General features: G+C 38.5%; 1 protein-coding gene across 1 annotated transcript; it reads left to right on the forward strand.

Moving 5' to 3' along the window:
* The first annotated feature begins 81,069 nt into the window (after positions 1 to 81,069).
* cntnap5a (contactin associated protein family member 5a) lies at positions 81,070 to 221,459 on the forward strand. The gene is made up of 24 exons (XM_036561924.1): positions 81,070 to 81,323; positions 113,038 to 113,148; positions 122,002 to 122,195; positions 150,294 to 150,441; positions 157,302 to 157,505; positions 159,339 to 159,523; positions 160,975 to 161,118; positions 165,016 to 165,289; positions 170,327 to 170,470; positions 175,569 to 175,740; positions 187,202 to 187,308; positions 187,876 to 187,995; positions 189,613 to 189,813; positions 201,479 to 201,635; positions 202,754 to 202,881; positions 203,028 to 203,198; positions 204,032 to 204,250; positions 206,629 to 206,868; positions 209,929 to 210,153; positions 216,495 to 216,628; positions 217,728 to 217,812; positions 218,435 to 218,641; positions 218,824 to 218,898; positions 220,666 to 221,459. The coding sequence occupies exons 1-24, from the start codon at positions 81,245 to 81,247 to the stop codon at positions 220,860 to 220,862; spliced, it is 3,921 nt and encodes a 1,306-aa protein (XP_036417817.1). The 5' UTR covers positions 81,070 to 81,244; the 3' UTR covers positions 220,863 to 221,459.
* Positions 221,460 to 288,358: the final 66,899 nt, after the last annotated feature.

Genomic DNA, 288,358 nt, shown 5'->3' on the forward strand with positions numbered 1-288,358 from the left:
GCCCTGTCTTTAATAAGTGCATGTGAAGTACATTTTCCTGAGTCTGAGATCATTTTAAAGCAATTAAAACACAAGCGCACCATGAAAACTCACTGCACACCAGATGAAAACACATTGCGGCTCATCTCACTCTAACTGGACTCACGTGGTGCTTGTTGTTATGGTAACATCTACACCAACTGGTACTCTGCAAATGCATGTAATTTTAGACCTGATTACTTGTACTGTGTGTAGTGTGCATGTAAACAGAGATTTTCATCAGGTTGTTGAGTAGAGAGCATGTAAACACCTCAGTTTTAATCCACTATCATAATGAATTCAATTGGATTGGTGTAAATCTTTGCATGTAAACATAGCTGTTGAGATGCTGTGACAGGACCTTAGCAGTTCATGCTCGAAAGCCCTCCAGTTTCTTCACAGCAATGTGGATCTCCTTGTCTTATGTTGCATTTTGTATTAACCCAACAGACCGAAAGTTTTATTACACACTTCTATAACTTAAGAATAGCTCAGCCAATTTGCATTGAGGTCCATGTAGTTACTGAATAATAAGACTTATTATGTACTAAACCTGACATTTTAAAGGATTAAGGCATGAAACCATTTAGTGTGACAGATATGCAAAAATAGAGGAAATCAGGAGGGGGCAAATACTTTTTCACAGTACTTTACAAGATTGTCTTCACCACTTATCGATTCCAGGTGAGCTCCTGACCTGAAAACTTGCCTCCAAGTTGGAAAATTTGTCAGAAGGGGCAATTCACATAGAGTACGCTCAGCAGCTCAGCTTCTTTACTTTCTTGTTTACTTGGCAAAGCTGTATAAAAGCATGAGAACACTTGAGGTCATGTGTTATCGCGAATGAGATTATCTACTGTGACCAAATCACAGCCTTGATGTTACTCTCATTATCACACAACCTCAAGTGTTTCACTGTATAAGTAATTTAAAGACAAGGTGAGCATCTTCAAAGCATCTACTGTAGATGATCGAAATAAAGAGTAACAAGGATATATTAGGCACCTTGGTGTGTTTATCAGCTGAATTGCCTGCAGAGGAGATAATCAGATGATCCCGCAGCCTTTAATTCAAGATGAATAAGTACACTCTTAAAATTAAATTGTGATGATGTGTTTGGAGCGATGCCATAGAAGAACAGCTTACCCTAAGGAAACTTTCAGTGCATGATTTTTTAACCACATACTAAGGCTTATTGTTAAGTAACTTCAATGCAAACTAGTTCAGCTATTGTTAGGTTATAGAATTGCATAATAAAACTTTGGGCCCACCAGTGGGCCCTGGCCATTACTCCTCTGTGAAGAACAGCTGTTCAATTTTGCATGCACTCATTGGCTATATTAATAGAGGCAGTGGGATACAGTGTGGCCCTTATGTGGTGCTGGAAAGCTGAACAATAGCTGCCACAGACCACAATATTGACAGACCATACATGTTGGTCTTTTTAAGCTTATTTACACTAAAAGACCAGATTCAGTCAGTATGCATGTCATGATGTCATTATACAGCAAGGTTTACTGCGTAAACCCTGTAGTTTACTGTGAAAGTAGGTTTTGTTTAAGTGTTAGCCCCACTAACATAATGCTAATTTCACTAGCCTGGTAAAAGAAGTTTGCTTATTATGTTAGTATCAGGCTAACGGTGGTGAATGTTGCTTGTAACTGACATTTAAGTAACCTATTCTTTACTTTGGATGTTACAATTTGGATGTTGGCTCCTTTAGTAAAGATATAACTCTGTCTCTGAATATTACTAGAGACTATTTGCTAAGCTACATGCCCAAATTCTAATTTGACCTGTTAACATCAATGTCATTAATGCAGAAGTTTGCGATATGTGCCATTACATCGTTGTTTTACCCTGTTGTGTTGCCAGATTGTGTCTATAGTTTCCAGGCAAAAAGTGTTCAAAACCCACAAAATTGCATGATAAACTGCCCAAAAAGTACAACTAAATAGCCTAAAGTCATTTTAACTATGAACACTCAAATAACCTTTAGCATGCTTAAATGATTCATTGGATGGTGAAATGGTTCTTCAGTTTGATGGAGAATATGTTGTATATTAGCTCCAAATGGTGAAAGTATGCAGGCTGGGTGAGTGGGCATGGCTATGAGAGTGGGGCGGGGCATTTGCTCAATGTTATGCAGGATCGAGCAGCAAATCCTACCAGCCTGTAGAATTGCATGCTTTCTGTGAAAGGAAAACCTGCCAAAATGGTGGATACTTCACATTTCACAGTTTCTTGAATGGCAGATACGCTGATAAGGTACATGTAAATGCATATGTAAAAAAAGGTTCTATACCAATTAAAGACTTTTCTATAACTGTACATCCCAAACAAGAACCATTTAGAAACCTTTATTTTTTAGAGTATATATTCAACAAAGCACTGAAATGACTCATGTTTTCATCATAATCTGCAGCAAAATTGTCTTGGAATAACAGGAATCAACACCTCTGGAAGCTCTGTAGTTGCTGTGTGCTCATTCCGTGTCCTGTGGATACTGGCAGGCTGCTCAGACTCAGCAGCTTCAGTGACGGAACTGCCAGGTGGCACTCTTTTTCCTCTGGGTGCCGACATGTCTGCTTCTCCATCATTTACTGTGACCCTTAATAACAGGTACTCCATCACTTCAACCTTCCGCATGTGCAGATCAAATCTTTTTGCACCTGGTGTTTAATATGGAATATCTGCCTACATTGAGTCTGATCTGATATTTGTTTTTGTTTTTTTCGTAGGAAATTCAGCCATATAGTGCAGATGTCTAGTACATATATATATATATATATATATATATATATATATATATATATATATAACTGTTGTTGGAAGGAAACCACATATCTCCAAAATGGTAACTTTACAGGAGAGGGGAAAAATCTACTTTACTTTTAATGTACATCAATGTTTTACAAAGTCATTTGGGTCATTTATTTTAGTCCCGTCATCATGAAATTAACAAATAAGGTAAAGGGAAACAGATATTTTCAAATTATGTCAAAAACTGAAAAACATTAAAAATGGAGATACGAGGCCACTTCATATAGTGTTTACTACTGAACTTGTACAAGACCACCCTTTATATAATTTCCAGTCATAATGTCCATTAAATACAAATTATTCATTTCTATGAGATATTTTTTGAGAAGATTAGAAAGGAGGAAGCAAAAATAACATTAGTTTCCAAAGCTACAGAGAAAATGGGACTCCTAACAACCACCCGAAAGACCTTATAGACCACCAAACTGTCCTTATCAGATAAACAGCACTTAAAGCCTTCATCTTTGAGAGAGAGAGTGGAGAAAATCAAGCAAGAAAAACAACAGTAAGACAGCCAAAGGTTAATAATCCTACAGATTACATTTAGAATCCCAGTGTAAAAATAGCTTGATGCCAAAAGTGAAAACATGCATTTACAACAGTAAGATCTATATGGTGATACACATGAGGGATGTGAAGGTCTAGTATGACTTCAATCTTGCAGCGTCAGTCATCTGGTGGCGTTTTCGCCTCCCGTCACTCGATGGGTTTTTTGCCCCAGATGAAATGGATTCAGACTGAATGCCACTCGAGCAGAAGAGCAGGCTTATCAGATTTCCAATCTAATCCATTGCCGGCTACTGCTGATGGCCTGTCTGTCTTATCATTGTGTGAAGTGCGGGGAGATCAGATAACCGGTCTAAAGAGGAAGCTGACAGCTACGTCAACCAATACAGCCTGCGTGTGGTCTCTGACTTCCTAGAAGGAGCTTGGTGTGGTATATGGGAAGTGGGAAAATGAGAATATACGCAAATCAGTTTTAAATATCTGGGTAATGGTTCGATTAAAGGGCCATGCTTAAGTAAATCATACATTTATCTTTTTTTCTATGAGCTCTTTCATTTTTCTGTCAACTAAATATGATCTAATGAGGCTTCTCACTTCTTGACTGTTGTTGTCAGGCCTGTCTTTACCCTTTTAGCGCTGTAAAGCTGCCTGGAGCTCAGGATTTTATCCATGCAGCCATCAAATGATCCTGGAGATTTTTTTCAATACTTCTTTTGGATGTATTGCTCCAAAAAGTAGTAAAAAAGTTCATTATGAAATGGATCCTATCCTAAAATCTGATAGGCTGAGTTTGAATATACTTGATCCTCTAAATTCTAGCTTCTACAGCCAATGACTATTTGTTAATTATATTATGCACTGTTAGGGTCAGTATTCAAATTCCTATGTAATGCACTAAGTAGGGAGTAGGGAGATATTTGAAATAGAGTCTCAGCATGGGAAGAGGGGCGCCATTAGCTTGGTGCTAAATAAGACTCACAGTGGTAATTAGGTGACCAAAAAGTACTTAAACATTAAAAAGTACTTTGTTAAGATATATTCATCATTTTTTTCATTAAAAAGTTAATAAAATGACCACAATAAACAGTGATGCATGACCAAATGTTCAGCAGTTTATGGTTGCTTGGCAATGAATCCATACTCTAAAGGAATGACATTTCTTGGCGGAATATATGTGTATGTTAATTATTATTAATAATAACTAAAATTATATACTGAAAAACTGTATATTTTATCATTTTATGCTGCATGTTTTATAAAAGCAATAAGCCACTTGAGGCTGTGCGTCACTGTGATTTTATTAAAGGTTTTATTTCGCTTCACATTGTGACTAAGAACACCCTTTCCCGTGATAAAACCACAGTAAGGTATGCTCTCCTGTGGCATATTGCTTAATTAGGGGGTGAAGTGTCTACCTTTCCAATGAAAACTCCAAAGTTGGCACAAGCTTGAAAGCTTGTCAGAGGGTAGCAATGGTAACCAAGTGTATGATGAAAGAAAAAGACAAAACAAGGTTCTCTCTTAAGTTCTCTTTTATCTTTTTTTTTTAAGGTATTTCACAGAACGTTTATAATATACTAAACAAAGAAATGTAAATCAAACATTTGGCTGCCACTGAAGTTATTAGCATGTATTAGCACATAAGTATTAACACGGCTCATTAGTTAGCAGCCAGCCAATGCTGGAGCTCTAACAAGACCCCTTGATTGTGGTAGTTCACACAGTGGTAACTACTGTCTCACCTGTTCCTTAGATGACTGAGAATGTCAATACAGGATGTGATCAGACTGCATTAGCAGCAGCAGTCCATCCACAACTACACTAAGAGGGAATTTATAGTACAGCTGCAGTGCATAAACCTTTCATTACCAAGACCAATGACCATCTAAGAGTTCTGTGTGCAAGAACCACATCCACTGGTCTAGTGATCTGGTCAAATGATTGTGGGAGAGTGCATGTGTTGTGTACACCAACAGAACAGTACAGGCCTGAAGGCTTGAGCCCTACAGTGAGGGGGTGCATTATGCTATTGGGCGGGCATTTTGCTGGCATTGTTTGGGTCCACTTGTCTCCTTAGAGAGAAGGGTCACTGCAAATCAATACAAAGTTAATCTGACCAATCACCTTTACCCTATGATGAAACATTACTATCCTGATTGTCTCTTCCAGGATGATGATGCCCCCATCCACAGCGCCTGAGGGGTCACTCAATGGTTTGATGAGTATAAAAATGATGTAGCTCATATGCTATGGCCTTTGCAGACACCAGATCTCAACCCAATTGGACATCTTTCACGCTCTCCACCACCATCATCAAAACATCAACTGAGGGAATCTTTTAAAAGAGTGTTCCTTCCCTCCAGTGGAGTTCCAGAGACCTGCAGAATCTATGCCGAGGTGCACTGAGGCTGTTCTGTCATCTTGTTGTGGCTCAAGAACTTACTGAGACACAATTATGGAATGTTTTTTATTTAGTACTTTAAATTCCTTTATAATCTATACAGCACGTATGTCCTTCATGAAAGTAGGGACCTAATTATCAGCATTGGTGGAAGCGTGTTACAAGACTACATCATGTAAGGTGGCCTGGTACACTTAAAATAAGCAACACTCCTTGACTCTTGGTTGCATCACATTTTTCGTGATAGAATAAAGCGCTCAGATTTGTGTAATGTGGTGCAAATCTGTTCATCATGTGTGCAATTTGCTGCAGGGCGCATCTTACAAAAACTGGCCCAAAAGGTTCTACAAGCCTCATATATTCAATTCAGTTGCATTTTTATTAATATACAGTGCAAAAATCAGGGACCATCCTTTTTTATTTAACTATACAGAACTATACAGTCTCTTACTGAGAAAAGGAAACAGACACATCAAACAAAGAAGCTGCTGGTGTTCTCAGAACAATGGACTGACCACCCCAGAGTCCAGACCTCAGCATCACTCAATGTGTTTGGGTCTACTTGGATGGTGAGAAGCAGGACATTTTTTGGAAATTAAATAAGTGTGGTAGGTGGTGTCTGGCTTTTGCACAGAACTGAAGTGCTTCTTTTTACATAAAGAGGAGAGAAAAATGAAAGAGAGGAGAGGTGTGTGTGCAACGACATGCTCATGAGTGCTAGAGCATAGCTGAGTGAAGTGTAAACACTAGCCATATGTTTTGTACATGGAGGCAATTCCCCAGCAACAGGGTGACCGTATTTTGATTGACACATATGACCTTATAAGGCTGGGCATTACAATTCCCGACTCAAGAGTGGTGACTGTGTGTGTGTGTGTGTGTGTGTGTGTGTGTGTGTGTGTGTGCATGTGTGTGCGTGTGTGTGCATGTGTGTGTGGGTGGGTGAGTGTCCAAAGCCCCACATCAAGTCTGCTTCCAAGTAAAGCAGTACAATACAACACCTCTTTAACTCCAGTTGTTTCTGTCATCTGATGGTAAATGGGAAAGTTCACCACAGCAGTTTATGCACATCAGCCAACCACTGTGAAATCAAAACACTTTAAATTCTCAAAACAATGTTTAATTGGTTTTAATCCTGGAATTCTGGAACAGGTGAAATTACAGAAAAGAACTGTTCGTTTTATTAAATAACAACAATAAACGGCTAACATGGAAAAAACTTGGCATTTACTGCTAATTAATGCTTTAAGGTGAGTAAGTTTACTGTTGTCTGGGGAAGTAGTTATATAGTTACAAGTAATGCACAGTTAGTGTTTTATATATATATATATATATATATATATATATATATATATATATATATATACATATATATATATACATACATATATATATATATATACACACACACACACACATATATATATATATATATATATATATATATATATATATATATATATATATATACACAATATATTAAACTATATGTAAAGAGGATGTGTTCAGTTATTTTCACTCATCAAAATGTGTAGTTTGACCCGGGGTAACTAAACTTTTGCATATGACTGTATGTACACAAGAAATAGTTTTTCTTTTTTTTTTTGTGTGTGTGTATTTGTTTGTTTGTTTGTTTTTTACATTATATCACAATAGATACACAGCAATAGGATTATAAAGGTGCATTTAATATGCATGGAAGAATACAAATAAAAAACATACATAGAAAGGTTTTGTGCATTTACGGTCATCTAAACTAAAGACTTTAAAATCTTTATAATCTACAAAGCTCTGTTATAGGCTTTTTCAGACATAATCATTGCACATAATGTATGTATGAGCTTATTTTTCTGATACTGAAAAAAATATTTCAGTTCCAATTTATGCATTGTGGTTTGCCTGATGGCATGTAACTTTTTTATTTAGCAGTATCAACTATCAGTTCTAGACTCCTAGGCTAGCTAGGCTACTATAACTAACTAGGCTAACTTGACTACTGTCAATACAGTCCAAATGCAATTTTACCTATTCCAGGGGTCAGCAATATGCGGCTCTTTTATTGCCCTTTTTTTTTAGATTTTTAGGTAAAATAAAATAAAGCTCTACTGATGAGTTAATGTAGCTTATAACTGCTAATTCACCCTTTAACCCTGAAGACTAGTGCGCAGACTCTGGTCACCATAGCAACATAGACAATAATCTCATCTAGCTAGTAGCTAACAAAAAAGCAAAGAGAAAGATTTAAGATGAACATCGATAATTTGGAGACAAACTGACTTATTTGCATATATATTCACTTCAGCTGGTTTCCTGATACGTTTAATCTGCAACGAGAAACTGTCAAACACTAAAAAGTCACAAAGCTAAAGTCAGCTTCTCATTCTCCAGCTTCTCATTCGAATTTTCCCATTGCACCTTAAATAGTGCAGCAGTTGTATTCTGGCACCTCAGGCACCATTTAAGGTGGAACGAGAAAATTCGAACAAGAAGCTGGCGAATGAGAAGCTGACTTTAGCCTCATAAAAAAAACAATGTTGAGAGACATGTTACAAGAAATTATTCTACTTTCGTGGAAAAGTTTCCTGCTGGAGATGTGAGAAAAGCAGCAATATCTGAGCTAAAGCTTAAAGCAGAGCAAAGTAAGTAAGTATAGTTTTAGCTTGTACTAGTATATTAGTACATACTGAGACATATTTACAGCCAAGATGGTAAAATGGACATAAAATATTGTGGCTCCCAAGGTGGTTTGATTTTTGTTGAAAGGACAAAATGGCTCTTCTTAACATTTGGGTTGCCGACCCCTGACCTATAATAAAATACAAATGGTATGCTAAAGCAAACTGTGTATATATAGGGGCTGGTGTGTTTGTCAAGGCAAAATTTAGGATAAATATTTTTTATTTTAAATATGAATGACATTCACGTCTCAACAAAGACAGCCGTGCTGAGCTGACAACTGCAGCTTTCTTTATATCAAACAATCCTGCACAACTGATAAAATAAACAAACAGCATTTAAACACAATAAAGGCACTTTTATGAATGATTGACTTGGTTGATCTTTCACAAAGATGAAAATCCAGTTGGCTTGCTACTTTGTAAATCAAACGCATATTTCACCAAAACAAGCAAAAATTGCATCGTATGGCTGCTGTGATAAGGAGTTGGCACTTTTTCACTTTTCCCTTGGGATCAAAGTCTTAACCAAACATCAAAGTGCCAAAATGCCTGCATGCATGTACATGTGGATCTCTGGAATAAAGAGTTAGTAAATCATTTTTTCCTTTAGACATGGGATGAAGGTTCCTCGTCCAGCATTGTCCATGATCCTCCACCATGCTCTGAGGTGGGAATGGAGGAGCGCGGACCTGACAAGCTGCCTGGAGCGAGGTGTCCAGTGACTTATTGATCCCCTCTCTGCCCTCTCAGAGTCATTAAGAGTCACCCTGTTCGGAGCCTGACAAGGCTGGTGAGTGATTGTGAAAAAGAGTGTCTCTGCTAATTGAACTCTGCGGTCAGAAACAGAAGAGCCTGGCGCGCTGGAGGTAAGCAAAGAGATTGGAAGCGAAGGGGCGGCAAGACATTCTCTTTAAAAGGAAAGGCTGAGGCAAATGGCCAGGAGGACAAAAGCACCTTCAGAGTTTGCCATAGAGCAGAAATGGACAATGGACTGCACACGAACAGAAAGTTGTAATAAAATGTAAGCAGGGATAGGCAGTATTTCTGAGCCAAAATTCATATTTGTAATAGAGGTCTGCTATGCAAACCACATTAGGCCCAATGTGAGGGTTTCGGGCCAGTACATCTTCTACTGGTATCCATAATGGTGAGGCAAGAGTAGTGCAAAGTAGTCACATTAAGCCAAGTTTCATATTCTTGAAACTCATGAATTTTCTAAAAGTTTAGTTAGAGGTAGTTTTCACAGCTAGAGCATATTCCTACAGCCACTGATGCTTATAGCCCACACTATCTGGTCAAGAGGGGTCCTGGGGACCAATGATAACTAGGGTACAGGGTTGCAGACAAATTGTGAATGATAACAGATGGACTGCAGTTGACTCACCCATATATTGGACCTATAATATAGGTGGAGCTCATAAAGTGGTCAGAGAGTGGAGTTTCTGGTAATGGATAATCAGATGCAGTTGCCTGTTTAGAAATCGTCCCCATTATTTCACACCTTTACTTGTAGAAAGACAGCTTTGAACAACTGGAGACTTTCGTCAATACTCTGTGCCTTTGGCACGTCCCCAGAGGAAAAAGTGGGCCACATGTGACTGAACACACCATTCCAAGTCCTTCAGAAACTGAAAAGCTAATTAGTGTCAGGCATTAAACTTATTCCAAGGCTCTTTTATGCTCTTTTGCTCTTCTGCTAAAAATCAAATAAATTCACAGAGCCTTGAACGTACAGTTAAGGTTTTTCTTAGCCAAAGTAATTAAGCTGAACTCTGTAGTATTTCATTAAAAAAATGCAAGGGGCATTTTTTCCTCCTCCTCACAGTAATTAATGTGACTCATTTTAATGACAACAGATTTGGGTATTGAACTGGAGCAGTGAAAGTTATCGGAACACTCTGGAACATTGAACATTGCTTAATTTAATGAACCACTGAAGCATTCCTTCTATGAATAGTTAATCCTTTCCTCCAACTTGGCCTTGACTCCGCCTGTGCTCTCTCCGTAACTGAGGTGTTCTGCTGGGCTGCTCTTTCATGTTCTTCAGCCAAAAATCATGCCGTCTGAATTATTCCTCCGACGCCATTGTGCCTTCGGCTGCCACAATGGCGGGTTGTTGTTAACACACTTCCCTGCGCAACCGGGCACTTGTCTCGTAAAAATGAATACTGTTTACATGACTGTTGACAATAATGCACCATTAAATAAGCAGCTGTTCTTATAGCAGAGCTGAGTATTTGTTTGGATCAAAGGAGCAATAACTACTATGATTCTAATTCACTTTTTCCTGGCTTGATGCTGCTCACCTAGCTGCTTAAATGGCTTCTGCTGTAACAGCGCCACATTTAAGCTCCTCCACCACCACCACAGCTCCAGTCCTGCTGGGCCAGTGTCCAACACAAACTGTACTCCAAACTATGCTGCACACTGGCTCTCCAGGACTGGAGTTGTGCACACCTGAGTTAGATGATGGGTAAGTGACCATTTTACAACGAACACCTCGGCCCTCATTGGTAGATGGGTCCAAGTTGGAGAGCCAAGGTAGACGGTGCCTTATCCAAAGGGTAATTTAGGGTTCTACATTTTCCAGCTCTTTTATGTATTGGTTTCATGTACCAAGTTATATTTTTTTATCTGACCATTTTCTAGCCTCCCTTAGAATTAAACAGGCTGTTTTGATTACCGTGCCTTTAAGATCAGTTCTGATTGGCTGGCCTGTACTGTGTCTCATTCTGTCAGCTCAGTCTTTCTGAAGAAGTGAAATGTCTACTTTATAAGCTAATAGGCAGAAACAGTATGTTCTCGTGTTGAATGGTTTTGTTAAAATGGTAGGCTTTTTCTGATGAGCCAATGCTCCAAATATAGGTGCTTGATGCTGTAGTCAGCTGATAATTACCCTTTATGTCCAAAGGTTTATAGACTCCTGCTTATCCAACATTTCTTCCAAAATTAAGGGTATTAATAGAGACATTGACTCAACAGAATAACCTTCTCTGTCTGATGGACAGAAAGAAGTGCTACTACCAGGAAATGTTGCGTTTAAAGAAAAGAGGCAAACACTTTGAAGCTGTTGCACCTAGGTTGGATGCTAGCAAGTATGCTAACTAGTGCAATAGCAAATTCACTCAAACTAATGTTGAAGTTGAACTGAAGTAATCTAGCCAAAGTTTTAGTAAGTTACAGATCACATTCTTTCAAAACTTACCAAAGTTTCTGTTGGTTTAGTTACAGTGCTAGCTAGCTGCTATATAAGTGCTATATAAACTACTGACTAGCCAACTGTTTCAAGTTGTTTTGCCTCTTTCCTTTAAAAACAGTTTTTATAGCAAGTAGAGCTTCAGTTCTGTCCTTCAGACTGAAGGTTTTTCTGTAATGAATGGCTTGTTTTTTGAAGGTGTGTCAAACTTGATGTTTTTAGTAGAGCTTTATTTTGATTTTGACAGCATTCAGTCACATGAGCATTAGTGAGGTCAGGTACTGATGTTGGATGACATCCTATGAATCTATGATGCTCTAGGGCTATTTTTCTTCCAAAGGCTCTGGACAACTTGTTCAAAAGCATGGTATCACAAACTCCATCAAGTATGAGCCGATGTTACTTCAAAACCTGACTGCCTCAGCCAGGAAGATTAAACTGGGCTGTGGTTGGATCTTCCAGCAGGACAATGATCCAAAGCACACCTCAAAATCAACACTAAATGGTTCACTGACAACAGAATCAAGGTTTTGCCATGGTCATCCCAATCCCCTGACATCAACCCCATAGAAAACCTATGAGATGAGCTGAAGAGGTCCAAAACGCTAAAAGTAATGCACTCTGTAGAACGCCATTTACTGCATCTCAACAAGCACCATTCATACGAGCAGGTCAAACTTCAAAGACTGATCTCATTTCACTTTACGTAATGCATTAGCTAAACAATTACATTTGATAAACCAACGCTGCACCACTTAAAGAGCGAGACGGCACTAATTTACCCTGCTAAATTGCTACAATAGACTTGGTTGTGACATTTCCAGTCTGTGAGGGTGTTTATACGTGTGGAAGACAAAGCAGTTCAGCCACAGCGAAACGCTTTTATTAATGCGATGTTATTAGACCACAGTAATCAGCCCAAAATGTTACTGGCCCACCAGGAAGTCCCCTGACCCTCCCGATTACCTGCTGCGTCACTGCTAATAACAGAGGTTTTCGACTTCAATGGTACAAAACTGCTTCTTTGTGGACTCCCTTTAGTCCACAAGGGTGCTTTCACACATCCTGCATTGATCAATTTGCTGAAATTTATACATGAACACTGATGAATCCTGGTAGTTCTTTTAGGTGTGGGGAAGTTTTGTCCAGTGAAACCGAGCTGGCAAATTAACCTCATTTGTAATATAGATCTTGCCAACTGCGGCCTGTTGTGAAACAAAATGTGTTGAGCAAATTCATCATAAACACTCCAGGGAACCACACCGCAGAAACAATTTCATATGTGAAAAATACCCTAAATCAAAGAGGCAGAGAGAGAAAATATGGCCATAAACTAAAAGCTTTGTTCTCTGTTTATTCATCCACTCTTGAAAACTAAATCATTTTGAAAACTGCATTTTTATTACTGCACCTTTTTATTATGCTTTTCTTCCTGCATAAAGGCATTCCATTTTGACTAAACGAGATGTTTACACTCCAAATGTTTACTACACACGGCCTATTAACCCTTTTTACAGATACAATGTTTAATTTTACCTCTTTTGGAGGTTCCCCACTTGCCTTTTTTTCTTAAGTAACATTAATGAATATGTGAACTATGATCTTCATCTTCACAGGTTTTTATTGTGTTCAATACGAGGAAAGCTGCATGTTACATGGCACTCTTATTTTGCTCTTCTTTTATTAATGAGTGGCACACACTGTTCACGAGAGGAAAAAAACAAAACAAAACAAAAAGGTAATGAAAAGGATTAAAAGACCTTGATGGGTTGGAACAACTTCACTGATAAATGCTATCAATTATAGACAGTTTTTCTAGTCACAAGGAACACTAGCAATCCAAAGACTTTATGTCAGAGCTTAACGGAGCAACAGCTCTGCCTCCTCTCTCTCTGCGTATGACTCTCCCAGTACCATGAATTTCTACCCCTCTTAACCTGCTAGCCGCTCCCACACCTGGTCAGGAAGATACCACATCAAACAAAAAAGGGGTCACAGATTCATAGTACAGAGCAAATAAGTCATCAATTCCAATGTGTGTAGTAATTCATTTATTGCTAGCACTGCTGATGTAGTGTAACCAATTTTCTCTCTTTTACAGGTTCTCCTCTTCCCATGGGCCATGGTGGATCCTCCCAGGACCTCAGGAAACTGGGTTCACCTGGACTCACTACAGGTAAGTATACATTCAAACAATATAATAATCAATTGAGATATTCTTATAGGACTAACTGGTATCATCACGCTGCCATTGTCCATTTTATCTCGGCCCAGCCGTCTTTGTGGAGAGGTGTGAAATGTTTTTCACAGCAGGGGACTCTGATCCCGTCCCTTTCACCAATCACATTGCTCGCTAGCAGCTCAACATTTCACACACAGAGAGATAACAGTGTCCTAGGTCATCTGAAAACAAATAATACAATTAAAATTTGTTGATAATATTAATTAAATCCCTACTATGACATTTCTGAGGTATACCAGGAAGGGTCTCTGAGTGAGCTGAGTATTTGATGAATGGTGGGAGTGATGGGAGGTGGAGGTAAATCATGATATTATTGCTTAATATTATTTTTCCCTGTCCACTGGCGTGCAGTGAGGAAACTCCAAAGATGTTTTCGAGGTGGACAAAATTCACGTTTTTTACAAAGGCAAGAATGTTGACTTTTCAACTATACGATATGATGAATCATACTTAATATGATCGGGCTCATGAACTAACAAGGTAAAAAGTCTATTTTCATTTCAGGTTGGCTTCAAAGACCTTCATCGAAAAATTGCATTATACTTATCAATAGATAAAATCTATCTATCTAGCTAGTTAGCACAGTCTCATTTGCATGTGCATACTAGTATATCTTCACTATTTGCATATATCAGTGATTTGGGGTGAAGCATCTTCTAAGTCAGTTTTAAGCAAGTACTGTAGAATATGTCATTTCCCCAAAGTCAGAATATTGACTACCGTATGGGTAGATTAAATAAACTGTTAATTTGGGTAATTTAGTCATAAAAATTCAAAATAATAAAGTTTGATGTTATGTTTGAAACATTCAAAATCATGTTGCAAAATTGTAGAAAATTAAAAGTGCCTAAATTATGGTTATTCACTTTCTAACAGTGTTTTTTGAAAAAAGGAAACTTATTTATCACTGATTAGTATAGCAAAAACAAGAACACACACATATATATATATATATATATATATATATATATATATGTATATATAAATATACAGAAAACAATGTAAGTGAAGTACTAAGTCTTCAAATCTGAGGGTTATGGCTTGAAATCCGCCCAAGTATCATTTAAGTGAAAGTTATTTTGACTCCTCTGTGGATTGAGGGGTGTCAGTTACGCCAGTTATATTTGAACATGGATGTGGATGCGGTGGAGAAGGTGTTTAATTTCAGAGCCAGTACCACTTTACACGTTTGCCCTTGCATGTGAAGGGCTCGCTTATTGAAAGATCATCATGACAGTCATTACATTACTGAAAAGCTCTCTTGAGTGGACGAGGCTGGGAGGAGATCAGTTTTTACACAGTGCTTCTCTGTAAACTGTAACTTCTCTCTCAACCTGTAATTTACTGCGATTAAATATTCAAACACTGCTTTTCGCTGCTGCAGGAATTGCCAGCACTTATTCTTTGGTATGATGAGCTGTAATTCAGGCCTTTTGGCTGAGACTCATTTGTGCAAGCCGTTGTTGCCACTTGCTTTTTAATTAGTAAGCAAATTGAGATGTAGGTATAAATGCTGTTTTTAATAACGTACGCTTTCCATGTGCTTTATTAAAAACCCCTCCCTTGTACTTTCACCCACTGATCAATTTGTGAGCTCCACCTGTCTTATAGCTCCACTGTATAGGTGTACAATTACAGACTGTACCTCATCTGTTGTTGCACAATTCATCATCAGTCCTCTTCCTCATTCATCATTGGTCAGTTTCTGACCGCAGAACTGTATATGCACAAAAAGGGTCTTGAGTTCCTGTCCTGTCTTTGTAGAGAGGTGTTTTTCACAGCAGAGGGGTTTCATCTCTCACTCATTGCTCACTAGCAGCTCAAAATCGAGTCATAACATTTCACACACAGAGATCCAACAGTGTCCTAGTTAATTCACTTTTGAGCACCACCTCTGGAGCAGTACTGACCAGCTGCAGTTCTCCTTAGTAACTCTGATCACCACAGCATTGGAAATCCCACCAATAAAACACAGATAATCTCTTTAAGAAACAGTCCAATGACGTAGCAGCAGTGAATACATGCAGAAGATTATCAAGAGACTTTTAATTAACTGTGTAAATATTATTTGTTTATAATCTGCTGAATTTAATTGTTTTTCACTTTATTTGGATCCAAGTTCATATCTGTGGATGTGAACCTGAGTGGAACTGAACATGTAACAGGTTTAATACAGACCATCTCAATATCCTCAACAAGCTGCTATAGATATTATGACCTGGTCTCAAAAGAATGGTGTGGTGTGAAATGTATGCTTTGTGAATGTGTGTGTAGTGTGTAATAATGAGATGAAAATGGCAAGTAAAGGGAATGTGTAGAAAAGACAAACAGCTTACCTAACCCCTTAAATAACACCAAAACACAGACAAAACCCAAAACACAATAGCAGCCAAACCCTACACCTGGTGAAGCTCTTTAGAAAAATACACAAAAAAGAGACAACATACAAAAATACACAGGCAAACAGGTTTAAATAAGTAGGCTAAATCACAAAGTATCAAAGCAAGGTCGGAGGTGCCAAACAGTCAATAGGTAATCAAGAAGAGTCAAGTAGAGGTCTGCACGGGCCTGATTATTAATGTCCGCAGCCTGATTTAAGCACTAATCACATCCAAAAAATCTGTCTCACTTTATTTGGATAGTCTACTACAGTCACTTATAGATTATCTATAGATAATCTATAACAAACTATCTGTTGAGATTCTAAACAGTGGTGGAGTTAGGGTTAGGATTTGGACCATGGTTAGGGCTAGGACCAGGGTGAGCGTTGAGTTGAGTTTAGGTTTTGGGTTGAGGTTAGGGTTAGGTTAGGATTAGAGCCAGGTCTAGAGTTAAAGAAAATTATAGTGAATTTAGTAGATATTTAGTTGAATGTAAAAGTAAATAAACAAAGCATCTAAAGTGTACTATCCAAAAAAATTGTTAGCAAAAAATCCAATGTCAATCTTGCCTACTCCTGCCTGCTTCAACCACAAGCCATGCCAACCCACACCCACCTGCCTTAGGCTATGCCTGTGGTCCTCATCCACTGTTACCTGTGTTTGCTGTAGTCTGCTCCACTGGTGTAAGACATGTCCATGCAACACCCATGAGCCTCCAGACCCATCATACCTCCACTCACCCAGCCACAGAATTAATGTTTCAATGGAAATAAATATTTTATTTATAATGTTTTCACACAAAACCATGTGAACTTGCACATGGCACCACACAACGAGCACTGTGTCACGTGACATCACTGTCCACAGACAAATGGGCGGCACCACGGCCAAGCATGAAACAAAAAAAAAAGCTTCAATGCTAAAATATTTTTTTTTAATCTGCGTTAGCTTTATATTTTTGGCTAATTACTCTAAATGACGTCTCCAAGTCAGCTGAAATTAAATTAACACCAGTACAGATGCTGAGACGTGCCACGACATAGTTTAAAAAGCCAGAATAATTGTTGTGGAAAGGAAGCAGTTGTATTTTGTGCATAAGTTATTATTACTGGATGTTTTATAGCTTCATGTGTTTTGCAGATTGTGACTACTAACGTGTTTTCCTTTGTTTGCCTGTTTGCTTCTACAAGCAGCCAATAACTGTCCAAACCCACCACACCCAGCCAGCCATAATACCTCTGTCCGCAACCTGTTGGCTGTTTAACTGCAGTGACTGCAGTGCCTCAAAATGAATCTCTCCCGCCAGTTATTTAGCAGATCATGTGGGACCTGCAGGTCAACTGGCCTTGTGCAGAGCTCTAGAGTCGAGGAAATGAACAAGCCAAAGCAAGCAAGCAAAAAGCTGATAGTGGATCTGAGGAGGCCTCTTTTGTTTTATCCCCCATGTGACAATGGTGATGAAGTAACAAGCAGTTAAGCTTGAAAATGTGGACCGGAATGAGTGGTGAGAAGAAAAGACCTGATCTGGACCATAGAATGGTGGTAAAAACTAGGAAGATGGAACAGAGGCACAGACAAAACAAATGCGAGCAGAGCAGAGCAGAGCGTAACGCATGGTAGTGAATATTTTCACTAGAACATTAAAACTGGACATCTGAGATGTGGAGTGAGGATTTATGGACTGATGAATTTGTAATTTAGATTACTTGGGTGGCAAGAAGCATCTTCTAAGACCAAGCCACTCTTCTGAGAAGGCATTACGCTAGACATTGGAACACTGCTGTGAGGATTTGATTGCATTCAGCCACAAGAGCATTAGTGAGGTCAAGTACTAATATTAGATGACCCAGAGTGACGATAAAGTACGACTGATGTGTGACTTACATGACAAAAGCAGTAGTTTGTGAGACAATCTTATAAAAATTGATGAATTTCAAACTTTGTTAGACCATGTTCTTTACATATCAAGATAAATGCAACAGCAGCACTGAGAAATCAAGATTTATGAAGATTTATGGGCTTAAGGGGTTAACATGTTATCATGTGACTTTACAAGTGATCTGGTGATATTTCAGACTAGATGTGATCAATTAGATGTGATTAGTTCCCTACGATATTCAATTCAGCATTTTCTGCATTATCTTCTCGAAACAGACACCAGGTATCAATATCGGGCCAAAACTGATACCCAGTATCAGTATCAGACCAATATCAGTATTGAACCAGCACTCTCTCAACTTACTCCAATGCTCAGGGAGAGAAACACCGGCCATGCTGTGTAACACTTAATTTCTTTAGACCCTTGAGTAGCGCTATAGCTTGCATGGATGAGCAATTTGTTAATGGCTTGCGAAAACACTAGATTAGCTCTTTGACTGGCAGTATTGGATCTTCTCAATGAAATTAACTGGTGTGTCTGTCTAGATAAAGACTGAGGGGTTGCTCTGGGCCTCCCAGTGAATGCAGATTTTGCCCTATTTCAGGACTTTATCAGTGCTGTTACATTTCCAATCACTTGTGACTGATTGAAACAACAGTTTACACAGCGATGCCCACTGCGATAATAATGACAGAAGGCTTGCGCAAGTTCAAACTTGGCAGGCTCCCTCTGACTTTCATTCATTATTAGCGATTTAGCATATGTGAGTGTATTGCTGGGCATGAGGCCTTTCAATGTTGATGTCAACTGCTATGCTTGCTATGTCAGGCACAATTTGTCAGCCATCCTGCACCCCATTCATCATAGGTCAGTTTCTATTGACCAGATAACATGTGATGTTTTTACAGTGTACATTATCATAAACAAGGCTAATAAAAGTAAATGTCAACAGAAAATTTTGGCTACAGTTTCAGGTACAAATCAGATGCATTCTAATTTTTTTTGTTTTGAATTTCAACCCGAATTTCTCACCAATTTTAGTTTTGGTCAATTCCCTTCACTAGTTAGGTTTCCCCGAATCTCATGATGTTACCAAGCTGGGAGTGTGAAGGCTAGCTTGGGTTTTGGGGCTGTTTTGCGTACAATAGTGATGGTGATCATGTGTCAGAGAACTTGAGTCAGAGACTCAGACTTGAGGCTAAATGACAAATAACAGAAACAAAACTGATTAAATTAGCACTGCAAACCTCAACACAACTTTCAGTCAATCAGTTTTGCTGCAGTCATGCGCAGTTATAAATGCAATGCTGTTCTCCTGCAGTCCGCAACCGGTTGGCTGTTTAACTGCAATGACCGCAGTGCCTCAAAATGACTCTCTCTCACCAGTTATTTAGCAGATCATGTGGGACCTTCAGGTCAACCGGCCTTGTGCAGAGCTCTAGAGTTGAGGAAATGAATGAGCCAAAGCAAGCGAGCAAAAAGCTGATAGTGGATCTTTTGTTTTGTCCCTCATGTGACGAAGGTGAAGAAGTAACAGGCAGTTAAGCTTGACAATGTGGACCGGAATGAAAGACAAAGTTTGGGGCTGTTTTGCGTACAATAGTGATGGTGATCATGTGTCAGAGAGCTTGAGTCAGAGACTCAGACTTGAGGCTAAATGACAAATAACAGAAACAAAACGGATTAAATTAGCACTGCAAACCTCAACACAACTTTCAGTCAATCAGTTTCGCTGCAGTCATGCACAGTTATAACTGCAATGTTGTTCTCCTGCAGCTTGGCTTCAAATAACGAGCCTTTCCTTATAGAAAAAACTTCAGTCTGATGGACAGAATGAAATGCTACATGCTGTCAATGCTGTATTTAAAGGAAAGAGGCAAAACAACTTGGCTAGCATGTAGTTTAAATAGTTAGCATGCTACTTCAGCTACTTTAGCTGGAGATCTCATCTAGTCTAGCTGATGTTTTAGGAAGTTACAGATCACATTTCTTTAAAACTTACTAAAATTTCAGCTGGATTAGCTATTATGCTAGCTAGCATACTTGCTATACAAACTGCACTAGACTAGACAAGACTAGACAACTGGTTTAAGCACATTCTTTAAAAAAATGGTTCTTTCAAGGGCTCTTTAGTAAAGACAAGGGTTCTATTTAGGACCCTGAACACTTACAGAATGATTTACTTGCAATAGCTCTTTGTATGGTGAAATGGTTTTTCAGATGGTGAATGTGTTGTAATAAAAAAAAAAAACCTTTTGAAAATGGTTCTATATAGCACCAAAACGAGTTCTGCTTTTGTTTTGATGTCAAAATTGCAACAACAGAAGAATTCCTTTCGGTGCTATATAGAACCATTTTCCAGAAGTTTCTATATAGAACCATATACAACACATTCTCCATCAATCCGAAGAACGATTTAGCCACCCAAAGAACTATTTAAGCTTGAAAATATATCACGGATCACGGAAACCTTGATGAACCATTTTAAGAGTGTAGTTTTGTTTCTTTCCTTTAAACACCACATTGATTTCATGTAGTGCTTTAGTGGTTTTTAGCAGATGTTTACTTTTTACAATGCAATTCATGCAGCTAGTAATGAAACTATGTTGAATTCTCTGCTAAATACTCAAAACTCCACTTTACTTGCTTGAAGCAACTTGTGTCTCTGTTTCAATTCACTGTATAGTGGGATTTCTGCAACTTAGGGCCGTTTTGGCCATCAGATTTCTGGGAAAAAATGCCTTTTTCACATGTGCAAAAAAAAAAAACATGGTTTTTGCACACTTCACATGTAAAATATACTATGTGATTTTCCTGTAAGGGTTTAGCGACTGAGTGTTGCAGCAAGGTCAATGTCACAGTAAAGACTTTCACTGGTTTTAAGTATAAATGGCAAACAGAATGGCCTGTTACATTAGCTCTGGTATGTGGCTTCCAATGTATTTGAATTGAGCACAAGTAAGGATTTTAATAAGATATCTTATTCAAAATACATTAGTTATAAGATTTATGAAGGAAACACTGAGTGTGAAAAGATAAGTTAACATAACATGTCCTCTACAGGGAACAAACTTAAATATGGCACCTGTTCTGCAATTTTCAGTGCACAGTTGCAATTTATTTGATGAGTTTTACTGAGCCTTTTATACGTTTTGTTTTTTTTTCCAATATGTTAAATTCAGTCAAAAAACAGTAATTGCATAGTAAAGTGTTGTGTTTTCTGTAGAGCATGTATTAACTTATTTACACTTAGTGTGACCAGGGGTGCCCAAACTTTTGCATATGACTGTATGTTTGCTGAAAATAGGTTTATTTGCATTTATTGCATTTGCCAACAACAAAAAACAAAACAAAAACAAACCAAAACACACACACACACACACACACACACATATATACATACATATGTGTATACATATATACATACACTGATCAGGCATAACATTATGACCTTGTTTCTACGCTCATTGTCCATTTTATCAGCTCCACTTATTATATAGGTGCACTTTGTAGTTCTACAGTTACAGACTGTAGTCCATCTGTTTCTCTGCATACATTGTTAGCCCCTTTTACCCTGTTCTTCAGTAGTCAGGACCCCCACGGACCCTCACAGAGCAGGTACTATTTGGGTGGTGGATCATTCTCAGCACTGCAGTAACACTGATGTGGTGGTGGTGTGTTTTATATATATATATATATATATATATATATATATGTATATATATATATATATATATATATATATATATATATACCCACCCACACAGACATAACCTTCTTTATTCTTACAATAGCATCAAATACGCCATTCTCAGCTCCCTAAACTATGCTGAACTATAATAGGCATTTAATTACCAAGAAGCAGAAAAAAAGGAACAAGAACAAAAAGTTTAATAATGTTTCATTCTGCCAACTATTTTTAATAATACATTTAAAAAATAATAAACTAGTAAAAACAACCTGTTCTCTGACAAAGAGCAATTAAATAAATAAATCTGTGACATTAATAATAATAACAGTAATAATAATAATTAAAAAACACACATGGAAGTTTTAATAAGACTTCTGAGCAGTTGTGTGTCGGCCCTCGCTACTGAGTCTCGCTACTGCCAGTTTTCATTTTCTTAATTAAATTAAACAGTTATAGAAAAAAATAACGTCAAAGATTAAAAGAAAAATATGTTCGTTAACAAGACTAATGTCAAACCCCACGCACAGTGCAGCTCTGCGTGCGTTAAAGCAATACTCAGCGGCGCTCTCAAAACCTTTTGTTAGTGCTGAAGCCTTTGTTTTGTTTCTCTTTCAGTGTTCTTGAGGGATATGAGTGGCAGTCTTTGGGTCCGTCTTGTCCACCATTGGCCACTAAACAGTGAAATCTGCTGGTGTAGGCAGCCTCTTTTTGGACACTTCAGATGTTTGTTCCCCTCCAGAATCCCCATCCTGGGACGGGAGGATGGCTGCTGGGTGTCTAGTGGCTGGACAGTCATGAGTTTATGAGCAGTACTGCATGTTGTGCGGTGAAAGTGATTGTGAGACAGGCAGCCATTAATTCTTGTACTGATCATGTGCTGCTCAGTTTGCAGTCTGTTTTATTTATTTGTCCTTGGCTTGGCTTATATTTTATATACTTATATATAATATATTTTATATATAACATTTGGATAGCAAAAATAGCCATAATTAATTTATCTTCTTCTTCTTCTTCTTATTATTATTATTATTATATGCCTTTTTGTGCCATTTGAACGGGTCACGGTTTTCAAAGTGGAACTGCAAAATAGAGATCTGCGCAGGACTGTTTTCTCAGTCCCGCTCCCACCCGCTCCCGCAAGATTTCATCCCCCTCTCATCTGCCGTAAGTGGGCTGGCACCGGTTTTCGTACAGTGTTCGCTTAAACACAAATTTTTTCTCCATCCACCTTATTTTTCACGTGACCACTGTTTCGAGATCATGAACAGGAAACAGAAGTATTGTTTGTTATAATTTTTAGCAAAGTCAAAGAAAGTCAGCATACTTTTTGAGCTGTTGTTTTGTCTCATTAAACATCTCTGAGGTGTTCTGAAACAGTTTGCAGCTGAAATAATGAAATTATGGCAAGAACAGCAATGCTACAAGCAGAAATAGCAGAGAGCTTCAGCAGACATGAGACTGTGGCTTTATAGTGACTCAGTGACAAAACCCATTTGTTAGCATTAAAATCTGTGTCCATTAAATTCAACCAGATGATAAACTGCCAGTTGAACATGACTGTTTATTCCTGACAGACACGCTTTAACGTTTTTACACTTATATTCTCTTTATAACTGGCTATATTCTGCCCTCACTAGCAGGCTGGACAGGTGACAGAAAGCTAGCTGACTAACAGTCTAACGATACAATAATAAAGGACAGACTTCAAGTTTAAGCCTTTACATAAAGCGTTACTTAAAAACTGAGACACAAAGTAAAGAATGTTGAATATGAGCTAAATATGTCCCTGTCTATTTAAGCTAGAGATGACATAAAAATCCTGTATAGTGCCAAGCTTACCCTGCTAGCTTGATGCTAACATAGCTAGCTACCATGGTGTAAATACAAGTAGCATTATTGAAACACTGGTTTAAAGACAGATTTCTACATCACACATTTCAGTGAAAAGGGAATACTTTGGCTACGTTTGCATTACCAGGTTGAAGTGGCACAAATCCGATTTTTTGCCCTAATGTGACTCAGATCTGATGTTTTCAGGGCTGTGTGGACACGCAAATCTGACATTTTCAAATCCGACCTGAGTCACTTTCATACGTGGTCCTATCTGATACGTATCTGATTTGTGGCCATGTGACCTTAATGTGAACACTCAGATCGGAATTCATGTGATTTTTTTTCACTGCATGTGCGCCACCATTCAGCGTTACCATGGCAGCAGCGCCGAACAAAGTAAACAGTGGAAAAGTAACACATCTCACCTTTTTTGCCTTTGTCTTGCTCTAATAATGAACAGCTGAGAGCTGATCAGAGTTAATTATCTTCACAGCGAAGCTCGTTCTGCACCTTAGTCTGTTTGCTGTTGATGCACGTGATTCATTCACATGACGTTACTGAGTAGGATGTGCGCATGCAGGTCATTTCAGGATGAACGCTGGTTCGTTCACATTAATGACAGATTTGAATCACTCACGAGTGTGAACCATCGTGTCAAAGAGATGATGAGAGTGGATTTGAGCAAAAAATTTGATTTGAGCAATGGGGTTTGTAATGTGAACATAGCCTTCATAGTTCCATGCCTGTACCTCACTCTTAGAGTAAACACAATTAAAAAGTTTCAATGAAAGGACTTTATCTGTGTGAATAATTTGTGTATGTTATAAACAGGAACCTCCGACTAAAACATTTCTCTTCCACAGGTCCAGGTTTCTGTTCACAGATCATTTAAGCTACAAACATTGGCACACAGGTATTCAAACATTCCAACAATAAAGATTATTGGTAATTGTATTTATTCCCACGTTTCTATCATGTTAGGATGTTAGAAACATTCAATGAATTGTCTGTTCACAATTTCGTGGAAGTTCTCCGGCTTAGAATCACCTTAGCAACCACCTTGGATAACTTAACAAAAGCCTAGCAACACCTTGGTAACCATCTGGATTACCACAGAATGACCTAGCAACACCTTAGCAACCACCTGGAATACCATAGCAATGGCCTATCTACACCTTAACAACCACCTTGGATAACATAGCAATGGCCTAGCTACACCTTGGTAACCATCTGGATTACCACAGAATGACCTAGCAACACCTTAGCAACCACCTGGAATACTATAGCAATGGCCTAGCAACACCTTAACAACCACCTTGGATAACATAGCAATGGCCTAGCAACACCTTTGCAACCATCTGGAATACAGTAGCAACAGGCTATCTACACCTTAAAAACTACCTGGAATACCATAGCAATGGCCTAGCAACACCTTAGCAACCATCTGGAATACAGTAGCAACAGCCTATCTAGACCTTAACAACTACCTGGAATACCATAGCAATGGCCTAGCAAACACCTGGGATTCAGTAGCAACAACCTATCTACCTGCAATTACCTGTGATATTATAAAACAGTCTAGCAACAGCTAAGCAAAGCCCTGGGATACCCTAGCAATGACCTGGCAACACCTTAGCAACCATCTGGGATGCCAGAACAACAAACAAGCAACGCCTTAGCAAGCACCTGTTATTCCATGGCAACAACCTATCGACACCTTTGCAACCACCTGGGATAACCTAGCATTGGACTAGCAACGCTGAATTTTGGAGGTGTGGAAAAATAGTATGGAAGCTGTAATAGACAGAGACATGACTTTAAGAGTGTTTACATTCTACATTGACTTCTTTTATTTATTTAAAAAACCAAGGAAAATAAATTCCCTGTTAAAAAGGTGTTAAAGTATTTAAATGAAGAGGTAGTGATAATATCAAAATCTCTACAGTTTCAGTGGTCCTCAATGTCATAAACCAAAGTTTTGATACAAGCATTTCTGTCCTGAATACTAAAAATCATAAGTGCTAAGGCTACATGCTGTTTGGGTGACCAACCAATTAAAGTCATAATAGTTTCTGAAAGCACCATGGACATTTCTTTTCGCCTGCCTGTCCAGATTAGTCTGTTATTGCAGTGGAGTAATAAGACATTCGGTCATGCATCGAAGGGAAAAAAAGCTTTCATTGTGGGCAATTATGGAAATGAAGCGACGCGGTGCAAAGGAGAGAGGTAAGATCAAGACAAAAGGCCCCCGACAGGATGGAAATGGATCCACCCGAGGCCGTGTATTATGACAAATCTCCAGGAGAATGGGAGCTTACTGTGCAATACATCAGAGAGCAAGATTAGTGGAGCACTTCAAATCGGAATTCAATTGAAGATACCAAAACTTTGAATCTCTCATTTTTCCCCCCATATTTTTTCCTCGCCTTTGAAAAAAGATGAGATGCCAAACAGTGGTGACGACGCCATCAAACAAGCTTTTAGATCTCCTCTGTGTCCTTGTGCAGGGGAGCTGACCATCAGTAGTGGCCCACGAAGACAAAAGAGAAAAGGTAAAATTACCTTGCAGCATCAATGACGGCTATTAGCTCACCCGAATTAAACTTTTGTGTCTGCTTCCTAGAAGGGGGCCTGAAAACAAGATAGCAATAGCAAGCTAGATCTCTGATGTCATTTTCACTGGTCTCTATTCCCATAAATAATTCTTGCAAATTTCTGCTTAAAATTTTTTTGCAAGTGCAATTAATCTTGACAAACAATCATGTTTTAACCCTGCTTGCCCTCCCTGTGACCCCCATGGTGTAAACATGTTGAAAGACCTCTTCTTACATTTCGTTTAATTACTTCTCACTTGTAGCTCACCGAAACAAGTGAAGGAACTCACTCGAAAGTGCTGATTGTGACCTTTTAATCTGCACCACATTAGCATTCGTGAGTAGAAGATATTTTATTATGATTTAAATGTGTACAAAAGTTTGCAGAATGAAAAACATCCTTTAAACCCTGAAAGTCTGTTTTTCCAAACCCTGTACTGAGCCAAATACCTTAACAACCACCTTGGATAACATAGCAATGGTCTAGCAACACCTTAGAATTCCATAGAATGACCTAGCAACAAGTAAGCAACTACCTGGAATACCATAGCAATGGCCTAGCAACACCTTAGCAATGATTTGGAATACCTCAGAATGTGACCCCCCATGGTGTAAACATGTTGAAAGACCTCTTCTTGCATTTCATTTAATTACTTCTCATTTGTAGCTCACCGTAACAAGTGAAGGAACTCTGTCGAAAGTGCAGATTGTGACCTTTTAATCTGTACCACATTAGCATTCATGAATAGAAGATATTTTATTATGATTTAAATGTGTACAAAAGTTTGCAGAATGAAAAACATCCTTTAAACCCTGAAAACCTGTTTTTCCAAACCCTGTACTGACCCACTATGTAACCGAACAAAATACCAGTGACCGGATAATAAATGTCAAAACTTAATCCAAAACAAGGAAAAGTACTTCTAATTTCTGCTAGCACTCCTATGGAGTTTCAGTAATATGTTAGCACTAAGCTAAGGTGATTTCAATGAACACTATGAATAGTAAGTCATACTGAGAGTAGCCATCTGTATTTTACAGAGGTTCACTTGCTGATTACTGATGAAAAGCTGTTTAACCAGCTCTGTACTAGAATCCTCACATATTTAATAATTAACCCTTTGGCTGGGTTGTTATTGTGACACAGGCAGTAACCCAGCTGGGCTCCAGGTTTAGCCCCAAAACTGACCAGCACTGTGGAAATGGCCCAACAAAATGACCCAGCAGAACGGTTAGATCCCAGTATTCAGTAAGAAAAAACAACCCAGTAATTTCTAGAGCATGACGGTAATAATCTATACCAGAGGTTCTCCATCTTTTCCACCTAAAGGCCCCCCTGTTTATCATTAGAAAGCATGAAGGAAATTTTCAACACAGCGATAAGTGGAGGCTATTCCTGCAATATGTAATGTGTATCAGTGAACATGAAATATCAGCAGAATATTGGTGCAACTGGACAACTGAAATGTCAGGTGTTTCCAGAGGCAAAGGGCAAAAAAATTGACGAGGCTTCCTTTGCGCACTGTTATTGTGGGGCTTGTGTTTATGTTGTTAACTGTCTGAAAACATTTTATATTTCTTTTTTTATTTTTAAGTCAATTATTTTTCACTGATTTTTACAACAAAGTGGCATCACAGGCCTAATACAGACCACTGGCCCCTCTCAGTATAGGTCCAAGGACCACCAAGTGGTCCTCGGCCTAGTGGTTGAGAAACCTTGATCTATACTTTACAGTGGGTGAGAAGGGCAAAGCAAAGTTATAGTATAGATATAATATATTGTCGCTGTCCTTGTATCTCCATTTGTTTCAAATTTTAGTTTTTGCTGCTCTGTACAACAATCTGATTAACAATTAACAATCTGCTAACTGCAGAAAATCAGATTTAGTCAGTAATTGATTCAGCGCGTTTACATGCACTTGGTAATCAGATCATGTTACTTGTGTGTATGTAAACTCACTCATTGTGTGAAAATTTCATGATGACTGGACCAATGGAAATGCTCCAAAATTGCTTGGGATAAAATCTCTTTAGGTTAACTTTCGTTGAAAGTAAAGAACATTTTGCCCTCTCCTGCAAACTTACCAGTTTGGAGATGCTTATTTTTCTTTGGATATAAATCTACAAACATAAATACACATATAAATCCACCACACACACTGATGTGAAATGCTGTGTTCTAGGAAAATGCAGCTGCATTGCTCACAGAACGCTATTACACAAAATGGTTATGAATATGCGGCCTGATGTTTGAGACTGTTTTATGATAGTTTTGACATTTTCTCAGGTCAGTTTTGGAAATAAAGTGACTATACTTGTGTCGTAGAAATGGTCACCCATGGTTCCTATCACCACTGTACAGAAATGAGTCTCTAAAATGAACCATTTCACACCAAACCACTCTGAATGACTCTATTTACATCTCAACCACTAAATTATGGACATTTTGGAAAATTTTGGATGTTTTTTTGCTCCTTGTAAAACATTATTTGTTTACAATTTCTCTACTCTACCCACCCCCTCCCCTTCCGGTGATGTATTAAAATTGTGGGAAAAGGTGTTAAATATGGGTGGATGTTTAAAGGTGGGAGTCTTTTCTAGCTTCCAAGCTGTAATGTTAGCTATCTCGCTTTTTCTGCATTCACCAGAGAGCAAAAACACATAGCAGACTCACTTTGCCTCCAGCACTTTCTGTATAACCACCTGTAATTCTTCACAAATCCTACCTTTTGATACATCATCAGATGTATCATGTCTCCTAGTCTGGCTGGAGTGTCCTTTTAAAGAGCACTGCAAAATGGCTGTAATACTCCAGCACTTCTGGGGGTTTAAATAACCAGCGGGTTTCAGCAAACAGTCATAAAAGCACCCAGTAAATGATATTTTGTAAATCTCGGTCATGCGACTCAGACTGCACAGCACAGCGGTTCTCTATCCCAGCTCATGAAGAGTTTGATCATTTGCTGATTAGCTGAACCAGGTGTGTTAGATTAGGCAAAACACAAAACTGTGCCGAGATTTGGCCCCAGGACTGAGATTAGGAACCACAGGTGTAGCAAAAAAGGCAATTAAGATTAAAAACCATTGACACCTGTTGCTTAATGACCCTTCTTTAATGCATGAAAATGTTATGAAGATCTTCAGCAGGGATGAAATTAGTCTAAAATGTCCAGATCATGGACAGCGAAGTTCTCCTCGTGTTTTTGAAGAGTTTCATGTGGGCTGCAAACACTGTTAAAGTTTCAAGATGTACTGTTCACTCCCGAGTTCATGTGGTCTTTAAGCTGCAACAGTCTGAATTCTTTGTTTTTGTGATGTCACAAAAACCAACCCATTTAAATGTATTTGCTTATTATACATTTAAATTGTGATACATATCAAAATGTACACATTTTTTCCACTTACTCCAGATGTAGTCGATTAGCCATGCTTCACTTCTTTAGTTTAGTGCTGGAGCTACAAGGCTAATGTTGCTAACAAACACTAGTATTCAGTAGTCACCCAAATCTTTTTGCTAAATATATCCCCAAAACCTCTCTCAACTCACTCAAACTACATCCAGGTCTTCTTTAGGCTGGAGACTAACAGCTTGTGCTGCAACAAATGGTATCTTGGCAAGTGAAATGACCTTAAATTTAGTAAATTTATTTAATATTTCTCATTTTTAGATTGTTGTAACCTGATAAGCAAAATTATCTGCCAATATAATGAGACAATTTAACCTAAAACAAATAAAAATGTCTTGAAATACACACTCACACAATCCATGCCGCTTATCCTCCTGGGTGCTGGAGCCTATCCCAGCGAGCATCGGGCGGAGACTAGTGTTATGCCAAATGCCAAATTCTGACTCACTGTAGAATCCATCTCCCCTTGGCGTGTGCACACATCACACAGGCATTTGATTTCATTTGCAATTTCTGTTGTTTCTATTTCTAAACATATACCTTCAGTTCAAAAATTCAAGATAAACAGTATTAAATAGTCAGGATGCACTGATATGGAAATTGTGGGCTGATATTTTAAGAACATACCTGATACCAACACAAACATTTCTAAAATGTAGACATTAGAGCCACAAGTGTAGTAGCAAATATAACATTTGTAGAGGATTATAAATGCAGTAAATTAAAGCTGCACTATGTAAAATTAGGGGATTTGGAGACCCCTCTGGTGAAAATGTGTAACTGCATGCAGAAGAACATTTTGTAGCATGGGTTGTGCTTCTATCTCCTTCCCCAAATGGATGAATCTGAAAGAGAATTCAAAGAGAACTCTGTCAAAACTTGGTGAAGGACATGTCTTTTGAGGATGTCAGTGAATTATCTACTATTGTTGTCATATCTTCATCAGTAGAATGTTGATTTTGAGACCACTTGAGACCTAAACATTGAGCCAGACTGTCTTTTTGAGCCTGTGCATGTGACACTAACACGTAAAGATGCATAACGTGGTGTGACTCCTGATCTGATGTCTGACTTTTAAATGATTATTTCAGGCTTTACATGTCGACTTGCAGCAGCACACACTCACCATATTTTAGCCTGTCAGCTTTAAAAATGAAATGGAGACATTTTAGCATAGCAGCCCGGCATCATAAAAATATGCTTTGAAATCTGTACCATACCAATAGTATTACTTGAAGTAAGTATCTGCTGATACCGATATGTGCCGGATATCATTGTGCATCCCTAATAAACAGAAACAACAGAAGCTTGAATGAAGGCCTGGATGTGCTTTAAGCGGGTTGAGAGAAGGTCTGAGGATGTATTTATAGAAAAGATTTTTTTATTGACTTCTAGTGTTTGTTAGCCACATTAACCTTGTAGCTCCAGTACTGAATTTGGACACCGAACACGTCTTGGCTGAGCGACTGTATCTGGACCAAGTGGAATATCATGTAAATTTGATTTTTTACCAAAACATTCCTTTACAAGTTAAGTCCCCAACCAGAACAGAGGTCATTTGCATGTGTCAGTCTCAAAGACACAGCCTGTTTAATTCTAAGGGGCGAAGAGAGGTTGGCAAATAGTCATGTACAAATGAATTATGACTGTTTTTGGCATGTGAACCCACAAAAACATAAGAGGGAAGGAATTAAATATAAGAAATGATACGATATGCATCCAAGCAGCTATTCAAGACCAAAAATTCATATATATGGTTGTTTTTCATAAAAAATCCATACTCACAACAGAAGGCCAACAGCCCACGCGGAGAGGCCGATAGCATTTCTCAAGGTTGCTTGTTTTGTGGGTTTGATCCCAGGTGTAGAAGCTGTACTCAGTCACATAGCTCAGATTCAAATTCCACTCTCTTGTTGTGCAACATGACAGGCCATATGATGGCTTTATTGACCATCTGCCAGCGGGGGACCTTCAGACGCCACAGGCAGTGTCTAGCCTTGACTGACAGTTCCTCTGTTGTGGTGCTCGTATGACAGCGAGCTGTCCTGTCAATCCACCGCACGGCCATGAAAAAAGAGAGAGTGAGATTGTAAACTCATATCCAGCAATATATGGACTCTATTGGAAAAGCCAAATTTGATGCCACCCTTTGACACCAACATAGATAAACAAGGTTTTTTGTCTTTCTGGCATCAGTATAAACAAGGATAACTTTTTGGGTTGTATGAAACAATGAGAACTAAGTTTATTAGATATCAGTTTGTCAGTTACTGATTCTGAATGCACCTACTCTCCTCCCTGTATCTTTTATGCACATTACAGTAACATTAGTCCCTTTCTAAGATGTAAGATTTAGGGTCTCACTTTATTTGGATAGTCCAATATAGTGCCTTAAAGATTATCCACAGATCTTCAAATTGTTAACAAACAATTTGTTGAAACTCACTTGATTCTAAACAGTGGTGGGGTTAGGGTTAAGATTTGGACCAGGATTAGGGCTAGGACCGGGGTGAAGGTTGGGTTTAGGTTTTGGTTGAGGTTAAGGTTAGGGTTAGGATTAGAGCAGGTTTAGAGTTAAAAACAATTATGGTCAATTTAGTAGATCTTTAGTTGAATGTAACTTGAAAGTAAATTAAGTATCTACAAAACTAAAGTGGACTATCCAAATAAAATGTGGTAGAATTAGATTATAAAGCCTCAGCGGATCATTTAGGGGCAAGGCTTCCATTCTTTTTCAGGATACTTGCTTTTAGTTTTTCCAGGAAATTTGCAGGGATATTTTTCCACACCTGTTCAGTCTTAGAAGTTGGTTACACTTTCTGCTTCTCACAATCCACGTAATCCCAATTACAAATTTAGACTCATCAGCCCATAAAACCTCACGCCATGCTGCCACTGAAGAACCACGTTTGGTTCCTTGAAGAACTATGCTTGAAAAATAGATTTTGTGTCTGTGAGGAACCATTTAAAGGTTTAAAGAACTTTCACACCACACAACAAAGGTTTTATCAATTTGGTCATTCTAACACACTTTTAACAACAAATGATCTTAAACTCTAGAACTGCTAATTCACCCTTTAACCCTGAAGGTTGGCACACAGACTGCTGGTCACAGCAACACAATGAGAATCTCGCCTTGCTATTAGCTAATGAAAAGGCAAAGAGAAAGATTTAAGATGAACATGGATAATTTCAAAACAAATAGACTTATTTGCATTTATAAACACTTTATCTGGTTTCCTGATACATTTAATCTGCAATGAGAAACTGTTAAACACTAAAAAGTCACAAAGCTTAGGTCAGCTTCTCTTTCAAATTGTCCCGTTCCACCTTAAATGGTGCAGCAGTAACATTCTGCCACCATTTAAGGTGGAACGGGAAAATTGAACAAGAAGCTGGTGAATGAGAAGCGACTTCCGCCTCGTAAAAAGTCGAACGTTGAGAGACATTTTACAAGAAACTGTTCCACTTTTGCATAGAAGTTTCCCGTCGGAGATGCAAGAAAAGCGCTTGTAGCTGAGCTAAAGCTTAAAGCAGAGCAAAGTGAGTCTGCGTTTTCCTTTTTATATTGTAGTCTATTCTAGTACATTAGAACATACTGAGACATATTTACAGCCAAGATGGTAAAACGTTACTTCAATAAATGGACATAAAATGTTGTGGCTCCCATTACGGATTGATTTTTGTTGAAAGGTCAAAATGGCTCCTTTTAACATTTAGGTTTCCGACCCCTGATCTAGTGAAAGGTTGTATAGGGAGCCAAAAGTGGTTCTTCATTAGGATCATGCAAAGAACTCCTTCTAGCACCTATATTATTAAGAGTGTGTATGCAAATGACTTCCATTTTGATTGGCCAGCCTGTATTGTGCCTCAAATTGTTTTGAAGAAATAAAGTAGCTAGTGTAAAGATCTTCACAGGGAAACATAACCCTTCTTCAGTTAAGTAACAACAATAACAATAAAATACTGTAACGTGTGAATATCATAAACATCATGTTTTTTTTTTTTTATTTGATTCACAGAACATAAAGCAGAGCAAACACATTGCTGTTCAATTTATCTTTGCTTTTTTGTTGACCTCCGTCTCTTGAACACAGCAACTGAGCTAAATCATAATCAAATATGAATTAGGCTGTGATATAATTAAAACCTCTATGTCTTTCAAGCAGCACTAACACAAAGGGTGCATCAGGAAACATAATAGATGAAGCTCTGATTCCACCACTGTTAAGAAGCTAAGAAGGATTTAAACACCATAGAAGAGCAAACAGCAGCAAGATGGACACTTCTATTTTTACCACCGCACTAAAAAGCTATTCTTCTCAGCTTTTGCTGTAGCACTCTGTGATTGGCAAATGTATTTTTCACATGCCGGTCAGTTTTGCCACTAATTTTACATTAGTTTTCTTCAAAGCACACTGATAGTTTTCATTGTTAAGGCTTGATGAATACCCTAGTGCATATGAAAATGGCAGCTTCGTATTTAAGCACTTAGTGAAATTAGTGGTCAGCCTACAGTATATACAGTAATTACTCTCTACTCTCCTACAAGTGATAATTACATCTCTATCATTAATTCTTCCTTTTTCTATCCTATTTCATGTCTGCGTGTGAAGTATGAACTTGAGTTTGTGAAGTCCTTGGAGAGTGCTTATAAAAGATGTCAAAGGCAAATGTATATTGTACTGTAAAACCATCAAACAGCACAGTTTGCTTTCAGTGTAGAGGCAGCAAACAATCAATAAGATGTGATGTGTTGTACCACTATGCACATTCAGCAGTGGCAAACCTTGTCTATTAGAGCTAGACCTTCAATTTAGGCCATTAATGTCAAAACTCATACAAACTCAAAGAAACAAACCTATGTTCATGTGCACCAGTGTCAGCTTAGTAACAATAATGGAAATCTCTGCTAGCACTTCTATGGGATTTCCAATAGTACATTAGCACTAAACTAACTTTAGCTAATTTTGGCTGTACTATATTTAACATGGACTTATAGACATTTCACATATTTGTGTGATGCTCGCAGCAGACATTTACTCCATTTCTGTGAGGTGCCCGCTCTATATGTTTGTTTTTGAATATATTGAATAACTATGAATATATATTGTGAATAAATATGAATATATGTTGATGGAAATGTTTGTGATTTATAAAACTGGAAGTGAACTGGAGTGAGCAAGCAAGTCAACATTTATAGAAGTGTTGTTATTGTGTTTAAATGCTGTTTGTTTATTGGGTCAGCTGGACAGGACTGTTACATGTTACACATCTGTTTTATCTCAGCACGGCCGTCTTTGTGGAAAGGTGTGAATTATATTTCACAGCAGGAGGTTCTCACCCCTCCACTTTCACCCATCATTGCTCATTAGCAGCTCAACATAGAGTCACTTAATATTGGTTCTGCTTGACACCAAAAAGGGTTCTTCTACACTCTTAAAAAAGATGGTTCTCCAAGGATTCTTTAGTAAAGAAAATGGATATATATATATAGAATCATAAACTTTCAAAGAAGTCTTTGCATAATTAAAGGGTTCTTTGTATCATTAAAAGGTTCTTCTTCAAAGTGATGGATAATGTGTTGTGTTTTCACTCTTAAAAAATGAAAATGGTTCTATATTGCATGATTAAAGGGTCATTTGCATCATGAAATAGTTCTTTAGACTGATGGAGAATGTCTAGTGTATGGTTCTATATAAGAACCTTTTTGAAACAGTTTCTATATAGCACCAAAAAGAGTTCTTCTATTATTACGACATCAAGCTTGTAACAATAGAAGAATCCTTTTCAGTGCTATATAGAACCATTTGCAAAATGGTTCTATAAAGAATTATGTACAGCATATTCTCCATCAATCTGAAGAACCTATTCATGATGCAAAGAAGCCGTTAATCATACATAGGGTTCTTTGAGTGTTCATCATTCTGTATGGAACCATTTTCTTTACTAAAGAACGCTTGAAGAACCATATTTTTTAGTGTGTGATTCTATACAGAACCTTTTTGAAAAGGGTTCTATATAGCACCCAAAAGGGTTCTTCTATTGTTTTGATGTCAAGCTTATAACAAAGAAAGAACGCTTTTTGGTGGTATATAGAACCCATTTTCAAAAAGGTTCTATATGGAACCATCTACAGCATATTCTCTATCAATCTGAAGAACGCTTTCATGATGTAAAGAACCCTTTAATCAACCAAAGTGTTCTTTTAATGATCATAGGTTTATATAAAACCATCTTCTTTACTACAGAACCCTTAAAGAACAATTATTTTTAAGTGTGTATTGTTACGATGTCAAGCTTTTAACAATAGAAGAACCCTTTTTGGTGCTATAGAACCATTTTCAAAGAGGTTCTATATAGAACCATATACAACACATTCTGCAACGATCAGATGCAAAAAAAATGTGTAAGCATACAAACGATTCTTTGAGTGATCACGGTTCTATATAGAACCTTTACTATTGTCTTTACTATAGAATCTTTGACGAATTATCTTTTTTAAGAGAGTACTTGCAACAGTTGTCTAGTCTAGTGTAGTTTGTATAGCGAGCATGCTAGCTTGAAGAACCATCTTTATGAGTGTTACATAGTTTAAATACAATAAGCATGATATTTCTATTAAATAAATATGAAGTAAAAAAAATAGACATGTAGTCTTTTGGTTCCCAGACATCATTAGGCATTCTGTGAGGGCCTAGAGGACCTGGAGCGTCCCCCACTGATGTTCAGTGTGCGTGAACATAGCAAACTAGGCTTGTAAAGTGACCTAAATGGCCTCTCCATATGAGGTGTCACAGTATTATGCTTGAGCATTCAGTCAAAGACATTCCTTTCTCCTTTTTCTCTTCATATGTTCCTTCCACTATTCCTCATCCATTTGTGTTGATGATGAAGCTTTTGGTTACATCTGAACAGTTAAGGTTCTTTTGCACATCTAAGAATTCATCCTGCCACTCCAAGAAACCATTGGTCCAATTATACCTCCCTGAAATTGTATATGCATATGAAAATGGCAGCTCCATTTTTAAGCACTTAATGAAATTAGTGGTTAGCCTATATTATATACAGTAATTACTCTTTCCTCGCATACAAGTGATAATTACAGCTCCGTCATTAAATCTTCCTTTTTCTATCTTATTTCATATCTGCATATGAAGTATGAACTTGAGTCTGTGAAGTGTTTGGAGAGTGTTCAAAAAAGGTGTTCAAAAGCAAATTTATATTGTACTGTAAAACCATCAAACAGCACAGTTTGCTTTCAGTGTAGAGGAGCAAACAATCAATAAGGTGTGATGTGTTGTACCACTATGCACATTCAGCAACTTGGGCATTGAGATATTTCACATTTTTGTTTGATGCCCACAGCAGACATTTACCCCATTTCTCTGCGGTCCCTGCTTTATGCATTTGTATTTGAAAATATATTTGAATAAATATGTAAATATATATAAAAATATTATGATGGAAATGCATATGATTTACAAAACTGGAAGTGAACTGGTGTGAGTCAAGTCAACATTTATAAAAGTGTTATTGTGTTTAAATGCTATTTGTATCTGTTGTTCAGGATTGTTTGATATGAAGAAAGCTGCTGTTCTCTGTTTTACTTCAGCACATCAGTCTTTGTGGAGAGCAGTGAATAGTTTTCACAGCAGGATGTTCTCACCCCTCCACTTTTACCCCTCATTGCTCACTAGCAGCTCAACACATCACAGTCATAGTCATGAACAACATTTCACAGACAGAGAGACAATAGCAAAGCATATTTTTTTAAAAATTAAACTTCATATATGATCATATCAATTAAAGATATTCCAGTAAATTTCTATAAAGCTGGCAGTATGGCCACTAGAGGTCCTGCAGAAAGAGGCTATCATATATTCCACCTTGTATGTTGTAGTTGTGGCTCAGTAAAGGGTCCTGTCATAGAGCTGCTGCTGCTCTTTTTCATTTCTAACAACTGATTGAAATCTGGTTAGACTCATATTTACAGTCAGTGATGCATCTTCCTGAAAGTCTACAGTGATATTTTTTCTCATCATTCATTGTGAATCAAAAGTTTATTAGTCGATTTTTCTGTCACTTCCAGCTCCTGACGGCCTAACCAATGGGAGAGCTTGCTTGGCTGTATCTACCCAGATACAAAGGGGGAAAAATTCTGATTGGATAATTTTCTGTTGGGCATTTTGCAACTAAAAACTTAACAATGGAATAAGAGTGTTGCAGAATTGAAATATAATAAGCATGATGATCCTATTAAATAAATATGAACTATTGTTTTTTTAAGTTCCCAGACATCATTAGGCATTCTGTGAGGGCCTAGAGGACCCGGAGGGTTCCCCACTGACATTCAGTATGCGTGAACATAGCAAACCAGCCTTGTAAAGTGGCCTAAATGGCCTCTCCATATGAGGTGTCACAGTATTATGCTTCAGTGTTATCAAAGGCATTCCTTTAGCATTCTTCCTATGTTTCTTCCACTATTCCTCATCTGCTTGTGTTGATGAAGGATTCAATTAGATCTGAGCAGTTAAGGGTCTTACCACATAGCTGACCATGAAACCATTGGTCCAATTACTTATACCTCCCTGAATTTGGGGGGCTGTCAATTCTTACATTTCTATACATTTTACCAAACATAGATGTAAACAGCCTGGAATGGAAGCTCACATTCTGTGCTTTAACTTCATAGTGTGACTTAATATTCAAAGGAAGTTCAGACGTCTATCAGCCCCACTCTTTTGCATATTCAGGGCTCCGGAGCCCCAGCCTTGGCAGGGCTAGACTGTGGGCTCTGTCAGCAGATGCATGAATATTCATCACATTTAGCCTGCGTATGACCTGCAGGGAGCCTTGAAGCCCTGTCTCTTTCTCTCAGCTCACTATCCCTCTTCTCTAATCCATCACAGTCAGGGAAGCCTCCCTAAGGAGGATGGGAAATGTAGTTCATTGACCACAGTCAGGTAATTCAGATATTACTGTCCTGCATGAGATGAGAAGAAGGTTAGTGCAGGGTTGGCAAAATAGATTGAAAAAGCAGGGATGGCTGAATATTGAATATACTTCTTAAATGTACTCAGTAATGTATTTGGATATAATGCATTACAAAAGTAACTTATTCAGAATAGATTTGAAAGGCACGTGTAAAACAATTCAAATTACGTAAGTCACAATGTTGCTCTGGGTTATTAGTTGGTAGGTTTATTTATGTAACTCTACTGGGTGATGAATTTGGTCATTTACATGGCACCAAGATGTCACCATCTGTCATGTTGACCATTTTAACATGTCCTTGTAAACTTGGCCTCACCATTTCCTCTTGGGGAATCCCTGACTTCATCAAGTGAAGTTTGTTAGAAGAGCCCTTGAAGAATTTAGAGACTGAGTGAACACAAGTGTCAACTTCAGCAGCAGAATCTGCCCAGAAATCTTTTTAACTGTTAATTAGTCCTGCACATCAGCTTGGTGGAATTTTAGCCCATTCCTCCATACAAGACAGCTTCAACTCTGTTATGTTGGTGGGTTTCCTCACATGAACTGCTTGCTTCAGATCCTTCCACAACATTTCTATAGGATTAAGGCCCAGATGCAGCCAATCAGGCCCAAACCATGATACTACCACCACCGTGTTTCACAAATAAGATAAGGTTTTTATGTTGGAATGCAGTGTTTTACTTTTTTCAAACATAACGTTCCTCATTTAAAGCAAAAAGATCTGTTTTGGTCTCATCCGTTCACAAAACATTGTTTCAATAACCTTCTGGCTTGTCCATGCAGCAAACTGCAGATGGGCAGCAATGTTCTTTTTGGAGACTAGTGGCTTTCTCTCTGCAACCCTGCCATGCACACCATTGTTGTTCAGTGTTCTCCTGATGGTGAACATTAACATTAGCCACTGTGAGACAGGCCTTTAGTTGCTTAGAAGTTACCCTGGATTCCTTTGTGACCTTGCGGTCTATTACACACCTTGCTCTTGGTGTGATATTTGTTGGTCGACCACTCCTGGGGAGCAGAACAATCTAGAGTCCAAAGTCTTTAGAGATGGTTTGGTAACCTTTTCCAGCCTGATGAGCATCAACAATTCTTCTGAGGTCCTCAGAAATCTCCTTTGTTCATGCCATGATACACTTCCACCAACACGTGTTGTGGAGATCAGACTGTGATAGATGCCTGTTCTTTAGATAAAACAGGGTGGTCACACCTCATTGCCATCCCATTGACTGAAAACACAGACTCTAATTTCACCTTCAAATGATCTGCCTATCCTGAAGGTTTACATAATTTTGCCACTCGCTGGTATGTAATATTGGATCATTTTCCTCAATAAATAAATGACTAAGTCTAATATTTTTGTCTCATTTGTTTCTCTTTATCTACTATTAGGGTTTTTGTATAAATCTGATGAAGTTTTAGGTCAAATTTATGCAGAAATATAGAAAATTCTAAAGGGTTCACAAACTTTCAAGCACCACTGTACGTTATAGATATGAATGCTGATACATCTTAATTATGTTACTCTGCTAGCTTGCTAATTATCAAGATAAAGGCTAAAGCTTTGTCTGTAGAGACATTGTTGCATTTAAAGGTAAAGCAGTTTTTCACAGAATTTGTGTATGTTATGTTCCGGCTTCTCAAAAGTTTGCATGGCTCAGCACACTGAGGATAACCTAACCGAGGGACAGCGTGTTCCAAATAAAAAATCCGCTGCACTTTCCTCCTCTTGGGCTGGGAGTGACCACGTAGGTGTGACCCACATCTGAATGGTAAGTCGAAGTTGGCAAGGCCATGTAAAAAAACAGTTGAATTGGGACTTTGCCACTTACCGCTATTCTCTATAGTAGCAGGGAAAAAATGCAAATTCTTAAACACACAGTAATGGCATTTCTTTAGCAAATTGTATGTTTTAATGTTTGACAACAAAAAAAAGATGGGTCTTCAAGGGCTCTTTAGTAAAGAAAATGGTCCTATATGGAACCATGAACACTCAAAGAACCCTTTGCATGATTAAAGGGTTCTTTGCATCATAAAAGCATTCTTCAAACTGATGGAGAATGAGCTGTAGATGGTTGTATAAAGAACCTTTTGGAAAATGATTCTATAAAGCACCCAAAAGGGGGCTTCTATTATGACAGTGTCAAGCTTATAACAATAAAAGAACCCTTTTGGGTGCTATATAGAACACTTTTCAAAAAAAAGGTTCTATATAGAACCGTCTACAGCAGATTCATGCACGTTTTCCATCATTCCGAAGAACCTTTCATAAAACAAAGATGGTTCTATCTAGAACCATATTCTTTGCTAATGAAACATTTTGTTACAACTCTGTCCTGGTAATGAGTTACTTCAACAATTGGGGCAATTCAGGCAATGAGCCTCTACAATAACATTATTAAAATGCCTTAAATGTGTTCAAAAAGTGCCATAAAGGTTTGAGCAATGCCATGGAACTACTTCTGGATCCCTAAAGAACCATGTTTGAAAAAGAGTATTGGGAGAACCTTTGAAAGGTTTAACATGATTCAAAGGTTTTATAACAAAGTAAGGGTTCTTTCAAGAACCTTTACCTTATTTGGAGCTTTGTTGGTATTTAGAAAGGTTATTCATACAAAATGGTTCTCTAAAAAAACATTGACTGAAAACTGGTTCTTTCATGGCACTTCTCAAAGAATGCTCTTTGTCACAAAACAACACAGTGCAGTTTGCAGATACTGTCGGGATGCCTTAAAAGGAACATACTGTACTGTTACTGTACTGTGTATAATATGCTGTTAGATGGATGTTGAATTGATCAGTGTAATTCTTAATTTAACAATCAACTCAATGAACACAACTATATTGACTGGAAATATCTGTGATCCAGAGTAAAAGGTCATATTTTTTGCTACATAACACTAAAAAGTGCCAGTTACCATAATTATGGGAGATTTCTGAGCTGGTCCACTGGAAGCTGTTTTGTTCATTTCTGAATGGGGGTTTAACATCCATGCAGACAAACCTGCTGTAAGAACTGTGGCTACCTGAGGTTAAGTGTTTTGCTCAAGGCTGCGCTGGCAATGGCAGCACGTTAACAGCTAGGCTCAAACCCCTGACCCGTTATTTCACAGCCAAGTTCAGGGGCCGCTGGGCTACATCTGTGCTACAATAAATAAGTAGAGGAAGCAGAATGATTTCCTTATACCAGTTCAATTGTTCAACAAGGCTGGACAAACTACACAGAACATTGGCAACAGTCTCATTAAGGCTAATTAGAAATTGTAGGACACAAATATATTGTAGCATTTGTGCAGACAATATAGGGCGTACAAGCGAATGCTCCTTTATTCTAAACAAAAGAAAGGGAAAACTGCCCAGCCCAGTGCTTCCTCAACATGAAAGCAGGGACACAATATGCATGGAGGGTGGACAACCTCGAACAAAAAAACCCACCCTCCATATATACAACGTACTACAATTGAACAAACCACGCAAACAACAACACAACATCAACAACAACAACAAATGTCTCTTTTTCCACTGGGTGTGTGGCCACTTTGCATGGCCACGCTCACTAAGCTCCTCACAGCAGCATGGCCCATGCTGGATGCTACAATATTTTTGTCAGAATGCCTACATTTAGAGTTCATCATCAATTTCAAACCATATTTTTTGTACGCATGCTTAAGGTTACTAGGATCAGGTGTCAAATTGCTACAGATGTAAATGTACAGATGTGTTTTTTTGTAATGTTAGAGAAAGTAGGAGGTGAGAGGACAAGTGCAAAACAAAACACTGACCAAAGGTAGAAGCAGCAAACAAACTGAGAACAAAAACAAGACTATAAAGAACCGGTGAAAACCAAAGGAATACTGTTAGGACACTCAGAGACAAAGTAACACAAGGTAAACAAAACACAGGTGCACACAATAATGAAGAAGGACTTGTAGCAGAGTCAGACTACCATGTCAGGCTAACATAGTACCACTGATATACATGTAAACTTTGTAATTGTTAGCTATTATGTTCCTAAGACTGCTTTTACAGAGAAAAACTCGATTTACAAATTTAGTGTGTAATTACGGAGCCCTGCTGGTGACATCCCATATTAATAAAAATAATGCATGGCCATGGCTTATTAACGTTTCAAAACGAGATCCTGATGCGTGTCCATGACTTAGTAAGGCATGGGAATGGGATAATTAAGTCATGGCCATGACTTAGTAAGGCATGGCAACGAGATCATGACTTACTATGTCATGGCCACGCATTAGGATCTCATTCCCATGCCTTACTAAGTCATGGCAGTCGAATTAATTATCTTGTTCCCATGCCTTACTAAGTCGTGGACACACATTACTTTTATTTATACAGTCGTCACCTGCGGGGCTCCGTATGTAATATTAAGTTGCACGCTATGATCATTTTGCTAGACAAATGATGTTAACTTTAGCCAATTTCAAATGAAAGGACATCAAGAAAATGACTTTTTATTGATCTCAGGACATTCGGGAAGTTTAAAAAGCTGATGTTGTTACTGTCATTATTTTTCTTATGTAAATGACAACAAAGTTTGCCACCACAGTAAAATCACTGGTCCGACCAGACCACCCCACAGGTTCTAGCTACACCCCTGATGACTGAAGGCAAGAAGGCATTTAAAGAAACTTGAAGAGTCCAATTTGTTTTGAAAGTGAACATTTGAATTTTGAAATGGAGCCTGCTTGGCTTTCTACATTAAATAGATGCTTTTAAAATCAGGCTGACCAATCAGAGTTGCATCAAGATGGTGGTAGAATGGCTCATCTTGTTTGTAGTAGAGAACAAAAACTTGCACAATAAGCAACAGGATTGTTGTGATTTTTATTTTCTTTTTTAATGAGAGAAGCTATGAGCAGAAGCAAAGTCTCAAATTCCTACAATGACATCCAAAAACACATTTGGAATCATTCATTGTACAGCTTTAACTCTTATTTAATGCCGTGGATTTCTAAATGTTGTCTTGGTTGTAGAATAGGTTGCTCCCAGTGGGTTTCTTTCCAACAGAGTGTTTAGGAAACAAGTGCATTGGACTTGATGTGAAGTATCCACTGTGTTAAAAATCATACTTTGTTTGAACAGGCATCTACAGGCCTGGCAGAGAAAATTGCCCCTGTCCATTTGCTTACAAACTGCTCTGTAGGTAAGGGACAGTATCTCATTTGCATGTCACAATTCTACATCTGGATCCACTTCACAGAGATACTCGACAAGCCTGTAAAATATGATGATTTCCATTGAAGTAGGTCCTCCATATTGGTCCTAGCAGCAAACCTGGCATATTTTTTAAGCTTAGCTGTGCTTGTGTGTGTCTGGCATGCAGATGCATTTGACTGGATTGTCCTGCATTGAACTCTGAACAGCATTGTTGCAACAAGCACAAGCAGTTTCCATTGCGTGAGAAATCATATTATTAGATATGGTCCTTCTGATTAGTATGCATGTGCACTGTAGCCAGCATTGAGGAAATGTGTACAGAATTCTGAACTGCAGTTTTTTAGAGGTTTAGTTTATAAATGACTGTGGAGTTTCACATGAAAAGAGGCACAAAAATGGATTTTGACAGTTGTACTTAATTTTTTATAGGCTATAGTTGCATTCTGTATGCATTTATGTCATATTTGATGACATTAACTAGCCTTATCCGGTATATAAGACAAGTGCACAATGTGTACTTCCACTGGTTTGGTGACAAAGAATCTAAAACAAGATTTTTTCACACATTTCCAAAAACTGTGATGTGCTTAACATTATTTTGGACCTGGCAGTTAGATGCCATTTTCTGGAAAATGTTTGCTCGAGGGTGAAAAAGTCAGACTCCAGTGCACTGGCACTCTCTCACATAGCAGTGGGTTTAAAAAGTACTTTTTGCAGAGTAAAAAAAAAATGTCTTGCTGAGAAATCATGCTGTTAGCTTCCATGCACCAAAACATAGATTAAATACATATATTTGGGGGCAGATTTACTTACATTTTGTGCCATCACAAACTCTATTTTGGTGTCAAAAAGTGATTTACTAAATAGGTGCAATGGTCCTTTAGTGCCTATAATAAGACCAAAAGGGGCATCACTGCTTTTTGCCTCATTTGCATATTATTTTACAGCAGTTTTCCTTTCAAAGCTCTAAATACTAGGAACAGATTATTATAATGAAGCACCTACTCCAATTTACCAACACTGATGTAGGCCTGTGAAAAGCTTGTCTTATTTTTGGTGCTAACTTTGCAGCCATTGTTTGTTCCCATTTTTTAAAATACCTATAAATTAGAAACTTTTAAAAGTTTGGAATTTCTGTTCAAAAGTTTGGAACTGATGTTTGCTTTGTACTGACTTTGCTTTTAAACAATATTTCAGGTTCAGCCTTTTTTGGTGATGAGGCAATTCATCATTGCAGTGGCTGGAAATAACTTTAAGAAGATCCAACCATTGAGAAACTGTATTTGAATGAGAGGGTTACAGTCTACAGCTGAGCTTCATTGATGGTTTTGAACTAGGAAGGGTCAAACTAGGAAAATGCAGTGACAGTGTTAAAAATATAGAGCGTCAGAATACTGGAGTGTGCATATCTAGACACGTTAGTACTTTACTGCATTCTCAGTGTGTAGCCACTGGCCAATCCCACAAAGGCCACCACCTCCAGAGCAAAGCATTATGATAACGGCAGGGGGGAGGATTCAGTGTGGTTGTAGTGGGCTGGTCTAGACAAAAGTCCAGGGCTGAATTTAGTTCCCAGTCCAGCGCCCAGGGGCCTCTGATTGCCACAGTTGACAGTCCACTGCAGATACAAAAAATCAGACAAATGAATAGCCTTTACCTATGTAATGACTAAATAAATGACATAAAGGGCCATAGGCCCATACCCTTCCACTACATTTAAAATAATTAGGGCCCCCCCAACACCCAAAAATGTGTGGAAATATAACTGTGCAGGAAATAATAGGCTATGTGATGCACATTGATTAAGAATTAATATTTTTATTTACAATACATTTTGCTATTTGCTTTTTTTTTTGGGAGGGAGGTTGTTATATTATTGTCTGTGTAGGGGTGGGTGGGGGCCCCAAAGACACTGCTGCCCAGCAGCCTCATGAGACCATGATCCATCCCTAACTTTAACAGCACTACTTATAACATTTCAAAGAAGACGAGTTTCATCTTATGTAATATACTTTGTTTTGGTTCTTATCTTATTGTGCTGCATTTAAAGCGGTAGGCTGTTCTCATATTGAATAGCTCGCCTATCAACTCTGTGCTTCCTCTCCTTCGCTCATGACTCAGCAGGAGTCCTTAGAACCCCCCCAAGCCCAGTGAGACACGCCGCGCTCCTTCCACGACCGGATCAGCTAATAGTGGCCTCATCCAGCTGGGTCCCTGGTGAGCGATTGTCAGGCCGTATCAGCTCCTCTCCGAGCAGCTGAATTGCCACACTCCAGGGTCTAATGTGAACTCTGGAGCTTTGAGGCTGTTCCCCTCTCACACACACACACACACACACACACAAATACCACCCACCCGCTCGTTCACAGGCAGCTAGTTGTGTTAAACTGTGCCTGTGGCAAGCAATTACAGCAAGTGTGAGGGTGGCTGCTGGAGGTTTCCCCAGAGGGCTATAGCACAGGGGCTATAGAGCTACAGAACAGTAGGCAGCAGAATCAACAGCCACTTTCTTCCGCCACATGGGAATCTACTCTGATAAAAAAGGCCTTTTATCATGTGCTTTAGTTGCTCTTTGTACCTTGGTAGGTACAAATACTATATACAGTACTGTGCAAACATCAGAAACCACCCTTCACTTATTTAGTTCTCACTCATTGTCCAAGTTATTTATTTTGCAGGAGATATTCCTGAGGAGATTAGATGAGATCATACATTTGCGTAAGAAAGGAGAAAATTAACTTAAGCTACAGAGAAAATCAGACTCCTAACAACCACCTGAAACCCCTGATAAACCCCAAGAAAAACAGCAATTAAAGCTTTCATCTTTGAGGGAGAGGAGAAAATCAAGTTGCTTCAGATCTGAAAACATCCACAGGTGTTTCTGTCCATCCTTCCACTGTGAGAAGACAACTCAGCGCTATGGGTCTGAAAGAATCTGTAGCTGTTCAAGAAGCTCTTACTGAGAAAAGGAAACAGACACATCAAACAAGGAAGCTGCTGGGCTCTCAGAACAATGAACTGACCAGCCTAAAGTGCAGACATCACTGAATGTGTTTGGGATTATATGGATGATGAGAAGCAGAAAAGGCTAAACCAACTTCTAGGACTGAACTATGGAGGTGTGGAACAATATCCCCTATTTCTTTGAACACAAGCAAGAATGGAAGCTGTAGGTAAAGGTAAAAAGAGGAGGCAGTAAATACTGAAAAATTTGATGTCATACTTATGTTGAAGCCCCTGTAAAATTTTACTGACTCTCAAAAATAACTAACTTGGAAGTTAAATAAATGTAGGGTGATATGTGTGTGTGTGTGTGTGTGTGTGTGTGTGTGTGCATGCATGTGTGTGTGATTTTTGTATGGTTTTATGGTTGTGAGGGGGTGGACTGATCTTGTCACGCTGTCATGACAACTGACAAGGAACAAAAAATGATTCCCTGGGGGATCCGAACGCAGCGCTAATATCCATTATGCTGTTGTAATCAAGACTGACGGTAATGCAATTTGTTCAAATGCGCATTATCTTTATCCAATTAATTCAGCATTGCGGCGCCACGCGATTTATGATGGCGCGACCCGAATAATTGTACATGAAACCTTTACACAAAGTCCCTCAGTATGCCAGCACAACATTTCGATCGTGACTGTCAAGCAGGTCACATTTTTTGTCTTTTTTTATCACTCGAAAATGCTGGTGCTGATCTTTTCAGACAGTACAGTACATGATAAATGGCTCTGAAGATCATCATCCCTGAGGATAAAGCACTTCTCCATTCTCAAGCATCTCCAAGAAAGGAACTGTCCATTAACACAGTGAAGAAACACAAACTCACCACTCTAATTAATATAAAGAGGATTTGGACGCGCTCCGAGAGGCGGCTTTACGTTTCCGAACGCTTTCTTGAAACGTCCCACGACGAACTCATGTTGGAGGTTTTTTCCAGAGCTCTCTAAGGTAATCGAGGTAATTAGGTAAGAAATCATCCATGCAAGGCCTGTTGCATTTCTGAGCTCGGGGGTGAAAGGAGTTGGGAATTAATCATATTGTAGACGGTGATTAAGTGGGCCGGTGGATTGTGGGTTGTAAAAAAAAAGTGAGACACTTTTATAGTAATACCTCTTGCCTTCCCCAAACAGCAGCATTCTTCATAGCGGGGTTTTACTCTCTGTTTACCTGGCAGATACTCGGGTTTTCACTGGAGGGTGATAGGTTGGGTTTTCTGGATGGAGGCCTGCACACTGAAGGCCTGAGGTCAGAGGGTGGCTGTGCTATGCTGCAGAGTATTGAATAATATTGACCATAAAGGGTATGATGCACTCTTTATATAAAGGATCTCAACAACATCAAGCTTTACATTCATCAAGATCATTAATGTCATCTATCTCAGACCAGTGTCAAAACATCCGGTACCCCAAGTCCAGTCACATTGACCTCATCTCTATACTGTCCGTCAAAATTGGTGGCCACTTAAATGTTTTGGAATTTTCTAAGCAAGGCTTGATTTTTACCCTTACTTTTCTATTTGAGAGGAATTCCATCAAAATTTCTGCATAATTAACCATTTAAGATGTAAACAAAGCCAGAGTGGTTTGGTGTGAAATGCTCTGTTCTAGAGAAACCTGCAGAGTCAGAAATGTTCAGTGTTGGTGATAGGAACCAGACGTCCACCTCTAAAAGCTCCCTCACAGAAAGTTATTTCATGAAATGATGATGTATACACTACCTAATGTCTGAGACACTGCTTAGAGAAGATTTTTACCTATTTTTAAAACACTGTGGTGGAGGAATACATGCAGGGCACTGTGAGGCAAAATAGTTCCTAAAGAAAACTTTATATTTTTCCAATTTTCCACTATCATTAATATTAGAATAGAAACTCAGAAGACATGTTAAGGTTCACTTGGATAGTAAATAAAATGGCTATATTTGTGTTGTAAACATGGCGACCCCTGATTCCTATCACCACCACTGTAAAGAAATCTGAGTCTCTACAATAAACCATTTCACACCAAACCACTCCACATCTTTACATCTCCACAATTGAATTATGTAGAAAATTTGAAAAACCTGTGAAATTCCCCTTTAGATAAGAAAAAAAGACTGCAGTGGCTTTGTTAATGTAAAAGAACTATTTGCTCATTAAAAATGTTGTCCCTAGTTTAATGAGTGCATTTTCCTTAAAAAGGCAGCACTTTTGTCAGTTGTTCCTTCACTTTTGCAGTTTGCAAAGCAGCAAAGAACACATTAATTTGTATTAAAAACATTCTGAAAAGGTTCCTAAAACTTTTGACATGCCATGTAATTCTAAGAAACATAAGAAAACGCAACAAGTAGTTTGTTTACAGTGTGAGCTCTCAGACAGTGGCTGCTCATCTTCAGTCAGCCTGAGGCCAGTCCTGTGGAGCTGGACCTGCATCTCAGAACTTCTGTTTCCAGAGACAAACATGTTCATGATCTCTGGCATCATATCCAATATTCCTTATGCTTTATTTTTCCCTCTGAGGTAGACATTTGTGTGGTTTTATGTACACGCTCAAAAAAGATGGTTCTTTAAAGGCTCTTTAGTAAAGGCAATGGTTCTATATAGCACCATGAGTTCATGCTTAAATGGTTCATTGCATGGCGAAATGGTTCTACAGATTGATGAAGAATGTGTTCAAAATAGCACCTAAAAGGGTTCTTCTATTGTTACGATGTCAAGCTTGTATACAACAGCAGAACCCTTTTTGGTCCTATATAGAGCCATTTTCAAAATGGTTCTATACAGAACCATATACAACACATTCTCCATCAGTCTGAAGAATCATCTCACAATGCAAAGAACCGCTGTAGCATGAAATGCTTGTTTAAAGAACTCATGGTTCTAAATATAAGCATTTCCTTTACCAAAGAACCCTTGAAGAACCTTCTTTTTTAACAGTGTACCAAAATCACTAATAATTCTTTTTCCATGACCCTTTTAATGATCCTTTATAAATAGTCTGTTTTTTTGACTGTACCTTTAAGACTGATATATGTAAATGAGCTCTGTTCTGATTGGCTGCACTGTATTGTGCCTTGTTCAAAAAGCAGGCCAAGTAGAAACACTCCTTATACCTTCAGTGTGAAATGGGGTGGGCAAACTGCTGTACGCTGAATAGGTGGACATATGCAAATTGTATTAAAATAAGAGAGGATATTTTTCCATGAAAGGGGCCCTTTACAGGGAAATTCCACCTCTTTTTAGAGTTTCTGCCTTATCAAATCATTAAAGGGGCGCAGTGGGTAGTACTGTTGCCTCACAACCAAAAGGGCCTGGGTGCGATACCCTGGCCGGGCGACCAGGGTCCTTTCTGTGTGGAGTTTTCATCTTCTCCCTATGTCTGTGTGGGTTTCCTCCCACAGTCCAAAGACATGCAGTCAGGCTAATGGAAGATACTAAATTGCGCCTAAGTGCAAGTGTGTGTGGGAATGTGTGGCTACGTCCAGAAACCTTCTCCTAACGATCCTCCTCCTCTGTGACCAGGAAACTGATTTTGTGGTACCGGCTGTCCGAAAATCGGAGGAGACAAGAGAAGCCACTTAAAATACCCACTGAGGCTGCCAATCCAACTATTCTTTAGATTCTGTGTTTTATTTAGGTTTATATGATTATATGTTATGTGTTTTGTACAAGGTAAAATAAAATAAAAAATATGGTGTAGAAAACTGCACAAACACGAATAGTGGGACTCTGTGTAGCAGCTTAGGCTGTGCCTTCATGCGAATGTTGTGATAGGCTCATTTCATCAACAGTCAACATCAGATTTAATGCTTAAAGGAATTCGCTGTCCCATTTTACCCATTTCTCTCCATTACTCCTGCTCCTCTCATTGATTCCTCCACATTATTGCGGGGTAGGAGAGGAGCAGTAGAAGGCGAGAGGGAGGACAGGAGCAGCAGCAAAAGTTTTTGGACGCAGCCTGTATGTCTGTATGTCTGCCCTGTGATGGACTGGAGGCCTGCCCAGGGTGTATCCTGCCTTCTGCCCAATGAGCTCTGGGATAGACTCCAGCATCCCCCTGTGATCCAGGAGGACAAGCGGCTTAGATGATGAGTGAGATACATTTCCAGATACCTGAAATACCTCTAAAAGCTACTTCATGGAAAGTTATTAGACACAAAATGGTGACAAAGAAGTTGCCTGAGATGTTGTTTTAGAATAGTTTTAGAGAAGATATTTTAAAAATGCATTAAAAGAGGTATATGCAGTGTTCTGAGGCAAAATAGTCAGTTTTTTCAGATTTAGCACTATTTTACCATCATCAACATTCCATATAAAAGCTCAGAAGACACATGTGGGTTCATTGGTGGTTTTGGATAGTAAATAAAATGGCTGTATTTGTGTTGTAGTCATGGTGACCCCTGGTTCCTATGATCACCACTGTAAAGAAATCTGAGTCTCTACAATGAACCATTTCACACCAAACCACTCTGAATCACTCAGAAGACCATCTCTTTAATTAGGAGGTGCTGGGCTGCAATAGATGGTGGGGGGTGGGGGGGTTGGTGGCGGTCTGCCCAGCCACAGGTGTGTGTAGAGGAGGTGAGCTGGAGTCCTCTGGGCCGACTGCCAGAGCGAACCTTTGCGTGGGTGGAGGAGGACTGAGGCTGTCTGAGAGGGAGATAACGGGAGCACGACAGCACTGTATTTTACGAGAGTCAGGACGGATGCACCATAGAATGAGTTCATTTTCTTCTTCAGGTGGTTGTCTATGTGTGTATGCCTGCATGTTCTGCACTTTCGGATGAGGGAATATATGAAAATATATTGTGGGGACATTGTTTGGTTGCCAAGGTATTTTTTTACCCCAGTGCTGCAGCTCTTTTTGGTTTGTTTTTTAGAAAAAGTTAAACAGCTTTCTGTATAATTTGCTAAAATATAAAATCTGCTTTTGGCCCCTGAGGTTAAAGGTTATGTTCCGATGAACATTTGCAGACTTACCCCAGATCCCAGATGTAGTTGACCAGTCAAGACCTGTTTGGTCACCAAATTAACTAATAAACACTAGATGTCAATAGTCACCCAAATCTTTTCCACAAATACATCAAAACTCTCAAACTGCATCCAGGTCAGGCAGGATGATGTAGTTTTAAGAAAAATGTAATAATTTATCAGGGTTCTTGAGTTTTGCTTTCCATTTTGCAGTCAAATCAGTTTATATGTGCTTAAAATAATGCCTGCCACATTAATTGATGTAATGAAAAGTAAGTGTTATCAGTTAAGCCATCAAAAGAGTTCAAAAGCTGATTGGTTTGACTTTTATTCAACATTGATAATTTGTTGTTTTCTCAGTCCAGGACAAGGTTCATCCACACAAAATATAGAAAATATTGAACAAGTCGTTTTTTTTTTGTTGTTTTTTTTTGTTAAAATTTTTTGAAATATCTACAGAAAAGTCATGTAATGATGTTTAAAGGTCTAATCTTGACAAAGGAGAGGATGAATTATCCACTCTGTCACATTCTTTTCTGTACTTCTCAGTGTTACTTGGCACACAATAAACAGTCAGAGTGGTTTGATGTGAAATAGTTCTTTGTAGAGGAATTTGTGACTTAGATTTCTTTACAGTGGTGGTGATTGGGGGTCTCAATGTCTATGTATATATGTGTGTGTCTCCTGAGGTTTTATAAGTAATGTTGATGATGGTAAAAAAGTTGTAAATTAGAAAACAGGAGACTATTTAGCCTCACAACACCCTGCATGTATCCCTCCACCATGAATGTATGTTACATATATAAATTATACATTTATATATTTTGTTATGCTATATTACATATCATTATACATAATGTATATATTATGTATCATTTTCTGGTTTTTGGATTCTTTTGGTGTAAAAAAAAATGCTAATGCTCAACAGGGAGGAGTGTGAGCAACATTAAAGCAGATCAGAAGCTGAACCAACAGCACAAAAAATTAAACTAAAAAAGGAATCAGAAGTTAAAGTTAAAGTTAGAAGTTAAAATTTACTGATCTTGAAAATCTATAGTTGAATAGTGAAGATTTATGTGCGTTTGATGTACCTGATGTGAACTGTCAGAACTGTTCATAATAGTGGTGACAGAACCCCAGTATTACAGAAACTACCTAATTCTGAAATCTCATCTGTTTAGTCACCATGACAACTTCAGCTTGGACTGAATTTACACAGTAGCTATTAAGCTCATAATCTTATAAACAGATAGCATTCTAACTTGCCAAAATGTCCTAAGTAATGTCCTAACTTTAGAATAAACCCTATCTAGTCCTAACTGTTCCAATGCCTATAAAAGTTCCAGCACCCAAACAATACTAGCTCAGCTCTGGTTCTGTGCAGGGGTGGTCTTTGCACCTTACCCTTTAGGCCCCATGATAATACAGATTAGACATACCATACGCTTTAATGTTAAATAACCAATTCTGAAACATACACGTTACAAAAAAAGCCGTTAATTGCGATTGTATTGGTTCTTTTCAGTAATTTCAGTGCAGCCTTTCAGTCATGGTTATAATGAACTATTCATTGACTATTCATTCAGTTACATGTTGACACAACTGTGTGAAGACAGATGGTATGAAAAAGGCAATTAAGCAATAATCTACATTATGGAGAGGAGCTTCTTCAGTGTGATATTTTAGGTGTTGAGAAAGAAAGTCAAAGTTATACAAGTACAGCAAAGAAACGCAAAAAAGGGAGGAAAGCAGGAAGTTTGTCGCTACCTATTTTTAGTCTGAACAGAGAGCTGCACAGGCTCCGCAGTGCATAATGCTAGCTTTAATGTTTGTATAGATCACTCCAGTTACTCAAAAAAGTAATCCATTACAAAGTTACTAACTACTTACTTCTCTCAAACTATTTTGGGATTACATTACTTTTTAATCTTATAATATTCTTATAACAATCTCAAAGTGAGGAAGTTTAGACATATTTACTAGATTTAAGATGATTTCACCTGCTGAGATATAAAATTTGCAGTGTAGACAGTTGTGCCACTCAGTCCAGAGTCCAGAGCCTCAAATGTGCTTTCACAGAACCCCATTCTTGTCTTTTGCCCAGAACCACAGAATCCCTATGGCCTAATCCCATTTCACCACTTGCCCCTACCACTTAGCCCTGAGCCCTCCGTTTTGCACGTTCATGCCTAGGGGTTTGCTGTCCCGATTTTTGTTGAAATAGAGGGGTAGGGTGAAGTGTCAGGGCTACATCGTTCTCCAAACAGAGGTGGTTCAGAGGCAGACTCCAAACAGAATATTACGAGAAAAAAGAAAAACAGCAAGATGGCTGCATGAGCGACCAAACAAACCCACAAATACAAGTATTTTGTCTGTTTAAAAATACGATAACCATTATACTATCTTAGTTTAATGTTATTTGACTGTACTGTGGTCCCTTTCTCACTAATAGTATGCTAATGTCTCGGTAGCTAGCTAGCTAACTTTCCTGTTCCACCTTAAATAGTTCAGCAGTACTGACGCCTGAAGCGTCAGAATGTAACTGCTGCTACATTTAAGGTGGAACAGGAAAATTCAAACAAGAAGCTGGAGAATAGCTGACTTTGCTAATTGTCTTATCCCCCCTCTTTGAAGGCATATGATTCCCTAAATGTAACTAAAGCCCAGCAGCGAGGTCGCTGAACTTTACCCTCCTCTGCTATCACTGCAGACTGAGCACCGCTAGTAGCCTGTTAATGAAGTTCTTTTTTATTTGAGGGTCCCATTTCGCAGAGGAAGATTTCAATCACTACCCCTTGTAACTCTGTTCCAAGGGACAAGGTGCCACTCGTAAACAAGGGGTAGGGGTAACAACAAGAAATGTGACTAGGCCTAAATCCACCCACTGTACCCATGAATCTGAACCATTGAAGAACATGGTGAAAGGGGGCTAACAAAGTATGGAGAGCAACAGATGGACTACAGTCTGTAATTGTAGAACTACAAAGTGAAGCTGATAACATGGACAATGAGGTGTACCTAATAAAGCGGCCAGTGAGTGTAGATAGCAGAATGAATCTGTAATAAACAGAATTCAATGCACAATAGTATGACACCTATGTAGTGTGTAACCAACCAAAGGAGCATGCTCAGCAGTGCCTTTTTGTTCATTATCAGATATAATCACACCTCCACTGTAATTATGACACTGTGCCATCTGTAGCATCCTGCTGCTCAGTAAACACAATTTACGGACTGAAGGCTGAAGCGAGAAGATTCTGGATGATGGAGGGGGAGCCTTTGCTGTCGATGAAGAAGCGATCTAAGCGCTGCAAAATAATACAGACGGACGCTAGTTTGCTGGGAAGTGAGGCCTCCACACTCAAAGCAGAGTTTTTGTCCTCTTTCTTACTTCTTCTGGAGGTATGGAAGAGCCCCATCTGGCTCTGCAGGGTGATGGCAGAGAACCAGGGAAACAGCTGGTGGCCCACCTGTTTCTCATCACCCTCTCCTCGCCCAACGAATGGGGGATATGCTGAGAAATGAGACGGAGACGTGGTTGTTAGGTACGTTTTTTTGATATGGAAAACATTAGCAGAAATAGAGCTCATTTTCAAACACGGTTCTTTTTGTTTGCAATCAATCAAATGTCTCCAACATCACTGCTTCTAATGAGAGAGAGGGAACGAGAGCTGGAGGGATGTGATGCGGGCAGGTTTGTTCTTCATGTGTACAAGCACAAACACACATGCAGTTTGATAAATCAAGGTACTGGTAATAAACCCTAATTCACAAAAGCTTCATTTAAAATGAATTATTTCTGATTTGTAATTCTTCGAAATTAGCTGAGAAATGTGGATTATAAGCACTGCAAACAGGATTTTGGACATCGACAATCAAATGATGATTTGTTGATTTGTGAGCATACGTTTACACATCCTGTACATAAAAACATAACATTTAAAATATACCTTTAAAATAAAATAAAATAAAATATACCTTTATAATTTAACTTTTGCACAGGTCACATTTAATGATTTTCTAAAACATGTAAATATACAGCTATATATAAACTCTATGTATAGCTATATATATGGAACATTCTACAGAAGTGATTCAAAGTCAGAATTGAAAATAGAAAATGAATTTTAGAATTGAAAATTTTGAATTTTAACTGACTTTAATTGTAGACTAAAATACTTTTGCTTTGAGTGACCCCATACCTTAATTATGTTTATTTTATTAAAACAAATAATTGAGCAATCCATTTTGTCACTACCAAAACAATCATAACACTCCCAAAACTTTACCAAATGTTTCAGTAGTGACTGTTTTAGTAGTGATAATTTTAGCTCATTTTGATTAGAACTCAAAAACACTAGCCAGTACATGACAAGCAAACACAGCTGTACATAAACAACAATTGTTAATAAAATCATATATTTTTTTTATTAAAACACAAAAAAGTTAAATTAAACTAATTGCAGAAAGTAGGTGTTTTCATAGTGACAGTTCTTAATGCTCCACACTGATTTTCATACTTTGGGACACATTTACTTCAAAACACTGGCATCTGACAGCTCACCATGTGGCCATGAGGGACAGGGATACAGTCTCACTTCCTGCTCTAAAATGCATGGTTGTGGCTAAAATAAGGCCCCGCCTACTGACTGAAACTCTTTGTGTTTGAGTAGTGACATGAAAATGTGGGACAGCATTTTTTGAAAAAAGTTTTTTTTTTTAATATTTCAAAATGTAACTTATGATAAATCTAAAACTTTCAACTTTACTTAAAAAGATCCAAAAAATATTTAAAAATACCGAAAGGTTTAACAAGTGTAAATTTAAGGGATGTGGTTTGGGACAGACACCTTTCTATATAAAGTACTCTATAACTGATGATTTTGTATATATTTAGCTTTTACTCTGGGACCGCAATTCAGTGGAAAAGCCCAAGTTTGCTGCTGTCAGGAGAAAACCTCATATCTCCATTTTTGTCATTTTTCATTCTTTGGCATAATTTGTAAATACCAGCTGGCCTTCATATTGTGTTAAAATTTTATGATGAATGGACCAATAGAAACGCTCCTAAAAAAGAAACTTGGAAAAAAATCCTGAACAACATTTTTCCCTTCTTCTGTAAAGTTACCATTTTGGATTTTACAAGATTTTGTTCTAATAACAACTATAGAGTTCTGATATTTACTATAAAAGTGATATTTATGAATAAAAGTCTCTACTTTACACTTTGCTGTGATTATCTATGCAATTTGCAATAATGCAAAGGAACATCTCACCATCAACTTCTATTTGTAAATGAGTCTGGAACAGTCATCTTTAGTCCAGTGACCATGAAACAGTGTGAGTCCTCAAAAGCAATTTTAAAGTGTTTATATGAAGAAATCATGTAGGATATACAAAGGGTTATTATACTGTACTTGGGAGAATTGTGTTATAACATTCCTGCAGCAACTGAAGTAACAATGTCGATTTCATGTTGTTATTTTTACCAGGCTAATAAAATGCACTAACAGTGCCAGTAGACTTTTGCAGTGTATTCATAAACAAGCCTATGTACTATTTTTTCTATTATACCTGCTACATGTATTTCTTATTGTCGCATTATCTGCTATTTATCTTTCTACTTTGTATGTCTAATTGTTTACTGACTGACATTTATCTTTAAATAACTTTCTTATCCATTTTCTAACATTTTGATTAATCAAAGTTAGTTGTTGCAAACTGTAGGAAGATATACCCATCATCCTCCTCCTCCTACTCACAGTCATCAACCATATGCTTATTACTGTCTTCGTCTTCTTCAGAGAGATTCCTCATCCTTGATATCATCATACTAGTGGACTGGCGCTGTGGTAATGGACTTGATGTGGCCTGTCGATTGGTTAAGATCTTGCTCCAAGATGCCAGTTCTACAGGGACCAATGATGATGTTTCTTGAAGAAGCCATGAGACACAAAACCAAGTAAAAACCAAGCTTCCAGCAGCCTAAACCCTAATAGCCAATCTCCTGCAGCTTTGGCTGGAGGTAGGGGGCCACTGGAAGCTCTTTGTGGTTCCTCCTTCAATCTGAGCCTTGGACTGTAGGCTGGGGGGAGATGTCAAATATAATGAACCATATTTTTCCATTTCCCATCTGCTACAGCTAGCTTTAACTGCATTGTGCCCTCTGTCCCACTGATACAACAGGAACCTTCTGTAGACCACTAGTCTGCTAGTTCTATGGAAAAAATTAATACACTATAGTCCTTTTCACGGATTTCTCTGAAAATATGAAATAATTTCTTTGCGTAGATGATAAACTGAGAACACAAGTGAGTTCATACTTGAAGAAGTGAATGTCATCTGTGTGTAAAAAGTAATAAAATGAACTTCAGTTCAGTTCTGGGTCTACTTTGTCTTATTTTTCATTTCATAATCTGCCAAATGTTTTCAGTGGGTGACAGCTCTGTACTGCATTCAGGCCAGTTTAGCACATAGACTGTTTTACTACAGGGCCATGCTGTTATAATAAGTGCAGAATGTGGTTTGGCATTATCTTGCTGTAATAAGCAAGACCTTTGCAGCATATGTTGCTCCAAAACCTGTTTATATCATTCAGCATTAAAGGTGCCTTCACAGATGTGCATTAATGCACCTCTATACCATCACGGATGCCGGCTGTTGATCCCTGTGCTGATGGCAAGCTGGATGGTCCCTCTCCTCTTTAGCCCAGAGGACATAGGATCCATGATTTCTAAAAAGAATGTCAAATTCTGATTTGTTGGACCACAGGACACTTTTTCACTTCACTTCAGTTCATCTTAAATGAGCTCGGGCCCAGAAAAGGCAGCAGTGTTTCTGGATCCTGTTTTTTATATAGTTTATTCTTTGCAAGGTAGAGTTTTAACTTGGATTTGTGGATGCAGTCACAAACTCTGTTCACAGACAATGATTTTTGTTCCTGAGCCCATGCAGTGATTTCCACTACAGAATTGTGTCTGAAAAAAGGGTTCTACAACCCCTTTTCCAAAAAATTTGGGACGCTGTGCAAAATGTAAATAAAAACAGAATGCATTGAAGTGCAAATAATTTTTTTAAACCTTATATTTAATAGAAAATAGTACAAAGACAGTATATCAAATGTTGCCTGAGGGGCCAGCCAGTTTTGGTTTTCGGCCTTGTCCCTTGCACACTGTTAATGATATTATGTACTGCAGATGATGAGTTTATTGCTATTTTATGTTTAGAAATGTTATGTGGAATTTTCCTGTTCTACATTAAAGGGTGCAGCAGTTGAGACTACATTCAGGTGCCTTAGCTTCTTATTCGCATTTTTCCGTTCCACCTTAAGTGGTACATGAACAATACTGTGTGGGTGGTCACTGTTCATGGAGGGTAAAACAAAACATGGGGAGGGCCAACATTTTCACAGGGCGGGACTAACGCATGTGCGGAAGGACTGGCTATGAAAACAAAAAACAGAAGCTCAGATTATAGATTCTAATGGTGTAACAAGCATTCTGGGGCTGATTCTAGATGCATTTGATGGTTTCCTAATGGGATCTAAAGGTGTCCTACAGGAATCTAGTGGTCTCTAACGGTAACCAATTCCCACTGGAAAACACAACCATCAGGTTTTAATCCTAATATTTTTACTGGTTGTTTTTTTCAGCAGGGCAGTGTGATTTCTGACTGGTTTAATTGGTCTTAGAAACTCTTTCATCTAGATTCTACACCACTTCTCTTTTCTTTGGTTTAGCTCATGATTAAAATTTCACTACTGGCTTGAATGTCTTGGAATGCCGGGTGCATGTTTTGCTAGTAATGTTAACCCATGCACAACACATTTGAAAAAGATCAGGTCAAATACATATTTCAGGTCAAATGCACCTTTCAAACAGCAGGCCTGCTTTTGAGACTGTAGCCTTATAATCACTGTGTTTTCAGACCCCGGGCTTGTTTCCAAGATACGGGGTTTATAATATACTTCTGAAGTGCAGGGGTTTGTACTAATGGCTACACTTAATAACACCTAATCAGCACTTGCCAATGTAAATACATGAATTATCGAGTATTATGGTTCTATTTTGCAGAAGAAAGAACACTGATGGTCTTACACTGCTGACATCAGTAATCAACAAGCCTCATTGTGGGTATGTGCGCTTTGGTAAAACAAGCCTTCTACTGGCTTAATTATTCACTAGAGCAGTCTTAATGAGAACAACCGAATAAAGCATCTCAGTTTGATCAATTGGAAGCACTTGTAGCGATGAATATTGACCACAGCTCTTTGTTTATTTACTATGTACAAATACACTGGACAGTCTAATGCACTATGGACAAAATTTTGGCTTTAAATGGGCAGAGCGATGAATCATGCTGATGTAGCTAACAGGGAAAGAAAGCTGGCCTTGCCACTCAAGCTTTCATTCATAAACAGCCCTGTTATCATTTTTGGTCACACTATGCCTTTTTGTGAAGATGATGAGAGAACATTTTGACTACATTAGCAGTTGCAATTTAATGTTAATTAGTTTTGCCACATTTTTTGCTGACATTAATGGAAAAAGTCCTAAGCGCAGACTGGAACCTATTGATACAGAATGTAAATCAAATGTTCTGTCATTGAACTATCAGAGGGAAACCTTCAGGGCCTTCTAGGCCTTTAGAGAATGCCTCATAATTTTGGTGAATTAAAAATTTTGTAATTTAGTTTATTTTTATTTAAAAGTATTAACACTTGTTGTATTTGAGGTGTCTAGGTAGATACATCTATCTAGGTAGACAGACAAGCTCTCCTATTGTTTAAGTCTCATTTTCTAGATTAATCACCAACATAATTAGGAAGTGAGATGGGAATTAACCAATCATGTTTTTATTTACAATGGGTGGGACCAACTTAATGACTAGTCACTCTAGGCCTTCTGGTGGTCCTAGATATGTCACTGACTGCGAATATGAGTCGTACTCTAACCAGGCTTCAGTTAGTTGTTAGAAATGCACAACAGTGGCAGCTCAATGGCTGTGACTGAAAACTGTAAAACCGCAACATACAACGTAAAATATATGTTAGTATCTTTGGCAAGTTTAAATAAAAATATAGCATGGCCAAAAATGTGCACTAGTGTTGGCTGTGCACTAACATACTATAGAAATCCCATAGGTGATCTAGCTAAGCAATATCGTAGAGGTATATGTTTTTCTCCTTTTTTGACCAAACGTTGATATTTATGGCCTGAACTGAAGGACGCAACATCTTAGCAACCATCTGGGATACCATAGCAATGGCCAAGCAACAGTTTAATGACCACCTGGGATTCCATAGCAATGGTCTAGCAACAGTTTAACAACCACCTTAGATTCCAAAACGATGATCTAGCAACAGTTTAACAATCAAATGGAATGCCATAGCAATGGCCTAGCAACAGCTTAACAACCACCTGGGATTCCATAGCGATGACCTCGCTACAGTTTAACAACCACCTGGGATTCCATAGCGATGGCCTAGCAACAGTTCAACAATCACCTGGGACACCATAGCAATGGCCTAGCAACAGTTCAACAACCACCTAGGACTCCATAGCGATGGCCTAGCTACACCTTATCAACCACCTGGGATTTCATAGCAATGGCTTTGTTAAGCCAGCTCAGAGTTCATCTGTGAACTTTCCTCTTCTAGTTAATTACATAATTATGTAGAATACTGTGGCCAAATAAAAATAACTAGACTTGTAAGAGACATAACAACCCTCACATTCTAGTGTGCAGTCCACTCCCTCAGTGACAGTTTAAGTCTGATTACTTCATGTTCCACTTATCCTTCCCCTTCTTTTCGTCACAAAATGCAGCCTATTTGAACAGAAGGGGCACTTACCCTCACACACGCCGTCCATTCCCAGCGCTAGACTTATGAGCGACTGTGTATGGAGAGAAATACAGCTCTCCTGATTGCCAGTGGTTGAGGGTGCCTAAGGAGAAAGGGGACTCACAGATCACCTGCAGCTCCGACACCTGCCTGATTGGAACCTTCTCCGGTCCTTCTCACCTGAACATTACTCTTCCCGGAACATCGGCGCTCTTGGCCGCTGCCGAGAATTTAATTTGGGAAAGTGGGAGCCTGAGCGGAGCTCCCCTCCTTTGGTTTGATGGATGACTTTGAGAGCTCAGCACTCTCTGATGTTTGGTAATGTGCGGTTGGATTCAGAAGAGGATGAGGATGCTCTGAGATGATTGTGCTGATCGCATTGGTGGCGATGAGGAGGAGGGGATTTCTCTTTATTTATTTATTTATTTATTTATTTATATGGATAGCATACTGTAGCCTATAAAGTTTTTCCATGTTTTACTTGAACAGGCAGCTACCGGAAGAGAATAAAGTTAGATTATTGTAAGCCATGTGGTGTAATTAATATCAAGACAAAACCCACAAGAAGCTTCCTTCACTATATTTGCTATAATCTTTTAATAGCGTATATTACTTACAGAGCAACTACTGGTATCAGATGTTCTTTAGACAAATGTCTTCACACCAGCTTTTCTCCAAAAGGTTTCAGAATAGCATTAGATTAAGTCCATATAAAGTCATTTTAAAACTGCCTTAATGTTTCTACTGGGGAAAATTCAGTTAACTTGCTAAACCTGGTTAGGCACCAGATTTGTTCTAGACTCTAGGTAGTCAGCTAACAAGCTACCATGTAGAACCAATATATAGAACCAATGCTAAATTGTTCCTTGCCTGGTGAAATGTTTCTTGAATGATGGAGCTTGTGTTGTATATGGTTCTATTTAGAACCTTTTTGAAAATGATTCTATGTAGCGCCATAAAGGGTTGTCAATGTTTGTAATAATAGAGGAACCCTTTTGATGCCAGAGAGAGAACCATTTTCAAAAAGGTGCTATATAGAACCATATGTGGTAACCATATATGTACTGGGTTATAATAGAGGACGGCTTCTCATCTCATCTGCCAAGAAACTTAATTTTGGGGAGGTTTCAACAAGACAATGATCCAAAATACGCAGCCAAGATCATTCAAGACTGGTTTCTAAAAAGAAAGGTATAGGTTCTTGCATGGTCTAGCCAGTCTCATGACATAAATCCCACTGAAAATTTATAGAAATTAACTATTCTTATTAGTCTTATTGGGAATTAAAGATGGCTAATTACTTCTTACCATAGAGATCTCAGATAATTACAATCTATCTTTGTTTATGTTTATGAATACCTACTTCTTTGTTCGTAAGTGCAACATCAAAAGGCATCCTGTCATATGATGTAAATGAGATCAAGTTGAGAAAAGGTTGGAGCTGGGACCAAACTGAAAGACATGGATGAGATGGGGGTCAAGGGTCACTAGTGACCCAAGGATTTTGTTTAAGAGTTAAATTTATATTGTGCTTTTTCATGAGAGAACACTTCCCCTACCACTTGATGCCACACACCTCTATGTTTGCGTAATTCCCTCAAAAGATACAAATTTCAAATCCAGTAACGTAGCCCAAGTTCCTCTCCACCCGCTATCCTTTAGGATCTGCTCCAGCCGACTTCATAATCCTTGGGCTTAGTCGGCAGCATTTGCTCTTTCATTTAGATATATTTGCATTGCTCTTGGTCCAGCATGAGCTGCCTGCAAAACCTCTATCTAGAGATGGTGACTAGATTTGTCATTTAATCATCCTGGCATTAGTCTCTTCATATTAGCTCAGCTCTTCCTTTCCTGCTGAGGTAATAATGTTACAAAAGACAATAATATATGGGGAGGGCTGTGGGTGGACATTTCTGTGGAGTATTTTTGTCAGGCAAACTTTAAGGCAGACTGATTAGTTCTTATTAATAATGGGACAGCAGATTTACACCTTATAGGGCCCTATTTTCATGACAATAGTGCACAGGTAAGGTGAATCATGATGCTGGCATGTGTGGGTGTGGCAGATACATTTTTGGTATTGTCGTGACCATCGGATAACCTGCTGTAGAGTGGTGCAGTTCATAATTGGCAAGTCTAGGTTAGCTGGATCGCCATTGGCTGCCTGGTGTTTGTGTCATGCAAGTGTCTACTGTACAGGATTTAAAAAGGCCCTTCCATTAATGGTGGCTAATAATAAGTCCACCTATTGTATCATGCTGCTGCAACAACAACAACTACTGCATCTACTACTAATACTACTAACATTGAGTGGGTTTACATAATCCAATAACTGCAGGAAATCAGATTTTGGCAGTAATCGAATTTCTACTTTGCATCCAATAAACTCACAGAAGAAGATGTGGCGTAAACGTCAAAAGTAAAGCTCAAACTTCATGCAGCGGCTTTTTTATTTTTAGAAACATCGAGCCATTTTACCTGAAAATATGAACACACATCATCTAAAAGATTTCGCTCCGAAAGTGTTTTGCTGCCATCTTCCAGCAACACTGCTTGCTTATTTCCAGTACCGCCGTCTGTTTCGCACATGCGCAGACTGAGAATTTTGAAAGAAATCAGAGTAAGAGTATACATGCACTGAGAAATTTGATTACTGAGCTAATATCCAGCTCTCTTTATCAGATTTCTTGCTCCGATCTAAGAAATCAGAGTATGCTGTTTACATGACCATTTGAATAATCAAATAACTGCAGAAATCCGATTACAATCAGGTTATTGAGTGCATGTAAACGCACGCATTGCTATGCCATGAATAAATCCATGAAAGCTGATTTATTTAGCTCTCCAGCCAGGTCTAAATTAGCATACTCTAGAACTGTTCTTAACATAATACTCACACACAAATGTCTACAGTTTGCTACCGTAGCACGTAATCATTTGTAAAGTCAAGCAAATTTAGCATTTTAGCATATCCTCACCTGAAAGAATGAAAGAATAACTGAATAACTTTTCCTCCAAGGTGAGATCTTCCAAATGAAGTGGGACACAGTCAAATGCAAATTCTCTCCACTGTGCTACTCCACCTGTTATTAGGAAGAATTATTAGGAAGAGCTTTTCAAGACAGGTTGCGATGAATGTTTTTTTTTCCCTTTCTTTCATTACTTGTATGTTAGCCCTGTGTTTGGGGTATGAGTTTGCATGTATGTGGGTTTCAACAATGGGTATCAGTGAGTCAATCAGTCAGTCAGTGACTTCCATAGACAGTCAAGCAAAAAGGATTGGGCTAGAGCAGTGCTTTTCCAACTCTGGTCCTGAAGAGCTACTTTCATGCAGAGCCTAGTTCCAATCACTTTTTGCCACACCTGCTCCAGCTAATCAACTTCTTCCCAAGTCCCTGATTGGCTGGATCAGATGTGGCGAATTGTGGTTGGAACTAGGCTCTGCAGAGAGGTAGCTCTCCAGGACCAGGGTTGAGTGAATATGTTATCAACAGGCATGGTCGAAAGCTTCAGCAACATCCTGTCAAATAAACTCTTCTCTTTTCCTAATCCATGTGAGAACATAGATGCTTCCAGTAATCCTATGAATACAATCATCTTATAGATTTCATGTCAACATTTCAGCAGTAAAAATGAGGCTGACAACTTACTACAAATGTGCGCCACTGGGTTGCTCTGTTCAAAAGATCATGTGTATGATCTCCTTTTGACAGCAGAGTGCTTATACTGGCTAATTCCACTTCTCTATCAAGGCCATACATTTGAAGGGCCTGGTATTTTAAAGTAATGATCAACTCAAGGCTTTGTGTGATTTTTAAATGGTTAACAAGTGTGTTGCTTATGCGATGTGGAGTGAAATCACTGAAGCACATGGCCTGGAGTAGATTCTTGCTTTAATATTCCAGACTCCAGAAATTTATTGTAGTTAAATAGTATAAAATATCACACTCGCCATATTGCTTGTAATTATTGCTTTAAAATATCAGACTTGCCAAATTTACTGTAGTTATGTAGTATAAAATACCACACTCTCCATATTGATTGTAATTATTGCTTTAAAATACCAGACTCGCCAAATTTATTGTAGTTGTAGCATTGTAGTTAAAAGTCACTAATCCAAATGAAACAGATGTTGAAAGAAACAAATAAATAAAAAGGAATAAACACTGAAAAATTGAAGCAAAATAAATAAATAAATTCTTTAGCCAAGCACTGTAGTTTGTTAACAGTATGACATTGTTGTCAAGCAATATAACAGTTTAAGATCCAGAACAGAGTTCAGAACAGAATACAGAGTTTATTTGTGTGGTCATATGTGTGTATTTCAGGTAGCCACAACTGAGGTGTTTGAGTCTATTTGTTACAAATAAAACAGTTTAGTCAGTTATATTTACTTATTAATTGGGTGATACAGTCTATTTATATTGAAGTGGGGTGGGATGAGACAGGACTTTACGCCTGCACTCGAAGTAAAAAAATACTTTTTTGCCCTTTAGCCCTTTAGTCCTAACAGTGGGCCTCATGAGGTGAACCAATTTTGGACCAAAGTTGGCATTAAGGATGCATTACCCTGGTGGATTTTGAATGTTATGCTCCCTGTCACCCACCTCAGCGTAGGCACACTCGTTTCCAGCCATCCAAATAGCAACTGGGGACAAAGGCGCTTGCGCTCAACCAAATTAGCAACACATTGGTGCTACACCATTAAACAGCCCTTGTGCCTGCACAAAAATAGAGGCCATCATTTGTTACCTTATAACTTAAAATATTTCCTAGGTAGAGTGATTCTGCTAAACAACTGTTTATCAGTGGTGGCACTCTGGAAGATGTGAACTATGTGTCTTCCATTTTCCACAATAAATCATAGCAAAAAAATCCTGTTTGTGCCCAAGAAACGGGTCACTACAGTGTGTGTTATACATCAAGGATACTCCCGTAGCTGTAGCGGTCTCAATTGGGCCCAATTGTTGTTTCTTGTTCTGTCTCTCCACATACATTTATTTAGTTTGCTCAAGTGGGTGGATGGCTCTTCTCATTTATTCCTCCCACTTACAATGGCTTCTGCCAAGTGGTGGCTTAAAAATGTTGCGAACAAAGCTGCTGCGTGTCGAAGACACATAAGTGAATCCCGAATAAATGCACAGTGTAGCTTCTTACAAAATGCACACATTTGTAAATGCAGGATGTCGGGATGCAGCATTTGGAAGTAGATTATACAGCTTGATGCTCACCAGCTGTGATCAAGTCACACAGTATATTCTTAATGCACACTGAATTATAAATCATAAGCTGAGGAATATGAACACAGCAACGGTTAGGAGGTATGAGTGCATGTTATTAGGCATCATTATGTTTTAAGTTTTCCAATGCATGGTCCACAGATCGATCTACTGATTAAAGAATTACTGCTTTTCAGAATATGATGCATGAGTTTCATGTATGGTTATGAGTTAATATTGCAGATCGCTGGCACAGATGGTATGTGGATTGTGTTGAATACAGAATTTGTCTTCTGCTGCTGTGGATAGCGAACCAGTGAGGCATGATAACAGTGGAGGATTTGGAAGTTCACAACATTATTAAAACATAGAATGACATATCTTTCCCTCAACATAAACTCGCATAGTCATACAGGCCAAAGGCAAAGTGCACTCAAAGCGTCTCAGAGGATCTTACTTAATACCCTGCCCTGCCATATGTGACATGAATATGACCCTGACGCTGTCACGCCCATTATTAATATTTCGCGTCATCTCATAACAGATGTACCCCCTGATCCAACATAACAGGCAAATCGGCATTGCTTCAGCGCAGCCTTGGTCTTAGCCCGACGCCAGCTATGGCGCCCAGGCTATCAGTCATAAGGCGCTATTACGGCAATGATGGGTGTCACTGAGGTGGCTATAAATCAACTTGATGAGCGGCCCTTGCCAAATTTTGCCACTTTGAGCTAAGCTGATTTCTTGGCCTTTCTTTAGCCAGCGGGCTGAAGTGAAGAATGAATGGATTGCGTTACTGAAAGAGAAGGAGGTTTTATTGCCACGTTTAATGATGGAACTCGTCTCCTCCTAGAGTTTCTCCATCATTCGGGATGTGCGAGCAGGGACTGCTTGCCCTTCTCTGGCTGGATTTGCTAGCGTCGCAATCACAATTGGAAACACTCGAATGGAGCCCTAGAGAAGACTTGTCAAGCCGTCTCGTGGTCCATGCATCATAAACGAGCCTTTATAATTAAAGAAGCTTCCTAAACAAAAACAGCATGGCAAATGATAGCATCATAAATGCTAATACTGATTAGCATTTCTAATTTGAACGCAGCTGGGCTCACATTTGGAAAACGCTCTTATGTAAAGCGGCATGAAAGCGACAGTTCAAAAATACATTATATGCCCACACCTTGAAAGATAATGGTAATCGGTGTATTTATGAAGGCTCTGGATGCAATTATGCTGCAATGTCTTTTTTGCATGAGAAATATTTTCTCCCCACATATGCATATGCTCAAGGTGTTATTTAGGCCATGCAAAGAGTGGCTAATCCTAGCTGGAGAGGATTATGGAGTAGTGGAGGGAGTTATTTGTCCACCTCCAAATCTATTTATTTGCTGCTTATTTTCCAGTTCAGTACTCGGGTGCATGAATCTAAATTCGGAGGAGAACTCTTTAACCTTGTGGAGAAATGCTATAACATCATGTTAGAAAATGACACCGACAATAATAATGCAAATATTCACATTCTTTCACAAAGAATCCTTAAAATAACTAAAAATGTTGAAAAGTTAGGGCGCTCAAATATATTTGTAACTGAGTGACTTACTGTTTCTTAATGCAAGAGAGACTTAATGCAAGAGAGACTTTGCAAAAGCATCATCAGTGTATCTGCAGGTGTCAGTTAATTCAATTTAATGCTTTTAAGTTGTTTCTTTAAGGTATATTCTTTACTTTGTATTTTGCAGTTTTATAGTGAATATTTCTGAAAAACCTGAATAAGTATTGTAGCAGCAGTCTGTTAGCCTGTTAGCTGTCTGCTGACCTGTTCAGCCTAGGCTTAAGTTAATAAACACAAAGTAAGAGCAAACATTTAATTTTCCTTGATCTACATAGGCGCAATTTAAATTACACACATGTATGCATTGTGGGATCCTGCTGGTGTGGGTTTATTCTCTTTCAGTGAGGCACACACAAGCAATTTAAATGCTAATGCTGCTTTCCTGACTACCCGACTTCATCACCAACTTCAAAGGAGGTGCATATGGTGCATCCTTGTGATAAACTTATTTTTCCAATAAAATCAAGACCACTTGAAAGAGCACAATAGCTCTCCCTTGTGGAGAATGTTAAGACTGCTAAACACAGCTTTGTAATAATCTGAGGGTTCTCAAATTTCAACTCAAATTGCAAACTAATCTCTAGGCCGATTTATCGAGAATGTACATTTTCATTTATTTCATTATTGGTTTTACTCGAGTAATACTGATAACCCTAACATGCTCTTGTGTTCTTTGGACCACATAAAGGACAGTGCACAAAGAAAAACAGATTATTTTGCTTCCTTATTTTGTCAGTTCCTACCCCAGGAGACATACTTGGAAAGTTTGTTTATCTCTTCAGGCCTGTCCTTAACTCTTACATTGGAAACAACAGCAATAGCACGCTTCCTTCCCAGCACACCAAGGTCTGCCTGAACTCTATCAAAGGGGTTCACTGTCACTGCGGGCTATTTCTGGCTGGTAAAAGAAAATGGTGCAATGGCGCACGTCCATGCCTTGCACCTTCCCACTATCCTGACATTGTGCTGGCAGAGCCGAGGAAGGCAGAGAGTGTGGGAAAGTCCTGACGAGCATTGTTGCAGGCTCTGCCTAACATGTGCTCAGACGGAGGGTGAGGAGATCAGACAGAGCAGATCAGACAGGGGCCATTCTTCTCTCAGGTTACCCGAGGTGATTCGAGGTGAGAGATGTTAAAACGCAGCATGCCACTGGGGTTCTGTTTCTCAGAGAAAGTTTGTGGTTTTACTGAGCTGATGAAAATTTCACACCTCAAAGTGGAGAAGCTTAACGGAGTCAAGGAGAAGCTAGAGGTGGTTTTTAATTCAGTGATGCTGTTTTAGGCTATGCAGCGGTTGAGCTGCATGCCTTTGTAATATTACCTACAGAAGAGAAAGAAGACTTTCAAAGCAGTGCTATTTTGGATTTTTTTGAAATGCTAAGACTATTGAAATGCTGTGAAGAAGCACTGCATTAATGCGTAACTATGCACATTAGATCCATACAGTGTAGACTACAAAAGGATGGTTCTTTAGGTGCTTGTTTTTTCAATGGTGATCATGCTGGATTCATTAGCAACCCAAACAAGGCTTAATGTGAAAGACAGCACTAGGATAATTGAATAAGTATATAAACTTCATGACTTAAGATTATCATTTGATTCTGATTGCCTACAGATTTCAAGTCGAAATCCTCATGTATGTATACTTGAACAAAGAAGACATCAAAAAGTCTTCATCATGGTTTTCTGAAATCTGAAGATTTGTTTTCAGAACTCTCCTATGCCAGTTATACATTGGATTCAAATCCAATGGAAACTCTATGCAATCATCTAGAAATGAAAATACAGTTCAATAGTTCTTCGGGATCTAAGGATTTGATTTCAGTACCATACCATATCAGTTCTACATTCAAATCCAATGGGTTTTGGGTCATTCCTTGGGGTGTAGAACTCTGTATGCAATCATCTAGACATGACCATCTCTTCGATGGTTCTTCATAATCTGAAGATTTGTTTTCAGAAGCATAACATGCCAGTTCTAGATTCAAGTCAAATTGGTATTGGATGAAGATTTGTTTTCAGAAGTATACCATGACATACTTTCAAATACAATGGGTTTTGGATAATTCCTTGGGTTGGGAACTCTGTACACAATCATGTAGACATGACAATGTCTCCCCAGTGGTTCTTCATAATCTGAAGATTTATTTTCAGAAGTATACCATGCCAATTGTACATTCAAATCCAATGGGTTTTGGGTCATTCTGTGGGTTGTGGAACTCTGTTTGCAGTCATCTAGACATGAAAACATGGTTTAATGGTTATTCATAATCTAAAGGTTTGTTTTCAGAACCATACCATGCCAGTTCTACATTCAAATGCAATGGGTTTTGGGTCATCCCCTGGGTTGTAGAACTCTGTGTGCAATCATCTAGACATGACAATGCCTCCTCAATGGTCCTTCATAATCTGAAGACTTGTTTTCAGAAGTATAACATGCAATACTCCGAAATCCAGTGGGTTGCGGAACTCTGTATGCAATCATCTTGACATGAAAAATGATTTAATGGTTATTCATAATCTAAAGGTTTGTTTTCAGAAGCATAACATGCCAATTCTACATTCAAATCCAGTGGGTTTTGGGTCATTCCATTGGTCGGGGAACTCTGCATGCAATCATTTAGACATGAAAAAATGGTTCAAATGTTATTCGTAATTTGAAGATTTATTTTCAGAAGTACACAATGCCATACTTTCAAATTCAATGGGTTTTGGGTCATTGTGTGTTATAGAACTCTGTATGCAATCATCTAGACATGAAAAAATGGTTCAATGGTTATTTGTAATCTAAAGATTTGTTTTCAAAAGCATAACATGCCAGTTCTACCTTCAAGTCCAATGGGTATTGGGTGTTACCTTGGGTTGTACAACACTGTATGTCATCATCTAGATCTGAAAAAAGACTCCTTAATAGTTCTTCGTAATCTTAAGGTTTGTTTACAGAACCAGAGCATGCCACCTCTCCATTCAAATCCATTGGGTTTTAAGTGATTCTTCGGGTTATAGAACGCTTCTAGGCATAAAAAAAAGTCTTCTCAATGGTTCTTCGTAATCTTAAGATTTGTTTAGAGTTTAGGCCTCCATTGCATTGATTATCACTGAAAGTCTAAAAGAAGCTAAATTAAAGTTGTACCAGGTAAAACTATTCATTGATGATTCTTTGAAGAACATCTGCAGAAGACTCCTACCCAACACTGAAAACAGGAAACAGAAGGCCCAAGCCGATGAAGCCAAGGTACAACCTGGATGTTTCTTTCTTTCTTTCAACTTTGATAAGCAATAGAAAGCACTACAAATCAATGGCCTTCGTATTCACATTACTGTATTACACGCGCCTGCAGCTTCCCTGGTAGCGTGTGCACAGAGGTTCTTCAAATATTCAATACCCTGCAACCTTTGAGGCCTTATGATGTTAAACCCATTTGTAAGGATGGAAAAGGGTGTCAGAAATGGCCTTGTAATTTAATAGCTCTTCGGTGTAGACCTCATAACTTGACACCTGGCTAGAAAAAAAGCTCAGGGTTAGCCCTTAAGGGGGAGTCTATAGAGTCGGTAGATGAATGAGGACTGAATGCACTTATGCAGATTATGGAAACGGTACCTTCTGAAGAAGCCAGGCAGATGAATCACCATTAGAGGGTGCGTTATCTAAATGAATAGGTGTCACTTGCTGAATTCGATATATATTTGGGGGCTCAGAGACAACTGTGATTTTGAACATATATGATGGTGTTAAATAGTGTGTAATTATTCAATGGCTTATCTGTCAGATGATGACTTTGGCAGACGGAGCCCAAGAGACCTATGTACATTGAAAATCTATTTCTATCACAGCAGCGTGAGAGGTTAGCGACTAAATAAAAGCGGAAAAACAGAGCAGCATCATTATACAGTAATAAAATTGAAGGTTTTCAATGTCTGGGAATTGTGTCATTGGTGCTATTCCAAAACTACAGCCCTCCTGAGGCTGTTATGCAAGTGATATGAAAGACACAAATAATGCACATTATTGTTTATTGTTATTGCATTAACAAGGGTAGCAGATGTACATAATAAGTCTAAAGCTTTTTATTGCTAATTTACTAGATTATTATGACTCAATCATAATATCATTCAAGACATTATATTTTGCCTTTATTATAATAAATATTACTGATAATGGAACATCAGCAAACCATGTTTTATACTGTGTTCTACTGTGAATTAAAGCCAAATCAAATCACTTATGTCTGAAATGCAAGAGATGACCATTGATTTCAGTAATATGGTATGTCCTGTTCAAATCCGCAATGAAATTATTACTGTGGTGAGTAGGCCTACCAGTACTTATACATCGACTCTCAGCCAGACTGCAATGAAAACACTCAGCTCATATACTGCCAGTGCTAAAAATGGCTTCAGAAGAGGGAGAGGTTTAAAGAGATACTTCAACTAAAAAAAGTTAGAATGTTGAATGAATTAAAGCTGAGGCTGTCGCAAGTGGGATCATTTTGACTGGTTTTTATTCAACTTTCACTGGCATGTCTGGCATAGTTCAGCTTCTTTCCAGTGGCAAAAAGAACAAAAATGATAGATACAGCCAGTGAGAACCAAGGGCAAAATACTTAGTAATTAAAGGTGAATACTGAATACATTGTATTCTATCACAATACATAAAAGCAGGTGCATTTATACTTAGAAAACATCTGTAAGAAGCACATGGAAAAGAGCTGGCCTTTATCAGCATTTGACAATATTACTAAAAGTAATGGTTCGGTGAAAAATTTGCACATTCTTCCGTTCATCAAGACATGTTTGGTGTCCAAAATTAGCTTCTTTAGTTTAGCGCTGGAGTTATGGGGCTAACGTTGCTAACAAACACCTTAAGTTAATAGACACCCCAATTTTTTACACCCGCAAACCTTCTCTCAAATCCCCACATCCACGTGTCATTAAGGTTGTGTAGACTTGTCAATATCATTTAGGGCACAGTTTGGCTTGACAGTAATCTTTAAAAAAGAAACAGAACTTCATCATGTAGCTAAACGCTGGGGGCAGCAACTTTAGACAAGGGCTAAATTCTGACTCCCCTTCATGTGCACATCACACAGGCATATGGACTACTAGTATTACATTTCTATAATTGGATTAGAGCATCAGTCATTGGAATAGGGCAGGGGTCAGCAACATGTGGCCTCCTTCTTTGCAGTAACTTGCAGTTCTAACACAGTTTTAACAATAAATGGTGTTAAACATTGGAGTTAATGGTTAATGTAGCCTATATCTGCTAATTCACCAACATTTAACCCTGAAGACTGGCACACAGACTGCTGGTCACCATAGCAATGCAGACAACAATCTCACCTAGCTAGTAGCTAATGAAACGGCAAACAGAAAGATTTAAGACAAACATCGATAATTTGGAAAATAATGGACTTGTCTGCGTTTAGAATCACTCCAGCTGGTTTCCTGATATGTTTAATCTTCAACAAGAAACTGTCAAACATTAAAGTTGCGAAGCCTGTCATTCACCAGCTTCTTGTTTGATTCTTCCCGTTCCACCTTAAATAGTGCAGCAGTTATATTCTGGTACCTCAGGCACCATTTAAGGGGGAATGGGAAAATTCAGAACAATGAATGAGAAGCTGACTTCAGCTTCATAAAAAAGTCAAACATTGAGAGATATTCTACAAGAAACTATTCTACTGTTGTGGAAAAGTTTCCTGCTGGAGATGCAAGAAAAGGTGAGCTAAGCTAAGGCTTAAAGCAAAGCAAAGTGAGTCAGCATTTTCGTGAATATTATAATTTTTTGCCTATACTAGTACATTATCACACACTGAGACATATTTACAGTCAAGATGGACATAAAATGAAAATGGACATAAAATGTTGTGGCTCAGGAAATGGTTTGATTTTTGTAGTAGGGACAAAATAGCACTTCTTAACATTTGGGTTACAGACCACTGGAATAGGACATTATATAGCACCAAAAAGTGTTCTGCTATTGTTACAATGTCAAGCTTGTAAAAACAGAAGAACAGTATTGTGCAGAATTATATTTAAAAAGGTTCTATATGAAACCATATACAACACATTCTCTGATAATCTGAGGAACCATTTCACCATGCAAAGAGGCTTTCAAGCATGCAAATGGTTATTTGAGTGATTGTGGTTCTATATAGAACCAGTGTCTTTAATAAAGAACACTTGAAGAACCAGCTTTTTTAAGAGTGGCACCCATGCATGCTGACTTACACTAGATTTAATTTGAATCATTGTTATATGGTAATCATTGTGAAAATCAGACTCCTACTCTACCTTTTTTCATTTCATTTTCATCCTCACATGATGAACCTCACAGCAATAAGATAACAGATTAATTCCAGAACTTCACGCTTGTCTCTACCTCTGGTTTCACACCTTTTTATTTTTGTATTTCTTTTTATTTTCATGCTCTTGGACCCCTTTTAAGTTTTTGGTGCATAAATAAGGGGCAAACAAGTCCTTAAGTTCCCTGGAACTCTGGAATTCCAGGATATACCAATTAGATCATATCAGTTTGAGAACCCAATGTCTGCAAATGTCTCCTATTTACAGTTTTCTCTTTCAGGAACCTCTTTCACCAGTGACTACAACTTCCGTCACAGCAAGCGAAGCTGAGAAGTTGCTATGTGCCTGCCGTCATCCGGAGCAAATTTAGGTCAGGCAGCCAGAAGACAGCCGACTTCCTATTCCAGGCATTCCAAGCATGACATTTCCCATACACAGCCCATTTTCTTTATTTTTTTTTCTAAGGCACACCTGAGACGCAGAAGACGCTGCCTACCTGTCAGTCCACCCTGCATAATAGTGGCTCTGACGTGCGGGGGCTGGTGCGGCTTTTAAGCGAGGGAAAGCCTAATGGGCTGCTCTCTAGGAGGCCATTCAAATCCAGATCACAAACAAAATCAGCTTTACTGGCCAAATACGAAAGATTTATGAGGCTTTGACTTAGCAGTTGCTGAAATGACACAAGACAAGTGTTAAAAGACAAAATAAGAAATAGTAACAGTATATTATCATCATCAATTGTATAAATAAAGAAGACACAAACTCTTGTTGCTGTCATATCAAATCAAGTTTGCTAAAGCTGGCTGCTCTTTACGTTGAGTGAATGTTTCAATGACAAATGGACTTGAAATAAAAAGGAATTCAAATAACTTACATAAAAAATTCCTTCTCCAGTCAATTTTGAAGATATGAAGTTTTGTTATGATAGTCAATATATAGTACTTTGAAAAAGTTAGAGACCATCCTTCATGTATTTCATAAGTGGCCATTAAGAATAGTTTATTTGAATTTTTAGGATCAGGAAAAAAGCAGAAAGAGTTAAACAGAAGCAAAAACAACTAAATATTTGTTTCAGTATTTAGTGTGTCACTCTTCATCTTTATTACAGCTTCCATTCCTTTCAGGAGACTCACTTTCAGTTTCTCAAAGAAATCTGCAGACACACCTCCAAAGATCAGTCTTAGAGGTTGGTTTAACATTTTTTGCTTTTCACCATTCAAATAATCCCCAACACATATAGTGATTTTGAGGTCTGGACTCTTGGGTGGTCAGTCCATTGATCTGAGAACACCAGCAGCGTCTATGTTTCATGTAGAACCATTTGCATGCTAAATAGTTCTTTGCATGGTGAACGGTTTGCACGGTTCTTCAGATTAATGGAGAATGTGTTGTATATGATTCTATGTTGCACCGAAAAAGGTTCTGCTATTGTTACAGTGCAAAGTTTGTAATAATAGCAGAGCTATTTTTGATGCTATATAGAACCATATTCAAAAAGGTTATATATAGAACTTTATACAACACATTCTCCATCAATCTGAAGAACTATTTCACCAGGCAAAGAACCATTTAAGCATGAATTGGTTCTATATAAAACTTATTGTTCTATATAGAACCATCCCCCTTAATAAAAAAAACTGCATTGCGCTAAATCCAATGAAATATGATTAATTCTGTTCTCTTTAATGAAATGTTAGTTAGCGTTCTTTAAGTACTGATGATATCATTGATACATTCAGAAAAGCATATTGTGACATAATGTATCCCAATAACTATAAAATATTGCCATATTGACCACCCCTAGAAGGAGCGTCTGGATACATTTGGACTTGGTGTACCAATATGCGAAATGTTTCCTACAAATGTGCAAAATAATTGGTGCCTGGAGAAACAGTGACTTATGCCGAGTCTCACCTGGGGGCCTCCCAGCATGGTCTAAAATGTTTTGTGAGCATTTACAATACTGGAAAAGTTTAATTAACGTGAGGCGACGGGGGATTGTTCTAAGTGGCACAAAAGACAAATCTGTCATTTGAACCACCTTCCTAATGTACAATAGATGAGGTTGCTGGTGGATTTCCAGGAGATGAAGTAAAACACAACATAATCAGATTTTTTTTTTTACTTTGCAGATAACTGATTGCTTTTGAGCCTTTTTTTCAATATGATAACCTGCTTTTCTTCTTGTATTTTGCAAGGCATCTCTTTGCAAAAACACCCAGCCAAATCCCCAAAGCTTACAGTGTATGCTTACAGTGTTCATTTACGTTCAGCCGGCCTTAAATGAGCACTGCATGTGTTCATTCAGTGCTGGGAATTGATGTCTAGAATTGATTTCTCTTTCAAATGTCTCAGCATATGATTTATGATTTACGACTTCTCAGTTATACATAATTGATAATTGTTAGGTCACACGACAAATTCACAATCCTCACCACATTTCATTGAGGAACATGGCGGCATTTTCTCAGTCTTTTCAATGTGGCTGACTGTCATTATCCCAAAAATGCTGAAATAAGAATGTGAACGTCCAAAAAAAGGTGTTTTTGAGCTATTGTTGGGCACAATGTGCAAAATTACAGCTCGGTTTTACTTCTCAAGTAGCAAAGCTTACACATGCTTATATAACTGATAGATGAAAAAGAGTGCACTCTTTTGCTTTCAACATCTTTTTGTACCTCTTTTTACTCTACAAAAAGGCATATGGCAGGGATGTCCAAACTTTCTCAAAGTCAGTCAGATTGTACCATGTCGGAATATCTATTATTCATGAATAATAAAATATCAGGGCCTAGAATCAGAGCTGTGTGTGCTAATGTGTTTTCCATCACTGTGTAAAAGATGCACAAGGCTTCTTTTACTGTTAGATTACTCATGAAGAGCAATTTGGGTCAGTAAGCATTTATAGCAAATTATTAAATTGTATAAAAGTAACAATAACATGTCTAATGTATTAATTCCTTTTTCTCCCACAATTTTCTCCCCAATTTGGTCATACCCAGTTTCACCCACTAGTTAGGACTCCCCCAATCACACGATACCACCAGCACTAGGAGGGCGAAGGCTAACACAGGCTTCCTCCAAGACCTGTGAAACTGCTGCTTACGCAACATCATTGGACAGCGGAACGCGCTCGGAGGAAGGACAATCTTTATATCCTCAATGGAATTTTTACAAGTTGAAAGATAACAATTCAGTTGAAATTAAAGAGTCTTTGGTGTAGGCCCCATCCTCGGTCTAGGTCTTGGAGCGTCAAGACCCTCACTGATCCTGATGGAGACGGCAGGGGCAGAGCCTACCCCCAGACAACCAGACAGGGACACAACTGGTGGTGGTGGGGAGGAAGGAGGGGAACGTCAAAACGTAGGCAACTGAAAGCAGCAGAATAGGTACGTAAGTGGAGTCATTTTAAAGCCAGGTGTAGGCCGTGGATGGTCAGGACCAATTAATGAATCGCGTAGCATTCTTGGACTCCTGGCCACGGATGACTGAATTGTATTCCTTTTTAAGTGTTTACTTGTTCAAATATATTATATATATATATATATATATATATATATATATATATATATATATTGTGAGAAAAACTAAACAAAAATCTTTTTTTCATTATGTTCTTTACATGTTTAATAAATGCAGCGACCACATTCAAAAATCACTTTATTAAACCAGAAGACTAGATTAAAGAGCATAAGTACCCATGTTTTTATTCTGCCTTAAAGGGCTAAATATTAACTAAACTACTGAATTTGGACTTTGGACACCCCTGGCATATAGCATAAAAGAAATCAAGGAGAACTCTGTATAGACCCGTAGAGAAAAATATCCAGTATTGAATAAACACCTGTTGTGTTGAAATAAACTCCTAATGTTAATTTAACACCCACATCTTGCTCATTTAAGACCAACAATAAGTAAAATCCCCAGCGATCCCTGTTCATTAGTGCCCAACATTACTTAAACGGACAAAATGCAAGACTCCAGGTGTTCAGTTAACACTGTAGGTGTTAATTCAACTCTGGGGGGTTGCTTTGAAAGCCTGGACTGTAGCCCCATTTAAACTGATAAGATTCCTTAACAAGCAGTCCTCGGTAATGTTCACTGAGGATATGACAGTAATTAAAAGAACCATCCAAATAATTTCATTATACCTCTAGCAGTAAAAGGGGGAATTCCATGAATTCTTCTAAGTTTCTGCACAATTCAGTCAACAGCGAGGTGAAAAAGTCATTGAGAGTGGTTTGGTGTGAAACGGTTGTAAAGACACTCATATTTTTTTTAGTGGTGGTGATAGGAACCAGAAGTCGTATTACAGAAACATACTATCTTTTGTCTCAAGTTAAGATCTGACCAGTCACGATAAAATATTTCACAAATATTACATTACATTATATTACATAGGCAAATGTGACCTTAATTTAGGAATTTTATGTTATCTCACAGCATCTTACCTCAAGTTAAGGAAGTCCTAATCTACTCGATCTAAGTCGTCAATCAACTGTTGTCTGTTACTGAGCAAGCGTCGATCCACACAGCTGAAACGTAAACATGTAAACAAAATAAAGTTAAAAATGTAAGCTACTGATACTGATGTAAAGAGCAAACATCATAATTGGATTTCTGCAGTTATCTGATTATTCAAATGGTCATGTAAACAGCATACTCAGATTTCTTAGATCAGAGTATGGTCTAGAAATCTGATTAAGAAATCCGATAAAGAGAGATTAATCAGATTTCTCAGTGCATGTAAACTCTTTCTCTGATTTCTTTCAGATTTCTCAGTCTGCACATGTATAAAACAGACAGCGGTACCGGAAATAAGCAAGCAGTGAAAAGGCAGCAGAACACTTCTGGAGTGACACTGAAACCGACTACATGCTTGACAAAATGAAGGCTTTAAATATTCTTCATTTTCTAGATGATGTATGTTCATATTTTCAGGTAAAGTGGTGTGATGTTTTCAAAAAAGCTGCAGCATGAAGTTTGAGTTTTACATTAAGTTTACGTCACGTCTTCTGTCAGTTTATTGGCTGGTTGCAAAGCAGAAATCGGATTACTGCCTGACGCACATAGACCCAGAGTTTTCCCATTATCTGATTACCCAAGTGCATGTAAACGTGTTGATCGGATTACTGACAAAATCTGATTTTCTGCCGTTATCGGATTCCTACGTACATGTAAACACACTCACTATTTAGGAGATTTGTCTAGTTAGGTTGTTTCTGTAATAGTGTTTTCCTATCTGGAGTTAATGAACAAGATTATGAAGTTAAGAACTGTTATTCTGTAATAGCTACTGTCCTAAATTCAGTCCTAACTAAAGTTGTAAAGCTGTCCAGTGACTAAATGAAAAAAGATTTCAGAGTTAGGATGTTTCTGTAATGCAGTCCAAGTGGTCGCCATGTCTACAACACAAACATAGCCAATTTATTTACTATGCAAAGCCACCGGAAAGAGTTTTTTTATAATGTGATGATGGTAAGAAAACCGAAAAATACGTTTTATCTTTTTATTTATTTTTGCAGTGACTTTGCTTTCCAATTCCTTGCATGTACTGCCATGAACGGTTTTAAGGCCAAAACCTTCTCAAAACTATGTCTCAGACATCAAGCACCATTTAACACGTAATAACAGTCTGTGATATAGCTTTTAGAGATGTTAAGCGCTCTCCAGACGTCTGGTTCCTATCACCGCCACTGTGAGCCGATCTGACTCTGTAGGGTATTTGGTCTAGAACGGCGCATTTCACAACAGAACACTCAGCACTGTGAAGGGATTTGTCAGCATGTCAACAACTCAGTTCATAAAGGAATTCTAAAGGGCTTCTGGAAATCCCCTTTAACTTCTACCGCGACTAACGGACTCTCCAAGGCATTCTGTCAGCGTATGTGAAGAGCGCGCGCGACCTCACTGGCCACCGTTATCGCAACGTTCCGAACGGAGTTTGAATTAGAAAATTCAAATATTCCAAATAAATAAATAAATAAATAAATAAATAAATAAATAAATAAAAATAATCAGTGCTCTGGAATGAGACGTTATTGGCACGAGAAGTGAGTGCGTGTTATTGAGCGAGCGAAGAGGGGGTAGATATGGAGAGAGAGACACACAGAGAGAAAGAGAGAGAGAGAGAGAGAGAGAGAGAGAGAAACAGAAACAGAGAGAGATACATACACACATACAGAGAGAGAGAGCGAGAGCGAGCGAGCGAGAGAGAGAGAGAGAGAGAGAGAGAGAGATAGAGAGAGAGAGAGGCAGAGATGCCGGTGACGGCGCTGTGGGAGCTGCTGTGGGTGTCTTTAAGAGCCTCTTTTTCCCGCTCGGTGAGCATTCTGCCCTCTTGACGCCGAGCCGGTAGAACAGGAGCAGCTGAACAGGAGCAGCTGTCTGGAGCTGAACCCGCTTCGGAAATACGTTTATTGTCGTTGTTTTTCTCCCCGTCTCAGATTTTAGGATATAACTGCCGCCCTTTGAAGCCTTACAGAGACATGATGGAGTTGCCAAAGTCCTGCGCTGTCAGTCTGACTCTGCTCGCCGTCCTCGGCTCAGCCGCGGCAGCTGCGCACTGTAAGTACGGCGGTTTGAAACCGTTAACTTTTAAAGTGAATTTGAAATTTTAAATGTTTACATTCCAACTAACCGTTGGGGTTCCGTTAAAGCCGTTGAGCCATCTCGTCTTGAAATGACACGTTTTCTAAAGACACCTGAAGAAAACTCCATATTGTGAATGTTTTGAGGGCTGCAAATGGTGAAGCGTTTAAAAAAGGACCGACTTTTCCTCAGGACTTTCTCAAACGAGCAACAAATCTAGCCAAATTAACTTTACCGTTCGCTAGTCCGCGGCACGGCTCTGAGAAACCGAGCGATGACGGGTGAGGGGATGCATGAAACCGCCTCTGGTGTAAATATGTGTCTGTCTGTGTATCTGTTTTGTACGTCCTACATGTTAATGGGTTTACAGGTTTGATTCAGAGCTGTGGAAATTGAAGAGGAGCGAAAAAACAACAACAATAGGGTCTGTCTTGCTCTCCTCTCTTACCTTCTCACTGTCTCCTTGTTTGAAATGAAAGCTGATAGCATAAGTTACAGTAGGTGGATGGTGAAGAGAAGTTGAGAAGGATGTAGATACCGTGCGACAACGTTCACTTACTAGCCTCAAGCCGTTAACCCAGGCTCCTGGCTGCGGTGTGTTTTCGCTGTTTGCAGGACGGAGAACTCCTGGAGAGCCAGCATCGATCACAATATCAGTCGAGTTCATTTCCATGGCCTTGTTTCCTCCTGGCAATTTTCTCCTCTCATTGCTCTCCAACAGCATCCTCATTCAAAATGTGTCCCTGTGGAGTAATTGGGAACTACACACTTAAAAAAGATGGTTCTTCAAGGGTTCTGTCGTAAAGGCAGCTGTTCTATTCAGAACCGTGAGTTCTATAAATAACCATTTCATACTTAAATAGTTGTTTGCATGGCAGAGTGGTTCTTTAGATTGGTGGAGAATGTGTTGTATGTGGTTCCATGTAGAACCTTTTTGGTGGTTCTGTATAGCACAGAAAATGGTTCTTCTGTTGATGCAAACTTGACATCATAAAAATAGCAGAACTCTAGAACCATTTTCAAAAATAATATATACAACACATTTTCCATTAATCTGAACAGCGATTTTACCATGCAAAGAACTATTTAAGCATGCAAATGGTTCTATATAGGTGATGCTGTTTTCTTTATAGAACCATTTCATGCTTAAATGGTTCTTTGCATGGTGAAATGGTTATTCAGTTTGATGGGGAATATGTTGTATGTAAAACCTTTTTGAAAATGGTTCTACATAGCACCGGAAAAAAGGTTCTTCTGTTGTTGCGAGCTTGACATCATAACAATAGCAATTTTGTGCTATATAGAGCCATTTTCAAATGGTGAACCATATACCACACGTTTTCCATCAGCCTGAAGGACCAGAGAGCCACTTAAGCATGGAATGGTTCTGAATAGAACGATTGCCTTTACTGCAGAACCCTTGAAGGACCATCTTTTTTTAAGTATGTAGGAGAGCATGATGTGCATTTGCTTGCAAGTGTTTTCACTGTGAGTACAGTTACTGGTAGGCGTCAAGGCAGTCTGAGCCGCTCTGTCTCAGGCAGACTGTATCTGAAGATGGCAATGATGATGGGCGTACATCCGGAAAGTACAGTGAGACAAATGTTCCCGTGTTAGCAGCACAGACATTAGTACGAGGATCAGCCTCATAAAAGCCTTTGCATGGATGAGAGACGAAATGAGGTACTAAATAAATAAATAGTTTAAAAAAATGCAATCTGCTCACAGTGGAAAGAATACCCTTGCAATGTTTTCTTTAGGCCCAGAGCATCAGTGCAGAGTTGCACACCGATATCAAGTAATTGAGGATGGATTACATCAAATATTTGAGGAAGCATCAAATCTCACTTTTCTGCAAAGCACGGCTTTATACCCCAAAATATGACAAAACAGAAATGGTAAAAACCTTCTCAATCATTCATGAGCCGTGCATGCTTACCGAGTACACCTCGCATCCCGACTGACAGTATCAGATGAAATGGCCAGCTCCTCTTAGAGGACAAGCAAATGGATGGTCTCAGATTTACCACAGAGACACCAGAATAAAGCTGGGGATCCATCACGGCCGTGTCATCTGTGTCAGGTGACAAAGATAATGGCCCACCACTGTCTCTCTGAGGAAACCATCCAACATCTCTGGGAGGGATAACGAGGGGATGTCCTTTCAGATCCGGTGTCCCTGTGAAAACAACTACATCCCCCTTATTGTGACCTCTGGGACAGCACAGGGTCCCAACATGACATGAGATGAAAGCCTGGTTTCGTCGGGCCAGGACAGACAGCAAAAGTGGGTTTTGTTATTTGGTGATTCGAAAACAAGATGGCAGTGGAGTAAAAAGTCAGCAATCTTTAAAAATAAAACATAGTTTTCCAATGTTTTGGATGTATTTTTATGTTGTGGTCAGTGGAGTTCTTTTAACTACTGAGTCCATTCCACTAGTTTGGGGTAGTAAAGATTGCACCTGTCTCAATCATGAAATTTTACTGACAGTGAATTGTTATATTAATAATTGTGATTAACAGTTTAATAGAGGTGGGTGATAGTTTTGGCCATATCATGATATTCAAAGATATTTTCATAATGCACAACATTTATTATAATATACATACATACATACATACATACATCATCTAAACCGCTTATCCTTCTGGGTCGCGGTGGGGTGCTGGAGCCTATCCCAGCTGTCATTGGGCGGAAGGCATGATACACCCTGGACAGGTTGCCAGTCCGTCGCAGGGCATATTATAATGTACAACATTTAGTATTTCTGAGTTGGGACTGACAAAAATATGTACAATTATTAAAATAATACTTTTAATAATTATTAGTATAATGATCTTTATTCAATGATTGTCATTTAGGTAGTACTACTTATGCTCTCTTTGAAATGACACATGAGGTTGGTCAGTGTTCTTTAAGTGCTGGCGATATCCACAATATGCTCAAAAAAAGCGTATTTTCATGTAATGTACCACAAAAACGATGAAATATCATTATATTGCCCACCTCTACAAAGCCACATGTTCCTCACAAGAGTGAACATATAACCAAACAAAACATACTCATTCTGCTAGCTAATAATGCTAATAACTTTTAGCTACAGAATTAGCTACATAGCTAACAAATAAACAAACTGCTGCCCTCTAAACATGTTAGAGCACCAAGATAGAAGTTAGAACATTTGTGTTTTCATAAGCCCCACAATGTGTCTCAATTAATGTATTTACTGCTTTACATTTATATTTATTTGCCTAAACCCAATGCATTTGATGCGCATTGTGTTTGTTGTGACTTTATAGGACTTTGAAATCTAACAACTGTGAAAAATGATTGCAGTCAGCTTAAATAACTGCGATCATCTCAAATAATTGCGATTAGGCGAATATGTGATAGATGTGACTGGCTGATGTACGCTCACCGAGCAGTTTAACACTATACTAATACTGGGTAGGGCCTCCCTTTGCTCTCAGAATTGCTTCAGTTCTTCATGGCATGGGTTCCACAAGATGTTGGAAACATTCCTTTGAGATTCTGGTCCATGTTGACATTATTACATCATGCAGTCTTGCAGTTCCTGCACTTTCAGGTGCACTTTCATTCTGCAAATCTCCCGTTCTACCACATCCCCAAAGGTTTTCAGATCTGGTGACTGGGAAGGCCACTGAAGAATACTGAACTCATTGTAATGTTCATGAAACCAGTTTGAGATGACTTTGATTTTGTGACATGGAGCAGTATCATGCTGGAAGTAGCCATTAGAAGACTGGTAAATTGTGACCATGAAAGGATGCACATGGTCAGCAGCAATACATAAATAGGCTGTCGCATTCAGTCATTGATTGTTTGGTATTAAAGGGTCCAAAATGGGCCAAGAAAACATTCTACACACTATTACACCACCAGCATCAGCCTGGACTGTTGACCCAAGACAGACTAAGTCCTACTGCAGCCCCAGCTTTCTGTTCTTGGCTGACAGAAGCTGACATGGTCTTCTGCTGTTGTAGCCCATCCACCTCAAGGTTTGACGTGTTAGGCATTGTTAAATGCTCTTCTGCAATTGTACAGAGTGATTATCTGAGTTACCATATCTTTTCTGTCAGCTTAAACCAGTTTGGCCGTTCTTTGTTGACCTCTTTTATCAACAAGGCATTTCTGTCTCCAGAACTGCTGGCCACTAGATGTTTTTGCTTTATTGCACCATTCTGAGTAAACTCTAGAGACTGTTGTGTGGAGATCAGCTGTAATATTCAGAAATATTCGTTTTTTTCTCCATACTGATGGTAGATGTGAACATTACCTGAAGCTGCTGGCCTGTATCTGTATAATTTTGTGCACTGCACTGCTGCTACATGATTGGCCGATGAGATAATTGCATGAATGAGTAAGTGTACAGGTGTTCCTAACAAAGCAGTCGGTGAGTGTATGTCCAGTATATATGTTGCCTACCACTGTGTCATTCTCAAACACCTCATTGTGTCTAGAAGAGACCATTTATACAATACAATTTCAGCCCACACAAACACGTAGACACTGGATTGACTCATTCAGTGATTAGCAATGGGCAATAGACAGATTGCCATGTTGTCTTGCCAATAGCATTACGATCAGTGCCACAGCTGGAGTTTCAACATTAAAAATAACTGGGGCAAATCTATCACTTTAAGCAGTTTTACCATGCATCTCAGTTGGGGATACGTTAATCCTTCTGAAATTAATTAGAATTAGGCTAGTATCTATACATTATGGTTGTTTGTTGATGCCACCTTAGGACAAGCCTGCCTACAGATATTCGAACACAGTCGTTTAAAGAAGCAAAGCTCACATTTTCTACTTTAAGGAGCCAGGAGTCAGACCTTGCCACCTGTATTATGGACATGAATAGCATCAGGATAGTGAAATCAGTGCATCATACAAAGTATAGGAAAGAGGTTTTGCAGTTTTTAAAATGTCCAATATCTTGCACAGCATGTCATGTCTAACATCAGTGATGCAGAACATAGTCTTCAATGGTCAGGACCCCATGAGACCACCACAGAGCAGGTATTATTTGGGTGGTGGATCATTCTCAGCATTGCAGGGATACTCACGTGGTGGGGGTGTTTTAGTGTGTGTTGCGTTGGTTCAAGCAGTGTTGCTGGAGTTTTTAAACACTGTGTCCAATCACTGTCCACTCTATTAGACACTCCTACCTTGTTGGTCCACCTTGTAGATGTAAAGTCAGAGACGATAGCTCATCTGTTGCTGCACATTTTGTGTTGGTCATCTTCTAGCCCTTCATCAGTGGTCACAGAACACTGCTGGCTGGATATTGGACTATTCTCAGTCCTGCAGTTACACTGAGGTGTTTAAAAACTCCAGCAGCACTGCTGTCTGATCCACTCGTACCAGTGCAAAGCACAATAACACACCACCACCACCATGTCAGTACCACTGCAGTGCTGAGAATGACCCACCACCCAAATAATACCTGCTCTGTGGTGGTCCTGTGGGGGTAATGACCATTGAACAAGGTGAAAGTGGGCTAACAAAGTATGCAGAGAAACAGATGGACTACAGTCTGTAATTGTAGAACTACAAAGTGCACCTATATAGTAAGTGGAGCTGATAAAATGGACAATTAGTGTAGATACAAGAAGGTGGTTTTAATGTTATGGCTGATCAATGTATACTATGCACGATATGGATATTACTTAAATATACACGTCTAAGTTGAGTGATGCAGAACGTAGTAGATTGTTTTGGAGCACTCTTAGTAAAATACCTCGTTTGGGAAACTTGAGTTCTCGAATACTGAAAAATTGGTAATTATGCTCCAACAGCTGAAAATAAAGCATACCCACTCAGAATGTTGAGGACGTCACTGATTCTCACAATTTCATGCCTTCTGGACCTGTATTGAGAAGTGTAGCTCTCGAGAAATCTGTCTAAATGACACTGCCACTAGGCGAGTTCAGTAAGTGTGACTGCTGCATACTTGCCCTTGTACTTTGTATTTTCACTGGCGTAGGACTGTGGACAAAAGGCCTTGATTCTGAGGTTGTGCTCTGTGTTTACAATCAAGGGATCTGTGAAAGCTAGTCACTTGCAAATCTCAGATGAGCCTCCTGCCAAGTTTAGGTCATCTTTGCATTGATTTTGAGCACTGTCAGTGTATAGCTTGTGCACGTACCTACATTATCGAGCGGAGCGCATACATATTCATTCCTACCCGAGTCCCTGGTTTGATTGCATGTCACCGCACTGCTTCAGCAGAGCTCAGTTAATTTTACATTCTAAATACAACTCATCTCTCGGTGGGGGATGGCGGACTTTTGACCGGAGCATTAGTTTGATAGAGTCGTTCATTTCAATGTTATAAGGTCAAACATAGGAGGCTTTTTAAAAGCAACTCTCCCGCTGAGTGGGAGAGCATGAGTTTGAAGCTTGCCGTGGGCAAAGAGCAGCGGGGGACTTTCAATATGGAAACCAGATTGCATGGTGAAACTCATGACATTCTGAGGTTGCCGTTGACAGGAATGGCCTTTTTCTTCTTTGATTTGAGGCCAGTTTGGACGTCTTTCCTAAGGTTAGGGGTTATGGTTCTCTGGACCAGTGCCAAAGAGCAGCTTTAGCCCATGGCTACCAGGCTTCTGTGGTCTGTTCTTGAGATATTCATAGACAGAGAAATACATTAAAAATATTCAGCGATAACCTTGAAAAGCAAGAAGCTGGGCGGAGAACTGATAGTGTTGGACCGTTAACTAGACATTTCCCATGCTGATTTATGCTGTGTGGGCATCAGAGCACAAAATGATTGATTTAATGAAACATTATTCATGTAAAACGATGGTGTCGCTAGTATTCATCACACCTCTTCAGATCTGTAGGAAGAGATGTTGGATGGCTAATAGGAGATATGGAAGACTCTTGAGCTGAATATGTGGGTGTGGGAAAGAAATGTACAGATTTGAATGCATTATTAACTGGAGAACACATCTTAAGAGACAATGTCACAAAAATCCCAAGCTAGGAATTCAAGTGTTACGTTTAATGGTCAGATAGACTCATTTAGTGGTGTTAGGTAGTATTGATTTCTAGATCATATTACTGATGTGTTGGTTAATCCAGATGATTCACTTTCATTAAAAAAGCTATACAACAATACAACGCTTACATGTTATTCTGTCAAATATAGAGTTTAACTAGTTCAAACAATTCAATAAAAGAAATAAAACCTTAAAAGTCTTTAAAACCTTAGTTGCTGAACAGAGAAGCCATGCTGTAGCATTTCAGACTGCATAAGAGCAAATACACTGCTGGTCAGGAGATCAGCACAGCTGATTATGTGGCTTGGAGTAGAGGTTTCACAGATGATTGCTGTCAGTAGACTGATCAGGAATAAGCTTGCCTTGGAGGGCCTGTATATCTGCTCCTTATGAACCTTTTAACTACTATAATCTTAAAGAGATTCTGATGTTATATAACCAGATAACACCAAACCAAATCCTGCAGATGGGTTCAGATAACATCAGAATGAATCCAAATCGAAAGTAACACTAATTGCTAACCAGATAAAGACACTCTGTAGCCTTTCATTCACTGAACGTCTTCTCATGTGAAATATAGAACATGTTAAATACAAAAAAGACAATGTAGCCCAGCCTAATGTCAATGATACAATAACAGCAGCATTTAGGGTAAGTTAACTCAGTAAGCTTTAGCTATGGTATGATTTATGTATAATATGTCATTATTAGCCATATTCAGGGCGTTAGTGTAGTAGATTACATCAGTAAATCAGAGCCATCCAATACAGCAGTCTTCATTTGTGGGCATTATGTCTTTGGTTTCCTCTAGTTATTTTTCACCAAAACACCTTTTACAAACATAAACAACTTTTATCCAAATATCAACTCTTTGATATTTGATGCAAACATCAGTGACTGTGTCAGTGGGGTTTGCAGTGTTATGTTAGCACCAAGTTAATGTTGGTGTACATTCATTTTCACTCACTGGATTTAGTGCCATTTATGAATGATCTACCTTAAACATGGACTACATATTACATAATTATTTCTAGCTAACAGTCAAGTTGCCATTTAAATGCCTGAAAAACTGGCATGACCAAAGAAGTTACATAGGATTCATGCTTAAAATAAGTAAGTAAATAAATAAACAGACATTTTGATGTCATTGATGATTGATTTTTGAACAGTTATGTTAACAGAGAATACAGCAAAACCTTTTTGAGGTTTGCAGATGCACAGTACACTAGACACAGCTGAGCTAATGCAGGTTCCGTTGTTTCCTCTGCTTTAAAGCCTAATGTAGACTGAAATGTGGCACTGCATTTTTCTGTAAAAGCATTATCCTCAGAGAGTTACTGACACTAAAACGAGACAAGCCCACATACTGTATTTTTCTCTCCTGAGCTTTTTTTCTTTGAATGCTGTATGCTGTTTTGCACTCTTTATGTGATAGACTCCTTGGTGCATTTCTGCTTCAACTATTTTCAGTATGAATGCAAAAAGAAAGGAAAAAACCTCTCATTCAGATGTCTTCTATAGTACATGGGATTCTTTTTAAGTCGCTGTCCTAGTGTTCTTTGTACGCTGGGGCAGAATTAAAGGCTGACCTACAAGACATGAAATGACTAATTTGAGAACACTATTGTATATCCTTTAGATGCAGTACTACTTAACAAGTCAAATGCTCATAGGAATTAGACTGCATTCCACATTCATGTTTGCCAAAGTCAGAAGACTTTTGATTAATGAAATACATAGCCTTAGGTGGTGTTCCTCCATTGAAGATGTGGATATGGTTCAGCACTATCGAAGTTATAGGAAAATGACCAGCAATGTCCCTTTAAGAATGGTTTTGCAGACCAAGTAATAACCTTCTAAGGATGTCTTTTCTTTTCCTGTAATGGGCTTTTGAGGCAGTTGCATTCCAATTTGAGAGAAGCCGAGGCAAGGGACCAGCCAGGGTCTTGACACAGCAAATCTGTGGCCTCTCATTACCGCTGTGTTTTCATCAGATAACTTTTGATGATGGATCCTTGAAAATTATCTCTCGACTCCATAATGAACCAGCCAGCTCGTTTCAGTCTTGGCTTGGCAATTTGTATGGCCTAGCATTAATCACGCCTGCGCCGGACGAGTTGCTCTCATTTCGAAATTAATTATCGGAGATGCACATTAAGTTACGGTTCATTTCCCTTAAAGAAAGAGAAGGAAGTCGCCCGCCTCCCCGATGTTGCGTGTAAAGATGAAGGTGATGCAACGTAGGCTGTTTTACAGTTCGTTCTCTCTCATGGCCACCCGATGGGTAAAAGGATCAATTTGATAAATGTGTCGCCTTTAGGGGCCTTTAAATTCTCAGTTGAATTGCCATTACACCAATAACCAGCCACTCGAAGTACAAGCAGTGCTGTGTTGTTTCTTTGTTGGTAAATTACATACTGGAGTACATGCATGTTGGAGTATAATAGTCATCAGTAATCAGCATTGCACAACATGGAATTTTTGATCAGAGCAATTGTACATTTAGTAGCACAGAGCTGCGCTATATGCTATACGCACTAGGGCCGCACGATATAGACATAAAATGCAATGCTTGATACTGAACCTGTTGGATATCACGATGATGATATTAGAAGTGATAAATTATTACCATAATGCAGAAATCTAAATAACCTTTTCTTTAAACAAATAGCAAAATACAAAATTACATAAGTACCGTTCACTATTGTGCAAAATAAAAAGAAATAAAATACTGACAGCTGCTTACATCAGAACTGCAAGCACACTGAAAGGAGAAGCAGTCAGCATTACCTCAACAGCTTTTCTATAAAGATTCCAAAACAAATAAATATATGTTTAATTTTTATATAGACACACTAGAACCAATTAATATTTTGTTTACTAATTTATTTCACTTAATTAAATATGTTTGTTGTCACAGTAGCCATTACTGCCTTGCGCACTTAAAACATAATAGTGGGTGTGGGAACAATCCTAATGTTTGATGTGTTTTTAAGCTGTGCATGTGTGTGTTTTTGTTGTTGGCTGTTTAGCCTAATGGTTAAGTCACTCTCTCCCATGTAGGAGAGAATGATTCAAGTGGAAAATCACTCATTAGGCTTCTAATGGTTTGTGTCGGCAGTGAAATAAGGTAATTTGATATGTTCTGTCATCATAGCTCTTAGTGATATGTTTATCATGGGAACTCATATTGTGATAATAATAAAAATATGATTTATCGTGCAGCCCTAATATGCCCTGTATGTTTGTAGACACTTGTTTATACTGTGTTTCTTCTGAAATGAAGGGTATTAGGGAATTTGTCCCCCTTTGCTGCGGTAAGAGCCTCTACTCTTCTGGGAAGGCTTTACACTAGATGTTGCAACATTACTGTGAAGATTTGATTGCATTAGTCAGGTCAGGTACTGATGATTAGTTCTAGATCACAAACAGCACTTCAGCTCATCCCAGAGGTATTCGAAGGTGCACCTTCACTCAGGGAAATGCAATTCCACTGCTTCACAGTCCAGTGGGGAGATTTATACCCCTCTAATTGAGACTTAGCACTGGGTATAGAGACTGCAATGGATACATCTTAAAGTGGCTGTATTTACTAATACACTAGAAAGGGTGTCTGGATATACTGACTTGGATATGCTTAGTGAATATATCATTGAGGCCTAGATGTGTAGCATTTATGATGTTTTTGAAAACTGAAAGTTAAAGTAGGCTTCCAAACATTACCACAACAGCAGAACGCCTGCCGCAGTGGCAGGTATCTCACATCATAAGTACATAGCTCTGCATGTTCCCTGTTTTGTCCCGTGAGAGCACAGCTAAGTGTAACATTTTCATATTCTGTGCTTTAGCTTGTACCTGATCCTGTATTTGAGCATGGTCTAATGACCATGATAACCTCTGCCTCAGAGTGTGCCCAGCTTAGTCACCTCTGCCAGCAAACTTACAGCTAAGTCTTTGGACAGCCATGACACTGTTTCAGCTGTGCCTCACTGGTGAAGTGTCAGGGGTCTTTCTCTTCTATAAACAGATTAAGTGCATGGGAATTACTTGAAGCTTCAAGTGTAATCTGAGCTTTAAAGTGTGCATGCAAAGTGACATCCTCAACCGTCATGAGCTCTACTTTGGTGGCCTTACTGCAGTCTGCTCTGTTAGTCCCAACAGGCAGAGTTCAGTCAGCTTCTATCCTTTGATCTATTATTCTCCTCCCTTTTATGAAGTTATGAGCGCTCACTTTTAATTCTGCATGGGCGTACTTTCCCAGCGCACTGTGATCAATGTTATTTCCAACCCCCACATGCAGTTAAAGGCTCATAATTGCCTGGCTTTGCACAGTGTTTTAGATTTAGTGGAAGTCTCAGTGGACCATGAGAAGGTGCTCAAGCATTCAAGTGATTCAGTCACTTAAAGGTAAATCATGTGAGTACTGTAGGTGGTAAAACGCTCTTAAATGTATATTTTTGGAAAATTTGTTTTTAAATGTGGGGCAACATTTATTTAGTAGACTTAGAATATTCTAAAAGACACAAGAAAGTGTAAAAAGATGTCCCAACTGTATTTCCATCTAAATGATGTTAGCTTAAAACGAATGTTCTAAAAGGAACACGTTGTTAAGACCTGTGATTCAACACAAATTGCCACTTTGTCCACATTGTTTGACCTAACTTTCAGTGAGCCACATCACACTTGGTACATCAGCAGAGCTAGAACGGCCATGCATCCTCCACTTTTCCCATTTCGGCTTAAATGCAAGCCTCGTGACATTTCCATAAGCCGATGTGGGTGGAGGATGGGGGGGTCACAGCATGTGCCTAGCCATCTGGGGCGAGTGGGATAGGAGCACCCTGTCAGCTTCCTCTAACGGGAGTCCTGCTCCCTCTGATTTGATGTTCGCCAGAAGCTAATAGGACAGTAACCCCAGGCCTCCCTCTTACTGTGAGGAATACAAAAGGCTAAGGACTCCCTAGCATTGGGAGTAATGTAGGGACACTAGAAGCTATAGAATAGCAATTACAGGATTTTCAGGAATTACTTTATCCATTAGGTCTCCTTTAGTCTGTGTGCCATATACAATATTTTATGTGCCATAAACAGTATATTAATCATGTAAGCGTATTTTAATGCCCACAAAGGACAAAGGAATGTCAAATGATCTATGGAGTGTCATGAAAGGTAATGATAACTTGGCATTGATCCCTGCAATGTCAAACCAGTAAGTCATATCCTACAGCTAAAAGGAGAGAATACATTCATTCTAGTCTGTATATAAAGGCCCTAGTTCTGAATACTAGAAGCTAATAAGATTTTTCCCTAGCATACACTCAGCCAAAGACTTCCTAAACCTTCCTTGCTGCTTCTTATGTGGGCTTCTGAATGACAGGTTACACCGATTGCCACTTTATTCTCTTATTCAACTCTGTAGAAGCTAAAGGCAAAAACAAATCCAGGCAGTTACTGTCATTCATCATTGGTACACTCACTGCAAAATCTCTAGACACCTTTTTATTTTAGTGTTGTATTCTTATCATGCTCCTATAATGATTGCATGTTATTTGAATACTTTCCTTACTTGCTGTTTGGGCCTGTGCTGGTAACAGAATCATCTTATTCAGATAACCATGTGGAATATAACCAGGATAAATCGTTAAACCATACTTTTCCTTTGCTTTACCTTTATTTGCCAGCAATGAAGCTCCAGCTCACGCTTCCATAGCCATTTCAGAGGTAGGAACCGTCAAAATTACCAGAAGAAAAAGTGTTGTTGTGGTTATCATTATCTCTGTATCTACTGATACTTCCAGGACTGTGTGATGATGGGTCCAAAAGCACTAGTAAATGTGCTTACAGAAATACTATGACTGCTACTACTACTAATAATATGGACAATAATAATAATTGCAACTATTTATCCTCTAGTAATTTGCCTCTGAAGTGGAGGTGCAAACACAGTGATGGCTCATGAGTTGAAACTTAATCTTTGTCAAATAAAAGAACATCATAAACACGCAGTTCAGTAAAAGTTGTGCATGTATATTGTCAGCTTTCATTCGGCCATGAAGCCATAATAATTTTTTTCTACACTGTCAAAGTACTGTAAAATGTAATGGTCAGTTCCTGTTTTTTTGAAACACTACTGCTGTTAATTTAGAGAAGAAGAGTTAGCTTTATTCCACATACATTTGTATTTATTTTTTTATGGTTTGTTCTGTAATTATTATGATAAAATACAGTATGTCAGAATAACTAGAACAGTAAACAGCAGTATGTCTAAGAAGTTGAAAGACTGTAATTTTACAGATTCTTACCATCAAACATACTTTTACTGTTAATTAACAGGTTTTGTCTGGCACCCCTGCTGCCTGACTTTTATTTTACAGTGTAATAAGTACAAACGGAATTGCGAATGTCACATGAACTATTTCCTAAGAGCCGAAGCTGTGCTGTCTGATTTCTGAAACCTGACGTTGTGGTCTAAGGACGTGCTAAAGCATACACTATAGGCGGCCTGTGCAGCACTGAGCATGTTCAACCAGTGCAGCTCAACAGCCATGCTTCTATAATAATTTCATCTCTTAGGTAATGAATTAATTACATCATGTTTAAAACATGTTTAAAAGTTCTTTTATATTTGTCTGGGAATCTTAGCGTCTTGCTGTGGTTTGCACAAATATATAATATATATATATATATATTTTTTTTTTTAACTGGTGGTAAGTGAGCAGAGGCTATTACAGTAGTAACTTGGTTGACCGACACCAGGCACAGGCTTAGTGAGAACTATCACATACTGTTACAGCATATGAGCAAGGCTTTTAACCCTGTAATTTATCTTTGAGAATAATCTTCCATCTGGTTGCAAGGTTACGCCTTTTCATTTTTCACACCTGTCATGTCAACTCGCTTGTAAGCACCCTATCGTTCCACAAGCCACTCACAAACAGGGTTTCTCCTTAACTGCACTTTTCTAGGGTGACAGCCACAAATTCAGGAGTTCTCCATTCCCAGGCACTTCACAGGACAGCTCATTTGGGTTCCAAACAAACCAAGAGATTGAAGCCTATCTGAGCATCTCCTTCGGCCTGGAATGAGAAGAGGAAAAGAAGAAAAAGCAGAAAAAGAGATCCCCACAGGGCGACAGAAGGCAATTTGTCAGCCTTATTGAGTCAGATCTCCTTGTAGAGTCATGTTTGTTTTGGTGAGGAGCGGGCAACCTAATGAGGAGATAGAGGGATGCCAATCCACCGTTAGGCTCTGTGACTGTAGAGGGCACACAATAGAGGGTGTTTGGAGCTGTTAAGCAGAAATACTCACAAATAATGCTGACAGATGATGCGAGGCTTAGCGGCCAAAACCGAATGCGGCTCATTGTGGAGAAAATGGGCTCCAACAGACGCTTGATACTAGAGACCTTTTCTTTTTTTCGGCCCACGTGGTGAGCAGAAAGCACAGAAACAAAACATTGTGAGAACAAATGAAATAGAAAACACGGCTGCTGCCACTGCCAGTTTAGCAGGCAGCTCAGTGTCGCCTGCTTGTTGCACCAACCACGAATCCGTTTACCATAATATAATTAGTTAATAGAATGATGAGCATCTCCTCAGAAGCCCAAGCATGCTTTCGTGGTGCAGAACATGAAAGGGATCATTTGAGGTCCAGTAAGAGACTGGCCTCTTCGACAGGAACATGGTTCCATGTCTTCGTGATTAATGTGCATCTGCAAGCAAGGGTCACCCGCCTCCATTTTTACTGCTAGCTGGGACTCACCACTGCCCCAGTGCCCTTCAGTGGCTGCCCTTCTCATTAATTCAGAGCTTCGCACAAAACACAGTCTACCTAGAAATAACCAGTCAGTGTTTCTTAAAGCTGAATAACTATAGTGATGTAAGTCCAAACCAAATATTGATGTATCTGGAGATGTGCAGCTCATGTAGTGAGAGTTTTCTTTAAGACAGTTTATATCCACACACGATACATCACTCTAATATACAAACTAATTGAGAAAGGCTTTGCTACATCTACACCAACCTCTGCGTGATGCTGACAGGCCAATCTGCCCTTAGCTTGTAGAAATAAAGTAAAATTGACCTCTCTAGTTGGAGTCCTGTTACTTTGCTGATTGCTGACTTTAAGTGACAGTATGGGGGGAAAGAAAAAAAATAAAATCAGCCATTTTGTTTGGAGGTCAAAAAGCCCAAATGTTACAGTCGTCCGACACTTTATGACATGCCAGCTGCCACCAGTGTCTGCATTTAATGTGCTGACAAAAGTGAAATATAATTAATGCAACCACCAACTGCTCAGGCTGAGTCACCGCTGCAGTTGGTGATCTCATTTTGCTGCACGGACAGTAAGAGTCAATGAGGCTGAAGATGGATGATTTCTCATAGATGTCGCAAAAGATAGGGAGCCTTAAAGGAATCTTGCCAAAAAAAGCCAGCGTTGCTAAGAATGGGCCAAAATTCATTGAGGCCCGGGGTGAGCAAATGGGAGCATAGTAATGTGTCCCTAACACATTTTTTATTTGGCCATGTTAGTATTTTGGGGCTTAAGTATGCAGTCCAATTTAAAGTGATATGCTGTAATAAAAATCCAAGGCCATATAGTTAAGAGCATGCATTCAATAATAAAATTATTTATTCATTTTGTGATCTCTGAAGCTTTTTTATGGCAGAAGGTTGATTTGCCTTCATTACAATGCCTGCACAAGTTGGGTGCCGTAGGGCTAGAAGATATGACAATATAATATTGTTATCACAATAAATCACATCACCGTACATTTTTAGGAGTGTGTAGTCATTATCGTCAGAACAGAATGCACACGTTTCACTATAAAGAGATTTAGGCAAAGTGACCAAGCAAGATTTTGGCCTTTTGTTTATGATGCTTATAATGACATATATTATTACGTATATCATTGGGATTGTACGTTCAAACTCAGTCCTAACTATACAGAGAGTCCAGTTTTACTGGTCCTGCTTAATCAGATATAGTGGTTTGCAGTATGTGAAATATCGAATAATAAGAATAAAAAAAGTTTGTGTACACTTTTATTATAAATGGCCACGAGGGCTTCCTTTTTAACTCCTTTTTAACCTTGGTATCTCTGGTTTGGTTCCATAAAAATGGAACTCAGGAAGCCTCTAGAGAACATGCAACAATATTATTATTATTGTTCTATTGTTGTTTTTTTGTATATTGTGATATCGTATTATTGTATGGACACTGGAAAATTTCATGAAAGTATTGAGCGATATGGAAAAATATATCACATTTTTACGATACACAATATGCATCATGACAGATTTCTGAGATTAGATTTAATAAGTTTGAACAGACAAAAGAGAACCTGTAGTGCCAATTATAAAAGTACTATAATAATAATAATAATAAACCTACTACAATGATTTTAATTTAATGTTTTACAAACTACATTGAAATAAATCCAGTTAAATCGTCCTAATTATGTTCACTTTGTAATGAAACATGCAATCAGTCAATGGGCCTCATTCACCAATATCTTGCTAAGTTTTTCTTTTTGGGCTTTAAGGAGAAATTACTTCCTAAAAACAGTTGGTGAATGAGGCCCATTGTTCTTTAAGTCCTAGAGATATCCACAACATGCTCAGAAAAGTGTATTGTGACATAATTTATCATAATAACAATAAAATGTCATAATATTGCCCACCCCAATTTGGTAAATCTCAAAATAACTGCTCTAACATTTCTTGTGACAGTTAAAACTGATTTACCAGTGGTTTAAAAATAGTCACTCATTAACTCCTCCAGTTCTGCTCAGAGTCAGTGGCCTCACCAACAGGAGAGATGCATCAGAGGACTGTTTCAGAAGCATCCAGCAAATGCAGAGGTGGAGAAAATGAATGCGCACAGTAACAAACTTTAGTCAGCAAGCCAGTCAACAAGTCCCTTGGAGAAAATATTTCTCCAACAGTGCAATTCCGTACCGTATTCCATAAAGTACACACCCGGTTTAAATCACACTGTGCTAAAATGAACACATTGCTGCTACCAGTGACAGTTTGCATGGTACCCTCTTGCATCATTCCCATGAAAGGTCTGAAAGAGAGATAGAGTGAGCAATATGGAGGAATAAAGCAAGGGTGAGCTAGAACAACATCAAGATAGATAGAATGAGTCGGAGGGAAAAAAGGGCCTGGGAGATTTCCTGGCGAAAGCGGGTAAATGGCTGAGACAGTGATGCGAAGAGATAAAGACTCTGCGAGTGTCAAAGAAAGGTTGACGTAATCTCAGAGGAGCATGTTTTAATGCTTTTTGTTTTTTATCAGCGTAATGGACGTGAGCAGATAAACGTCTGCTTAGACATATAAAAACAGCTTGATCCTCTTCACTTTCCTTTCAAATCTGCATTAGAGACATCTGCTGGGCGGAAAAACGATCTAAACACAGTCACATCGGGTCGCATGAACTCCCGTGCTCCCCCGGCCACGGCCCTGATGAATGTTTCATATTGTAACGCTCTCTCCAACCTAGTCACAATTATTACATAATCGCCTAATCGCAATTATTTGAGATGATCGCAGTTATTTGAGATGATTGGAGTTATTTAAGGTGACTGCAGGCATTTTCCACAGAAAAGTTCACAGTTATATAAAGCCACAACAACCACAATGTGAACTGGGTGTGTTGGTTTGAGGCAAATAAGTATAAATGTAAAGCAGTAAATGCATTTATTGAGACACGTCATGAGGCTTATGAAAACACAAAACACTTCTATCTTGGTGCTCTGACATGTTTAGAGGGTAGCGCCAAGTGGTGTTTGTTTATTTGTAGATAGGTAGTTAATTCTAAGGTTTTTAGCGTATATTCTAGCAGAGTGAGTGTGTTTTTTTTGCATATAGAATTATTCACTCTCATAAAGAACATGTAGCTTTGATCGACTCTAACATAATAAGAAAAAGTACCTAAAAAGGTTTTGTTAACATGAAACATAAGTTTACTTTGGACATATTTTGCCTTGCTTTGGTACAAAAAGTAGGTTTTACCTAAATTCTAATGTGAGAATTTTCTTCTCAAAACTTATTGAAAATCCTTTTCCTCAAAGTTTGTTTAAATACCTGAATAGTTTGAGAGCTGATGAGAGATGACATCACAACAATAGATATAATGTAGAGATATAACAATAGGGATAATATCCCAAGGTAGTATTGAAACAGATATTTACACGTGTGATGTTTTTTAATGAACACAAACCTGGAGTCTGTCTCACAAAGATTGTTCAACAGAAGCAGGGATCCTGACTAAATTAGAGTTTCACAAAATTTAACAAACAGAACTGCATATTAACTGTGTTAATCTCATGATGAATGGACCAAAAGAAATGGCAAAATGGAAAACGGACACCAGCGACAACAGTGATATATATATATATATATGTATATATATGTTAGTGTTAGTTAAAGACAGACTGAGTATCTACAAAGCATCAAAACAAAGTGTTACCAAACTTTTAGCAAAGCTTGATATCCCCAAACCTCTGACAGAAGATGTGCTGCTGGTTATGGTCCAGCTGTGATTTGAAGCTGAACGATTGCACCGAAGTGAACAGAGTGCCTGGCGCACAGATGGCTGGAGTGCAGTGATCATTCTAATCACACGGCTGCCAGTTACGGGCCACGTCCTCGCCTGCTCCACTCTGGATTATCTCGCATTTTATGCAGCGCGTTGGCTAACAGCAGAGGAACAATGAGGAGAGCCGCTCGGCGCTCTGATCCTGGATCAGCGGAGGACCAGGAGCTCCGATGCACTTGGATCCATGTCCTTCTAATCTGCCGCTCCGTGCTGAAGGCATGATATAATCCTAAATCATGGGATTAACTGCGGACCTCAGAGAGCACGCTGAGAGAGCCAGCACTGCCGCTTGCTGTCTTTGTGGGATGCTTGTCGTTCCCCTTTAGGGCTTTGGCATTCGTCATGGGTACAAATTTGGGAGCGGTCTCAGCTAATTTGTTCAAATGTGTCATACTTTCCCCACCAGGCCTTTAGGGTGGGCAGGATGTGGTGACAAAGCACAAAGTTATGGTGACAGTTTTGCTTGTGTAGGAAGCACCTTTTCCGACTGGGACTTTTCTTCTAAATAGCACTCAGTGCTTTCAGAGCTCAGAGAAAGTCTAGAACAGCTACTTCTCTAATTAAGCCTTTGTAGGAGTCAGTTTATTGCCTTTCGACCTTGTTAATGTCAATGGCGCATGCTGTCAGTAGCTGCCTGTGGTAGGTCATACATCTCAGACTCATTCCACAAGGATGCGAGTTAATTACTTTTCTCTTAGTCATCGGTGACAGTCGTATAAGATTCTCTTTGAACGACCTCCGCTTATACAATCCCTTTTACCGCAAGCCTCAAGAAACGTCCTCAAACAGATCTTGATCTTTGCTTTTTGTCATTGTAAATGAACTTTGACTGTTCACAAGTGTGGAAAGAAGCAGTTATGCTCCCAAAGAGGCATCACAAGAACAGGATGCCTGCCTTTGAATTTGCATGAAGGTCAAAAGTGGACTCGCACTTGGGGGGAGGTAAATAGCTCAACATATGTTGCCTAAATTTCCAGGCGGGGGATAGCATGCATTAGATTTGTCTGTGGGGATATGTAAGCAGTGCATTACTGCATCCAATGGTTGATGAAGGCTTCATATTTTCAGAATGAAAGAACAAATACTTATTGAAGTGCTGCAAAATGAATATTTGCCATTCAATTATTCATTTAAATAAATCGACTAATAATTGATTATTTGGCTTCAATGTGGCCTGTAAATATGAAGCGATGTAACAATAAAATGACAAGGTTCTGTTCATCAAAAGCCGCTCTGCTGGTTCAGCATGTTTTCTTTTCCAGTAGTGGAGGGTAATGTTGTGCTTCCAAGGAAAGCTAATAGGTGGAAGTGGGAGATTAATATTATTTTGCCCTGCCTATTAGTGTATGGTGACATAATCAGAAATCAGAGGATGTTTTTGAAAGCCGTCAAAAGTCACAACCACCAAGAAAAATTAGATGATATGAAGTAGGCATAAATCAATACCAATACTATTGGGTATCCATCCAATACCATGTTCATTTACTCATACTCGCAAAAAATACCCTAATACCAACATCCGATACCACCTGATACCATGTGACGTAAGCCAGTTGGAAAGCTAAAGACTTTGTCATTCATTGTAATAAAACATTCCCAGACTTTCGTTTTCAGTCATTATTGTCCTTTTTCTTTTGCTGTCTGCTCACAGACACTGTCTTAAGTGAACTGCTGTCCTCTTCAGGTTAAGTCGTTTAGTCACTCTAGGTTGGACGTAGGGCTGAAAGATGAATCATTTTTATATCGAAATCACAGTTTTCACACAGTTGTAAACGTAGTCTTTAGTTTTGGGTCAGGAAAGTTAACCATAGCAGATAAGTTAGACCAATCAGATCCAACCAAACCTCCGTGTGTTGTGACATCATAAACACAACTTACTGGCAGTCTCGCACACTACATTTAGGGGTCAAGCCTCTAGCCAAAACAAGGGTGGATATTCTGGTCTTCTTGGCCAAAAAAACAGACCTGAACCTTAATTTATAGAAAATAATCGCAAATTAAATCGCAGTCACAACATTACTAGATATTTTCCCCAAATTCATCAGCCCAAGTTGCACATCACGTTGAACATGAAACTGACAAATAAACAGCAGAAATATTTGCATTTTTTTAATCGTCGACGTTGTTGATAGCGACAAATAATTGTTTCAGCCCTAGATTTGCCTTTTTACAAAGGTTTTGGTGCCATTTTAATCATTATTCATCTCTATCTCTTTCGCAAACCTCCCCAGTGTTTCTGAACAGACTACATAGGAAAAGTATATTAAAATGTATTTAACTAGAAATCGCTTTAGCGGTATACATCAATAGTGGGCTGGGTTGACTAAGAATCCCCATGTGTAAATATTGACATTCAATTATCCTAGCATGTCTCTTTTCCCTGTCTCAGGACCATTGCTTTCAGATGAGATGTAATTTGCTTGCTGTATACTGTAGCTGAGGCTGGGCTGGTGAACACAGGCTAATGAACACAACAGTAAATTGAGTCTGCGATGTACATGAATTGTAAATGGCCCTGAGAGGAAAAGAGGAAGGTCTGCTATTTAGCAATGGAATTGATTTAGAAATGAACTCATCCTTGGGAACATAAAACAACCTCAGTGCGGTACGCATGGTTGTGCCAGAGCAAATCTTGATGGAGCTGTACATACGAGAGGCTTTATTGAGAGGAAGAGGGGACAAGGTGATCCCAATGCCAGGCGCTCTTCATGCTTGACCTTCCCTCTCTATGGAGTCATGGACTGCCTATGTGTGTACTGGTGCGTGTTTGTGTGCACATCCCTGATGGATGTTGTCCTTGGTTAGACATGTTTGTTTTGTGTGCAGAGTCATTATTGAAGACTTGGCACAACACAGGCCATTTTGGAACAAACAATGGCATTAAAAGGGAACGGTTGAGATCACAGACAGCCTTCCGAAAATATAAAGGGCAGGCTCTAGCCTTGCTTTAGCCATGCATATTTCAAATGTTGACCCACTGTTCCCCCATCTAACAATACAGTCAAGACACCCACTGAGTTTTAACCCTGATTACCAAAGTACGGACATGTATTTCTCATCGTTTCCATAGCAATAACCTTCTATGCAGTGTTTCTTGACCCAGAAACCTATTTCTCACTAATGTGTCTCACAGTTTTGTCTTTTTTCTTCTCTTTGGACAGTGCTTGACCTCTCTCATATGTTACACACAATATTAATGGTATAGATCAAGATACATGAAGGTGAAGGGAGTAAGTAGTCCAACAGTCAGTGAATAAATGAATAAAATGGATAGTTTTGTTCGTAATGGAAAGAGTGGCAAAAGCAATGGCATGTTGAGATCAATTTTGTGATTTCTTTCTTTTTTCCTTAAACATTTAACTAACCAAGGAAAAAAAAGTACATCCCTGTACTGAAGGTGGTTGGGTGCTGAGTATATTCTCCCTGTAGCACCAGTGTAAACTCCCTTGGACAAACCTTGAAAGAGAGCGAGAAGGGCTGCTCAAGGCTTCCCCTTAAATGTAATGTTTTAGATGAAGTGGTTACGTGTGTGTTGATTTTAGAGTAATCAAGAATTGGAAATCATAATGCATTTTCCTTCCATTCTGTGACGTATTTCAGGGTAAAACATGGTATCGTGGAATGTCTCTCAGCTATCTGAGCATTTTCCCTCAATGAAAGGTGGGAATTGGAGGTGGGATATTATTGGGGGGATATGACATAGGGATGCATCGATAATGATACTGTTAGGTATCCATCCAACACTATGCTCATTTACTCATTGTCAGGTTCAGACAGAATTCAGACGCTTGCAGACCAAACTGTAAAATAGGTTTATTAACAAAAGGAGCTTCCAAAATCAAGGTCAACCAGTACAAAGTTAAAAAGCCAAGTCCAGAAAACAGTAACCATGAGCGAAGTCCAAAAAGCATTGTCCAAACCAGAAATATCAAAAGTGCTAAGAGTGCTAGGCAAAAGACAAAGTTGAAAACAAACAAAGCAATGGTCATACACGGAAAAACGGACTAACTGACCGGAAGGCTCGGTAAGGCTCTGTAAAACAAAGGCAATACTTTGCGACATGCAAACAAACTGAAGGGGTTTATATAGGGAGCTTAACAGGGACTGGAGGGATGTGTGGCACTCATACTCGCAAAAAATACCCCAACACCAACATCCGTTACCACCTGATACCATGTGGCGTAAGCCTAGTGTATGCTACCATGCTTATCAACGACTCAAGCCGACAGTGAGAGACGGTCTGCTCGCGCAGTGAAGTGTTGCTGACTCCGTGGCAATGGGAAGCGAAGTTATTGGTTGTTTTAAACTTTCCACTTTGGTGAATTCCTGCCAGGAATACTCTATAATTTTAGCCTGTTTAGCCACACACAATCACAGCCACTTCCCCAAAAGAGTGGAGACATGTAGGCTAGCAAAACAGAGGCAAAAAGTTGGCATTTGAAGAATCGAAGTGTGTATATGCCGACTTTACTCTGCTTGACTGACTAGAATTGCAAGGTATAAATGTTAATACGTCTATTTTTTAAATTCTCTTTAGAAAATAGGCTGTAGAGAGACGGTATTGTCCTCACTGTCTGGTTAGCAAAGCTGCTACAGCACAGTTTCTCAACATTTTTGCACTCGTGCACAGGGCAGAGAAGTCTCTGGGGGTTGCATTTCATGTGCAACGTGAGCACCCACATCACAGCATGTCAATCAAACTGAAGGTTTTGCGTATAGTCTGAGCAAATATATTGTAAACTTTATCCATGCATCTACTAATACTACGTTTGAAAAAATGATACAGATGCATCCCTAATGCAAATAGTTGTGCTTAACATGATCATCGACACAAAATAACAAGTTAAAAAGGTAAATTTTGATTTCAGATTGATTTTAAAGCTCATACTCACTTAAGTCACCCAGATGTTCACACACAAAAGCCTGCTTCTACCACATCCTTTCCTCTTATTTGCTGATCTACAGAGTAAGACAGAGTTTGACAAAAAAGCCAATACTGGTTTTGTTTGGCTCCAAGCACACTTGATGCTCGATTCAGGCAGCAGGCACTGAAATCATCCCTCCACGGCTATTCAGCTTGTCAGGTCTCTTTTAAGCTGAAATACATCTTAAAGTTTTGACTGGAAAACAGCTATAAGTAATCCACCATGTCCCGGCTGTCCAGTTAGATTTGAGTAACAACCGTTACACTGTCCAATCCTTTAGGTGTTTGGAGACACTGGGAGCGTGTCGTCATATTATGTAACGTTTGGAGAATTTCTGTGTTTGAGGCTCAGCAGAGAGAACGGCATGTTAAGACTTGAGTAAAGCTCAGCTTACACATGCAATAAATCTAAAGCTTCATGTTTTTTGTGTTTTTCTCCACATTACTTAAGCTGTAATGTGTAGTATTGTGCAAAAGTCAGAAACCATGATTACACATAAGATAATCCACTTGCATAAGAATGGAGAACGTCAAAGGGAAAAAAATGGGTTTTCAAAACTGGCATTGAGAAACATGATTAAAAGCTACAGAGAAAATGGGACTCCTAACAACCACCTGGACTGACTGGTAGACACCGAAACTGTCCCCCTCAGATAAACAGCACTTAAAGCTTTCATCTTTGAGAGAGGAGAAAATCAAGCTCCACTCTTGATTCAGATCTGAAAACATCCACTGGTGTTTCTGTCCATCCTTCCACTGTGAGACACTCAGCACTATGGCTCTGAAAGGATGTGTAGCTCTTTAAGCCCTGACTGAGAAAAGGAAACAGACACATCAAACAAAGAAGCTGCTGGTGTTCTCAGAGCGATGGACTGACCACTCCAGGGTCCAGACCTCAACATCACTGAATTGTTTGGATGGTGAGAAGCAGACAATGCTAAACCAACTTCTAAGACGGAACTTTGGAGATCCTTTGAAGAACTGAAAGTGAGTCTCCTGTAAAAGAATGGCAGCTGTAATGAGGGCAAAGAGTGGACACACTAAATACTGAACAACATTATATTAGATTTAGTAGCCTCTGTGAAATTTTCTGTAAATACATATTTTGATTTTAATCAGATTTTTTCCCTGACACTGAAAACTGAATAGCTTGTACTTAATGGTAATTTTGACTGGAAATTAAATAAATACAATGTGGACTTTTGCAGAGTCCTGTATAGCTGATCTAATGCTAGCCACTTGTTTACAGCTTTCTCCTGTATGTTAAACAATTGTAACACCAAATGCCATAAAAAGCCACTTTGCATAAAATTATGACCAAATGCAGTCATTCTGCTGGTAAATTCTGATGTTACATTAGTGCTTGAGTTATCACTTGAGAGCCACCAGCGTTGTTATAATCAGTATTCTGCCTTTGCAACAATGTGCCCAAGCAATGCAAAAAGCACTTTTAAGTTATTGCACTATATTACAAGGTTCTTTATTGGAGCCCATTAAGATAAACTGGGGAACAGCAGTATTAGGTGTGGTAGCAAGATGTGGTTCTGAATAAATTTCCTCGGAATTAAACACAGAAGCATTCTCAGAGTTTTACACTGAATTTCAACATGTGATTAAATATGCAATTAATTGTGCACTTATTTAATTGCAAGTGGCTGAACCAGATGACTTCACATGCTGTAATTCAGTGTAGAATAGTCTGGACTTACATGCAGCGCTAGTATGAATTACTCAAATAAATGTCTTATATGCTAATATCATACACGTTACATCATCTAAGCCATTAATCCTCCTGAGTTGCAAGGGGTGCTGGAGTCTATGCCAGTGCTCATTGGGCGGGAGGCAGGAAACACCCTGGACAGCTCACCAGTCCATCACAGGGTGCTAATATAATACATCTGTCTTAAAGAAAAAAGCAGTGAAGAATTTTATTTTATTACTTTGTGATGCTTTACATCTCTTAGTCAGTCGTTAATTAAACAGTTAATATATGCTTTTTTAAGCACTAATGATAATTAACTGGACGGATAGAAAATTGTTTAAGGTCAGGCGACATAATTATGACAGCTTTTAAACGTTGTTCTCATATCTGTGACTGCCAAATAAAATTCTGAGTGAGCTTTTGGACCACATGACGTAATAGTCTCTAAAGGGGGCGGCACGGTGGTGCAGTGGGTAGCGCTGTCGCCTCACAGCAAGAATGGCCTGGGTTTGATTCCCGGCTGGGCGACCAGGGTCATTTCTGTGTGGAGTTTGCCGGTTTCCTCCGGGTACTCCGGTGTCCAAAAACATGCAGTCAGGCCAATTGGACATGCTGAAGTGTGTGTGTGTGCGTGTGTGTGCGTGTGTGTGTGTCTGACTGACTGTCTGCCCTGCGATAGACTGGCGACCTGTCCAGGGTGTATCCTGCCTTCCGCCCAATGACAGCTGGAATAGGCTCCAGCACCCCACCGTGACCCAGAAGGATAAGCGGTTTAGATGATGTATGTATGTATTCTCTAAAGGGGAACTAATTTTCACTTGGAAAACCAATAAAACATTTAATTTGAAACTTTTGCTAACGACTGTCTAAATACATTATAAAATTCAGTCGCAACTACATAATTGGGGTTCAGTTGGTGATAAATGTTATATATTCACCACTTAATTATGATTTTAAAACATTAATAGTTGTTTCTGCATCTTGAAATAGCAATACAACAGAAACTACCCAATCACTTAAAACACAGACAATTGCTATTCATAGTGATTTGTGAATTTGTTATGCAAAATATTTAGTAATTACTTAATATGTCATGAGTTCATAGCTAATCAAATACCTAAATAATTATTAACAAATTTTTGCTTCTGTAATTTAAAAATGTGGATTAATTATGTATAAGTAAGAGGTTTATAGTAATGCATATCGTCGCTGTCCAAAGGAAGCCATGTATCTCCATTTTTGCTGATTTTTATTTTTCTACATCATTTCAGCACACCAGCTGTCCTTTACACTGTGTATTGTGTCAAAATTTCATGTGAAATAGACAAATAGAAATGCTCTAAAATCACATGGAAATAAATCTCTTTACATTGACTTACACTGAAAGGTAAGAATGCTTTTGCCCTCTCCTGTAAAGTTACTATTTCAGAGATATTTGTTTTTCTTTGGACAGTGATGACATGTAGCATATATGAGTAAGTGGTTTATAGTAATGCATATGGAGCAGTTAAATAATTGTTAGCAGTCTTTGACAAACAATTAGATAATGATCAAGTTTCTGTTTGTTATGACCTCTTATTATATTATATACACTGTTAGAAATAAAGGTTCTGTGCAGGTACATTTTTCATGCATCAAGGTACAAACAATGTAAATGTTCCCTCAAAGGTACAACAGTGGTTTTAAGATCCAGTTGTGAACCTTAAATAAATGTTTCCATGCAAAAAGTACATATTTTTACCTTTTCATAACCTAAAGTTTTAAAACAGAACAAAATAAAAAGGTACAGTTATGTTCCCTGACTAAAGGTACTGAGAAGTTACCACCCCAGTGGCAAGAGTCACTGACAGTGACAGTTTTGTACCTTTTTTCTGAGAGTGTACTTATTAAATGTTACTACTAGTATCTGTATAGCTACTTCTTTGTTGTAGCACTAAGAGCAATCTCTTCGCACCACTGTTAAGGTTTCCCTTATCTACCATTATAGCCCTTTGTATCATCTGCCTTTTTTCTGAAGAGCTCTTTAGATCCTAGGACCTGCCTGGACCTTTTGCTAAATGTTAATTGGTGTGACAGCTCCCTGTGTCAATAAATCAATAAGTAAAGTAACCAGTAGATGAAATTATGCAGCAGACAAGAGCTGGTACATGACCTCTTACTGACTGTAGCACTCAACTTAGAATATGCTATCGACATTCTTGACCTGTCTACCTATAGATATTGAGCCATCACGAAGTCAGGGTATTATCTTCAAGTCAGTAGAAAAATTAAACAAACAAACAAATAAAATATTTAAGAGCCCATGGAAAGAAACATACAGAGGCTGGCAAACATGCCGCGGACCAGGTGCGAACAGACAGAGAATATCAGAACAGGTGGTGTGGACAAGCTGAGGAATGCTCTTTGATGCCAGTCCTCCCTGAATATCAATGATTCTCGATTGAGAAGTCTGCTCCCACACCACAGACGGCTGAAAGATATGGTTGAGATGTGGTTGACCCTGAGATTTCTAATGTTTTCCTCAGTGTTTGATGTGATAAACAGTAATTAACCTTTATAGTCATGACGTTGTCAGAGTTAACATGTTAATAACACGCTATAACATCTTAGGCTATGTTCCTATTACCGGGTTGAAGTGGCACAAATCTGATTTTTTGCCCTAACGTGACTCAGATCTGATGTTTTTTTAGGACTATGTGGACACGCAAATCTGATATTTTCAAATCCGACCTGAGCCACTGTCATATGTGGTCCTAGATCAGATACGTATCCGTTTCGTGGCCATGCGACCTTAATGAGAACGCTCAGATTGGGATTCATGTGCTTTTTTTTCCACTTCGCGTGTGCCATCATTCAGTGTTACTGTGGCAGCAGCGCCGAACAGACGTTAAAGCCTGCAAACGGTGGAAAAGCAACACATCCCACCTTTTCACCTTCATCTCGCTCCAATAATGCAGCTGAGAGCTGTTCAGAGTTAATTATCTTCACAGTGAAGGCTCGTTCTGCTCGTTAGCTTGTTTGCTGATGATGCACGTGGCGCACGTAATTCATTCACGTGACGTTACTGAGTAGGATGTGCGTATGCGGGTCACTTCAGGACGCCGGTTCGTCCACATTAATGACAGATTTGAATCACTTACCTAAACGAGTGTGAACCATCATGTCAGAGAGATCGAATTTGAGCAAAAAATCGGATTTGAGTGATGAGGCTTGAAATGTGAACACAGCCATAAACTACTAATTTTTTATCGCAGTTAATACATTTTGAAGCAACCAACCACACTGAAGCCAAGCGTCAGCGTGCTGTATGTTGCTATGATAAAAGCCATGATTGTAGCCCTCTTGTTCAAATACAGCTTTTAAATGGCTTTGTAAGTAGTAGAAAAATATTATGTTTATTCTTCTACTTTGTGAAAAGAATGTGAAAAAAATCCTTTATGTTTTGCCATAATTTTGTAACTGCTTCACATCAAAGCAAATTGAAATGAGTGAAGACTCACACCTGTTAACACAGATTGTAAATTGAATGTAAATGTAATTTGCTACTAAACTGTGTTATTCCTTATGTAATTTACAATCATGCATTTGGCAGATGGTCTTACCCAGAGCAACTTACAATTTTAATCATGTTACAGAAGGAGGCACATGTAGTGTTAGGAGCCTTGCCCAGAACTCTTATTGGTTTAGTGTGGTGTGCTTGCCAGGGAGTCTACCAGTCTACCACATAAAGGGCAGTGATATTACAACATTTTGGTTTTCAATGTCAATGTGAAAGCAAAGCCAAGTCCTGGACATTTTAGGCAATTTAAAAATCCTGGCCAGATGTGTTTTTTATGCATGTTAATATTCATTGTTTTCCATGCGAAGGTTTCAAGATTATACATGCTGTTAATCTAATATAGGTAGATTTCAAGCAATAAAATGCATGATAACAGGACTGGTTTCTGTTGTTATATTTAATCAATATTCCTAAAAGTGATAACCACAAACATAAAAAACAGAAGAATCAGCCTACTTGTATGGTTGATTAGCAAAGCTGGTTGAAATGGCAAGCAGAGAGAGCAAACTCGTTCCAAGATGGAACAAGCAAAATCATCCTTGCACTCTGTTTGGGACAGCTTTGGTTTCCTAGTTAAATACAGTAACGATGAGCAAAGGAACAGAAAATATGAACAGGTGAACACAAAGCCAACTTCAGGCTTGTGGAGAAAACATAAGCTGCAGCCACTTCAAACAGATTCAGACTGCCGCTAAGTGCCAATTCTGGAGGGGCGAAAAAAGAGCTTGTGTAAAATGGATGTTGATAGCTTCCGATTTGCACCACTTCTCAGTTGTAGAGAGTCTATTTGGACAGGATTAGTTTTACATGAGGAGGTGGTGTAATGTAATTATTGCCCTTGTTTCTCAGCAATGTTAGTTCTGTCCGAATGCACCACCATTTTTACCGGCTGTGCGCCCCCGCATCAGTAAATAATTTTGCGGCTTTTACCTTTTGTAAAACAAGCCATAAAAATAACCCCAGGTTATTTTAATCCCATGTTAATTGACGTGTCGGTAAAAAACGCTATCATATCCTGTGGAAATGGAGACTGACGAAGCTGAAGTCAGATTCTTAAGATGGTGTGTAAATCAAGTAGCCACACACATCTATGTCATTTAGACTAAGATGTCTTATCCCATTTGAATCGCTCATAAACATTACAGGTGTCCTGTGGTAAACTGACATTAACCCACCTTCTTACTGATAACTAAACCCATCCGAATAGCGCTTTAGAGTCCTCAGTTTACTGGGAGTGATTGATCCATGTTAGAAAATTCCCTCTCTCACTCATTTCAGCCAGAAGGTCAGAACCACACTTTATGAAGGACCACAAGATCGGATTGCAAATGAACTTCTAAAGCTTGTTTGTTTTCAAACACATGCGCAACACATGTAACGCAGACCTTGAACTGTTGTTCTTCTGAGAAATTGGTGGGAATTGCAAAAACAAAAAATTTTGGGACTGACCAAAAAATAAATGAATGTAAAAGTTTCTAATTCTGTATTGAAAAATGTGTTGAACATTGCAATGTTTGTGGTATCATAAAATGTGAGCATAATACCAATGTAATTTTTGCTGCTGTCACAACGAAACCTTGTATCTCCAAAATGAGAACTTTAAAGGAGAGGCAAAAACATGCTTTACTTTTAATGTAAGTCAATGGAAACAGAATTTTTTCCAAGTCATTTTGGGCATTTGGTCATTTCTTTTGCTCCATACATCATGAAATTTACACATAGTGTGAAGAGCAACTGGTATTTTCAAATTATGTCAAAAAATTAAAAAAACGACAAACTTGAAAATGTTTGTTTGTTCCGACAGCAGCGTCATACAAAATACACAAGCCAAAGTGTTAAACAGTAGAATTGATGTTACAGAACTGTTTTGGCAAAAGGCATCATGTCCAATAGCCCCCCACAAGTTGACTTGACTGCTTGCACAGATGAGAAGCAGAGACCTCAATATCAGTGTAGGGAGCAAAGACATGCTCTAATGAGGCCAATGGAGAAAGGCAGCTGAGTAGAGAAGGAGATAATGAGAAGAGTGAGGGAGAGCGAGTGAAAGCCACAATAAGGAGTGATGAGTGAACTGTGAGAGTCTGACAAGATGACTGACAAGACAGCCTGGCCTTGCCAGCTCAACAGGCACGGCCTGGTGCACTCGCGCTGGAATCCAGGCCGCGCAATCAGCTCTCCCTGTTTGCTCTCGCTCTGCATTCCAAGCCTCTCTCTGTTTTCCTCCCTAAAAACCTGCTATCAGATTGCCGTTCTGTCGATCAGACAAAAAGGCCTTCACGTTAACGAGAGGTGACGAGCGAGCGAGGATCGAAGCTGTCTTTGGTCCGCACAAGATGCCGGCAGTGCTCCTTTGTTTGAACTCCAAATAACTTTGTCCCTAACAATGAGAGAGATGAAAGAAGAGCTCCTCTCCCTCCGGACCAGAACGGATGACTTCAAACAGTTTGCAGGGAGTTTGTTGTCGGTCATCTGGAGGGTTCTCATGTTGTTTCATCAGTCCTCAAAGCCTCGCGCCTCCTCCTGAGACGGCAGTCACATAATGTAGTTCATTGAGATGAATTGGAGCCCGTTTTCAAAACAAAAGCATTCGTCTACGAGCCAATATATCATCCTGAAGTGGAGGCATTTACAAGAGTTTGTTTTATGTTTTGCTCCCTCTTGACACACCACTGCTGACATACTGTTGTTTGGAGCACTTTCAGAAATCCTAATCTGGACATATGGCCATGTGTTGATGCTAAGATGTCGGGAGATCAAACAGAATGTATGGTGCGATTGAGGCAGTGGACTTGCAGTGCCCTGAAGGGCTTCTCGTGTTTGCTTGGTAATGAACTGCTCTGCTCTTTCTCTAACGTTCATTCCTTCTCGCACCCAGATAGCTGCGATGGATCGCTAACGTCTGGACTGCCTGCAGCCTCCTTCCAGAGCTCCTCGCATTTTTCAGAGAGTCGGGCCGCATACTTTGCCAAGCTCAACAGAAGAGATGGTTAGTATGCTGGGTTTACTGTTTCAGCCCATGTTACATTATCATACCACACTGTCATTCCATGTTTCGGTTCTGTTGTAACCCTGAAAGAGTGTAGTTCCTGATATGAATGCTGGGGGTAAAAGACTAGTTCACTGTTGAACTTAACCTTTGATTTCACAGAACTGTTTGCCTTAAAAACAGTAGAGTTCACGGAATTTTCACCAGTACATTTCTTTGAAAAAACAACTGGAGAATAACTGCATGACTTCGTGTCTAGCAGGAGCAGCAAACAACAAAAGTGTGAATCATTATAAGTGCTAAAGATATAAATGTGATGCAGCACTGAGACGAAAAGCAAACAAGCAAGCATTAGGTGTTGATTAACTGTGCACTTTCTTTAAAAGATCATAAAAGCATAATGAAATGCTGAAGAATTTTATAAGGAAGTAAACTAACAGCTGTTAGTCCAAGCCGCTAGCTTACTGGCTACCAGGCTGAGTCTCGTTAGCTTTCTAACTGCTTCTAACTTGAAAAGTAACATATATTTTTAAAATACTTGGTCAGTCAGCAGTATTACTGCATCATTTTTTAATGCTACAGCCACAGCTGTAAGCTAATTTTATTAAAGAGTAACTCCACCCTAAGACCTTTTTTTCATTAACAGCTGAAACGTACTGATCTGTAATAATAAAATATGCCAGCCTTGCTTAAAATGTGAACACATCTTTCCAAACTGTAAAAATATCATTTTTATCGTGGTCAGTTCCGCCTCTGCAGCGCCCCTCTGGTTCAACTCAGCTATAAACGCAGATGATGTGCCTTTGTACCAAAGTACAAATATATAATTTTTAATGATACAATCTAGACTGAAATACTATAAGCTACACACCAGAATGTTGTTTTGTTCAATATTTCCAGTTTTTTGGGAACAGCAAGAAGTCATTAAATTATATATACTGTAAAAATCCTTTTACCTGCTACAACATTTGATTACTTTTTTAAAAACATGGCTTTCCAGATGTTAATTTCAGTGTAACTTCATTTTCAGTTTTGTACAGCTTTCTCAGTCATCGTAGACTTATCTACAGCTCTGGACTCATTTCTTTATTTCTTACAGCTTCCTACAAAGTAGAAGTTGAAAAGTTACAGAGTAAAGGCATCATAACAAAATGTACCTGCGACCAAATTGGTTTCATATTATTGAAAACAGTGAATGGTGAATTCAGTATTTCAGTAATGTAGATATATTTCGTAGTGTATTTCAGTAGGCTTTTGATGTTGATCTTAAATTGTTGTACTCTTTAGTACACCCAACATTCAAAATGCAACATCATCTCATTAAAAAGAACACTGTGGTCATGGAAGCTAAAGGTGTATGGGCCAGACGTTCATAAGGAACAGGGACTGCAGCATATCCACATTTCTGAATTGCAGTATACTGTAGGGCTCTCATGATCACAAACTTTTGGCTGATGATTACTGTCATCTAAATAATTACATTTAAGCTTAAAGTGGCCAGATTGGGTAATTAGCCACCTAAATGGCTAGCTGTTTTTACTTCGTAGCCATTAGTTGTACTGTTAATACGCAAAAATATATAAATATATAAGCAAAAAAAATCTCATTCTCATTCCACCAGCGTAAGGTAATATGATGGCACAGCGGGGAGTGCTGTCACCTCACAGCAAGAAGGGTGGAGTTTGCATGTTCTCCTTGTGTCTGTGTGGGTTTCCTCCGGGTGTTCCAGTTTCCTCCCAAAGACATGCAGTCATTCCAATTGGAGATACTAAATTGCCCCTAGGTGTAAATGAGTGTGTGTGTGTGTGTGTGACGTTGTGTCTGCCGTGTGATGGACTGGCAACCTGTACAGGGTGTTTCCTGCCTTCCTGCCCACCCCCCCACGACCTGAACGGATCAGAGGTTTAGATGATGAATGAATGAATGAATGAATTAATGAATTAATGAATTCTCCCAGTATAGATGCTAAAATGTTAGAATTAGCTACATAACTAACAAATTAACAAAGATTACTCAGCGCTACCCTCTAAACATGTTAGAGCACAAAGTTAGACCTTTCCTTGTTTTTGTCCCATGACATCTCAATATATTTGTTTAATGCTTTATTTTATTTACATTTTGTTTGTTGAAGCATAATATGACTGAGATCTAACATTTGTGGAAAAATGATTGCAGTCATCTCAAATAATTGCGATCATCTCAAATACTTGCAATTAGGCGATTATGTAATAATTGCGACAAGTGTGCTCTCTGTCATATGCATATGCTCGTGTAACAATACAACACTTGTCAGCTGTTACACATCATCCAACAACTCAAAAGAACAACTGTCCTGTCCTGGTGGCTTTACACTTGGCATAAAAACACTAAAGTAGCTGTTTGGCTCTGCAAACTGCATTTATCATGCTGAACATATAAAGAAGGCAGAATTTTTTGCAGGATTGTGTTGTATTATAAATCAATACTGCAATGTTTAAATAACATAATGGCACGGTCATGCCTCACATCATGCAAGCAGTCAAAAATTGCTAGTTGTCCTCATTTATGAATGGCCAATCATGTTACCACCATGCTGTTTGTTCTTACCACTGTGTTTTTATGAATCTGGCCCAATGAGTTTAAAGCTGGGGTTACACGACACAACTTTTACCCCGATTTTAGTCCCAATTCTCAGTCTGGCCGAGTCTGTGCTATTCGGCTCTACACTACAGATTTTGGGTCAATTGGAGTGGACAGTTGGAGAGAAAAGCAGTGGTAGTCTTTGAGGGGCGCAGACTCAAATTTTTGGCCTCCCAATTGAGTTTCAGACCAGTCAGAGTTTCTCAAACAGGTTTGATTTTTTCCCATCTCTGAGTGTAATCTAGTGTAAACTGGTTAATGACTCAATCTGAACAGTCTCCTGCAACAGCCAATGAAAACTGAGAGCACAAAAGAAGAAAATACACAAATAAACAAAGAAAAATGGCAAAAAGTCTTTTACATATGGAGCGAAGCTTTTTAATGAGCTGAGTTTAAGGCACAAGCAGAATCGAGTTTATGTACATTTAAAACTCTTAAATATATGACACAGATTGCATTTTTAAATCCATGAGCCTCAATTAAACGTGTTTATCTGCTGCTTCTTTACTGTTTTAGCACAAATGGCAGAGAAAACAGCAGCAGCAGCTCCACGTTTGTTTATTTGGACCTCCTACTAAAGGGAGAAAACACAAGTTCATGCGAGTTCAGTGAGTTCTGTTCGGTTCAGCAACAGCTGAAAAGTTAAGTAGTGTGTGATTCCTAATCATTTAGTGTGTGATCCCAATATTCAAGTCTACAAAAGCCAGTCGGATAGTGTGAGATGCCAAGTTTTTGCATAATCTGTTAAGACTTTAAAAGTCATGTAGTGTACCCAAGGCTTAGGTCAACAATTCCCACACTGCAGCAGACTAAATCCAATTAAACAGCCTAATTACTCTCTCTTCATAATGAAGCATGCAGTTGGTCAATGTTCTCAAACTACTGACAGTGTCCACGTTATGCTCAGAAAAATGCATTTGAACACAGTGTAGCATAATTTATCATGATAATGATAAATATCATCATACTGCCCACCCCAGTGTAAATACTTTCATACTTTAGAAACTCTTTCTAGGCCACAAGAGGCACAGAAGTGCTTGTCTCCTGTTGCAGAGTTTCCATGTTTCATTAAATGCAAGCCCCGTAAAAAGGTGACACTGATAAATTAGCAACAAGATGCTTGGCTTGTAGCTACAACACTTACTGTCAGAGCTGCCATCATCAACAAACCCTCAACCTTTAGCGCCTGATGTTTTTGTAGGTAGAGCAGGGGACATAGTGCTGATGTTTGAAGAGACCTTTTGCAAAGTCTGAAAGTGACAGGGACAACAAAATGACTTCCAATGAAATATATAGTCCACTTCAGAAATTGACCTTTAAATACAATTGATTTACAACCCCAATTCCAAAAAAGTTGGGACGCTATGTAAAATGTAAATAAATGTGAAAAAAAAAAAACAGAATGCAATGATTTGTAAATCTCATAGACCCATATTTTATTCACAATAGAACATAGAACACATTTCAGATGTTGAAAGTTAAACATTTTACCATTTCATGAAAAACATTAACTCATTTAGAACTTGATGGCAGCAACGCATTTCAAAAAAGTTGGGACAGGAGCAACAAAAGGCTGGAAAAGTAAGTGGTGCTAATGAAAAACAGCTGGAGGAGCAATTTGCAACTAACTCACATGCATAAACAGCATTTTAGAGAGGCAGAGTCTCTCAGAAACAAAGATGGGCAGAGGTTAACCAATCTGTGAAAACCTGCGTCTAAAAATTATGGATCAGTTTCAGAAAAATGTTCCTCAATGTAAAATTGCGAAGACTTTGAATATCCCACTACCTACTGTACAAATTATCATCAAAAGATTAAGAGAATCTCTGTACGCAAGGGACAAGGCCGAAGGTCAATATTGGATGCTCATGATCTTCGGGCCCTCAGGGAGCACTGCATTAAAAACAGGCATGATTCTGTACTGGAAATCACTGCATGGGCTCAGGAACACTTACAAAAGTCATTGACTGTGAACACAGTTCGCTGTGCAATCCACAAATGTAAGTTAAAGCTGTATCATGCAAAGAAGAAGCTGTATCTCAACACGATCCAGAAACGCCACCGTCTTCTCTGGGCCAAAGCTCATTTAAAATGCACTGAGGCAAAATGGAAAACTCTTCTGTGGTCAGATGAATCAAAATTTGAAATTCTTTTTGGAAACCACGGACCTGCAGTCCAGACCTTTCACAGATAGTGATGTTATTAAACATTTTACACAGCGTCCCAACTTTTTTGGAATTAGGGTTGTAAGCGGAATCAACCGGCATAAATATTTTGTAAATAGTGGCTTGATGGCTCATCTAGCAAGACTAGCAAAAGTGCAAATTATCGCAAGTGCTGAAGATATCTAATGTGATGCATGAGAGCAAACACCCAAACATAGCTTTCAATAGGTGTTGATTAACTGTACAATTTCCATAAAAGTTCCATGTTCCAAAAAAGGTTTCCGTGGAAAAAAATCCTACAGTAGTTGCGATGGAATGATGTGGGTTCACAGGGAGGTGTAAAAAAAGTCTAATTAGGCTACGGAAAGCCTTCCTTCTCTGCATTAGTCAGACATGTGAGGGTGCTAACAGTCTGCTGATTATCTGTGAAAGCTGTATGAGGTAGCTTTATATCTTCCTCTGTAGCTGTGATACATTGTGCAAACTTTGTTATGGCAGTTATTAAATATACTGTGCAAAAGAAAAAACACCAAATAAATAGATAAATAAGCAAACTTTTGTAGAAAAAAAAGAGCTTCTGCCTAGTGATCTGTTGACAATGCTTTTGTACTTGTATTTGCGTTTTGATGCCTCAAAAGGTTGTAAAGTAGGTTATAGAATGTGTTTATATACTTGCATTATCAACAATGTTATCTTAAAGGGGAATTCCTGCATAATTATTTCTGCGTAATTAAACAGTTAAGATGTAAACAAAGTGGATTTATGTGAAGTCCTGTGTACTATGCAAATTAGCAGAGCCAGAATTGTTCATAGTGGTGGTGATAGGAACCAGACGTCTGAAGAGTTTAATGCCTCGTAAAACCATCTCATAGAAAGTTATTACACAAAATGATTATGAGTATGCTGCCTGATGCCTGAGACATTGTTTTATGGTACTTTTCACAAAAGATTTTAGTCTAAAAATATGTAAGAGTGGTACATGCAGGCAAAACAGTCCCCAAAGAAAACACATTTATCAGTTTTTCCACTATTTTACCATCGTCATACATACAAAGACTCAGAAGACACGTGTAGGTTCACTGGTGGTTTTGGATAGTAAATAAAATGGTTATATTTGTGTTTCACCACTGTGGTGGTGAGTCTATACAATGAATCATTTCACACCAAACCACTCTGAATGACTCTGTTTATATCTCAATGAACGAATTTTAAAGAAAATATGAAAAATTGTTGAAATTTTCTTTTAGGTTTTAAGTGAAATTTATCCTAATAGCAGACTTTGTGACCTGCATGCAGATGAGTTGGACCAATCAGAAGCAACCAAACATCCATGTGCTGTACATTTGACAACCACAATGGGTTTTGTTTACAGGGTTTAAGCCTGCAGCCAGAAAAAAGTGGATGTGCTGGTTTTATTCCCCCCCAAACAAAAACCTGTGGCTTAATGTATAGAAATTAATCACAATTTAAATGGCAGTTGCACTATTGGTTAGAAAATCGCAATTAGATATTTTCTCTAAATCATTCAACCCTGGCTAACCGAATCAGACATTTTATATCTATCTATCTATCTATCTATATATATATATACACATATATATACACACACACACACACACATATATAATTTAGTTGTGACCATTTACACTATCTAGGCCTCTCCATATCACATGACGCTACCAAGCAGGGAGTTTCTCTAAGAAACATGAAGCCAACTTCTGCATCTTTTGAAACTGCAGCTAACATTACATCATTGGACAGCTCAACACGCTTGGAGGAGAACACTGTCAATTCTGTCAGCTTGTGAAGTTATTTCAAGTAAAGCTTTGGTAAAACCAGCGGTTGATTCTGCAATCCCGTTGGATTTGTTTTTTAATTATAACACATTCTATCTACAACTGTGTCATGAATGAAACCACAAAGGCAGATTTAACTAACAATTAGTCTAAATTAGAATAATACATAAGTTAGTTACAGCTAAATTACAGTCATCCTGCGTCAGGTTTTTCTTTGAATGGTTCCTCTTGCATGCAGAACTCTGTTAATACTGTAAGCATCAGTGTAGACTGATTTTATAGGTGTGTATGTTGGGTAACCAGCCACAGTGTCTGGAGGGTGAAGCAAATCTACCCATCAGATGTAAATATTTAGGTACAGAAAAATGCTTGAAGCTGTCTTGGCTGGATGTGGCCTGCTGGATGATAGTTTGAGCCCCCTGGCTTAGATGTTTGCGTCACTTGGAAACCTCTTAAATCTTTTTTTTTTTGTGCCGTTTTACAACTTTCCATAGACCTTCAGTGAAGGTTCTGAAGTCCTTGGCAGCTCCTCTCTACATCTAACAGGCTAAACTCGAAAATTGCCTCCTTTCTACCTTTAAGCAATTGAAATAAAAAAAATCCACATTTATAAAATCTAAAAAGGACATCTTTCTTCCCCCCGCTGGTCCTCGACCCAGCACTTACTCAGGCTGCAGTCTACGAGTTATTTTCGTCCATGACCAACTGTGTTGTGAGTGTGTTGCAAACAGAACAGTTTCCCTCCCCTGGGGTGGGGGTGGGGGTGTGTGTAAACGCTGCTTCCTGTGAGCCGGAGATCACCAGCTTGATATTCAGCTCTCATCTCCTACCATGGTGTCGACTCCCAGCCGGCAGTGCTTGAGTAATGAACCTTTCCATCCGAACTAGGCATGTTCCTCCCTACGCCTCTGGAAGAGCGTGGGGACTCAAAGCGCATCTTTATGGAAAACGTGCACTTGGAGAATCTTCTCCCACCTTCAGGCTAACTTGAGGAGGAGCACTGTGCATGTTAACTAAGGTCACGGTGTCTGGGTTCTTCACGCATGCAGCGGTGTTTGGAGTCGTCTGGTTTAAAGGCCAGCTTGAAATCTTTTTTAACTTTTAGAAATATACAGTTGCTGCTGTTGTATTATTATACATTGTTTTCATTATCTGTATGTAATTACATCATTTACATAGTTACGTAATGAATTACATTTGCATTAAGTTTAGATACTGTATTTAAAAGTTGGAAAATGACAAAACATGACAAAAATTTAAAGGATGTTTGGTCGTCCCACAAAGCAAAACTGTGTGTAGTAGTACAGGAGTGCTGGAGTGGGATGTTTGGTGCTGATCATTTGCACACATTTCCACAATGCCAATAGTTTTGCACTTTAGTATTACATTGTCATGTTCAAAGCAGGAACTGGCTTTTATATATGGGAGTAACACAGATATGATTTTGCTAATTTTTGCACCTCATTGGGACGTCCAATTTTATGTTAGCAGCTTAATAATGGTGGTGTGCATTCTCTTCCAAAAGTGATTTTAATATAAGCCATTGTAGCTCTGCATAACAAGAACATACAATCATGTAACATTTTTTTACCTTATATTTTGCAGTTGTTCAAGGAATCAGTAAATATTTTAACTTAAAACTGAAAATCTGGTCACCTTAGATCTAGTTAATCAAAACGTTCTACTTCATATGCACTTCTGCTTCATTTACATGTAGTTTGCACCTGCAAACCTATATGCATTTGTGAGATCCTGCTGGTGTAGGTTTCTTCTCTTTCACTAATGCAAAAAGTGACTTGAATGCTTATAGCTCCTCCCACAGAGACACTGGTTATCATTTAAATCTTGAACTAATCATTGCATATTGTTGGAGAAAGTTCATTTTAATTGACCATTTTTTAAATTGGAATAATTCGTTTTAATCTAGTAATCCTGACATAATCCTCTTATTTAGACCAAAACTCTTTAGGGAGTTTAGATTAGAAAAGGGCCATCAAAGGGAACTGTTAAAATAATCATACCAAAATGCTGATGATGACCATAGGGTTTCTTTTAAAACATCTGTCTGTATTCGTCAACAGGAAACTACTAAAATGCCTTTATCAAGCATCCCCTTGATGCCTTTGTCCCTTTTGTTGGAAGGACTGTGGAGGCTGTTCTGAAATTAACAGTGCCTGTCACTCTCCTCTAAGAGTCTTGCTTAAGGTCTGATAAAATTTCACTCAGTTTGATAGACATCTTTTAATATCTTTCTCTGAAACTGACCTTTCCAGGAGGAGGCGGCTGGAGCCCGCAGTTGACAGACAGGTCCCCTTGGCTTCAGCTGGACCTCCGGATGCGAATGGAGGTGACAGCGGTGGCCACCCAGGGCCGCTACGGCAGCCACGACTGGGTTAGCGCTTACATGCTCCTGTACAGCGACACCGGGCGCGTCTGGAAGCAGTACAGGCACGAGGATAGCGTGGGGGTGAGTCCGAAGGCTTTTATTACCCGCCTATTGACATTTCCAACCAGCAATTTGTGGTGCAACGGGCTTCATGACTGGGTGGTTTTTGATTGCGATATTGATAGTGATTAACCTCGGAGCCTGCTCAAGAGAACAGTGATTGCCCTCCTGACAACATCCTCTTAAGATTTTCTTTTAGCGTTTAGCATTGCTGAGCCAATCAATTACACATATCCTGTGCTGGAGTGGAAAATGCAGTCGAGTATTATTAAGTAACAAAGCTTGATATAACTGTGAGATTGTTGAAAATGAAGTAAAAGAAAGGAATATTTAGGTGCCTGTTGTGAAATGTGAATGTATAGTACATATGAGAAGAACTACAACGTTTTGACATTTGGTTATGTAAATTTACAATTAATAATTGATTATTCTGCTTAAACCTGGCCTGTAAATGTGAATGTGAAGTTGGCAATATTCTGAAGTTCCCTTTACCACAAGCTAAATTACCACCAGGGAAAAAAACATGGCACTTTGTTTAAGCCTGAACATAATTTTGAGCTACTGTAAGTAATAAGCAATAGCTAAAAGATATAATAATTCATATGCAGATCAAGGTTCGGCATCATTTAACCGATCTGACATTTTATTGTGTTAGTTCACTAGATGAGCTCTGTGTGGACAGGTCTCCAGCATGAGTGGATGACAGTTTACAAGAGTTGTATTTTAAGCTAACTAAACAGTACATAGTTAGCTAATGTATGTAACGCTGACATAAGACGAGCTGCCACATGTTTAATTTTTTTTGAAGTAGCTGCAAAATACATCTAATAAATAGAAACTGATTAATATTCCAGTGACTAACATTACTAATGTTACATGATGAGCTTTTGTGGTGTTTGTTAAGGGAACGTTAGCTTAATCTAAAAATCAGTAGTCAGAACATCAGCATGGAGGGAAAGCTAATGTTCACTTACCACTCTGCTGCTTTAATGTTGTGTTTGTTTAGAAAGCTCAGTGAAAAAAAGCTTCTGTTGTATGTCATGACTTTTCCTTTATATCAAGAAAATACTTCCAGACTTTACTTCTTTTTTAACTTTGTCTTAATTGTTCTTTTTCTTTCACTATCTGCTCACAGAGGTACAACACTATAAGTCAACTGCTGCTCTCTTTATGTTAAGTCGTTTCGGTTGGACATCACTTTGAAAATGCAAATGAAAAATCATCAATGGAAATATTTGTGAATTATTTTTTATTGTCAATTATCGCTACTGACGAATAACTGTTTTAGCCCTACTAAGAATAAAAGATCTTTTTTGAAGCTAGAGCTTCAATTAAAATATTTTTTGTTTGGAATCATTCGAAACTGATTCTTTTACTAATGCTCAAATAAAGGTCACATTTCTGAATTTCAGCTAAGATTATGCTATTTTTTCTAGTACCTTTATGGGGCTCCCAAATTTATGTTATGGTGGTGTACATTCATTCCTACACTGGGTTTGAAACTAGTTATGACAGCTCTACTTAGAAATGGAAGTGTTAGGCTTTTAACAGACATTCAAGCTATATATTCTATGTTGCTGTTGTTTAGTGAATCCTTCAGTGAATATTTCAACTTAAAGCCTAACTGAATATTACTGGAGAGGTCTGTTGTGCTGGTGATCCAAGATCTTTATTTCACCTTTTATTTTATATACATAAACTTTGCAAATACAAACACACATGCATTCATGAGATCCTGCTGGTGTGGGTTTCCTCTCTTTCAATGATGCAAATAGTGACTGGAATGCTAATAGCTCCTCTCACACATATCCTGATCTTCCATGGCAGCCTTCATAAAACATTTACTGTTCCCACTGGAATAACATGCCAATTGAATGCATGTATCGTAGCCACACTGCTTTCACACAACTGTAAGAACCAATCACAGCGCAACTTCACCTACTCTGATAGCGAGGCAGCCTGACTGAATCCCGTTTTAATGCCAGGTGTGGATGATGCATTGGAAAATCCTTTGGCAGAGCAACCACTTTGTTGACGTGAAACCCTTTTAAGGAACCTTAGGCCTTCGTGTGGAATTTTGTGATGAACTATGAAGGCTTCTTCCTTGAGGCTAAGCCTTCATGCTTATAATGTGGGTTATTATGATGGAGGAGAGCGTCTACTGAGAGATTCATTGTCTCATATTGCTGCCAGGCAATTACATTCAAATTGTGACGCCTCTGTTATATAAAAGGTGTAATGACATTTAGAAGCTTACCTAATGGCAGAAAGATATTACAGTCAAATAAGAGGCCATTTATCCATAAACCAGGTGAAATATTGCTTGAAGTTTATATATAGAGTTAATTAGTTCATTTTTGTCACTTGGTTGTGTGTTATAAAACTTTCCAGCTGCAGAAGAAGAGTTTAGATTCGCTCAAAGTCAACATTGTTAAGCTCCATTAGCCAAGTTTGCGTGGGTGCTGAAACGGAGGTCTGTGAAGCGTTCTATTACTGTTTTTTATTGCACAGCTTAAAACACACCTGCTGAACTGAGTTCGTAGATGTTTCTGCAGAAAATTGCAGAAAACTCAGAACAGTGGTGAATGACAGGTAATCTGCATCTAATTAAGATGGGCATAGAGGTAGCCTACATGTGAAGCAACAGAGAGATACACTGTAATTTGCTGACAGCTTTCTGCAAAGTGATACAGTGAAAAAAAGAAAGCATTTTATAATATAGTACTGTGCAAAAGTCACAGACCACCCTTTATTTATTTTAATTTTCAGTCAAAATGACCATTAAGAAACTGTTAATTCATATTTCAGCATCAGAAAATTATGCAGAAGCCTCGACAACTGAATATAATATATTCTTTTCAAAGTGAGCAAGCTTTATTACAGCTTCCATTCTTTACAGGAGACTCACATTCAGTTTCTCAAAGAAATCTGCAGTCACACCTCCAAAGTTCAGTCTGAGAAGCATTTTCTGCTTCTCACCATCCAAATAATCCCCAACACATTCAGTGATGTTGAGGTCTGGACTCTGGGTTGGTCAGTCCATTGTTCTGAGAACACCAGCAGCTTCTTTGTTTGATGTGTCTGTTTCCTTTTCTCAGTAAGAGCTTCCTGAACAGCTACACATCCTTTCAGACCCATAGCGCTGAGTTGTCTTCTCACAGTGGAAGGATGGACAGAAACACCTGTGGATGTTTTCAGATCTGAAGCAGCTTGATTTTCTCCTCTCTCTCAAAGATGAAAGCTTTAAGCGCTGTTTATCTGAGGGGGACAGTTTTGGTGGTCTTAAATAAATTTATTAAAACTAGTTTTTTTTTTTTTTTGCATATTTTCCTTTGACTTTCTTTCATATCTAATCTCCTCAGAAATATCTCCTGGAAAGTAAATAACTTTGCCTTAATGGCCTTTTCGACTGGAAATGAAATAAATAAAGGGTGACTTTTGCATAGCACTGTACATTGTCTGTTGACTGAAAACCTCCAGACTTGGTGTGAAATGAATTTCTTGCCAGAGACGTGAGCTGGAAATGCACGGAATGCACAAAATCCTCGTGTCACGAACCACCCCTTGAGAATGTCAGACATTTCATTGTTGACAAAATTTTTCTGCTAAGAAAGTGGTTTCTATTAGGCTAACGTAATTCATTTTTCTCTAAGTCGTTCTACTTCAAAGAGGAGCATTAACAAAGGGGCTTTTTTCCAGCGAGACCTAAGAAAATCCCAACTCTGACAGCCAGTCCGCGGTTAGCAAAGGGAAGAGAATGACGCTGCCGAGCGAGCCATCACACTCCTCAATCAAAGTAGCGAGTCAGCGTCTGCGCCGGGTCTCTCCTTGCTCGAGATTAGAGTTTTTTTAAGCTCGGCTTTCATGCGTCGAGCTCTTTTTTAATAGCCGTGCACTGAGGGACAGAGATATGACTGATTAGGCTTTTTAAATTCTGACAATTTTTTTCTTGAATTTGATGGACGAGTCATTCAGTGAGCAAATTCAGCAGAACGGGCGGCCAAACCTGCAGGCTCTTTCACACAGCTCCGGGCACTTTTTCCACAGGAGCTAATTCAAGTTTAGGGAGCCGTCTCCCGCTGCCTCAGTGCAGTTTATCTCAAACAGATCTCAGGAGTTCATCTGTGTCATTAATTAATAGCTGCAATGTGACATTTTCCTTATGCTCTGTGCTGCATTATGATATTCACAGATATAGGCTCCATATGTACACTAGATGCAATGTGGATGGTGATTCATCACCACTGGAAATCATATTTAGTCTAGAATTAGGCATCATATGGGTCTGGGACACCAACCTAAATGGTTTAGCATGGTGTAAAAGAACTGAAGGGGGTGGGGGGGGGTGGGGGGGATCTTACAAGAACGTCTGCTTATGGGCCTCCGAGTGGTACAACTGTCTAAGCCTCAGCCTTAAGATCGTGAGTTTGATCCCCACAGCCATCTGTGGCCAGGAGTCCAAAAAAGCGTAATTGGTCTCGCACTCTGGGTGTGTAGGATGGTCTCTGTTTCTCCCCATCACCTAGTGCAATGCTGGCCAGCGCAGGTGTCTGTTAGCTGTTAGGTAACACATCTGGCAGTTGGCACTTTCCTCTGAGTGCATTCAGCTGTCCAATGACGTTGCGTAAACGGCTGTGCGAAAAAACGTGGTGGCGCTTCACAGGTCTCGGAGGAAGCCTGTGTTAGCCTTCACCCTCCTAGCGCTGGTGGTATCTTGTGATTGGGGGAGTCCTAAATAGGAGTAATTGAATAAGTCTAAATTGGGGAGAAAATTGGGGAAAAAAAACACGAACATCTGCTTGTGGACACTCAAATTTAATTGCTTTTTTGTTGTCCAGTCTTTAACAAGCATAATAATAATTCTGACACTGATTTTTGTTCTTTATCCAAAAAACAACATTCGTTTTGTTTAAAGCTAATGATGGATGAACAGTAAGACATGTCTGATGAGTTAATTCTGTTGTTAGCATACATTTCACTTCACCTTTGTGTTACTGTTTATGCAGGTATGCAAAAGTTTTAAAGTTTTCTAGGTGAAAATAATATTATCACGTTTTCTACAGAGAACAAATTTTAATATGTAATTTTTCTGCAAATTCTGCATTTTAATGCACAATATCTATTTATTTGCTGAATTTAGCATATTGGAAAAAATTTACCCAGGCCCCATGCTATGTGTTTTTTTTGTGTTTTTTTGTGCAAATAAACAGTAATTTTGCATTAAAGTGTGCAGAGATGTGTTCTCTGTAGAGGATGTATAACTTATTTACACTCAACAAAAAGCATGCAATTTGACCAGGGGTGCCCACACTTTTGCATTCAGCTGTAAGTGGGATGTCTCTGGTAAATGTAATACGGTGACTCCCAAACTTTGTAACAGCGCAGACGTAATCACAGCCCACACTGCTTTTCATAGACGGGTAAGGGAGCTCTGGGATTGGTGGTGGTGATGACGGTGTGACGCACATTACATTTAGTCTGTAAACAGTGAACTAATTAGACGGCCTTGTAGCCTCTTTCACTACCTTCTCCCCGCGGACTACACATAGTAGCATCTCCACTGGCTTTGGATCAGCATGTTATGTCACTGTCTTCATATTTTCCAATGAATGATGCTTTTTTACTTGGTGTCGTTGTAATTCTTGTATTTGATGTTTTTTCTGGTTTTCCAGTAAAAAGTTTCTTAATTCTTCACTGATGCTCGCCATGAATAGTTGAGAACCTCTGATGTACGTTGTAGATTAAAATCAGCCTACTGCAAGGATGCATCTGATAATGCGCCAGAGGTTCATATAATCAGTTAAATCTTTTAAACCTTATTAATAAAAAAACATTTATGGACCCCAAAGCTGTTATGTGACCACATGATACTTTACATACAGTGTACTTAAGAGCGTTGAGGCTTGTGCTTCAGCGTAGCTAGAAAACAGCCACTGATATGTAAAAAGCCTAATATTAGTTACTAGTTACAGGAGGCTGGCCAGCCACAGTGGAGAACTTTTATTTTACACCATGACTTTTTTCTCAATAGAGATAAAGACATTAATGATCTATGCTTCTGAACATTAGCAGTGTACATTCTTAAAAATTCTGTGTTCAGAGATCATGTCTGAAAATGGCGAGCAAATACTGTCAGACCCCTACAAACGTCAAATAAAACAAATAGATTATAGGCTATTGAAGATAGTATCACTTACATAAATGAATGTCTGCATCCCTGCTTATTTCTAATGTGCCTTCAATGATGTTGTGGAACGGGGCACAGGGGATGCTTAGGTGGGGGAGAAAACAGGTCACAGATGTTGATTTATAGTCGTTGTTGTTCCTAAATTATTGAAGCTATTGAGAATAAACTAGACAGAGTTGTGCTCTTGAGAAAGTTGGGTTTATTAAAGACGTCCGCATACAGAGATGTTGAGGGGTCACTGTTTTCTTCCTTCTCCTGCCACAGAGCAGGAGTTCACACACATTATAGAGAGAGCGTTATCACTCTCAGCTGTTTCCCCCCAAGCATGAAGGTCAAACACCAGTGAAAGAGAATCATAGAAAAGCACAGAACATCCTAAGATGCCCTTTGAGATAATAAGACTACTCTGATACACAGAATAAGCAAATAAATGTTAAGCTGCTCACTCTGAATACAACCCTATGTGTCTGAAAGTTCATAGACACCTGCTCATCCAGTGTTTCTGCTGAAACGAAGGGTATTAATAGGGAGTTTGTCCTCCTTTGCTGCAGTAACAGCGTCTACTCTTCTGGGAAGGTTTTACTGAAGATGTTGGAACATTGCTGTGAGGATTTTACTGCATTCAGCCACAAGAGCACTAGTGAGGTCTGGTACTGATGATGGATGATGGGTTCTGGATCACTCCTACTCATCACAAAGGTACTGGATGGAGCTCCATCACTCCAGAGAACACAATTCCATAGCTCCACAGCTCAATGCTGGGGGTGGGGGGGGGTGGGGGGGGGGCGCCTTAATACCCTTCTAGCCCACACTTGGCATTGAACATGATGACCTTGTGTTCATGTGCAGCTGCTCCAGAGTGTCCCATTCTATTGATCAGTATTTTTTATGGAGGTTATACAAGCTGTGTGTGTGCAGCTGAACAGCTGTGTCAATTCACAAATTCCGATTCACAAATTAGAAAGTGTGTCTGATACATTCTGACAAATTTTGAGTATACAGGAATGCACAGGTGTGGGAATTGTGGGCCGTAGCCGATATCTCTTATTTTACGTGCATATCTGCTGATGCCACTGCCAATACTAATACATAAACATTTATAAAACTCAAAACTGGGACTGTGTACCTGGATTATTATTACAGAGAAGCTTCTAGAGCTACCAATGCAGTAAAAAGATACCTAAACATTCTACTGTGATTAGTTTGAAGTATTAGTCAAATTGATGATGATTATTTTTAAGCAATTATCAGCCAATACAATATGATTCTGAGATCATGGTGCATCTGTAATAGTGTACCTCGCTGACAAAAGTGGTAATAATAACAGAATGATTGCAAAAATGTGCTTTTGATTGCTTTTTAAAGCTTCCTCCCTCACTCAAGCAGCTGTTTTCACCCTCGTCAAATGAAACCCTCATCCCTCGGCTACCATAGCTTCCTGCTCCTCGAGTAGATCTCTCTTGAAAAGCCGCTGTTTTAACAGAGGAGCTGATTGCGTTAGCCAGCTGCTGTATGTCCTCATCGCAACGCGTGTCATGTCGCTCGAGCGATGGAGCAGCTGCGAAGGAGAGATGTGAGGATGAAAACGCAGTGAGTTACAGTGGAGTTTGTTTTGCTTCTGCTGTGTGTCAGCAAAGGTCTTCCAATAGGTAGGTGTGAATGGGCTCCCCAAAGAGAGGGATAATTGCACTCACCAGCATTCACCGCCTTTTATTGTGCGTTGGTGTGTGTGTTGTCGTATGGTCTTCTGTGTGTATGAGAGCGAGAGAAACGGCAAAGAGCTCTTCCATGGAGAGGAGAAACTACAGTAATGTTGACATTGCTGTATTCTACTGTAATATGTTTCACAGTGAATATACAGCACCAGCTTAAAGTTTGGACATTTTACCGGCTTAGAATATGGTATAATGGAAAGAGGGTAGTTAAAAATGGTGACGGTATTTCAAAATGATGTCCAAAAATCTTAGACCACTAGTGAAAATGCCTCTCTTTTGCGTTCTTCTCTGATTTAATACAATGTTTTTCAATACAAATTACATCATGTTTTTCCCCTTTTGCTTAAATGACTGTGCAGTCAAGCTGGCACGACTCTGATCACTAACATTGCCAAAAGCTTCTGATAAGTAGATCAAATCCATCTGAGAGTCATCTGAACACGAGCCTCACTGGAATGAGTAAGACTCAAAACAACTGACTCTTTTGTACAAAGACCTTTACAGGGTCCGTTTCACAAATTTGAATAGTGACCTAGAAATCTCGAATATTTCTTCTTGCTTTTACTTATCAAAACCTTTCTTCATTTTAAAGTTTTAAAAAATTCTGAAACTTTGCCATTTATTTAGAAGATTAAATGAAAACAATCCTAGACTTTTTCAATTTGTCTTTTGGACCCCACTGTACCCAGTAAATAAACACATTCCACCCATTTGCATTTTGGGCAGTCTGTAACATTGGCCTAGTCGTAGCCAGAGAGAAACACATCGAACGTGCACTCCCATCTAAAAATTAAGCACCCTCTAATCGCTTCACAGATGCTGCCGACCTCCACTGTAGAGCCTAATGGCTCCCACAGCTTGCCGGCTATGGTTTCTTTTTCCGTCTGATGTGCTGCTAAAACAGGACAAGGAAATACCGAAGAAAACTAGGCAGGACAGTGGCTACAGCCACACATACTATAGTACAGGTTTGATTAGCAGAGGAGTATCCAGTCTTATCTGTAAAGGCCCAGTGCAGGTTTTCACTCCAAACAGGATCTCACCTGATTCTACTTAGTCTAAGTCTTTAACCGCTTACCATGTGCACTTCAATGTTGTTGGAATGAAAATGCACAGCCACGCCAGCCCTGTGTGGATACGATTGGACACTCATGGATTATCGGCTGTCACTCCAACATCAATCATTCTGCTTTGTGCTCTCAGATATGAGTCTTTTTCGTCTAGTCTCAGGTGGCTTCTTATGAGTGTGCAAAGCTACATCAAGGCAAAAGGGAATCAGATAATGAAAGTGATTTGTTTTGATCCGTACAATATTTTATTTGTGTTATTTCATAGTTTTGATGTTGTGGTGCTTTTGAGTAGTTGTGGTTTGTGCTGAGAGAAGAATTGAAGATTGAATTGAACATTGACTAAGATGTACACTATATTGCCAAAAGTATTTGCTCGTCTGCCTTCACACGCATATGAACTTGAGTGACATTCCATTCTTAATCCTTAGGGTTTAATATGATGTCGGCCCACCCTTTGCAGCTATAACAGCTTCCACTCTTCTGAGAAAGCTTTCCACAAGGTTTAGGAGTGTGTTTATGGGAATTTTTGACCATTCTTCCAGAAGCGCATTTTTGAGGTCAGACACTGATGTTGGACGAGAAGGCCTGGCTCGCAGTCTCCGCTCTAATTCATCCCAAATGTGTTCTATCGGGTTGAGGTCAGGACTCTGTGCAGGCCAGTCAAGTTCTTCCACACCAAATTCGCTCATCCATGTCTTTATGGACCTTGCTTTGTGCACTGGTGCGCAGCCATGTTGGAACAGGAAGGGGCCATCCCCAAACTGTTCCCACAAAGTTGGGAGCATGAAATTGTCCAAAATCTCTTGGTCTGCTGAAGCATTAAGAGTTCCTTTCACTGGAACTAAGGGGCCGAGCCCACCTCCTGAAAAACAACCCCAAACCATAATCCCCCCTCCACCAAATTTTACACTTGGCACAATGCAGTCAGACAAGTACTGTTCTTCTGGCAACCGCCAAACCCAGACTCGTCCATCAGATTGCCAGACGGAGAAGCGTGACTGGTCACTCCAGAGAACACGTCTCCACTGCAAGTCCAGTGGAGGCACTTTACACCACTGCATTCGACGCTTTGCATTGCGCTTGGTGGTGTAAGGCTTGGATGCAGCTGCTCGGCCATGGAATCCCATTCCAAGAAGCTCTCTATGCACTGTTCTTGAGCTAATCTGAAGGCCACATGAAGTTTGGAGATGTATAATGATTGACTCTGCAGAAAGTTGGCGACCTCTGCGCACTATGCACCTCAGCATCCGCTGACCCCGCTCTGTCATTTTACATGGCCTACCACTTTGTGGCTGAGTTGCTGTCATTCCCAATTGCTTCCACTTTGTTATAATACCACTGACAGTTGACTGTGGAATATTTAGTAGCGAGGAAATTTCACGACTGCACAGGTGGCATCCTATCACGGTACCACGCTGGAATTCACTGCGCTCCTGAGAGCGACCCATTCTTTCACAAATGTTTGTAGAAGCAGTCTGCATGCCTAGGTGCTTGGTTTCATACACCTGTGGCCATGGAAGTGATTGGAACACCTGAATTCAATGATTTGGATGGGTGAGTGAATACTTTTGGCAATATAGTGTATTTAGATGAGTGTATATCGCTGCTGTCGGAAGAAAACCTCTTATCTCCATTTTTGTCGTTTTTCAGTTTTTGACATAATTTGAAAATACCTGTTGCCTTTACATTGTGTGTAAATTTCAGGATGAATGGACCAAAAGAAACGGCCCAAAATGACTTGGAAAAATGTCTGGTTCCATTGACTTACATTAAAAGTAAAGAAGGTTTTTTTCCTTTTCCTGTAAAGTTACCGTTTTGGAGATATGTCATTATTATTAATTTGGGGTATTAGGATATCATATTGTTATCTAATAGTGGAAAATACTGCAATATATAAACCTACATGTGCATTAGTGGTAATGCCCACCACTAATAAACATGCATTTCCATATTTTTGCTCTGAGTGGTTCAGTCAGCAGGTCTTGCCGTTAACATTCACTTCACTGTGCATTGAATTGCACCTGAAAGCTGTGTAGCCTGTGAAGATCTGAGGAAGGTCTGTGTAGCTGAAACTGGGCAATTGAGGTGAGAAGAGGGGGACAATATTGTCACAAGCCATCTAAGCTGACAGAGCTATATTTAAAAAGCAGAAATAGCTATTTAGATGGATGGAGCGTGTTTCAAGTTGCCCCTACTGCTAGCCAGCTGACAGCTACACATTTCACATGCTACCTCCATTGCCTCTTGTCTTGTTTGTCTGTCACCTGCTGGCACCCAGACCAGGATTACCTCGTCGGAAAATTGCTGAGTTCAGAGGCTTTGCAGGCGTCTCCGCACAGTCATTGCTTTCTTCTTACGAGCTGCTGGGGGGATTTGAGCTACAGTGCCGCATTCGTGTCTGTCAGCGTCGATGACTTTTTCACAGGCCATATGTGTGTGCATGGAAGGAGGAGTGGTGCTGGAGGATCGCCCACACTATTTTTATATGGAGTGCAGATGCTGAGGGGGATTGGAAGAACCTGGATTGAACTGATGGTTGATTGAGTATGGTAGATGTCAGAGCAAAGGTATTTTAATCTGTCTGTATAAACATTATTTGGGTTCAAAATCTCTTTCAGTTGCTTTTCTTTGCAGGATTAGCCATAGAAATTTGGATAACACTTTATTTGAGCCTTGCTGCATACTCTTGACATAAACATGTCATAGCAGATAAAGGCCTGGTCGATATAAAAAAAATTACAGCACAAATTGCGAGTAAACCAGCATATTTTGAAAACTACCTCACATCGTGTTATTTGATTTCACCGCAAACATGGATTTGTGAGCTCCTTCTGGTGTGGGTTCATAGTAACTTGCGCCAAAATAGCACTCCCTGCTGGAGGAACTGCAGATCACATATGCTTTCCCAAAGCCATTTGCACATGCTTTATTTAAAAAAGAGGGAATATTTCCTGTTATTAAAGGTGAGTCACTGTACAATTCAACAATAGATGCTTTTGGAAAAGCATATACTAAAGCATGTGTGTTATATTATCATAAGTTTCCCAATTTATCAGAAGCATTGTGACACTTTAGCTGTATGGAAAATGCAGCAATTTTTTCTCAGACAGTAAATCACAGCCTGGGAAACCCACAGCAGAGAAAGTGGGGACTGTTAACTAGAACTTCAACTAATGACCATTACTTTATCTTATTAACCTACTGAATGTTATTTGATTAGTACATTTATCTATTATGCCTTCACTTCCTCTCCCCTTGCCTCCACCATCATTTAAAGTTCTGTTTGTGCAATATGCAAATTTTTCCTCTTTGGAACAGCATAACAATAGAATATTTGATATAATACAGGGGTCAGCAACATTCACCCCCCTTATAGCTCCACAGCAGAATTAGATTTATAGGTTAAAATTTTGATAATCCTCCTTTGCTGTAGAATAAAGCTTTGCAGTAAAGTAAATCTTTACCGAGCATTCTAACGTACCGTTCTGAAAAAAGCAAACCGGTAGCTTCTTTGTTGGGTGGGAACGTCTTGATCTTCTCAGCAGTGTGCTTGGCATCGGTATTTTGATGTTGAATGCATTTCTCGCTTCCCAATAAAAAAGTTTTTCAGAAGATATTCCATGATGTAGAATTGTGAGGAACCTCTTACTTTTGCACAGGACTGTAGTCGCTGCAGCCCGACTGCTAACCGGCAAGCAAACGACATAAGTACAGAAAAGATCCATACTTTCAGCCATTTTCTCCCAATGAGAGTGAAATGCAGTCACAAATTCTTGGCTTTCCTTTGCTTTGCTTGCCTTTTATTTTTGAGTGCTGTAGTTTCTTTTTGTAGTCAGGCTCTTTGAAAAGCTGGCGGTACTTTGAAGCCAGTTATTGTATCAAAGACTGGAGAGGTTTGGTCATGCTGCAGCAAAATTGCTGTTGCATACAAATAGAAAAAAGGCTGCAAGAATCATCAACCTGCATAGAATATTGGGCTTGGCAGATTCAGTCGTGTTTGCAACAAATGTTAAGAAACAGCACTCACCATAGCTTTTTTCCTCTTGAATAAGTGCAGTCGAATAAAATAGAGTTTTGCATGTTTGTCTGTTGGATACTGTGCTCTATGTCTTATTTTTCCACTCGTGTTCTGTGTCACAATCATTTTTTCCCCCTCAAGCAAACAACATGGCCATTTTATGATGAAACAGAAGCTTTAAATATGGTTGACTGGCCTTTGACACCTAATCGCTGAACTTTACCCTGGCTTCATATGGTGCTCCTGGCACCAATTATCTTCCATTGACTACAGGTCTCTAAATCAGACAATACAGCCCCTCTTCCATCCCTCCATCTTCCCCCATCTCTCCATTCTCCATTACACAGAGGCTTGAGCAGCCCAGAGGTAATCGATACGAAAGGCCCATCGTTTTATTAGATTGCTTTGCTCAGAGCAGGAGCCTGGTGGTCCATTCGGGTCCCATCAAGCCTAATGATGCCTGCAACTCATTTAGGCTCCTGCAGCTCAAAATCAGAAAATTCTTAACCGATATCATGCCAATGTCCACGATCGGTGCATGCAGTGGCTTAAAATGTGCTTTGTGTGTAGTTAGTGAGGTTCATGTCATCCCTTGTGGTTCTGGAGAAGCAGACTTTGTGATCCAGGTTGGTTTTATAGACAGCAAGAACAAAAGATCAGACTTCATTGGACCTTTTCTAGTCTCTAGGAGAGTTTTGTCATATTTTAATGAGGGGTTGACATTGCCTATTGACCGGTGGCTCTGGCCACAACATTTCAAATTTGTGGCTAATAAAAATGCAGTGCTTGTATGCACTTGCCTTGGAGACTTTTTGCTTTTTTTCTATTTGAACAACCCATCAGATGACACACATACATAAACATCCACCAAAAATAACAAAACCGCTACCTCCTGCACGAGATCCAGAACAAAAATTCATCAAATCAGACTTTGCCGGAATTTTCTGCTCTTTAACTTTGCCACCGTGATACCTAATGTGAAAACGTCTTTCTAGAACTCTGCGCCTTTTTATTAGCCTGTTGTGATTGGTGGGCTATTAAAATATGGCTTTACTCCCACTGACATCGCTGACTTTGGATAGAGTTGGATAACAATGATGACTACAAAAAAAATAAGAAATAAGAAATGAATTAGAAAGTTCCCAGTCAAGTGGAATAAAGAATCTCTGTGGAGTGGCAAACACTAGAAGTTCATTATGTACTAGGAATGCACAGTCATAGTGCAGTAATCTTCAGCGATCTCAGTAACAAACCCTCAGGACTGCTTGGTCAAAGCCTCATGAAGACGAAGTTGCGTCAGTGGGATTGAATGACAGTCTGGCTGACTGTATTGTGAAGAACCGGATTCGTCACTCCATGATTTACTGGTACAATAAAGCAAAAAGCAAAAGTTTTTTGGGACTGAAGTGTGCTTGTTAATTGTAAGTGCTTATCTATCTATCTATCTATCTATCTATCTATCTATCTCTCTCTCTCTCTCTCTCTCTCTATATATATATATATATATATGGTGGTGTCTGCAGTTTTTTTATACCCTTGCTTTAAGCCAGTGGTAGATTTATATTCAAAAATACAAACTTCATCCCAGCTGCTGTTAAAGGAATGCAGAGAATTAAGATTGACTTTTATTCATTACAGTGATCTGCAGTTGCTTGGATGAAGGACACACTACACAAGACATTTGATGATATTTCTGGCCATTTTAATTTCTTTTTGGAGCTGTTTTATTTGGGCTTTCTGATCCTTGGTCAGCTTTAGGGACAGTGCTCGCTGCCTGAGGGAGATAAAGGCTAAAAATCCCCAATGGCTGTTTGACAGGCATGGCAGTGAGTTAAAAATGTGACCTCAATTCTCCACGAAAGCCAAATGGATGATTATTGAAATCCCAAGGGCTTCAGGGATTGAAAGCATGCCTTAAGTTTCAACTCTAATTAATCATTAAGTCTTGATAACCACTTTCTTTTACTGACATTTTAAATCTTTTTTTTATTCAGACCTTAATGTACTACATAAAACAAGGATATTGAAGATATTTCTGATTATTTTGAGAATTTATAGTGTATTAAAATTCTAATACCTGGATTAACTGCCAGTCTGTGCTGTACTGTATCAGTATATGTGCACTGATCTGGATTTGGACCGAGGGGCTGCCTTATAGCAGCCATAATTCAAAATCCTAAAAAAAAAAGTGTGCATGTATTCTGCACCTGGCGCCAGAGGCTTCTCTTACACCTTTCTCTCTGAAATCGATAGGTACCATAATAGTTCAGTGACTCTGCATTTCTTTTTCTCCTCTACTATAAGACTTGAAGCTATTTCACTATTGTTATAGAGTGAGAGGCCTCTGCAGCTCACTGATTCAAGGTCACAGTACATGCCAGTACCTGTTCACAGTGCACAACTCTTGAGTTTGTTGGTGTATATATATATATATATATAGATGAACACACACACACCAATGAGCCAATTATGACCACTTAACCACTTAACTCACAGATGAAGCTAACAGTTCTTGTCGTCTATGTGTTGGATGTGGGAGAAATGGGCAGCTGTGAAAACCTGAGTGACTTTGACACAAGCCACATTGCTATGGCCAGACAACTGCATATGGGACTGTGTTGCCCCAGTCCAGTCAGAGTGCCCAAGTTCACCCTTGTCCACAGTCGAAAGCACATACAATGGACAAGCAAGTGTTGGAACTGGACTGGAGCAGTGGAAGAAGGTCAAATGAGATGGACAGCTGGGTACATGTGCACCATTAATCTGGGGAAGTGATGGCACCAGGATGCACTATGGGAAGAAGACAAGCTAATAGAGGAAGTCTGATGCTCTGGGCGATGTTCTGGACCGACATTCAGGTGAACGTCAATTTAACACTCAGTTTAACAATTAAACATCATTACGGAGCAGGTACATGCCTTCATGATGACGGTATTCCCTGATGGCAGTGGTCTCTTTCAGAAGGATAATGGCCCTGCCTCACATTGTTCAGGAAAGGTTTGAGGAAGACAATGGAGAGTTCAAGGTGTTGCCTTCAAATTCTCCAGATCTCAATCTGATCAAGCTTCCGTGGGATATACTGGAACGACAAATCTGAACGACAGCAGCTCTGCCTTACAGGACTTAAAGGATTTGCTGCTAACATTTTGGTGCCCGATACCGCAAGGCACCTTCAGAGGTCTTGTAGGGTCCATTGTGCAGGTCCCAGCTGTTTTGGTGGTATGCGGGGCATATATATATATATATATATATATATATATATATATATACACATATACACACATATATATATATATATATATATATATATATATATATATATATATATATATTGTGTGTGTGGGCAAAAACCTTGTATCCCCATTTTTGCCATTTTTTACTGTTTTACATAACTTGAAAACTCCAGTTACACTTTTCTTCATGTTAAAATGTCACTATAACTGGACCATTAGAAATGGTCCAAATTGACTTTGAAAAAAATCATGGTACATTGACTTTCATTATAAGTTAAGCTTTTTTCCTTCTCCTGTAAATTTACCATTTTGAAGACTTTGTTCTGACAGCAACGATATGTGTGTTATATATAATCAAGGCATGATTTCTCCCCCATCTTTGGTGTGTTTAAAGCTAAATCTTTTTTTATTTTTATTGAAAAAAAAACTTCCTTTAAAACATTTGTTTACATTTATATGCTGAAAAAAACAGCTGTAGCCAAAACCGCCTTGGGTGTTAATTTTCCCAGTTGCCTCTTCCTGTGCTCAACACCAATGCTGTGTGATGGAATCATCACCTGTCAGGGGCTCTGGATCCCTTTAGATATTTTGTCTTTTTTTCTAGTCCGCTGAGCAGCGGTAAATAATACATGCGCTCTGATGTTTTTCGGTGTAGGAGTGCAATGCCCATCACAGGCGTCGAGTATGAGGGAGAGAGGAGAGGGAGGGAGGGAGAGAGGAAAGGGCGGGAGGGAGGGAGAGAGAAGAGGGGGAGGAGAAAGAGAGAGAGAGAGAGATAGAGAGAACGAGATACCGAGTGGAAGAAGAGAGGGAGATGGAGAGTGTGAGAGAGTGCCTGTTTAGCCCCTCAGGACAGCGTTCCTGTCTTAGCTCCCTCGTAAAGGCCTCTGAGGCTCTGAGACGCGCTCTCTATTTCTGATACACACTCAGGTCCTCTTCTCCCCAGGGAGCAACAGCGATGCATGAGGAAGCGAATGGAAGTGATAGAAAGCCCGCTGGAACATATTAAACCAGAGTGGCTCGGGTTGAAAACGTTTTCCTGTTGTTCACCTACGCTCACCTCCGCAAAACATCATACTGAAAGCCCGGCTCGGCACCTTTCGTCAGTCTTGGGACAATTACTGTGTGCATGCAACAAGCTGGACTTCATTTTCAAAATAATAGTTTGGCAAAAAGTCAAATTTACACAGTTTTCTTACCCCAGAAGGCATGTATGGTGTCTGAAGATTGCTTCTTTAAGTTTGTATGGGAGCTACAAGGCTAATGTAGCTAACGTCTAATTGAAGCAACCCCCAATTTGTAAGTGTTTGTAGGTAACAGTGTGCCATACAGTGTCAGACACCACATAAGCAAGTCAAATTGAGATTTCTTAACAACTCAAGGCAGTTTCAGTCAAGCGTGTGATGTAGGCATACATCTGGCATGATGCTAATTACTAAGGTGTTTTGCTTGGCTACATTAGCTCCGTAAACTTCAGACACTTAAACTATTCATTTAACTTATTCTGACAGTCAGCCAATTCCAAATCATTGATGCAACAGCTTGTTTAATAGTGGGTGATATAATTAAAATTTCTGAAGATTTTCGTGATATATGCTTAAGTAAATGTATTTTTGTAGGTTAAAAGTGGTTTATTATTCTGGGCTGTCCCATTTTTTAACAGCAAAGAAAAGTGAAATATTTTCATTGTACAGTATATAGATAAACCTTTGTCAGTATTGTTTTCACTAGCACTGTAGGACTGGCGAACATGGTGCTAATGTTTCACATCTGAATTTCTACAAGACTGAAGTTAGAATCTTTTCTTAACCCCTAATTTTCCATTCCTCCTTAAATGGAACAGTAGTTACATTCTGCCACCTGTACAGATGCCTGAATGTAACCACCATTTAAGGTGGAACGAGAAATTCAAATAAGACGCCAACTTAAAATTAGTCGATTTTTCTCACGTCGTTTGTGTTTGGCATCCCAGATACTCGTGCTTCAGGCCTTCAGACACAGGAAAACATTGCAGTCATTTACACTTCAGTACCTGCTGCTACACAGCTTGTTTTGAATATTGGGCCTCGACCATGGCGTCGTCTGATGCAGCTGACTGAGTCAGACGGCTCTTCGTCAAGCAATGCTTGTACATCGCGTTATCTGTGCTTATTTGTGGTGCACCAGTATAACAGTTATGACAAAACTCATATCTGACAGTTTATGGTTTCGCCACTGTTATCTGCTGATGCTAACATAAGTGTTTCTTTACAAGCACTTTTAGGGTATATGTGTTGTTGGGTACAAGAAGTCTTTTTTTGTTTTAAAACAGACTGTTTTTCTGTAGAGGAGTTCAGTCATTCTCGGAACAGTGTCATGCACCTCTTCATTATCTAGTGGAAACTGGATAATTATTCAAGACCAACTGTTTTGTATTTCTCCAAGTGACGCCAGAAATGATCTTAATTTACCTTCCTAGTGCTCTCTGGGGTGCGTTCGCATCATTCAGGGCTTTAGTGGCGCGAAATGTTTAACAGCACTATAAGCACACGTAAAACCGGGGCTGATGAAATCGGCCCCTGGGAGAGCGTTGCGACGCAAGCAGGCCGCGGCCTAATGGCGGAGAATAGAGAACAGAATATGAGAATAGAGATAATGAAGCGTTCAGGGGAAGCTGTTTACGTGGGCCTTGTGTCTAAGTCGGGCTGCTCCCCCCCAGGTATGACTGGAAGTTGGCTGTGCCCCGGGGGCAAGGGGTGAGTTGTTGCAGATGGGTAATTGGGAAGATGTATTGTTGCTGTTTTTTTTTTTTTCCAAGGTGGAAGGATAGAGACAAGGAGGCAGCCTGGGAGAGGGCAATGTTTCATCATGAGTGGAAATACAGCACAGAGGACAGCTGGGAGGACAGGCTGTGATGTAATGGGAGGAGTGACGCTATAGACTAGGGTGAGGGTGGGGGGTCAGAAAGGAGATATTGTGTCTCTTATTGTCTCTTGCATTAAAGAGCAAAGCCCAAATGTAACAGGAGTGGAACTAAACCATAAGTTCCTTTGATTGGTTGTGATTATATATAAGTGTATATCTCCAAAAAAGTATTTTAGATGTTTCATAGTGCTTTTGGATGGTCCTCATCAACTTCTAATTGGATAACTGTCACATTACCATATCATAATTTGGGTGGTAATTTGCAGGTTGTAAAGTTACTGCATTAACAGTAAGTGTGGTCCAAAGCCAGGTTGGGTATAGCATAGTGAACAGTGGTCCTGGAGGGCTGGTGACCAGTTTGGTGATTTTCCAGTTCTTGTCACAACTACTAAACCTGGTAATTCCTGAGTTGTGTTTGTACAGGAAACTGACCAAACCGTGCAGGACTCACATATGGAGCTGCTCCAGCCTTACTCTCAGCTTTGACTCTCTCCCATAGGTGGCAGATCTTTCAGTGCAGTGGCTCCTACACTCCAGAAGAAACTCCCACAGAGCCTTCATAGCACCTCCTCCATCTCAGCCTTCAAGTCCCACTTAAAGACTTTCCTCTCTGTTCTCTCTGTCTCATTCTGCCAAATCATAGGATATTGCTGTTCCATCATGTTATATTTCCCTGCTTTGTTTCCTAAAAGATGTGTTCATATTCTTTTTAGTTGTCTTTTTTGCTGCTAAGTATGACCCCACCCATATATCTGTTATTGGGAACCCACTGCATCACTGATATAAACAAATATTTAACAATTTGATGAAAAGGCAGACAGTTATGTCACCATGCAGCTCAATAAAGCTCTGTCTGTTTAGCTATATGACAACAACACAGGCTCAACTGGTGCATCTGAATACAAAACACCATCAGATTAAGTATTACAAAAACATAAAATTCATCTACACTTAAAATTTAGCATGAGAATTGGATGTTAACACAAATGGAGAGACCTAATAAAAAATAAGGACAATTAAAGGTGAAGAATGGAAACTAAAAGCATAAAGCATTCTGGGCAGCTCCATCCCCACACTGTTAGAAATAAAGGTTCTGTGCAAGTACATCTTTTGTTCATCAAGGTACAAACAATGTAAATGTTCCCTCAAAGGTACAACAGTGGTTTTAAGGTCCAATTGTGTACCTTAAAGATTTTCCAGGTGAAAAGTACTTATTTGTACATTTTTACAAAATATAATCTAGTGTTCAAAACGGAGTGTGTGGAGTCAACTTAAAAAAATAAAGAAAATATAATTTCAATGGATTATGGTACAATTATGTTCTCTGACTAAAGGTACTGAGATGTACCCTTGAGGGTACCACCCCACTGACAAGAGGGGTACTGCCCCTCTCGTACCTCTCATACCTTTATTTCTGAGAGTGCAGGGTTTCTGCTGTTTATTTGAGTTAAATGTGATAATTGAGAACTGATGATCATGCCATATAGTTAAAGATCTTTTTCTAGAATATTACTGAGCTACAGCATTAATTCAACAGCATATGGTTGACAAACCATACTATTTTCTAAAGGTTTATTCATATCACAGTATTTTCCAAATATATCACAGTCAGAGTCAGATGATATTAAAGTAAATGAATGTGAGTCCTGAGCACTGGTAAAAGAGTGTCTTACAAACCTGCTATAGCTTGTTTTGATCTGACAGTTTTGATTTTTAAGTATTACACAAAATATAACCTTATCAACTGTCATCATTAACCAGACAGAAAGCACATTTCCAGAAAGGAAACCTATTTATTTACTTTTTGTGGATTTTAACCAGTTCTTTTAAAACAGTCTGAAGCAGCCAGTGAATGACAAACGTTAGCTATTGAGTCCATGAGTAAAGTACACAACATAATAAAAAATAAAAAATACTAAAAATAAATAAAAATAAAATTAAAATAACTAAAAACAGTTTGGCAACAGTGACAATGCTATTTATATCTTTTTCTTTTTTTAATTACATATTTATTTGTTTTATTTATCAATAATCATGCAGATATAAGGTGATGTGGTACCACAACCACCCAACCCACCTCCACCCACCACTACCCCAACCATCCCACCCCACATCCCACCCACCTATCCCACCACTTTGAATGAAAGAAAAGACAGAGGTAGCTGAGAGACAAGGCAGAGGAATTCAACAATAGACAAACTGGACACGAAAGGACAGACAAACAAGAACATTTTTTAAAAAAATATTAAACAAGGTAATAATGCCCACTTCCCTTTTTTTCTTTTTTTCAAGACTTTCCAAGTCTTCCCTTTATGTCCCATTGTAGAACTACTTAATGATCTTTCTTTACTTTCAGCACCCAATCACCTCAAATCCCTTATATTAATATCATTTATCATTGCCAAAATTATGCTGAACTGGAAGGACAGAACCAAAATTTCAGTAAAACATTGGCTTAACCTCCTCATGGATCACTGCAACTTAGGCCACCGCTATTTAATAAGCATTAGGTAATGGTTATAATACTTATTATCTGTCAAATGTATCGCTAACAATATTGCTAAAACTGGAAAGCGATATTACGGTGCGTCAGTATCACAATATACTTGTATAGACGATATATCACCCAGCACTACTGAGGATGCTGAATAATATGTTTCTCAATGAGCACCTGCAACATATACAACACAGTAAATACAGCAGGTGATATATATATGGATATGTAAGTAATAAAAAAGTTTTGCCTCAGGGACCCACTGGGAGGTACACTCTGTCCTGGAGTTATTTCATGCACATTTTGAACAATTTGTAGCTGGGAAATTGGACAATTATTCAAGAAAAACAGACAAGCTATCTTGTCGAACAGTTGGGTGCTGACAGTGAGGGCGAAAGGCTTCTGCAGACTTTCCCTGAAGTCCCTGATTTGTGCTGGATTCACAGAGAATTACTGATTTATTTATTCACGATACCAGATGTGGTTAAAGTGGCATTTGTGTTATAAATATCAGCTTCGCATTTCAGCTAATGATGCACATTTCTGGCTGTTACTGTGTAAAGGTTTAAAATGGGTTGTGTGGTCTCTGTTTGTTAAGTGTTTTCCATCAGCCGCCCTGTTTAGTTGTCCGCCCATGCCTGACAGTGAGGGCATCAAGTTTAAACCCCTGTTCTTCCATCCTGGACTTGCTGTTCCATACTTAAAAATACACATACATTTTAGCTTTTTGCATTTTGTCGATGTTTTAGACTCAACCTAAAGTGTGGCTTTTTAAATTTCTCCTAACAGAAATGTTTTAGTGTTAGAACAGTGCTGTGCAAAAGTCAGAGACCCCCCTTTCATTTATTCAGTTGTTGTTCATTTTTTGTTTATTTTGTACAAACAAATGTCAGAACATCATGCAATGCCCCTGGAAAACACTTGATTGGGAAGACTTCTTCTACTGCAAGATAACGATGCCAAGCACACTGCTGAGAAGATAAAGACGTACTTATCAAAAAAAGTAGCTGCTGAAGTTCTCAGAGCAATGGACTGACAATCTCAGAGTCCAGACCTCAGCATCACTCAACATCACTGAATGTGTTTGAGAAGCTAAGAAAAGTATGCGAAGAAAGTATGCAGAGAAACAGATGGACCACAGTCTGTAATTGTAGAACTACACAGTGCACCTGTATAGTGTATGGAGCGTAGAAACAAGGAGGTGGTCATTATGTTATGCCTGATTGGTGTATATATTACATACAGTGAAGTATATTTTGCCATATTTTCCACTTTATATGTACAATATATAGACAAAAGAATTGGGAGTGGTGTAAAGCACACCGCCACTGGACTCTGGAGCAGTGGAAACACATTCTGTGGAGTGATGAATCACGCTTCTCTATCTAGCAGTCTGATGGGTGAATCTGGGTTTGGCGAATGCTAGGAGAACGTTACCTGCCTGACTACATTGTGTCAGCTGTAAAGTCTGTTGGAGGAGGGATAATGCTATAGGGTTGTTTTTCAGGGGTTGGCCGAGGCCCCTTAGTTCCAGTGAAGGGAAATCTTAATGCTTCAGCAGACCAAGACATTGTGGACAACAGTGGGAACAGTTTGGGGAAGACCCTCTTCCATTCCAGCATGACTGAGCCCCACTGCACAAAGCAAGGTCCGTAAAGGCTTGACTGGCCTACACAGAGCCCTTCAGACACCTTTGGGATGAGCTAGAACGGAGACTGTGAGCCAGGCTCTCTCATCCAACATCAGTGTCTGACCTCACAAATGCTCTTCTGGATGAATGGGCAACAATTCCCACAGACAGACTCCAAAATCTTGTAAAGAGCTTTCCAGAAGAGTGGAAGATGTTATAGCTGCAAAGTGGGAAGCTGTTATAGCTGCAAAGTGGGGACCAGCTCCATATTAATGCCTATGGATTTAGAATGGGGTATCATAGAAGCTCCTGTTGGTGTAATGTGTAGGTGTCTTAATGCTTTTGTCCATACAGTGCATGTGACCTTCAAATTTAGTTGGATGCTTGAAAAAAAAAAAAATATATATTTTTTTTAAAATGACTTATGATCAGTGATCAGATTTGGATCTAGTTGTTTTTCACATACAGTCACAGAGTATCGTTTTTTAAGCACACTGCAGCATTCTTTGTTTATGCATCTTTGAATTGAGATTTTTGTATAAACAGACCATTGTTTGTCCAAAAATGTGGCAGTTCATTGTTAGTGGGCATTAGAGGTGAAATGTACGTTGTCTGCCAGCTCAACCCACTTAAGTATGTTCATTTTGTTTCTGAGCTCTACTGTTTCTGAGCCCTGCTCTAACCAAAAAAGTCGTGTTGTAACCTGCAGAAGGTGATTATGATGTCAAGTCCCTGTGAGTGTGCTTCGGTTTATTGTTAGAGAGCGTAATAACTGCTCTTGAATGATGGCACTACAGATCCTCTAACAAAGCTCTATATATAGATCATCCAGTGAGCGTGTTCTTCGTCTTTGGTGAACTGCACTGAACTGAATCTCCTTTATCACCCCAGATTGGAAAAAGGCTTTATTCGCATTATAACATGCAAACATCATGCTAAAGATTTGGGTGAATTTCACATGTTTTGGTTATTTTGACCATGATGGTGCTTCATATTCAGACTGCCCAGTTCAGCCTGCATTGCTGAGATAGAGACTGGAGCATGAATGTGAAACGCCTTAGAAATAAGCATTTTTCTGACAGTTTTCTTACCATCAGAGGTTCTTTGCAATAAAAACAAACCATTAATCAACATTGGGAATTTTGCCAGCATTGACATCTGTAATATTATCAGCCAACCAGTACATTAGTCTGGCCCTGATATCACAAAATGATGGCAGTCAACCTAAAAATTAATCTAAGAATACTCTGTAAATAACATCATAGACTACACAACATTATTAAAAAAGACGGTTTTTCAACGGTTCTTCTAAAGAGAAGTTCTACATTTCATGCCTAAATGGTTCTTTGCATGGTGAAATGGTTCTAAGGATTGATGGAGAATATGTTGTATATGGTTCTATATAGCACCAAGAAGGGTTCTGCTATTGTTAAACATCAAGCTTGTAACAATAGAAGAACCCTTTTTGGTGCCATTTTTGAAAAGGTTCTGTATAGAACCATACACAGCCCATTCTCCATCAATCTGAAGGACCATTTCACCATGCAAAGAACCATTTAAGCATGTATATATACATACATATATAGTATACCATAGGTTTCAAACAGTTTGTAGGAAGCTGGGAAAATTAAGGAATTTTCCATGATAAATGGGACTGTAGATTATTCCTTAATACTTGAGAAAGCTCTACAGTATCGATAATGAACTTCTATACACCAATCAGGCATCCACCTCCTTGTTTCTATGCTCATTGTCCATTTTATGAGCTCCACTTACTATATAGGTGCACTTTGTAGTTCTACAATTACAGACTGTAGTCCATCTGTTTCTCTGCATACTTTCTTAGCCCCCATTTACCATGTTCTTCAGTGGTCAGGACCCCCATGGACCCTCACAGAGCAGGTACTTTTTGGGTGGTGGATCATTCTCAGCACTGCCGTAACACTGACGTGGTGGTGGTGTGTTAGTGTGTGTTGTGCTGGTATGAGTGGATCAGACACAGCAGTGCTGCTGGAGTTTTTAAACACTGTGTCCACTCACTGTCCACTCTATTAGACGCTACTTTGTCAGTCCACCTTGTAGATGTAAAGTCAGAGATGATAGCTTATCTGCTGCTGCACAGTTTGTGTTGGTCATCCTCTAGTCCTTCATCAGTGGTCACAGGACACTGCCCACAGGACGCTGTTGACTGGATATTTTTGGTTGGTGGACTATTCTCAGTCCAGTAGTGACATTGAGGTGTTTAAAAACTCCAGCAGCACTGCTGTGTCTGATCCACTCAGACCAGCGCAACACACACTAACACACCACCACCACATCAGTGTTACTGTAGTGCTGAGCATGATCCACCACCCAAATAGTACCTGCTCTGTGAGGGTCCATGGGGGTCCTGACCACTGAAAAACAGGGAAACAGATGGACTATAGTCTGTAATTGTAGAACTACAAAGTGCACCTATATAGTAAGTGGAGCTGATAAAATGGACAATGAGTGTAGAAACAAGGAGGTGGTTATAATGTTATGCCTGATCGGTGTATATAATAATATTATAATGTCAAAATATTAACATCCAGAATGCCTCATATTTGAACTGTGGTGGACAAATCTTCTGCTTTGTGATCAGAAAACACTGTAAATAGTTGATTACAGCTTATTATTTAATAATCTGCTGTTTTTTTTTTTACCATATCAGCACTTGAAATTGTGAATTTAATAATGGCACAGTTTAAAGCATTTGACAGTAGGTTTTAGTTATTATTGAATAATCATTATTACCTTGACAAATAATTCCAAATCTATGAACAATATATATATATATATATATATATATATATGTATATATATATATATATATATATATATATATATATATATATATATATATATATATATTCTGTAAATAGTAATGATACAGCCTATAAATAACTGTTTATGTGCATAAACACCAGATATATCAAAGGCCAAAAGGCAACATTCAATTGGCAAAAGTCTGTCTGATTTGATCAACGATAGTACTTAAAAAAGAAGTGGCGAGCTTTTATTTTGGTCAATACAGTGTCTACGCTGTGAAAAACGCAGGACCTCCCAGCTTTCTTCATGCTCAGAAGAAAAGTCTTGCTGGCACCAGAACAATGTCTGGGCACAGTAAGAGGCTCGACAGATTTCTGAGGGAGGGTGTTGCGTGATATTGTTCTCCAGCGTCATCGCGCACAAGTTATTTATCACACTTTCTCAGAGGGCGGAGTGCAGTATGTTCGAGGAAAGTTGACATTTTCCTGCAGGTCCATAGCGCTGTGATTCACTGCAGACCATGTGGGTTTCTGTTAATCTGTTCTCGTATTCCACACGTATCTTAACTGTTGGGTGAGTCAAGCCCTACTTGCACAGGCATTAGGGGAATTAACAGATGAAAATAAGTTGACATTTATATAAACTGTTGAGGCTTCTATTAAAAAAAATCCAAATACTGGGCTTTTGTCTACAGTGGTGTGGAATGAAGAGACCTGGAGTTTACAAAGGAGTTTCTTCTGATTTTTCAAAATTCAAAGACATTTAGAGTGGTTTGGTTTCATTTCTTTATAGTGGTGGTGATCGGAACCAGGAGTCATCAGCACAAATATAGCCGTTTTATTTACCATCCAAAACCACCAGTGGACCTACATGCACTATTTTATATCCGAATGCCCTGCGTGTATCCTCCACCATGAATGTATTTAAAATATATATGTATAGGCTATAACTATCGTAAAACAGTGTCTCACACATCAGGCAGTGTATTCATAACCATTTCATGTATAACTTTCTGTGAGGGAGCTTTTTAGAGGTGGACGTCTGGTTCCTATCAGCACCATTATCACTGTGAAGATGTCTGACACAGTAAGTTTCAGTAACAGTCAGACCGCTCTGAATAACTGTGATTGAATTACGCAGAAATTACACAGTCCCAAAGTTTTATTACACACTTCTATAACCTAAGAATAGTTCAACCAGTCTGCACCAGAGTCCCTGTAGTTCATGAATAATGAGCCTTTGTATGTAATAAGGCTGGGATTTTAAAGGGTTAAATAAAAGCATTTTGGTACTTTTTCAAACTTTAGCATGCACTCTCCTGTCTACACAGTCCATATATGGACACTAAGCTCCAAAAATGACCCATTTAAGTATATTGTATTTGTGATGTCACAAAAAACAACATATTTGCAAATACCCCCATTCAACTTTTAGCAGTATAGGTCCACCCAAGGAGCTAAACTGCAAGGACTGCTCTTTGAATGAGACACTACAGCCAGAAGTCAGCCTTAAAGGCTCAGTAAGGCATACGTTTTTTTTTTTTTTTTACCTTTAGTGATTTTTATATTTTTTATTGTTTCATCTTTCTTATTTTCTGCTGTGTAAGAATTTTCTTGCCGTATATGTTTTTTTATGTTATTTTATTTTTATATAATTTCTATTGCTGCTGGTGTCACTTTTTTACCTTTAGTTATTTTTATATTTTTTATTGTTTCTTCTTTCTTACTTTCTGCTATTTTCTTGCTGTTTATGTTTTTATGATTTTATCTTTTATATCGTTTTTATTGTTTTCTTGTCTGTGAAGCACTTTTAGCAACATTATTTGTATGAAAGCTGCTATACAAATAAGGCTTATGTTAATATTATTATTATTATTATTATTATTATTATAAACCCACACAAACATCAAATTAACCTCAGGGGTGGAAAGAAACTACTAAAAATGTAGGAAATGGCCCTTTTAAGTTACAATAGTCACTGGTAAACTAATGCTTCATAACAATCATCACTTCAAACATCTGCACTTATTGTCATTATTATTTTTAATAATCATTTTTCTCTTCTCCTTGTGTTTCCAGAGATTGGTGGGGAACTCAAATTCGGACACTGTGGTCCACCACAAGCTCAGCCAGTCCATCAGAACACGGTTTCTGAGATTTGTTCCAGTGGAGTGGAACCCCAGCGGCAGGGTGGGGCTGAGAGTGGAGGCCTACGGCTGTGCATACAGTGAGTAACTGAGCAGTGATGGACATCACATAACACTAGACTGAGCTGCCAGCTTATTACATGAAGGTGCCTTATTCCTATATTCCTACACACTCAGAAAAGCTGGTTCTTCATGGGTTCTTTAGTAAAGAAAACGAACGCTCATAGAACCGATTACATGCTTAAAGCGTTCTTTGCATTATGAAAGGGTACCTCAGGTTGATAGAGAATGTGCTGTAGATGGGTTTATAGACAGGGGTCTACATAAGGGTTCTATTGTTACAAGCTTGACATCATAACAATAGAAGAACCCTTTTTGGTGCTGTATAGAACCATCTATGGAACATTAAAGGAAGTACGCTTTCATGATGCAAAGAACACATTTATCATGCAGAGAGTTCTTTGAGTAGTCATTGTTCTATATAGAACCATTTTTCTGTACAAAAGAACCCTTGAAGAACCATCTTTTTGAAATGTAACAAGCACTGGCCATTTCATCAGGCACACCTACTATGTGGACCATTCTACCAAATTAGTTCAAACTGCTGTCCCATGATAAAAAAAAACTTTTTTAAACAGCAATTATGTGTAATTATTTTGGTACCAACTAAATTACACTGAAATGACAGACAGGTTCTAGTTATTAGGCTGTAAAATAGTAACATAGTAAAATGTGTTATAATTATTTGGAGTAACACTAAATTACACTGTAATGTCACATGTTTAAGCAGGTAGGTCAATCAGAAACACCTCCAAGTAGTGGATAAGTTATGACCTAAAATGACAGCACAAAATACAAAGATAGTTTTCTAAAGTAAACTGTAAAATAGTAGAATCACTGCATTCTCCTGTTACGTTTTACCCCAAATAGTTACACAGTGCTGTAGAGTTTGTTCCTCTTACTCAGTTAATATAGAACCTGTTGGGCATTTCAGTGTAATTTAGTTAGACTGCCTTACAGCTTACCATTATGATACAGAAAAGAATTAAACTCTAGGTATGAACTTGTTAAGTTGAGTTAGTACTCACACTTAACAAGTTCATACCTAGAGTTTAAGAGACTGTGAAGGAAAATAGTACCAATAATGCACCACACAACTGTCAGAAGACCCCACCAACTTTCACGACTCTGTTGTGCATGGGAAATGAACACAGGCACCCGACTAGAGTACTAATTACTAACCCCAATTCCAAAAAAGTTAGGATCCTGTGTAAAATGTAAATAAAAACAGAATGCAATGATTTGCAAATCTCATAGTTCCCTATTTTATCCACAGTAGAACATAGAACACATATCAGATGTTGAAAGTGAGACATTTTACCACTTCATGAGAAACATGAACTCATTTAGAACTTGATGGCAGCAACGTATCTCAAAAAAGTTGGGACAGGGTCATGTCTACTTTTGTGTAGCATCCCCTCTTCTTTAACAACAGTCTGTAAACGTCTGGGAAGTGAGGAGATGCTGTCTGGATGGCAGCATATGTTGTTCTCAAACCTCTATATACTGTTCAGCATTGATGGTGCCTTTCCAGATGTGTAAGCTACTCATGCCATAGGTACTAATGCAACCCCCTTTTGCACTGTGTGCTGATACAAACTGGATGGTCGCTCTCCTCTTGAGTCCGCAGGACACGGCATCCATAGTTTCCAAAAAGAATTTCAAATTTTTATTCATCTGACCACAAACAGTTTTCCATTTTGTCCCAATCCATTTTAAATGCCAAGTGTTGACATATGGCTTCTCCTTTGTGTGATACAGCTTTAACTTGCATTTGTGGATTGCACGGTGAACTGTATTCACAGACTATGGTTTCTGGAAGTGTTCCTGAGCCCATATTGAGCATCCAATTTTGACTTTCGGCCTTGTCCCTTACGTACAGGGTTTCTCCAGATTCCCTGAATCTTTTGATAATAATATGTACGGTAGATGGTGGGATATCCAAAGTCTTCGCAATTTTACATTGAGGAACATTTTTTTGATTTTCAGTTTTTTGCAGATTGGTGAACCTAAATCGAGTCATATAAGTTAGTTGCAAATTGCTCCTCCACCTGTTTTTTATTAGCACCACTTACTTTTCCAGCCTTTTGTTGCTCCTGTCTCAACTTTTTTGAGATGCGTTGCTGCCATCGAGATCTAAATGAGTTAATGTTTTTCATGAAATGTTAAAATGTCTCACTTTCAACATCTAAAATGTGTTCTATGTTCTATTGTGAATAAAATATGGGTCTATGAGATTTGCAAATCATTGCATTCTGTTTTTGTTCACATTTATTCACATTTTACACAGGATCCCAACTTTTTTGGAATTGGGGTTGTAGTAATAGGATTAGTAAATTCACCGTGCCGTACCAGTGCCTGGTGGAAAAACACCATAGATAGTACATGAAAAAGGATAACGATTCTCTTAATTATTCACCATGTCTGATTCATAGGTCCACAGTGTGAGGCAGGTGCCTGGAGACACATGCAATTCCCACAGAGAAATATGCTAATTCTTCTTTTAATCACTTAAGATCACTGAATTTTGCTGACCCCACACTATCCTGGCAGCTGACGGGGGGACGTGGACACGTCTGGAGGTTCCACAGTCCGCCCCTGTCAGGCTGGCGCTAAATAAATAAAGGGGTGTCTCTAATGATGCCATCGCATGCATAGTCAAGCAGCACTAAATGGATCAGTTGGTGAATTACTGCACTGTAAAAGACATTTATAATTATCCCTTAGTGAGCGTTTCCATTATTCCGCATGGCTCCGTGCCATGATCCCCCTATTAAAGTTGGATGAATGTGTGCTTTGCTGATAAATGCTGCATGAAGACTGCTCCCTTTCAGCTTCCCCTTAATATTGAAACCTCGCAATGTATGGGTCACCTAAAGAACGCCTATAGCAAACCCTTATGTCAATGTATGTGTCTCACTGCAAGGTCTTAGCTTTGAATAATCTGCAAACAAGGGGAAATGTTTTGAGAACATAGTACTGTACATTAGAGATGCACTGATATGTAAATTTCTGAAAATATTGATATCATTCTGTAATATTCTGTATATAACAGCTTTTATAGTATATGTCATCAGACCATTCATTATTCATTATTTTATTTTAAATTTCCCAAAACGAGAATTTTGTTTACAGTCTGTTTGCTTGCCTGTTCTGTTTAGTATGTAACATGTCATACGTGTATGTACTCACTAAGACTAATTCCTCATATGTGTAACATACTTGGTTAAATTTGGATTCTGATTTGGGAGTTGTGGGCAAGTGCGGATATCCACCCTTCATTTATTTTAAAAGCACTCATTTTTCAAGATATATTTCTGGAGATATGGTAGTCAAGTTCAAGAAGCTCTTACTGAGAAAAGGAAATAGACAAAAGAAGCTGCTGGTGTTCTCAGAACAATGGACTGACCACCCCAGAGTCCAGACCTCAACATCACTGAATGTGTTTGGAATTACTTGGATGGTGAGAAGCAGAAAATGTTAAACCAACTTCTAAGACTGAACTTTGGAGGTGTGTCTGCAGATTTCTTTGAGAAACTGAAATTGAGTCTCTTGAAAAGAATAGAAGCTGTAATAAAGGTAAAGAGTGGACACACTATATTAACATTATTGATGACATGATTCTGTGTGAATTTCTGTAATATTTTTTCTGCTGTTTTGTCCTGATGCTGAAAAATAATTGTGGAATGGAATTTCATGGACGCTGGGTTACTGGAATTTTACCACAGTATCCCAGCGTTGCTAAAAGTTCTACATTTCTGGAGCACAATAAATACATAAGATACATAAGATAAATACATAAAATGCAGGACTACATAAATTAATAAGTATTCATTTGAAATATCAGTCAAATCCAAACATATGATTCCAACATCACTGTGCATTCCTTGTTATGGCCTAAAGTGGCCTCGATAGTCATTCGTGCATGCAGCTGATTTGCTGTTATTTGACACATTCATTATTCAGCAAATAGCAAAGATAATGGATTTACAACACCAGCATCTCCTGTTAATGGGCAAAAATGCATTTCAAGGATCCACAAATCAGTGTGACAGGTGTGACCCCAAGTTGCACTCAGTGAATATGAATGTCACTGTCCATTTCATGCCTTAGCCAATAGTTTCCTCATTTAGCTTACACAGGACAGTTGCTGGTTAGCAAAATAGACATTCTACTCGCTCCTCTGCCTCCACATCTTGGTGTGAACACATCTTTGCTACATTACTTCCATAAAATATGCAATACACAGAGACCACGTGGATCTTATCATTTTTATCCCCCTCTCGCTTCCGCTCCCTTTCTCCCACTCTGTGTCTCTTTCTGTGTCCCTCTAATGAGTAACATTACGCAGTAATGAGCTGAAAAATCTCCCAGATCAAGAGAATTCCACAAAATAACAGTGCAAACAAGCATGAAAAATAATGACCGCCCCCCTTCCCTCCTCTCTTGTGAGTTTTCTTTCTATTTCTGTGTTTTTTTTTTACGCATGTGTGGATTATAGATGACATTCTGCAGCAGTGCACTGCCAAAAGTCCTCAAAAGCTCCTTGCGCTTCCACACTCGCGTCTTTGATAGGCCATAATGTAAGCAGCGTTTGAACAACTTTCCGCCCGAACATGTCAGTTTTTCCTCAGCTCAAAAGTTGACTCTCAGCCTTCGTTTCTTGCGAAATCTCTCCCTCTCTCCTCTCCCGCTTTTCAATTGGAAGGCAGGTGCGTGTAGGAGATTGCATTATGCATTCCGACAGCCTTACCTTGCTCACAAAGAGCGAAACTTGGGGAAAATGCGCATTACGGCTTAAGGAACAGGGTATATGCGGTTCATATTGGGGGCATACACAGCACAGACATGGGTGAGACAAGACTTGGATTACTGACACAATGTGTGGTGATAAGTATGCTGATCTTTTAGCATTCATCCAAAACCCAAAACATGTAGTTGGGCAACATATTACGGATGTGCCCGAGTACTTCAGTGTACTGAAACACTATTTGAGGACTGTGAAATGTGCTTGAGTAAGTACATATATTTCATATATTTGCTACTAAGAAACATTAGGGCTGTACCATGAGTGTGTTGCGACAAAGCTAACTGCTTTAGCTGGTGTTAGCTAGTGGAACAGTGAAAATCTATTGCTATGATAAAATAATATGTTGCCACATTGTCTACTGAGGAGAAAATTCCTTGTGTTGAAGTTGAAAAGTTCTCATCAGCATCGAATGTTGTACATGTAGTAGCTCAATAACTCATCTGAAGGGGCAGCCACTGTTTCTTATTAAAGACAAAGCCCTACCAATGGCTGTTTTTGATTATTAAAACTGCATACTGATACATTTTTGTTCAGCACAAGTGCTGTCACTAATATTGCAAGCCTACAGTCCTACAATAATTAAGTCCCAAGTATGTTTTTTGCCATTATTTTCCCTTTTCATGATTAACAAAATATCCATTAATTAATTTGCTTAAATAATGGTCCAGTTTGGTTAACCATTACTTTGTAACTACTTTGTAATTTCATTGTCTCACTACAATGCATTGCGTTTCAATGCATATGGTTCATGATGGCAATGACTTATATAGGAAGCTAATTGTCCTAAACAGTCGTCTTATAAACATCACCTGCCAGGAAACGAACATCGTCATGCAAAATTGTGATTTCTTTTGAATAAAACAGAAAAATGACATGGTCGGTTGATTGGTGTACTTGAGCTGATTTGCATATTATGTGCTGTACGGCAATCAGATTTCAGTCTGATTAATGCAGCGATCACGATTTTAGCCCTGATTTACCACTCGAGTTTTTGGAGATCCCTGAGAAAAGCATTAGATCAGAGGCATTTGCTTGGGTCTCGCAAATCGACTCTCACTGAAGCCTCGTAGATGCCTGAAAGATATCAAGTAGGCTAAATGTCTGGACCTGTTGGAGAGTCCGAATCCTGATGCGTGAAAAGTGTTGTGACTGGCATAGAGTGCGGTGACGCACTGCAGCCAGTGAGAGTGCAAGACACGGGGTGAGGGGAAGCCCAGAGGAGGAGTTGTACAACATCAATTCATTCTCTCAGCCATGTTTCTTTCTTTTCCCTCTGTTTTTTTTTGCTGCAAATCAGTGCACAAACAACTTGGATGGCTTGCTTCTTGCTGATTTTTCGGAAGAAAAAATCTGTCTCACGCATGTTATCACGTTATTCCCCAAGTCACTTCCCATGTGTGTTTTTGAGACAAAGCATAGTTTAGAGAGCAGACAGACTCATCAGAGATTCCTCCTGGTGAAAGATCTTGTAATGTGTGACCCCCTGTCTCTGGTCAGTCATGTAGTGTGCAAACCAGCACACCAAGTTCAAGATTCCCGATTACAAGACAGTAAGTTGTGTAGTGTGAACAGTACAGTGATCTGGCGACTTAACCGGAGACACGTTTGACAGGCAAGTAGTTAAAATCTTATCAGGTTACAATGCAGACACTAGTCACCTGAAATCACAGAGGGGTAAACAGGATCTATAGGAATGAATTCTAATTTACGATATTCCGAAAAGCAGAAAAGGCTAAGTTATGGTGCTACTAGTGCTTCTCCGTCAAAAAGTTCAAAGGCCAATATTAAGCTTGAGCTCTAAAACTTCCCTCATTGTTAGACAATAAATACATGAATCACTCCTGAAGTTGGGGAGAGGGAAAAAATCTAGATTTACATTTAGATGTTAAATGTAGCTCCAGCACCGGAGGAAGTGTATTTCACTCTCACTCCACACACGGCTGTGATCAGGAGGAATGGCAAAGTTTCATGTGACTTGAATACAAGCTTGCACCTGCAGATGATACTTACACACATTCATCTGCAGCAAAAAAGCCTCATGTTTTCTTTTTACTTTTTATTCCTGTCAAGAATCGTACGTGGCGGACTTTGATGGCCGGAGCTCTCTGCTCTACCGGTTCAACCAAAAGTCCATGAGCACAGTGAAGGACGTGATATCTCTGCGCTTTAAGAGTCGGCAGGCAGAAGGTGTTTTGCTGCATGGGGAGGGCCAGAGAGGAGACTACATCACACTGGAGCTGCACCGCGGAAGGCTAGCTTTGCACCTGAATCTTGGTGAGTCCTGGCTTATTGACCTCACATAACATCGGCAACCAGCCTTGGCTGGTGTTTCTTTTATTTATAACATGAGAATGTTAAAGTTGGCAATAGTAAAACAGATGTGGAATTTGAGTTTTCTCTGAGCTACCGTGTTTCCCATCACTGTATAAAAGAAGCTCCATGCTGCCTTTATTGTTGGATCCACTGTGAGTTTCTGAACGAGTGTGTATGCATTAAGACTGGAATTTGGATCAGTATAAGCTTTTTAATCGATTCACGTCATCAGAGGTAGAATAAAAGATGACTAAATTAGACATTATATACATTGTTGTACACATCAAAACAAATGTAAGAAATCAAGTTATTAAAGAAGAAGAGTAGATTAAAATGCAGAATTATCCACTTTTTTGCCTCAGGTTAATAAAAGCGAGCTGGTTAGTTAGCTGTGGTGTTTATTCACTGCTAGGCCTGTCAGCATGTCTGGACTGAATATCCCTGTACTTTGGATAGCACAGTCAAAGAAATATCATAGTGATAACTGGGGAGGTAAGAAGAAAACCTGAGATTTTTTTTTATTTAAACCTGAAAATAAACCACTGAGATTTTAAGAATTTTGAAGAATTTAAAACAAAAACGTAAACAAAAATAAAATAAAATAAAAAAGGGAATATTTGAGATTCTGCACTATTCAAATTTTATCCTACATATTTCTTGCATTTTATATTTCCCCAAGGACCACATTATATCATTTGTATGATTTATGTACCATAAACAGTCATAATGTTTCATTTTTACTAAATATTTTCCAGCCTCTCATTATCCCTTAGAAATTAATAGGCTGTGTTTGTTACAGTGCCTCTAAGACTGATATATGTAAATGAACTCAGTTCTGATTGGTTGCCCTGTTTTGTGCCTCATTCAGAAAGCAATCTGACGCAGGGTTACATGAGTGGGTGGGGCTAAACTGCTGCAGGTTGAATAAGTGGATATATGTAAATAGGTGGCTCTAGTGACATTACAGAAACAATAAGTTTAAAACAGGCTGCTTTTGCAGCTTGTATGGACTGTATGGATTGGGGAGTGAATTTAATGTTTTGAAACCTTAACAAAATTTACATAGTAAATCAGTAATTTATGTTGAAGCATTTGTACAAAAAAAATCTGATTGTTTTTGGGTCTTATCCCTTCTATTAATGCTAATCTTCAGATGACTCTCTGAGGCAGATTTGGTCTACTCATCAGAGGATCTTGCAAAAAAGTCCATGCCAGCTCCAGTGTGCACTGTCATTAAAGCGAAAGGAAGACACACTAAATACTTAAAAACTTGAAATTTATGTAAATATTTAATACATCAATAACAATTTTCACTCAAATTATCATGCTGATAACATTTGTAATAAAACTCTTTGTATTAAATTGCAAAATAGACCATTTTCAATAGTGGTCTCAGACTTTTGGACCCCACTTGATGCTTTAGACTTTATTATTAAGCACTGTTGTTTTTATGATTCACAGTATTGGATTAGTGTCTGTTACTGTACAGTCATATGCAAAACACCCCGGCCAAATAACATGTTCTGTTGATTTGAAATAAGTTAAGTTAAGTTAATAAGTTAATACATCCTCTACAGGAGACTTAAACATGGAATTTTTCTGTAGTGTACAATTTCTGTTATCTTGCCATGTTTAACATATTGGAATAAAGAACATAAAATTTAAAATGTGCTCAGGCCAAATTTTACTTGTAGTTCTGTACCCTGCCTCTTCTGCTTTTCACATATTAACTATGTTCGAACAAAAGCTCACCTGACAGTAACCTCTTTCTCTCTGTTTCTGTGCCTCCCTCAGATGACACCAGGGTCAGGTCCAGCAGTGGGCGTATGGTGGTCACACTGGGCAGTCTCCTAGATGACCAGCACTGGCATTCAGTGCTCATCGAGCGATTTAACAAGCAGGTCAACTTCACCTTGGACAGACACACGCAACACTTCAGGGCCAAAGGTGATGGAGACTCTCTGGATGTCGACTATGAGGTAGATTTTCCTTTCCTTCTTTTCTCTGAAGAAGTTAAGCTGTTAATAATGCATAACTTTTGCACTACCTGTACTGCTGATAGACTCTGTACATGAGTTAAGAATTTCTAAAAAAAATTTAATTATCTGTGTAAGGAGAAGAAATTGGATCTTGTATCGGTCAACAATTCATGTGGGGGAAAAATTTCTCAAAACAGAACCTCTTCATCTTTTTTAGCCCAAACAGTGGATGTGTGCCGATATTCAGTCATTTTGATAAATCACAATAATATAGGCACTGTGGTTTAGTAAAGCTGCTGTTTGACCGGAGATTTCTTAAATACACAGATCGCCTCTGCTTTCTTACTGCGCACTCACACTTTTACCATGTGATGGGCGGAGCTTGTAGACAATCACAACCAACGCAGAGCCGCAGCATACGTGTCACCCAGCTTGGACAGAGGAAAATGGCTTAGTCTCACATAGGGTTGGGCGAAATGGCCAAAATATTGTATCATGATATGCATCACGATATTTTGTTATTATGATATTTAATAAGCTAGAACAGACAAAATCAGTGACATTTATAAAAAATATTATAATAAACCTACAACTACAATGAGTTTTATTCAGTGTTTCACAAACTGCACTGTAATGAATCTAATTAAATATGACTAATTATGCTTTATTTTAATAAAAAACATGCAGTCAGTCAAAGTGCTGACAATGTCCACAATGTCACTATAACTATCACTATAATTTATCAAGATAACGATAAAATATTGCCATATTACCCATCTCACAATAACAAGCATCACAAACTGTGTATATATGAAATATATACATGAAAGAAGACTGAACCTTACATTGAAACATTGAAAGAAATGTTTCAAGTTGAAATAATTCACTGTACATCTGGAGCATACAAAGTAAAAAGGTTACCTGAAATTAGCATTCTCATCGTGGGTGATTAACAGAGGCAACTAATAAAGTGAAGGTTTCCACATTACAAACTCTTCTGTACTGACGGGTGTGATACAGCGCAGTAAATGCCATTTTTATGGCATTACAGTATAGGTAACAGTAGGATGCTCATTGCTGTATGTCATGTTGGAGCAGCTTATTAGCTTTTTTTTTCTAGGGCAGGTCCTGACCACTAATAGTCCTGTATGATAATGATACACAGTGAGATTCTTCAGTCAGTTTTTAATATTGAATGATTATTTTATAGTAAATACTACACGTTTACTACTAGTGTAAAAATGATAGACCATACACTGTATTTGTTGTGATCTTTTTTTTTTTTTTTACCAGCCTATGCCTACTAAACAGATATAATAGTGCAGTGCACTGCCAGAACTGCACAATGAGGCCTAGAGAACGCTTAATGTCATTTATTGTCTTTTGGGAAAAACTAGGTCTCTGTAGACTTTTGAGATGGTTTTTAACTTGTTGATGTCTGCTCCTCAAAGCTCAGTTTCGGTGGGATTCCTCTCCCTGGAAAGCCTGGGACCTTCCTTAGACGAAACTTTCACGGCTGCGTGGAGAACCTCTACTACAACGGAGTAAACATCATTGATCTTGCTAAGCGACGCAAACCACAGATATACAGTGTGGTAAGTCTGTTCACTGTAATATATAAAATTTTAGCTTGTGAAAAACAAAGATGCAAAGCCAAGTTGGGAGTTTAACAGTTTGAATCAGACTTTTTATACAAATATAATATAAACTATACTGGATGCATGGCTGAATGCATATATGGCATTTATAGTACAGGATTTCTGGGCCAATATCAATAACGAATAATTAACCTGACTGATACCAACAAGCAATAATTTATTCATTGTATGAATAAATTATTCATATATATATATATATATATATATATATATATATATATATATATATATATATATATATATATATATATAGATTCAAAAATAATTGGTTGTAATCATGGTGGGTATTTCTAGTATCAGACCGATATTAATTTATTAAATTTTCCCATTTCTCCCATTGAAATTTACACTATTTGAATGCAATTATAATATACAGTATTGATGATGTATGCTTTTCCACAGGGATGTGCCAAAATAGCATTCCTGGGCCAATAACAGTAACCAATAATTGTGACTCGTTATAATAACCAATACTTTTTTCATTTTAAAACAACTGTAATCCAATAATGAAGTGCAGTGTGCACAATAAAACTGATGATGGACAAAGATGTCCATTACTGTAGACAATTACATTATTTTATGTCAATATGTTATGTTAGTGGACTTCCAGAGCTACGTACAGTGCTAGAAGTCTTGCCCAGGCAATCTTGCTGGTAAAGCAATGGCATTTTTGTCTGGACTGGAATCAAACCCCCAGTCGTCTATGTATGGAAGGTGGTGATATCCACTGTGTTGTTCATTTGAAACTGAAAAACACTAGTGACTTCACATAGGGCAGTAAACTATCAGTTGTTATTTTTGCCTGTAATTCAGTATCCTATATGAAATACACATGAAACACCTCATTTCCATACAACAGACTAATATAATAACTAAATTTTCCATTTTATCAATAAATAGATCAGCTGCCGATATGCTGTGCACCTCTAGTTTTATGTGGAGGTGAAAAACCCCCAGAAACATCATTTTCACCATTAACTTACTGTCTACTAGATTTGTTGCTAATACAAAGTGAGAGACTTTATGTTTGAGGCAAACTGTTTGCATTTTTTATGTTTTTCTTTTGACGGTGATGTCAGAAATGATGTCTCCTCCAGCAGCTGCTTTTACACAGCAGGGTCCAATTTACCTCTGCTGGAGTCAATTTAAGGCTGCTTAAATGTACTGTACTGGAACAATAGCTGCTGTTCTCTGCAAAGACACATTCTCCGTGATCATAATCATATTCTCCTGTCCATCACTGCGTCTCCAGAGAACGTCCAGCTGTCCCTCTAGCTTTGAAACCAAAAATAACAAGACAGTTGAGTCATTTTAGACGGAAGTAGTGATTGAGAGAGGTGGGCTGTCAGACTGGCAGAGCATGTGAGGGAGTGGGTCCTCCGAGGCTGTAGTTCACTGATCTGGTGTCTGTACGGCCCTGTGGCACTGGGATCAATGAGGTGTTCACCTCGCACTGCAGTAACCTTTTCACGGCTACATGAGCTTCTGTCCTGCGGATGTGCTCTCCGTGCTCCTGCTGGTCTCGGTGGAGCTGCGCCTGTGACATTTATCCAGGCTGCCGGCTCCCCTCTGTGGGTTCAGCCCGTCTGGCTCAACCCCCCTACTCTTCATTTCTTTTATTTCCTTCCGCCTCGCTATTCCCTATCTCTTATGATCAACTCTTCTAGCTTCTTGGAATGTTGTACTGTTACTCGGCGTATCTTCTGCCTGTTCCCCTGCCTGTGTTTGACTGTCAGTATTGGCAGTACATTAATTAGTGGTATAAAGTTAATCATTTTTCACAATTTTGCCGTAATTCTTTGGAAAATTGCTTTGATATAGATGTATGTATTTAGTTGTGTATTCATATAAATCAATATATAGAGTGCTGTGCTCAGAGTCTAAACTTCATTTCATTTAGAATTTCCAGTTAAAACAATCATCACATATAAATTAGTCATGTTTCAGTATTGGAAAAGAGCAGAAAACCTATATTTAACAGAAAATTTCACAGAAACCTCAACAAGTAAATGTTATATTATTTTTTTTCGCAGTATTTCAGCATTCATTATTCACTCTTTGCCTTTATTACAGCTTACATTCATTTTAGGGGACTCACTTTCAGTTTCTCAAAGAAATCTGCAGGGATATTTTTCCATACCTGCAAAGTTCAGTCTTAGAAGTTGGTTTAGCATTTTTCACCATCCAAATAATCCAAACACATTCAGTGATGTTGAGGTCTGGACTTCTGAGAACACCAGCAGCTTTTTTATTTGATATGTCTGTTTCCTTTTCTCAGTAAGAGCTTCTTGAACAGCTACACATCCTTTCAGATCCTTTTCATCCTCCCATAGTGTAGAGTTGTCTTCTCACAGTGGAAGGATTTGTGTATTTTTTTCAGCAAGAGTGGAGCTTGATTTTCTCCTCTCTCTCAAAGATGAAAGACTCAAGTTCTGTATAGAGACAGTTTTGATGGTCTACCAGGTCTTGCAGGGCTGTTTCCTCTGTTTTATACATATATACATATATATATATATATATATATATATATATAATTTTTTTCACTTACTTTCCTTTGATTTAATGGAATGAAATGATATAGTGCAAAATGAAAAATATCTGAGACTAAGACTGAGATATTTTCATCTTGCACTATATATAATTTCATTTTGCAGTAGTATGTCTGTATATACTGCCTTTTTGTGTTTTCCTTTTCGTCTTTGACCTTACTGTTTTTTCTGTTTACTTCCTTTATAGGCATAAAGCAGGTGCCTCATCCACATTGACTGACCTACAGCAATGAGTATGACCACACGTTATTAAATAAATACAGCTGCAATGTTTCACGATTAATGGTGCAAATTTGTGAGAAACATAATTCATTTATTTTCTTTTTTGTTTATGTCCTTGCTTTCAATTCTAGAGCTGCTAAATGATTTTTATTATTTTTAAACAATAGCAATAACTGTCTATCTATCTATCTATCTATCTATCTATATATCTATCTATCTACCTACCTACCTAGCTACCTACCTACCTACCTACCTACCTAACCTGCCGTTTGCAAGTGGATTATTTTATCAAATCTTCTCTGAAATATCTCCTGAAAAATTAATAATTTGTACTTAGTGATCCTTTGACTAAAACGTTTTTCTGACGTTTGCTCAGTACTGTATTTGTCTTTATGCCAATATTATGATTAATGAGTGAATTATGTTTCTCACAAATTTGCATCAATCATTTTGAAACATTGCAACGGTATTTATTTAATAATGTGTGCTTATATTCATTGCTATAGGTCAGTCAATGTGGATGAGGTACCTGCTTCATGCCTATAAAGGAAGTCAATAGAAAAAACAGTAAGGCTTACTCTATATACCCAGCTTTCCATTTGCTACAGTTCACCGTGGCAAAGATATCACCCACAGATGTACAAGCACCATGATACACTGTGATCCAGTTACAAGTGCAGTACATCAGATGTTCGTGTGCTGCGAACATCAAACTTTCTTCTTTAAAATGTTGAATAATGTATCAAATTTGCAGTACTATGCTGAGTATCGTGAGTTGAGATGATAATAACCAGCCCTAATAACAATGAGGCAAAGAAACTGGACGCTGTAACTATTAACCAGTGTTCTGCCATATAAATCACTATTAGTTTACTCATTTTTGGTGACAGTTTCATTTTTCATTTGCACTCTCTTGCTCTCTAACAGTTTTTGACAGTTGCACATGATCTGTTATAGCAAATACTCTGGCAGACTGTTTGCATCTGGGTCCCAGTGCCCTTTTGACATTCCCCTGTCGGCGTGTGAACTGACATGTGGCTTGGCCCGTTCTCCCCTCTCCCAGGGCAATGTGACCTTTTCCTGCTCAGAGCCGCAGCTGGTAGCCGCCACCTTCCTGAGCTCCAGCAGCGGCTTCCTGTCTCTGCCGGCCCCGGCGCCCACTCTGGAGGGGCTCTCGGTGCGCCTGCAGTTCCGCACCTGGAACCCGGATGGCCTGCTGCTGTCCACCCGGCTGGCCTCTGAGGAGGAGCCCTGCTACCTGCTCCTGCAGATTAGCAGCGGTCGCCTTCGCCTCACCCACCACACCTCTGACCTCAAGACATCGGAAGTGTCCACTGGTAAGTCAGTCATTGGTGTTTTTTTGTTTGCATCAAGTTGGACATCTTAAGTGAAGTGGTTCATTAAAACAAGTATTGGGTCGTTATCTGTACTGGAAAAGAAGAAGGAATATATTTCCATAACTATAATCCAGCATGTGAAAAGCAAGATCCTGCAGATGATAGTTTGTGTTTGAGGTGGCAAAAATATCATATCACGCTACTTAAAGACATTTTCATGATACACAATACGTATCACGATATCTTGCACTACTAGTGCCACATTCCAAAACTTCGATATGATTTTGATACAAAATTGTACATACTGTGCTGTATTCGGTCCAACTGAACAGCACAAATTATGCTCTCTTCGTAATGAAACATGCAGTTCATCAGTGTTCTTTAAGTATTGACTAGGGATGATAAGATTGATCAGGCTTGTGATTGTTAGTCAGCCAATATTCCTTTAACCCCTTAAAATCCCTAGCTGATTACATGCTAAGGCTTATTATTCAGTAACTACAGGGAGCTGTTCTTAGGTTATAAGAGGTCTGTAATAAAACATTGGGTCCGCCCGGTGGGCCCTGGCTATTTAAGGAGCTATAATGAGATAATGAGAACCAATCAATGGTGCAGAATATGTAAGCCAAATTTTGCTACATGCACTGTAAGGAAACATTTCTCACCATGCCAGTATTATTCGCAAAGTGACTCATGAGGGAAGTAAACTCCATTTTACCTTTTAACACCATTAACCAGTTATGACACTTTAGAGCAGGGGTTCTCAACCTTTTCCACCCCAAGGCCCATCTGTGTAGCTACAAAGCACAGCAGCCCACAGGAAAACTAAAATCAGCTTTTTTAAACAGCTTTATTTTTCTTTTTTTAAATGCTGACACTGAAAACCTGAGAATTATGGCCTGAAAAAAGTTTCAGATCGGCATGATTTGGGGCTGCAGGCCATCGTGTAATTGTTTGGTCTCGAGATGTCTCTAGTTTTGAGGTTTTTGTGATTCATTTTAAACAGATGGACCCTAACTCCTCTCACTGGGCTTTTGGATTAACGTCATCACAATCAGCAATAATGATAAATCTCACTTGATATCTACTTTTTTGTCGTTAGTTTAGCAATTCTTTACCTACTCAAGTCACTGATGCTCTGACAAATATACGCTTCGCAATCCATGAGCTGGAACGCATATCTTATGATTTTATTCATGATGACGTTTAATTAGCCCGCTACTGCGATGTTTGTATTTATACATCTCTATTAATATTTTTACTCGTTATAATTTGAAAACGTCTAATTCTTAGATTTTTAATTATTAAGTTAATCTTTTTTCCACTTGTTTTTATGACTTTAAGAGATGTTACCAGCCCACTATGATTTACTGCTCCCTCTGAGCCCGCAGACCACTAGAGCATGGTTCATGGCCCACTGGTTGAGAAACCCTCCTTTAGAGTACATCATCCAACAAAGTGTAGCAAGTATCAGAAGCTAGCAGAATTAGCAAAGACAGATAACAAGACACCTACAATAAGCTACTAAACTGTAGGGCTGCAAGGGAGTATTCAATAAAATTTGATAAACTCATTGTTTAATATTTAAAAATGTAAATGCAGTTGAATAACTGGGACTTTCACCCATTTTAATGAGCATACATTGGAATTCGTTAGTCTGACAGGAACCAATTAAGTCCAGTCCAATTAAACCGGACAATCTGTCCTGTGTTTGTAACTTATTTTGCAGTTGATAAATGTTCTTTAAGTACTGACGATATCCATAATGTACCCAGATTGCCTACCTCAAGTTTGCATATTATTAGAGCGATGAAAATTGGCATTCTATTGAAAGAGAATATGGTATTAAATGATCCAGGACCCGACACCAAGATTAAACACCGCTGATTCTCCGCTTAATCTAACTGAAAACACCTCTCAGCCTTGCCAGTCGTACATGCACAGGGATCAGCAGTGTAAATGCTTTTTTATTTCAGGCAGGTAAGCTATGCAAGGCATGACATTCTTTCTTTTCCTAAGACAGCGTAGATTGACTCACTGCCATGTTCGGTGCTATGCGGAAAAAAAGCAAAAACCCATTTGCGTCTTATCTCGCGACTCACAAAGCCAGGCAGCGTCACGTTTTTGTCTGCTTCTTCCTAAGATAAATGTGCGAAATATACGGTGGTGGCAACCCACCCAAACAGGATTAGCCCATCGCACATGCTCAGACAGACAGACAGCTGCATATTTCACCCCAGCTGTGGGGCCTGACGTGCTGTTCAACAACAGTCATCAGAGGGAGTGAGGAAGAAAGGCGCTCTCCATCTGTTGACTTTCTGAGGGCTCGTCCAGGAATGCAGTGGCGTTTCTTGTACGCCTGAAGCTCATGTGGATTTTTGACCACAATGTGGAGATCTGTAATTACGGTCAATAGGAGAAAGAGCGGTACGGTGAGCGTAATTGTGGCCCAAACGTGAGATCAAGCTCGAACGGCAAGCAGATGGCTGGCACAGAGGGGACCGTGGACACACAGCGGCCACACACAGCTTGTGTGCCCTTCACGTGTAATGGCCGGAATTAATTAAATCAAACCACATAGAGAGTTCCTACCAGTGTTTGCTGCCAGGTTGGCTTTGATGCCACTGCATATGCATAACACCAAGCTTGCCTGCATTTCGCTTGCGGTTTATATTGTTGTAGATTCAAAAGACTCACAGTCCAATAGATCCCACCTACACTTGCTGATATTTATAGTTCTTACACAGAATAGCACATTTTCCAGCTTTGCTCGCAGTTCTAACTTAGCCAAGCAGTCAAAGTGTTGGAATATTCAGCTGGGGGAAAACTATCAACTCATTTTTAGGCCTGTCACAATTATTAAATTTTAATCGACGATTAATTGTCATATAAATAATTGTTCATATGTTCATTTTGTGCAACTAACTAATAAGTTTATTAGTTATCTTATATCCTTGCTCTTTACTTCGCAGCAAACTCTGCACTGTACTGTGCATATCAAGTATCTACAGTATCTGAGACTATGAGCAAAAAAACACTTGTTCTGCAAGCATACATGCTAAAATAAGCATTAGCAATACTAACTATCAAATTAACTGACATTCCATCGTCACTGTGATATAGCGCACAGTTAAAAGTGAGACTTTCTTTTATTTACATTTATTTGACTAAAGCCAACTGATGGAAATGCATCTGGCTCACATCATGCTTGTTGCGATACAATGTGATTGTAAAATCTAATGAATGTGGATTAAATAATTGGGATCATCTCAAATAATTGCAGTCAGGTGATTATGTAATGATGAGTCATTCTCAAGCACATTTAGTTGTTGCTGCAGAGCAGCACTCCTGAGGGCCTCCTTGGGTTCAAGATTGAAAAAACGAATTTTGAGTTTATGGCCTAATCCGATGACAGACGTTTAATTTGGGGGAAGGACGTTGAAGTAAAGGCAGGAATCATGGGTGAATACATGTTAAATATATAAATAAGCACCTTACGTGTTTAAGGTGTTAGTAACTTCAGGCTCCTGCAGATGGTGTTGCACGAGGATGATCGGGCTATAAATACCTGCGTGGTATGTGACGGGATTCATAGATTGAAAAAAGGTGGTACAGTGCACTGAATGTCTCATTCGATGTGTGGACAATGGGTCGCAAAGCAGATATTAATGATTAGCAAAAAGGAGTGATTCCATTAGGGTGTGCCAAAGGCCACAGTGAGAAGGAAGTAGCTGAATCTACATGTGTGTTGAGGTCATACAAGTCGACCAGCAGTGGCAAATATCTCAGTCTACAGGAAATTCTAATCAGAATTGTGGCTGAAAGACGAAACTGATGGACAGGGTCCGCCGGCATGTTTCATGGCTTGTGAATAAAAATGGCTTCGCTTCCAGGCAAGAATTACTTCTATAAGTTAATGCAGGTCCTTCACAACCAATTTCTGAAAGAACGCTTCTCAGGGAACTGCATACCATGAACATATGGAGCTGCACGGTTACAGTGGGCGAAGAGACACAAAAATTGGACTGTTCATGATTGGAAACGAGTTATCTGGTCAGATGAATCTTGTTTCTGCCTGTATGTGAATGATGCTAGGCATCGTGTTCATCGTAGACTTAGCATTGCTGTCATCTCATAATATAATGATCAGATCACATATCATTCCAGGAAAATGGACTGTGATCTGCTCAGAATACGAAATGATAGCACTGTAATTAAGTGAACTTTTTTATACAGAATGCTACCTCTGAGCGTCTGTCACCTCATATCTCTCATTAATACTCTTTTACTGTCTTTGTAAAAGCAGTCTCTTCATGAATAGTTGTCAGTGTCAATTTACAGAGATCTCTTTTTGTGGTCTTGCATGCATGTATGTGCTGCTTCAGGGTTAGAATGATCAGAACATTTTAAGCTGTCCATCAGCCATTGTGCCCTTCTGCTCCTTCTCTTTCTGTATATGTCTGTGTGTCCTTGGGTTGCCAGCTATTCAACATTAGAATTATTAGGCATTCATTTGTATTGATTCAGCATTTATAAAAGGTTTCATTTTCAAACTTTTTTTCTATGTCTTGTCTGCAGTACATTTAGAAACTAGTACATTCAAAAATGAATCCCGCAACTATGTCATTTCTACTCACACTGCACTTTCAAACCAGCCAGATTTTTGGGAAACCCTGTGTGACAGGAAGGAGCTTGTGAATGAAACACATATAGAAAACAGCACTGTTTTTCTGGTTTTCATAGGACTTGCTTAACATCCTTGCTTTTACATGCAGTTTCACTGTAGCAACTGTTTTCAACTATTCTATGCAATTTCACTACCACAACATTTTCTTCTCCGGATTTGCACTTGGAATGGGAGGGCATTGCCCCTCTTCTTTAGTTGAGTTGGGGCGAACAACCCAGTGCCCCCCTGCTATGTTGGCACCTATGGCAACACTGACAGTGAATCTTTCATAGAGCAGTGAATTAGTACAGTAACACATTCACCCTGACATTCAGCTAATATTTACTCTTTTCTTGCATCTTTGATGATAGGTCAGAGGGTCAACGATGGTCTGTGGCACTTGGTGAGTCTCAGCACTAGAGGTCTGCAGATGACCATGACCCTGGACAACGAGCCAGCCTCATCAATTCAGCTGGAGGACTACCTGGAGCCAAGAGATAATTACTACTTTGGGGGTAGGACAAGTCTGTCATCAATGTCTGTGATTACATACCTGATATACAGCCGTTAGTTTGGGCACCCTTGGATCACATTGCATGTTTTTGTAGATTTTCTGAGTGAAGATAACTTCTGCACATTTTAATACTCATTTAGTGTTTATTTGCAAAATTTAATGGGAAAAAAAACATACAAAGTGGCTTGAGCAAAACATGATGTTTTAAAAGAAGCATTCCTTTGTGCTGGACAGAAGAAAAGAGGTTTAGTTCCCAACTACTTCTTCATGCTTTCAGCCATTGCATAGTTTCATGCAAACCCATCACCAGCACACCTGATCTAATTTAACAAAGTATTGATTAGTTAAATCAGGTGTTAGATGGTAACTACTAATAATACTGGGCTTCTTCAAGGAGAGATCTGGAAATGGTAAAAATGGGAACATTGACAAATATAAAATCACTACCTATTGCATTAATATTTGTGTTTTTGTCTAATATTAGTATATGTCATGTACATAAACTCTTACTGCCTTGATAATCATCTTTTTAAATTTAATTACTTTTCCACAGTACTGTATTGTCATGGCCGAATGAAAACTGACTTTTCTATTCTTTTAATTGTATTTTTATGTTTTGGTGAGTTGAATATACAGGGGAAAAAAAAACATAAATTATGAAATATGCCATAACTTTTGCACAGGTCACATTTCATGCTTTATTTTTCCCCTCAATATGGCAAATAAACAGTAAATGTGCATTAAAATGAGCAGAAGTATGTTCTCTGTAGAGGATATGTGAACTTATTTTCACTCCACCAGGGGCGAGGGGCACCCAAACTTTTGCATACGACTGTATCAGCAATATAAGCTAAACAAACATGCAATAAATTCTAATTAATATAATTGAATCACCTCTTCAACGCCCTTATTTTGGTCTGATGATTTGGGATATGTCTCCAAACCTGCAGCAGTGCAGAAGTAAAGCTGATGACAGGGTCTGCCAGCGCGTTTGTGAATAAAAATGGCTTCGCTTCCAGGCAAGAATTACTTCTATAAGTTAATGCAGGTTCCACCCAACCAATTTCTGAAAGAACACTTCTCACGGAACTGCATACCATGAACATATGGAGCTGCACGGTTACAGTGGGCGAAGAGACACAAAAATTGGACTGTTCATGATTGGAAACGAGTTATCTGGTCAGATGAATCTTGTTTCTGCCTGTATGTGAATGATGCTGGGCATCGTGTTCATCATAGACTTAGCATTGCTGTCATCTCATAATATAATGATCAGATCACATATCATTCCAGGAAAATGGACTGTGATCTGCTCAGAATACTAATTGATAGCACTGTAATTAAGTGATTTTTTTTTTATACAGAATGCTACCTCTGAGCGTCTGTCACCTCATATCTCTCATTAATACTCTTTTACTGTCTTTGTAAAAGCAGTCTCTTCATGAATAGTTGTCAGTGTCAATTTACAGAGATCTCTTTTTGTGGTCTTGCATGCATGTATGTGCTGCTTCAGGGTTAGAATGATCAGAACATTTTAAGCTGTCCATCAGCCATTGTGCCCTTCTGCTCCTTCTCTTTCTGTATATGTCTGTGTGTCCTTGGGTTGCCAGCTATTCAACATTAGAATTATTAGGCATTCATTTGTATTGATTCAGCATTTATAAAAGGTTTCATTTTCAAACTTTTTTTCTATGTCATGTCTGCAGTACATTTAGATTTGGGATATGTCTCCAAACCTGCAGCAGTGCAGAAGTAAAGCTGATGAGGTTCTATGGGTAATGAGTATAATTCTAGAGTGTACAGAACAGAGTCTGCTGCCATGAGGGAAACCAAAAGAAAAGACTGCAATGTGTCCTAGAGCTGCAGCACAGATTCATCCCTTAGGCAGGAAGGTGGGGGCAGCCATGATACAAATATCCTTGGCATTAAATGTCACTGATTCACTGTTCATCCAAAAACTGCAGAAAGCCAAGACATACGGAAAAGTCATACCAGCTGTTCCACTATTACAGAGTGTCTTTGGTGCCATATCAAACTTTATAACTCCATTTTTTCCCCACCATTTGAAAATGCCAGCCTTTATGATTTTTGGAATATTTCATGATGAACAAACTAATAGAAATGTTCCAAAATTGCAATTGCAATCACATTTGGGCTGTCATATGAATGAAATAATTAACTATGCTCATGGTTTATTGCAGTGAATCATATTTATCTTATTTGCTCAAATTTGACACTAAGATGTTTTTTTTTTCCATTTAAAAAGTAGTACATTATGCTACACCATATGGCCAAAAGTATGTGGGCATGAGGTGTGTGAGGAGTATGAGGTGGCCAAGCAGCTTAACACAAGCCTAAGATCACTATACGCAATGCCAAGCGTTGGCTGGAGGGCTGTAAAGCACACTGCCACTAGACTCTGGAGCCGTGGAAATGTTCCCTGGAGTGATGAATCACTAAATGGCAGTCTGATGGATGAATCTGGGTTTGGTGGATGCCAGGAGAACACTACCTACTGGAATGTATAGTGCCAACAGTAAAGTTTGGCAGAGGAGGGATAAAGAGCTGGAGCTTTTCACTATTTGTACTTGGTACCTAAATGGTAGCGTTAATGCTACAGCATACAAAGACATTTTAAACAAATATATTCTTCCAACTGTGTGGCAGTAGTTTGGGGAAGGACCTTTCCTGTTCCAGCATGCCTGAGCCCCTGTGCACAAAGCAAGCGCCATAAAGACATGGTTTGATGAGGTTGGTGTGGAGGAACTCCTTTGGCCTGCACAGAGCCCTGACCTTAACCCCACTGAACACCTCTAGGATTAACTGGAACGTCGACCTCACAAATGCTCTTTTGACTGAATGAGCACAAACTCCCACAGACACACTCCAAAATCTTGTGGAAAGCCTTTCCAGAAGAGTGGAGGCTGTAGCCACAATCAGTGCCCATGGTTTTGGAATGGGATGTCCAACAAGCTCATATAGGTATGATGACACTATTTTGGCAATGATATGACAAAAAACCTTCCCTGACCGTAACCAAAGGGGTATGGTCACTGCAATATCAGATCTCAGATGTTATCCAGGTTGCCTCTGGTTGTAGATTTAAAATGCAGTGATCTATTGTGAGACACATCTACTATAAAGTTATAAATGTAAACCCTTATATGTTAATAACCACAGTTTCAATAAATGGCTGGTAAGGGAGCATGTAAAGGTCTGTATTCGCCGAGTGAGAAGGCTGTCATGTCCTGTCTGTTTCTTATGTTGTGATGCCATTAGAGATGAATTCCTTCTTGGAATCATTTAATATGGATTTCTGTTTCTTACTATACTGAGATTAACTGTATTATTCATTTGTTAAGAGCACCACTCACCAAAGCACTTCACAGAACTATTCAGTTTAACTACTTACGATTGTGTTGCAGAGCAGCTTTCAGCTCAAACTCGGGTCTACAGCTGTCATGTATTTTATAGCTCTTTAAAAACAAATAAATAAATAAATAAAACAAGCAGCCCATCAGAGGCGCGATGCCGCTCACGTCTTCATAAGCTGCTTTTCCTAGAATCCGAAAGACCAGTGCTCTACAAGTCTGTCAACATTCGACATCCCATATTCTGCCTCTAATCAACAAATTGCAAAGTGTTCCAGTGAAAGCATCCAATGTGCATTCAATTTCTTCATGTAAATGTCCTGTAAAAAAGCATGGCTGTATGTGTAGATCCCACACAACAGCATTTTTCTTAAATCGCCAACAAAGCCGTAACAGATGTAGAATATACTAGTTTGCTTTTCTGGGAAACAGAGACCAAAAGAACATTTGCTTTTGACTGATGAGAGAATTCCGCATCACAAAATCTTCATAATGAATGGTCATTACAAGCTTAATGATCTATGAGTAGTAAAAATCATTCTTATTATCAGTTGGTAGACAGCCGGTAGCTCTTCATTGCCTGCAGTTAAGAGGCTTATAATGAAACAGCAACAGGAAATTATGTGAATGTTGTCAGTCAACCAGGTCACTGAATAGTCAGGCAGTAGTGAGCCAAGATGACTACACTTGTAGACACTTGAAGATGTATCTAGAAGACATTTCCTGAAGGTGAAGGTGTAAAAGTTAGAGACTATTCATATATTGTTTACATACTGTTAACAGAAAATCACACAGAAACCTGCACAACTACATGTAAAAGCATTTTTCAGTATTTAGAGTGTCCACCCTTTGCCTTTTTACAGCTTCCATTCTTGCTTTCAGTTTTTGAAAGAAATCCACAGGGATGTTTTTCCACACCTCCAAAGTTCAGTTTAGAATTTTCTGCTTCTCACCATTCAAATAATCTGAATTACAAATTTAGACTCGTCAGTCTATAAAACCTCCACATTCTACACTCAAGTGTCCAGTTCTCAAGTGGTGTTCTAGTGCAGATGTTATCTGATGGGGACAGTTTTGGTGGTCTACCAGATCTTGCAGGTGGTTGTTAGGAGCCCCGTTTTCTCTGGAGCTCCAATGTTGGAAGCTCCTGTTTTTTTTTCACGTTTTTTCATAACTTTCTCCTTCCTTATGCAAGTGGATTATCTCTTATACCTAATCTCCTCAGAAATGTCTTGTTTGGCTATTTTAGATGCGCATAAGAGAGACAAATTAAAAGGCAGCTAGGGTGGGTATGGGTAGCTGTTTATGTGAATGTTAGGAACAGAATGTCAGTGTTTGTAAACAGCGTTTGTTGGAAGGACTCAGCTGTAACTGGTTGAGTTTAAGATTGGAGGGGTGGAACAGTAAAAGTGGCATTAAGTGCAGAAATACGAAGAGTGGACAAATTAAATACTGATAGATTTAATTTTATACTCAGGTGACTTTTGTGTAATTTTCTGTTAAATATGTTTCCCGCTTTTCGCACTAATGCTAAAAAATGGCCCTTTTGACTGGAAATTAATCGAAATAGTGCAGTGTTTTGAAGATTATTCCAAACGTCTTACTGCTAGACAAGAAGAAAATTAGCCCGTGTTTAAAAATGCCTTTCTGTCAGTACATCCAGTACATCCTACACTGTTTGACTGAATTGCACCCATCACTGAGGACCTGTCTTCCATGTTTTCTCAGGATGTCCGGTGGCTCAGAACGGCTCCAGCTGTATGAACCCAACCATGGCCTTCCAGGGATGTATGCGTCTCATCCTCATCAACAACCAACCAATTGATCTTATGCTTGTCCAGCAAGGGGTCATGGGAAGCTGGAATCAACTACAGTTTGACATCTGTGGCATTCAGGACAGGTAAATAATTTCATTTTCTTACTTCTGAAAGTAACTCAACCTTGGACTTTTTGACATTGGTAAAATACACCTGTTTATAGATTTATTGGATCTTTAGTAGAAAGATCTCTTATCTGCACTGTAGCGACCCATTTCAGACACAAAGCTGTATGATAGTTTCAGTTATAGTACCTTTTCTATTCTAACTGAAAGGATTATTATAGCTTATATCAGAGGTCGCCATCTAATCCGCAAACGGCCAGTGTGGCTGCAGGTTTTCATTCTAGTCAAGCAAAAGCACACTTGTTTAATCATTACAACAGTAGTTACATGAAGTGTGCTTCTGCTTGGCATGAAAACCTGCAGCCACACTGGCTCTTCACAGATGCTAGAGCTTGAAATATTTTTCCTGGTGGGATCCGACTGCCTGGGTTGGGCTGAGTTAGGTTCAGATGTCACAAATATGTTATCTTGTGTTTCTCAGCTTTTGTTTTCTCCTTACTTTATTCTTTCACCCACGTTTCATTAGGCTACCTTAAAAGTTTGTAATCTGGTACTCTGGAGTCACCCACTCATGTTGTTGACAGGATTTAGGACCACAAGCCCCACACAAAATTGATCTGCTGGAAAAAATAAAAACAGCCAATCGATTCAGGAGAGCACAGTTTAGTGCAGCCAAAAGGACATACTTGGCGTTCTAGACTAAAAAAGGTTGAATTGGACAATATGACAATACATATTGTTATTGTGATAATTATGTCACAATACAATACAAAATGCAGTCTCACTTTATCTGGGTAGCCCACTATAGTCCACTATAGATTATCTACAGATTGTTAACAAACTAACTGTTGAAACTCAGTTGATTCTAAACAGTGGTGGGGTTAGGGTAAGGATTTGGACCAGGTTTAGGGCTAGGACCAGGGTGAGGGTTGGGTTTAGGTTTTGGGTTGAGGTTAAGGTTAGAGTTAGGATTAGAGGCAGGTTTAGAGTTAAAGACAATAAGGCTCAATTTAGTAGATATTTAGTTGAATGTAACTTCAAAGTAATTAAGTATCTACAATGCATCTAAAGTGGACTATCCAAATAAAGTATTATCCAATATGCTATTCTAAATGTATCATGCATATCATCAGTGCTTGTCGAAAACTGACCAACTGCCTGTTTTATTAGAAAGATAGCAAAATTAGCCCTGTTTAACTGGATTTAGTACTGCAAATACTGAATGTTCATAGTGTTTCATAGTATTTTTACATTGTAGCACCACTAGTTCTTTTTTCTCAGTTTCAACTGATCAGATGTCAAAAAACTAATATCGTGACATTGCATGCTGCGAAAATATCAATATCAGATTTTGGCCATATAGCCAAGCTCTAGTTGGAATATAGTTAAAAAGCATTGTTTGAAGAATACATATGTTAAGAAGTGGAATTTAATCTATTTTTTATTATTTTATATAATTTTTTGTCCATTATCTGGTGATGGCTATTATTGTTGCTTCACAGTAATTTACTCAGTTTTAACACAGAAAGATCAGGTTTTGTTCTGCACTTTGGGTGCTAATGGGCCAGTTTGGATCAGTTTGGGAGGGGATTTTGTTGGACCCCTTTAGCAAAAACTTGGCTTGGGTCAGGCACAGGTCCATACAAAATGTTGTCAAGCTCCAGACTGGTTCAGACTGAAATCTTGGTTCTTGGACAGTCTGGTCAGGCCCTGGCCACATCTCCACTATTTTTTGCAAAATACTGAATATTGCTTATATTTTTGCATGTTACCACTATGAAACATTACCTGAGGCTGTGTAGTGAATTCCTTCTATGACACAACCCCATATTAAAGAAATCTTTCACCCAAACGTGGCTAACAATGCATGAAAGCTTGTGCGCACCAATTAGCACGGTTCACTTGCTTAATACTAATCAGCCTCTGCTACCTTTCATTTGCCGATAGCAGTATAACTGGGAAACTTGCTGTCGGTAAACAAGTCCAGACTTAGCACCGCTGTTCTTTGCTTGTCCCCACGACAAAAATATCACTTTGCTCTCGTTACAGTCATGGCTCGACACAAAAGCGGCGCTTTCATGTCTTCACACCTGTCAGTGCTTTGTTTGTCGCTCGGGCCTCCAGCAGCGCTAGCAGAGCCGGGCTAACTATCAGAGCCCTAATTAGGAACAGGAAGATGTTCATTCTGTAATGTCACTCAGGTTAGTGGCCCCGCTAACAAGCTCAGTGCTATATCCTCTGGTGTCTCTCATTACCGGATGCTGGAATCGGGGGGCCCCCGATCGACCCACTGCCACGTGGCAGCCTACGTGGAGGCGGTCCGCGGGGGGTCCGGGATGGAGGAAACAAATGAGTAAGAAAGTGACTCGTTCTCTTGACTCCTCATTAGCTTTCTTTTTGGACAAACAGGACATACAGTGTGATGCAAGAAACATATTCTGGGGGTTGCAGCATCATCCACGTGCGAGACTGATATAAATTTACCACTACAATGTAATCTGCTGCAGCACAGCCACATTAGGTACTGTCTCCTAGGAGCGAGTTGAAACCTCTTTTTTACGTATTTATTTTTCCAATATGCCTAAGACTATAAGACTACCATATACAATGCATTCTCGATCAAACAGAAGAACCATGCAAAGAGCCATTATGCATAAAAATGGAACTATATGAAACTCATGGTTCTAAATAGAACCATTTCCTTTGCTAAAGAACCTCTGGAGAGCCATCTTGTAGTCTAGAGTAAGTGTAGTAATATATAAATCATTTGTAATGGTAAAACAGTGAAACTAAGACGGGATGTACATTACATTGCTCTCAACACATATGAGCAGATGGAATGAACAGCTGGTCATCATCATCACATACATGTACTGAATGAGTTTGCTAGCGAGTAACCAGACCATAATCTGTCCTGCAGCTGTCTGCTGATATTTTTACTGAAAAAGAAGAAATCCACTAATCCCCACATGCACAAAACCTCGTATCTCCATAAACATAACTTTACAGGGGAAGAAAATAATGTTCCTAACTTTTCATGTAACTTAATATTGCAAGATTATCAATTTGGAGCAATTCTTTTGGTCCAGTCATCGTAGAATTTTGACACAGTCTAAACAGCAGCTGCTGTTTTCAAATTCTGTAAAAAAATAAAAATAAATAAATAAATAAATAAAAATGACAAAATTGAAAAAAAAATGCAAAGTTTTGTTTGTACAGTTACAATATGAAGAGTTTTATTCCAAAATGCTATATTTACAGTCAATGTATACAATCAATAAGTAAAAAAAAAATGCATGCTGTTTGTCAAAAAAATGCATTTTATTTCTCTGTTAAATGTAGGATTTATCATATTATAGCATTGATATTACTTATATATGCATAATTAAATTATAGTTGTTAACAGAGGAATTCAGAGTGGTTTAGTGTGAAATAGTTCAGATTCTTTACCGTGATGGTAATAGGTACCAGGGGTCGCCATGTCTATAACACAAATGTAGCCATTTTATTTACCATTCAAAACCACCAGTGAACCTACATGCATCATCTGGGTTTTTATATGGAATGTAGGTGATGGTAAAATGTTGATAAATCTGAAAAAAATATATATTTTCTTTGGGGGCTCTTTTTCCTTACAACAGCCTGCATGTACTTCCATGAGTGAAATGTCAAAAAAGGAAAAAAAAATATCACAAAATGTAAACATAAAACAATGTCTCAGGCATCAGGCAGCATATTTGTTTTTGTAGTTTTGTTATGTAGCTTTTTAGAGACATTAAACACTTCAGACGTCTGGTTTCTATCACCACCACTGTGAACAATTTTCAGTAACTTTGTCTACCCCTCAAACTGCTCTGAATGACTTTGCATCTTTTACATCATTGAAAAAAAGGTAGAATTTCCCTTCAGATATAATGGTTGAAACCCTACTAATTATCCTTGCCAACAATCCTTTAGAAGAGATTCATTCACGCTTGTTTTATTTGCACTATTAAATCGCTTCCAAAGCCCCTTTCTTTCGCCAGCTCCCTTTGATATCTGCATCTCTGCAAGATGACACTGCAGCAAAAGCAGATTAGCATATTCCCGAGGATGGCATCCGTGGCTTCCCCCGATAGGCCGATGTTTTGAAGCGGGAATGCATCCTGCCGGCTCGTCTGTGGAGAGAGGGTTTTATTAATAGTGAACTCATGTGAACAAGACGAGACCCCTCCATCAACGGCGCTTCTAAATCATTCATGACCAGCTGTCATGGTCTGAGGGGCGCAGCGCCACGCGGTGGGTGACAGTCTCAGAGCGCTCCGTGCCAGCTCCGAGAAGCTGCCAGAGGGCGAAAGTGCTGAAGACTGTTCAAGCCGGTCTCTCCTCTGTTGCTCCCTTTGTAAGCAGACTCAGCCTATGTGTCGGCTGCCTAAGTAACAAAATAGGCAAGTCCTGCTACGCCTCGCCCCTTGTATTTTTTGGGTTTTTAGACATTGTCAACAAGTGCTCCAGTGCTGAGAGGGGATTTGGCTTCTGAGTGGCAGAGTTCTGAAAGTCAGAACGGAGGGCTGTGGGTATTCATTTGGACCGTGCCTTTTATTGAAAGGAAGGCTTAGTGTCTCCGTGTCTGCAGCGTATCTGCCAGCGCAGGGCCGTGTGTCAGCGCACTTTTATTCCGACTTTGATGTGCTCCCGTCTGTAGCGGAGAAATCCCCTTGGCAGTAACTCGAAGAATGAGCCCAGCGTAAACAAGGGGAGACCCAAACAGCCTTGCAAAGCACGTGTCCTGTTACGGTTCTCTTTCTGTCCTTCTTGTACATGCTGGAAGAGTCAATTTGGTATCTGACTGATCCGACTATGGGAATTTTTGGGCAAAGCAAAGAACAAGATGTGGTTGGTGTCTGAAGTTTGCATCTTTAGGTTTGCAGTAGTGCTATGAGGCTAATGTAGCTCACAAGTATACAAAGGTTATGTACAAAATTAGAATCATGCAAATTAAATGCATAATTGGCAGACGACAGATTGACAGACGACTAATTACTTCCTAAGGAAGTAGCCGACTTGTAGCTGCAATTTACAACTAACAGGGCGACAAATCAATGACAAATCAAGTTTACGTTTTCTCAGGTTTATGCAAATGAAGTATGGCTTGGCATATGTCAAGCAATGTCTAAACGATTGGGTACAACAGATTTTTTGGACCAATAGTAGAAAGGGGTTGACAGAAATTCCCCAGTCTTTACTCTCTGAACGTTTTTGTTCCTGCTGGCATTTCATTCCAAATTCCCGAAAACATCACACAATTGGAAGAGAATCTTATAAAGCATGTAAACATTCAGTTCATATTTTAAACAAAATGGTGATATAGGCTAGGGATGAGTTTATAAATGGATATCCCGAAACAACGTCAACAACAACAACAATAAATAATAATAATAATAAGAAGAAGAAGAATGTAGGACTGTACACTTACCTTTTTAGGTGACAGCACTGGTGTTGCCACAAAAATATAGAACAGGCATTCTTAACCTTTCTTTCAGTGCAACCCCTATTTTGGGTTTAAAAATATTTTGCGACCCCCTCTTGGCCAACCCACCCCCATCCAGCCCCCTCTGTCCCCACACATGTCAATATTCACATTAAATAATTTACAGAAGAATAATGAAATATTAAGTCTGCTCTTTACCTGGACCTGCATTCCTTCACTAGCACTTAACCACAAATCTTTAGCCTGGTGCTGAGAAATGCTTCAGATTCAGCAGTCATTCAAGACCCTTCCTCAGTAACGAGCTCACCCAGTAAAAATTCATGATCAACATTAGTCCATCTTCTATGGCCTGTAGGTGGAGCCACTGAGCAGCAGTATCTCTGGGTTTGATCATTTATATATATTGTAGCGACACCCTTGCGACCCCTTCCTGGGAGGTCCCAAATCCCACATTAAGAACTTCTAATATTGAAGCATTTAGATGGAAATGTTTTATTATTAAAAAATTGGCCAAGGGAAATCAGTAGGTTTTTCGTGTTGGAAGAGTAACTGAGGCTGCCTCTTCAGATGAGCTAATGAGCTAATCAGTGCTGTGTTTGATGCTGATGAGGACTTGTCGAGGTCTTTTCTCCTCAGCAGAAGATGTGCCGATCCCTCCAAAAAAAAAAGTGACATCACGACTCCCGTGGTCTCTGACTTTTGCACAGTACTGCGTTTTGAACAGAATAGCTCAGTGGAAAGTTCAAATGCTGCTCAGTTGAATGAATAGCTGTCAGTTTGTGTAAACCACATTATGATTTTTGTGACTGCTAATTAATCTTTTTCAACATTAGCGTTTTTTTACTGACCACATACCTTTTAATGTATTATTTTAAACCCAGCTAATGTGCCAGTGCCTTTTCAATAAGCATTCAGTCCTGGTCTCAGTTCTACAGCTCACACTGCAAGGCAAATGCAGAGTTAAAACGTGTTTCATTTTAAAGTGACGCCTGCCCACATTCGGCCCGTCAAGGCTTCATTCACTGAAACATTATCATAACAGTCATTATTTCAGAGAAAGTCTCCCTTACAGAGAAAAGAAGGCAATATTGCTCTGACTCACTGAGAGCCCACTGCTTCAGGCATGCCCTTCAAGACGTGTGTTCTTTTTTTCCCCCAATGTTGTCTCAGAGGGTTTCTAGAGACTTTCTCAAAATAGGATCTTGGGGGTTGTTTTTTATCCTTCAAATGTGTTTGTTTTTCACGTTGCTCCTGTTAGCGAGTTGTTTGAAGCCTCTCCTTGTGCCTTAAATGGAATGATGTGACATTTTTAGCGTCTCAAGCAAAACTGAATCACTGCCTTAATTTTTTAAAGCTTCTCTTGCAGAAACACATACATCATCCCATCAAAATCCCAAAGCATTCACCCAAACAACATATAGCCTATTCGTGATGGACGTTTTGAGTAATTTTGCAGTGGAGTGCTCTAATTATGAAAAAAATGCGCAATCAATTACTTTAAAGCTTAAAAAGCTTGTTCAAATAGCAGAAGCGACTCAACACAGTTGGGAATGTTCATTTGCTATGAGGTGCATTGCTAATGACATGGCAACAGTGCAGTTACTGCTATTGGTCTAAAGGCATTTTCAGACTTGGCCTGAAGTCCTACTAGGGTCCGTACCCAGGATTCTGGGTTCATTCAGGGGAGGGGCTCGTTATCGTAGGTTTGTTTTCACCCAGGAGAATTTCTTCTGAACTGTGACTTGACTGCACAGTCATCTTTGTGTGCAAAGTGTTTGCTAAATGGTTCACAATACGTTCATCTTTATTGCTTTTTTTAATATTCCTTTGGAATCAAACCTGAAATGGTCATAAACAGTGCTTATTTTTTATTTTATGCATGGCATGTCCTAATGCAAGAGCATCTGCAAATGATGCACTTTTCTCGCTTGACTTTAACTGATTAATTAACAGCATTTACTGATTTAATGTAAATCTTTAATTACAATCACATATTAAATAATATAATATTGAGTAACTCAGCATCTTTTGGTCATAAACTGTTTTACCTCTTCTTTTGAAAACAAAAAGTTGCGGAGGCACTGTGGAATTTTTTCACTTAGAAAAGCAACAATACAAGTCATCTGTGTGGAGCACCAAAACTTTTGCATACAAGTGTTTTTCTCTTTTGTTTCAGGCAACACAAAATTAGTTTGTGGAGTGTTTCACAAGTCAAATAGGTGGTTAGATAACGAGCAGTCTGTCTGCCTGTCCCTGTAGCCTAACAGTCCGTCAATTTTGTGTGAGATTGTTTGGCCAGGCACTTAAAGTTTCATTGACCGCTTTATTGCTGGTGAGCAGTTCTGCACATTGGCCGCCGTAATTTTATGGTCCACCAAAGCCCCCTTTCTGGGCCCAAGTAGGAATAGCACAAAAGGTAATTAAACCATCACCAGAAACATTATCCGGCGCGCAGCGTACTCCCCCTGTAGTGGTTAATGGCTTCAGGAGCGCGCCGGCGTTGGACGAGGAAGCCTCGTAAAGCAGCGTCCTCATGGGAACGGATGGCAGGAAGCCGCACTTTGAAATAATATATGCGGGACTAAAAGGCTGGTAATTGTGAAATTTAAGCAGGCCGAGATGAACGTGCTATTAATCATAATGTCTCAGGGAGGCTCGTACGTCTGAGTGTGAAGCACAGCTTTATTTATTTATTTATTTACTTGTTTTCTGAGTGTGCGTATGAGAACGCTCATCAGCATGCTTTGCACGTTCTGAAGACTTTTCTAAATGATCCTTTTACGAAAGAGCAATCGAGGTAGCACCCCAGTGGTGCTTGTACCTCAAATACGTCTCCAGTATGTGCACTCGTAGTGTGAAGCATTTCCTTAAGTTCCGCTTAGAAAACAATTACATCTGAAATATGTTTGCTTCTGCAGTGAATGCTTCAGAATCATGTAGTAGCATGGGCAATTCACAAGCTCCAGTCCATGTTTTGCTGATTTTGTAAGTGAAAATAAGTCAACAGATTCTCTACAGGGAACACACATAAATGTGACATTTTCCTGCAAACTTTAATGCACAATTTCTATGTATTTACTGAGTTTAACATGCTGGTACATAACATATAAAAATAACTATAAACTTAAATTAATTGAATTTACTTATTGCCTCGAAAATATTGAGTTAACAGGCTCAAGCTTAAATAACTTCATGTGAGTTAATACATCCATACATATTGCATATAGCACTGCCACTTTGTTTATCCATCTGTAAATATTGCATATTGCACTGCCACTTGTTTATACACCCAGACATATTGCACCTCTATTAACATATCGTCGCTGTCCAAAGGAATCTATGTATCTCCATTTTTGTCGATTTTTATTTTTATACATCATTTCAACACACCAGCTGTCCTTTACACTGTGTGCAAATTTCATGATGAATGGACCAATATAAATGCTCTAAAATCACTTGGCATAAAATCTCTTTACATTAACTTACATTGAAAGGTAAGAGTGTTTTTGCCCTGTAAAGTTACTATTTCAGAGATACTTGATTTTCATTGGACAGCGATGATATGTTATTATTTACAGTGTGACGTACCACTGCATTGTCATCTGCATAATATCTATCTATGTATCTATCTATCTATCTATATATCTATATATATATATATATATATATATATATATATATATATATATATATAAGTTATAGTTACTCTCTAATCTTCAGTGATCCACACTTCTGCAGCCAGTAAGATGAACTCAAACAGCCCAATAACTGTTTTCCACTGAGCTGGCAGTGCTCTACTGCTTACTCTGGAATTACTTAACTTGGATCAAATATTCTTCCTTATGGAATGTATTGGCATCAATTAAAAGAACTCCATTATATCAAATTGATTGTTCTGTACAGTAAGCAAATAAGTGGCTTAAACAGGACAAGAATCACCCTGAAGACTCTAATAGTGCATGTTTAGTGCATGTTTTCCATTCCATTCCATGGTTTCAGGCTGAACTGATAAACCTGAACACAAAACACCATCATGGTGAGAAAAACAAGATGGAAAATGCATCCAGACTTCACATTTAACTTGACAGTATGTTATGACACATAAGTAATATTTTGCAAAGAGAATTATATTCATAAATGAGAAAAATTAGTTAATTAACAGAAATCAACAAAACCACTAAGAATGCTGGGAAGCTTTTTGGCAAAAGACTCTTCAGTCTGTTGGATTTATCCAGATTAACTGATCTTGGCTAAATTTACCTCAGTAACTTGTTATACAAGATTATACAAGAAATAGAAGGTGTTACTAGATTTTTATTAGTAATTTTAACAAATATGTAAAGTAAACCAAACACATTAAGTTAATTCATTATGTTTTACAGTGCAGGCCACATTTTGATTTTTGTGTATTTCCAGTATGTTAAATTCAGCAAATAAACAATAATTGTGCATTAAAATGTGTAGCGTGTTCTCCATAGAGGATGTGTTAACTTATTTTAGAGTTAAAAAAAAACTAGAAACTATGACAAGGGCACCCAAACTTTTGCATTTGACTGTGTATATTTATTAATGCAGTTTGCATTCATTTACTAGCAATAATATCTTACACAGTATAGATTGGAATACTATAAACTAGATAGCAGAAGGAATTTTAAGATGTTTTTAACAGCTTTTGTTTTGACCTCAATAAAAAATTAAGAAAATTAAGTAAATGAAAGGTGGTCTCTAACTTTCTAAAGAATTTAAATTATTTGCAGTTTTCTGTAGCTCATTATTTGTATTAGATAACTGGTACTTGAAATTCAACCAATTTAAATACACTTTGCAGAAACACCCATATAACACAATTTTCAGAATTTGATTGCTTTTGAATTGTCTCTAACTCTGATGTGGATGATCTCTATTAACATTGCAAATGTAAACAAAAGTGAAAACCAGAAGCATCAGGACCTTAACTACACTCTCAGAAAGAAAGGTCACTGGGGCAGTACCCCTTGTCTCTGGGGTGGTACCCTCATGGGTACATCTCAGTACCTTTAGTCAGGGAACATAACTGTATCATAATCCATTGAAGTTATATTTTCTAAGTTGTTTTGACTCCACACACCCCGTCTCGTCTCCAGGCCTTTTAATTTTATTGTTCTGCTTTAAAACATCAGGTTATAAAAAGGTACAAATATGTACTTTTCCTCTCAGAAAAAACTTATTTGTGGTTCACAATTGGACCTTAAAACCACTGTTGTACCTTTGAGGGCACATTTACATTGTTTGTACCTTGATGAACAAAAAATGTACCTACACAGAACCTTTATTTCTAACAAAATATCACTTCTTGTCAGCTGCTGTGTTTCAAGTTGTGCTCTTATGTTGCTCGGCGGACAAACACTTAGCCACGTACTGCGGGTATATGTGGCAGCTCGACTGGGCTTTGCTGGTACTCGCTGCAGTAAAAAAATTAGCATTCACCTCCTGTAGTTTTAACTGTAATAGCTGAGCTTCTGTTGCTCAAATGTCAAACTCTCCTCTTTGATTAATATTGTTACCATGAAAAGCTGCTATTTAGTTGACCAATTTAAAGCAAATGAATTCACAAAGTAAAAATATGAAATATCCACAGTGTCAGCAAGTCAAAAGAACTCTTTTTTTTTTGGCAGCTTGGCTTGATTTAATGGACGCTTTGTGGCTCTCTGTCTCACAGTTTCAGATCAAGGCCAATTCCGACGCAAACAAATTTGTGTGGAAGGCAAGTTAATAGAATGCTGCCATCTTCTTTCAGTCTCACTAAATTGCTTTTTTGAATCTGAGGCTTGGGCTAATGCAGACAGGCGTTCTCTTCACTGCGATGTTTTATTGAAGGGTGGATTAGGCGAACGCTGTCTGCTTTAGATTTAGATGTGGCCCACCAGATAAGCCTCCGTAGCGTCATTATCATTGAATATTTTGAATAGTTTTGTTTCGCTGCATTGTGTCTGATGCGCTCCTCCCCTTTGTCGCTGCTGTTCTTTTCAGGTGCCTCCCCAATTTCTGCGAAAACGGCGGCCGCTGCACTCAGACTTGGTCTTCTTTCCACTGCGACTGCGCTGGAACCGGATACAGTGGAGCTACATGCCATAACTGTAGGTTTACTTAGAGCATCCCTGCATTTTAAAGGTGTTGGAAGCCTGGAAAACTCAGTATTATTGTTATTAAAACAGTATTATTTCAAGCCAACACACAAATTTCGCACTATGTGTTCCAATTTAGCTTTGATAACTGGAATCTGGTACAAAGGCTTCCTGTTATGAACCGCAACCACAATATTATTTTGCACTCTATTCATTTCTATTTAATTTGAGCGACCCAGGTAGTCTGAAGTCAAGCACATCAAATGGAATAATGTGAAAGGCCATTTGCAAGGTCGCTCTAGTCTGATTACTAAGAACACATTTTAGTTGCTAAGCTACTTGGCGCATAGTTCTTAGATCGTCCCATGCACGTTCCCCTCCAGATGTATCCTTTCAAAGAGCCCGCAAAGAGCATATTCTTATGCAGACGGCACTGACCTTTTTCCCCCGCCTGTAACAAAACGTTCCCACGTTTACATAAGAGTCCAACGTCAGCTTTTGTTCTCAACATGAAATATGCTTTAGTGAATTCTCAGACTCGCGTTCTGTTTTTCTCTTGGTCTTTCTGCTTCACTCCAGCTGTCTACGAATCCTCATGCGAGGCCTACAGGCTTGCAGGAAGCTCCTCTGGCGACTTCTCCATTGATCCTGATGGGAGCGGCCCTCTCGGCCCCATTCAGGTCTACTGCAATATGACAGGTACGCTCCGGCCTTCTCTCCCCTCTTACACTGGAAATGCAGCTAAACTTTCTGAAGCTCTCGGATCACAGAACATTCCAGTTAATGTAATCCATCAAATATCGTAATGCTGTGTAATCTTAGTTCATAATATCTGATACTGAGAAGCTTTATTCCAGAGAACTATTTGGCAACACATTAGCCCTCTGGTTTTGATCAGCGATTATCATGCGACCCGAAGGGATTTTGTCCTGCGTTATTCCAGCGTAATGACTGGGATTATGACTTAAGCTAGTTTGATCCTTCATCATTCTAATTTTGTATAGTAAATGCTGATCAATTAATTGTGGCCTAGAATGTTGCAAATAATTCAGTTTCAGATGTGCTTCTTTATTGATCTCAGTGCTACAGTGCAGATAAATCCACCCCAGATGCTCCAGGAATTTGCAATTGCAAGAATTCACGTAAATGTTTGTGTTTGTTTATTCAGCTTTAGTCTCAGCTGTTCTGCCCACACGTAGACGGATCTTAAGATATCTAAGTTAAACTTCCGTAATGTGGTCAGTTCCGTTCTGACTGCGTGTCTGCGCATCTGTGTGAACGACCTTCCATGGCTGTTGCAAGCAGTTGCCTGCCTTATGTGCTGTGACTGAGCTTTATTGCTGTAATGGACGTTTTGCACTGTACTGGTTGATGCAGAGCACATTAGCCGCTGGGTTCATGTTAGTCCAGAGCTGCATCTCTGCTACAGTGGTGCTTGAAACCCTTTAGAATTCTCTATATTTCTGCATAAATTTGACCCAAAACTTCATCAGATTTTCACACAGGTCCTAATAGTTGATATAGAGAAACAAATTAAACAAATGAGACAAAAATTTTAGACTTCATCATTTATTTATTGAAGAAAATGATGAAAATCTGAAGTTCTAGATCAAATTTATGCTTTAAGGGTTTAAATTTAAATTTAGGGGTTCACAAACTTTCAAGCATCACTGTAGATGCTCTGAGTACTTTATGTTTAATACATTTCCTCAGATTGATTTCCTAAATATTCCTAAGTTCGTTTAGAGAACATGTTCAGTGGGACTGTACATGTGGATGATCTGTCAGTAGTTTGTTATCGTAGTCAGTTTTCATTACATCATTTTGATGTACAACATTAAAAAAAATACTCTTTTTGAGATGGTGTTTTATTTTTTAACCTTAGTTGCATGTTCTTTGTTCACTTGGTACACTATTTTTTTGACAGAAACTAAGTAGGCCACATCACAGCAAGTGAAATTAATATAAGACTCATAATCATCCAAAAATATACTTAAAAATATTGCTGCCAATAAGCGCCGCTGCAAAACATTTTAGTCTGCAACAAGCAAAAAAATGACCACGAATTCCTGGTGTGTCTGCCATCCAACATCATTTAAGGTTCCCAGGGATCAGTGTGTGAAATACCCTCTAGTATTCATGGGGTCCCTGGACAACACAGCATTCTGAATGGAGATTCTCCAATAAAAGGAGAGTATTAGGCCTATTCCCTGTCTGTGAAACTGACCCTTAATGTCTAGGGATAAAACAACTTGGAAGCACATTAAGATGTTCTATGACCTGTATTTTCTCCTTTGTCGTTACATTACATTCCAGAGAGCAAAGTATGGACCGTGGTCCACCACAACAGCACAAGTCAGGCACGAGTCCGAGGTTCTACCCTGGAGAAACCGTACAACATGCGCTTTGACTATGGCGCCTCTCCGGAGCAGCTGAGGGTGCTTGTGTCACAGTCGGAATACTGTCAACAGAGGATAACTTACCAGTGCAGGAGATCACGGCTTTTCAACACATGGGGTGAGTCCTGGCTGAAAAATCAAAGTCGCTCTGTTTTCCTCTTACCTCAAATGTAGTTCATAAGCCAAGATATGTTTGGTGTCCAAATTTGCTTCGTTAGTTTTGCACTGGGGCTACAAATCAAATGTAGCTAACTGGAAATGGAAACTTATACAACCTGCATGCTGTACACAATGGTATAGTGGTGTAGTGGGTAAGACCTCTGTTCCCCCTCACTGTAGACTGGGGTTTAATCCTCCACTTGGGTAAGCACTCTATGCTATAACAATATGAGTCCTTGGGAAAGACTCCTAAGACCACCTTCACCTACCTGTGTAAATGCCATAAATGTAAATCTCAGAAAGTCTTGCTTGTGTGGATTCTGACACTGCTGAATTAGATTTTTCACTATGTTATTTGTTGTGTTATGTATTATTCTTTGCATCCCTCAGCCTCACTGCTTTGAGAGAATTTAGGATTTTGTATCATGTTTGTGTGTGTTCATCCGTCAGTGTTCTCTCACAACAATACCCAGAAAGCATTGCTCAAATACATATTTTCCTAGTCTTTAAACCAGAAAATATCACTATAGAGACCATTGTGGCAATGGAAGACGTGAGTAGGCAAGCTTACAACAGATGTAGAATGGTTACATTGTTAATTTTGACAGGAGTGCCCCCTCAAGCTTGTATTGGCTTTGACTGCAGATTCCCTCATACTGAGTCAGGCTTCATTGTCTAACGTGTCTGTACACAGCAAAACATGAAATCTTAGCAAGTGAAAACATCTTATATGTAGTCAATATAGCTAATTTCCCATTATGAGATTAATTAAGAAAATTAAGAATTTTGTAATATTATTTCACATATTTCTAGACATTCTAAAATGGTTTTAAGTGATTTTATCTTGTGTGTCTTATTCCTGTGGCAGAAATTTTTACTTTTTTAATTGTTATTTCTTAAAATACACAAAATGATCTTCATTATTTCTCAAAACAAGTAAAATGATCTGCCAGTGGAATAAGACACGTTCATAATATAAAATGACTTAAAACAAATAAAAAAATACATAGAAACAGGTTAAATAGTCTTAGAATATTCTTACACTAGTCTCATAATGAGAAATATAACCATATGTAAGATGCTTTCACTTGCTAAGACATATTTTTTTGCAGGGTCCTTCACAAGGCCCAGTCCAGGGTTCACCTTTTGCACTTGCCATGCAGTAAATCCAGACTCTCAGAAGCACTATAGTGTAAAGTCTTAACTGTCAGAGGAGTGTTCAAATTGATACTCTCTCCACCATTAAATTGCTGTCTTTGTGCTTTGATGCTTCTATAAATGTCACCCTGGTTTGACAGCTAATTGTGAAGCTTTTGATTAGTTGTCCTTGAATGTCCAGGAATGTGAACTTGGTTCCAAGGACCAAGTGGACATTGCACATTACACATTTTATGGGATGAACACTTCAGCTCAGCTGCCGATGTTGCTAGTAATGAATGGAAAATAGCAGATAAGACTGTTAGCATTACGGTAGTGATGGGCAATTGACTGGTTTAAATAAATATCGATGATTATTGAAAAGTAACTCAAAACCCAAAACTGATCCTTTCCAGGTTTTTCCAGATTGCGACACACAGTCTGAGGAAAATTCTAAGCATTGTCTGTCAAGCTTAAGTGTATTTATGCTTGGGAAATATAAAAATATAATACTTCGTTGTTTCCCACAGCTATTAGTAGGTAAGGAAAGTGGTCAGATCATCCCCTGCTGTTTGCGATCAAAATATATGTCAACACTGAATTGGAGGTGAGGCAATAGAATGTGCCATTTCACCCCCAGTTGCAGTTATATATGACCCCATGTCAGTGTTCCAGATGGTTAATTGACAATAAAAGAGAGAGAAATAAATTTCCTAAGATGGAACACGTAATCTGTTTTGATCACTGTCACATCGCACAAAGCTGTGCTGGAACTAATTCATTTGTATTATAACCTTCACTTAGCAATGTTCTGTTCTATTGTAATGCTTCAGATGGCCATTAATTCTGCGTTGCAAAAGACAAATATAACTTTAAACAGCACGCTAAGTATTAGATAGTACACATGTAATGTTTTATTCCTTTTTGCTGTTAAAACAATGCGTTGTGAAAGGATATTAATAGGCTGTTAAGCTACTACAGTTCCCTACTGGCTCTTTAGAGTGTGACATACCATCTGAGGAAAATTCTATGCATTTTCTATACATCTTAATTTGTCCCAATGCTTCAGATGAGTTTTAAAATTATGAAAATATAATGCTTCATGGTTTCACTCAGGTATCTAGAACTCACTCACTTCTGTGGGCCCGTTTAGCAGTCTGAAGTTCCTCCACAAGGGGGAGCTATTTCCAAGTCACGTTTAAAGAGAAGAAACAGCCGTGAATCTACACCAACAGGAGCTCACGAATGCATGTGTTTGAAGTAACCACTTTTAAAATGAGAAGGGAAGTAGTTCTTATTACCAAAAGGTGCCAAGTTATATAGTTTAATATGGAGTGGGGGTTGGGGGGCTTGCGTTACAATCGTTAATCCTGTTTTTTACAAGAACGTATTGTGAAGATGTTAAAGGAAACCTGTAGTACACCTTATACAACTGATACGGTAATACTAGCATATTAAAACTGGTGAGGCTACTTGGTTGGTATTTCGTCTCAGCATTTTATAATCCACATTGTCCTTTAAACAAAGTTTGCCTGCGCTCCCCCTGGGAGTTCAGTAAGACACGCCTGTTGAGATTCTCTCTCTTCTCTGTTCAGGCTGCGCTGGGGGAGAGTCATGTGTAGGTTCCTAATTTATGAAAAATAGATGTAGCTTAATTCCTCCGAGGCAGATATCATGTCACTGCAGACAATAAACAAGATTTTTATTCCACCACCATTAAAGGGAATGTTCTGTTCTCCTCTCTTCCAGTCCACTGGACTCCAAACAAAACATAATTAGTTGCATTTTTTTTCTGAAATGCCACATAAACCATCTCTCTAACTTGATATGTCCTTCTCTCACTCTCTCCTCTCGCCCTCCTCTTTTTCTCTCTTTCACTGTCTCTTTTCTTCCGCTCTACCACTCTCTCCTCTCTCTCTCAGCTTCGTCTGTCTCTCTTCTTTTTCTCCCTTCCTCTCTTTCTCTCTCTCTCTCTCTTTCTCTCTCTCTCTATTCTTTTTTTCTCTTTGTCTCTACCTTGATTTCCTCCCATTTTCCCCTCTCGTCCTCTACCAGCCTCTCTCTCTTTCTCTTTTTTATCCTCTTCTGTCTCTCTCTCCCTCCTCATCTTCTCCAAATCTGTCTCTCTGTCTTTTTTCTTCCTCTGTCTCTCTCTCTATCTCTCGCTTTTTCAAACAAACTCTCTCGCCCTCCTCTTTTTGTCTTTCGCTGTCTCCTTCTTCCGCTCTACCAATTTGCTTCGTCTGTCTCTCTCAATTCCCTCTGTCTCTTGTCTTTTTTCCCCTTCTTCTCTCTTTCTCTTCCGTTTTTTTCCTTTTTATCTCTACCTCGATTTCTTTCTCGTCCTCTACCAGTCTCTCTCTCTCCTTCTCTTTTTCATTCTCTTATTCTGTATCTCTCTCCCTCTTCATCTCCTCCAAATCTCTGTCTTTTTTCTTCCTTTGTCTCTCTCTCCGTCTTTCGCTCTTTCACACTATCTCTCTCGCCCTCCTCTTTTTCTCTTCCGCTGTCTCCTTCTTCCGCTCTACCACTTTCCTTCCTCTCTCTTAACTCCCTCTGTCTCTTGTCTTTTTTCCCTTCTTCTCTTCCTCTTTTCTTTCTCTCTCTTTTTTCCTCTGTCTCTACCTCTATTTCCTTACTCTTCCATTTTCCTATCTTGTCTTTTACCAGTCTCTCTATCTTTCTTTTTTCATCCTCTTCTTCTGTATCTTTAACCCTCCTCATCTTCTCTCAATAAGTCTCTTTTATCTTTCTTCCTCCTCTCTTTCTCTTTTTTGTCCTCTTTGTCTCTGTCTATTTCCCTCCTCTTTCTCTCTCTCTTATTCTCCTTTCCTCTACCAGTCTCTCTCTTTCCCTTTTTCCCTCTTCTTCTGTATCTCTCCCTTCTAATCTTCTTTCAGTCTCTCTCTTTTCTTTCTTCCTCCCTTTCTCTCTCTCTCTCTTTCTCTCGCCCTCCTCTGTTTCCCTTTCGCTGTCTCTTCCACTCTACCACTCTCTTCCCTCTCTCTCTCAACTTCCTCTTCTTTCTCTTCTTTTTCTCCCTTCCTCTCTATCGCTCTTCTCCTCTTCTTCTCTCTCTTCTTTTTCCTTTCTCTACCTCTATTTCTCTTCTCTTTCTCTTTCATTTTCCCTTCTTGTTCAATCTCTCTCTCTTTTCTTTCATCCCCCCTCTCTCACACTATCTCTCTCATTCTTATCTTTTTTCTCTCTTTCACTGTCTCTCTCAGCTTCCCCTCTCTCTGTTCTTTTTCCCCTTCCTCTCTATCTCTTTCTTCTTCTCTCACTCCCTTTATTTTTCCTCTATGTCTCTATCTTGATTTCCCTCCTCTTTCTTTCTCATTTTTTCCTTCTTGTACTCTACCAGTCTCTCTCTTTCTCTTTATTCCTCCTCTTCTCCTTTATCTCTCTCCCTCCTCATCTTCTCTCAATCTCTCTCTCTTTTCTTTCATCCTCCCCCCTCTCTCACACTATCTCTCTCATTCTTATCTTTTTCTCTCTTTCACTGTCTCTCTCAGCTTCCTCTCTCTCTCTTCTTTTTCCCCTTCCTCTCTATCTCTTTCTTCTTCTCTCACTCCCTTTATTTTTCCTCTATGTCTCTATCTTGATTTCCCTCCTCTTTCTTTCTCATTTTTTCCTTCTTGTCCTCTACCAGTCTCTCTCTTTCTCTTTATTCCTCCTCTTCTCCTTTATCTCTCTCCCTCCTCATCTTCTCTCAAGCTCTTTCTCTTTTCTTTCTTCCTCCCTCTTTCTGTCACACACTATGTCTCTCGCCCGTCTCTTTTCTTCCACTCTTTTTTATACTCTTCTTCTGTATCTCTCTCCCTCCTCATCTTCTCCATATCTGTCTCTGTCTTTTTTTCTTCCTCTGTCTCTCTATCTCTCGCTTTTTCAAACTCTCTCGCCCTCCTCTTTTTGTCTTTCGCTCTCTCTTTCGTCCGCTCTACCAATTTGCTTTGTCTCTCTCTCAATTCCCTCTGTGTCTTGTCTTTTTTCCACTTCTTCTCTCCTTCTCTTCCTTTTTATCTCTACCTCGATTTCTTTCTCATCCTCTACCACTCTCTCCTCTCTCTCTCAGCTTCCTCTGTCTCTCTCTTCTTTTTCTCCTTTCCTCTCTTTCTCTCTCCTCCTCTGCTTTCTCTCTCTTCTTTTTTCCTCATTCTCTACCTCGATTTCTCTCCTCTTTCTCTCTCATTTTACCCTCTCGTCTTCTACCAGTCTCTCTCTCACTCTCTCTCTCTCTCTCTCTCTCTCTCTCTCTCTCTCTCTCTTTTCTTCCTTTTCTTCTGTATCTTTCACCCTCCTCATCACCCCCACCCCCCCATTGGTTCTAATGTGCTTTGTCTTGTGGTGGTAAATGTAGAGATGCTTTTCCAATCAAACCAATCAGACAGTGCTGTATTTGCACTGCACTCTGCAAAAGATCATATTTGCTTGTATTATATAACGCTCTTTATGCAAGTGCAGGAATAACTCACTGTGCTTTACTCCTCCTGCCAGACGCAGTCATGCATAAAACAAGGACCGGCACGTGTAACAAGCTGACTGTGTTAAACCTTATCACAGATATCACCACAATAACAACAGTAATGCTGTAATTTTAATTGAGTAACACTTAATAGTAGCAGGCCTTAATAAACATCAACAAAGTCACAATCGAATGTTTTGTTAATGAATGTGAGTAATTATATAATAGGAACATATGCAGTAATGAGTGCTACAAATATTACAAATAACTACTTCATACATACTTAGAACGTCCTGTTTTAGACGATTAAGTAGTTATTTATTATCTTACTACTTTGTGATACGTAAATGTTAAATGCAGTTATTCATTATTAAGTGGTTAATATAACTTTTTTAACATTAGTCATTCATTCTTTGCATCTGAAGTTTATAACGCATTTCTAAAAATATAAAATATTACTTTATATACACTTAAATATAATACATTTAGAAAAGCATTTTCAGCATGTTAATTAATTGTTTGACCTGTTCAGTTGGACACAGAACTAATCAGACAAATCAGATGTGTACTGTAGGCATGAGTATTAATTGCAGATACTGTGTATATATGATAAATATGTTTCTGTTATTAAGTATATGTGGCCACAGCATTTATTGGCTTAGTGGTACGAGTGGCCAGTGCAAATTTCTACCCGTGTTTTAGGTTTTTGCCATGTGGTTTTGACATTTTTGACATTGAAATAAATGGAAAGAAATGTAATTGAGCACATATCTGCCCATGCAGTGAGGTAATTCCATAACTACATTTCAATATTATAGCAAAACTACAGTAATAACTCTAGACTTCTAAGCGTTAATGGAAGCATGCATGCATGAACAGACCTTCCTCACACCTCACAAGCAGCACAATGACAGTGTAAAGCAGCAGCACTAATAAGTAGCTGTGGAAGTGCTGCCACTTATAGAAGAATTTTGTACATTTTGAACTCCCTGAGCGTTTGACATTGACGGGAGCGCTGCAAATCAGTCGCAGTCTCTCACCTTCCAGGGTGGCCTGTCGGCCTGGCAACTCGTTCTCAAGCTCATGTGCTTCTCTGCATTCAGAAGTGATGGCGGATCGTGTTATCTCAGTCTCTCACAGTCTACATTCTCTCTCTTTCTTGCTCACTTATGGCTGACAGACAAATCTCCATTAAAAAGGCCGCAATTCCACTTTTACAATTTTTAAAACGTAGCCCGCTAAGCCCGCTCGTCTGCGGCTCTTAACTCCGCCTGAGACAATGTGCACAGATCAAACCGCTTGCCTGCAATTCTTTCGCATTTCATCAGCAACGAGCGACGCAGACACCTCCGAGCCTGTCCGTTAGGAAGATAATTAGAGAATATTCATGGCCCACATCCGTCGTTGATTTTTAATCTGGCAGTTGTCCCAGACACCCAATAATTACAGCCCTGATAAAATTCCACTTGACATTAATGGAGCCGGAGTCCAAAGATTTATTAGAGCACATCATGATTACTGCACTTTATTACAAACATTTGGCTTTGGAGCTTTAAATTATCCCATCATTATAGATATCACTCACTGTTTCCTGGATGCTATATGCCTGACGAGTGCGAACTTAATAATCGCATAAGTTGGAAGCTTATCGAATTCGACTTTTGCAGAAAGCCGGGACGAACAGAAAAGGCATAAATCTGACTGCGTGCTTTTATTATGTATGTTTTAAATTACATTAGAAGTGTAAATAATCTCATTTTCCCCCAGGGGGCAACTGAATCTCCAGCAATTATTTATATATTATAGAAGAGAGTTTCAATTTACATCAAAAAGAGATATCATTAAGCTATAACAGTTAAACAAACGCCATTTGAGTTCTGTTGGTGCTAAAAGATTCATCATTCATCCACGGTCTGGATCTCAAAAGTACAATTAAATAATTAAGATTTTATCAGTGAGGTTTTCTGCAGTGATTAGAAAAAAAAATAATATATAAATATAGAATAATAATATACAAAAGAACACATCCCAAGACCAGAGTGCATCACTGCACCCTCATCCGACCTGGATACAGTAAACAGTAATCTAAGTGTATAAAAGCAACCAAAAAATCTATTTTACTATGGTTACAATCTGTCAAACTGGTCTCCCTAAAAGCAAATTCATTATTGAGGTAGGCTCATGAGTCCCACAGATCCTTAAAATGTCTTTAAAAAGTCCTAAAATAGATTTTAACCCCTTAAAATCCCAGGCTTATTACATACTATGGCTTATTATCCAGTAACTACAGGGACGTCAGTGCAAACTGGTTCAGCTATTGTTAGCTTATAGAAGTGTGTAATAAAACTGGGCCCGCCGGCAGGACCTGGCTATGTAAGAGGTTGACATGTAAAAATGTATATTAATGCCTTTTTGTTTATTAGAGTTATTCCATAGACCTGACTGAAAAGAGTTATTCCATCCATCCATCCATCCATCATCTAAACCGCTTATCCTTCTGGGTCGCGGTGGGGTGCTGGAGCCTATCCCAGCTGTCATTGGGCGGAAGGCAGGATACACCCTGGACAGGTCGCCAGTCCATCGCAGGGCAGACAGACAGACATAGACATTCACACACACACTCACACCTATGGGCAATTTAGCGTGTCCAATCAGCCTGAATGGCACGTCTTTGGACTGTAGGAGGAAACCGGAGTACCCGGAGGAAACCCACGCAGACACGGGGAGAACATGCAAACTCCACACAGAAATGACCCCGGAAAAGAGTTATTGTGTATATTAAATAATATACAAGAATATCCAGCTTACAGTAGTTTCGTGGTCAGAACTGAATGCTGATCAGACATCAGACACTGAAAAGGCTGTAAAAGAATCATGCAATCTCAAAGCATGTATACATCCCATATTAGTGTTTGTCAGGGTCCCCACACATCCTGGAAAACTTGAGAACCTGAAAATGTATGAACTTGTTCTCCAGTCATGGAAATCACCTGGAAAAGAAGGGGAAAATGTTGCATAATAAGAGTGAAGTGTAAAGTTAAGTAATTAAATCTCCAGGATTGCAAATATTAGTATATTTGTAGCTGCTAATACCCAGTTTAAGTGTCCATTCATACCTATTGTAGTTTGGAACGCTAAAGTGTTTCTACAGATGTATGGATGCTGTCAGGATCACCTGGCAGAGTGAGGAATCATGCAGCATTTAACATTCACTACTAAAAGCAAAATGGACCTGTTTTACCTTGCAAGTTCATGTTCCAGGTCATATTAAGCATTCAAGATATTCAACATATCGTTCAGACAACATTCTCCAAATTCTTTGATCAAAGTGTAATGACCTTTGCCCCACCTCTAAACGCCCTTTGGTGTTTGATTATGTTGCCGTGCACCACGGTTGAGAATAATTATTTTATCAACCAATATTATCATAGCTCCTCTTCCTCCTCCTTTGCCTCCTATACTGCCAGAATTTTATCTTACCTAAATATTTCACTCAGGAATGCGTTACGTTAACCTCTTTCTGCATGCCACCTAATGGCCATTCAGCTGACAGCTGCAGCTTTCTTCATATCAAACTATTCTGTACAGCTCACACAACAAACAAACAGCATTTAAACACAGTAACAACACTTTTAGAAGTGTTGACTTGCTTTCTCACCTATGCAAAATCCAGCTCACTTCCTGTTTAAAATCTAAAATATATTCCGTTAACGTTGCTGAAGAAAGAAATGCTGAGTTCAACTGATGAAGCTTCAAAACAAGTGGAAATTGCATTTTATGGCTGCTTTGAAACAGGATTAAGGAATAAAAATGCATTCTGATTTACATTGACTTTAAGAATGTTAGCAGCTCATTTGAAGATGACGTTTTGTGAGCAACGGCTTTTGTATATAAAAGTGATGAAAATTGTCCTGGAAAATGGGAATTGTGTGTGTTGTATGTTGGAAATTATATTGTATTTTCTTTGTCAAGGTCATAAAAATGAGTGAAAAAGCATTAAATTTGGTTTTAAAAAATTGTACAGCAAACATGTAGCCACACGTATTGCAGAAAACCCTGAACTGCTATAAGCACTCTTATTCTACAGTTAATGCACAGTGTAATGTCCCCAGATTTCATACCACCAACTCATAAATCCATTAATTTACATTGCCAGCTCTTCTACACTCTGCAAACATTACTATGTTAATGCTGATTGTTGGTGCTGTGATTGTAATGTAGCTGCAGATTGGTTTCTCAACCTTCCTTCCAAAAAAAAAAAACAGGAACTAAAGGTTCCTTCCAATGTTCTTCCCTTCATTCTTCTCCTGATGTCTGTAGCACCTGTATGCAAGAATCCTTATGCAGTCTTAAGTTGCCTTGGGCTACTGCAGCACATTCCCCTTGATCCAAATAAGATGATGCTCTCAGTGCCTGTCTCAGTATCTGTAAGCTTACAACTAAATCATCATTTACTGACCATGTAATTTAAACCCAAGATGAAAACTGTCTTGGTTGCTAGATACCTTAAATATGCTGCCTTCTAATGCACCTAATTTTAAGGCAGCATTGTATATATTCTTAATCAATAAGGCATTCCTTAACGATGCTTCACTCCCTAGTCACCACCTGTTGCAGACATTGCCCTCTGGAAAACGTTTCCAGGCAGTAAAAACCAAATCAAGATGATGCTCACAAAGCTTATTCCCATGTGCAGTAGCAATTACTAACTGCTCTGAACAGGACTGTTCTTTCATATTGGTGCAGTTTGCATTTTTAGCGTCAATCATGACTGTCACTATCAATTATGTTAGTAATCGAGTAATCTAGCAATTATTTTGGCAATTAATTGAGATTTCATTAAAAATAAATTTAAAAATTGGCTTTTTTCAAAGATTTCAGAACACTTTATCGAAAAATATAGAAGGAAGCCTTCAAAAATACTTCATATGTAAATAAAACACTAAAAACAAAATATGTGCCCATCAGGTGACATTCCGTACTATAAAAAAGACTAGTGAGAGAACTTAAAATGTGTATTATTGGGGCATCTGTATCAGCAAATTCAAATGAATTCATTTTAAGTTCATTTTTATACTGCTTTTTGCTGGCCTTGCGATTCTAATTGTAGTGGCCTGTTAACCTTTTAGCAGTCTGCTCTGTTTAGCAGTGTGATCTGTTCAGCCTAGACCTGGTTCAACAAAACCTTTTACTTTGTATGCAAATAATGCAACACAAACATGGATGCATTAGTGAGATCCTGCTGGTGTAGGTTTCCTCCCTTACAGTGCAATCTGAGGGCTCCCCCTTGTGGAGATTATTCAGCCTGCCAAATCTGGCTTTATTATAGTCTGTGGATGCCCTGTATGTTATTCAAATTGCAAGCCAATTACTATGCCAATTCACTGAGAACACAAATTTTAAACAATGTAATTTTTTAAATTGAGTAATTGAGTAATTGTGAGAGCGTTCGGTATTTTGGTATGTGCACCAGCATCCATTAATGCGTTCACCAATAGAAGCCTTACATATTTACGCCTGTTAGACATTTTGTGTACTTACTACACTGAGAATATGCATATTTTGTCACTACATAATATATATTTGCTTCGTGATTGTAGTCTGTGCTGTCTGCTTCCATAAACACTGATGTCATGAAGTATTTGGCCAGTAAAATAAATTTGAATCTGATTCTGATCTGATCTAATTGTGTGAGGTGAATAAACCGTAGTTGTGTGCAGGGGGCAGGAAATTTAATCTCTCTGTAACTAGCTACCTTATAAGCTTCCATTTAATAATACTACCTACCTAGACAGCTACTTATGTAGGCATAGGGGTGCAGGGCTGTTCACTACACAATGAGACATATTCAGAGTTTTTCTTGTTAGAAGAAAATCTGTAGGCCAGAACAATTAGTTAAAATCAGTCACGGTTCTTTTTTTCTGTCTCTCTCGCTCTTTTACAGGGCTTTGTTTAAGCATGAGCTTTTGATCCAGATCACTTTTTTGAAAAAGCACATGCCTCTGTGTGTTTTATGCTGCAGATGGTGCCCCCTTGTCCTGGTGGCTGGACCGTAGCGGAGAGAGGAGGACGTACTGGGGGGGCGTCCTGCCCGGAGTCCAGCAGTGTGCCTGCAGTCTGGAGGAAAACTGCATTGACTTGAACTATTTCTGCAACTGCGACGCAGACAGAGATTCATGGTAACAAAGGAAAAAGAGGCTCAGTGCATTTGCTAGCGCACTGTCAATGCGATTCATATTGTAACTTTACAGAAGAAGAAAATGCACTCTTCTTCAGGGATTATTTAGTAAAGGCAATGGTTATTCATATAACCATGACAAGCCAACCAATATTTTAATACGTCTATGAAGTTCATAGAATGGCTATTACAGTCTCTCTGGTTACTATATTCTCTCTTGTGTTAATTCTACTTATTATTATTTTTATTATTATTATTATTATTATTATTATTATTATTATTGTTACTTATATTAGACCTGTTATTATTCATTTTACTACATATTATTCGTTTTATTGTATATAATTTCCATGACAAATAACACACTGTATATAGTTCTTTCAAAAACAGTACCTCTGTTGTTACAAGCCACTTTTTGTAAAAAAAAAAAAAGTTAAATTAACAAGATTTAATTCTACTAATTTAATAAAATACTGTGCAAAACCCAGAGACATCCCTTTACTTATTTAATTTTCAGTCAAAACAGCCAATAAATATAAGATAAGATTATATCATTTTTCAGAAGATACTTCTGATTAGATAGAAGACAATCCCTTTGAATAAAGAAAGAGAAAGACACAGGTGTTTCTGTCCATCCTTCCACTGTGAGAAGACAACTCAAAACTATGGGTCTAAAAGGATGTGTAACTGTTCAAGAAGCTCTTACTGAGAAAAAGGAAACAGACACATCAAACAAAGAAGCTCTCAGAACAATGGACTGACCACCCCAGAGTCCAGACCTCGACATCACCGAATGTGTTTGGGAAGATTTTTTGAAGCTTCTCTTAAATAGTAAAGAGAAAAGTTTTCTGCTTCTTTCCTGGAAAAAAGAACAATTAAAAATAAAATGAAATAAATAAATGGTGCTCTCTGACTTTTGCACGGTACTGTACAAAAATGCAAGATTTTATTTTATTATAAATATTTTACAATGTCCAAAAACATTTAGCATTTACTCACCCCTCCATTTGATCTGTTCATTACTTAATTACACTGTTCATCTGTTGTATTGTTATAGGATTGCTGCACTACTAAAACTGCCGTATGAAGGTTGGTTATTGTGTTTCTTGTTGCTCACAGGGAGAACGATACTGGCTTCCTGTCCTATAAAGAGGACCTGCCTGTGAGTGGGATAGCTATAGGAGACACAAATCGCCTGAATTCTGAGGCTGTGTATAGTGTCGGACCTCTGGAATGCTCCGGTGACAGTAGGTGGTCTTTGTTCCTCCTTTTCTTTGGACTTAAACCGCATGACAAGACGTATAATCTGCTATGCCTAATTAGAATCCAGCCATGAGGGATAGATATCTGAGAGATCTCCGATGTCCTCTGAGAATTCCTCTTTATCCTCCAGAGTCTCTGTGGAACGCAGCGTCTTTTTACGAGGAGGCGTCGTATCTGCACTTCCCTGCTTTCCAGATTGAGTTCTCCTTTGACATCTCCTTCTACTTCAAGACTGGCTCCCCCTCTGGGGTCTTCCTCGAAAATCTGGGGCTCCAAGACTTCATCAGAGTGGAACTGAGCTGTGAGTGTGTCTCCTCAGCCTACTTGCGCGGGTCCGCTCATTGCGCGTTCATCAATAATGCATAATACACCTAATAAAGCAACTCTATGGTATAATGCTGTTCAGGATGCATCCAAGACGTTGCTTTCCCCTGGTTCGAGGCACCCGAATCGACTCATTAAGGGCTTCCTAATTAGCTGATGAGTTGATTCAGGTTGCCAAGGACTTGATTCATGTGCCGCAGAGCAGGGTGTGACTTGATTTACTTCTAAGCATGTCGCAGAGTGACACGGTGTCAAGATAAACAAGAAGATTATTTTATCAACCATACAAATCCAGCGACTCACTTCAGCATATCTCCTAATTTGGAGATTTGTGCTATCAGCCTGTCAGCTCTGCCAGCACTAGTAGAGATTACACGGCCATATCTACAGATCACGGGCACTCCTTACAAGGTTTTGAATTCTAAAGAAGTCAATACGGCTGGATTCCTTCAAGCAGCACACACATAACGAGACAAGCGTACGATATAAAGCCAGGTGTGGTGTTGAAATTTCCTCTCCACAAAGAGGGCCGAGTTGAGATAAAACAAACTGCAGCTTTTTCAAATCAAAAACTCCTGTACAGCTGACTCAATACAAACACATATGTGATATGTGCTGCAGTTAAAATAAACACTTTTCACAAAATTTCTCCTCTTGTTTCAAAGACCAACGAGTGACAAATAATTAGCAGAAAATGACACCACACTTCAGTTATGACTGGCAGTAACTGTGGCATCTAAGAGTTAAATGCTCTTTCATTTCAAAAGGTGGAGCTACTCATGACTTTCTGTCCTTGCGCTTCTCCTTCAGCTCCTTCCTCCGTGACATTCTCCTTTAATGCGGGCGATGGTCCGGTGGTCTTAGCTGTCAAGTCCCCTGTGCCTCTGAATGACAGGCAGTGGCACTGGGTTCGTGCCGAGCGGAACGTGAAGGAGGCATCACTGCAGGTGGACCAGCTGCCCCTGCGCTACCTGGATGCTCCAGCTGACGGACACCTCCGCCTGCAGCTCAACAGCCAACTGTTTGTGGGTGAGAGACACAGACTAATGCCCTGGAGAGAGGAGGACTATTTTTCTTATTTTTGGAAATGCATTCATATTTTTGCCCTGAAGTTTTCTGTGAATTATTCATGTAAATTTTAATTTGTCCTCAAATTTATAATATACCCATTATACTGAAAATATTGTATTTATACAGAACTGTGAAAAACAGAGACCACCTTTCATTTATTTAGTTTCCAGTCAGAACAACCATTAGGTACAAATTATTCATTTTTCAGAGTCAGTACAAAGCAGAAAACGTATTTGACAGAGAGTGACACTGCAGACAGAAGTTGGTTTTGCAATTTCTGCTTCTCACCATTCAAATAATCCCAAACACATTCAGTGATGTTTAGGTCTGGGGTGGTCAGTTCATTGTTCTGAGAACACCAGCAGCTTCTTTGTTAGATGTGTCTGTTTCCTTTTCTCAGCAAGACCTTCTTGAACAGCTACACACCCTTTCACGTCCTTTTCATCCTTCCATAGTGCTGAGTTGTCTTCTCACAGTGGAAGGATTTATGGAATTTTTCAGACCTGAAGCAAGAGTGGAGCTTGATTTTCTCCTCTCTCTCAGAGATGAAAGCTTTAAGTGCTGTTTATCTGATGGGGACAGTTTTGGTGGTCTACCAGGTCTTGCAGGTGGTTGTTAAAAGTCACATTTATCTGTAGCTTTTAATAGATTTTAAATTCCAGTTTTGGAAACTCCTGATTTTCCTTTGAGTTTCCCCTTAGTCAGGTAGATCTTATATCTAATCTCTTCAGATGTTTCGCCTGGAAAATGAATAACTTGTTCTTAATGGCCATTTTGATTGTAAATTAAATGAAATGAAGGGTGGTCTTGAACTTTTGCACTGCACTGTACATTGAGTAGAAATATAATACATTAAGGATGTGTAAATTATTGTTTCTTTATTATAAACTCAGAGCATATCTAGACTTATACATTAGGATGAAAAAAAAAGTTTATGAATAATTAATTGATTATTATGCATAGGCTTGATGAGCTCATTTATAAAATATTTGAATATTTTCAGCATATGAAATGTTTAATTAACGTGCTCATGCACTTTTAACACGGTGCATACATCAAATTAAAAGCACTTGCAAAGACTTTCTTTCAAACACTCAAAATATATTTTCCAGAACCAGCATTCTTATTGTTTCTTAATCTCTGTGACCTTAATATCTTGAAAAAGTAAACAAGACACGATCATGTTTAGGTAGGTACCAAGCTAAGATTTTTTATCTGTGACACAGGACAGTTTTTCAATGTTGGTAAAAGGTCCTGCATCTGTGTTTTTTAGAGTTTTAGGTGAATTTTTTAAATATTAGGATTATAATTTAGTGTTATAATTATGGCTGCAGTTCATATGCAGTAAAATTTGACAAATTTGGTAATTAAAATATTGTAAGGCCCATAAAGTCATTAAAGCTATCAGTATAGTCAATACTTTTAACTCATTTAATGAGGCACTTGACAGGAAACTGTAATTTATCAAGCTAAATGCTCGCTAGTCACCAGTAGACCTTTAATCAGGCCTAAAGTTTTGGTCCAAACCCAAATAAGGCCTGATGCACGTTTACATTGAAAAAATACTCATTCCGCACCTCATAGTGATGAGTGACCATGTTGGCATGGTGACATCATTACCAGCGAAGATGGATAATCATCAGAGGAGAGTTGCAGTAGTGTAGAGTGTTTACTTATGGTGGGGAAAGGCCGGAAGATGCTCTGCACTTTATTTTTGTGGAATAACACTGTGTTTGTCTGGAATTAAACAACGAGTTGTTTGGCATCCATGGCTTCCTAAAAAAACCCATATCCACCATTGTGGTCGGCGGCAAAAGTTGGGAAAATTGGACTCTTCATGAAGCGCTCCGCTTACCGCTGCAGTCTGCGGAATGCTGCCGATTGTGGTGGCATAATTTTTCTTTGTGGCTCCTTTGAAAACAATGGAACATCCGCTTTGCCGTCATCTGTCTACCACAAACATGTGACCGCAGCATGAGAATTTTTCAGTAAAAAAGTTATGTTATGGGCCAATTGCAATGAATTTAAAACTACATACAATACAAAGCATAAATGTTTTGTAATATAATAAACCAAAAGCATAAAAACTTTAAATTCAACAACTAACGACCTGATTCTAATGTAGATAGTGATGTAAAATAATTGAAGAAGTGGTTCTCGGTCGTCAGCGCTGGGAACGCCATACACTTTCATTTTTACATTATCCTGCTCTGACACACTGGTGCTTTTGCAGGGTTTGACAGTTACTTGATGAGTTGGTCAGGTGTGGTAGACCATGAAAAACAAAAAACAGCATCACAGATCATGAGGCTTGACACAGTTCTTCTATTCTTAAGGAGGAACAGCTACCAGACAGAGGGGTTTCCTGGGCTGCATCCGAGCACTTGATGTGAATGGAATCAGCTTTGACCTTGACGAGAGGGCCAAGATGACCCCGGGGGTGAGCTCGGGCTGCCCAGGTCACTGCAGCAGCTCTGCTGGCTTCTGCCACAACCGTGGTAAATGCATTGAGAAGAGCAGCGGCTACGTATGCGACTGCACTCACTCCGCCTACGGGGGACCCTCCTGCAAAGAAGGTACAGCTACTTTTTTTGGTCACATTTAATCCATTTTTTAATACATTTTTCATACTTTTATTGTCTTTATGTACAAAAAAACATGTTGCGTGACCATTTTCCAACCTCTCTTTAAGTCCTAAACAGGCTGTTTTTCCTGCTGTGCCTTTGTGACTTGTGAATGGTACATTTTGAAAATTAGCAAGATACAACTACAGTTCTATGCACAAGTTTGTGCACCCCTGGTCAAATGACATGTTTTGTTGATTTTCTAAGTCAAAATAAGTTAACACATCCTCTACAGAACAAACCTCTACATATTTTAATGTGCGATTACTGTTCATGTGCTGAATTGAACGTATTGAAAAAAAAAACAAAAATTGGGGCCTGTGCAAAAGTGAGAGCACATTTTATATTTCATGGTTTATTTTTTCCAATATGTTCACTTATTTTCAGTTAGGAAATCAACAAAATGCATCATTTTACCAATTTTTTTGCATACGACTGTTTTTTCTTCTTCCTTTTCTTATCATATATCTCTCAGAGGTGCCAATTTACTGCTGGAAGAAAAGAACTGTCATACCAGCAATGTGTTTGCTCACTCATTTTTTTCCTATTATTAGTAATTATTATTTGCTCAATTATTAAACTACATTTTGGACTTCAAGTGTACCAAAATGACCTGTCTCAAAATATAATAAAATAATTGGCCGAAAAACAAGAGCACAATTACAGGCAAAAAAACACGACAAAGTGAAAATGAAATGTTTTGCTGATGCTTGTTAGCATGAAGCAGATACACTCACAGCTAATTAGCTAGCATTTAGCATCGGTTCTGTGTGCTTTTTCCATAATGAACATCACAAGAATAATCTGATGAAATATTCAGAGTTTCTCTTTTACAAGGTTGTAAACACTGAAATATGATAATTAACATAGGCTGCTATTGACTAACACTCGCCTCCAGTCTCACCTTTCAGGCGTGATGAAACTACGGTGCAATGCCGCTTTATCAGGTATTTACGTATAGAATTTGTGTAGTTTAAATCTTTCATAGTGGAAAATAATTGTAATCTGAAGGCCTAGTTCTTTTATTTCTCTCTTTTTTTGGGATGGTACTGTGCTGCTTTGATGTCAATCTTAAGGCCTGCACGCTGAGTGGGGTTTTGAAGATGTTGAGGTCCAAAATTTGAAAACAAAGCCACTTTTCCTTCGCATCTATCAAGACAACACAATCATAGCAAAGCAATAAAGCGGTATTGACTCATCTTAACCCCTTAACATCCCAGGCTTATTACATACAAAGGCTTATTATTCATCAACTACAGGGACTTTAGTGCAAACTTGTTGAGCCACTCTTAGCTTATAGAAGTGTGTAATAAACCTTTGGTCCTGCCTGTTAGGGGGTTGACCTTGATACATGTCTGAATATTGGTTCTGTTCATCCACACTCATTGCGGGGCGGAGGGTGGGGGGGGTCTGTTCTCTTCTTGGCCTTTGAATGAAGTCATGACAAAAAAAGCAGCTGGAGCAAAAATAATGTTCATATAAAAAGAAGACCAAAAGAAATGGTGGGCAGTCAGAGGGGACCCTTAAAGGTGTACTTTAGGTTGCTAGAGACAGATGACCGTATCCCCAGCCCCCCACTCCCAATTCTAAGCATGCACATGTGCTAGCTACTCTGGGGCAGATTTTAATGAGTTAAAGGAAACAAAGCTCCGACTGTATCGCCGACGAGACTTTATGCAATAGAGAACCATGTCCAAAAATGAGATTTTCTCACACTTTCTCACTGACCTCATGCGACGGTGTGGACATCAGCATGCAGATAGAGCTTTCAGAGAAGTGATCAAAGCCGGGGAGGATAAGATGAGGACGCCAGGCTGCACGGCGCTGCTTTTGTTGAGTGCTCTTTGTGTGAGTCTATTACTAATCTGGCTTTCCTTTATAATCATGTAGACAGTCTGTCTAGGAGAGTTAAAAAAAGAACCAGACATGTTCTTTATTTACTGCATGTAGCAGTTCTAGTACATTCAGACTGTAGTGTCGCGTATCTTGTATTTTCTTTGATACACCAAAAATATGCTTTGAATTTACTTGGTGCCACATAAATGAAATACATTCCATACACAAAATAACTCCCTTTCAGTTTGGTTTTTGCCAGTAATTGTTAAGAGTTAATATGTTTCATTCATGCAGGGCTGATGTATAGCTTTTCAGTGTTAAGTCTGAGGGATGTGGTCCTGTGAGAGAGAATCTGGCTTGAGTATTTTTTTAATGATCTGATTTAATGTCTACTGAAGACCTGTCATGTTTCTTTTTGTACTTCAGACTGTCACTGTCAAGATAAGTTATCCAGTGCACATCCCTTCCATCGGAGAATATGCTGTACAGTGCGGATCGTTATGTAGTGTATACGTTCACATAGAACCTCAGAAAGAGCTGTTTGAGAACATCTGTACTGAGCAGCTAGTTTATTATGGTCAGTGTCCCAGAAATACTGTTGTGCCAAAAAAAGAGGGATGCATGATAATATCAGAATGATATCAATATCTGAAAAAATTGCTTTAAAAATTATCATCAGACAGATATTCAAATTTGACCAACGTTCCAAATCAATATTTGGCCTGTCACAATTACTACATTACAAAATATTACAGTACTATTACAATAGATTTTTTCTCCCAACTCTAATATCTGGTCAATGGTGTTCCTGTGTCAGTCCTTTTCCATTGATAGATGGGGTAGAGAGGTGACATTGTGAGTTATCTTGATGGGTTATATTGCGCAACAACAGTGAAGCCTACAGTCAGTAACTGTAAACCTATAAAATACGCTTAAATGGTAGGTGTTTCTGATAAAACGGCCAATGGCTGCAGTTACAAGATAGGCTTATCTAATAAACTGGTAACTCAGTGTATATTTTTGGTGTGTAATTGAGCTGTTTTTATGATGTTGAGCAGGCTGTATTAAACTTTTCCCATCCATGTTGCTCTCCCAGAGCAATCTCATATTTAGCCCAACATTTGTGGTTATTGAACAGTGAATAACAGCAAGTCTGTTTTCTGTTTACCTCCCCAGAGGTATCCGTGTCCTTCGAGAAGGGTTCGTCGGTGACCTACACCTTCCAGGAGCCATTCTCCGTCATGCAGAACAGGACAGCTCAGGTTTCCTCTGCATCCTCCGCGTACAGCAAGTCCAGGGACAACATGGCCCTCAGTTTCCTTACAACACAGAGTCCCGCAATGCTCCTCACCATCAACACTTTCTCCCAGCAGTACGTGGCTGTCATCTTGGCCCGTAACGGTAAGGGTACATCTGAGAGCATCAGGCTGCTGAAAAGACAACTATACCATTTTAATAAGCGCAATAATTTACCATTGATTTTATCACAAAGTTTTATGGTAACTGTAGTATATGCAAGACAAGACAAATGGGATTGCGGCATTATTATATTCACCCCAAAAACTGCACAGCAAGATTGAAATGATTAACCAATCAAATATTCATAACTCCCATATTGATAGTCTCTTTCACTAATTAGACTGAAGGCACAAGGCCATTGGCTTATGCTGGAGACTCCAGTATAGTCATTAAGTATTCCAAATGTCAGCTTGAACAGTCATGCAGTTAAAAGAGTTTCTCAGTAAATGAGCGTAGCTGCACAGTTGGACCCATCAAATGTGATTTATGTTGCATTCAAGTGCCCTTCGGAAGCTTGCATTTTCCATTTTGCGTAGAGCCAAGTGTCCATTTGCTTTGTGGTAAAAGCATTTTATGCTTGTTTTTATTCTTTTCCCAACATATAAATATAAATCTAACATAATAGACACTGCCCTTTTTTGCTGATGCTTAATTGCTCAGTGCTGAAAGAGGTTAAGACACATTTATTACAGAAATACCATGTTGAGCTATGCTTGCAGGGTGCAAGGAGATGGGAGACAGCACTCTCTTCCCATTGCTGGGTCATGGTCTGTTTTCCTCAGCACAACAAATGATACATTAGGTTTCAAGACATGAAAAAGCATAGATAAAAGAGCTCACATAAAATCAGCAGGCCTGCTGCAGCAAATAGTCTCAATCATTATCCAAAGTTTGGCGGATCTAGTCGTGAATTCCCCCAAGAGAAAGAACAGCGTGAGAAAATGCCTGTAGTCAGCAGGGAAAAGAGATGAAAAGAGGGATGATGGGCTTATGGGCAGCAAATGAGTTTCTGTAAGTTAGCATAGCCTTAAATTACCATACATGTTTGATGATTGTAGGTTGGAAATTGCTAGCAGAAATTTGAAAAGCAAAACAAAACCAAAGCAATGAATGTAAACAGAGATGAAAAGCAATGCACGTAGAAAATAAGATGAACTAAATGTGAGAAATACATCTGAAAGGATAAATAGACATTTTGGGACGATTGCTAATCAGTTACCTAAAAAGGTCTTGAGCTCTCATGGCACCCCTGTCCTTTTAAGCTCAAGACAGCAACAAAATGCAAAAGTAACTTGTGACGTTACTGAAAACTAAAATCACAGAATGGGAACGCTGCCTCTTAGCATTGGTGTCATCATTTATTTAAAGAAGTCATCAAAAGCATTTTATAAGAATTGTCTGGCTTCAAACTCCAAATTGTGGTTTGAAAGCCCTGAGAGCAATTAAGAAGATCAATAAGTCCACTTAATTATATTTATTTAACTCAGGGTGCTGCAATTGAATTACTAAGTGCACCAGTGGTATTGATTCCCTGTCAGATGTTTTGTGCTGATATTCTTGAATTACACACGTTCTTCCTATCATAAAACTGCTGTCATCAAAAAAAGGTACTAAGCTTTATAAACACACACACACACACACACCCTTCAGTACTTCGTATTTCTGTCTCATGAGGGGCTGCCAATTTATTTCCTTAATTAGTTTATGCTTGTAGTCACTGGGTCTTGAATGAGTGTGCCATTAACCATCAGTGTTGGTCATTTCAATTGTGAGATTCTTGCGCTTATGGGTTTCCTCTGTTGATTTTGTCTTTGGCGAGATGTTGAAACAAGCTGGCTAATCAGAATTAGGTCACATCCTGCCTCTTCGGTTGTGCCTGACGGACTACCTGCGTGCAAGACAGCCAGTATTTTCAGTGATGTGACTAAAACCACCAATTAAATGTGGTAAAATCACTGTAACACCGGTTTAGTACTTGTGTCTGCTTTTCAAAAGACAGATCCACAATTTCAAGTGAAACTGTTTCAGAGAGTAGCTTGTTGACAGAGCTGTAGCTGGATGTCGGAGATGCTGCCTGGCAGAGTGTTCAAGTAAAGGAAAGGAATAAACCACTTAACTGTAAAATATTTCTTCATTTTTGCAGGGGTATTTGCACCTCATGGATAGCATAAAACAGTACAAATCTACAATCTCTCGGCTGCTTCACTTGCTTGAGGCTGCTAGCCTGAAGCTTCATACTATGTTCTCTTGCTCTTAACAGTTGGGATTTTACTTTGATAGTGCCCTAAAGACAGCCATCAGATGTGGAATTCAAATGAGTATCAACAGCGTTAGTATTAAGTTTAGGTTTTGAGTTGAAGTTAAAAAAAAAAAAGGTTTAGCAAAAAATCAGATGTACACATTTTTCCACTTACCCCAGACGTTATCAACCAGCCAAGGCATGTTCGGTTTCCGTATTTTGCTTTTTTAGTTTGGCGCTGCAGCTACAAGGCTAATGTTGCTTTCACCACAAGTCAATAGGCACCCAGATCAGGGAGGGGCATGGGCTGGCCATGTAAAGATCCGGGGCTCAGCCCAGTTCATTGTTGAATTCTTTTTTTATAGTATTTTCCCACTATTTGTTTTTTTAAATTAACCTGTAAGATATGCAGTTGCTGCTTTTTTATTTAAAATAAGGATGTACACATGAATGCAATGTGCAGTGATTCAGCATTGCTGACTGGCATGTCTTATCAACAAAATCATAAAAAGGAAACAGAAAAGAAGAGTGAAAACACTTTAAACCCAATAATGAAATTGTTAAGTCCTCTGCACATTTTCATCTCTCTCCACATCACCCATCTCTTCTACACATCTCCCCTTAAATGTCCTGCTAACACAGAAACGTTATCTGCAGGTTTGTTTTTATATATTTTTAAAGCTAAATAGTCATTTAGTGAAATTGTTTTTGCTTAAAACTAAACAGGAAACCGAATTTTAAAGATGATAGATCACATTAAACCGCAGTATTCCATCTTAGTTATTTTGCGAGTCTACTGAAAATCAGTTTTTATAGGTCTACAGCTTGATAGGCCCAACAAATTGTCAGGCTGGGGGTTGAGGGTTGGACTGGTTTTTAAATGAGTGATTTTTTTATGTGTACTGTAAAAACTAATTTGGAGTTTTAACTTTAAAAAATGTAGTAATCTGGTTGCATTAACATTTTATTTTATTATTTACCTTTTTTTCTATATGTTATTTGCTTATTTTAGGTCATTTACAATTTAGGTCAAGTACAATTATCTCACAATACTGATAGATAATTTTGCTGGTTTCAAGCACATTTCTCAAAACAAGCAAAATGATCTGCCCATATAGTGAGATAATTTTACTTAATAAAATTACATAAAACATGTAAAAATGTTTAGAAATAATGAAAACAATCTGAAATTATGCTTACAACAATCTAAACAGGAGAAATATTAGATTTATTGACTATATTTAAGATAAGTCACCATTTTTTCCAGTGATGAACTTAAAATTTTAAAACAATCAGTTGACTTAGAAAAGTAACTTTAATATTATAGGTTTACAGTATAGTAGATTTGTTTGAGGCTGGTTAAAAAATATTTGGGGCTATATCTCTGGCAGCTAAGGCCAGGCGGCAACACTGTGTAGCTGAACCCTGTTGATTTCTGTTTCTGTTGCTAGTTAAATACAAGATGAGCATCTCCAAAGTGTCAGTAGTCCAGTGAACTCTCAAGTGTTACCGGAGTTTACAGTGTTCTATCGCTGAAGACAGTGGGATTCTACAGCAAAGGAAGTGGAAAAGGGAACTGGGGTGGTTTGAAGCCCTGAACTGTACTCTGCAAGCTCTAGAACCGACTAAGAAGATCAATAAATCGTCTTTGTCAAGTCTACTTATTTACTTTTACTTAGCAGCACTTACTGAGTGCAGCAGTGGCATCATGTTGCCATGCCATCTACACCTATAACCTCGAACTCTGTAGCCAAGAGGAAATCTTTTGCTGTTTGTAGTTTTTCAAGTAAAGCTTCATCTTTTTAGGCTTTTTATCATACAAATAGCATAAAACAGCACATAAACACATTTATGCAAGCACAGAGCTGATGGACACCGCTTCAGTACCCCTGAAGTCACAGCTCTTTTGTGCTAAATCCAATCACTTGGCTGATTCACGCCTTTGTAAATATTGAAGGATCATGCAGGAGAACGCTATCCCCTTGTAATCCTCGGCACACAAGCTCAGTCAGGCAGTCTCTCGAACGCATCGCAATGCGCTTTTTTAAGGCTAAGAGGGAATTTCAAAATTGACCCCGCTCCACTTGATAATACAAAGCCCTTTTGTCTCTCAGCTCCTACACGGCGTACGCGTGTGGGAGGGACACCTAAGTGCATATTGACACATTCAGCACCAGGCAAAGAGCTACAGGCTGCGATGGAATTAATATTTATAAATCTTTTAGAAGGGCTGCTAGAATCTCGATCGAAAAGGCTATATATACATATAAACGCCTTGTCTCATCACCTTATGCAATCCTCTCCCAGGCCGCCCTGCAGAGTTCTTGTAAAACACCTTTGGATATGTTATCATAATTAAGAAAACCCAGATGACTTCTGATTTCAGCCTTCTAGGGAGAAACAGTGGTTTTCAAAGCCATGCATCACTGATTTTTTGGGATATTCACATTAGCGATTCTTGTAGCATCATCATATATCATCAGGAAATCTCAACAAAGGTTGTTCTTTTTGATACAAAAAATATAAAATAAGAAGATCTATTGATTACATTTCATTCCTCCATTATGGAAAGTGTTCTTACATCATCTACTATAGTTTGGTATGGAAATGTATTTATCTAAACTCATAAAAAAATTGCAGAGGGTTGTTCTTCTCTGGTGTATATCACTATAGTCTGTCCATAATATTCCCAGCCCTTGTAAGAACACACAGATCAAATTACTGTCTAATCTTCCATAATTCCCCAATACTAAATGCTGTATATTGTATACTGTGTGCTGTATATGTATTACATAATATGTTTATGTGTATTGTGCTACAACAGAGATGAATTGACGCACTGAACACAATTACCACAGACATGTCACGTGGCAATAAAAGAATCAGTCATTTTCACATCTGTCACCAACATCATCGGGCATTATAAGAGTTTTTGTAGGGAAATTTGTGGCTGAAAGTGAATGAAACCCAGCAGATAGCACCGTAACTGATGATGTTTGCACCATTTATAGCTTTAATTGGTCACTAAAACTATTCCATTAAACAAATATTCTAGTATTTTTCAACCCAATCCCTATCTACCACATCTGGAGCATACAATTGATTATCAAAAACATTTCAATGCAATCTATGCTTAGTTAAGAACCAAACGCACATTGACTCAAAGTAATCTTACAATAGTAGCCTTTGACCAGTTGCTGAATTCTGTTTGGAAATGAATACTTAAATTATAATTAAGCGATATTTAAATGCATAAACATTTGTGTATAATAAATAATGTATTACATTCACTTTACATTCTGTATCAAGGTTCAAATCTCAACTTCTGACATTTGCTGTTTGTTTCAATGTAAAGAAATGGCAAAAACATAGCAACAATTGTGGTTGTACAATAAAAAGGTGATGCTATGAATGGGGTGCCATATGTATACCCTTCATATATGTACGCAAAGTTCAAAGACATTTTAAATTGCATGTTTCAGATAAATAAATCAAAACATTAATAAAAAATCTATCTGCAACACCTAGAAAACAGCATTTTGGGCATCCCAGCCCATTTGAACTACACTTACTTTGAAATATAATCGTTAAGGTATTTTAAAAATCTTTTGCATTAATGTGTGAATCCATTACAGGTTCTGAAAATGTATATTTCATTTGTGTCCTTCAACATTCACTCAACCCTGTTGACTAAACACGTTCACCTCTGTGAAATATGTGGAATATTCCACAAGTTACATATTCAACAGAAAGCTGAATTATCCAAATTTCCTGAAGATCCTGAAGGAGAAAAGTTTTCTGATTCAGTTTTTTCTTTATTTTTCAGTGATAGTGTGATATTGACTGACAAGGCTGCTTTGAAAGCTACCCAGTATTGATCAAAAAAACACTTTTTGGGAAAAAAAAGTATTTGCTAATTCTATTACAAAACTCAACATAGCTTATCATGTTTTTTGAATGGTTAAATACATAATTTCTTAGATTTCATTTTGTGAAATGATAAAGTTTTTGGATTATTCATGGCAGATCAATCATGGAATCACTCATAAATAAAATGCATGTTTCTTTCTGTTAAAAGTGAGAACTGATTGGACAAAATATTAGAGATGCGCTGCTGGAGACCTGCTTTGTAATTGTAACACTTTTCTCTGTGAAATATACTTGGACACTTAGGATTTAAAATGCTTTTGATTTCCTCCTTTAGGGAGTCTGCAGATTTGGTACCGGCTCCATAAGGAACGGAGGCCCAGTGTGTTCAGCCCCGTGCCCACCAACCTGGCAGATGGAGAACTTCACCGACTCCGGCTCCACAGAGAGGGAAAAGATGTGTATGTGCAGGTCTGTTAGCTTTATTTGATTGCTTTAATCCACTTCCAGAGTTCTATGTGAGTAGCACGTCTGGTATGGCTCTAATGATCTAAAACAGTGTAGCTACATAGAGCATCTGTTTGAATTGAGTCAGTTGACTGTTTGAATGGACTCATTCTGGTTATTGTAAGTCAGTCGTTCTCATACTGCTCCTTATGGACCCCCATGCTGTCTCGATTTGTGCTCCAATCTAATTTGCAACATCTAGGGATAGAGCAAAAATGTGGACTGTTTGGGAGTCCCTGAGGACCACTGCTGTAAGCATTATGGGTAGGGGTGGGCAATATGATTATATTTTATCATCATCATGATAAATTGTGTCACAATACGCTTTTCTGAGCATATCATGGATATTTTTCAGTACTTAAAGAAACAAAGTACACGTTTCATTACAAAGTGAGCATAAATAGGCCTGTTTAAGTGAAGTTAGTGCAGTGCAGTTTGTAAAACACTGAATAAAGCCATTGTGGTTATTAGAGTTTTTTATATGTGGTGCTACAGGTTCTATTTTGTTTGTTCCAACTTATTAAATCTCTGAAAAACTATACATTACAATGCATATCATGTATGAAAATGTCTTACAGTACTGTGATATAATATTTTTGCAATACTGCCCACTCACTTTCAGTGTTTTCAAAGAAATCTGCAGCCACACCTTCAAAGTTCAGTCTTAGAAGTTGCATTTTCTGAAGATCTGAAGCAAGAGTGGAGGTTGATTTTCTCCTCTCTGTCAAAGATGAAAGCTTAAAGTGCTGTTTATGTGATGGGGACAGTTTTGATGGTCAGCCAGGTCTTCCAGGTGGTTGTTAGGAGTCCCATTTTCTCTGTAGCTTTTAATCATTTCTTTTAACTTTAGTTTCCACTTATTTTCCTTCAACTTTCGCCTTCCTTATGCATGTGGATTATGTCTGATCTCCTGAGAAAATATATCTTTAAAAATCACTGGAAATAAATGATAGGTGCACTTTCACACAGTAGTGTAATATGTAACATAACATAGAAAAAACAAGGACGTCACTCATTTTTTCTGTTTCTGTTTTTCTGTTTTTTTCTGTCTTTTTTGTGGAAGGTTGATCAAGACAATAAAAAATACTCCCTCTCATACGATACAGAGTTTAACTCAATGAGGTCGCTAACTCTGGGAAAAGTTACAGGTAAGACACTGATGTTATTGATGCAATATCAGCTTAGGAACATTAATTTAATACACTACAATTAAAACACAGCCATGGTTTTTAAATTAGCAAAATAAAATGAAAATAAAAATCTAAAAATCTGTCCCTCTGCTTCTCACTTTTATCCCCAAGCACTCTAAAAAAATCCTCAATGTGCCTTGGAAGTTGCTCTTTGTCATTAAGTGAAGGCCGAATCGATTTTTGAGCACACTGTGCTCTTTTACCACAGAGACGTTAATATTTTATTCAGTAACTCAAGGTGTCTGACTCTTATTCAGGAGATTAAATATTAATTCATATGACAAAACAAGGTTGTGTTCCTGAGAGACTGCAGTGGCTTTGAAAAGAGTGCTTTTGAAAAACATGCAGGCTTTTTGAAAAACAAACATTCTGTCGGTGAAAGGCTTTGCAACCTTTAGCTTTAATGCTGAATTTCTTTTGCTTCCTTTTCTGTCTCTTGAATATTGTAATATATAAAGTCCTTCAACATGTAAGTGGTTATTTTAGCCCAAGTTAGCGTCAGTACATCACAGACATAAGCACTAAAAATGATTGCGGATCATTTTAATATATATATATATATATATTTCTGTTTTCTTAGCAGGAAACGATGCACTAGATGAGGAAGTTGCACAAGCAGGATCCAAAGGGTTCGTCGGCTGCTTTTCATCCGTCCAGTACAATCACATAGCTCCGCTAAAAGCAGCACTGCTCAACCGTGGTAGCTCACTGGTCAGCATACGAGGACATTTGCTGGAATCTAACTGTGGAGCGCTGGCTGATTTATCAACCTCTAAATCCCGCTTAGGTGTGTTCTGACGCAAGCCGTTTATCAAGCAGGTTTTTGGAGATGAAGCTTTGTCATCTGTTTCAAGTGCACCAACTTTGAGTCTGCTTGACAAAACTTCTTTATTAATATTAAACGCGTGGTTAAAATACGAGCTATGATTCACTGATATATCACCTTGTTTTTGTCTCTTCGTTCGGCAGACCATGGGGATGAGGCCACTAAAGAGAACAAGCATCATGAAGATGATACCCAAAGAGACTCAGCAGTAATCGGAGGTGCGTTTTATTACCTTGATCTCCTTTATTGCGCCATTTGTAACAGTCACCGAAGTGTGAAATGAGTAGTAGCTATCTAACCGTGTTGTTTTTTTTTTGGGCGTTTCTGAAATGTGTAATGGCTTTATATTGATTATGTGTTGTGTGCTGATAAGGGAACATGGTAATAAAACACCCCCAGAAGCTATCATGAGGGGTGGGTCTCAGGTGCTTTATTGTTTGTTGCTCAACCAACATAACGCAATTTGCAACTAAGGCTAACACGTTACCCCATTTCAAAAATTTGGATAAAGCTTCTAAAATCTTGTATAATTTCTGGCTGGTGTTTTCAAACAATACAAATTATAGGCTTTGTTTGTTGAAGTGTGGCTGATTAGTTTTTAGAGATTAGCAGCTCAAAGTTAAAGCCAATTAATAATAATACAAATTTGAATCAACTTCGGACCGTCACTGTCAATTATATTAGTAATCGAGTAATGTACCTATATTAGTAATCAAGCAATCTATGGATTACTCAAAATGTGCACACATTTAAATAGTTTGAGCAGCAGTAGAATCAGTGAAAAGATGCTGGCCATGTAGAATATTTCAAGTCATTTATCATCTCTGTTCATGTTGAGTATTAAGAGGAGGTCCACTATATGGCCAAAAGTATATGGATACGTACCCCTCACACCTATATGCTTGTTGGACATCCCATTCCAAAACCATGGGCATTAATGTAAAGGTGCCCCTCTTTGTGGCTATAACAGCCTTCTAGGCTAGACTATTATTTATTTTGTGTGATGCATGTAATACTAATATTTATTTAAGTAATATTTATTTCACTTGCACCCAGTTTGTAACAGCAAACATTTAATTTTACTTAAAATTTCTATTCACACACATACATGCATTGTGAGATCCTTCTGGTGTGGTAAGTGATTTGAGTGCTTAAAGCACCCTCTTGTGGAGAATGTTCAGTCTGCTAAACATGGCTTTATAAACCCTGTATCCTCAGGCTATACCTATGTGAGCTAATCACTAAAGCCCTATTCGAGCTGGATTAGTTGTACCTGGGGAGGTTCTGTAATTTGAGTTATACTGAGTACTGATCTGAGTGATTACTGCTTCCATTATTTTAATCCAGTAGGAATCTGCATTGTCCATAGTTTTTACAAGTCTGCTAAGTAATGGATAACTTTCTATAATTCACCAAACTCAGAGCTTCCTCAGTAATAGTAGTCCTGTTAAAATCGACATCTCAGTAATGTAATAACAATTTTTTTTTATTATTATTTTGCTATTACATTTTTGATGATGACCGAATTACAAGGGGAAGGAACATGAAATACCTCAGAAGTGTGTTTTCTGTTTTGGGCAGCATTTGATAAGTTGAATGAACTTTACTAGCCTAATGCTAGCCTGTATGCCATTTAGCCGTACAGTGTGTTAAAATTCAGCTTTGTAGCATCTGTTGCACAATACTGACGTAAATGTCCACATGACGATGTTTAGATCTGGGCTATTGGGGGTGATATTTGGGAAAATTTCAGAGATCCTTTATCCCGTTAATATGATTTTTTAAGAATGTACATTTTAATTTTATTTAATTTTTAAAATCGAGTAGTTAATTTTAAAGAAGTAATTGAATCAGCTCTAAAAGAATTCCTATATTCTTGGCTTCAGATGGGACTTAAATCTCAGTTGAGATGATGAAAAACACTCTCCTACATACATCTGGTACATAATCAAACATTTAACGTTAATTTCCTCTTTTGGTTTCAGGCGTGGTCACGGCAGTTATCTTCGTAACGCTGTGCGTGGTGGCAGTGATGGCCCATTTCCTGTACCAACACCGGCAGGTCCGGAGAACCGCCAGCATCCAGGAGAAGGACCACAGACACAGCCTTGAAGCTGCCTATAGGGCAGAACTCCACCTAAACAATTCTATGAGGGACAGTATGAAGGAATACTACATCTGATGGACGTGTTAAGCCTGTAGCTGTCGGTTTTTCCTACTTATGTTTAGTGCTTCTGCACATGCGTGGTTGACCTCGTCTAGCAGGGGTTGTGTGGAGGAGATCGTTCTCTACGGAAGCCTGGAGTATATAGGGGTCTACAGATCTAGGTAGGTAGTAGCTAGTAGATGCCCAACCCGTTGGCCCAGCACTGTGGGCCGGGGTTGCGATGTATGGCGATGGTGTTACGGGGAAAGTCCCTGCATTTTCGGACAGTATCCCTCTGAAAGAAGTCTTGAATGGAGAATGACCATGTTATTTTCAGAAGCTCCGTTTATTCATGTTGGGCTTAAAGGGTTCATGCTATGATCTGCAAAAATCAACCCCCACTTCCCCTACTGGACTGGACACAAAGAAAAATGTTGCCTACTTCAAGAGGCAGTTAGCAGTCAGTGAAATCCTGCTTTATTTATTCAAATACAGTACTGTGCAAAAGTCAGAGCCAACACTTGTTTAGTTCATTGCGAGTTAAAAGGTTATTTGTTGCCTTTATTGCAGCTTTCATTGTTTTTGTGAAACTACAGTTCTTTTTTTCAAAGAAATCTGCAGGGATATCCAAAGTTTCAGTCTTAGAAGTTGGTTTCTGCTTCTCTCCATCCAAGTAATCCCAAACACACTCAGTTCCTTTTCTCAGTAAGATCTTCTTCTCACCGTGGAAGGATGGACAGAAACACCTGTGGATTTTTTCAGATCTGAAGCAGCTTGATTTTCTCCTCTCTCTCAAAGATGGAAGCTTTAAGCACTGTTTATCTGATGGGGACAGTTTTGGTGGTCTTCCAGGTGCTGCAAGTGGTTGTTAGGAGTCCCATTTTCTCTGTAGCTTTTAATCATTTTTTGAATCTCTTGAGAAATATCTCCTGAAAAACGGGCAACTCGTACTTAATGGCCATTTTGACTGGAAATTCAATAACTGAAAGTGGGGGTCCTTGACTTTTACACAGTACTGTACTTTTTAAAACATCCTATAAAAGATTATTTGAATGTGGCCATTTCTGCATATGAAAAGAAGGCAGATTATTCATTAAACTTAGCCAGTGTCAACAGTATGTAAACAGCAGCTCACCCTTCTCCTTAGGTTCTGTCTGGTCAGTCAGTGTAGGTCTCGCTCATTAAAACACTGAAAATGATTTAGAAATTTTACCAAGCTTCTAATGGTCACGTTGGGAAACTGTACATTTAGACATAAAGCAGTGTGTCTTCATAAAAGCTTCCTGTTACAACAGAAAATATCACTCAATGTTATGATGTGAAACGTCACGTCATCTTTCACATGAGCAAACCTTGACATGATGCTCTATATACTCAAAGTCTAGGAACTTCATTTGGAGACTTTGCTGTTTATTGAAATTCAGGTTGGCATGTGTTTTTTTTTTGTTTTTTCTAAGAATGCAAAATTTGGGTTATGAAACGAGTACATCTGACACTTAAAGCTGCACTATGTAAGATTTTTTTTGTTAAAATTGAAAGTAGCATTGCTGAGTCAGAAGAACAAAACAGGCTATAATATGGTGTAAGTGTGCTTTATTTTTTTTCTGAGTTTTTCTCACTATGTCATGCTTCTTTATGTATTGCGTGATGAAAATATAATGATGATATTAGATAATTCACTCACAAAGTCAGAAAACATGTCTGACCCTCTTTAAATTCTCTCTCAATCATAAGATTCATCTGCTTGGGGGAAGGGGTCCAAAGCACAACTCACAATTGTGCTTCCACACGTTGTGTGCTGTTACACATTTCCACCAGAGAGGTCTCCAAATCCCCAAATCTTACACAGTGCAGCTTTAACAATCCATTAGAAACTTAACAATACATTTGAATCATTACTGCTTGGGTTGCAAAGAGAAAAACTGTTTTTCTGCTTAATTCTAAATGTTTGTTTCAAATTTTATTACCAAGTTTTTTTCTACAACAGGGTCCGTTTTTGCTTGTCTTCATGATTTCTTTTAGCCTTTTATGCAGAAAACCTGAAAACTATAAAAACTATATACTATAAATTTGACATTCACTGAGTTTTATGACAAAAAATGTGCATATATGTAGTCACTGGAAACTGAAACCATTTCTGATTTAGCAGCAGATTTACCATCCTCAGTGGTAGCTTGGCCAGTGGTCTCTAAGACGCTTGGCACAGCCAGTCCTAGACTCACAAATTTAGGGTACTGTTTAGCAACTTGATGTACCCTCAAATAAATGATACACTCACTTATTCACAAATAACTCACAACAACTGAGATTACCAGTTCACAAAATTAATAAAAACTTACTGGGGTCACTTTATTTATTCCTGAATCATCTGTTCTTTATTAACTTGAGAACCTCCATGTCATGTCATGCTAATCTGCTGACTGATTGTCTTTTTCTGTTTTTAAATTGAAGTGTCCTTTAATATGTTTCTCCCTCAGACTATTTTATACCTCTATTGATACTGGTTATTTTAGGGGGCGTGTTTTGTATAATTGTACAGTTATATTGTAAATACATGTTTAATAAAAAAGTAATGATTTTTTCAGCATTTTGGCATTTTAATGTACTGATTTTAATCCAGTATGTGAGTACTTCACCAGTTCAGGAATTTAGCTAGAAGATTACTGTTGCTTGAACCCGAAATTCAATGAAATCTGTGTTTGTGATTACTGACATTTGGTTGTGCTTTCAAGCGCAAGAAAAAAAAAACAACTTTGGAGAAGAGGCAGCTTGAAGTGAGTGTTAAAAAGATGAAAACGTGAGAGGCACCTGCCCTCAGTCAAACCAGGGAGCGGTGTCAGAACACCCTACTTACATATTACATGTAAATGTCCCTCATAGCACTTTACATAGATGCCTAGTGGCTGCTAAGGTCCATTGAACATATTTGAAAAAAAAGATACATCACCCTCGGAGCATCATGCACATGCAAAAGTAATAGATGAGTGTGTGACCACAGATACACTGACATTGCCAGCACTGCCAGTTCCTTGTTTCAGGCCCGGCTTATTCAGTCATGGATGAAGTTGTATGCTTAGCTTCCCTTGTTCTCTCATTTTTTGGATGCATTCATCAAAACACATTTCAGTGTCTATGTTGCATACAAGTTTGACATCGTAACAACAGCAGAACCCTTTTTAGTGCAATACAGAACCATTTTCAAAAATCTGAAGAACCATTTTACCATGCAAAGAACAATTTAAGCATGCAAATTTGAGTGTTCATGGTTCTATGTAGTAATATTGCCTTAAGTAAAGAACCCTTGAAGAGTCATCTTTTTTTAAGAGTGTACAATAGGTTCAAACAGACTACACTGTAAAAATGTTTTGTCAAAACGTTATTTCATGTGGTAACAAGCACAAAGCACCTCAAAAACAAATCAGCTTCTGCTCTGTTACAATGTGAAACTACACACTTAAAAAGATGGTTCTTTAAGGGATCAGTTCTTGGGTGGAGAGAGATTTCAAAGAGCCTGTTGCAAATGCAAGTTTTCTTATGGACATTGCAAAGAAATCCCCAGATACACAAAATGCTCAGTAACTTGCTTTACTTCACACATGTAAAGACAAAGCAAAGACCACCACACTATGTGCCTAAGGCACTTGTAATAGAACATTACTGAACACAACAAGAATTATGAGGGATTATCTAGTAGGTTCATTAAAACATGAATGCATATGTATACAGAGTATTGTTCAAACGTTTAAGCACATTATTTAAAACCATTAATCTGAGCAATAATTGTGTTTTTGCCTGCATGTAAAAACACCATATAACAGAATTAATACAGACAAACATAAATACAGTAAAAGTGACTAGTTGATATGTTATGAACTGGTAAAACACGTTTGATTCCAGATTCTTCTTCAACACTTTCATCCGTCACATTTTGTTAAAATCCACCAGCAGCACCTGATTTAACATAATGAAGGACAGATTAGAAATTTGGAAATTATCAAATTTAATTTTTTATTCTAGTTTTTTTCTGAGCTAGTGAACACTTTTTAAATGTAATTTTCCAAAGTTCCTAAAACTTTTTCACAGTACTGTATATACGCAGCCCTGCGATGGACTGGCGACCTGTCCAGGGTGTGTCCTGGCTTTCGCCCAATGACCACTGCGATAGGCTCCAGCACTCCAAAGGATAAGCAGTTTCAGAAAATGTGTGTGTGTGTGTGAGTGTGTGTGTGTGTGTGTGTGTATGTGTATGTGTGTGTGTGTGTGTGTGTGTGTGTGTGTGTGTGTGTGTGTGTGTGTATACGCAATTGATCAAATTTAAGAGCTCATGGATTAGCCACCAGTATTAGCACTATGAACGATGGGAGCTCATGTTTGTTTAGGTATACTGCTCAGTGTCTTCATACATGACTTTGTTATATTTTATTGATCCTACAAGGGAAATTTGCCATTTCGCTGCGTAAAATGCCAACAGAATAGAGCCATTCGGCTTTAAGTGCCTCACCCAAATGCATAACCAGGAATAGAGCCAGTCCTGGAATTTGAACCCACAGCCTTTTGTTTGGCGGTTCACTTCTCCTCTCGCTATGCTTCCAGCCACCCCAGCTAGCAAACATTAACCCTCTGGGGTCCACAAACTCGCTGCATGTCAAGTTCGATGTTTGTTTGTGAAAATACAGTGCAGAAATACAGTTCAAACATTTCCTGAATAGAATAAAGAGTTGCCCTTTCCATTCTATCTTATTGCAAGATGAACATCTGGAGTTATGAGGCTGTGAAGAGGGGTTGAGACACACATCATCTGCCTCTCACTGTGTAACTGGTGGATTTGTATGTCTGTCTACATTTTGTGAGAAACTGACAAATGGGCACTCAGGAAATCACTAAGGACTGACCCATCATGTTGGAAACCCTTCATGCTTCGTTCAGTCAACATCAGGGACACATGAAATGCTGTGCAAAGAGTTTACAGCAGCTGAAGTTGCTGCAGCAGTCTCGAAAAGACAAAGATGACAGAGCTTTTGATATGAAACACATGAGTATGATGTTATGTGTCAGAAAATGCTCTTAATGACTCCGGAGGGTTAAGCCCTTACCATCGTCTTGCGGCCCTTTCTAGTCGGGTCATTCTACAGAAACGTCCTATTTTGTGTCCCTGGCATTTACAGATATATTAAACTTAAACAATTGTATTTGTATTTTTAAAATAAAACAATATGTTATTTTAACAATCACATGTTCGTGAGCATCAATTTAGCAATATTGTTTTTTAAATCGATTATATAGAATTCCAAGCACCAGAAAAATTGTTTGTCCCCACAGTCATGTGTAAAGGCTGAGGCCATATTTTGAAGAAAAAAACACATTTTTCTGCAACTTTAACTGCAATAATCTACACATGACTATGGAATATATAAATTAAATGACATAAAGAAAACAAATGGCAAAAAAATATAAAATATATAATGAAAGCTGAGGAGTTGTGTCACTGGTGTTACTGCATAACAAAAAATTTCTCTTATTTTGAAATAAAAATCACACTGATGACATCATTTGACTTCCTTTTACCTATTTTCTGAAGATCTATGAAGAAAAGCACATGGTGAGTCCACTGTGTCTTTCAGTTATCAGAAATGTTCTCATTTAGCTCATGATTTCATATGAAGCTTTTAGTTGACATCACTGGTATGACCTACTTTATTCTTAGGTCATTGTGAAAAAATAGATTACAAATGGATTAAATTACATATTTTATTGGATATTCCATGATTGACAACACGTGGTTTGAGGCTCTGTAGCAGCCATTTTGTAAAATGCATTTTTCATTAAAAATGTCACTGGTGTTACTGTCCCTGGTGTTACCTTTCGTATGTGTAACACCAATGAAGATAGGACACCAGTGACACGTGACACTTATGGAGCGATAGAAAAGTGGACGTTTCTGTAGAATGACCCAGTCTTATGTTGATAGCACGTACTTCCATGTTGGTCTTTGCAAGCCATCATTCATTTAAGCTTGGCACTGTATTACAGTTCAAAATAGGTTCATATCATTTGGTTGTGCATATTCAGTTCTTTAGTACTTAACCTTTGGTTCTGTTATTTTTGTTTGTTTGTTAGTTGTTTTTTGGCACTGGATAAGTCTAAATTTATGAACACTGCTTATAGAATCCTGCATGATTGACTATACCTGATGCATGGTATGCACTCCCTGCACCGCACGCTTTGGCAGTCTTCCTGCACTAACACACTGATTCCAAACTGATGAAGGGTTTTATAAACTAGCTAACGAGTTGAGTCAGGTGTGTTAGCAACAGTGAAAACAATTAAATGTGCAGTGCCAGAGTGCTCCAGGACCTGGACTGGGAAACACTACACTAAACATACTACACCACTAAATAGCTTTCTGCTGTATTCACTGCTGCTGTTCGTGATAAATTGTATTCTTTGTGAGTGGAAGAAAGTACCAAAAGCATCAAAGTATGGCCAGAAATAATACATTAAAATATAATAATGAACATTAATATGGAAAAATAAATACCTCTGAAATGTTTGTAGAGTAGAAAGAATTCTGACAAAAGGTAGATTCTTAGCACAAAGGCTTCTATTTAGTACTAAAAGTGGTCTTATAAATATTTGGTAAATACAAACAAACTCACTGTAATGTCACATATTAAACAGGCAAAATTCATAATTGCTTTCTTTTTTCCCAGGTTCAGTTTTTCTGGCTGCACTGATACATACTAAATGACACTCTAATGTCTTTAGGATTCTTTATACCGCCTTTTATAGCTGTCTGGTACCTAGAGAACTTTCTGATTTACTTTCCTTATTAAACATGTGACATTACAGTGACCTTTTGAGTTACAGCCTTGTTATTTCAAATTATTATATACTTTATGTAATACTGTACTATGTCCTTTTCAGATTAATAGCTAGAACCTGTTGGACATTTATTGATTAGACTGGGTACTGGTTTGACTGACTGGTTACTGGTTATCATTTTACCCAAATACCCAAAGTTTGCAGCTCACACTTACTCAAATATTACCTAGAATCTGTTGGGCATTTCAGTGTAATTTAGTTAAACTGCCTTGGACCTCAAGTTGACCAAAATATTAATCTAGTACTTTGGAGCATATACCTCACACCTGCTTGGCCCATACCTAGAACTTGTCATGGTTCTATTAACACTCTTGGATGGTTCTCTTTAGGGTATGTCTTTAGTACCTTGTGGAACATAACTGTACCATATTGTAGTTGATACAAAAACCTTGTATCTCCATTTTTCTCATTTTTACTTTTTTGCATAAATGGAAAAGTCTTTTTGTTAAAATTGTTTAATGTTGTTAAAATGTCATGATAAACGGACCAACGGAAATGGTCCAAAATTACTAAAAAAAAACTCTTGTTACATTAACTTCCATTTCAAGGTTAGAAAGTTTTTTCCTTCTCGTGTGAGGTTACCATTTTGGAAACATGAGGTTTTGTTCTGAGATCAAAGGTTTTTTAAGTTGCATTGACACCATAAGCCTTGACTTTAGGCTTTTTATTGGACCTCTCCCCTGGGGAAGTGAATGCACCTTTAGAGCTTTTTAAAGTCCACATTTAGTCTTTTGACCCTTTGAAGGTACATTAACACTGTTTGTAGCTTGATAAACAAAATACTTGTTTTCTGACAGTGTGATACTAAAGAACCCTTCAAAGAACCCCCATTTTTAAGGGCATAGGCTAGACAGCACAACGCAGAAAGGAACGTGCAGTAACACTGAGGATAATTATAGGATCATTCAAGAATTTATAGTTTTAAAAAGTAAAAATAAAAAATATGTACTCACAGCTTGAACCCAGCAACAACTACAAATTTTGACTAGAAAGGTCAAAACTTGCTCCACCCCTCCCGACCTCAAATGCTTCCGTGACTGCAGGTCTGTTGATGAATTACATCCGTGCAAAACAAATCAATATAATTAATCAAATAACCTGCAAACACTGAACTCTTTCTTCAACTATTGAGTTGGTTTTGAAAAGATTATGCAGCAAATTGAACACATCTGACTTACTATCCCAACAGGCATGTAGGACACCATACATTATAAACATGAAAGCAGGATGCATGATAGTTTACAGTGCATAGTAGGAAAAGGTAATGATGCCTTTTTATTCAAGGTTTTGCATGTGCAGGTCATGCAAGCCTCATTAAAAGATATTAACATGTTCCATTTCTACCTCACATGACAACACAGCACTGATATAATTTGGTGGCGAGAAGAAGAAAGCAACGACAGACGACTGTGTCACGGGTGTCAAAATGGAGCAGTTGATATCAATGGACAAGTTGTTGTTTGCCATCGTTTGCAGCCCTTTCTGCATCATCGCTACGCTGCTGAACATCTTCTTCTTTTTCTGCCTAAGTAAGCCGGCAGTGGGAGTAAACGTTCACCAACCTTTGCACTTCTTGCTAGCTGCCCAGTTATGCAATTCCACAGTCCAGCAATTCATTGTCATGATCTCAATTGTCCTGGCCTTTCTTTCACCACCTGACTGGCTTCTGGTAATAAATGTGGCGATAACCTTCCAAACCTACTGCTCCAACTTCTCCACCAGCGCCTGGATCAGCATTTTTTACTACATGAAGATTGTTCCGCAACATTGTGCTGCCTTCGTCTGGATCAAGAAGAACATTAAATATGTAGCTTTTGCCGGTTTCTTCTTCGATCAGCTCTTGCTTATGTCAGCACTGTCCATGGGTGCCATATCGTACCTGGTGCCACCACCGCAAAGCATCAACTCAACGTCCAGTCAACTGAACACCACAGTGGTAACTGGAGCTGTTGTTGAGAACGAATTTCTGTTTAGGCTGGCCACTAGGGTGTTCCTGTTGTATTTCATTGTTCCGTTCAGCTCACTGTCAATTGCTTGGAGTAGAACCTTTGTCTATCTGCGGGCACATATCAAGAGGATGGAGCAGAGCACCGGTTCCTCCTCCAGTCTGCAACATCAGAACCAGATGAGGGTGACTGTCATGGGCATAGTGCAGACCGCCTTGTTCGTCCCCAGCAGCCTGTGGGCCATATCTATGGCTTTTCTGTTTGGCTCACCCCTGTATGAACAACTGGATTATGACAAACATATCACAATGACCATCTCCTCCATGTCTGGCCTGGCAAATATCTTGTGTTTGGGCTTTTCTCAGTCTGTTTTTAGGCTGAGGGTGATTGCCGCACTGAAGAGTGTCAAAAAGGTGCTTAGATTGTTGGACCATGATGAAGAAAGTTGAGCATGTGTTTGCATTTATATGCACTGTGGATTGCATTGTGGAATGCAGCAATCATAGTCCTCATTTTCTGTCTGTTAATTTAGTTCATGCATTGGTTACTAAGAAGCATTTTAAATGTACTACAATGTAACACACTGATACTGTTTTAAACACAATTAATAAGATTTCTATATGATCTGAGTTTCCTCTGTATATTTGTGGGCAGAGATGTAAGAAAAAAACTTAAAATAACAAGCATCATGGAAATGACCTTGCAGATATCCGAGTCAGTGTGCCAATGTGATTGGGAAGGGAAATGAATTATGAGGCCTTCTCCCTCAACAATTAAAAAATAATAAAATAATGGTGTAACTAGAGATGAAAAGTTTACCTTGCATTTAGATATGCTGAAACGTCTCATCTGGCCAAATGACGGCAAACACGTTTAGATTAATTGACTCCCAAAGTATATGCAACTAAATTATGCCCTTCATTTACTGAACTCTAAAGGTCCCCAGTGAGGAAATCAGGGTTCCTCTTACTCCAAACTAAGAAAGGTATCATACTTGGTATCATAATGGTACCCAAACTGGACAGGACCCTGCCACAATATCACCACTGTCTCCGTGCTTTTTATACAGGCTTCAGTATGCAATTGATACTTGATACCAATGAGTTCACTGAGTAATAGTCATTGAATTATATTTGATTCTGGATTTTCAGGGAAATCAGCTGTTGCATCTTTATTCCTAAAAGGAAAAAAATTGTTCCCCTACACTGTTGTTCTGTTACCAAACAGTACCAAACAGAACCATCTAAACTTCTATAAAAGTTTATGAATGCCATTCTCTACTACACCCTTTACCAAACGTTCCACAAATGGTTCTTTGAGCGATGCTATAGAAGAAGCACTGTTGATTCCCTAGAGAATCATTCTTGCAAGTGTGAAGAACCTTTCAAAGGCTCACATATACACTTAAAAATGATGGTTCTTGAAGGGTTCTTTAGTAAAGAAATAGCTTTACATAGAACCATGAACACTTAAAGAACGCTTTGCATGATTAAATGGCTCTTTGCATCGTGAAAGTGTTCTTCAAATTGATGGAGAATGTACTGTGGATGGTTCTATATAGAACCTTTTTGAAAATGATTCTATATAGCACCAAAAAGATGCTTCTAATGTTACAATGTCAAGCTTGTTACAATAGAAGGTGCTACATAGAGCCCTTTTCAAAAAGGTTCTATATAGAAACCATCTTCAGCACAATTTCCATCAATCTGAGGAACCATTTCACAGTGCAAAGAACCCTTTAATCATGCAAAGTTTTCATGGTTCTATATAGAACTAAAGAACCATCATTTTTAAGTGTGTAATGTAAAGGTTCTTTACCAAGTGGTGGGTTCTTCCTAGAACATTAACATTACATGGAGGTTCTTTAAACTTCTTCACACTCACAAATCTTTTTCAACCAGGGTTTTTTTAGGGAACCAAACTTATTTACAAAAATGCTTCTCTAAAGAACCATCCATTAAAAAATTTCAAAAGTAGTTCTTCCATGGCATCAAACAAAGAACCTTTTTGCACCTTTATTTTTAAGAGTGCACTCTCAGAAACTCTCAGAGAGATATCTCAGTAAAGGAACTCACTGTGTAGTTCAACACAGCTGCATTAGAGAACATCTGATAATACACACTGACAAAACAGGTTACCAGCACTGCAAGCTCGCATGTCTGCTACACAAATCTGGTGTAATGGAAATGGATGATTTGCGAAAGTGATTCTCAAGCCACAGCAATGTGTGTATGTGTGTTTGTGTATGTGTACTTTCACAATGCTGTAGAAGTTTCTGTAAATGGAAGTTTGGACCATGTAGCTATTGAATTTCTGTCAAGTTTCCTCAACGTGTTGATGCACATCAGTCGTGCTCGGGGTGCTGAGGAGCAAAGCAGATACAGCATGAAAAAAGGACGTGTAGTGGGTGCACTTCAAACTTTTCAAAGATGATTCTAAAAAGATGAAATGTAAACTCTGCAGAAGCATTTTACTTACAGAACAACTTTGAATACAATGTAGGCCCGCTGCTTAAACATGCTGCCATGCTAAACTGTAGCCAGCCATGCTTAAGACAACATACATAGCAAAGTACAAGCTGCTTATTAAGCTGTAAGCTATATTGTTCAATTCTTAGTTGAGAACTGCACTTATTCAGGCACTTTGAGAACAATAAAGCTGTAAAACAATATGGCCTTTTTCTTATGTCATCCAATCAGATTTCACACTGGGTCATATTTTGAATTTACATTGTGAACAGCGAAGTAGATCACCTCTGTAATTGCTTTCCACTCATGCCACGTCCCTAAATATGAAAGAGGTTGACTAGGATTGTGTTTCTTATAAACATTAAGCTTCCATTTCAAATCTATTGACAAATACCATAGAAATACCAGCAATGTCAAGAGGAAATTCTAGCATTTTCTGTTATTACGCACAAATAATGAATCAATAAAATTAATCTTTAAAAATATGTTACTTATTACATATTCAAAAACTGAACTATACAGATTTGCATTGATAATAAACCTTTTCTCGCTGAAGTAGAATTAGCATGTCTGTATGGTTTAACTCTTTAGCTCTTTAGGCCCACCATCTAAATAATTGCTAATGAAAAAGGAACATAAAACTGATATATATATATATATATATATAGAACTATATATATATATATAATATAGAACTGGTGGGTAAAATATTAACCCTTTAACATGCATACAGTGAAAAAAATAAGTCAAATAAGTCATTAAGATCACTAAATATGAATATCTAGTGACTGAGTTCAGCTGCCCATTTACAGTAACTCTTTAGTTATAATGCACAAGTAGCACAGTTTTAATTTGCAACCCAAATAAATACTACTTTTAAATATCCATGTGCTTATCTGCTAAAAATACAGTGAAATATTTTTCATTTTTTAACCTTATGCAGTCACTAGATCAGGGTTCGGCAACATGTGGCTCCGGAGCCACATGCAGCTCTTTAATTGCTCTGTTGCGGCTTCATAGCAGAATTTGATTTTTAGGCAATAATAAAATAATTCTCGGTGCAGACCGCTGGTCACCATAGCAACACAGACAATCTCGCCTAGCTAGTAGCTAATGAAAGGGCAAGGAAAAGAATAATAATTACAAGACGAACGTCGATAATTTACAAACAAATGGACAGACTTATTTGTGCTTGTAAGCACTCAGCTGGTTTCCTGATACATTTAATTTGCAACAAGAAACTGTCAAACAACAAAAAGTTGCGAAGTTGAAGTCAGCTTGTCATTCACCACCTGCTTGTTCAAATTTTCTCATTTCACCTTAAATGGTGCAGCAGTTACATTCTGGTGCCTCAGCCACCATTTAAGGTGGAATGAGAAAGTTTTAACAAGAAGCTGGTAAATGAGAAGCTGTCTTCAGCCTCATAAAAGGTCAAATGTTAAGAGATATTTATCGAGAAATTATTATATTCAATAAGGAAAAATTTTCTGCCAGAGATGCGAGAAAAGCAGCTATACCTGGGCTAAAGCTTAAAGCAGAGCAAAGTAAGTCTGCATTTTGTTTATATTATATTCTTTAGCCTATACTAGTACATTAGCACATCCTGAAACATATTTACAGCCAAGATGGTAAAATGTTACTTTAGTTAAATGGACATAAAATGTTGTGGCTCCAAAGGTGGTTTGATTTTTGATGAAAAGGACAAAATGGCTCTTCTTAATATTTGGGTTGCTGACCCCTGCACTAGACAGAAAAACAGCCTCAGAACACAAGCTAACATGAACACATAAAAACACACAATTTTACTGGTCATGGACAAATTTTGATCAGGGGTGTCCAGTCTTATCCACAAAGGGCCGGTATGGCGGTTGTCATTCCAACCAAGCAGGAGATCACCTGATGAGTCATTTGAAGACTGACCAATTGATTAAAGAAGTGGAATCAGGTGTGCTTCTGCTTGTTTGGAATGAAAGCCTGCAGCCACACTGGCCCTTTGCAGATAAGATCCCTGGTCTAGTTTAGGTCCTGACTAACCAATATTTCTTGACCACCATGCTAATTGAAACTGGCCTAAACTTGCACTCGTTCACATTTATAATAGGGCTTGAATACAGAAGTTCCACTTAAGGTCCAAAAACTAAGATTGAAAAATGTTACTAGGCTCCAACCCTTTCATGGCAACTGTACAATCCATAGCAGTGGTCATCAACCCTCCTCCTGGAGATCTACAACCCCATTTCCAAAAAAGTTGGGACGCTGTGAAAAATGTAAATAAAAACAAAATGCAATGATATGCAAATCACTTAAACTCTATATTTCATTGAAATTAGTACAAAGACAACATCAAATGTTGAAACTGAGAAATTGTATTGTTTTTTGAAAAATATATGCCCATTTTGAATTTGATTCCAGCAACACATTCCAAAAAAGTTGGGACGGGGACAACAAAAGACTGGTAAAGTTGTGTAATGCTAAAAAAAGAAATGGTGGTTAATTGGCAACAGGTCAGTAACATGATTGAGTACAAAAAGAGCATCCCAGAGAGGCTGAGTCTTTCAGAACTAAAGATGAGGAGGGTTTCACCACTCTGTGAAAGACTGCACGATTAAATAGTGCAACAATTCAAGAATAATGTTTCTCAACATAAAATTGAAAGGAACTTTTCATTATTTATGGTACATAATATCATTAAAAGATTCAGAGAATTGGGAAAAATCTCTGTATGCAAGTGACAAGGCCAAAAGCCTGAATTTGCTGGCCATGATCTTTGGGCCCTCAGATGGCACTGCATTAAAAACAGACATGATTCTGTAGTGGAAATCACTGCATGGACTCAGGAATTCTTCTGAAAAACACTGTCTGTAAACACAGTTCATCACTGCATCCACAAATGCAAGTTAAAACTCTAAAACGCAAAGAAGAAACCACATATAAACAGGACCAGAAATGCTGCTACCTTCTCTGGGCTTGAGCTCATTTAAAATAGACTGAGGTGACATGGAAAAGCTGAATGATATATACAGGTTTTGGCAACATATGCTGCCATCCAGACGACGTCTTTTTCAGAGAAGGCCTTGTTGATTTCAGCAAGACAATGTCAGACAATGTATTACAGCAGCATGGCTCTGTATTAAAAGAGTCCGGTCACTAAAATGGCCTGGCCACAGTCCAGATCTGTCACCCACTGGAAACATTTGCGCAGTATGAAATGAAAAATACTGTAAATGAGACCCTGAACTGTTGAGCAGCTTAAATCCTATATCAAACAAGAATGGGAAAACATTTCACTTTCCAAACTACAGCAGTCGGTCTCCCGAGTTCCGAAACTTACAGTGTTGAAAGAAGAAGTGATGAAACTCAGTGGTAAACAGGCCCCTGTCCCAACTTTTTTGGAATGTGTTGTTGGCATCAAATTCAAAATGGGTATATATTTTTCAAAAAACAATAACATTTTTTCAACATTTGATATGCTGTCTTTGTAATATTTTCCTTTAAAAATATGGTTTACTTGATTTGCATATCATTGCATTCTATTTTTATTTACATTCTGCACAGCGTCCCAACTTTTTTGGAAATGGGGTTGTACTTTCCAACCTGTTCCAACCTGCAGAATGATGCCTCCTCCTCCTTACCTAATAATAATGCATCTGATTCAGCCAGTTAAGGAAGTTAATTAGCTGGAATAGATGTGGCAGATATCGGTTGAGAGTACACTCTGCTGGTAGGTCTCCAGGATCAGGGTTGGTGACCACTGATCTATAGGGTCTTCTATGTCAGTACCTCAACAGGACAAAAAAACACCACTCATTTTACAGCTTAACTCAGAAATTACCCACTACCTCTGATCTAGTATACTAGTGGCTCCGACTGGCTAGAGCACTACCCTATAGCTCTAGCGGTATCTACAGTATCTCGTACAGCTATGGCAACTATCTGCAACATGAGTGGCTATTGGTTTCACCATGCCATATTTAACTCAGCTACTTGTTATTCTGCAGCCACTGTGAGAATCCCATGGTGGTTATTAGTCCTATAATTGATGCCTTAGTATGCCAAGGTACCCCTACCACTCAAACCGCTGAACTGTTGTTCAGTGGTCCCTGAGTGGTCAGCCTGTAAGGATAATGTGAAAGCAGTGTAACTAGAGCACTACCACTCACAGAAGGTCATTAAGAAGTAAAGACATGCCGTCTGCAGATTCCAGAGTAGCTTCTCTGGGAGTTTCCTAGCAGGACATGCTTTGATTGCAGTCTTCACTAAGTGCCGAGCACAAATGCCTGGATGAAATTCTAGTGACAAGGGACCCCATTCTTAAAGTCAGTTGCATAGAGTTCTTAGCTCCAATCTGCAAAGTGTCAGTCTCCAAAATTTTTCTTGATGCCTCTTCAGGCATTGGGCAATACTGCCCAAGAGTGTTTTGCTGATTTCTCTGACTGTCTGTGACCAATTGATTGTCCTTTACCTAGATGATTGCCCCCACAAGGAGCAAAGCCATGGTGGAAAAAAGCTAGCTACCTTGGAACACAGCTTGTTGCAAGATTAGCATGGCATTAAGACACCTGGTTTTGAGAAACTTCCCGCCATTACTGCAGCTCCGCCATGTGCTGATAGGATCATACATAGCTTTGGTTTCCCCGGTCAAATTCTCTGGTCCTTGGTCCTGGATCACGTGGTGAAGATGTGGGCAGGCCAGTTCCTTTCCTCTACTCTCTCTCCTCCTGGAAGTGCTATGCCGGTTTTGGGTTGCAACAGGTTCTTTGACAGTGGCTGTGATGGCTAGCCAGACAACAGTTCCCACTGCTGTTATCCCTGCTAAAGGGCACTTAATGGCAGCTCCCAATCAAGAAGAAGCTCCTGTCTCAGCTGGAAGGTCGAACGTGGCACCTGGACCCTAATTGTATTCAGTGGCGTCTTTTTCTGCGACGCTGAAACTGCATGAACTGTGAGCAAATCCACCATGGAAGAAAGCATAGATAATCAATGTGGCCTGGTGCAGTGTTAAGTCTCTGCTACAGTTCCTACTCAGCCTGCTGGATAAAGGTCACACATAGTTTGACTTGACCTGGCTGCTATTTCTGCTTATCATGAGTATGTGGGTGGTTATCCCAAGAGCCACTGACACAAGCACAAGCAGTTTTCTACTGGAAAGCAACTCAGCTAAACATGTGGGAGAGCTTCATCCACTGTCTGTGAGCCTATTAAACATATCGCCTCTGTCAGAACAAAACCTTTTATCTCAATTTTTAATTTTTTGTACCTCATTTGAGAAGCCAGCTTTTGTCAACCTTTCACAATGAATGGACCAATACAAATGGTTTAAACTTGCCGAAGAGTGAAATCTTGTTACATTAACTTATATTGAAAGTTAGATTGAAAGAATGTTTTCATTATCCTGTAAAGTCACTTTTTTGGAGACACAAGGTTTTGTTCCAGTAGTAAAGCAGTGGAGTCCTGATGGCTCTGGCATCACAATATGGATCCCTGGTTGAATTCTAAGTTTTGTTGATTTTGTAAGTGAAAATAACACATCCTCTACAGAGAACACACTTCTGTACCCGTTAATACACAGTTACTGCTGTAATGAGCTGATTTTAACATAGTGGAAGGAAAAAAATCATGAAATGTGTCCTGTGCCAAACTTATGGAGCATTTTACGTTGTATGTTTTCTAAGATATTATCCGCTAATACATATAAACTGTGCACTATATTTAAAATGATTAAGAATGTAACTTACTTTGACTTCCAACAAAATTTTTTTGCAACTTTTACATACGACTGTATATACCATTACTAATTACACCAGTGCTGCTATGAGGTTTTTTTCAATGAAAACACTTTGACAAGGAGATTCCTTGTATTACTGGCTCACACTGTATGACTTAAGAGATCTCGAGGTCTCAACCTGTGAGGCCTGTGAGCAGGTTACTTTAGTAACTAGCCAACTGTGCTAAAACACAGAGTATTTATTTAGTTCAGACTTGATTGGCATTTAATTAAATGTAAGTTAATTAAATGGAAGTGGCCTGGAAAAAAAAGCAGAACTTCTCATCTCATGTGTGCCTCGGCTTGTGGGGAGAAAAGGTGAGAGGGATTTCTTAATCCAGGTGTGAGATTTGCAAATGATACACAGGCCAGACAGGGTCCATTAAATATCATTAACAAACTCCATTTGTAAATGATGGTATTTGATTGTTGTGTCTTTACATAACAGGAAAATAATCATAACTGGAGATGACTCAACAGAGTCAAGTTCATTTTGAGCAATCAATCAAGGTTTATGGACTGATCTATTTCATCATTTGCAGCCCTCTCGGACTCAGCACTGCTAGAGGTGGGCAATACAGCCAAGATTATATTATGATACCTGAAGACATTTCTGTGATACATATTTAGTTTTTCAAATGTTTGACAAGAACAGACAAAAAAGAACCAGCAGAGCTACATTAAAGAAACACGATCAACTATGAATATAGTTATTTTTATAAAACATGTATCATACAACACTGTTCTAAAATCTAGCTAATCTAGTTATGCTGTTTTTGTAATGAAACATGCAGTTGGTCAGAGTTCTGTAGTGACAACATTGATTTAAATCTAAAATATTGGTCTAAATACTAAAATTCATGCAGTTATTAGTAAAGTTGATTGCAATGTCTGCATTTGACTATTTTTAACCATTTTTTCTAAATTTCTTTTTTTCCACCAAGAGTTTGGTTGATGCTGCCCAAAATACTGAATGCAACCAAATGAAGAATAGCCAGTTATTCAAGTCATAGTTAGTCAGTGGCTGCTGTTACAAACTTTTTCTAAATGGTGTACACTTTATATTCTCTGTAACTAATCTATATTCTGCCCTCACTTGACATGGCCTGCAGGTAGATAATAGACTGATGGCCTGCCTCAACAACATTGAAATAGGCTTCAAATTCTGACCTTTCCGAAACAGATATGGTGAAACTGCATATACAATAACATGTATGTTACTTGTATGCCTATTGCAAGCGTCACATGTCCAGGTAGAAATGGCACCAAATGTGAAATTACAACAACACTAGTTTGGCACTAACAAGCTAGTGCAAATTCCCATAGGTATGCTAGCAGAAATTAGCATTATGCTAGCAGCTAATTGGACAACTAGATGTTGCAAGGCTGCTTATAAACTGAATTATAAGGTTTCTGCAATAAACACTGCTTCAAGAAATGGGTTTCTACAGCTGACCAGCTGCTTACAAGCCTAAGGTCAATATGCACAGTGCCAAATGTCGGCTGGAGTGGTGTAAAGCACAGCGCCACTAGACTCTGGAGCAGTGGAAACGTGTTCTCTGGAGTGATGAATCACACTTTGCTATCTGGCAGTCTGGTAGATGCTTCTGGGTTTGGTGGTTGCCAGGAAAACGCTACCAGAATGCATAGTGCCAACAATAAAGTTTGGTGGAGGAGGGATAATGGGCTGGGGCTGTTTTTCAGAGTTTGGGCCCCTTAGTTCCAGTGAAGTGTAATGTTAATGCTACAGCATGCAAAGACATTTTAGACCATTATATGCTTCTAACTTTGTGGCAGCAGTTTGGGGAAGACCCAAGCATGACTGTACCCCTGACTCACAAAGCAAGCTCCATAAAGACATGGTTTGATGAGTTTGTTATGGAGGAACTCCTGTGAACTCTATTGTAAACATCTTCCTTTATGCCTTTTAAAATGGTTGAGGGAATGTCACGTTGAACCTTGTCTCTAATTGTTAAGGCAATCCCAACACCACATCCAGAAATCATTGTGTAACTTGTAATAGCTTGAACTGAGACTATAAACTCTGAGGTATATCCACACAGACACATGCCTATATGTCAGCTTTGCTACATCAATAGTGGCTTTGCCATTCGTGACACCTTAAGATTGATTTAAAATGTGTCTCGACTTGGTTCATGCTAAAGCAAGCCTTGCATGCAATGGTATGTGGCCCCATACCAGAAGATACAAATTCTTGACTGCCTCTCATTGTATCACTGCAACCTCAGACACTGACGTGCAATAAGGTTCCAGACTTGCCACCTAACCAAGAGTTTGCAATGTGATTGAAGCACATATGCAAATTATGGTCATACAGTGTGACAGGTTCAATGAAGGATGATTAGATATGCTTAAGCTTGCCAGCATCCTGACAAAAGACAGTCAGTCCAATGAAAAAGATTGCATCACTTATACTGCATAACCCAGGGTTTAATGGGACTTTTATCATTGACAGGTTCATAACTGGAGTGTACCTTATCAGTACACTTGTATTTCATATTTTACTCTGTTGCCAGTAATACAACTTTCATGATGACAATGAAAATTAAAGGACAATTAGAACCTGTTGTTGTTCATATGTCTCAATGCTTAGCTGATCACCAAGGCCTATTATTTACAAATGATTCAAAACTTGGGTTTGACCAGTTTTCAGGGATGTAGCACAGTGGAAACGCGCATAAACACAGTTTATGTACTATTTTAAACACGAAATGCCATTTGCTCACCTTTTTTCTTTTTTACTTGAACCCTGCTCCATACCATTGACATAACCATGCCTTCAGCATGTCATGGCTGATGTCATGTGCTGTCATGAGTTGCCATGAGAGATTATGTCCAGTAATATAAACACAGAGTCGTGTTACCGTTGCTGTTAATTGTCATTACATTTGTCGTAATGTTTGATGTCATTGTGACTATTTAGCATCCATTAAGCATCAGACTTAAGCTGCCATGACATCAGACATTATGGCATCTGTCATGAAAATTATCAGTAATTATTATTTTACTGAACAAAATCTGTCATAAGTCATGACAGCATATGACGTCTGCCATGACATGTTTATAGAATGGTTGTGTCAATGTTATAAAGCATTATCTAAATCATTCACACACTTTTTTTTACAAAGTTGACGTTTCTCATTTTTAATCACTCTTATTCTCCTGATCTGCCGTCACCTGCCCTTCCCTCCACCTCCTATTTCCATTCACTAATATCAAAACAGCCACAAAGGCCTACCATTTGACGTATGTGGCCACCCGCTATTAATGTGGACATTAGAAGCTTATAAGCGCTCTCAAAAAAACCACATCTGGAGTGTACCAATGGTAAGTAATTATCAATATTTTAATAAATTAGCTTTAGGTTTCAATCAAAGAGCTAGCATGTTAGCTAGAAAGCTAATAGCTGTCAGAAGGAAAACTCAAAGGTTTTAAATACAGTCTTATCACAACAAGTTCAGTTTGAACTTTTTCAACAGTTCAAAGAAATCACACAGATGATTAGTCCACTGGCAAATGAGACCGCTGGCAACCCACCCAATGAAACTAAGAGGGGCGATCAGGCAGGCAGAGAGAGGGCCAGAACATTGATATCATTCAAATATTAAAACCTTCCTTTGTTTTACAGAAAGAATTAGATTAAGGTCACTGTCCAAAAAAAAAAAAAAACTTTATAAGAGAAATTGTTTACCTTTAATGTAAATTAATGACCTTATTGCGACAGCTTTTCTTTGATCCAGGTGTTAGTTTTGCATGCGATACAAAGTCTAGACAAGGCCCATTAAATTCAGTTAACATATTCCACCTTCACCTTATCTAACCCCCATTTGACTGTGGTTCAACTGCATAACCCATCTGGTCCAGGATCAGCGAGAGGGCATTTATAGATGAGTGCATTGCCAGCAAGGCATCGCCGGTGAGATACTAATTGAGATGGATAACCTACTGTACGCCATCATTTGCAGCCCTTTCTCTCTCATTGCTACTATTTTAAATATTTTCTTCCTTTTTTGCCTGCGTTGGCCGGCTGTGGGAATCAACCTCCGGCAACCTTTGCGCTTCTTGATATTTGCCGTGTTATGCAATTCGACAATTCAGCAATGCATCGTCACCCTGACAATCGCTCTCTGCTTCTTTACACCACCTGATTGGCTTCTGGTAATAGCCAAATCCTTGACCTACCAAACCTTCTGTGCCAATTTTGCATCAAACGCCTGGATTAGCATTTTTTACTACATGAAGATTGTTCCTCACAAACATGACGTTGCACTCTGGATTAAGAGGAACATAAAGGTTTTGACGTACAGCGGATATGTTCTGGAACAGATCATACTCATGTCTTCAATATGCTTAGGCGCAGCATCTTACCTGTTGCCATCGCCGGCAATTCTTTCCAACTCAACCTCGGCTAGTCTAAACAGAACCACAGCGGCACATGGCAATCTCAACGCCTTTCTGTTCAAGCAGAGCACTACGATGTTTTTGCTGTATGCTGCTTTTCCGATCTGTGCACTGTCCATTTCCTGGGGGAGAACTTTCATCTACCTGCGCGGACATATGAAGAGGATGGAGCAGAGTGCCGGTCCCTTCTCCCATCCTCAACAGCGGAACCAGATGAGGGTGACCATTATGGGCATAGTGCAGACTGCGTTGTTCATCCCCAGCAGCGTGTGGAGTTTGATCATAGCTGTACTCTACTCCTCGCGTGTGTACACCAACCTGGACGGCAACAAACACATAACGCTGACGATCACCTCTGCATCTGGATTGGGAAATATTATGTGTCTGGGATTCTCCCAGTCAGTTTTTAGGATCAGGGTGGCCGCTGTTTGGGACAGGCTGCGAAAGGCTATTGGGTTACCAGACCATACTGAACAACCTAAGGCATAAAGGGGCACTTGCTAGCCAGGTTTTGAATTATAGTAGTGGTGATTGACCTGCACAAAATCCTTTTATGTAGGACTTTCTTTGGTTTTTTGACCTTTTATGGTTCTGCTAATGAGTCAGTTTAGTAGAAAGTCAATATGAGCTCCATATCATTTACCAATTTGCATCAGGCAGGGCTTTTAAACTGTATTTCTTAGGATACTGAGCCCAGAATCTACCATGTGTGCAGCAGAATGTTACATATGCATAGATCTCTGATAAGCTTCCATGCTAGGAGCACTTTATATTGACAATTTAGCATTAAAAAAATACATCAAGGCAAAAAGCAGTATATCAACAAGTGTGATTAAATTTAATGGCTCATTTAAATATTTATACATAATCAACATTTAGAAAACTGTTTACATGAGTTGATGACAAACAAGATAGAAATTATACAAACTGTTTTTGATGCTCACATAACGTGATGTTTTAAATTATTTCATTAAAAGAGCATGCAAACAAGTACTTATTTATCTGTTTCATTTCATTGCAGCTCACTAATCCACTTAGCAAACTTGTTGAATAGGGCCTCGTGTTTGACAGCAGCATCCAAACTGTACTATCAGCTGTACTACCAATGCAACTACAGGGAGCAAATGCATTGGGCCTTATGCTGTGTTGGGCCCATGGAGACTGAACCCACTAAAATCCATACTGGGCTCTCACAAATTAGCTCCAATCAACACTACACAGACAAATACCACATCTATTTATCATAATTTCACAATGCAACTCATTTAAAACAGATCCTTCACAGATCCTGTAACATCATACATTCATTATTTGGAATTCAAAACTAATGCATTCAAATAATATATCAAAATGTGCATTTTATCAAATATGTATGTCAAGGGTTCTCAGGAATCTATGATCAATACTTATTCGGCCCAATGGCATGTCAGATGTATAATTATTGTGATCTAGTGGGTGGAGCAACATACTTTGAAAGCATAAGCTTATGAATAAAATATAGCACTGCAAAACAGAAGACAGCCCAGCAGTGGAGGGTCCACCACCATGCAGTTTCAAGGTCAGCCTATACACTTTAACAGGAAGGGACAATTTGACATGCAATGCAAGCACCTACATAACTATTACTTTTGTGTGAAAAAAAGGTGAGTCAAAGTGGTCCCTCAATAAAGACTCATGAAAGAAACATCTTGTTTGATTCCAACTAATGACTTTAAACAAAATTATTGAAAAACATTATTGAAAATAGTGTGAACTTTTGTCACTTCAGCTACTGTATTTTGCCCCAAAATGCATCTGCTGCCTATCACCACCACTGTGTCCTGGCTCTTCCCTAAAACACAAACATCAAACCACCCTGAATGACTTTGTTTAAACCTTAATCACTTAATTATGCAGAAAGAGTGAGAAATCAATGGAATTCCTTTTAAAACATTGAGGCCATACTTTAGCCCTTCTTCTCTGACCTTCTTCAGTAAAGGCAGGTCAGGTTCCCATTTGCCCTGGTGTTAGTTTTGCATGTGATATTCACATGGTCAACCAAGGTTCATTCAATTGTATTAACATATTTCACTTTCAGTTGCTGTGACCCCATTTGCCTGTGGTGCCTATCTGGAAGAATTTCGTAGGTGACAGCATTGCTTGGCAGAGAGCCGTAGCATGCAGATGTAGAGCTAACAGTGATAAATTGAGATGGAGGACTTGTTGTTTGCCGTAATTTGCAGCCCTTTCGCTCTCATTACCACTGCTCTAAACGTCATCTTCATCTTGTGCCTGCATTACCCGGTGGCGGGAGTGAACCTTCATCAGCCGCTGCGGTTCCTGCTAACTGCCGTGATAAGCAATTCAACCATCCAACAAGGCACCACCATGCTGACGGTTCTCCTGACCTTTCTGAATGTACCTGACCACCTTCTGGTAGTGCTTAAGGCTTTGATTTACCTGACCTACTGTTCGTGCTTCTCAACCAGTGCTTGGATCAGCATTTTTTACTACATCAAAATTGTTCCTCTCCATTGTGCAATTCTGATCTGGATTAAAAAGAACATCAGAGTTGTGGTTTACAGTGGTTTCATTTGGGATCAGACCGTGCTTCTTGCCGCAATGACCATGGGCACGGTCCCGCACCTGCGTCCTTCACCGTATTTCTTCAACTTAACTTCTGGCCCCTTGAACGGGACAATGCTTGTAGGACAGGACAAGTTGAATTTGCTTCTGATTAATTTGTGCAACATAGTGTTTCTACTATATATAGTCTTTCCTCTTTTCACGCTGACAGTCTCTTGGATCAGAACCTTTGTCTATCTACGTGGACATATCAAGAGGATGAAGAGTACCACTTTGTCTTCCAGTCCTCAGCAGCAGAACCAGATGAGAGTGACAGTTATGGGTATAGTGCAGGCTGCTGTGTTCCTTCCCAGCTGCCTATGGACCCTTTTCACAGTCCTTGTGTACTCCACACCCATGTTTGATAGAATAGATAGAAACAATCATTTGACACTTACTGTAACCTCTATATCGGACTTAGCAAATATAGTGTGCTTGGGATTTTCTCAGTCTGTATTTCGACTCAGAATAGCTGCAAAATGGAAAAGATTCAGGGAGGCTTTGGGGTTATTAGGCCACAATGAAGATATTAAAGCATGAAATGTATGTATCTTTAGAGTACAGTCAGAGACCATCATTCTTTCATTTAATTTCCAGTCAGAATGGACATTGAGTGCAGGTTATTCACTTTAAAGTACAATTTGTCAGGATATGTTTCTGAGGAGATTCCTAACAACCACCTGGAAGACCTGGTGAACCATCAAAAGTGTCCCTATCAGATAAACAGCACTTAAAGCTGTCATCTTTAAGAGAGAGAAGAAAATCAAGCTGCTTCAGATCTAAAAACATCCACAGGTGTTTCTGTCCATCCTTCCACTGTGAGAAGACAACTCAGTGCTATGAGTCTGAAAGGATGTGTAGCTGTTCAAGAAGCTCTTACTGAGAAAAGGAAACAGACACATCAAACAAAGAAGCTGCTGATGTTCTCAGAACAATGGACTGACCAACCCAGAGTCCAGACCTCAACATCACTGAATGTGTTTGGGATTACTTTGGATGGTGAGAAGCAGAAAATGCTAAACCAACTTCTCAGACTGAACTTTGGAGGTGTGACCACAGATTTCTTTGAGAAACTGAAAGTGAGTCTCCTGAAAAGAATAGAAACTGTAATAAAGATTATTATAAAGAAAGAAGAATAAAGAATGTAATAAAATAGTGGGCACACTACAAGACATTTGATATTATATTCATATTTAGTTGTTGAGGCCTCTGTGTCATTTATATAACCTCTTAAATAGTCAGGGCCCACTGACGGGCCTAAAGTTTTATTATACACTTCTATAACCTAGGAATAGCTCAGCCTGTAAAAAGCCTTGGATTTTAAGTGGATAAAATGTTTATTTTGGTCCAAGAATCTGTTTTTACTTACAAAATTTGGCAACACTTCACTGTAGGGTACTGTTCATAAGGCTACATATCCCCTACATAAACTTGTCATAACAACTGGCATAATTCTACATAAATGTTTATAAATGCTTATTCAAATAGGTGTCACACAATATAAAGGGTACTTTTGCCAACTTTGATTTTTTTAGTTAGCTAAAGTAGCCTTTATGATAGATGGCACCTATTGGAATAAGCAGTTCTAAAAAAAGTATGTAGAGTTATGTCAGTAGATGTCATATAGCCTTATGAACAGTACCCTACAGTAAAGTGTTACCAAAAATGTAAATTTCCATCTTTTGCAATTTAACTTTATTTGTGCCTGACCTAAACATTTGAGTTAATTGAACATCATATAGTAAGTTAGGAAAACTACAATCTGTGCCCTGCATTCTCTTAGGTACATTTATTATCTTACGTTAAATGAACTTTATGAATTTTAAAGCAACCATGTTATTTTGTAAAGTTCTCACCATAAACAAAGCTACACATGAACTAAGATGTTTGATTTGAGTGAACTCTAGTGCCCTCAGGTTATCATAAAAATCAAAATTGACTTAAAATTGCGATGGCCTTTTATTTTTTACAGTGTATCTAATGGCTGTTTTGACTGAAATTAACTTTTTTTGGCACGGTACAGTATATGAACTAATAAAACATGATTTGCATGATTTGCCTGCCAGCTGCTTTTTGAACTGTGGGTGCTCTGTGACTTTAGCAGATTACTGTACATAGAGAGTACAATTGAAAGGATTATACATAAGACGGTATCACTTAGCATTAAGTGCAGGTCAGCTCATACTAACAAATGTCTTTGTCGACATTAACCCAGGACGGGCTGAGTTTTAAACTGAACTGAAGAGATATATAACTGGAACTGAACTTGAAATAATAAACAACACGACACTATTCTAAGATATTCCCAAGAGGTGACAATGCTCTGTTCTTTCTGAAATTGCTTGTATTAAAAAGGCAAACCATAGGGAGAGAATCAATGCACAACATCAATAAACATGTTTCTGGTATAATTCACATTATAATTCACAAAGGTTTATGAGATTACCCCAAAATATAATTTATTAAAAAAGACCTGTATGTCCTTTTTTTCATATTTTCCTCCCAGTGGTCTGTTTATAACATTGATGTGGATTGATGTACCAATAAACAGGCATAACTCATTTTTACATGACCATTTTCCATCTTCTCTTTATGTCTTAGAATTAAACAGGGTGTTTTGTTACTGTGCTTTTAAGACTGACATATGTAAATGATCTTTGTTCTGATTAGCCGCTCTGTATTGTGCCTATTATGTTATTGTGCCTATTGTGCCTATTTTGTTGTTGATACTTCTACAAAGATTCAGAGTGCAAAAAATAGCAGTCTGTTAGCCTGTTAGTTATCTGCTAACCTCGTCTAGTGAGGGCAGAATATGGACCAGCTGCAGAGAATACGTATGTGGTTAAATGAAAGAAAAGGCTTTGTTCTGGCATGCTGTCCAAATAATTTGTTTGTCATCTAATTGTAGTTTTAAAGACCTAGTGACCCCAAAATGCTACCATCTCCTGCAGATCTTCAACTGTGATCCCTAAGAAATTTGCCTCTCTAACCATTATCCTCACTGTGCATGGAGGGGTAAACATGGTTCCTCTTCAATTCATCTTCACTACAGCTCTGGTTGTTTTAACCTTTTCTAAATCATCGTACTGGTACCGGCACACATCTGTCAAAGCATTCTTTTCTGTTTTTTAAACATAATTTTTATGCATTATATTTTCCAGCACAGTGTTGCAATATACCGTTAGAAAGCTTGAAAACTCAGGATTTGATCCTCACAAAAAAAAAAAATATTTGCAGTGGTAAAGTGTCTCATTTACAACGTAAGCACTGAATGAGCAAATCTGTGGGTCCTTACCTTCAAAGTCTTACTGCTATCTGCAGAGACATCATAATCCAAAACATGTGGCATTGATAACACGGCAAATGTTAGAGAGCAGTTGTTAGAGAATGTTACCTTTAAAATGAGACCAAGGTCATGACTGTGTTTGGGAACAGTACTTTGGATATGCTGTTTCAGGCAAAAATGGGGCAACAGTTCAAAAGTTAAACTTCTTAATTATTGACGAAACTGTGACTATGGCATTTTCAGGAGTGTAGCTATGTTTTCATGGCCTGAAAAAGAATGGAGAAAGCTATGAGATTAGTATCAATGGCCCTGTCAACACAGTTCCAGAACTGCACCATCAAAAAGGGGTGCTAACTCTTCCACTACTGCATTTATGGTAAAGTTCTGAAGACTGTTTCACTGATGGAAAGATGTCAAACGTCTTCACTGATGTGCTCTGCTTTGATCCCAGCAGTTTCTCCAGTATGAGACTTACAGAAGAATCTTATAGGCATCACTCAAAGGAGTTGCCGCCAAAAATAATGGCATTAAGTTATAAATGCACTACAGCAGCTTCTTCTGTAGCCAAAAGCTTTTAAGTTCTGTACATGATTTAACACTAAATGCTGGATCTTGTCAGTTTACTTTTGACTTACTCAGGGGCAATGAAGAGCCAAGAGGAGTTCTCAGACAAGCAAAAGCTGTTGTCAAAATTACCTTCATACATTCTGAAAACTCACTGGCTTTTCTCCTGAATGCTTCCAAATGCTCTCAGCAATCACACGGCCATATTCACTCTAACCTATGACTCCACACAGAGGCTTTGGCTGCCACTTTAGCGTGCCACTTTTCTCAGCCGTATCACATAAGCAAAGATTTGTAGTATCAGCAGTTTGCTTTCACTTCATATCTTGGAAGCAATAACCATCATATAGCCATTCTTTTATTAGATGTCCTGTGTGAGCACATCTAGCAGTGTTTATTGGCTAGGGCCACTTATAAAAAAGGCTCAGTTTTTAAACTTTATATTGCAGTGTAGGATTACACAGCATAAGAAATCTGCATCAAAGCAGCTCAAGAACCTAGCCAGACTGAGCACATCATCCAGAAACTATTTTAGGCTGTACTTTTGTCATTGAATTAACAATTCCAGAGTACACACAGTATATAGTTGTATGCAAGTTTGGGCACCCCTGGTCAAATGACATGTTTTGTTGATTTTTTAACTTACTGACTTACAATACTAGGGGGAAAAAATAAAACATAAAATTTGGCCTGTGCCGATGCATACTGCTTTTTTGACAATTTCCAGCTCCTACATAACATGGTTAGTCATTTTTAATGTCAATGGAGGTAGTTCAGGTGGTTTAAAGTAGGTGACCACATTGAGCAACGAAACTTACCAGATTATCTGATGATGTCTGGCAGGTACACAGTCCCTGATGTAGACGCTCATAAATTCAGATGTGATATTAATCTTCCTAAAAAAAGGGACATTTCAAACAGCCTGTCTTTCTCACAGTGTATTAAACATATTTAACTTCAACATTTTACTGATGAACTAAGTTATATTCTTCAGCACTGGTTCATCTTTCAAGTTACTGAGTGTAACCCCTCTGCATTGGTCTGTGACCACCCCTTACAAAAAAAAAAGTATACTTAAAGTTCATTTCATTAAGTAAACTTAAGTAAAGCTCAAGTATATTTCCCAAGTATACTTTATGCAGTAAGTATACTAATATCAATGTATAAACTAGTTGTATACCTGTGTGTTATTTTAATACTTCTTGGGACTAAATTGGCCCACATTTTAGTTTATAAAAGTATACTTTGAAGTATATCACAAGTAAACGTATATATAAAACCAGTGGCCTGACTGCATGTCTTTGGACTGTGGGAGGAAACCCACACAGACACGGGGAGAACAGGCCAGCTCCACACAGAAAGGACCCTGGTCGCCCGGCCGGGGAATCGAACCCAGGCCCTTTTTGCTGTGAGGTGACAGCGCTACCCACTGTGTCTTGTTACTTTATATACTGTTACTTTATACTTACTTATACGTTTCTTAAGAACATCTTAATCAAAAGATTAAGTACAAGTACAGGCTGAATATGCTTAAAGTTTTCTGTATACTTGTAAGTATAAGCCAAGTATACACAAGTATAATTTTCTCTAGTATGTCTCTGATAAGTACATAAAAGTATACTGAAAGCATACTCAACTATTTTAAGTTTAAAAGAAGTATACTAATTGCACGATTAAATAAAGTTCTTTTTTGTAAGGGACATATTGTGAGTAATGACGATTCTTTATAAGAACTTTGGGTTCAGGTGCTGTAACAGGACAAAATGGGTCAGACTCTCATGGATCAAACAAAGCTTTGAGGCTTTAAAAGAAGAAGGACAATCCAAACACATAGTCAAAAAACAGACTAGGGTTAAACCAGAAGAACAAGATGATTACCAAACAACAAGGACATTGAAAGAGTAGTCAAAGCCAAAGCTAAGATTAAAAACCAGTAAGCGAAAAACACAGCAAAGCCAAAACTAAAAAGAGAGTCCAAAACATGGGAAACAACAAACAAGGCTTTTTAAAGGGAAGGTGGAATTGGATACAGATGCAACAGTTCAGGATTCAGGTGATGATAATCTTGAGAATGGTGTTGGAGGATGGCAATGGGGTGCATGTCACATGGTCCCAAGGGGGATGCTGGGAGTTGGAGTTCAGGAATGAACATTGTGAACTACAGAGCTGAAGAGAGGCTTGATACACAAGAACGAAAGGTTGGAGTCCTAAAAAGGAATAAGCTACAGCTCTCAGCTCCGTCTTGCCACACATAACACCAGTGACTATGAATGGAATGAATAAATCGATTAAAAAAATCAATAAGAAAAAGAAATTATATCATTTTGTTTTGATCTGACTGAGTTTACTACATAGCTGACCAACAAGAACCTATGTTACTATAGCAACAATAATAGACTGTTATGTTCAGAAATAACACTTAATAAAACAACAGAAATAGATATATAGTAACAAAATTAAAGAAAAGTATTAAACATACCTGACAAGCACAAGAATGAAACGTTGGGTTACAAGTTTCAAGTTACAACATTTTATAGTGATTTTCACACTTCATATTATTTTTAGGAGCAGAGCTCAACTTTTCAACCCTCTTGCCATCCACATAATACCAGAGAAAGTGACCAGTATATAAAGTAACTAAACATTTATTTGTATAGCACTTTTCCAAGACACACTACAAAGTGCTTCACAACAATAAAAATAAACAAAGTATAATAAAATGATGAATAAATAAATATACATAATGAAAACATAATAAAAAAAGAAAGCATATTATCAAACACAAAGCAGAAAACTAGCTGTGTCCAAAGGCTAATGCATACAAATGTGCCTTAAGCCTTTATTAAGCAGCACCTTAGGCCCAGCAAGTAAAATATCTTAGGGCAAACTATTCCTTTGCTTAGGAGTACAAACTGTGAAAGCACAATTGAAAGCACGAACTGCAGTCGTGTCGTAGACATGTCAATGAGACATTTCAATAATCCAACCATGATGATATAAAAGCATGACAATCTCTCTTCACCATGAAAGAAAAGCATTTTTCTGATTTTAGCTCTATTTCTCAATTGAAAGTAACAGGCCTGTACAAGCTTTTTATCGCTGCTTTTTATCGCTGCTGTCAGATGAAAACCTCGTATCTCCAAAATGGTAACTTTACAGGAGAAGACATTTTTCCAAATAATTCTGGGCCGTTTCTTTTGGTCCATTCATCATTAAATTTCCAAGCAACATAAAGGACAGTAGGCATTTTCAGATTATGTCAAAAACTGAAAAGTTGTGGTCTGACAACAGTGTTATATGCATTGAGAAATTTAGTTGAGAATCAAAAATGATGATCAAAATTTTAGAATAAGAATTTATCCTTAAGGTCAGCAAACCAAGATCCCTCCTTCAGTCACTGGCAATAACTTGGGGGCCTAAAATCAGCACTTTCTTTCCATTCAACTTAAGAAAATAATATCTTAATAATAATCTTAATAACTTGAAAACATTCCATTAGATTTTTTTATTAACTCAAATCATTTTGCTTTACAGACAGTGTACAGACAGTGCATCATAAGCATATAAATGATATGTTAAAATGACAAATCAAATTTCCCAGGGGGAGCATATACAATAAAAATAAAATTGGGCCAAGGATAGACCCTTGCGGAACCCCGCAAGAAAGATGAGCACATGAGGACGTCCTATGTCCAATAGTTATCAGAATTTTTTTACTGAAGGAATATGACAAAAAACAATCTAAAACAATCCCTGATATACCAGCCCACTGATGCAGCTTATTTATCAAAATATTGTGGTCAACAGTATTAAAAGCTGCACTAATATCCAATAAAACCATAACAGACACCTCTATGTTGCTGTCCTAGTTTTCTGTTTAAAACCAGATTGAAACTTCTCAAAAATGTGATTTTCTTCTAGGGTAACTAGAAACTGTTTTGCAACCACTTTCCCCAAAACGTTTGAGACAAAAGGCAACAGCCTGGAAATGATATAATCCATAGAATAAGGACCAGTTTTTTTATTTTTATTTTTAGGCAAAGTGATGTGAAAATAGGTATAGCAATGTGAGATGACATCATAGATAGTTTGACCCCAAGAATTCCATTCATATACGAAAATGCATACAATACTGATCATTTTAAATGGATATTAAATGCAATATTTAGACAAACTTCACACACAATAAAACTGCATCTGCTACTTGAGCACTTCTATCATGCAGGATCTAAAGTGTGAATGCACACCTCTTTTATCACTACAAAGGCTCAAGAAGACGCACTTCTTACAACCATTGGCTAAGTTTCATCTACCACAAGCTGTACTTGTGAAAATCTATACTGGCATCACAGATAGTATCCTCAAGCTCAGCTATTACCATCTGGTTTCTTGGGGCTTCCTGCTATAAATAGAGGAACATACAGCACACTATTAGAACAGCTAAGAAAATCACCAGCTATAGACTGGCTTCACTACAGAACCCATATGTCTCCATAATGAAGAGGCATGTGGGTAAAATCACAGTGCACCTCCCACTTTGCACACAGTGTATTCTAAAAGTTCCCATCAGGGAGGCGTTTTCAATCATTGGTACCAAGAATGGAACGCCATTGAAGCTTCTCCCCCCTGGCAGGTTCTCTTATTAATCAAACTCGCTAGACAGCACTGTTATTGTCATTTCTGCTTCTTGAATCCAACAACTTTCCTGTACATTATGCTTGTGTTGGGTTTGTGTATAAACCACACAATCTGCATTTCAAACAGTTGCTTTTCCTTTCTTTATTTCTTATTGTTAAATTTGTACTTACACGCAGAAGACTAAGCTGTGTGTATTGTAATCTATGGTTTCTATTCTACTTCTCTACTGTGTTCCAGGGCTTAAATTGGGATTTTGGAGTCCTATTATTTTCCATGGGTGTCAGCAATGTGGGAACAATATTGTTCAATTTGCATGGAGTTCTCAGCACTGATATCATGAAAATGTGGTTAAAACTAATAGCCTATCTGTTTCTGTCTTAATGGCCTAATTAAGTCAATTAATTTGTTTTCTAATATTCGTTGACTGTCAGTTCTAGACTGAAAATTATATCAAAATCTCTTTCTTCTGATATTTTACAAAGATGAGAGTCAAATAAAAACCTTAAAACTTGCAAAATAAATGTCTCCAACAATGATTCCACTTATCTGGTATCAAGAATCCTTCCTTAAAATTGTCATTATATCAATACAGTTCCATTTAAGGAACAATATGTAATATATTTAGTGTACTAAATCATAAAATGATCATGACATGTCGTCAGGGATTAAGGAAACCTACTAAGTTGAAAAGCGGGCTTCTCCAATAACATTGCTACAGCCAGTATGTGCTCCTTTGAAATTTCCGTTCCGGAGTGGAAAGCCTTTGTGTTTCGGCCTGTGATCCTGATCACTGCCCATTTCCCAGCACCATTTCAGCACCCCAGGTTGCAACATATGAAACAAATAGGCAGGTGAACACAGTGTGCTGCAGCCATTAAAGCAAGCAAATGAATGGATCCTGAGCTAAAAAGCTTTGGTATCTTTCTAAAAAGCTCCCTAATGTGAGTAAATATATATAAGATGGATGTCAAGTTGGCTAATTTTCACCTGAACAGGTAAGCACTGCGCTTCAGCTAAGGTTAGTTAACCTTAACTAATTTATCATTGCTACTAGTAGGGATGGGCATTTTAAGCAATTTCAGCATTTGAGTACTTGCATTCATACTCTGTGGTCTTTGTATCATGGCAGACGAGGCTGAAGTTAGCTTCCTATTCACCAGCTTCTTGCTCAAATTTTCCCATTCCACCTAACTGCAGCACCACTTGAAGTGGAATGGGAAAATTTTTACAAAAAGCTGGCAAACAAGAAGTTGAGCTTCAGCTTCTGTAAAGCAGTGAGTATTTTTTCTGAGCAGTGGGCTTTTGATTTCATAACACCGGAATTAGCTTTGGCTGATGTACATAGGCAGACATGCATCTAGCTAACATTGTCTGAACACATCGGAATTAGACCTCTGCATTTAACCCATCCGTGCAGTGAAACACCACATACACACTAGTGAACACACACACACTAGGGGGCAGTGAGCACACTTGTTAGGTGCCTTGCTCAAGGGCACTTCAGTCACGTACTGTCAGCTGAGGGGATCGAACCGCCGGCGATCTTCCAGTCACAAGGCTGGTTCTCTAACCTCCAGCTCATGACTGCCCCCCAATATGTTTTGAGGGAGGAGGGGTGAGAGCAAACAAATCTCTCCAATATTTTGGATTTGGACTGTAGCACCCGGTTTAAATGCTTGCTGCCAGCATTACACATTGCTCCTTTAATCTTTAGACATTGACAAAGTTATTGTTATTTTAGCTGTCTACCACAGTGAGGCTGTATAAGTGGGGTCGTTATGTATAAAAAGGTCATAATTCCTACATTGTTCACCCAATTTGGATGTAAATGCCCTTCAATTAAAGCAAAAAGTCTCCTCATTGAGCTCATACTCATTATTTCAATTACAATATGCTGCAGTAAAAAGCTAAATTAAACAATAATGTTTTGATGTCAAAATATTTCTGGACCTGACTGTATGCTTTCCGCTTTTTTCCTATGCTAAAACATAAGTAACTTGTACTTAATGTCCTGTTTGACTGTAAATCAAATAAGTGAACACATGGCCTTACTGTATTGAAATATTAATCAATATATGTCATGCGAGATATCATGACTGTTGTTTGATATGATAAAGGAAAAACAAAACTGGACCTAGTTCACAATCCCAAAGAAAAGAGGAGTATTTGCATGTGCTTTAGGAGAGTCACGGCCCATATAAAGCAAGTGAGCATAATAAAGAAGCACCTGAAAAATCAGTTTGTACTGTAAAAAGCAGAAAGGGAAGGGAGAGTCCAGCAGTTAGACAGACATACTGGGCAGTGTATTTCAACATGGACCTTGCTTGGTTTATCACTAGTATTATATCCAGTATAGTAAGTCTAATGGCTGCCATGTTGAATGTTTTCTTTATCCACTGCTTATGGTGTCTTCAAGAAGAAAGTCTGCAGCGACCTCTCAAATGTCTTCTGACCTGGTGTGTGGGGTTCAGCTTCATCTACCAGTCAACAACACTCTCTCTGGTCTACACTCGCGCCTGCAACGCATCTCCAGTTGTCTCCTTGGTGGCTGACATAGTTTACTACTTCTTCGCATGCATCGCCCTCGTCTCACCCTCGTGGCTCAGTGTTTTCTACTACTTCTCCATTGTTCCTCAAGAATTAAGCATTCTGGTATGGGCCAAGAGGAACGTCAGTTTGGTTGTCTTCTGCTCTGCTGTGACAGACTGCTTATTGATTTCACTGTCAACTGTTTTCATGACTCTGTCAGAAGTAAGACAACTCAATGAGGTAGCCCCTGGCATCGTGAATCTGACTAACATCACCAGCTTTGAGAAGGAGGGGACCACGCCGCCACCATTTTCTTTTAGTTCAGTGCTATATATCCTCCATCTGCAGCTGTCGTTCTGGACTTTGGCATTGACCTGGGGGGGCACCTTCATCTACCTGCACAGGCATATGAAAGCAATGGTGAAAAATGGTAGTTCCTTCTCCCAACCTACATACCGAAGCCAAATGAGGGTTACGATCACAGGCTTGGTCCAGGCTGTCTTTTTCTTACCTTGCTGCCTTTGGGTAACAACAGATGCTTTTATCCATGGGAATGTTGTGCTGCATTATGGTTTGGTCATAGTTTGTTCTGTGCTTGGACTGATCAATACAGTGTGCTTAGGTCTCTCACAGTCTGTCTTTAGGCAGCAGGTACTGCTTATGAGTAAAACAGTGAGGAACAAATTACGATGTGTGTGACATGGGCAAACACTATTATTACTACCTGTAATAATTAGGCAGCAACTGAATTTACTAAGTCAGCTCAACAATGCCACAGTAATTGAACTTTTAATTATGTATCATTGTAACTTATACTTGACCTAGGACATGTAGAATTGTTATAATTGGAAAACATTAAGTGCTAACACTTTTTTTAAACCTATCTATATAACATTGACATAACAATACCATAAACGTCATGATGTTTAATGCATGTTTTTGCAGTGTAGACATCTGTGATTACAATTAATGACAATAGTGACACTGTTATATTCCCAGACCGTAACAGTCATTGGATGTTTATAGCATGGTTGTATCAATGTAATATAGCCATTAGGTCTTATTTTGTCTTACCTTGGTGAGAAGTTATCGCACCATGTTGCACTGTGAAACAGTAACACTTTTTCTAATGTTTATGGTTCTGGTCCAAATATAACACTGCACGTATCTCTAGAGATCGGTAGGTTTCAACTGCGGGCCACACCCCCCTATCGGTGGTACTGTTAGAAGACCTTCGGCAGTTTTAAAAAATATAGACATTTAACCATTCCAATCACTAATTATTAGCAAAAATGAAACCTCAATAATGACTAAATATTTAGGCTGAGCTCAGTGACCGCTCTGGCAAATTGCTTGACCAATACAGCTAGCTAGACATGTTTACTGCATGTCAATGTAAACATTTCTCTTTTTGATCATATGGAATTCATCCATCATGGATAAACAGCAGGAAACTGAAAAAAATAAGATTTTTTTTTTAAAAAATGCTTATGTTGTGTTATACAGACACTCTAGGGTATCCATTCTATCTACTAATATCATGTTGGCTGATGTGTTTGTTGATGCTCCTGGAGTGTGCTTGCAAGGAAATTCCACTGATTTTTTTTTAATGTTCTGCATATTTAAATTGTTGAGAGTAAACAGAGTAATTTAAAGTGGTTTTGTTCTAGATACATTTTAAATTGTTCACAGCGGTGGTAATTGAAGAGTTTAATGCCTCTAAAAGCTCAATAACAGAAAGTTATTATAAGAAATGGTTATGAATATGCTGCCTGATACCTTAGACATTGTTTTATAGTCGTTATGACAAGGTTTTAGCCGGAAACATATATAACTTTACACTTTTTCATGGCTTTTTTCAGATTTTCCATTATTTTTCTATCATCAACATTCCATACAAAAACTCAGAAGACACGTGTAGGTTCACTTGTGGTTTTGGATAGTAAATAAAATGGCTATATTTGTGTTGTGGACATGGTGACCCCTGGTTCCTATCACCACCACTGTAAAGAAATCTCTACAATGAACCATTTCACACCAAACCACTCTGTTTACATCTCAGCCAATAAATTATGCACACATTTCAAGAAATCAGTGGAATGCTCCTCTCCAAAAACAAGCCAATGAATCATTTCTTTCACTCTGTTCTACTAAGTATATCTGTATATATGTGTATATGTATATATTCAACAATATATGATCCCATACAACTAACACTGAACACAAAGGAATAACTTTCTGCTGGCTCAGAATCTCATTTTAAGACATTTAGGCTTTTAATAGCATCAGTTGTAATTCACAGATCCCACATTAGCAAGTCTATTTGATATCCTAAACTGTTTCAGAATAAATTTACTCTGACCTATCGCTGGATTCAACGATTTGAGTTCTCATTTTCTCCATGATTACCACTAAAAAGCCACACAGTTTCATTATTAATCAGTTCGTCAGTATTTCAGACTCAGATCTGCCCAGAGTTTCAGCATTATATTGCAATAATTTATCAATAATATCAGAAATAGATAGATAGTAGAAGATATCAATAATAATGATAATTGCAAAACTGTAATCCATCTACTACATTGGATTTTTGACATGGTTTGATTTGCTCATTATTCCTTCAGCTGAGTAGAAAGTAAAAATAGACAAACGCTTTAGGATCAGGCAAGCAATCATGACACATTTAGCAGACATAGAAGCCCTTCTCGCTGCGTTTGCATATAAAAGACAGTGCTTTGTGGATTTTTTCATGGAGAACAACCAATTGCTTATGAGCTTGCTGAGTGCTCTCCTTTTATTGGCTCATGCCTCCATGAATAATGGTCTTTGTCATGTAAATTACATTCAAATGAGGTAAACTTGGGCGCGTCAATTGCAAATGATATGTAAATAAGGGCTAGTGGGCAGGAGCTTGTTTTCCTCACAGCAGAAACTCAAATCACTGTTTGTTACATTGTTGACAGTTTCATGCATCACTTGCGAAATAGCTTTGGTCATTCTTTAATATACAACTTGGATGAATATGGATCACTACGCATGTTTGTCATAGTGGTACTTTAATCATTTTAAAGAACTATAATGCTGGACATCTGTAATAACCTTGAGTTTTCGCATTAGAAGGAAATGCCACAGATTTTTCAAAATTTCTCCATGTTTGAGTCATTAAGATGTAACAAAGTCATTCAGAGTGGTTTGATGTGAAATGATTCATTGCAGAGACTCAGACTTCTTTGCAGTGGTGGTGATAGGAACCAGGGGTCACCATGTCCACCACACAAATATAGCCATTTTATTTACTATCCAAAATGACCAATGCACCTAAATATGTCTTATGAGTTTTTAGATGTAATAAATACATATAAATATACATTTTTTATATTATTATATTTATTTTCTCTCCAGTGTGTTTGTGACCAATTTCCACTTGTTAGCATATGATGCTACCAAACTGGGAGGGTGAAGACAAGTATATGCTTCCTATGAGTCATGTGGAGCACCACCACATCTTTTCAAACTGCTGATAATACAATGTCATTGGACAGCTGAACACACTTGGAAGAGAACACTAACCACCAATTCTTTTATGCCAGTTCAATTATGCCAGTTGTACAGGTGCCTGTAAGTGCTGAGTGAAGGGGGTAAGGCCATCCTACCCACCTAGAGTGAGCAGGACCAATAATGCTGTCTTGGACTCTAAAACGGCTACAGTAACGCTGGGGATCAACATTGCGATCTCCGGACAACAAGGCCAACACTTAGACAGTTATGCCACTTGGCTGTGCCATTCACCATAAACTGCACCATTCACACATTTATATTCTTGTAATATATTGCTTATTCAAATTAATAATGTGTTTACTACACACCTTTCGGTTCACAAATCACAGGATCTTCTCACACACATATTGTCGATAAGAAGTGAAAAACTGCCTCTAGGCTCTCCTTCTCCCAATCCCACTGTAAAAACGTGATAGCCTCAGGCTATTTTGCTCATCTGAAGAGATGCAGCAATGTCTCTCCTCTTTTTATACAACATGGTTGTGATACTTCACAGACAAGAAATCAGATAGTTCTTTTTCGCAGAGTTCCAACAGCTTCTCCCCATTTCTTCACATATACAGCATGGAGGCTTTTTTGGAAACCTCTTGTTGTTTTGTAGTTGTTCCTACCTCACTTTTCTGGTTTCCTCTCATGCTCTCATTAACGATAGCTTGAAATCATCAAACTGAAATGTGGACAGCAATAGTGTAAAGATCTGGACGTACTGGATGACAGAGATGAGGACTTGAGTCAGTGTCTTTGATTTAAGTTGCACTCACATCGCACGTAGACTCACTTGCAAGTTCACTCGGTTTCAGACTCACCCTTTAATGACTCACGACTCAACTCAGACATGCCCTTAAATGACTTGTTCTCTGACTCGTCCTTAAATGATTTGCAACTCAGATCAGACTCACCCTTAAATGGCTCTCAACTCAGATTCAACCTTAAACTTGCACTTAAATGACTTGTGACTCAACTTGGACTTGCCCTTAAATGACTTTTAGACTCTCCCTTAAATGACTATGTAACTCGACTTGGACTTGCTCTTAAATGACTCTCAGACTCAACTGTAAATGACTCTTGACTTAGACTTGCGCTTATATGACACTCCACTCAGGCTTGCGCTGAAATGACTCTACACTCAGACACCCCCTTAAATGACTCTCCACTCAAACTTGCCCTTAAATGACTCTTGGACCCACCCTTAATTGACTTCTGACTTGGCTTGGACTTGCCCTTAAATGACTCTCAGACTCAACACTAAAAGACTCTCGACTCAGTCTTGCACTTAAATGACATGTGACTCAACTCAAACTTGCTCTTAAATGACTCATGACTCAACTCAGACTCACCCCTAAATGATTCTCGACTTGGACTCAAGACTCAAGCAAAACCAAAAACAAAACTCACCAAATTTGGACCTCAAACTTTAATGCGGTAAATGAATAAAAGGTTTTCTGTCAGTTTTGCTACAGCCACACACAGTCAATACTGTAAAACTGTTATCTTGTGGCTCACTGCAGCATCAGGTTCAACACTACGGCTTCAGATAAAGAGCCTTTCATTACAGAGCCTTTCAGTTCCTGGATAGAATGAAGTACCCCTTGTAGTAAGTTCAGGATTTAACCCCTTAAAATGCCAGGCTTCTTACATGCTCATTGCAAGCCTCATTATTCAGTAACTACAGGGACTTCAGTGCAAACTGGCTGAGTTATTCTTAGGTTATAGAAGTGTGTTATAAAACTTTGGGCCTGCCAGCAGGCCCTGGCCATTTAAAGGGTTAAAGAAAAGAAGAAAAACAACTTGAAACTGTCGGCTAGCATGTCATTTGAATAGCAAGTATGCTAGCTACTTTAAGTTGTCAGCTAATCTAGCTGAGGTTTTATTAACCCTCTACTGCACGTGTTATGAGAGCAATTTCAAAAAAATATCTGATTCACTTTTCTTGCTTAAAATGGACCTGATTATTAAATATCAAAACTTTTTTTTTCTTTAAAAATAATGTGTGCAGGGGTCATTTTGGGGTATGTTGACTTAAGGCAACATTGTGCAACAATGGGAAGAAATAATATAGAGCCATGTTCCCTGGTGGTGAGACCTGGCTTGGGACTGGTCAAACCCATTCCACTGTCGCACAATGTTGCTTCTAGGCAACAAACATATTCCTGCAAATTCTCATAACAAAAAAAAAAACTTATACTGAATATTTAAAAAGAGTTTTAAAAGTACCCACTAACAGATAGTATGACCAGGAACATGCTTTTTGTTGACATACTCAAACTGTTCCCTTTATTGTTAACCCTGTCATTGTCTTTAAATATGGATAATGTTATTGTAAAGTGAGGAAAATGGGTTTGTTGCCGTGAGGCAACATTGTGCCATAGAGGGTTAGGTCATAGATCACATTCCTTTTTCTTTAATGAAGAGCTCATTATATGAAGCTGTGTTGACCCTGACAGGTGTTTAGTGGGGTTTACGTTAATAACAAGACTAAACTAAAATTTGCCAATAAAGACTCAAGACTTAACTTGGTCTATCATGAATTGACTTGTAAACATTTTGCTGGATGACACAGTGATGACAATTTAACAAGGTTGGCAAAGGTAGCAGTTCTACAAAGCAAGTTGTTAACCATTTAGTTACTGAATAATAAGCCTGGGATGTTAAGGAGTTAACCCTTTAATTGGTCAGTGCCCACCAGTGGGCCCAAAGTTTTATTACACACTTCTATAACCTCAGAATAGCTCAGCCATTTGGTTCACATTTTAAATCACTCCAGCATAATAGATGGTATAACGATTAGTCACTTTCTTATCAATAGGCACCTAGCCTACAGTTTCTCACTGCTGGGCCATAAGGTGTTTTTTCTGTCTAAAGCAATGACTGTGTGTTAAATAACACTATCAAGACATGCTGTTTGATGATGATGATACCACATGGATGGCTCTTTTAACAGATAATAATTAAGACAGAAGAAGCAGGTGGGCAGGCTGGCATCTTGATACTAAATAAAGAGTTTTGAATAAAACACTGTTAAAGCTGTGACACTGTGATCTGTAAAAAAAAACAATGCTGCATGAGAACCACTGAACAATGGTAGTACATCTGTTGAGGACAATTACAGAAATTTAGAGGAATACATGAAAAATGTGCCAAAATAAGGCTTATTAAAGCTCAAGGTTTCTCAAGACATGCTGGTGAAGAACTGTGTGTTCTTACTTGCTCATTTACTATTGGGTACGGAAACTAGACCCAGAATAATACTTCATGTAACTATTGAAAGTATGTAGACGTGAAGAGGCAGTGTTCAACAAAGAGCCTTTTGTCAAATCTTTGTGCAAAAAGTTATGTTACGCAATGTAATGACAATAATAATAACATAGTCACAAGTGGCAATTCAAGGGTTCCAAGCACTAATTTGCAAGTTGGCCTCATGTAGTAATACGCTATATGGACAAAAGTATTGGTACACCTACATATTACACCTACAGAAGATTTTATGGCATCCCATTCTAAATCCATAGACATTATTATGGAGTTGTTCTTCCCTTTGCAGCTATAACATCTTCCACTCTTCCACTCCAAACCCAGACTCGTTCATCAGACTGACAGAAAAAGAACTGTGATTCGTCACTCCACAGAATACATTTTCACTGCTCCAGAGTCCAGTGGCAGTGTGCTTTACACCACTCCATCCAACGCTTGGCATTGTGCTTGGTGATGTAAGGCTTGCACACAGCGACTCAGCCATGGAAACCCATGCCATGAAGTTCACGGCGCACCATTTTGTGCTGATGTTAATGCCAGAGGAGGTTTGGAACTCTGCAGTTATTGAGTCAGCATAGCATTGGCGACATTTATGCACTATGCGCCTCAGCACTCGGCTACCCGCTCTGTAACTTTAGGTGATCACACGTTCACAAGTTCATGTGGTGCCTCAACAATTCCACTTTTCAATAATACTACTCACAGTTAATTGTCGAATATCTAGGAGGGAAGAAATTTCATGAACTGATTTGTTCCAATGGTGGTATCTTATTACAGTACCAAGCTTGAACTCAGTGAGCTCGTTAGAATGACCCATTCTTTCACAAATGTTTGTAAGGGCAGACTGCATGGCTAGGTGCTTCATTGTATATACCTGTGGCAATGAGACTGAATAAAACATCTGAATTCAATGATAAAGAGGTTTGTTCCAATACCTTTGCCTATATGATGTAGCACTAAGAATTGCATATATGTCCATTAATATTTGCAGGCTATTTCAACGTGATGCTGTAAACATACATTAGAATAGAATAATAATTTTACTGTTTTGTAGAGCAGACGCTAAATCTGACATAAATTAAAGTTGTGCAATTTAGCAGAACAATTGCGGAAGTTCAATAGAGATTTTGCATGCCCTCCAGAGTGGAATATTGTACACTTCTGCAAAGTTTGATCAGTGCATGAATAAGTGAATAAGTGAGTTTCAGAAAAGCCACCCATGCTGTTTAATTGATGTTTTGTGACTATATTGTATCTTAAAAAAACATTTAAACATTTTAAATATTAAAAACATTTTTTGATAATTACCTACAGTCTGCAGATTTTGTTTCAAGACCAACTTTGCGCTGACTAGGTGAAAATCCTAGGACTAGTTTGAAAAGTGCAAACAGTTGACAATTGTGGACAGAAAATGCATTTTGAACTGAAATTTGCACAGTATGTAGGTGTGTTCTATGTAGAGAATGTTTTCACTTCGAAAATCAACAACAACATGTCAATTGACATGTAATTTGCATGCGACTGTGCCCTGTGTTGCTCTTCCTGGCCTATCTATTATGAGAAAAAGAAGAAATTGTTTATCAACTGACAAATAACATATTGTAATTATGTATAATTATTATATGTAGTACTAATAAAGTTACCTGCCTGGAGACTTTTTAAATATCAACATTTCTAAATATCCATTTTATTATAACTTCATTCTCAATGTTATACAGCTTTCTCAGTTATTTTAGAAACACCTACAGCTCTGTTCATCATTCTGGCCACCTCTAATATTTCATTACATATTGACTGAAATATTTAAAGTTTCACAGGACATTTGCATATTATAATCTTTTTTATTTTAGGTTATAAAATGTTTATTTGCATTTTTATAATCAAAAGTTGACAAGTGGTACACAAATGGAATAAACATATAACTAGACATTAATTTAAAAAAATATGTATGCATTGTGTTTCATTGCATCTTTTCCTCCAATTCTTAGCCACATTTGTAGGCAAAAGCACCCACCCATCCTCACACACACAGAGCAGAAATTCTGCTCTAATATACTGTAATGTACAGTCTGTAGCCAATGTGGAGAAATTCAGCCTGCAGGGGAGAATTATCATTTAAAGGAAATAGGATAGGGCACGTTCTGAGAAGATCATACCAGGCATGAGTAAAGAAGAAGCATAAAAGAAACTTTCAATTCCCACAAGCAACATATATAATGAATAGGGAGACAGAAACCTTCCAGTGTAGAGAATATAAAGGGAAAAAGTAAAATAAGGCTGGACTGGTGCTACGATTCATAAATCAATAACACACATCAGAAATATCTCTATATTAACAGTGACAGTCTGTACTTTCACCTCATATTCTAGTCTTTTTGAATAAACATGCTTCTGTATACAGCAAAACTAACAATTTTGACTTCACTCAGCACTTTCTGGATGTGTTATTATTCAATAGATAAAATACTTTATGTTGTTTGTCTAATAACTGTGCAATTACACATTAAATGCAACAACAGTGTAACTATTGGTGATGCGTTCACTGTTACAGATGGATTACATATATGTAAGCAAAACTTTTCAAGCAAAACTTTTTGTACTTTTATGCTTGTGTTGTGACATCATATCCACTGTTCTGGCTTTAAACCATTCTGTAATATGAGTCCATTTATCTTTACAATATGAATTTATACATAGGTACTGAGATATTACAGATGTGATTTGATGCAGTTCCCATGTTCCAACATAAACATTCCACGCTAACTATGTAAACATTACTGTTTACAATAAGTGGACAGTTCCTGTGTAGTTGTTATGTAGGTCCAGTGTAGGTATTGCATTTAAAACATAGATTATCTGTGCCAGTATTTGTGCATAATTTCTGAGCATGTCTGCTGAATGTGTGATCCACCAACCAAATAATACCTGCTCTGTGGTGGTCCTGACCATCGGCCTCTTTTCCACTGCAGGGCTGAATGGTTCTGAGCACAGAGGGTATCCATTCCAGTAGCGTTTCCACATGGACGCCATTCGACATGGAACACTTAAAAACCAGGCTCAGTCCTGCAGTGCACGATTTTAAATCCACCATACAAGAAACATCAATTCTAAATCTTAAATGGTGCTGTTAATCAGGAGAGAGTAACTGGTTAGCATTAGCTTAGCTAGCAAGCTGCCAGCTCTGCTCAATACAGAACAGGATCGATTCTGACTAGCAAAAGATTTACTGACACAAAGTTAGATGATAATGATTCAGCTCTGAAGAAATGAAGCCGAGCAGTTGACAGACGGACAGAAAGCCGAAATTAAACCTGTTCTCTGGTTTCTGGACCTGGAGCCTCCTTTCTAAGCTAATGATAGCTGGCTCCTCTTTATTAGTTAACTTAGCATAGCTGAAGACATCCAAACACCCCAGTGGAGGTTTGATTCGACTAACTGGTGCTCTGCTATCACAAGTATAGATGATAAAAACTTAAAACAGGGAGAGCAAAGTTGGCTTATTGATAGTGGAGCGACAGAAAACTGAAATCCAACCTCTTCTGTAGTACTTTAAGCTGTAGCCTGCTAGGCTAAGCTAATGTGTGTGTATGGTGCCTCCCATTGCAGTACGGGCTCGGTTTTAGCAAACAGATATTAAAAACCAAAACTGGTTCTGATTTAGTGGTACAACAGATGGAAAAAGAAAGTGTAACCGGTCTCACAAGTCCAGACCAGCGCAGAACGGCCCAGTACGGCCCTGAGAACCATTTGGCTTGATAGTGGAAAAGTGGCCATTGATGACTGGGGGTAAAGGAAAGCAAAGTATGCAGAAAAACACCTACACTCTTAAAAAAGATGGTTCTTCAAGGGTTCTTTAGTAAAGACAATGAATACTCAAGGAAACATTTGCATGCTTAAGGTGTTCTTTGCATGGTGAAATAGTTCCTCAGAATGATGAAGAATGTGTTTGTTTATGGTTCTATAGAGAACTTTTTTTAAAAAATGGCTCTATGTAGCACCAAAAGGGTTCTGTTAATGGTTCTATATAGAACCACTGTCTTTACTAAAGGACCCTTGAAGAACCCTCTTTTTAAGAGTGTACGTAGTGGACTCGATAAAACAAGCAATGATGTCAGTACACTGCTTCCTAAGACTGATGTGGCATGCAAAGGTGTAAGCAAGGCAAATCGAAAAAATTAAGACATAACCGAGCAACGCGGGTGGTAATTGGGCTCTGGAGAGATCAGTCGATGCCGAGGGAGTCTGCACGGCATGTATGCAATGTTAATGCCGGATGATTCATAATCAATGCCTCCAATGGGAAACTCCAGAGCATCCATCAGACGCGTCTCTGCGGTCAATACTGACTTTTGCGGCTCACGCTTTATATACTGTATACTACAGAATGTAGGCGTTCTATTAAGATTTGAATGTCTCTTATTTAAGGATAATTCATGCTTGGTTTTATGGTCAAGGTAACAGGTACGTCTTTGTTCTGCAAAGCCAAAAATAGAAGAAAGAAAATCAGGAGGTATTATCCTCTCTTATTATTGTCATTAATTAAAGGAAGCCATTGAGAGAATGTTTTATAATTGTCTCAGCGTAGCAGTAATAACCTTTCTACAGCATCAAAACTCCTGAACCGCTTTCTGAAAAGTACTTTCCCCATTCCCACTGCTGATTTCATTGTTTTCTGCTTTTACACCTGACTGGCTCAGAGACAATATTCATTTCCCATTACAAAAATAATTTCGCAGCACATATACTTTTTCCATTTATTAGCTCCATAAAAAAAAAAAAAAAACTTTATCATACCAGGCATGAGGTTTTCAAAGTTTGTTTTCAAGCTTGCCACTGAAGAAGAAAGCGCAATTCTCAAATGAGGTACTTGACACATATCATACAGTACTGCCTCCATGTGATTTGCCGAAGCTCTTTTAAACAATATAAAGGCTTTGAACTTCTTCCACGCCAGTCTGCTTTTTTACTGTTTATTTTCTCCCAATTTAATTCAGTTTGTTACACCTAAATGAAACTTTATATCCCTTCAACATTAACAAACCCATCAGGGATGTGGATTGTTGACACGTGCCTGCGTCTGAAGCATCTGAAGCCAGCCACCCTGGTTTTTTTTAAGTATCACCCACACAACGGCGTCAGGTCAAGGTGACTAGAGGAGAGCCGGTCTAAGTGGCCTATCTGACGCCCACGATTGACAAGCACATCACTTAAGTATCAGCAGAGAGGCTGCTATACTTTTCATCCAATGAACAGGACCAAGGACGTGGGAAGGTATTTTGAGTTGGGGCTGCTGAAATCCACCCTTAAACAAGCATCGGTCATCACCGTGCAAAAAATGTTAAAGTTCAGGGGCCGAATTACTGAAACGTCCTATTTTCCGTCTTAAGATCTGACAAGTCAAGACAAGATTATTCACAAATTCGTATTACAGAAGCAAATCTGATCTTAATTTAGGAATTTCGGCTGATCTTACAACATCTTATCTCAAGTTAGGAAATTCTACTACTACTCGATCAAAGTCAACAATCAACTGTCATGTCATGTTACCAAGCAACCGACGATACACACACAGATGAAATGTAAAGACATAATCAAAATAATGTTAAAAATGGAAGTTGCAGCTACTGTTACCAATAAAGTCAAAACAAAACTAAAGTGCGAAAAAAACTGTAAGTTAAGACTATTGTGAGAGCGCCCCCTGCTTTATATCTTTGTTCTTAAAGAATAATGATGCATTTTCCTTCCAAATTGTGAGTGAAACCCAGTATCAGGGAGGGTATCTAAACTAGCTGAATATTTTTACTCAGTGATAGGTGGGGGTGGTGAGAGTGGGATGTGTGATATTATGAGTATATATATATATATATATATATATATATATATATATATATATATATTATTTTTGGTAACACTTTATTTGGAGTGGTCCTGTAGATGATTAATAAACTCTTAACAGATTATCAGTAACACATCAACAACATATCAGGGTAGCAGTAGTGAAGCATCTGAATACATTAAAGTAAATATCTTGTAGATGTTCTGTTGATATATTACTTACATTAATTAGATGTATTGTTAATATGCTACTTCCATTACGCCAAACCTCACCTTACCCAACCTTACCCAAAACCTAACCCGAACCCTGACCCTAATCCTAACCCTCATATGTTTTGACATGTTACTGAGAGTCTGTTGAGTGTTTGTTTCACCTTAGTTTTAGTGTCACCTTATTTTTCGCCTGCACTGCAACATATTCAAAAAATCAGTAGACGTTTTTGAGGCAATAATGGTTGATGCATTTTGATGGAATTTTGTCTTTTAAATGGTATGATGTGAAGAATTATGCTTAATATGACCAACAACATGGACTAACAAGGTAAAAAAGGACATCTTTGATTACATTCTTCATTTTCTTTGTAAAAAAGAGTAATTTAATAATATAATAAATCAAATTTTGACTATTTCTGTCGATTAAAAATCTATTTTTTGGGAAGCAAGTATATAAAAAACAAAAGATAAGAAAGGAAATCAAACATGTCACACACATTTTTTGAATTGTAACACCACTATCACACAAACGAGCTGGCACATGTATGAGAAATGACCAAAAGAGAGTAGCTCATAGTTCTTTTCACATTCCAGGAGTGAGTCGGACAGCTCTTGAACAGCCGTTTGGCATCATTCAAAAAGAAAGATTTCACTTTATGTACTTTCCTTAATATTTTAGGGTCGCTCTGAGTCAAGTGTCCCTAACTCGGCCGCTTGCTGCTATCTTAACTTATAAAGCATTCGTGAATATCGTGCAGACAGTGATGTCTCATAAGCAGGCCTCGTCTAGCTCATTCACTCTCTGTCAAAGTTTGATTCCATCCAGAGGTTTAGTTCTTCTGGATGCTCTTCTTACTTTAAAACATTTAAACAGCATAATTCATTATAAAAAAGTTAACATTGTCTTTCATTAATCATAATTTATCTTCCGGAGTCCTCATTTATCTTCTGTATCCGTAGGACATTTCAATAAATCATCCTATTTATTCACTTCTGATAACCTCCTTGCATTTTTTTTCATCAAGATCTCTTGGGATGCTACTTCTGCTGAGATGAGTTTAGAACTTACTGTTGTAATAACTGCAGCACGCATGCCTTTCATTCCTTACTACTTTCTACTTGTTATTTTAGCAGTTGTAGCCATTTTATACTTAACTATTGACATTTAATGTTAGAATTTAGTAAATAGAGGCTTCACATATGTCCTAGACTGTCCTTTTTTAATCATTCTTGAAGATGTCATTTTTTTCACCAGTACAAAAGACATCACAACAAACTTTCTGCTAAATTAAAAAAAAATTAAACAGGCTGTTTTGTTAAGGTGCCTTTAAGACTGACATATGTAAATGAGCTCTGCATATGTAAATGAGTTCTGTAAAAGTTCTGAAAAAAGCAAGGAAAATGTAGTTTTCCATGATAGGCGCCCTTTCAATACTAGTTTTCTTTCGATCAATAAAAGAAGCAGGATTGTGTAGTTGACCAGTATAGGACCCCAACTGATAAGTTGGTTGAGCAATAATATCAACGAATGCTTACAAATTTCTCAATATTAGCAGAAATCTAACTGATAAAGCACCAATATTTTGTGGTTTGTTTTACAATGAAGGTCTAATATGGAGAAAAAACATTTGTTTTGTATGTATGTTTTGGATGTAATGATGTCATGCTCAAAGGACACTCTAAAAACCCATCACAATGACAATTTACACCGATCAGGCATAACATTATGACCACCTCCTTGTTTCTACGCTCATTGTACATTTTATCAGCTCCACGTACTATATAGGTGCGGTTTGTAGTTCTACAATTAGTCCTGTCCATCTGTTTCTCTGCATACTTTGTTAGCCCTTTTACTCTTTGCTTCAGTGGTCAGGACCCACATGGACCCTCACAGAGCAGGTGCTATTTGGGTGGTGGATCATTCTCAGCACTAATCTTTAAATACATGCACATTAAAAGCTGTAAAAGCAGAAAAACATGAAATTAATGAAAATATTGTTCCCAGACACATTTAAATAAATTAGCATTTAAAAGTAAACAGATAGCATTACAATTGTAACTGTACTGGGATGTGTTCTATCATGTATCATCATCATGGATCATGTAATATGCATTTATGTTCAATATTTCATAATTACATACACATATACAACATGTATGTACATATATTTTGAAATATATGCATAGATGGACACATATCAGATTTCTGTATGGGTACATGCATGGTGGGGGGGTACTTGCAGGGCATTGTGAGGCAAAATAGTCCCCAAAGAGAACTTATTAGTTTAGATTTTCCACTAAAAACTTAGAGGACACATGTAGGTTCACTGGTGGTTTTGGATAGTGAATAAAATGGCTATATTTGTGTTGTAGACATGGTGACCCCTGGTTATAGCACTGCCACTGTAAAGAAACCTGAGCCACTACAATGAACCATTTCACACCAAACCACTCTGAATGGCTCTGTTTACATCCCACTTATGTCATTACACTGAAATTTTGAAATTTCCTTTTAAGACATTTCTGACATTTCAGTTGACAGCTGACAGTCATGTCAATCCATAAAGCAACTTTTTGCCTAGAACTACTGGAGCTTTTTCAATGTTGACCATTTGCTTGAAATCAGCATTGGCAACAAAGTTTTCATAGCAATCAGGCCCTGACCAATGCAGACAACATATAAGAGGAGGAGGGTATGCAGTGCAATGCCTGACAATGAAAAAAGAGCAAAAACAGTCTGAACTTTCAGTCTGAGAAGTTTTATGCAAATAACCCCTGGTCATCCTCCTCAAGAAGGCAACTGTATCATTATCACTGATTGTCATGGGCTTGCTTTTATCTTCGGCTGTCCCTGGGGCCTAATAATATGGTGCAGCCATGCACTTCTCAATATATCTGTCACTGATTACAATGATTAATCTTATCTCTGCTGAATATCTTAATCTAATTACATGTGTGTCAGTGGCCACTGAAGGGAGGAAAACACAGCAGGTAATTAACTTTGGATGAGGTGCAAGGGGAGGATGCACATCGTCCACCAGTGATCTTCCTGTGATTAACTGCCTATTATTATCTATTATTTTTCCTCAGGTTGCTGGAATTGCGGATAATCATGATCTAATATTTTAAACATAAAACAACAAAGGACAGAAATGGAACATTCTGGTGTTTTTAAAACGTATAGACACTGTGTCAATGCTGTAAGCAAAACTGTTAATTATATATGGATTTAATTCTGTGCTGGTATAGATGTGACAACATTAGTCATTACACATGTGTAAGAATATGTATTAAGAGACATGACCAATAATTTTGTAGTAAAATTGTCAGAAAGCACTTTGATTTTAGGTTATGGTAAATTCTAAGTATTAAAAAGGTATATTTGTAGCAATTACAAGGCATTTATGGTGCACAATTTGCATGTTCATAGTACAGTGCTTAGTGCTGCAATGCAGTAATTACTCAGAATTTAACAAGCAATTATATGGTACTTGGTGCATACTTTGCAAGTTCAGCATGCAAGTACAGAGTAAGTAATGTAAGAAATGCCAGATATATTTCAGCATTTAAAGCTATATAATAGTGCTAAGTACTACAAACTTCTTCAGTAAATACAGGCATACAGTCATGTAAGTAAATACACTCCACAAAATCTTTCTTTTGTTTTTTTTTACATATGTGGGCATATCAGCATATTATTATCTGCCTTCTTTGACAGAAACAACTGTGTAATGTTTGAGGGCCTTCACACATGTACAGCCTGTTTCAAGTCCCCCCCCTTAAGCATTTCAATGTGATTCAGATTTGGGCTTTGACTATGTCATTCCATAACCATAATCTCTGTCTTTTCAGCCACTCCTTGGTGAATTTATTTGTTTGTTTGGGATCATTATCCTTTTGGAAGTTCCACTTCTTCAGCTTCAACTTCTGTACAGATGGTCTCACAAGCACTTTCTGGTATGAAAGAGATTTCATAGTCGATTCTGTGTTTGCAAGTTGGCCAGCAAAGCAGCCCCAGACCATAACATTTCAACCATCATGCTTCACAGTTGGTGTGGGGTTCCTCTGATCGCATGCAGTCTTTGGTTTTCACCAAACATGGCCTCTGGTACTGTGTCCAAACAACTCTATCTTTGACTCATCTGTCCACAGCACATTGTAGGAGAAGTCATGGTCCATGCCTAGATATTCATTAGCAAACTTTAGTCTTGCCTTTATGTTCCTAACAGACAGCAAATGGTTCCTCCTGGTGCACCTCCCATGTAGATCAAATTTGTGTAGTATTTTTCTAATGGTAGATGCATGTACTTTGACTACAGTGGCAAAAGCTACCTGCAGATCCTGTCATAAAATTTATGCATCTTACAGTATGCTCTTGAGGTAAATTTGCTGGGGCAGCCTAGCTTCGACATGTTGGCAGTGGTTTTAAATCTTCTCTACTTGTAACTGATTTTCCAGACATTGGAATGATTGATTTCTGATATGTTCGGCTCATAGGCATACAACCTTCTTTCTGAAGGCCTCAGAGAGCTCTTTTGATCTAGGCATGATGTAGACTCCAATAACAAAGAGTAAACCAGACCAGACATCTGAGGTTTAGGCAAGACAAGTTCCTCCAAGATGTTCTCTAATAGTATTCCAATCATTAGTGCCTGATCGGGTGCTCTTGATTTCAGTTTGACTCATTTGAAATAGTGATATATGTAGGGGTGTACTTATTCTTTCCATATAAGCAAATAGCATTTCTGTTTATTTGAATTATATAAAGGATGTGAACAATGTTAATTTTTGGTGTCACGTATTAAATTAGCTTTATCTGCCAATTTTTCTGTAAATGAAGACCAGATATCTGTATGTACATACTGAAAAATTCCAAAAGTCTATTTTTAAAAAGGTAAAATACTAAAAGTAGATCTTACTGAACAATAGCAAACCATTCATAGCCTTTCATAGCCTTTATTCTCAGTTACCTGAGGAACAGTTGATCTACTATTGTTTGGTATGTATGACACTAGTGCATGAGCACCATGCTCGTTGAATATGTGCTTTCAAATGACACTGTTTACTTTCTCATTGATGTGAATGTAGTTTAGTCACTGTTCCTTTTGAAACATAGGCCAGTTGAGCAGTCTCAGATCCTACCATCCATGCCCCAATACTGAACCCTCTTTTAAAGTTTCTTGCAAGATAGATCCAAAATCGAGGCCAGCTGGGCCTGCAAAAGCTTTTGATACAATACACAACATTTGAAGCAGTCTGGGTAGCTCACACTGTCTGACTGGTTTTGCAGACTTTTTTGGGTGACTGTAATATTGGGATCACACACTACTCAACTTTGAAGTTGTTGCTGAACCGAACTGAACTCACTAAAATTGCACAAACTACGAAAAGCAAATAAACAAACATGAAGTGGCTGCTGCTGCTGTTTTCACTCTCATTTGTGCTGACACAGTAAAAAAGCAACAGGTACACATATATAAGAGAGAGTCATGGATATAAAGATATGATTAGTCTGGTAGTTTTAAGAGTTGTAGATGTACTTGCCCTCGATAGTGCTTATGCCTTAACCTCTTAAATGGCCAGGGCTCACTGGCAGGCCCGAAGTTTTATTACACACTTCTATAATCTAAGAATAGCTCAACCAGTTTTCATTGAAGGCCCTGTAGTTACTGAATATTAAGCCTTAGTATGTAACAAGCTTGGGATTTTAAGGGGTTAAAGTAAGTTCATTAAAAAGCTTTGCTACCTACAAGTGATTTTTTACCATTTTTCTTTTTTACTTGCTGTATTTTCTTTTTCATTGGCTCAGTTTTCATTGGTTGTTGGAGGAGTCCATCCAAATTGAGTTGCTGACCAGTATACATTACTAGATTATGCTGCACTATTAGATTACAAATCAGGTCAAAAAACTCAAATGTTTGATATACTCTGACTGCTCTGAAACGTGATCAATAGGCAAAAAGTCTGCAGCCCTCACACATTTACTCTCTCAACTGTTGACTGCGACTGACCCAAAATCTGCAGACTAGAGCTGACCTGCACAGATTCAGCCAGACTGAGAATCAGGGCTAAAATCAGGGTAAAAGTCATGTAGTGAGACCCTGGCTTAGGCACATTTATACATGCTGCAGAGTATAGTGGGTTGTAAATTGTTTAATTTTATTATGCATTACACTTGTCTGAAAGCCTCTGCACTTGTTATGGTTTTCTAGTCATTTATTCAAGTTTATTTCTTCAAACCACAGCAGTAAAACCATCAACATGCAGACTTTTGCTGCATTACTTGCACTCTGCGACATAATATTGACATAATCATGCCATAAACATGTCTTATAGTGATGTCACATACTGCCATGACAGATTTTGTTCAGTAATATTACAGCGTAATGTTAATTGTGATGACAGATATCAAAATGTTAGCATGTGACATAAGCTGGCATAACATCAAACATTATGACAATTAAGGTTAATTGCAACATGACACTAATATTGTCGAACTAATGACAGCATATGACATGGTAATAACATAGTTATCTCAGTGCCATTTAGCAGGGTCCAAGTAGGACGCCGTTGTCATAAATACCACCCTGACCGATTACCTCAGAATAAGTATTGTGGCTAAAGCGCCCCCTAAATTTAGGCAGCCATTGATCAGAGCATCCACTGGGCTCAATAAATGAATTACCCTTAGAGAGAGGATGGCAACAAACGGCTTTTGTGGTGTGATGCATATGTTCTCATTCGTTTTGGTATCTGGAGACTTTGGTTTGTGTATGTGTGCATGTGTTGAGGTGGGGGGGAGGGAGTGGGGAGGGGAAGAGAATTGATTTCCTCCCATATTAGAAAATTGTTATTGCAAGGATGTTACCAAGTGAATGGAGAAGTGACAGACATTTTTCATCCATTACCAGGAGCAATACGATGGTTCAATATGAGGCAGGGAACCCAATTATTTTCTTCATACTCCATCAGCCAGCGGTCGACTCTGAGAGCGTTTAGACAGATCTTGCTGCGGAGTTCTGCGGGAGAATTTAGAAAACAGTCGATTGCTAAATTATAAGAAAGCCCAGTCAGGAAAAAAAAAGGAAAAAAAATAGTTTACCTCCTAGCGAGAGGCCTTCATTTATATTACTCATGGTAATTTCGGACTGAAACGTCCCCGAATTGTAAGGCGAGACCTTCAGATGAATTACAGTTCTCAGCAGCGTCCGTGGATGTGGTCTGGAATGACATCTAAATGATCCTGAACTGTCAGCAATAGCACTTGCTTCGATTTTTCCGCTCAGCCGTGACTAAAAATATTGTAATAAAAGGATTTTTTCCAGCTGCTCCACAGATCCAAGGCGGGAACTCGTACAAGTTTCCTGATTATCCCACGAACATTAAACAGCATCACCGTAGGCTAGACTAAGTATAGCCGTGTTTATGGGAAGGAATACAACGTGGATGTAGGCCTTGAGTGAGGCTAACAACCTCATAAACAAGTTTTGCATAAACAAGCGATCAAATGTTGCTCTCAGATGTGGGTCTTTCTAATCTTCCTTGTATTTGACATGTTCTTCTACTTCTCTGCACTTCTCGAGCTTAAAGAGCATGAATATGCAATGAGGGCTGTCAAAGGCTTTTTTCTGAAACAGAGCTACCAGTTCTCCACCACGCCCTGTGAGGAGGAGGGAGAAGAAAAACACATATTGTTGGGTCTGAGAGGCTCCCCTCGAGCAGACTGTGGGAGTGGAGGCGCTGGCAGTGAACCTCGGCGGGCGCGTGACGAGCCCGTGAGTGACAGGCCATCGTTCTTTAATCTGCGATGGCCCGGCAAGTGCCAGCGGTTTAAAATGGCCGCCCCTTTTAGCAGCTTTATCAAGCCTGACACTCCCACCACGGCCCTAATACTGCACAGATGGCATGCAGTGCGATGTCACCATTTGTCACCGAGGCACCCAGAGTGACAGGCGGTCCACTGATGGAATCCAAATGAGGAGATGGAGGCAGGGCCACGCGGTAAAGGCTGTGGCGATCATCGGGATTATTTGGCTCAGTGTACAAATCGCAATTATTCAGGGATAAAATACACTGTAAACAGAAATGTCTAAGTTTTAAACATGTTCACTTCAGCTGTTCTTCAAAATTTCTACATTATTCAATGGCTAAGATGTAGAGTCATTCAGAGTGGTTTGTTGTGAAATGGTTCATTGTAGAGACTCAGATTACAGTGGTGGTGATAGGAACCAGGGGTCACCATATCTACAACACAAATATAGCCATTTTATTTACTATCCAAAACACCATGTGTCTTTATGTATATGTAATGTTGGTGGTAAAATAATGATAAATCAGAAAAAATGTGGCCTTACAAACCCCTGCATGTATCCCTGATACATAACTGGATTAAAAAAACATATTTTAATCTGTCTCAAAACAGTTGCGAGACAATGTCTAAGACATCAAGCAGTGTATTCTTAATCTTTTCATCTAAGAAGTTTCTGTGAGGGAGCTTTTAGAGGTGGACGTCTAACTCTAACCTCTAACCTCTAAGACCTCTAACTAATATCTCTAGTTTTTGTAATGTTTTTACTATGATCTGGCAGAGAAAGAATGATTTTCTGTTAAGAGATTTTTGAAACCACTTTTTTCTGCAGTCTTCTTCAGTTTGTTTTCAGTGGGGTGGGACTAAATTTGGTGCAGGTGACATCAGTCCTACCAAAGCACCAGTCAGAGTTAACAATATGTATACACCAGCTACGTTCCTCGTCCTTTGCATTCAGCCTTATTGTGACTGATCAACAGCAAGTAGGAAGCAGCATCTTGTTACGCTATAAACAACATTGTCATAAACCTTCATAACAAATTAAAAAAAAGCTCAAATAACCTACTTACTCAGAGTTTTGGCTGGGCCTTGAAGCAGGTTCAGCATAAAAGCTGTGACTGGAACAAAGGAAAAGAAAGGAAAAGGGAGGGAATGGCTCCATAAATAAGGATGAGGTACTTTGCAAACTTCAGCAAAATTCACCACATTTCACTAAAAATTGTGCCTAGGTTTCCCTTTTTTTAATCAGAAGCTTAATCAAAAAAAAGTTGTCTATTCTTAGAAGCTGTTGTGCATCCAGGGACAGCACAGTACACAACTGGATATACATTTAGTTGAAATTTTTGTTTGTGTGATTTTTGTTTGTTTTTTACATAACTTAATTTGCATATTGTGCCAATAGAATTATACAGTGACTGTTAAGTTTTTTCATTATTCTTCATTAAACCAAAACAAAACTGGAAGTACACACCCAATTCCAAAAATGTTAGGACAGTATGTAAAATACTAATAAAACAGTAAGCAGTGATTAGTCAATTCTGTTTGATCTGTAGTAAATAGAAAATAGTACAAAAACCATATTTTCTATTTTACCTTATGGACTTCATTGTTTTTAGTGAAAATATGCTCATTCCAAATTTGATGCTTGTAACACTTACTGAAAAGGTGACAGGAGCATGTTTACTACTGTGTAACATTAACTTTCCTTTTAACAGCATGTAATAATCATTTGGGGACTGAAGACACCAAATGATCCAGTTTTGAAAGCGTAATGTTTGTTGCCATTCTTCTGTTATACAAGTCTTCAGCTGGGCGGCCATACATTGCTTTTGTTGGCATATCTTGAGCTTAATAATACACACCTTTTCAATAGGAGACAGTTCTGCACTGCCGGCAGGTCAGTCTAGTACCTGCACTCTCTGATTATATGCTGTTTTAACATGTGCAGAATGTAGTTTGGTGTTGTCATAATGAAAAAGTGTGGATGTTCTTGAAAAAGACGGCATCTAAAAGGCAGCATATGTCGCTCCAAAATGTGTTCAGTGTTAATGGTGCTTTCACAGATGTGTGGGTTACCCACTAATACTCCCCCATATTATGTAAGGTGCTGGATTTTGAACTTTACACTGGTAACAATCTTGTTGGTCTTTTTCTTATTTGGACCAGAGTATGACATTCATTATTTCAATAAAAGGTTATCTCATCATAACACAATACTTTTCATTTCAGATGAGCTTGAGCTCAGCGTTTCTGGAAACTGTTGACATATGGTTTCCACTCTGCATAGTATAGTTTTATCTTGCAATTAATGGATGCAGTGATGAACAGCGTTTATTGACAAAGGTTTGTTGAAGTATTCCTGAGCTGATGTGGCGATATCCATCACAGAAACGTGTTTCAGGGTTAAAGGTCAAGTGCATTCATTTGTGTTTTTCAGCCTTCTCCTTTACGCACAGAGATTTCTCCAGATTCCCTGAATCTTTTGATGATATTATAGTCTGTAGAGGGTGAAATACCTAACATCCCTGCAATTCCTGACTAAAGAATGTTATTTTTAAGCTGTTAAATTTTTTGCTGATGCATTTTGGCAAAGTGGAGAGCTTTAACCCATCTATGCTCATAAAGAATTCGGCCTTTTCTGGATATTTCCCTTTATACCCAAGCAAGATTGCATCATCTGTTTAAGATGTTTTTGAACAATTCATTAAGTTCCTAGTCTTAAATTGCTCCAGTCCCAACTTTTTAAAATGTGTTGCAGGCGTCAATTTCAGAACAAGCATATATTTACAATTAACCAATGAAGTTGATCAGATAAAACATTATAAATCTTGTCTTTGTAGTATTTTTGTATACAGTTCAAACTAGATTCATAAATCACTGCTTTCTGTTTTTTATTTGCATTTTACTTACTGTTCAAACTTTTTTGGAATTGGGTTTGTTAGCAAATATTTGTACTCTGTTGTCACTGTTCATATGTCTTATAGTTTTCCATAAAGTAAAAGTCGAATGTGCATTTTCTTTACTCATCAGACCATTTCAAATTATGCAGGTCCCTAGAGTGTCCGTCATAGCGCTTTCCACCACTGCCCCTGTAGTGTGGTTGCAAAATGTGCTGACCCAATATAATTAGACAACAACATTCTTGCAAGACACATCCCAGTGGTCAAAACTGATTGTCCTACAGAGTCCACTGTCAGCAAAAAAAAAGAAAGAGAATTGAAAAAGAGGAGCTATGTTTCATCACGACCTGCACCTGAGACCACACAGAGCATGCAAACAGCTCCCACGCATGCCTGCTCTTGAAGATCGTTCCACACAGTTAAGCATTCTGGACAAGAACAGATTCATAATGACCATCACCATTAAACTGATGGTTAGATGAATTACCAAACATGCCCTGTAAGACCACCATTGCATTCTGTGTGCTATTTTATGACAATATTTGGTTTAAATCCATATAGAAAGTAGTGAGTGATGATCATATGATACCCTAGTGTCTTCATGCATGCCGCAGACTTAATCGGTTCTCTGTGTGCTTGCTTGTTCTGCTATTATGATCCTTTTGATGTACGAGAAGTATGAATATTTCCATATTCAAAGCAGCCTGTGACGACTTGAGGATTAAGCTGATGAACACTTTTATTGGTTCTTTAATCAAAGAAATTATTGTGCATTTCAAAATGTATTCTCTTTCATCTTAGCAGCGAGAAAGCCTGGAGCCTGTTTGTTTTTAAGTGGAATGTATTACTTTCTCAATGTAATGGCGTGCGCTGTAAGCCTTTTTGCATATTGCAGAATAAATATCAATTATTAATCATTTACAGGGTCTTAGTCACATTCTTTCTCTTTTGTTGCTCTGTGATAAATCAAGCCACTGCTCAGGATGTGCATGGAATACTCTTTTTAATATGTGTAGAACTGCAAAGTGCACTTATCTGAAAAGCGGACAGTGAGTGTTCAGAGACTCAACAACTAAATGTAATATCAGATTTTTCAGTACTTATTAAGTCTTTGCTTTTATTACTGCTGTCATTTATTCAGGACACGCTTTCAGTTTTCCAAAAAATCTGCAGGGATATTTTTTCAACGTTTCTTCTAAACACCTTCAAGTTCAGTTTTTAGTTTTATGCATTTTCTTCTTCTCACGATCCAAATAATACCAAACACATTTTTACCAACTCCAGTTAAGTGAAAAGAACAAGAGTTTCTAAACTCCTGATACAGAGAAGAAGGGATTCAAAGGAGAGAAAATCAAGCTGATTCAGATCTGAAAAAATCCACAGGTGTTTCTGTCCATCCTCCACTGAGAGAAGACAACTCAACACTATGGGTCTGAAAGGACGTGTAGCTGTACTGAGAAAAGGAAAGAGACTAAAAAGGAAAACAGTTGCACTAGAAAAGTGAAGATGTGGTGTGAAGTTTTATGGACTGGTTAAGTCTAAATCTGAGATCTTTAGATGGAACAGAAAGGAATACATTTACATGCACTTAATCTGATAACTGCAGAAAATCAGATTTTGTCAGTAATCAGATAAACGTGTTTGCATGTACTTGAGTAATCATATAACGGTGAAACTCCAGGTCTTCATATGTTAGGCAGTAATCGGATTTCTGCTTTGCAACCAGCCAATAAACTCACAGAAGAAGACGTGATGTAAAACTCAAACTTCATGCCATGACTTTTTTTTTAAACATTGCGCCTGAAAATATAAACATACTTCATCTAGGAAATGAAGAATATTTAAATCTTTCATTTTGTCGAGAATGTAGTTGGTTTCAGTGTTGCTCCGAAAGTGTTTTGCTGCATCTCGCAGCAACGCTGCTTGCTTATTTCCAGTACCGCAGTCTGTTTCCACACATGCACAGATTGAGAAATCTGAAGGAAATCAGAGTAAGAGTTTACATGCACTGAAAAATCTGATTACTGAGCTAAAATCCAGCTCTCTTTATCAGATTTTGTAGTCATATTTCTAGATTGAATCATGAAAGTTGTACGAACAAGCCTCTGGAAAATGTTGGGAACAAATCCATTCTGCAGCAAGAATGGGACAACAGTCCCAAGCACACTGCTGAAAAGATCAAGACATGCTTATCAAACAAAGAAGCTGCTGATATTCTCAACAATGGACTGACCACCCCAGTCCAGACCTTAGCATCACTGAATGTGTTCGGGATTATTCGGATGGTGAGAAGCAGAAAATATTAAACCAACTTTGGAGGTGTGGCTGCAGATTTCTTTGAGAAATTGAAAGTGAGTCTCCTGAAAAGAATGGAAGCTGTAATAGAAGTGAAAAGTGGAGAGTAAATACTGAAAAAATGATATTACATTTAGTTATTGAGGCTTCTGTGTATTGTTCTGTTAAATATGTTTCTGAAAAATGAATACCTTGTGTTTAATAGCTGTTTTGACAAGGCATTTTATAAACGATAGACAGACAGATAAATAGCTAGACAGATAGATAGATAGATAGATAGATAGATACCATCACAGGAGAGATATGAAAGCACAGTCTCCTCATTTTACACTGTTCCAAATGACTGAAGTTTCAGGCAAGAAAGCCTGTTTGAATATTCAGCGTTCCCCTCCAAGACTTCAAAACATTAACACCAAAAGTGAACTGAAGTTTGCCGCTGCCAGAAACAAGCCTCTATCAAGGCCCTGTCTTAAATTGCAAATTCTGCTGTGAAGCTCTCGCACTCTCATGTTGACAGACATTCTATTGAGGTTTCGGAGGAGATATTGGAGAGAAACTAGCATTTCTCTTTCTCTTTTTTTACAGTATTCTCCAGAGTTAAAGGGTAAACACCGTGTGATTGAGGCGAGTGCGTGAAACGCGACGAGATCCCCTGTAGGATCAGAATATAGGCGAAATTGTTTTTACAGTACAGCAGCTGGCGCCGGGCGAGCGGAAGTTAACCACACCATTCAAAGGCTCAAGTGAAGCACAAGGAAACTTGTGCTCAGAAGTAAAAAGTTTGTTCACGTTGTCCCAATGTGGCTTCTTGGGGATAATGACTCGGGTGCCACTGCACAAGGGAATATCATGCTTCATTGATGTTTTGCCGGTGCATTTCTAGCTGAAGGTGAAACTTCAGGGAGGGAAAAAGTGCAGTCTCGGTCCTTATGACTCCCCGGAAATAGTCCTCACAGCATCTTCACAGAGGAGATTTTTTTTTCTTTTTGTCCCCCAACCTTCTCTCTGAAGGACTTCCAAAGAGGAACATCAGTGGGCGAAGAAAGAAGAACAAGCTGGAAATAATTTAAAAAACCTTTCCTTCCTGTTTGTTTTCATCAGCATTCCTTCTGGCTTGTTTTCCATGTTCAGAGGGAAAAGGCGGCAGTGCCAGGCTGTGGATGTGGAGCTCCAAAAGCAGCGCTTTGATACGGATAGAGAAGGAAATGAAAACAGGCCTTGCAAATTCTCAGCTGCTGTGTTTGAGGCAGCAGCAAGCAAGTAAATAAGCCAAAAAAAGCAGCAAGGTTTAAAATTGTCTAGAGCGTTTGGAAGGCCTCATGGTAATGTCATATGGTGCAACAATAACAAGTGTAGGAGATGTGGTAGGCCATGTTTAATGAATCACCATAATGCAGCAATTATAATTTAACAATTAGAGAATGTGCATTGTCACAACTTTCAATTTTGAATATCCTTAAAAGTTTTTAAATAGATATTTACTTAACCAGTGATGGAGTATGACTTTTAGAGCTAGGCCTAGGACCATAAATGTCAAAACTCGGTCAAAAATTTGGCAAAAACGCTGCTATTATAATGCTACTTTCTGCTAGCACACCTAAGAGATTCCAATAGTGTTAGTGCAAATCTGACAGCAATTCACATGGCCAATTTTTGGCCATTCTAGATTAAACATAGACATTTAAAAACACAAAAGATACTTCATCTGCTTTTTTTAAAGCTTGTAACTCGCTTAGACCACAGCTCGTATTCAGAGTCAGTGACGTATCTAGTACTTCCAGCAGGTCTATAGTGATATTTTCTCACACAAAAAAATGTTAAATAATGTAATTTAAAATTAATGTTTAAAATGCTGAGTTAATGTCAGTGAAGTTCACATTGTATTGATCATCATGCACTTAGATATCCTACAGTTCATCAACAAGATGGTTATATGAAATTTTTAATAAGAGGAAACAACTCTGCTGAAGGCCATTCAAGAGTGTTTTGACACTAAAAACTTTAACTGACTGATCTCTCATTAAGCCCTGAGTTCTTGTAAATCTGAGTTTAATAAAAATAGAGCGTTGCTAAACACAGATGAGGAGATAGAGAGAGAGAAACTGATTGAGACTGACAGGGCTGAGAGAGCAGCAGGTTAGTGCTGAAGAAGAAAGTGAGAGTAGAGTTTTTAAAAGAGTTTTATTACACACTTCTAGACAGTTTGCACTGAAGTAAGTCCCTGTGTGCAAACTGCACCTGGTATCATTATACAAGACATTGTTCTTGGTTGGAATGATTTCAAGCAACAACTAGCAGTCATGATGAAGGTGAAGGAGCTTCATAAAGTTCTCAAGGTTGACCATCATTAACCCCTAAATGGCCAGAGCGCCAAGCTGGCGCATAGTTTTTACACACTTCTATAACCTAAGAATTGCTCAGCCAGTTTGCATTGAAGTCACTGTAGTTACTGAATAATAAACCTTAGTATGTAATTAGCCTGGGATTTTAAGGTGTTAAACAGCACCCCTACGACCTTGAACATCCCTGTCAGTACAATTGGTTGGACAATATGCAGGTAGAAAGTTCATGGAAGTTCATGGACAAGATGTCTCTCAGACTAATGATAAGGAAGGTAAGAAAGAAACCAGCAGTCACTCAGAAACTGTTACATGGAGAACAATAAACAATGAACTGCAGTCATGTCTGTTCCTACACCCCCTGCTAAACTCTTCTGATAAAAAAAAGACAGAGATCATCTAAAATTTAAACATCTAAAATTTGCACTTGTGAATTTAGACAAATCAAAAGTGTTTTAGAACAGTGTTCTCTGACCAGACGATTCAGCTTGTCATGTTTGGAGAACACCCACAGTGAAGTATGAAGGTGGGAGCATCATGATATGGAGCTACTTCCCTGTAAACAGACCCTCATAATCTTGGGGAACTGAAGATGGTTTGCTGAGAGAAAACTTCACAAACTTCACAAATGTGAATTATTACTTACTGTAGACATCTTGAAGCCATAATTGCCAACAATTTATGTCTGAATACTTTTTCCTTATTAATTTAACGTTTTTAACCTTTATTTTTACTAAATACATTTATATTAGGTATATTTAATATTGTTGATAATATGCACTGGAAGTATATTAAATAACAAAAACAATAATATCTGAACCCTGAAGGTTATACAGAGCTGCAAGCTAAATGTAACAGGTCAGTATAAAGCAACCATTTATAATGAATGGTAGATATTATGTTATATTGTTTTATCCAAGAGTGTGTTGGATGCTTTCCAATTTCTTTTATGCAAAATGACAAATGAGTTTATGCAAGTCAAATGAGTCAAAAGCTACATTTGGTGTAATTCTGTGAAATTTAACCAGTAATTTAAACCATTCTTTTACAGCAGTCAAACTTTTACAACATGAACAGAATCCCAGGTACCACATGGAAGTTTGGAATTTTTTAAATAAAAAACAAAAAATTAACCCCTTAAATTGCTTGGACCCATGGGCAGGTCCAAAGGTTCACTACAAACTTCTATAACCTAAGAATAACTCAGCCAGTTTACGTCGTAATCCATGAAATTACTGAATAATGAGCCCTATAATAACCTGGGATTTTAAGGGGTTACAAAGCACTATCTTGGCCATTCTCTTGGTTGTTAGCATGCTCTCACCTTGACAGAAGACCTAATCATTTCTGTGAAATAAAGAAAAAAATGAGTGTTTAATAAATTTTTATCTGATATTACCTTCATGTTGAATTTAAACTTGTTCTATTAAAAATGTTCCACTGAGATTTTTTCTTTCTCCAAAGCATCTAGGCAGATACAGTCAAGCGACCTCCCCCATTGGTTAGGACTTCAGGAGCTGGTCAGATTAACCACCAACATTATGAGAAGTCTTTACTGAAGGAATCACTGTAAAACTGATACACACAAAGTAGCAAATATGTTCATGCCTGTCACTGTCATGCTTCAAATAAAACATGGAATATTTTTACAAGCTTCAAATGTCTGTATTTAATCTAGACCAGCTCATGTGACTTACCGTTATGTAGTGCTAACACAATACCAGAATCTCATAGGGCCGCTAACATACATTAGCATTACTATAGACATGTTTTTTTCCTAGTTTTTGACTGAATATTGAGATTTATGACCCAAACTGACCTACCAATAATAATTTGTTTTAGTGTCATAATAGTAGTTATAGCATAAAAGTGCACTGTATAGCATTAAAGGTTAGTTACTGATAGCTACTGCGCTTTAACATATAAGGTAATAAAACTAGTTAACACTAGCTAGCCAACTAACATTAGCTAATACAACACTAGCTTCAACTAGCTAGCTAAATCATTAGATAAATGTAAAATGACAGTTAGCTATCTTTACTCTGCTTGCTAACTGCAAGATACTGACATTTTTATGGCTAAAATAATTGCTGCTGTTTCTGTTTGCCAATATAAAGAATAGATACATTATTTTAACCCACCTTAACCATATTTTTATCTTTTTTGGTTCCAACGTGCACTGTCCACCACATTCTGAATCTACTCTTCTGCATTGTCCCATTATATACATGCATAGGATTTGCTCACCCATCATCAAATCTGACAGCAGGAATTTTCAATGCTTTTGTCTTGATTTAAAGGAGGCAGATGAATTTACATGTTCATGAAATTACTTACACTGAAAGCCATTTTTTTTATAAGCAAAAGCACATTTGGTCCCCCACCCATAATAAAAGTGGGGGTGCAGATGCTCCACTTCCTCCATTGTTTAGCTGCCAATGCTCAGAATTGCCTATAAGCTGCAAATGGGGCCAAACACTATTGTTGCCACTCCTTTAACCTTTAGAATGAAGGTTTTTCATCTGGACACTAACCACAGGCTATAAATTGTACTTTTTTGTTGAAAACACTGCTTTACTATACTGTTAGGCCAATCAACTAGCTGGGGAATTGGGGGGCGCTGCTGGCATTCTTAGGCCCAAGCGGCACCCACTGCAGAAGAGCACATACGCAGAAGAGCATTTTTTCAGCATTCATGAATAAATTCAGCATTGCACGGCACATCGACAGTGAGGATGAGTAAACTGTCCTCGAGGCATACATTTGTGGCAAATTAGACATCAAACACATGAAAAAATTACCTGTACAAATAACTGTAAATTGTCTAAACATGCCCCAGAGTCATTAAATCAATCTCAGCACTGTTTACTGGCACAAGCATCCCTCTATGTGTTTCCACCCAGGTGTGTGCTATTTCAGGCCCTATCTAAAGTCGATCATGGTCCAGGGGGATCTACAGGGAAGATATCTTGTTATTGGTTCCGCTATAAGTAGCACACAGAGAATGCATTCTCTCATGGTTGTTGTAAAACGCTGCATGCTTTGATAGACATAGCCTGTACAGACATACAGGCTGAATGAATGACAAGACAATGACAAGAAAACAGCATGTGCAGGTGTCGTCAACAGTGCTCATTTGTATGACAATCTGTTGTGTAGGTCAGGGGTTCTCATCGTTTTTAACAATGTGGACTGAACCTCAGCCCTTTATGACGGAGAAGTATGTGGGCGAGGATGGGCTGCAGCGCATATGATTAGCCTATATTTTACTGTTGTCAGGTTAATCTCTATAAACCACAGCAAAAGCACATTGTAGTCACTTAAAGGGGAATTCCAGCAATTTAACATGTCCTCATAATTTAATGTTCAAAGTAGTTCACTGTGGTGGTGATAGGAACCAGACGTCCACCTCTTAAAGCTCCCTCACAGAAAATTATTACATGAAAAGTCGATTGCGATTTACATTGTATATTTTACAATCTATTCATGGTGGAAGGGTACATACAAGGTGTTGTGAGGCAAAATAGTCCCCAAAGAAAACTTTTTTTTTTTTCAGATTTTCCACTATTTTACCATCATGGCCATTCCATATAAAAACACAGAAGACACATCTAGGTTCACTGTTTTGGATAGTAAATAAAATGGCCATATTGGTGCTGTTGACATGGAGACCCCTGGTTCCTATCACCACCACTGTAAAGAAATCTGAGTCTCTGCAATGAACCATTTCACACCAGACAACTCTGAATGACTCTGTTTAAATCTCAACCACTGAATTATGCAGACATTCTGAAAGAAAAAACAAACAAAATAGTGGAATTCCCCTTTAATATGGCCAAGAACATCGTACTTTCATAGGAAGGGGAAGAATACAGACCAGAATGACCACAAAAAAGATGAAAAGATATGGGGACACTTAAGATACAGAGCTACTAGGAGACAATTAGCTTGATTTGTGGACTGGATCCATATAAACTGCACTGAGGAAAAAACTGGGTGAGATTTTACAAATGCTAATAAATATGGCTATAATACCTCAAAGCTTAAACCAAAGCTCTTAAATAAAACTCCTAAAGCTTCTTATTTGCCAGCTTCATATACAGATTTTTTTCGTTCCACATTAAATGGTACAGCATCTAACTCAGGTACCTTGTTTGTAGAATGAATTTCGTAAAAGAAGCTGATAAATAAGAACCCAACGTCAGCCTCCTTTCTTAAATATTCTAAACT

This window comes from Colossoma macropomum, unplaced genomic scaffold (assembly GCF_904425465.1).
Source record: "Colossoma macropomum unplaced genomic scaffold, Colossoma_macropomum, whole genome shotgun sequence".
Lineage (NCBI taxonomy): Eukaryota > Metazoa > Chordata > Actinopteri > Characiformes > Serrasalmidae > Colossoma > Colossoma macropomum.

What these genes read in the sequence shown, in the direction of transcription:
- cntnap5a (XM_036561924.1), top strand. Translation starts at nt 81,245, where the DNA reads ATGATGGAGTTGCCAAAGTCCTGCGCTGTCAGTCTGACTCTGCTCGCC. An exon ending in GGTCTACTGCAATATGACAG is followed by an intron (nt 187,996 to 189,612) that starts GTACGCTCCGGC and finishes ATTACATTCCAG; the next exon opens with AGAGCAAAGTATGGACCGTG. An exon ending in GACGCAGACAGAGATTCATG is followed by an intron (nt 201,636 to 202,753) that starts GTAACAAAGGAA and finishes TGTTGCTCACAG; the next exon opens with GGAGAACGATACTGGCTTCC.